The 288,358-nt window shown below is 41.4% G+C and overlaps 10 protein-coding genes across 26 annotated transcripts; 2 read left to right on the top strand and 8 right to left on the bottom strand.

Annotated features, from left to right (window-relative positions):
* Positions 1 to 56,867: 56,867 nt before the first annotated feature.
* Positions 56,868 to 91,742, bottom strand: MYRFL (myelin regulatory factor like). 4 transcript variants are annotated; one of them, XM_015856012.3, is made up of 25 exons: positions 91,551 to 91,742; positions 86,526 to 86,616; positions 84,007 to 84,074; positions 83,654 to 83,912; positions 82,163 to 82,254; positions 80,384 to 80,531; positions 79,132 to 79,327; positions 78,453 to 78,529; positions 76,829 to 76,939; positions 76,544 to 76,634; positions 74,166 to 74,366; positions 73,647 to 73,755; positions 73,050 to 73,159; positions 70,601 to 70,764; positions 69,959 to 70,022; positions 68,750 to 68,835; positions 67,934 to 68,005; positions 67,776 to 67,822; positions 67,518 to 67,679; positions 63,751 to 63,813; positions 61,678 to 61,765; positions 61,351 to 61,425; positions 59,738 to 59,846; positions 57,217 to 57,291; positions 56,868 to 57,119 (listed from the first exon to the last, which is right to left on the bottom strand). In XM_015856012.3, exons 1-25 carry the CDS (start codon positions 91,594 to 91,596, stop codon positions 57,033 to 57,035), a joined length of 2,691 nt encoding a protein of 896 aa, XP_015711498.1. In that variant the 5' UTR covers positions 91,597 to 91,742; the 3' UTR covers positions 56,868 to 57,032. The 4 variants fall into 4 exon arrangements, 3 of the variants coding, with proteins under 3 accessions (XP_015711498.1, XP_015711509.1, XP_085392856.1); XM_015856023.3 differs by having other exon boundaries at positions 80,384 to 80,528; XM_085536730.1 differs by having other exon boundaries at positions 83,998 to 84,074; positions 91,551 to 91,638.
* A 2,179-nt stretch (positions 91,743 to 93,921) lies between these two features.
* RAB3IP (RAB3A interacting protein) lies at positions 93,922 to 122,283 on the bottom strand. 6 transcript variants are annotated; one of them, XM_015856066.3, is made up of 11 exons: positions 122,225 to 122,283; positions 116,157 to 116,432; positions 115,702 to 115,963; positions 108,378 to 108,473; positions 105,790 to 105,867; positions 105,230 to 105,433; positions 101,665 to 101,793; positions 99,339 to 99,451; positions 96,247 to 96,346; positions 96,079 to 96,148; positions 93,922 to 94,295 (listed from the first exon to the last, which is right to left on the bottom strand). In XM_015856066.3, the coding sequence occupies exons 2-11, from the start codon at positions 116,405 to 116,407 to the stop codon at positions 94,213 to 94,215; spliced, it is 1,386 nt and encodes a 461-aa protein (XP_015711552.1). In that variant the 5' UTR covers positions 116,408 to 116,432; positions 122,225 to 122,283; the 3' UTR covers positions 93,922 to 94,212. The 6 variants fall into 6 exon arrangements, with proteins under 6 accessions (XP_015711552.1, XP_085392870.1, XP_085392885.1 ...); XM_085536744.1 differs by lacking the exon at positions 122,225 to 122,283 and adding an exon at positions 121,352 to 121,455; XM_085536759.1 differs by lacking the exon at positions 108,378 to 108,473.
* Positions 122,284 to 130,433: 8,150 nt separating this feature from the next.
* On the top strand, positions 130,434 to 152,113 carry BEST3 (bestrophin 3). Of its 3 annotated transcripts, XM_015856089.3 has the most exons (10): positions 130,434 to 130,803; positions 134,401 to 134,570; positions 136,357 to 136,451; positions 136,995 to 137,228; positions 141,868 to 142,022; positions 142,716 to 142,793; positions 143,194 to 143,346; positions 146,904 to 146,984; positions 147,936 to 148,087; positions 149,282 to 152,113. In XM_015856089.3, exons 2-10 carry the CDS (start codon positions 134,419 to 134,421, stop codon positions 150,189 to 150,191), a joined length of 2,010 nt encoding a protein of 669 aa, XP_015711575.1. In that variant the 5' UTR covers positions 130,434 to 130,803; positions 134,401 to 134,418; the 3' UTR covers positions 150,192 to 152,113. The 3 variants fall into 3 exon arrangements, with proteins under 3 accessions (XP_015711575.1, XP_015711595.1, XP_015711585.1); XM_015856109.3 differs by lacking the exon at positions 134,401 to 134,570 and having other exon boundaries at positions 130,436 to 130,803; XM_015856099.3 differs by lacking the exons at positions 134,401 to 134,570; positions 136,357 to 136,451 and having other exon boundaries at positions 130,436 to 130,803.
* Positions 151,880 to 160,239, bottom strand: LOC107310248 (cathepsin E-like). Of its 2 annotated transcripts, XM_032443512.2 has the most exons (9): positions 159,624 to 160,239; positions 159,285 to 159,462; positions 157,792 to 157,909; positions 157,211 to 157,329; positions 156,903 to 157,102; positions 156,115 to 156,237; positions 155,334 to 155,478; positions 152,985 to 153,083; positions 151,880 to 152,908 (listed from the first exon to the last, which is right to left on the bottom strand). In XM_032443512.2, the coding sequence occupies exons 1-9, from the start codon at positions 159,677 to 159,679 to the stop codon at positions 152,729 to 152,731; spliced, it is 1,218 nt and encodes a 405-aa protein (XP_032299403.1). In that variant the 5' UTR covers positions 159,680 to 160,239; the 3' UTR covers positions 151,880 to 152,728. The 2 variants fall into 2 exon arrangements, with proteins under 2 accessions (XP_032299403.1, XP_085371076.1); XM_085514950.1 differs by lacking the exons at positions 151,880 to 152,908; positions 152,985 to 153,083; positions 155,334 to 155,478 and having other exon boundaries at positions 156,806 to 157,102.
* Positions 160,240 to 161,857: 1,618 nt separating this feature from the next.
* Positions 161,858 to 164,189, top strand: LRRC10 (leucine rich repeat containing 10). Its single transcript, XM_015856132.3, has one exon. It carries the CDS (start codon positions 162,605 to 162,607, stop codon positions 163,433 to 163,435), a length of 831 nt encoding a protein of 276 aa, XP_015711618.2. The 5' UTR covers positions 161,858 to 162,604; the 3' UTR covers positions 163,436 to 164,189.
* A 1,128-nt stretch (positions 164,190 to 165,317) lies between these two features.
* Positions 165,318 to 176,028, bottom strand: CCT2 (chaperonin containing TCP1 subunit 2). Its single transcript, XM_015856119.3, has 16 exons — positions 175,947 to 176,028; positions 175,545 to 175,619; positions 174,925 to 174,990; positions 173,937 to 174,048; positions 173,418 to 173,494; positions 172,305 to 172,417; positions 171,209 to 171,411; positions 170,913 to 171,013; positions 170,699 to 170,826; positions 169,911 to 170,014; positions 168,609 to 168,728; positions 167,865 to 167,993; positions 167,667 to 167,770; positions 166,762 to 166,861; positions 166,269 to 166,410; positions 165,318 to 165,632 (listed from the first exon to the last, which is right to left on the bottom strand). The coding sequence occupies exons 1-16, from the start codon at positions 175,947 to 175,949 to the stop codon at positions 165,602 to 165,604; spliced, it is 1,608 nt and encodes a 535-aa protein (XP_015711605.1). The 5' UTR covers positions 175,950 to 176,028; the 3' UTR covers positions 165,318 to 165,601.
* Positions 176,029 to 176,491: 463 nt separating this feature from the next.
* On the bottom strand, positions 176,492 to 218,659 carry FRS2 (fibroblast growth factor receptor substrate 2). The gene is made up of 7 exons (XM_015856144.3): positions 217,313 to 218,659; positions 191,299 to 191,405; positions 190,506 to 190,597; positions 188,548 to 188,734; positions 185,959 to 186,117; positions 185,557 to 185,720; positions 176,492 to 184,205 (listed from the first exon to the last, which is right to left on the bottom strand). Exons 3-7 carry the CDS (start codon positions 190,569 to 190,571, stop codon positions 183,255 to 183,257), a joined length of 1,527 nt encoding a protein of 508 aa, XP_015711630.1. The 5' UTR covers positions 190,572 to 190,597; positions 191,299 to 191,405; positions 217,313 to 218,659; the 3' UTR covers positions 176,492 to 183,254.
* Positions 218,660 to 230,705: 12,046 nt separating this feature from the next.
* YEATS4 (YEATS domain containing 4) lies at positions 230,706 to 233,690 on the bottom strand. Its single transcript, XM_015856155.3, has 7 exons — positions 233,539 to 233,690; positions 233,273 to 233,392; positions 233,130 to 233,196; positions 232,961 to 233,055; positions 232,271 to 232,363; positions 232,102 to 232,189; positions 230,706 to 231,276 (listed from the first exon to the last, which is right to left on the bottom strand). The coding sequence occupies exons 1-7, from the start codon at positions 233,587 to 233,589 to the stop codon at positions 231,107 to 231,109; spliced, it is 684 nt and encodes a 227-aa protein (XP_015711641.1). The 5' UTR covers positions 233,590 to 233,690; the 3' UTR covers positions 230,706 to 231,106.
* A 130-nt stretch (positions 233,691 to 233,820) lies between these two features.
* On the bottom strand, positions 233,821 to 236,565 carry LYZ (lysozyme). Its single transcript, XM_015856165.3, has 4 exons — positions 236,363 to 236,565; positions 235,476 to 235,637; positions 234,068 to 234,146; positions 233,821 to 233,987 (listed from the first exon to the last, which is right to left on the bottom strand). Exons 1-4 carry the CDS (start codon positions 236,496 to 236,498, stop codon positions 233,921 to 233,923), a joined length of 444 nt encoding a protein of 147 aa, XP_015711651.2. The 5' UTR covers positions 236,499 to 236,565; the 3' UTR covers positions 233,821 to 233,920.
* Positions 236,566 to 244,753: 8,188 nt separating this feature from the next.
* Positions 244,754 to 273,414, bottom strand: CPSF6 (cleavage and polyadenylation specific factor 6). Of its 6 annotated transcripts, none has more exons than XM_015856175.3 (11): positions 273,297 to 273,414; positions 265,987 to 266,196; positions 264,231 to 264,334; positions 263,159 to 263,304; positions 262,462 to 262,635; positions 261,578 to 262,082; positions 260,251 to 260,343; positions 259,178 to 259,293; positions 258,707 to 258,860; positions 257,531 to 257,725; positions 249,670 to 250,098 (listed from the first exon to the last, which is right to left on the bottom strand). In XM_015856175.3, the coding sequence occupies exons 1-10, from the start codon at positions 273,354 to 273,356 to the stop codon at positions 257,536 to 257,538; spliced, it is 1,752 nt and encodes a 583-aa protein (XP_015711661.1). In that variant the 5' UTR covers positions 273,357 to 273,414; the 3' UTR covers positions 249,670 to 250,098; positions 257,531 to 257,535. The 6 variants fall into 6 exon arrangements, with proteins under 6 accessions (XP_015711688.1, XP_015711661.1, XP_015711670.1 ...); XM_015856184.3 differs by having other exon boundaries at positions 257,531 to 257,722; XM_015856178.3 differs by lacking the exon at positions 249,670 to 250,098 and adding an exon at positions 257,285 to 257,399.
* Between the last annotated feature and the right edge of the window lie 14,944 nt (positions 273,415 to 288,358).

The raw sequence follows: 288,358 nt of genomic DNA, 5'->3' as shown, positions 1-288,358 counted from the left end.
AGTGTTAAAAATCAAGAGGGAACATGAAAGAGGGAAGATTTAAGCCACAGGAAGAAACTTAATAGGAGATCAAATTACTTATCCTAAGAAAGTACTGTGTTGGAGGTCAAGCATAAGTGAAGAAGGGAATCTCATTCTCAGGGAGTTTAAACTGTTAAAGCCCTTGTAAAGAATCCATTACAAAGTCGAGTCTGCTCTGAAATGTAGTGAAAAACATGTTGAATATGAGAAAGAGCTGAAGAGAAAAATAATGGTGATAAGCTACATGGTGGCAAAGCAATGTCACTGAAAGGGAGGAATATTCTTCATTGAGAGCTAAGTCTTACAGCAGCAAACAGAGTGTTTACCACTTTGCTCTGTGGTACTTTTTCCCCCATGCATTTTAAGTCAATTTACTAAGGAGCCCAAGTTCACCCATTTTACCATGGACGGGGAGGAGAGAAATTAGAGACAAGCCTTAGAAGTGTGATCAATAGTTCTATTCAACTGGTTTGACATCTCTACAGACTGCTTCTTAAAAGGTGCAGGAGGCCACAGATTTCATCTGATTAATTTGTTTTGGAAGAGCCTGAGCCTGACTGGCATGACCAAGTTCACCAACAGTAATATGAGAAGAGTGTGAAATAACAAATGTATTTCACAGTTCAGCTTGGCATTCCTCACTAGGGAAATGTGTGAGACATTAGTTCTAGTCAAGTCATTTTCACAAAAACAAGGGCTAACACATGTAATAGGAAAAATAAAAATCTAAATAAATGTTGAAATCCAATTCTGGTAGTCCATCTGTCTTAAAATAGCCCATCCTACAATAACAATGCTGTTATATTTATCTAACTGACAGCAGGAACATCGATCAGATTTGCAATACAACCATTTTTGAGACTAATAATTGTTCATATGCTTTGGCCGCTGGCCTTTTTCAAGCAGCTTCTCTGCTCTTTGGGAATTGGATGTGCAACGTGAGTAAGTAACACTCAGGTTGTGCCTTGGAGCATGCAGAGAGGGTGTTTGTTGGATCCCTGGTACTAGACCAAAATCACACAGTCCATAAGCATGAGCCCTATATAACACACTTGCTAGGTTGGCCTTCACACTGCAGCAGCACCTAACACTGCTCTGTACCATGTATAGTTTGTCAGATCTGGTATCCTCCTCCACCCAGGGGATAGGCCTGCACCAGATCAGAGTTGGCCCCCTCCAGGCCTCAGCACTGACCCAGTGTTAATAAGAGAGGAATTCCAGTCTCACTGACTTATGCAGGACAGTGGAAAGGACTCAGCTGTAGTGAAGCTGTTGTCTCCAATCCTGAGAGGTCCTCTCTGTCAGCCTTTGATTTGAGGTAAACATACATAACATACTTCCTTTCCCAAATGACATTTTGCTCTTGTGAAGGCTGTTGTACTGACAACCAGCTTTGATCAGCAATAAACTCTTCGTGAAGAGTGCAAAATACGCTATCCTGGCAGCCTGCCCAAAGCCAGTTTTGCTGAAATTTGCCTTAGAGAGAAGATATGGAAGTCTCCACACCCTTCATGGAAAGTCTGTGATGGAAACATTCCAGGCAAAGAGATCAAGGTCTGTTCAGGAGTAGGGCAGATGCATGGGTAGGGAGCCCCATGCCTGGATGCAGGTTGTAGACTCTGGGACCAGACTTACAGGAGCAGTTGGAGGCTGAAAAATGTACAGTGTCTGTCACCCTATGGCAGACCCCAAAAAGATTAGGCGAGTCCTAATGACTTTTTGGATGGTCCTATACAGATCCAAGTGCTGGACTTGATGATCTTTATGGGTCCCTTCCAACTCTGGATATTCTATGATTCTAAGTCTACAAAGACAGAATGTGGAGGGTTCATCTGGAAGCAGAGTTCACATACACAGAGCACTCTCTCTTTTTGTAGCATCTGTGAAAAACAAGAAGTTAATACAATTTTCATCAGCCCAGGATATCTGCAGATCATGCACGTCAAACAGTTCTACTTCACATTTACAATGTAAAACAAAACTAAACAGATGCTTTGTTTTTCAGGGTTTTTTAATCTCCAGGTTGCTGTCAGTGACTATACTGATTTTTCCTTCTGGAAGAAACTACCTCAGCTCCTGAGGGTTTGTCTTCATGAGTCTTCCTTTAAAAGAGTAAAAAGAAAGCTTTCTTTCCGAATTATTTTCTTACTTTATGTGTGGAGGCTTATTGCAAGGTAATCATTCAAAATCTTATGGTACCTTTAATAAATGGAATAGTTTTTATGCCGTTATTTGTGTGCATCAGTTTATTCTCTTGCAGTCTTACTTTTTGCAGGGAGTTCCCAGAATCGAAGTCCAGTAAGCAGGAAGACATTATCTGATCAGTTCCATGCTAATACTGATTGAAACAGAAGTTACAGGGAAAAAAAAAATTATGGTTTTATAGCAGAAATTACTATTTCATAATCCTGTCCAACATATTTGGCATTTTAAATGCTGGTTAACATAACCATCATACTTTAGTTAATTCCAGTTGCTGCAAGTAACCTGATACATCATGGTCAGAAGCAGCTCCAAGAATAATGCAAATATTGCCAGATTCTGGAATTCCATATTACGGGAATGATTGTTCTGCCCTTCAGCATCAGCTGGTTTTATGTCTCTTCCTTCTAAGAGAATTCTTTCTTATCCATTCATAAAACAAGCTGTTGTGGGTTTCTGATTCACTTCTCAGTGGATCTACTGTGGATATTCACCACTTTTAGGGAAGAATGTGAGCTTCACTCTTAGGTTTTTTAAAGTGAAAACGAACCATCTTCACATCTGCATTAAATTCACCTGAGCACCCCTGGCTCGGCCCTGCCTTCCCACCATGTACTCAATCACTGGTCCAGGCCATGACTTAGCATTTCTGATACATTTGGGATAAGGATAACAAGAAAGTATAGAGAGCTAACAATATGAAATCTACAACACAGACGAAGATTTTTCTTACAGGTGACTCCACTCTATTAGGAGACTGCAAAATCAGCAGAAGTTTCAGTCAATGAATAGCCACAGAAATGCACTTCATGCTTTAATACACTGTGAGGAATCAAATAAAGACTTTGCATGTTTAGCTCAGTGGAAACTCTATCGTTCCTTTTGGAATTCGCCATCATTTTCTGGGGTACCATTTTTACTGGACATGTTTTCACCAGCTCTCATAGCTGGAGTTTTTCACTTACAAAATATTTCTTTGAGGGTTAAAAAGAAAAGAAAGACAGTTGACCTCCACAAATGGCACTATTAAATTTTATGAACTTGGCTTATTCTATAAGCAGTAAGTGAAAGAAATATTATGTGCAACGCTCAGACAGGAACTTTTGAAGGTTGCAAAATGAAACTCTGTTAGTCAGGACATCCATAAAAGAACTGGCTCAGTTGTAAAAATCAACTTCACTTTAAACCCGAGTCTGGTTTATTTAGAGATGTTAGGTTAGTGTGGATCTGTTCTCTTTTGGACCGCCAAACATAACCAACCCCAGAGAGGAAATGGCAGGAGACACTTAGAAGGTGACAGGGCGTCAGCAGTGGAGACTTCAGTCCACACAAAACTCACTATGTATCGACAGCGTGTCAGTCACGGGAGAGGACAGGAAGCAGAGACATCAGTTCCTGAGCTTGTAACTAACATTCAGATGTGAAAATGAGGCGCATCACCTCTCCAGCTGCATCCTGACAGCTCTTCTGCTGGGCGTGCAGACTTCTCAAGCTGCCAAGGCCACCAAGGCCATGCTCCTCCCAAACACTGGCAATTTCCGCCTTGGAACAAAAGGATGCTTTCCTTTCCCAAAGCTTCATATTGAAGAACTCGTGTTCAAAAATGACATGAGAGAGGTGCTACAGTGCAATTGCTTGCAAAATACTGATCTGACAAACAGGGGTAAACTGAGCACCAGGGTACTTCATCCATGTATTGTCTAAGTCCTATTTACCAAGTAAATAAGCAGAAATTATTTCTGCCAGCAGTATCATCCTTTGCATGTTATTTACTTTCCATGCAAGGTTTCAGCACAAGCTGAATTTCTTTTATTTCTGTAGACTTTTCTCTTTCCTGACAGTCAGGTTCTAGTGAAAAACACCACTTTGATGATGGTAATCTTTGATGTGACGCTGAAATCAGGCCTTGAAAGAACACGCTTGAGGTTTTCATATCACAGTCTTGTTCCCAGCTTTGCCCTCCAATATAAAATGACATGCATTTTGCCCTTTACAACACAAAAATCACAAATGTTTGTAACTTTTAATTTAGATTTATAAGAAGGGAGTAAAAAAGAATAACCCATATACCACTCTGTTTCCAATGCCACCGGAGTGGGGAGCAACATAAGGAAAAAGAAATACTAGCTTTGATTTATTGTCTCTTTTCACATGAGGCACTGTATTTTCAATTGCTTTATTAAATATTATGTGAATGAATTTGTTGAATATATGAATATTCTGGAAGTAGACAGTTCAAAATATTAAAGCCTTATGTCAACAGCATAGACTCTTCTCACCTATATTGGGATCTGGTTATCCATAAGGGACATAGACATCTTTCAGCTAGCTCATTAGTCCACTGAAGTCTCTTTCTGTTGACTGGAAAGGAAATTGGGGCAAGTAGATGCTTCACATAATTAGATGCTTCATTTCAGCAAGAAACTGTAGGTGCCAGCTAGCTTGAAATTATAAACCTGAGAGCAGAATTTGGCTTGCTTATGGTACTAGACCATAAGAGACATATCCAAGTTCATTCAGCAGAAAACCTCACATTACTTAAAGTGTTAATTAAATTACATGTCGAAGTAACATATCTTTACCACTACAAGGGAAATGTTTCCATTATTCTATCAGTACTGGTAGGATCACTCACTAAGGCCTAAGTATAGAAAGTGTTATAGATGATATTCATTAACAATCATAAGCAGCAGATTACACTAAAAAGCAGTGACTTTAAACTTAGTGAAACTATCAAACCACTGACTGTACTGAAATCCCGTATCTTACTGCAGCAGCAGTGTGTTTGGATACAGATCAAACAGCTCTGCAAGTAACACAGTTAGAAGCTTTAATTTATAAGTCACAGCTCGCAAGAAGTCATAATTACAACCAGTCCGTATCAACAATCTGTCCCATTCTTGCTTAAAATTAAAATAATCTTTTGTGCACCTGATTAAGTTCTGAATGAAGAACTACAGATTACTGATCTCTGTACTGCTACTGCTTCTTTTCTTGTTCTAATTTCCTTACCCTTGCTCTCGTGTGGAGATCCATAATGATCTCTTCACCTTAATGCTCTCTCCTGGAGAGCATTAAAAAAGCCAGTAGGATCACCTCTAAGGGAAGGCTGTACTTGTTTGAAAGTATACAAGAATCTGACCTCCAAATTATACAAGATATGTACCTAAAGTCAGTTTCGATGTAACGATGACTTGTAGACTCCTGCTAATAGAGCTACTAATTACATTCCACAACTGTACTATTAGATCAGAGGGATTAACACATGGCAGTCATAAAAATTCTTATTTTGATAGATATCATATGCATTAATTTAATTCTTCCTACATCTCTGTAGTCCACCGAAACAAGGAATTAGTGGCTTACCAAGGACGTATAAAGTAACAGCAGTGTCAAGGAGGATCTTTCCCTCTAAATTCTTGACATCTTTTCTTCTTCTTACTATTTTTCTTTGCCAAGTGTATTTTTGGTTCAAGAGTAGGATTTTAAACCTTCAGCTGTGAAAACTAAAGCAGTGTTTAAGCAAGCAAAGAGGTGGTGAGACCAGTTGTAGATACAGCACCTGAACTGAGAATCCACGCAATTTTCTACCTCATTGCTCCTTACTTGCAAGAACCAGCTCCAAAAGGAATAGGATGGCCCAAACTATATGCCTATTTACTATTTAGTCTTTCAGATGGGATTACGAGCAAGGATATAATTCTGGACCATTTTCACGATGCATCCAAATGTTCCAAATGGGGATTTACAATGTAAGGAGCAAAGAGTCACTTTTTAACATCATTTAATAGAGACCCGGGTGAATTTTGGCCAATTGCTTGCAGAGAGCTGAAAGATTCTGCAAGCACCAGAAATTGTCCAAGACATTGTTTGAAATATAATGAAAAGACTCCAAGTAGTTAAGCTTATGGAATGTATACTTCCGTTTCCTTACTGTCGCAATTTTAGCACAAGCTATCATTAGTGATAGTTGAGACTCCAGGCTCTGATATTGTGAGATAACTCCTAATTTTTCTACAAAATCAGCTTCCAGTCTTCTAAGTACAATTTTAGCAATAGCAGGTGCCATTGATTCCTGGATGAGAGTGTTTTCATAGGATGTAGCCAAGGCCTGGTCCTCCTTTCCTCCATAAGTATGATATAGATGAGGAGAAGTGTCAGTGAAATGAGTAAACTTACAAGGGCAGAAGCAGAACAGATGCCAGTTAGAGAGGAAACCAAGGCTTTGCAAAGGGGTCATTTGTAGTGCTAATTGTGACAGATGTGAACCTGAATATGGCCTCCTGTTGCCGTGCATCACCAAGCAGGCCTGGGCAGGGGCCCTGCTGCAGTGGCAGCAGATGTTTCAGTCACAACTTCACTAAGTCTCGGTCTCTTTAAAGACAACTGATCTTTAAGGAAGGAATGCTGAACTTCTTTAGAGATTATTATTAATTTGCCAGTTCTCCCATTTTTCCCAGATTCTTCAAATCCAAAAACTTTCTGTCCTGGAAAATACAGCACTTCATAATGTGGGACAGTCCCAGGGAGAGTCAAAGCTAAATTCAGAGATGTGGACAAACTTCAGGCTATTTGGAAGTGAGTGCAAGGGGCACCAGAAGGGATAATCCCTCCATTCTCCACATGGCCCCAGAAGGCTCCCTTGGCAGGGCTCCCACAGGACTGGGCAGGCTGTCTGTGGTCAGCACACGTGACATATTAAGGAAACAATTCATCTTCATTCCAAATTATCTGCTACTAGTCATCGTGTATGTGTGCTTGGAAATTCATTCTCTCTCTTGCTGGAGTGCTTGTTCATTGTGATATAACATACATTTCTCTGTTTGCCTTTGTCTGGGATGGGCTTTCTCCCAGTCACACCATTTCCTTCTCTCCTCCTGATGCAACATGCAGGAGTGGTAGTGGAAATTTAAACACTGCCCAAGAGGTAATTGGAGAAAGTCAATTTACAATTACATCATGTCAAAGATTGTTGAAGACAACAGTGTGATTTGTTTCTCTGTCCCATGATACGATGGTACTTTGGATAGAAAGATCAACAATGCAGGAAACCTTCGTCACAGGCTAAGCCCATAAAAATCCTATGGCATTAGAGATCAAAATAGATGACTTTCCAAAAACATTTTCATTCAGATGAGTGATCCTACTTTTACATGCTGGTGCATGTACTGACAGAAGGTAGTCTTGCAACAAACCCTCCATCTAAACACCTCCAAGTAATTCATGCACAGACTGAAGGCTTTTTTTTAATTCCTGGTAGTTACCTGCTGTTCCCTAATATGAGGTGCTAAGACAATTCCCACTATGCTTAAGTTTCTTGATACTTCTTTATTGCTGTTCTAGCCAGCTTATTAATAATTATGTACTGTTGGAGATCTGTTGACTTGATATCATTTGCTTTTGTTTGTTGTGGTTGGTTGTTTGTGTGTGTGTTTGTTTATCATAAACTGAAATAGGAAACACGTTTTTGAATGAAAAGATTTGAAACAAATTGTATTTGGACCACAGATTTATCTCACTTGTACTATTTTTAAGTCTTACTTACTTATGTGCTAATTATTTATGTACTCGTTACCTCAATTCAAACCATGGTTGTCAAAAATGTGGCGGTCTCTGTCAACATTAGCACGAGTCAGTAAATCCTGTGTGCAGGACACAATTAGCACAACATGACCGTTAGAGCAAAGAGACTTGCAAACATCACGGTTGGGTTGCTGGAGGTATCCAGAATACAGAGGTCCACACAATTAGAGAGTTCAGATTTTCCTCTAAAACTCTCTATAGTATTTGTATAATTAGGCAAAGTGGCTGTAATATTAAGGAAAGCCACCTGGGGAGACATCTCTCTGAAATTACTCTTTATGCCACATGATGCCATTGTGCACACAGTGGCTTGAATTCAGCCAGCCCAAAGAACAGCTTTGTGCTAATGTCCGCCCTTATTGCCTGGTTAATTATAAAGCTAATATGGAGGAATGCAGACGTGACCATGGGGTCTGGAATGGCCCTGGGATGTATTTTTACAGTTCAACTGTTAAGGGAATCAAACGCTGCAGCTTTGTATTTCCCAGGCTTCTTTTCCCAGATCATACATCGCCTGAAAACTTCCATCTTCTCTTATCTCTAAATACTGTCTTATACTCAGGCTAAATAATGATTCTAGATTAACTGCCATTAAGCCTTTCAGCCTAGCCATTCTCCCTGTCTTATTATGCAAGCATAAAACTGTGAGCCAAATTCATCTGTCCTCAGAAATTTTTGTAAAATGCTTTCAGCTTTGCTAGAAAGGGAAAACAGTTTGAAACATCTTAAGAATGAACAAATTTACACAGTTTTTTCCTGCGTTTTTTGTTGCATTTGCCAATAAACTGAAAATTCAACCTGTCGTATAACGTTTGCTGTAAGTCATTAATGAAGGAATAATTTGAGTATATGCTAAGCATACAACTTGGGGGAGAAAAGTAAAACATTTAGAATACTGAAAGAAAATCAGTACGCTTAGTGTTCTGTTTGACTCTAGTTCAATCAAGCAGAATTATTGAGAGCAATGCTGGAGATGCCCAGATATCTGGGTTTCAGCTGGTATGGGATTTAGCAGGAAACTTCTCTGTGCTTCTTTCCCTGCCTGAGAGATGCTTGCTGTAAACATCCAGAGATTAGGGGTAAAATATTGTTTAAACTGAGCTGCCTTTGTAGGGCAACACAAACAACTGCACAAAGCGAGAGAGGATGCGAACAGCCAAGCATAAGGCAGCTCCTGTGTTTGAAGCCTGCAGATCATATGGTGCATGACCCAATTCACCACCCTTGGTCTCAGATCTGCTCCACTGGCACTAAAAAGTCTTTGGCTGTGTTACCATTGTTTTCTCCTGGCTGGAGTGTAAAAGGAAAGCATTTTATTGCAAGATTAAATTGGCTCCAGATGGCTAAGATGGTTTTGCAGACAAAACTCCTGTTTGAGCTCCCATCATCTCCATTCTCAGGCACCACTGTGTGCTCCTGCTTGGCCTTGGCAAATCCAGGCTGATGCAAAGCAGTGCCGCAGAGAACTTTTGCTGGTCTCCTGCCCAGCACAGATGCTTGTGCCCTCCAGAGCAGATCTCTGTGGCCCTTCCCCTTTTGCCCCCACCTACCATTAGGTATCAGAAGGGAACCCTCTCCCTTCTCTTGACCCATGAATTAAATCTCTGTCAATCATCTCTTGCTAATTTTTAAGCCAACTCTTCAAACCATCCTTCACTGCCTGGAGGATGTTTCCCATAACTACCTACAGAGCCACTGTGCTGTCCTGCTGTGGTCCCTTCCTTGGCCCTGTCTTGTGCTGGCAATGAGAACTGGTGGCTGCCTGGTTGCAGGCATGCAGTACTCAGCTGCCTTTCAGTAGAAATATGTGCAGGGATTTTTAGAAATGCATGATTTTCCCCTGCATCTGCACCCAGATTTACAGTGCAACCAGTGCCCATGGATCCATTCATAGTAAGGGATATCTTGCCTAAATGTACCAGCGATCAGCTCGTCCCCACTGTTTCTGAAGGCAGCCAGAGCACTGTCTCCCCTTTTCTGAGGTAAGCTCTCCCAAGCAGTCTATCATCTTTCCTGGACAATAACTGCATTTGAATAATGGATCACTGTGTGAGGCGTGCTGATGATCTATTATTCAAATGACAGCAATACCCAAAAAAGAAAACGCTACTATCGGCTTCTGAATAACCATAGGATAGCAATCAACCTCTAGGCCCAAGGGTGGCTGCTTCCCTGGCACCACGTCTCATAAAAGAATGCCATGCTTGCAACCTTTAATTAGTACTTAATAAATGGAAAAGGTGCAATTTGCACTTCTCATTTACCTCTAGGAGCAAGCTGTATTCTTCTGGCTGCCTGCCTTTGCAGACTTCATGCCTTTCTGCTTTCCTTCTGCTGAAAGCAGCAACTGAGAGAAAATGTTATGGCATCTCTCAGCCGGGTGAGACAGTCTGGTTATGATGATTGCTAGCACTGCTCCTGCAGCAAGCTAGCAAAGCCGGTCACATGTCTTTTTTTTTTTTTTTTTTTTTTTTGCATATAACACCAGACTGAATTGATTGAAGAGCTATATTACACCAAAATGTGTGAGCAAAGGCAGTATTCGGGGATGGTGCAGGAACAGTCCCCCCACTGAAGTGATTTTCCCTTTGGCTATGTTTAACCCTATGAGAATATAATCTTTGTACATTTCACGTGATTATTTCAGGTTACTAAATCCTTCCAGAGAAGCACACCCCACAGCTACAGGGAGGCAGTGCTCTGGTTGTGAGGTGGAGATTCAGGACTCAAGACTTTTAGGCTAACGTTGTTTGTCAGTCCTGCCCTTTCGGTAGCTTGAGCAGATTTCACAACATCTCTGTCTCCTCTCATTGAAACAGAGGTTAAATGTACAAAACAATGGAGTTACGCACATATACATGTCTCTGCAGCTCCTCACGAACATCAAGAAAATTGATTATTTCCATCTGCTGTGTGAAGACAGAACATGGGATGGCAGTTCTCCACTCATAGCCCCATTGTATAGTGTACACCAGTCACGGAGCAAGTGATGTTAAAAAAACATAGTGCTTCTGCCAGCTGTAAGGTTTTCAACTGCTTCTGTATGCCCAGCAAATGTATGAAGGATAATGAGAGGGTTTATTATTCATGATACAGAAATGAGAAGTCACTAAATGTAATTGTGAAAGAAGGATGGAGAACAGGTTTGTAATACGAAGCATATAGAACCTTAAAAACAACACAGAAATGTTCTTTTTGTCCCAGAACACTAAATACTGTCATCCACTCAGCCTCAGCAGTGCTCTTGAATTAACTATCATGAAGCTTTTCACTTTTGTGATTCTCCTTGTGTTACTGTGCAAGCATAAAACTGCCAGACCAACTCAGCTGACCTCAAACAACTGAGGCAGTATTGTGGACTGAGTCTGAGAAAATTGCTGCAGCAGCAGCTCTCATTGGTTTCAGCCATGCCAAGGTTTGACCCAGATGCTCTTCTCCAAAACACTGAAGCTACAGAAGCACTGGATTATAGGTAGTAAAGTGTAGGTTGATGACCTCTTGCTGAGGTGCATATATATCTTTGCATAGCGGATTTCAGCCAACCAGTGACAGATTTGCATTTCTTAATTGCCTTATAGTTCACATATAGCCATCGACAAAAGACTGAAAGCCTGGTGCCCTCTGGAAGGGCACAGACAGATATCCAGAGTACTGCAGGGACCGGTGCTGGGCAGTTGCAGATACCCCCCAGGGAAGCTTTTGAATACTGCAGAAGGTGACCGTGAGTTATCCATTCTATTAACTCTGTATTACTGCTTCCTTGTATGACATCTTCAGAAGCCAAACTGTGATTTAAGAGTTTAAATCTCTGTGGGTTTCACTCCTGAAAGTCTTAAAGCTTTTTTGGGGGGGAACTGTGCACAGCTTCTTCACTGTTATTTACAAGAATTTGGTACCTTCAATAAATATGGAAGTTGAGATTATTTGCTGTGAGTTGCCTGAGCTGACACCTACCTTTCACACATTGATGCTGATCTGTAATGTGATGCTTTCTGAACCTGAGTTCTGGCTAATGCAGATGATATAGGCTTATTTTCCCGAGAACAGTTACCTTGTCACAGGCTATGAAATGTGGAAACACAGGTAACTTAAAAAGATAGAAAAAAAGGAAAAAAATGCTAAGTTCTCTTTCAAATAGCTTAGCAGACCTCTTCAATATCCAGATGTCATATTCTGCAGTATTCCCAGTGGATCCTGCTATGCCCATAGGGGCAAGTGAGTCAGTAGGGTTCCTAGGATCCAGTGCTGGCTGATGAGTTTAGTTTTTATGTACTGTGTTTGCATGTGGGAAAGCCCTTCTGTGCTCCGGTGATCCAATAGTGAGATACAATGGCTAATGCAGCAGAAGAGATGGGTCCATCTATAAAACACAACCATTAGGTGATGACGGAAGAGAGTCCTTAATATAGACTTGCACTTCTGCTTTGATCTTTGTTTGATGGGAACGAAAGAAAAATCCAGCCCCAAGCTTCCAAACACCACACTTAGATAAAAGAAAGAGCTTCAGGGAAGCGATAATCAATTAGCAAAATGTTTCATTATTTAATAAAATGAATTCTCCTTCTGCTAAATTAAGCTGAATCACTAGCTCCATTTAATTTCTGTCTATTCCAGTGAAATCTATCCTTATCTTCTGACCACTCTCCTGTCCTGCAGTGGAAAGCACTCCGTGATGAGAATCTTTGCTCCAAATAATTAAGCAAATGTGAATATTTTGGTGTTGGAGTTCTTATCCATGATACAGACTGATATTTGTGCTAACAATTTGTATCTGTTGAATGATTTATATGGGAACGTTGATTTTGAACTTGAGGACTTTTCCTTCTTCATACAACTAAACTGATAACTTATTCTTTTTTATTTTATTTTTATTTTATTCCACATCTCCCAGGTTTTTTAATCATATATTAAAGCTTCTTGGCTCCAGAGTTGCCTTTCAGTTAATGTACAAATCTAACAATACACATTAACCTCATCTCAGCACATTAAAATATCAAGAGTAATAAAGGATAAGGCTGTGGTATGAATTAAATAAACATCTGAGATATAGTTTTCATTGTGCGCCATGATATTTATTCTAAAGAAATAACAGACCCAATTATCTACGTTTTTAATGCTTCCTGTTCAAAAAAATATTAGTGCACTAGATCAGAAAAGTAGTTACTGCTTCAGAATGTGAAAGTAATCAGGAAAGATAGATTTAAAAAGTCTTCTGGTTTATGGAAAATAACAAAGTGTTGGTTCTCCTAAGGCTGCTTTTGGAAATTCGGCATTTCATTAAATATTCCTAGTTTTGAATATTTACATGCTTTATATTGGCAACATTACTTACTCCCATATGGGATGTATTTTACAGTAGTCATCTAAGGATGTTGTGAGAAGCAGAACTGCCTTTACTTAACTCAGGACAAAACAAACAGATTTCAGAACAAATCAATAAATGAAAATGAGAAGGACTTGAGTGGGCAAATGGTTGCAGCAGTAGCTTTATATCTGGCAGATCAGCTACATTCTCTTCCCTTCCCTAGCAGACAATTACTAGTGCAATGACACATCATCAGTAGGGTAAAACTAACCTGTCTCATGACGGTCTAATCCCAGCTCACGTTCCCTATTAGTGGAATAATTAGTATTATTTCTCTTCCTTTCCCTACAAAACCAGGGAATTTCATTAGATCCCAGAGGGGCTGAGGCTGTCCAGGCCCTGTGGGTCCACCTCCTCCACGCCCTGTCCAGCAGGGTCATTCCAGGTGACTTCTGAAGATCTCCAGGGAGGAGACCCCAAAACCTCTCTGGGCGGCCTGTGCCAGTGCTCCTTCACCTGCACAGCACAGAAATACTGCCTGCTGCTCAGAGAGAACCTCCTATGCTCCAATTTGCATCTATCACCTCTGTTTCCACATTAAAAGAAGTGGGGGGGAGTGAGAGCTGGACCTGAAAATCACAGTTATGAGAAGGCATCAGGCTGTTACTTTTGTACACAAATCTCATTGCACAGCCTAGATCCAAACCTTGTCCATATCACAGTACCCGTGTATTCTGGCATCTTCAATGCACAGATCATCCCAAAGACCCTCTGAGGGAGCTGAGGCTAACTGGTATGAGCAGGGCTCATTGCACAGCCTCACAAGCAGAGGTGACAACATATCACCAGGATGTGTCAGGGCAGGAAAGCCCAAAGTTGACGTTGCAGCTGAGGAACGTGTAGGAGGAATTCAGCACCGTCAGCCAGCCAGCACAGGCTTGCCTATGTGCCAGCATGCATGAGGGAAAACATCCACACGTCCACGACCGCACTGCGGCTCTCCAAGCTGGGACCGAAATAGCCTTGGTTTGGTTCATTGAGAAGCTGGCTCACGTCTGCACGCAGTAATCTGCTGGGGTTTAATGAAGTATTTTACACACTTACCTCTAGTTAATTCAGATTAATTTCCTGAGGTTATGCCTGTACATGATGTCATTTTGAAAAGGCAGCACCTGAGCATGCAGGCTGCTCCCAAAGGTGCCCCAAAGCCCTGCAGCAGTGCAGGGGCTGCCTCCAGGTTCTCCTGAGGGGCCCATTCTTCTGCTGCACAAGAGACAGGGCTTTGCTGGGAATGGGGCCGACCCACCTCAATTTGTCCTCCCACTCACTGCAAGCCACTGCAAAACAAGCTGTTTGCCCAGGGACATCCCGGTCTCCTGCAGCTTGTAGCAGAGCTTCCATGAGATTACTTAGTTGTTGCCTTGTGAGAACCAAATGAATTCAGCATAATTAATGCATTCAGTGTGAATCCCGGTGGAAGCAATAATGATTTCCAGATTATTCATAAAGGTTGCTATTTTTCCTGACAAAAATGATGACCTAAAAATATCTGATGTATTCCTCATTACTTTAGTGAGTATAATTATATGTTTGGAAGAAACACCAATTTTCCTGTCTACTGCTTTTGACACAACAGCAATTAGTCATAAGCAAAGAAGAAAATACTTGCATTAAATAAGAAGTGGTGAGAAATGTTTCTGTATTCATAGCTGCTCCAATATTATTTGGCTACATTGCTCTGACTCATTGTGTGGGAGAAGGAATCAGAAAACATGCTCTGTAAAAATACAAACCTGTTGACAGTCAAGATGCAAAAGAACAGTATTTAACAGTGTAGTCTTCCTAGAGGAAAAAGATGCTTCTGTAGAATCCAGGTATCATGTAGCATAATGAAAATAGCAATGCTGTTGTCTGGAAGCCACAGTTAGCTTCAGGATAACTCTTCCCAAGTCCTTTTCCCTCCAGATACTGCTCTTTCAGCTATTCCCTTTGCATGTGCTATCTCACATCGCTGCTTCCCAGAGATGTGCTTTCTGTGCATCCATCTTCATATATAATGCATGGGGGAGGAATCTACAATTTCCCTGACAATCCTTAACCACAGGGCAGGCTTCTTTCCCCGGTGCCAACAGATGAGTGACACATCTCGTCACACAGAGTAGTTCTCTCAGAGTGAGCCACATCTTCCTTTCAGCTTTCTGTTGTGCTGTTATGAATTTACTGCCTGTTAAAAGTAGTTCTAATGAAGTTTTGAAGTGTAGACTCCCCAGGCCACAACCCATACTGATAACAAAGGAGGGATGGTGGGTGGCTGGGGCTGGGTGTTCTGTGAAGGCCCAAAGCTGTTCAGTTCCTCTGCAAGGACCTGGGCCTTCCCACTAAGTGATGGGGCACGGCCCAGCCTAAACGTGCTGCCTCACACTGTGCTAGGATGCTCCCAAGTCTGGATGCTCCCAAGCAGAACCTGAATCCAAGCACGACACATCTGAGCTCCATGCATGGAGAACAGGTGGACATGGGCCCAGCACACACAGCTCTGCTGAAAAGTGAGGTTTGGCTCCTGTAAAAGTCAAAGGGAAGCTTATCTTTTCCACAGTATAAAAATAATTTATAGCACAGTATATTTCTCCATTTGTTTATTTTCCTTCTGAAGGTAGGTAGGTTCCCTCCCTCATTTCTTTTTTTCTTGCTGTTGCTGGTAGACTCAGGAATCTCCTTCTGGTAATTTTTTTATATATATTGAACACAGAAGAAAATGTTTCTCTTTAATTACTGCTCACACTGCAGAATTTGTGTTTCCACTGTGCATTTTGCCTTCCAGTTTCCAGTTGCACACAAAAACATACGATTGAAATGTGGAATAGCTTGCTCTACTTGCACTTTTCTGAGTCCTTCTGCTTGTAGGAGCAATTTAAGTAGCGTCCACTGCATCAGCTAGACAACTCAGTCTTATAATTTTATGGAGATAATGGGGATCATCTGTTATTAATGAAGCTTAACTCATTCACCTCGTTTCTCCTTGTTCAGTTCAGTCAGCAGCAGAGCCCAAACAACAAGCAAACGAGGAAGCAGATGTTCTTTTTTAAAGACTCAGCATTAGGATGGCCCAGGCTCTTCAGCAGTTTGTGGCAAGATAAGCCTCCTTGAGTTGTTTCTTCAAAAAAGCCCCTCTGAGGGTGTCTTGCCCCTGATACGAGGGGGGCTGGTGAGTCTCAGCAGAGCTGGAGCCCAGTGGTGCTCTGGCATCACCCACAGAAACTCTCCCCTGATGGGAGCAGAGAGGCACAGTTGGGTGCTTCAGAGGCAAATAATGCCAGAATGAGGAAAAACCACTAGCATGAAAACTAGCTTACACATCTGATCACTGGGATGAAAAGCTGTGCTTTTCAAAACTCATTTTGTTTTATTTGTTTCTGCTGGCCAAATGTTAGATTTTCACATGGAGAGGATAAATCTGATTATGGATCATGAAATGAGCATACATGAAGGTTTCCAGGCTTCCTGAGCCCTTTGCTCAGTTTATAAAGCCCTTTGAAGTTAAAACAAAAGCAAACCTCTAATTATCTTACAAAAACCCTTGTATACAAGGATCCTTGCCATTAGAGAGGAAGCTTCATATATCATCCATTCTGTTCTGGCATTTCCATACAAAAATCTGTATCTGCACACTTCAGTTCAACAAATATAATGTGAAAATCTTACACATATTGTTAATGTACACTTCAGCCTGTAATGAAAGATGGCCTGGGTTCACACAATAAGGCAACATGCCTAGCCCCAAACCCAGGCTGTACACTTAGAGAGCCAGAAGCATTTGGGAGAGAGCTCTCTGAAAGCACCACCAGCAGCAGGCCTGATGCAAAAACTGCAAATCAGCTGTCAGATGCTAAGTTCTCCATGCTCAGGGATTCCACTGACTAAACAGAGAAGAGCAATTCCTGTATTTCAGTGGGTGAATCAGTGAGCTCAATTCCATAAGCTGTCATGGCAGCAAATACTAATGTTACTTTTCACTAGTTTGAAAAATCAGGTCAGCTGTTTTAAGTCCTCCACTAGCAGCACACCCACATTTGAAAGCCATAGATATGAGTAAGAAGGAATGTGGACCCCATGGGTGTCAACATTTGTGCTTGAGAAGCCAGTTGTGCTTAAGAAAGCAACAGGAATGGACTGTCCTGCTGGAGGAGGACAGAGGTGGCACAGCAGGTAGATAGAGCTTCCCCATTCTCTCATTTCTCTAGCAGCACTGAGCTACTGCCACCTCAAGCAAACGCCCAGGCACCAGGCACACAGGCAGAAGTAGAAGCTGTGAGTCCCCTGGGGCTTTCCCAGCACTGGAGAAATCCTCAGCGATGCAGAGAAAACCGTGTTAAAGGCTGATTTGCGTGTCAGTCCTTCAGACTGCGACTTCAAAGCTAATGATCTGCTTCTTAGCATCTCTGAAAATATCTGTTGCTACCAAAAATAATAAAAGGAAACTGTGTGTATCCCGAGAAGCTAATGCCTGTAAAAAAGATCACACAGCAGAAAAGAGATTGCCAAGGAGAAAGACACACACACTTGGAGCTCTCAGCAGCAACTGAACTCCAGACTGACTTAAGTAATCTGTGCAATTAGCCTCAAAGGCAGTGGAAAGCAGCTTCATACATTCCATGTCACGTGTCAAAATTTGGTTGTCTGAAACTGAAGTGGCTCATAAATTGCAGCACAATGCAAGAACAAGCCAAGCAGAGGACTGTTAGTTGCGTGCCAGGAGAAATAACTTTTTTAACATTTCAACATGTTCACATTGTTAACGTTTTAACAAGCAAGTTTACAAGGGCTACCATAACCAGAAGGAAAAAAGGAAATCCTTTGCATTTCCTGTCCTTGGAGCTCTTTGTTTTATCCGTGCTGCCCTAGGAAATCTCTGAATTTCCTTTGCAGCATAAGCTTCAAATCCCTTTAGCCATTGGAAGGCCAGTCTTGGTTTGATGGTGCAGAACCACAGAATCATTGAATGGCTAAGCCCATAGGGGTTCTTAAAGATCCAGCCTCCTGATCACATCCGTGGCCCTTTCCTTGCTCCAACAGCTCCTTCTTATTTGGTGTGTATATTATGTGAAATGGTATGATATTTGGGTTTTGCAGACTGTTAATGCTATAAGCGCCTCTGTGCCAGCAGAGAAGCAGGACATCTGATGTGCTGTGACCAACCCGATTGTCAAAAGCAAGGTGTGCTTGTGAGCTCAGTGCATCAGAGAACAGTCTGTGTGTGCTCTCAGGCAGCAGTAAGAGCCTGCAGGCATCTTATAGTGGGCTCTCTGCAGAGCTTGTTGGGGGAGGTTTTGTGTTCCTTAAGCTTGTAAAACAAGAGTTCCCAGGAGGTAGCCAAGATGCCAGCAACCTCACAGAACCCACAGAGCCTCGGCATGGGGTGCACTGTTTTGACCCAGCAGCACACAGCTGTGGGGACAGAGGTGCTACTGTGTATGGTGGTGCACGAGGGATGGCACTGAATTACCACCTGAGTTTCTACCACATTGCCTGCTGGGGTTTTCTGGCACTGTGTGTGCAGACCAGTCAGTGGCTCCAGGCTTTCACACTGTGCTAGTGAGCACTGTGATGTTATGCTCGGAAAAAAAGAAACCTCTTTCTTCCAGCAGCCTTTAAAACTTTTTCCCTGGTCATCAAGACCCAATAAAAATGTTAACACCTCCTTCTAAATTCTATTTTCTCATACCTTCCTTCAGGGGTGCCGGGCTTCCCTGTTTAATATGTGTGGGATACATCTTAAGAGACTTGTGAATTATTTTGGGTAAAGCAATAGAAAGTAAACTCCTGGCTTCCACGGAAGGTTAATGCGGCAGCAGCTCCACAAATGGGTATCCTGGAGCCCAGCCCAATCCTCTGTCATTCCTATCTCCTTTCCATGGGTGTATATATTGTAGACAGGCAGTCGAGGTGAGGAGAGCTGTTTGAGGCTCATTTCTCTCCATGTTGCACTGCAAGGGTCTACTGCTGGTTATTAAGCATTGCCGGAAAGCAGGAGAAAGCAGCTCCAAAGGGGTGAAATTAGAGAGCCAGTTCTCTTACAAAGCTTATTCCAGCTCTGTTTGAGTATGAGAACTTTTTCCTTTCTTTCCTTGGCACTGCAAAGACCTGCATAAATTTAATTACATCTATTTGCTTTGCATTAGCATATCCCTTGTCAAATCACCATGCACTGCTTCTTCATTTGAGGGTTTCTCATCTTTCAGAAATTAACATGGGAAGGATTGTACCTTGCCAAGAATAAAGGGCATTAGAGGCACCTCAAGAAATGACTTTCTCAAAGAAACGTATTTTTTTCTTTTGGAAAATCTTCAGGTTGTTCAAGCTGAAATCATTATTGAATTAAAGTTTGGGTGGTTTTCTTAAAAACAACAAAAAAAAAAAACAAAACAAAAAAAAAAAGAAGAAGAAGAAGAAGAAGAAAGAAAAATAGAAAAAAAAAGAGTATATTTTTATTCCTTTTTCCTCAAACTCATTGAAAACAATTGGCATAGTAATCTACCTAGGTACTTAGGTTACATCATTCCAGATGGGAATAAAACATCTCAAAGGCAGACATCTAAATAGCCTAATTGCCTTCTGACAACGACACTTTACGGAATAAGCCATTCAGCCCACACAACTGTCTTCCTTGCCTTCAAGGAATGAGTTACAGCTGTCAGAGGCTACTAGGCCTGCTAGAAGCAAAGGGTTGATTGAGGACAGAAGGGTCACTAAACAGACAGTTTTCTGTGAATACATCTGAGACATCTGGGTAGCTGGGGATGTCTCATGTTTTGCCAGGTTGTCCCCAGCCTTAGATGGACACAAGATGGATGGGGTACAGAGCAGAGCAAGGCCAGAAGAAGGAACTAGAGTAAAATAGTAAAATATCAAGAACCTTATTCCCAGAGACAAATGGAGCCTAACTTAAATTAGCACACAGCCCAATAATTTAGAAATTTGCTACAGTGACAACATAGCTACTCCAGAACAACACGGTGAGAATAACATCATGAACATCTTTGGCTGCTTGTTAAGATTGTTAATTTGAGGAATTATGTCACAAATATCCTGTTAAGTCAGCGGTGATATAAAACAAGGCTTAGAAACTGCTGATTAGCAGATGTGACAGAGACTCGAGTTTGTGTAAAAGCAGTGAATATTATATGCAGACTATAAAAAAATCAACATATTAATCAGTATGCTGTGCATTCTCCAGCACCTCATCTGTTTTCAGTGAGCTTAAATTGATGTGCTTTCGATATAGCTAGAGCAGATATTGACTCTAATAGTTTCAAATGAGAGGCATCATACAGCTAAATTCAATGTGGAGGTGGAATGGAGTCATTCACTTTCAGCAAGTCTGGTCCTATTACCATTTCCTTTCATTTCATTAACTTTGGCCTCCCATCCTGGAATATATTGACTTTTTTACAACCTATGAAGCCACGAGCACACCAAGCCCAAAAGGCCATTCCAGGGCTACTTTTCCTTCCTTTTTGACTTATTTTTGTACACCTTTAGGGACTGCAAATGGTCCCAACAGTGCTTTCTGAGAATATATTTCCAGATTTGTGTGATGCACGTTTTCTTAAATCCAGCCCCACTTCCTACTCAGATGATTTCTTCCAGTGCTGACCAGCACAAAATGGCTGTGGGAGAAGTCCTTTCATTGATTACAATTTTCTTACCCCTTCATGTAAGCATCTTTGTGTTCTTCTATTACAAAAGAGAGTCAAGAGAACAAAATAATCAGTCTGTGTTATACCCATCATAATCAATCAAGTTCTCACCACATCATTGTTTTCCCCAAAATAGACATTCCCTCATTTTGCATTCTCCCCATTAAAATTCATTCTCATACATGTCTAATTTTGTTATTCTTTCTTGGATCTTTTCTGAGTTATGCTCTTTCTTGAGATTAGAAAAAATAATGAGGAAATGAAGGATCTGGATTCGATGATCTCCATGAGTCTCTTTCAACTTGGGATATTCTATAATCCTATGAATCTAGGAAAACATTCCAGATACATTACTTATATTTGTGTACATTCACAGATTCTGTTTGTACTATTAAATATGGTAGTTTCTGTCTCTACTTAATGAGTATTTAATTAGAATCAATGCATTAAGTTCACTACTGCTCTACACTAATACCCACAAACTCGCCTTGCTCACTTCTCTCATGTTAAAGTTATTCAGAAAACGCTCTCTGCCAGCAGAAGGGTGTTGTTTAGTGTAGAAGGCCTCATAAAAGAAATCAAAGAATGATTATTTCTGGTTTTTTTGTGTTGGTTATTTGGTTTTGAGCATACACAATGCAAGAGCAGCTCCACAAACTAAATTAGATGAAACCTTAGTCCTAGCAGTCTCCTGCTTGCGAAAGGCTGGAGGCCCTTCCAAGGACATGTATTCTGGCCATGAGGGGCTCTGCTGTGAGGAGATTCCAAATCCCAGGCATTAGCACCGAGCATGGGGAGCCCAAAGCTTAGGACAGAGAGTATGCCAAGGCAAGTAGTAAGAGAAGCAGGAAGACAAGATGGCAGTGGATGTTCCAGATGACAGGGTTGTTACCCTAATGGCACACTGTCCTCAGGAAGTGTTCCCACATGGGCAGCAGTCAGGATGTTGCACTGCTGGGCCAGAGCTGCCCAGAGCAATGTGCCTTGTCATTTCTGTTTTCCTCAGCATGATCCATGGGCTCCATGCTGGGATTGCTTGGCTCTGAACTCTGCGTGTGAGCAATTGTCTCTCTCTGCTGCTTGAGCTGTGTCCCATTCTTTCTTTTTTGCTTTTTACCTGTGACATCCCCTTCAAGTCTTTCAGATTCATTTTCTTTGAAGATCCAGGAACCTAACAATACCAAAAAATGAATGACCTTGCACTGAGAAGAGTTGTGCATCTCAGGAATCCTCACCAAGATGGATAGTGCAGAGGGTTCACTTTAGTTGAGAGACACAGCCCAGGACTCTCAATGCAATTCCTACAGGCACATCACTCAAATATAGGTTTGCCAAACCAACTTTTTTGTGTAAACATCAACTTCATTACAATAATTACACTGTAAAATTCATATGCACTCACTCCATATTTGCAAATGAACTGCTTGCAGCAGAATTGTGCTATTTTTTCCCTGAACTGCACATACACACATACTTAGTGGCCCATAAAAAGACGTACGTCAAAAAGAAGTTTAAATACCAACTGACCCAAGCATTACACATTTGGAGACAGATGCAATTTACTCAAGTGAATTCATTTCTCCAAAGTATATTTAAGGGTAGGATGTAATTTCAAGGTCTAATGACTAATAAAGTCAACCTGCAGGCTGGAGAAACAAAAGGCACTATCCCGCTGCAGATCCCAGTTTGGACTCTGTCATACCCTGTGGGTGTTAGGGTTAAGCCTGCTCTGCTGCTAAGGGAGACTTCTGCACACTACATTGTGTGTAACTGCTTTGTTTGCATGGATGTTTCAAAGGCTGAGTTTTTGCTAGATTCTCCTGGCTTTTTTAATGTATTTTGCTCAAAACACAAATGAAAACAGTAATGAGGACACACATCCATTAAAAAGTGTGTTGCTTCCTCCACTAAAAGGCCTTGCAGCAGGAGCAGGGGTGTGTGAAGGCAGGGATCAGTTTCTGGATATCATCTCTGGTGCTGTCCTGCAGCCAGGACACTCCCCAAGTGACACACAGTTGACTGCTCCGCCTGGAAAGGCCCCATCACTTGAATGTCTCACAGCACTAAAGCCGTTCCCTTTTTCCCAAGACCACCATCAGGCTTCTTGTTGCCAAAACCTGGGTGCAGATCAGTTTAAAAGCTGAGTTCTGTTTTTTGTGTGCTTTTCTCTCATGAGAATTTCTCTCCTTGTTTGTGATGAAAGTTGGGAGCAGAGCAAACGATGAGACAAAAGGAAGGAGTTGTTTAATGTATTCTCTGGGAGAGAGCTGGAAGCGGACATTTCAGGCCGCTCTTAGCACAAACAATCTGCATTTTGCTAAGCCAAACTGCAGGAGCTTTCAGAACCAAAGGCCAAAAAAAATCTCTTATCTTCATGTACTTGTCAGGAATGGGAACTTAGTTTATAAAGTGTGGTTCAGTTTGAATTTAGTAAAGAAAATAAAACAAAACCAGAGCTGAAACACTGAGGAAAGCTGCCTTTCAATTCTGAAAAGTAAACAAATGTGAAAAGCCCAATCCCAAGACTAGAAAGAGACCTTGAGGTCTGTGGCACCTGAAGCCCAAAGCCAGCTCCACTCAGCTGAACACTGTAACACCTCCTCTGCCACCAGGAAATTCCTTCTCTCTTCATTCATTGTACTCATTAACGTGAATGTGAGCAACTTCTAATCTGCACTCTAAAAAGATGAGGATACAACTGCAGGGAACAAAAAGAAAACATTCCGTGTATAAAAGAGGTAACTGGAAGCCGGTCCCTGCTTAGGATGAAATATCTGCTTTTATACTCAAATTAAAATGCTTCTGAGTAACCACTGCCCTGGCCATGGTGATGCTCAGCCCCAGGCTTAGTGGCAGTGGCGATCCTTTATATTCACCTCTTGTGCCACTGTCCCAGCACCTGCCAGAAGTCTGTCTGATTGCATTCTTTGTAATGGGTGGAGCATCTCCTTAATCTCCAGAAGACCCCATGCACAAACCAGCCTCTGTTTTCCATGAAGTTTCTAGGAGCTATGGCCATGTACATACAGGAAGAAAAGCAGCCCCAAGTCTGCTGCTGAGTTTCACATTATGACACTGCACTACTAACAGTCTGTGGAGACAGTCTGATTATGCCATAAAAAATGTCGTTATAATGTTGGATTTAAAAGAAAAACCCTTAACCCTGGAAAAAAACGCATTAGAATGTCATTATTAGGTGGGACTGCCACAGCAGAAGGAGGTGAGCATCTGTGTAATGGACCTTGCATTAGCACAGAAGGGCCTCCTGGTGAGGCCATTACGATGCGAGACAACAGTGGCTGAACAATTTCAGTGCAAATCTACAGAGACCCCACTGAGATGCAGAAATGAAGAAGATTCTGCTGTGCAGAAGTACTTCTGCTGCTTACAAAAATAAAAATGAGGAAAAAAAAAATACATATCATCTCTTGCTTTAGTTTTGCTCCAGAGATAGCCTGGGAAGCAGCCCTAACGCCTCTCAGAGCTCCTTCATGCCAGCAGGCAGCAAGCACTGCAGGGTGATGTGCAAGTAGGCCGCAGACTGGGCTGCAGCCTGCAATAACTATATAATATGGGAAACATATGACTATAGTATATGGGAAACAACTCTTCCCAGCATTCAGCCTTTGCCCTATCCCCAAGGACATATGCACCTCATGGGCTTGAGGGAGCTTGGCACTGCCCTATGAGGATAGCCATTGGGATGGGGTGCAGAGCTCTGGGCCATGACCCCTTTCCCTGCCCTGAGAGCCAGCTCTCATTGAAATGTAATAATATGTTTTGTTGGTGAGGGTGTGCAAGCACCTGGGCTCCAAAATTCCCATACCGTTAGACAATAAGCAAATACCCTGCCTGTTTCTTTTCCTCTCTGCCTTGCTCCCTGCAGATGCAGCAGCCTTTGTGCAGCCCTGCAGTGCTTGGGTTTGGGGCAGCAGCTGTTTCCCATTAGCCCTGACAGTTTACATCTATTTAACAGAAAACCAGTAACCAAACCACTGTGGTAGCTGGCATACAGTCTGGTAAATGATATCCACTTCGTGACAAACAAACTGGAGTCTCCTTTGTTTTCTGTTCTCATCCAGCTGCAGCCATCAGTATGACACTGTGCAAAAGTCTGGGCAGGAAAAGTTGCTGAGCAGTTCACAACAACTTCTGAACCTACACCTCAGACCACAGTGGCATTTTCTCAACCATTTCATAGAATCGCAGAATTGTAGAATGACTTCCATCAGATGGGACCTTAAAGTCTATCTAGTTCCAAACTCCTGCAGCAGGCAGGGCTGCCATCCACCAGGTCAGGCTGCCCAGTGCCCTATCCAGCCTGGCTTAGAATGCCTCCAGAAATGGGGCATCCTCATCTTCTCTGGGCAGCCTGTGCCAGTACTTCAGCACCCTCTGAGTAAATAATCTTTTCATGAAATGTAACCTAGATTTCCAAACCCTGCTGACACGTTCACAGGAGAGGTAACCTTAAATCAACTGCCTACTCACCTGGGTTGCAGCCACCCTAAGCCCTGTTCCCCTGTCACCAGCACAAGGGAGAGATCTTCACTTATTGCTTTGCCTCTGTGGAAAAGAATCGCTCTGGGTTTCAGAGGTGTTTCTTGTGACCACGAACACAAACATCAGCCAAGGGAGGAATGACCTAACACCATATGAAAAGCAGGCTGTTGTTCCAGCTTTAAATATATTTATAACGCTTGATGAATGGTGCAACTAAATGTGTAATTAGAGCGCAGTCAAGTAGCATAGCTTCCCAATTTAGATTTGAATACAGCCTGTAACAGCTAAATATAGGCAAGGCCTCACTGGAGGAGGAACTCCTTGCTAAGGAGGTACTCTTTGCTGAGTAGGTTTGCTTGGGAGACTCAAGGCAGGGCTGGCCATTTGCCAGGGCTTGTCCTCTGCTCTGGATTCATTCCCAGAGCAACCTCAGGAAACTTCCTGGCCATTCTGCATAAAAAAAGAAAACACCTTTTCCTATAAAAGCTTGAGACTTAAAATACCCTCCAGGGAAAAGGCTTTGGAAGCAATTGGCTCTAAAGAGCAGTGTTTGGTGGCCCAGGAGGAAAAGGACAGGATGGTGGTGAGAAATAAAACCTCCGCATGCATTTCCTTGGGCCCCTTTCTTCCTCCTTACGGTAAATGAACTATTAGTGCTAAGCTGAGACAGAGCGCTTGGACTTCCTCTAATATCCAGGTTGACTTCAACCATTCTGTTACCTAGGCCAGATGTGATGGACCATTGCCTGGGCCAGCTGCTCTTGGGTCCAAATGAAAATACAGTATCTAGAACATCTGGAGTGTAAAGCGAGTGGTGTGGACCTGAGTGCTGCATTCAGGACAAAAGTCCTGATGACTTGATGTTTTTACCACTGTTTACTCAGGAATAAAGGAGAGTGTTACCAATGCTCTTGCTAGGTTTTAGACCTGTGCTTATTCACCAAAGAATTCCTCACCAAAGTATGCAATAACCTGGCTAAATTGTGGTTAAACCCACAGCACCCAGGAACCTCAGTTACAGCTTCAGATCTCACCTGTAATTCTTGGCAGCATTTGCTTTTGAGGTTACTGTTAAACGTTAAGGAAAAAAGGAGTAAATGGGAGTTACTTTCTTGCCTGTAAGAGTGCAGGTGTGGGATAGACGTGATTAATACATGAAGGGGGCTTGAGTTGCAAATGCAGCCCTGTGTTGTAGAAGCCTGCATAACATATGTTATACTTACTTGCAATATTTAACTTTAAGGGATCAGAAAATCATACTAGTAGTAAATATCTCAGGGTACTCTTTCAAAACTTGTGAGATTATTAACGAAATTGAATAATTGCATTTGAACTTGAAAGCTTTGATTGGAATCATATTTTGAGGGCATTTTGTGCTACTAAGATGGTACCTGGATAGAACAATGGAAGCATGGATCACAGCGATGGAAAAGATGCCAAGGATTGTATAATCTGCCCTTCATCCCAATGGTGTTAACTAAGCCACTCCTGTCAGATGCCAATTTGGCCTGTTCTTAACCATCACCAGCTGCAGAGATTCCATAAAGGCATCTTATTCCCAAGGTATTTGCAAAGATGTGACAGAAGGGGTTAATAAGGGCTAAAATGAGTCTGAATGGATGAAAAAGTTCAAATCTAGAAGGGACAAAAGAAACAGCAGAAGAACAGCAGGGATCAATAACACTTTGCTGAGTGGGTCCTCACATCTACAAGGAGCTTCTCTGGACACCTAGACTTGGAAAACAAGAAATTACTTGAAACAAGGGAAAGCCTATGAACAGACTGAGACAGCACGATGCCTAGTATAAGATTAAAATCCAGTGGCACAAAGCAGTGTGGCAATATCAGTGGCAATTGGAAGTCTGCCATATTCACATCCTTCATCAGACACTACCCAGGAAATATCCTGTCTAATCAGTTCTAAGGAGGTATCAACTTGAAGATAAATATTTCCTTTATCCTATTACTTCTGTATTCAGATGATCCATATGTAGCAAATAAAACTTTCGTTTACACATTCTTAGCCTCTGTTCTTGCAAAGGTGCTTTTTCAGTTCAGGGTAATTGTGCTAACCTGATGCTGCAGGTGGAAATGTGGTGCTATGAAGTATCTTCTTTCCTTGATGCCAGGTACCAATCCAGATCTTTCTGCCAAAATCAGTGATGGGCACTTTATTTTCTACTGCTGTGAGTAAATCTTGATGTTCAGAAAAACACTTCTAATTGCAGATTTGTTTTTCTGCATTTGTGCGTTCTGTACCTCCACTGAATATTAAAGCCCAGACTGGAGAATAACATCTGGGTAGCTTATTTACCGTTACTGTATTTTTACAAGCCACAAGTACTCATTCTATGAGTGCAGCAGATTTCTACAGTTACTTAATCCACTAAGAGCTGCCAGGGGCTTGATTGCTCTGCAGTCTTGTAGGTGATGATATTTCCCTTACTGCTGCATGGCACTTTGCCATGGGTTGCTCAGGCAGAGCAAGTTACTGTGAGCGTGGTCACATACTCAGGTTTGCACCCCAGTGCTGCCCAGCACGTGGGATCAGGAGAGAGGTTATGGCACGACACAGTGGAACCAGTGTGCAGGCACACTTTATAAACGCAGGTGATAGAGGCAGCATGTCTGGTTTCCTCAATAGTGGGCATGCAGATGGATATGTGCAGAGGACACGGTGAGGTGCTATTGGGCTTGGTGAGATGGCTTGGGTGGGCAGGGTGAGTCTTCTGAGAGGAAAGGACCTCTGGGAAGGGTGCACAGGGGATGTTGCAGCACTTGGGAGAGAGTATCTAACCTGCACTCTGCAAAGCAAAATTTGGGAAATTACCCCATAGGGTGGATAAGGAAACAGATGGACCAACCCTGTCACTTCTAGTCATCTTGCACACAACTTGTATCCCTTGCGGAACAGTTTTCAGCTCTCACATTCAAAAGGATTATGGAGAATTTGTATTCCTCACAACACGTGTGGTTTTGTCCGTAGTTGTCATCTGTGGACATGGTAGATGTCCTCCCAAATGCCAACAGATTATAGACTGAGAGGCCCTGGTGGGGAGTTTTCAACACTGACTACCATTGAGATGCGTAGGAAGTCCCTCACTATGACTTTCCTTCGTCACTTTCCTTGAGGTATGAGCCACATGTTAAAACTTTAATTTCCAGAACTGACTACACAGTCCTGAAATTTGAGCTCTAGGGAAAAAGGAATAAGGTTAACCAGAAATTGTCAAGAAGGCAGACAACTCCATTTCTCAGCTGACATAGGGAATTCACCTTCCATCCTTGCTTGTAAACACTGATGCAAATTGGGAGTTACCTTTGTCTGTGATCCCTGTCTAGATCTTGCTGATAAGTTCCCACTCCTAGTTCCCATCAACAAGCAAAACTAACAGCAGTGGATGGTCTTGCAGAGCTCCTACAAAGGCCAAAGGCTTTTTCGTAAAGATGATTGTGTAATTTATTCCATGTTCAAATTTTAACCTCAATGCCTTCATTATAACATTCCATATGGACTTGCCTTACATTTAATACTTAGGAAAGTTTTTTTTTAAGCTTGGAAAAGGAACTTAGAAAATCCAGGACTTCAGCAGCCAGGCATGAGATGAGAAGATTTGCAGTATGTGCAGGATCTATTGCTCTTGGCCTGGCTTTTATTTCAGAAATTAGTATTAGCCTGTTCATGCTTTAAATTGCTCCTGCACATGCTTGGCTGTTATGTCAGCTCTGCAGCTCTCAAACCAGATTCAGGTGCATAGCTGGAGTGGCCCCATGAGGGACAGCTGCATTGCACCAACTATCCAGCAGTGCTGATGAAATTCAAAGCTGGGCATTGGAAACTTTCTCTGGTCCAAGTAAGGGTAGAGACAGCTAGAAAGAAGTTAAATCAGATAAAAATTTTAATTAGAGGGGAAACATGCAGCTTCTGATGTAGAATTTAATTCTAGCCATTAATTGTTATTTCTACCTCTCAAAAGGGCTTTGATTGTTTTGGTGCCTGGAGATCTTTCTTTACACATCACCAGGTTGAAGCTCTGACCTTGGGGAGTTCAGGGGAGCCACCAAGCTGTGAGCTCCGTGAACCACTACCAGACCTGAGGAAGAGGAGACACTTACCCCCATGAGCAATGGGCTCTACCAGCTCCTGGTGAGGGGCAGAACCTCCTGTTCCTGCAAGATGCATGGTGTCAAGGGCATCTTGAATTTTGAAGTTGAATTATGTGAGATACATTGCAAACACACCTGACAGGAACTGATCTTCTCTGTGTGGAACCGCTGGTCTTCAAACTTATCATAGATGTTTGTTAAACCTCTAGGATGAGAAGCCTGAAGAAACTCTGTCATTTGGATACAATTTTCTGCAGGCAATTTGCCTTTTTAGGACAGGCTCATGATGACTGCCTAACTTTGGACTTGCCAAGAGTTTGAAATGAGATGCCAAAATACCACAATCATATGATGGCTGTTCTTGCCACACAATACAGGACCACAAATGAAAAGCAGCAAATCACCAAAATACCAGATGGGTGCTTGTCCCACCATATCCAAGCCTTTCTGCAATCCATGGGAATTTGTGAACATCCATATCTCAGGCATTAGTGTAATTACATTCCATGGGTCACACAAAAATAACATGGCCCTGCATGTCTTAAACCAAAGTGAGATGCGCTTTTCTTCTATAATTAATACTTTTGTGTTTGCCAGCAAGACTCCAGCAGCATTGGTTCCCAGTGGAAAACTCTGCATAAAATCCTAACAAACAGACCAGTTAAATTGTAATGTTTGCTGTTTTCCATCTCCAGCTTGGATACACCAGAGGATGTATCAGGCTGCACTCAGGCAGCATGCTGTTACAACATGAGAAGCATAAAAACAACACCAAATGTTTTACTCAAAGGCAGCCATTTGTACTATTCTCAGAGAAGCTGCAAGTAACAGTCTCCTTATATCTACAAAGGAGGCTTCCCTAACTGCTGGTTCTAAACAAGCTCTTACTTGACAGCCATGCCATAATTACATCTGGGTCAGGAGACATCAACTGACAAATTTTATTTGGAAACAATAATTGGGGAAAGAAGCAATAACCAGGCAGAGCTAATTATTTGGGATCCATTTTACACTCCCTCAAAAGCCTTTCACTGGTTAACAAAGGAATTAACATAAAAAGCATGCCCTAAACAAGTATGGAAGAGAAATAGTGCTGAAAGATTAAGAAAATAAGAAAGATATGCAATGAGCTCTGAAATCTCAGCTGAATGCTTTGGAGTAGGGAAGTGAAGCAGTAGCTTGAAAGTTGTCTCCTTTTCCACGTCCCTGGGAGACAGGGCACCAACCTAGTCATCCATTTATCTTCATCTTGGTGCAGTCAGTGCTACTTTCTGAACTACTGACCAACAAAAGGGTTATATTTTTAAAGTAGCTGATCACAAACTGCACCAAGCTTTCCAACCAATGGTTGCCATGCCCTGAAGCCACAAGATATTTGCTGAAGACAATTTTTTGGAGCTTCTAGTAGTTCAAGCAGATTCCTCAGTAAATGAGATCATCAATGACTGGGCTGCAACCATGACATGTTTATGAAAGCGGGGCCAAGAAGCCAGCAAGGATCAGAAGAGATGGTTATGATGGTATTACCACCTGTTTGGCTCACCTTGCTGTTTGAACCATGTTAGCCAGTCATTTCAGCACCCAGGCTATTTCAGTGACTTGTATGACAAAATATAAATTTAAGTAAGTTCAGACATGGAAACGAGGACTTTCAGGGAAGAGTTTCAGACTGCCAAGCTTCTCACTCAGCACCTATGCTCCTCACCTCATCCCTGCACATACCTGCTGTGAAACGAATGCTTCTGCCGAGTCCCCAGCTCCTATCTCTCTCTCCTTTGGCTTCAGAGACAATCAAGGGGGAGCAGGTGCTCAAATCAGATATGTAGTGCTGAGCAGGATGATGCCTCCTGTGTGACCTGTGGAAGAAATATACTTCCCAAAAAAGCAGCTCTGATTGCTGTGGCACCATGACTGTACCACAGAAAACAAGTGCTTCAGTAGGCCATATCAAGGACAAGCCATCTGCCATCTGATACACTGCTAAAATGCCATGGCAAGTACAGTCCTGGCCCTATCCCAAGAGCAAAGCCCTTCAAATCCCAGGGTAGGAAGAGAACATATACAACAGAAATATGAGAGCTCTACCATTTCTGAGGCAGCTTATCATCAGATGTGTTTGGAGAACGTTTTGTTTCACTGGAGGAGTCTTGTAATACCAGAGCTGAGGTGCTCTGGTATTTTGTCAGAGAGATAGACAAGACATCAGCTAATAAAAAGAAATAAGAGGTTGTTCTACTGTGCTGCAGAAATAAACAGCATGGTTTGGGTTATTTCTGTGAAATGCAGAGGGCTGGCAGCCTGGCAGCCACTCGCACCAATGCCTTTCAGCCTGGAAATAGGCCAAGTACTGTCACAGTGGTGAGTTGGTTGGGATCAGGAATGAACACAGAACTCTCGCACTTCCAGAAGCCCAATGATCTTATGTGGCATGGGGAAGGAATAACAGGCTGATAGTCCACCAATGGTTTAAACACTTTCTAGTGTACAGTTTAATCATTGATGTCTACCCACAAGCCATTCCTCTTCCTGCCATCTCCCCTCTCTGAGCAGGGCTGGTAGAGCTGGAGGTGCTTAGAGCAGAGCTAGCATTTGCACAACAGCATGGCCATGAAGAACAGCTGGGGTCCTGCAGAGGGTCAGTGCCCCCTGCTCTGCATATTCAGCTGCTGATACTCTCTAGGTACAATTGCCTACATACCACCCATATGCGCACATTGTGAATATACAGTGTCTTGCAGAATCCTTCATAGAGGAGAAAAGCAGCACCTCAAACCATTAAATATCATAAAAAACAAAATCAAATAAATAAATGGTTCACTAATTACTTGTATAGTTAGAATTATGATAAAAATTAACCAGATAAATCTATTTAAGACAGTAAATTACCTTGAACTGGTATTCTTATCCATTTTTCTACCAAGGTTCACAGATGTCTGTGCTTGTAGCAACAGAGGTAAAACACCCAATGTTCCTCAAGAGAGAAGAAAACTGCAGTCACCAGTGTCAGGCCAGTTCCTGACACTTCACACCCACTTTCACAGTTCCCAGAGTTCATTTCAAAATACTGAAGTTATTGTGTTCCTAGAAAATATCAGAAGATCAACATAGAGGCTCTACAACAACCAAGTTTTTGTTCCTACATGGCTTTTCACCCCCAGGGCTACAGATCATTTAATGGAAGGATTGGTTATTTTGAAATGAAGTGTTCATTACAGTATTTTCATTGACAGTTCAATGAAACTGTCAGCTCTTCTCTCTCTAATTGCTTTTGATCAACAAAAGAAGAACACGAGCTCTTAAAAGAAAATTATTTTGACACAGCTAGAACTGCTCCATGTTTAAAGAGGCCAATGTAGAAAAGAGCAATCAGACAAAGGCAGTGAGAAGAGAAAGAAAGAAAAAGATTATTTTCCCAAACAATCTATTGTTACTTCAATATTTCCATAGTAAAATGAGGTTACTCCAGAAGACAAATTCAGGTGTTCTCCAGCAAAGTCTGCTGTAAGAATTCACATGGCTCTGCTTCTGCCTACAAAACAGGCCAACCCTTGACTGGCTGTAGTGGAGAAAGCTGTAAGCTCCTGTTGACTGAGTGAGCATTCTCAATAGTGCCATTCAGTCAAGTTAGAGTCTGACTTAGAGAGTGTGGTCAAACCTGCCACGGCATACCAGAAATTAAATTTAGGCTACAACTCCAGTCATAACACAGGTAGCAGCCATGTAATCCTAAACCACAGTGGAAAGCGTGATCTGCTAGTGCCTGCATTTTAACAGATTCCTGTCAGGCACCCTGCATGAAATAACCTTGATAATTCATTAAGTATTAATACATCACATGGAAAGCTAACTATTAACATGCTCCTTTAAAACTTAAAAGGAGATTCTTGCTCAATTTTATCCTTTTTGTTTCCTCCAAATGCTGAAATACAGAAGGGAGAAGAAAAAGAATCATAGAATCACAAGGTTGGAAAGGACCTACAAGATCATCTAGTCCAACTGTCCTCCCTTTACAATACCTACAGAAAACGACTAAACCATATCTCCTAGCTCCCTATCCAGATGCTTCTAGAACGCTGCCAGGGATGTGACTCCACCTCCTCCCTGGGCAGGCTATTCCAGTGCCTGAACACTCTCTGAGAGAAAAAGTTCCTTCTTAAGTCCAGTCTAAACATGGAATTTTCTATCTTAGAATCAGAATAGAAGGAAGAACTCACACATTCAAAAATAAACAAACAAACAAACAAAAAAAGAGAAAAAAGGCCTCCAAACATTGAAAAACCATCACATTCATTACATCCCAGGTTGATCTAGGCTCATGGGTCTCCAGGGCTTGGAGCACCAGCATTGCTTCCCTCAGGAAAAGCCCCTGTGAGGAAGTAGAACTTCTACAAGAGTAATGCTGTGCTGGAAGAAGATACTACTCAACCCCAACTGGAGAAGCTAAATGTGATATATGATATCAGAAATCAGTAACATCTGTTGTTGAGCACATTTGGTTCAGGCAGCTGTGCCATGCTCTTTGGAAAGGAGACTGGTGTCCTTTCTGGGCTATCTGTTGTTGTACTCCTTAGTCTTCACAAGAGCCTTGATCTCTCAACATTTAAGATTAAAATTGATTTCATTTGTTTTAAAAACCCAGCCATTTGTAAATAGCATGCAGGGCTATTTTTTTTTTCTTTTTTAATCTCCTAGTCAAAATGGTCACACTTGAGATTTCAGGAGAATATGTGCTCAGATTTTCCAAGCACATATTCCAAGCAAATTGCTCAGACTAGAGTACCTAATTGTGGATTGAAAAACTTAAATTCTCACACACTGGTTTGAAAAATGTGGCTATGAGTATGCAGCAGCAGTGAGAAAATCAAAATAACAGTGAATGCCCCTTAGCCAGAAAGAGCTGGTCTTGGTGGACAAAACAGTCTCTGGGGAGAAGGAAGAGATCTGTGTTTAGCTGAGATGAAGTCACCAGGTGTGAGACCAGGAGGATAGGAAGACACCTTCATCATGTTAAATCCACGTGTTGTGTGAAATTCCCATCCAAATGTAACCCATTATTTCAAATAGTTGGTCCTGGGGCACATGAGTACCATTGAAGCTTAACTGCAAACTCCGAAGAGCAGAAGGAAAGCAGGAACACCCAGCTGAGAGCCTTTCTCTGCCTCATCTAGCCCATCCATTTCACAACACATTTGATCTGGATAAAGAATTGTTTTCATCATTCTGCAGAAAGATTGCAATTTAGAAAATCACATCAGGCTTCACACAATCCCGTCCTCTCCCTGCTCTTGAAGAATGAGGCTGCTCATGCAGATAAAGACACACAGGTTCTGCCAGACCTTTGACACGCTGCCAGGGCACAGCCTATAACTAATCAAGTGTAAGAGGTGGAGGAGCCCATGCACCCCAAATGAGTATATCTGAATCCTGCAGTGACAGCAAGCTTCTTTTACTTTCTGATGGTTTTATTTTTTCCTTCTTGATCTATAACTCCCCAAGAAACCTCCCAGCCAGATTTCTTCTAATTTCACCTTTTTGTCTCTATCTATCAGCCATTTTTACTCCAATGTTCCTAATGTAGCTTGAAATGAATGCAGTCTTTTTATTTATGTATCTGCCTCCTCGGTGATGTATGCACAGTTTGAGGAGAGAAATAATTACAGGCTGCTGCAGAAGAGCACAACAGGCTGGTGTCATTATGTCCCAGGCAAACTCCAGCTTTGTTTGCAATTCGCAGCATATGGGATTTCATTTGAAAAGCACTTGGTCTGGATGTTGTTTCTCTAGACAACATGATAATTTAAATCAGATCAGGACGTGGGCAGTTTCAGGCTTCTCCTAAGCAAAGTACGCAGTGCCTTGTAAGGAAATCACGGGGAAAAAATGGGCTGAGAGTGGGGCAAAGGGGATGCGTCCCTGCTGCCTGCTGGACAGGACATTCCTCATCCAGTGATTTCTGAGCCTAGATGGGATGTGGTTTGACTTCTGTTTTAATTAAAGTACTCCAAATTAATACATATAAAACCAAGCAATGTAAATTCAAAGTTCAGAAGAAATCCCATATTTCTTTGTACAATGATACCATTCTTGGATGTCTATTACCAAACCACAGATAACTTTCTTTTTTTTTTTTTTTTTTTTTTTCCCCAGAAAAGCAAAAACAAAAAACTGGTGAATGTTGAATTAAGAATTAAAACTTTGCTTTTAAATAATTCAGTCCTGAGGGGCTGGAATGGAGCAGTGCCAGCACTGAACCCCTTGGTACTTAGGACATCTTTGGTCTTTCTACCAAAAAAGAGGCCAGGTGGAAGCCCAGAGCAGATACACGAGGACAAGGAAGAAGAGCAAAACAACCCACAAACTTTCAAAAAATATAATTTCTAAACAAAATGGAGTCCAGTCCAGAGATGCTATTCAACTTTGCTTTAGAATCATAGAATCACAAGGTTGGAAAGGACCTACAAGATCACCTAGTCCAACCGTCCTCCCATTACCATTGCTACCACAACAGTACCACAATTATAGGAGTGATCAGCTTATGAAAATGAAGCATATTAATTTTTTTTTAATAATATGCCATTTATATGATCTAAATAAGCTTCAGCTTGGTGCCCCAGCACAAATCTGGAAGACGCTGATGTGGCACCGTTCCAGTTTGTCATGATCCACAAAGTTGTGAACCAGCCAGGACAGCTGCAGGCCTACACTCCCTCCAGTGAAGAAATACATCCTTTCTGGACCCATGGGATCTCTCTGGCTCCACATAACCCGTGGAATCTGCTCTCACAGAAAGCCAATACTAGTCAAGTCTAGAGCAAAGCTTACTCCCCTCTTATGCCTGCAAATTAGAAAAGAAAGAAGGTGAAGAAATATTCCATGCTGATCAGCCACAAACACACAAGGGCTGTCCGCCAACCCCGCTGTGCTGCCCAGGCTGATTGTTTGTACGCCCTGCAACCCCCGCACAAAGCCCCTTTGTTTCTGGAGAAGAGAGTGTTGAATTTTGCCCACATCTCAACGCAAAACATTCTCTGCCATGTTTTGTCTCTTCTCACTTCTGAAGTAAAGGACCAGATTCTCCCGGGCTCTTATCCCAATCTTGCTACCCAACAAATGCACAGTAGAATGTCTGAAGAAGAAATACTGAATCATTTTGAATGCCAGCTCACCCTAACTAACTCCTTACTGAAACCAGCATTCGTAGCAAACATAACTGTATTTCAGTGTGATGCCTTCAAAATGGTAATGCTGTGACGACCATCTGACTGCTGTGATGGCTGCGTAATTGGGTGATTTAGGATGTGCAGAGTTTTTGAAACACAATGTTTTTGTTCCTTTCAGTAAGACTGCTAACATTTTCTTTTAAGTCATTCTTTTTACATCGATGCCTTCATTTTACAAAGCTTCCTCTTATTTCAGTACTAGAAGAAAATTCACTTGGGTCAATTTGCTCTCTCTATTCCCATTGTTTTTTAATATCCCCCATCATGTCTCTACAACCATCTCTCCTTTAAATGAAAAAACCTATTATTTTTCTGTTGTTTCCTGGAGATTTTTTTTTCCTGCTATCATTAATTTTTACTGCCCAGTTCAGAGCACTCTCTGCTCTGTTAAGCAGCAGGCAAACAGAACAGGAACAGTGTTTCTGCTAAGGCAGACAGTGAATTCCTGGAGAGTAAAAATAATGGTCCCACTTATTTTTTTTTCCACCTCATCCCTTATACAACCTTGCACTTAAGCTGTTATGTTTGAACCACTAAGTACATCAGCTCAAGGTTCACTGTGATCTGTCAACAGTCACATTGAGCTTTTCCCTTCTGTCCCTCCTGCAAATTAATCGTGTGTCCCCTGGGGCAACCCCATCATTCAAATCGTGCCTGTCAGCAGCTCCTGGACTCCTGGCTCACCAGGGCAAGCATTGGTCCCAGCCTCCCCACCTCAGCAGGGACACAGCTGCTCAGTGCCATGCCATCCCCAGCCAAAGCCAGGCCACCCCGAGGCACGAACTGCCCTGAATGTGGTCCAACAGCAGGAGGCCTGCTTGGGGCTTGCTCTCTTCCATCATTCAGGAAGGGCAGAAGTACTAGTTCTCACCTCTGCTGCTGTGCTGTAAACCAAATGGCTTGTGCTCCCCATCACACACATGAAAACACAAGGCATTAGCTAATTGCTCTTGCTAATCTGCATGCTCCATGCTCCAGGAGGAAAGTCACTGCCAATGAATAATAAAGCACACATTTGCATATTTTCTTTTCTTTTTTTTCCCCTAACTGAAGCACAGCTCTGCAAGGGAACTGATTGTCCCTCTATGCTCTGTGTTTGTGAAGCCGCACCTCGAGTGCTGCGTGCAGTTTGGATGACACAGTACAAGGACATGAAAGATTAGAGAGCATCCAAAGGAGGGTGTCTATGGTGAAGGGAATTTTACATTACTGGGACTATTTCAGTACTGAAGATTCCTCAAGCTTTGTTAGATACTCCCATCCCACAAGAAACAATTACTCTTTAGTTGTGGGGCTTAGAGCTTGTATTCTTCTCTCTCAAAAAGCTTCTTAGAGGGTAATGTCTGAGAGTAATTCATTCTGTAGTATATCTGCAGAGAGCTTGAGTACAAATAATTGTGTTTTACAGCACTTGAGAGAATCCAGAAAGCAGTTCAATGTCAGCTTTTCTACTGAGGGGATCTGGTGTTGCAGATTAAAATGCTATTAAACATAGTGAAGATGCATAACTTGGTAAACTTGGAAGCTGGTCATACTGTAAGGGTAATTTCTGTGATGACTATTTTGTCATTGATTGAAAACCACACCTGACATTTGTGTTTGAAATAGGACAAAGTTCTGACCGGGCAGTGCTGAAAGCTAAACTTCTTAATTCAGGGACACCTCATAGAGATGCAAGCACAGCATCAGTTCCTGCAGACTGCCTCGTCCCTGTGTGCTCAAACCTACCCAGAAAGGCTCAGCTGTCAGAGTGTGAAAAAATCCCTCCTTCACTTGTCCCCGATCTCCTGCCAAAACTGGACATAGCAGAACTCTTTTGCAATAGCAGCTTTTTCCAAGGGTTCCCCCTGGCTGGTGACTGAATAATATATAGAACAACACACATAACTAGCCTTCCTCCAGACCGTCAGAGCACTGGGTGAAACGTTCCCGAGTCAGCAGTCTTTGCCTCTAACCCATCCACAAGAAAGCCCATTCATAGAGGAAACTAAACTTGCCTCTACTGCTGTTCCACCTGCATGCAGTCAGCCCTGGGTCTGCCCATTCTTCACCAATGAAGCACATCCTTACCATGGTCCTGGAGGGATGCAGGGCTCCACTCAGAGCCCTGCCACACCCCTGCATTGCAGGCAGTAGCCCTGGGCACAGCCGGTTGGGCTGCTCATACCCCTGGCCACCAGCCAGGCCTTCCCCACCAGCAGCACAAAGCACCTCAGAGTCTTCACAGTTTGCAGTCACATAACTAATATAAATTTACTGCTTAATTACATCCCAGTGAGAGAGCCTTTCTCTCCACAGAAAGTATTATAGATATCCAACAGGGCTAGTGCTGGAGGGAGGGCATGGAGGGCAGTGGAAATCTATGCTCTGAGTAAGAAATTCTTGGAATGGTTTTATTTTACCCTCTTCTGTTTTAGGCGATCAATAGTTGTTTAATTAAAATTCAGCAATTGTAATGCAAGTTTAAATACAAGGTAACAATTGTCAATTAATTAATAGCCACTTGATTCAAAGCATTTGAAGGTTGGTAACTTTGTGACTAATTTTATGTTTCGTAATTCCTGTTCTCCAATATTGTTTGCAAAAACCAATTGACACTTAATTAACCTTATGCCGTTGTCCCATTAAATCAAAACAAAAAGTACTTAGGATATTCAATTCAATCTTTTAACAACCCTGTTAAGCAAAATAGCCAAAGCCCCAACCACATTTTCTTAATGAAATTTCTTGAAGGCACTTTTTGTCCCCAACTTCTGGTAAAATGCAGATGAGTCAGATGTATCCTAAGGGGAGAGAGAAGGGCACTGTTGTCTCATGAAGCAGCTCCAGTGCAGTTTGAAGGGTTGTTGGTTGTGTGCTGGAGAGCTTGTTGCCATGATCTCTACAGAGCGGAACAACACTCTCTGCATCAGCTGTTGAAAAAAGTCAATTCCAAGTGGACCATCTCACCTCTTGCTCTCTGTACTGAAGAGCAAAACCAAACAGTGTCAGCCACCAGATCCTACCATTAAAGCTATAAATGAATAAATAAATAAATCTGCAATCCACTAGAGAATGGGAATAAGAAGCCATGGCCACGGCAAGGGTATCGCAGCCAAGATCGTCTCACTCACAGGACACGGTATAATAACAAATTAAATGAATCTCTGCAACACAAAATGTAAGCAGGTAAATGTAACGTAATTCAAATTAAGGATAATCAAAGATGCTGCATCTCAGGCATGATCCACTGCAACCTGGACAGCAGTCCCACTAGGCACACCTAGAGGATGAACAAACCGTCTGCCCACCCAGTTAAAATTTGCCCCTATGAAGGGTTCATGGGCACTTGCTGGCCCCTGCATAGCTGCACACCAGCTCTTCAGCATGACCCAATTTCTCTACAGGGAAACTCCTAATTTCTGCACCATGCTTCCTTCCTATGAGCCATGGTCACTGAGGTCTGAGAAGGACATCACCTCCCTTCAGTGTTGGGGGAAGCAGTTCCCATGTCATTTCAAGCTGAGGCCGACTTAGGGACAGATTTTAGATTCAAGTCTCTCTCTGCTACTTCTTCCCATTTATTTTGACCTGGTGGGATGCAGCTAGGTTCCACACAGGACAAAGCTGCCAGTGCACCCATGCATAAAAGTCTCTGAGAATAGAGAGGACCATGTACCAAGTAGTAAGCCTCATTACAGAGGTGCACATATCTTCATGGTTTCTTTCATATAAGGATACGAGGATATCTGGAGGCATTAATTTAATTGGAGCGAACAAGGTGTGCTCAAAAGACACCTGAAAATTACATTTGATTGTGTTTTTCAAGTCATTTGATTCTCTCAGCCCGAATGGCTGAGACTGGGATAGGTTTGGACCTATTGACCCAAACCTTTTCTTCTGTGCTGTATTTTGTATATTAAGCACATATTAAGGATTAATCATCATTAGCCAAGGTTTAGGCAATACATGTGATCTAATTCTTAACAAATCTGAGTACACCTTAAATAACAATGACTTAAAGAACGAAGACATCCTTTCAAATTCTATTTATTTCCACTCATCTATAAAATAATGGAAGAAACACCTTGGTGTCTTTCTTTCAGCTTTACATTTTGGATGATATCTCAGTCCCTATTTATATTGTTATTCTTCCTTATTATTTCAGGCTTATCATGCTTTGCTTAGACACATATTTGATTGTTTCTTTTTTCAAGGGTATACGTATGATTACAAGTTTATTTTCACAAAATATATGGAGTGGTTATCTCTACTAAATACCAAAACAGCATTCAATCAGGAGAATTAAGCCTGTGAAAGAGATGTTAAGCCAATGTCAAAGATCTTCTAGGAAGACAGAAATTCTATGCAATAACAACATGGTTGGATTAACTTTACAACAAAAGGAAATTAGACTGGATTTCTACAGAGTCAGTTTTGTTATTCTAGCTAACAATATGATTAACATTGAATGAATGGTAAAGGCCTCATTCATGCTTCACTTAGCCCAAATTAATGTGACTGATTACCCAGTCCTTCTGCTCTGGCAGAAATTCTCACATCTCCTAGGCCTTGATTATCCAGAGCATCTCACTTTTAAGAGGACTGACCCCAGCAAGAAGGAAACAGTGGCTGAAGTCTTTGAAGCTTTTGCACTTCATTGCTCTTTCCTCACAACAACCAGCTCCAAATTCTTCCTTATGGGTGTAAAAGTCTATGGCCCCTGTTAGTGTAGAAGATCCAACCAGACTCTCTCACAGGCACACGGGTGTTATTACAGTAATTCCAGGAAGTGTTCCTTCATCAGGGTTGTTCGTTTCATTGTTAAATTATTCCCACACTCTGTGTTGCCAATTACCAGACCATCCTAGATGGATGGTAGGTCTGTGCTTGGGATTAGCTGCCTACCCTCTGAAAGGAGTTTGCCTGAATCCCCCAAGAGCTGTAAATTAAGCTGCTGAGGAGTAACCCCTTTTTGCCAAGCACCTGAGGAACCCAAGAAGACCATATGGGCTGTGAAAATGACAATATGCAAATCAAGTGCTGTTTGTGTTCACTGTGAGAAAACAGGTCGGTGCAAACTGACATCAATTTCAGCGTGATGAAGGCTGCAGGAAAAATACAAGACATGCGTTTACCTTAGGAGGCAGGAGAGCAGGTGGAGGTAGATAATCCCTCACTACTTCCACCCCCTGCCCCTTTATATCACTGATGCTCTCTCACTGGGGCCAAAACATAACATGAAGATCAATGACATTTTCTTCTCTTCATTCTCGCCTAGGTACACTGTGGATCTGGTAGCGCTTGAAATCAACACCCACCCTAACCAAAAGAAATATTTAGCTGCATTCATGGAACTGGACTTATGCTGTTTTACCTGTTTCATTTCATGGCGGATTCACAAGAAAGATGATACATGCACAGTTACACTGCACTGCCAAGTTGCTCACCAGGGTGTTGGCATGGACTGGTGGGGATCTTACTGACCATACTTCAACTTTTGTCTCTTTAGCCATCAAAATACTGACCACGCACTCTTAATGGCGAATGAAGCTGCCGGCACATAAAATAGCACAGTTAACATCTTAGTTTTAATATAATTTACAAGTATGCAATATTTATTACTTGCTATAACTTACCTCAAAGTAGACGCTCTTAAATGTGGATTCAAAACACTTGATTTTTTATTATTATTATTCCTACAACTGCCTCTAATCTACAAAAGCACTGAGAGCACCAAATGTCTTGCTCAACCAAGGGCAAATAAGCCCTGGGCTCCATTCTTACAAGCCCTACATACCTATGCAGATAAATGAAAGTCAGCACATAATCTCTGGCAGGATCAGCAGTGCCATGTTGAGGGTAAAACAGGAGAGGTGGCTGACCCAAGCACCACATGGGAGGTAGGAAACAGAAGCATATGCACTGAGTCAAACAAGCTGCAGCTTACCTGGCTGGCAATCCCACTGGGATGGGTGCACTGGAGATACCACTTCAGAGCCAGGGAAGACATTGGTGGTCTGTAGGTGGGAGACAAATAGAGCAGGACAGATATCCAGAGTGAAAACTGAACACAGCTAAGGAAGTCCCAGTTCCATTCTTAAAGGTACATGAGGTGGTTGAATGCCCTGCTTAGTACAAGGAGGTTTGAAGTTTGACCATAAAGCAAAAGCAGCCATTCTGTTTTCAGTGGACTTGCCCCAGAAGAGTCGCTGAAGGAAGTAGTTTAGATTGGTCATTAGGCCAATTGCTTCTAGTATGGTTCTAAACACTTGTAAACTAGGCAAATCTTAACTGCCGTGTTACTTCAGGTAGACAAAATGCAAGAGTATTCTCACAGTGAGGCTAAATACAAAATCAGTTATCATTTGCTGTAAAACACCTACACATCTTGGAGACTTTTGATCTTTTAGAATGGTCATGGGAGCTTTTTTTGTTCATTTGTTTGTTTGTTTTTTGGCACATGCTTGATAATTACTTAAATAATTTGGCTATGAGGCCATAAGGCTTAATATTAGCATGTAGTATGGACCATTTGACTCAGAAAAAGAGTTCTATTCCTGCACTGATCACTGGTTTGATCACTGGAAAGCACTGTTTTGGTTTGTTTTCACTAATCATGTCAGAAGCCCAAAAGGAATTAGTGAATGAGTTCTCTAAATTGCACACAGTCACCAGTACGAGGAGCTACACATGAGAGAGTGGGAGTTCCCAAGAGGTCCTTCTGGCATCTGCAGTGTGTGCATCTGCAAATAGGAACTAAACCAAATTCCTCTCCCCACGTATTCTAGAATCAACAAGAGGATGGGTACACAGGGTACACATACTAATGTCCTTCCTGACAAAAGTCTACTGTAGCTTAATTTTTTATTGACATCATGTAGCTTCTTTCTGCAAAAGAAAACAAGAAAGAAAGGAAAAACAAAAGGTTTCTCCAAGGAAATGGGAAATGCATGCAATTTTCATAGCAGAATAAGTCCTTGAGCTATGCAAAGAACACAACTGTGCAAGCACTAAAGCAGTGTGAGCATATTTGTCAGCCCTACAAGCTGAAAGGTTTCACATCTAGCAATGGTTATGTACATTTTAAAAGGTAAAAATATGAGTTCTTATGTCATAGTTTGTCCTTAAGGAAGGAAGGAAGGAAGGAAGGAAGGAAGGAAGGAAGGAAGGAAGGAAGGAAGGAAGGAAGGAAGGAAGGAAGGAAGGAAGGAAGGAAGGAAGGAAGGAAGGAAGGAAGGACAGAAAATGGACAAAACCCACTATTAATTCTAGAGATTCTTCATTGGAACAAATAAATGCAGTCTGAGCAAGAGATGACATCTGATCAGAACCTGTTTGTTGTTCTATCTTTGTTTGCTGTTTTGTTTGTTGTTGTTGTTGTTTTTCTGTTAGGCAATTCACTACCAGTTAATTCACTTATAGATTTAACTATGTGCACAAAATGTTGGGTAGAGATGAATGAATTTATGCTTTTTATAACTACGTCTTTATCCAAAACAAGGCATCATGAAACCACCAGTGTGGTGCACCACCGTTTTGAAGCTGAAGCTGGCAGCCGGTGAGATAGCTATCCACCTTCCTGAAAAATAGTGAGTTGTTTTTATTAGCATCTGTAGAAATGGGACAACACTAAAATGGCACTTGGACACCAAAACTGTGGATATGGAGGGATGATTTTCTAACAGAATATCAGTGAAGGATTTGGGTTTGGGAACTTAACTCGTGATGAGATAAACGCTGTGCCAGAACATAGGACAGATTGTATACAGAACTGACTTCATAACAAGACACACCTCTGCAATCACTGACATTGATCAAACATTACACATATGCACATTTATATATCTATGCTCCATATGTACATACAGTAAATGCCCAGGACATTATAAATATTTTTTTTCTAACCCTGTTGTTTCTCCCTGCAGGTTTTTCCATGCTGGCTCTTTCAAGGGCTGAAACCATACAGCCAATGTCACCCTGTCAGCAAAGCTATGGGGTGGATGAGGAGCCTGAGCTGCTGCCCAGAGCCCCTTGGCAGCCCCCTCCAGGAAGAATCTGCATCTGTAGTTCCTGGCCAAGAGAGCACATAATTTGTGGGAGGGAAAACCTTGTCCTAGACTCCAAGCAAGCAAAACAAAATGCCTCCTGGCAGGATACAGATGAGGGATTTTTCACGCACAGCAGATACAGGCATCAGCTTGCAGAGTCAGGGCTGAACAACTAACGAGACAAGTGCAGCTGAGAGGGAGGAGGAGGTACAGATGGACCCTGGGAGATCTTGTATAGGGAATGGAGCGGTACAGAAGAAATCATCCTCCTTCGGGAGCTGAACATACTGCTTTTGGCAAAAGCATGATGAAGATTTAATTACTAGGTAAGAACAATCTGGGAATCCCTGAAGAGGAACCTCATGCTGTTAAAGACAGGAATAAAACATCATATTTATTTTTGTCAGCACATACATAATCCAGGCTGAGGTGGAACTAACATTTGACTTAAAATTCTTCATAGAATGAATCTTCATCTTATCCAGACAGGGATCAAATATCCAGAAGCAAGTTCAGTTATGGTATCACAAACCAATAGGATTTCTGGTGGGACAAACATATGGAATACGTTTTGCAGAGCTCATTTCACAAACCAGACCATGCAGGAAACTTGGAAGGACTGGCAGTGGACCAAGTCTTGCAGTTTTCCTTTGTGGGGGGGGCCGAGGGGGGAGGGAGGGACATTTTGAATTCCTGGTGGGAACATTTGGCTACCACCACCAGCCAGTGCTTTCCCCATGGCTCTGTTTCTCCCCCAAGGAAAATCCAGCATCCTGTGTTTCACATGTTCTCACAGGGGACAGAACAGAGAGAGGCAAGTTTGCCAGCTAAACATCTGCTTGGATAGTGTTCCCCAGCAATCACAGCACACTCAGTAGGCCCTGGAGTGAGCTCACTGAACCTGGGTCAAGTGCTACCACCAGCTGACTTCAAGCTCAGCACTGCTCGGATCTCAAGCAGTGAGCTGAAGTGCTGTCAGACATCTGTTGTAACATCTTGGGCTGATTTCCAGGCAGCGCAGAGCTGAAGAAATCAAACACAGTAGACTAAATGGCAGGAAGACAATCCCATCTTCCTTTAAACCTGTGTTTTTTCGCTTGACCCCTACTCTTTTAACTCGAAACCAGAAATTATTCCTAATTTACAGACTGACATTGATAAATCTGGATTCTTTCATACAGTGCACATGAACAGACAAAAGCTTAGTAAGACTACTGGAAACATTCACTGCAGTCCAGTTAAAAGATTACCGTGAATTATCAGCCAGCCTGTTGTCAATGCTAGTATAGTTTCTCAACTATGGGACGGGGAGATGATTTTTCAATCCCTTGCTTTCTTCCTTGCCTTATCTAAAGAAGCTGAAGTCAGTGTAAGGGCAGAAGACTCATCACTTCAAAAAGTTAAGGTTACATGTTGGGAAGTTGATTGCAGTACATTTCCATCACTGAGTTAGGAAAGGGGGCGATTGGGAACTCTGGAAGGGCCCACCTGACTAGGAACATAGGGCTTGTCAAAATGATTCCTCCAAAAAATGTTTTCTTTGGTATCAAAGCACAGTAAGTTTTGTAGGTCTTTGTGCTGGCAGCATGAATCATAGAATCATTAAGGTTGGAAAAGACCTACAGTCCAACCATTAGCCTACCATCACCGTGCCCATAAAACCATGAAAGTTTCACACCAGTTTTTTAAGTTCATGAGCAATTTTTTAGTCATCCTCTATAGGCAAATTTCAAGGGCAAATAACTGGTAGAGAGAACGAAGGGCAGTAAAACATTCACTGGAAGTTTGGGAATTGGATGTTTTCTTGTACATTCCTCAGACCTCAGGAGTGAAGCATAAAGAAAGCTGTGGGCAGCAACTTGAGGTGCTTCTGCTGCAGGATGCACAGAGTTCAGTTCTTCCTTACTGCAAGCTCCATGTCAAGAGCTTGTAGCATGTCCTTGACAGAACAGCAAATAAAACAGTAAGTGTTAGAAGGAAGGTTAGGAAAGTTCTCCTCCACCAAACTGCCATCCCCAGCTGATTGTAACTGCAGCTGGTTCCACACAAAATCCTCCAATGCATCAGAAAGGCAGTTAGACTTCCAGGATGAGCCAGGATCAAGCAGGGCTTCTTGGATCTCCAGATGCACGAGGCCAGAGCTGTCTGCCAATGATGACATTAACTTCCAGCCTTGTTTAAATGCACTGAACTTATTCAGCTTTCCCAGTTTTACTCCTTCTGCTACACTGAGTCATACACACATCACAGAGAATGTCTTCACACCATCTGTAAGTGAAGGAAAGGAGAAACAAAGTCCTGCAGAAGACCAAAGAGCAAGTCAAGGGAAAGGCCAGAAAGATGCATCTCCTGACTTACCACCCAGAGCTCTATCAATCAAATCTCACCTCTCCACCAACACGTTGGTGTATCTGCCCCATGCCAACAAAGCTGCACCAATTCAGAGTTGCTGAGTGTGCAGTCAGAGCACATACAGGATTTCTGTCCAAATGAGTGTCTCCTTGTTTGCAGCACGGATGTTTGCATGGATAAAATAAATACATCAGACATTCCATAGGCACTGTTTTTATAAATATAAAAATCTTGCACTTCTAATTCTGTAAGAATGAAAATTTACTAAAATATAAAACATGAAATGATGCTTTGTTAATTTGCACAGCATCTCCTCCTCTGCTCTGAATGGAATGCACAGTTGTGCCCAGTGGCACCTTGGGCTGCATCCAGTGAGACAATCTGGCCTTAAGGAGCCATTAAGATGCAGAGCAGTGGCACAGGACTAGAATGAGGTCAGAGCCCAGAGGAATTCAATCCTATAGCCACACTGGTGATTCAGAATTTCTGACTGGAGCCAAAGTTGAAAGAGTGAAATCTTTTCCTCCCTTGGGTCAAACCTGCCAGTTTTCTAACCAGCCAGAACTTCAAAATATTGCTGAATCATCTAAGCCATTCACAGCCAAGGGTGCATCATTTCTCAGGCTGGACTGGAGTGGTACCCAAGTAAGCACCTGGGGAAAATCCACAGTATAAGAAACCCTTCTGAGTTCAGCTCTTGCTGGTTTCAGGTGGGGATTGTGCCCTTCAGCCCCACAGATGCTGTGGAACATTGACTCTACTACCAGCAAGGGTCTTTCTTTGTAGGCTGCACACAAAGTCCCTGCCCCTTGGTGCTGGGGAATGCCAACTGCTCTCCCACCTGCTCCTCCAGTGACCATGGCAGTGCCATCCCTGATGCTGAACCCCCACACGGTGATGAGGAGTAAAAAGGGATTCTGCAGAGAAGCAAAGGGGAGGGAGAACACTTACCTCATTTCAAATCAATAACAAAGCAAGATCATCTGCATTCATCTGCTCAATGTGAGAACACCATAGGCGGGTTTCTGTACCTTTTGGCAAGGCTTTATGAGAAGGTCGGGAAAGCAGAAGCCACTTCTACACAGTCAGAAAAAATATTAAAGGCAAATTCAGATGTTAGAAGGCCTTTAACTCTGAAGAGCTTCTCTTATTCTAGCTCCTTTTTAATATTATATTTTAATTTCACACAGCTGTTAGCTGATCATATAATTGTGTGCTCTAGCACCATCTAGCTTGCGTTTCAGGTAACTAAGCTCCATTATTCCCTCCTCAAGCAGTCAAATCTTCAATCCTCTAACTTCTTTTGACTGTGTGTGCTTTGGTATTCATGTCCTTTGACATTATAATCCAAACAGAAGCAAAACCAGCGAGTGCAGAGCAGTCTCAGAGACTGGTTAAACCTTTGCTGCTGCCTTCATGAACCATCCCCACCTCACAGCAAGCCTGTACTGTTGTGCCTTTAAGTAGTTTGCAACTAAAGAGCCATCAAGCAGAAGCTCATCTGGAAATCAGTCAAAGTGACTGAGAATAGGACTTCTTAACTGAGCAGTTCCTCAGACAGCATCCTTGTCCACCTGATGATGACGTTGCATTTTTTTGTTTCATATAATGCTTAAGTGATGCAGCCTATTTGTATCAGGTTGGATGCTGTTCATTTCAGCTGAGGAAAGAACCCAAACACAAAAACTCAGTTCTTGTTGCAACCCTTCAGTTTAAAAGCTCTGTTAATTTTTCACAAACCATCATAATCCAAGCAAGTCAATCAAGCCCAGCAAATTACTTTTGGAAATAGCCCACACTGGGAAAATGTGCTACCTGGGCTCATAAGCAGCAGCAACTGAGTCACCAGAGCTTCAGGACACCAGAACCAGTAGATTAGCACTATTGGTGTTCTTTGTTTTTTCTGCTGGCATAGTGGGAAGAGCTGTGCTGTGCACTGGAGGAAGAGGGTGAGGCTTGCTGACCAGCTCTCTGAATTGGCCCTGGGGTAGGTCACATCAAAACAGTGCTCATGTTGTCTCCTGCCTGAACCTGAGCAGACAGACCCTAAGGCCACAATGCCTCCCATGCCAGCTCTACCAGCCTGAGGCACAGTCTCAGCTCCTTTGATGTAAAGGGTTATGTTTAGCAAAAAAGGACTTGGGACAGATGCTGGTTTGGGAATTGTTACCATTTTTGCTGCTCTGAAGATTTAGGAAGGGACTTACCTGGTTTGTCTTCCTGTCACCAGCTTCGGCGCTAAATTAGCTGGTGAGTTACAAAGCTGTGATGCAAAAAGCATAGCAATGGGCAAAGAAGCCCATTCAAAATCAGTTCTATCTAGACATTAAGCAAAGCCCATCCCTTGCCCTACATTTCTGTCTAAGCTGCAATATAGCTTCACTTGTTTATGGGAAAAACTCCGTCAGCCAAGAGCTTTAAAAATAATTTTGCAATTATGGTTAAGTCTCCAAGACTGTTATTTTTTTGTATAAGTTGATGAAAAATAAAGGAACCAGGCTCTGCAGGGACCAGTGCCTGCCCTTCACAACATCCCCTGGCTCAGCACTGCTCCAGGACAAACCATTCTCAATAAGTGCCTGTTCTTGCCCAGAGGTTACAGTACATCCCAAAAGACAGAGAGCTTAGTATTGAGCCTGACTTGAAGCTGGTCCCTCCACTCCATGTCTGCCCACAATGCCCGCCCTCAGTGTTCCTGCACCTCTCCAGCCCCAGGCATGTGTGAGAGCACGTGCCCAGGGACGTGCAGCTCGCCTGCTGACAGTGCTTGGCAGAGCTGCATTATTTCACAGAGGAAACTCCATCTGTCACCATATTCTGCAACAGAACCTGACCTCACTAGCACTAAGGAAGCCCCATCAGATTAACATTTAATGATGCTTTCAGTTTCAGCCCTTGTAGTTTTTCATTTTTCAGAGGGCAGACATAGAAAAGAAAGAAAGCCATATATTATGTACAGCATGTGGGTCTTCTCGCAACCATTTCCTTAAATATGCTTGACTTGGTCAGGTTAGGATTTCTTTTCTTCTTTTTGCACTGAAAAAAGATCTCTGCAGACACTTTATACCAGAAACATATCATCAGCTGCCACTTACATATACAGACAGGTTTTTTATTTGTGTAACCACAATGCCTAACTCAGCTTAAATAAGTAGACACAGAGGGTATGATTCTTGGTAGCTCTCTGAACAGAAGCAAAGAAGCAAAGAAACTCAGTATTCCTTTACCTCCAAGATTTGCTCCAAACTGAGGGAGATCTACATGGAGCAGCAGCTGAAGGCAGCTGAACCCTCCCCAAGCACAGAAGCCCACTGAAGGCACATAGGTCACACTGTAAGTAATGCCTGGTTATTTCCATGGAAACTACAACGTACACAAAGAGCACAATAATAATATTTGATAGAGCAAATCTCAATGCAAAACACTATTTTTCAACAGAGTGACCACCATTAACTGTGCATTTTCACCTATGGTGAACAAAAGCCTGCGTGCCCCGCTGGTAAAAAACCTCCAGTTCACATGGATGATCTGCCTAAGACACTCTTCATTAAATGGTGTGCCAGTGGTGGATGTCCAGAAAGTAGTTTGTCTTTCACATCACTGTTGCCATTGCTGAAAGGCACCACACACCACCTCAATGCACTCACATATTGTTTGGCCTCCATAAATATTCAGTAAGTGTCAATGAATGTCAGTGGGTGTCATTTTTGTCCACACAGAGGAATTCAGTGACACACCTTCGCTTCATATGCACTTTCATGTCAGACGTGATCGTGTCAGATCGCCCTTCTGCTGCCATCTGTCACACAGCAACAAAATGGAATGGAACATTGCTGGGAAGATTCAACCTCCATTGCTGTACCACAATGTTTGCCTGTGATGTCGTGGGCCAACATAATGAAATGGGAGTCATTACTTTCAGAGCAGTCCTTGTGGTATGAAAGTTCATTAAATGTGCATTTACAACCTGTGAGAATCTGAGCTAGCATTTATAAGAAAGAGCAAACACTGACAGGAACTTACATGACTGTTGGCCCCAAAAGAGGAACAGATATAAAAGCAAAGCACATTGCAAGTTGCTGAATATTTCTGAAGGATAAGGGCAGCGATTTTGAGTTTGACATGATATTTACCAAGAGACAAAGCAAAAGCAAGTAGACAAGGCAAAAGATTGATCCTTAAAGCAAGTAGGTCACAAAAAGAAAGTGATAACTGTGAAAAGGATTGTTTGAGCTCCTTCAGTCTCTGTGCTATAGGGAGAAGAAAGATAGGAATTCAGGATGCTACAAGGGAAGTTATCAATTGAAAACAAAGACAGAGCTTAGCCAGTGGTGCTATGTTTCAGAAAATGCCTGAGAAAGCAAAAGTCCAATTAAAACAAGAGCTGTGCAGCCATGAGGAGAAAAACAAGTCAATTAACCAGTAATCTTTTGGTTTTGGTGGTTTTTAAGTGGTGCACACAAACTGTCTGTATCCAGTCGATGCCCACCAGAATCCTATTGCTGGTGACAACAGGCAAAAGTGGAGAGTGGAGGCCAGAACTGACATTTTTTCACCCAAGACCCTCTAATGTAAGAGACCAGGAACGCTGAAGATGAAAACTGCAGAACTGTAAGGTTGCAATAGACTTCAAGCCAACCCAGAAAATGGGAAACAGGTCTTCAAGGTAACAAAAGTGTGAGGAATTAGTATGCATTATTACTTACACTGTGGCAGCAATCACAGGCATCCACCATCATTCTGTGCTCACTCTGTCCCTATCCTTATTATATTATGTGTTGACACAGTCCCCAACAGGAATACACCATAGGAATGGAAAAGTGCAGCTCTCAGCCTGTGGAACATTCTCACTGCCTATTTATCCTTAGGAGTAGTGTTTTGGCTGAAGTATAGGTGGCATAATTACAGGATCCTTTACCCAAAGATATTTAAACACCTCAGCAAGAATATTGGTGGCGTACATCATCCTTGTGAGAAATCAGGAAAGGATAGATTAGACTGAGTTACTGCCTCATTTTGTTAATGAGAGATAATTGAAAACACACATACTAAAGTGATTGCCTAATCATCACTTCAAATTAGTTTTAAAAAATCAATTCATTGTGCTCAAACAGTTATTTACAAAAATAAAACCTACAACACACAGAGCACATTCATAATGAGGCATACTCAGGAATGCCACTTGTTTAGGGTGAATCTTATCTAGTATGGACAAACAGTCTTCATGCAAGGAACTTCTACAGAGCAAGCAGGGCCCAGACTGTGTCCCAGCAACCACTGGATGTATTTTGGCAGATAGAGCTGCTTTCCCACTGCTCAACTTCCAACCTCAGTGGTTGGACCAGGTGATCTCATAGTCTTTTCCAACTGCAATGATTCTATGACTTACTGCTGAGGAACCCCTGACACCCGGATCAGTGCTCCCCTTTACAGCAATACCCTGGCCCATTCTTCTTTGCCCTCAAAGTAAAGGCAACAAGGCATCCACGTGTGGAGCTCTCAATATGCTACCCCTCTGAAAGGCAGGATTTGGCCTATTGACAACAGAAGTCCTCAGTCAGCCCTATCCCCAGCGACATTCTCTTAATTAAAGGTTTCCACTGAGCACACGTGTCAGCCAAATATATAATGAATTATTTGTAAGTAATTTAATCTGAAGAGCTTTGTTCCAAACTCATGTAAGGCTCTCTGCATATAACAAAGCATTCGGGACATGACTTACTTTAGGAATCAGCAATATGCTTTGGGCAGAAATCTTGATTTGTAAATATTGCATTCTGCTCCAACAGATTTCCTTTCTGACAGACCATGACCACGCCATAATTCTAGGGCAAAACCATGAAGATTAATAAAAAGCAGAAAGAGGATTTTAATCAACACAGCCAGCTGGTCTGTGGTTTAGATTATGTTGTGGAAGGGAAAGTGTAACATTAAGATTGAATGAAAAATGCAAAACACTGATTACCCCGCAGAGTATCTCTGCAAGCTAAATTAACATTAAACTCAAATTTGCAAATCCTGTGTTTATATTACTGTGTGTAGGCAATTGCAATATATTTAACATCAAGTAGAAATTAAAACATCCGCCTTGAAAATAATGAGTTTTGCTTTAAATCCCGTTTATAAGAGTCACTTTCCCTTCTACCCCTTGCTAAGAAGATGACCTATTTTAAATCTCATTGATTACAAATATTGTAACAAGCTCCCTGTTTGGAAGGAGTAATGCAGGATGTCCGGGAAGCAGCTAGAGCCCACTGAAAGCCCACGAGCAGAAGGATGAAGGCTTCCCCAGCTCAGAGCAAGCAGGGAAACCCAATGACAGCAGCTTGTTACAGAGACAAACCAGAGAGCTGCCAGGTTGCTCCTTGCCAGCAGACATACGTAAGCTGCTGCCAGCTGCTGAGAGGAGAAGAGGAAAACGCTGTCTGAATCCAAGCCAGGTGGCAACAAAAGGCGCACACACCATACCCACATCGCCAGGCTGAACCGGCCACCCGGCCTGCATCAGCACCATAGCAACCAATGTTAAAATTGGGTCAGGACTGCCAGCGTGAAACTGGTTATTTTGAATATAGGGCTTGTACTTGCACTGAAAATGTTCACTCAAGTGCAATCTTGACAGCAAACATGCTATCTGGAGAAGCTGGAGTGAGGAGAAGAGGCTCTATGAGGTGGTTAGGCTGCCTCATGCTACAAGTACAGCAATGCTTTCATCCTTTACCCAATACTGGCCCTGTGCAAAGACATACTGGGACTAACCAAAGTGCCTAAACACCTCTCTTGCTGTGCTTGAACCTCTCCTGCACCCAGGATGTGGTCCAGAGACAGCTCAGGGCAGCCTATATATCTCCCCAAGCCCTCCCCTGAAGGCAGCACCCACAGGGCCCACACAACATCACCCAAGCATGCAATCACCACTTTGTCCTCTGTGGGCACTGTGAAGGTGGGAGGAAGCAAACTTTATGTGGCTGAAAGATCCATGGGATGGCAGTGGATGGGTTTTTGCAGAGGGGCACTGTCAAGGTACAGGACACAGCTCTACAGAAAATTTAGTTTATTTGTGTCACAGTTTAGATGAGACATTAAGTGAATTATATGGGGATGAAGATAGGATCAGCAAACAATTCCTACAGTGAGTTTCTACCATACATGTTCAATGCCTCTAAGTATACTATGCTGTCACTATATAAAAGCCATGGTTTCAAATAAGGCAACACACCAAACAGAAGTCTTAAAACGCTGCAATTAGTTTAAAATACTGCAACTGGTTTCTAAATTATGATTATTTTTCTATGTATCCGGGAACTAGTTCCTATATGTATAACAATTACTTCTAAGGTACTGTAGCACTAAGTTCAACACTGAGAGCAAGAGTTTCAGTTTCCAGTTGGACTGTCTCAGGTTCCAATGGATTTTGTAAGCTAAGAAGTGAATGATTCCTGAGTGAGCAACTTCTCACTCTGCAGGTAGAACTCAACCTGCTAATGATTCTTAATGCAAATGTGTTTCTGATTTCAGAAAGCAAGCTACAGTAGTGCTAAAAAAATACAGATAGGGAGGACTTTTACTTCAGCCCCGTGCTGTGCTGGACTCTAAACTCAGTTTTTAGGTTGCTGGGTTCTCACAGTAGGTTCACATCATCTGACCAGCGCAACAGGAGTACTATCATCACTACTCACCAGACCTCACCCAAATGAAAGAGTGCATTGTTTTACATGACCTGAGTTGCAGGCAGAGAGCAGAACGATCAGCATACAGCTTCAGCTCCGGTTGTGCCTGAAGGCAAAACAGTTTTATTGCCCTTTCCAGATGGAGACTTACACCCCAGGATCACTCAATTTGCTCTTCTACCTCTTTGTTTGTTTGTTTGTTTCCATAGAGTAAACACACAGGATTTCCCATCTATAGCCTCTTCTCTTAGCTTACCAGGCTTTCAGGTGAACTCAGTCCTCATTTAAAATGCCACTGCTAGATCAAGCTGACTGAAAATCAGGCTATGAAGTTTGCAATAAAATCAAGTAAAAATATGAATTATTGTATCATACTCTTGGTACAAACAACACGGTTTGAAATCCAGCTCAGATTGTACCAGACTGCCCTGTTCAGATCTGGCTCCACCTCTTGCAGCTTACAAACGTGAGTCACTCAGGCTGGAGTTTGCTTTGCCTCAGCTTCCCCCCTTCCCCAGATTAGCAGAAAATGTTTCAGGGATGTCTGAAGGTCTCTGTAATTCAGCCACATCGTGCTAAAACAAAAAGAAGGAGGCTTCTTGTTCCAGGTAGAGTATATGTAAAGCATTCCTAACTCATTAATCACAACATTTGTTTCAAATTACATTGTAATGCCCACTATTGGAGGTGTTCAAGGCAAGATTGGATGGGGCCCTGGGCAACCTGATCTAGTAAATGTGTATGTTTGGTGGCCCTGCTAGGCAGGGGGGTCTTCATGATCCTTGAGGTCCCTTCCAACCCGGGCCATTCTGTGATTCTGCGTGATTCTATTAACAGCTGTTGCAGCTTTGTCATTGAGAAACAGAAATGGCAGAGAAACAAGACTGCAATGTTCTAGAACCACGTTTTTCATTTGGAAAAGTCAATCTGTGTTTTCTTTTGAAACGCATACAGCATCATCATTCATCTGAGACTGGGTGATGTTCCTTAGGAATTGCCATCAAGTATGGACCATAAAAAGCTACAGGCACAAACCAGTGATGCTTTTGAATCTAGAGATTCAAAATACAAGAGAACACGTCATCTCCTTTGTACGCACTTCCCAGGCTAAAATAAAAAAGCACCAACAGAGACACACAAATCTTAAAAAAAAATAAAATCATTAAGAAGATCACTCTTAAAGGAAATCCAGAGACAGTGATAAAGGAAATACCAAACAAAATCACAGAAACAGAAACAAATTAAACTCTGCCGTTCCATTGTCAGGCAAGAAATATACAATTAAGATGCACGGGTGTTTACAAAGACTCTTATTCAGAGATTAATTTTTCTTCCTAATATTTTCTTTCCACTGCTAAATAAAGAATCTCATGCGGAGCAAGGTTGCCCACATGTCAACTTTTACATTATAAATCTTAGAAAGCCTACAGTCACCATTATATTTACTTTCCCTTCTCCACACAAAATGAATGGTTGTTCTAGGCATGCCCCACAACGCTACTCGTACTGTTTTTGGTCATTCCATCTGTGCTCCTTTTGTCTGAGCAACTAACGTGAAACTGCATTCCACTTTCTCCCATCTATCTACATCCATCTTGGAAAGCTGTGCAGGCAAGTCATTATTCTTCTCAAGCACTTCTTTCTTCACACTAGCACAAATCACAAACACCAAGAAAATTAGGAGTAAGCAGCTCATTTCTGCTGTACATTTTTAAAGAAAAGGTACCTGAAATGCATCCCATCCAAACAACAGCAGCTTTGTTAAGTCACGCAGCTGTAATGGTAATGATAGCCTACTTTCTGAGAGGGAAAAATTTACACACAGTGGAACCAAACTGCTGTTTGTCAATTTACAGTACTTAATTTGGAGGACATTTACACGGTGCTTCACTTCTCCCTGGAAGTTTTGTTAGGTTCTGATACAAACAAAAGACAGCAGGTAATAATAGAACTTAGATTGCTGCAGGACAGAAGCACGTCTTCTAACTACAAGTAATATTTTATTATCTTACCATCTTCTGAAGGCTGAAATATATCCCAGTTCAGCAGAGCTCCTACCCATTTGTTTTTGTCTGCTGTATACTATCTTGAAACTGCACTAATGGGGTTATTTATTTACACACCATGTACTCCACTGCCTCATGACCTTTTAGAAACGGTTCCTGGAAACATAGAGCTACAGATGTTGTCAAATATTTTATTTTATTTAAAAGCAAAACAAACAAGAAAATGGTATACAACTCAGTAAAATGCTTATAAAAATCCAGGGCCATACACGAGTCTCTCTTTCATATCAAGAACTTCATTATTTCTTCCCAAAGTACAGAGCGATTGGCAACATTTTAGTTACACTTCCGATAAAAATAGAAGTAGTAATCAGTAAAAAACACTCCAGCATAATAAGGATCTGTCGAGCAGCTTACAAAACCCTGCAGAAGAAAAATAAAAGAGATTCATATGGGATATTCTTCTTTCAGCTCCAATGATAATTGTCTCCTGTTGCGTTCCCATTTGAAAATGGCTTACCGGTGCGGCTACGCGGAAATAGTATGCGCTGTCATACAGCCTGGCAACTGGGAGAGTCCAAATATGCCGACGTCCCTGGATGGTAAGTGAGAGAGAGGGAGATTAGATAACCTGATTTCACATGAAATTGCTGAGAAGGATAGGCTCTGGAAACATTTCATTGATGAATGCAGTGCAAAATAATTACGATAACAAGACTCGATAGCCGCAGGCAGAGTATTTAAAGACAAAGTGCTGACTTTAAACCTTGCAAATCCGGGTTTCCTCTGATCTGCTCTGCATAGGATCTGACAGACATCTGGCTCCCAGCAGCTCCCAGCTGGCTCTGAGTAACTGTATAACTCTAGTTTTCCAAGCAAATCCCACAGCAAGTAGGGATTGTCCCCGATGTGCCATGTGGCCCAAAAGCTTTGAAGCATAACAGCAGCAATGGCAATTCTGCTGATTTTGAAGCAGCCTCAGAAAGCAGTGAAAATTCCTACACATACTCTAAGGATAGGAGCAGCACATTTACTCAGTGCTTCAAAAAATGCTGAAGGGAGGATTTCACTTTTCTTTTGATTCCAGTGTCCTGCCAAGTATAACTGAAAAAACAGATTTTGTATCTGAATTTTTTATGCTACAAAGAATAAAATTCAATCTTCACCTCTTGTTGACCTAGTGATCCATTTAGGTATGCCCGTGATAACTCATTTCCTTGGTTTCAAATGTCTCCTTCATCTTTCCCTTCTTTCTGACACATTCTCTGTTGGAGATGGTGTGTTCACACAATAAGACTTATATATATATATTGCATGGAGTCTAAATGATTGCCATCCTGCCCTTTGGTAACGAATAAGCCTTCCAGTCCTTAGAAAAATCCTCTTGACAAAAATTATCCAACCAGGCAGCACTTCCATTCCAAGTCGCATCAAACTTAATGCACACTGCTGCTGGAGGCTAGTTAGCTGTAGTCTTTTGATGTAGATTTCAGGTTGACACAGAAAATCTCTTTGACCACTTTTGGCAGTAAGCTTCAAGGATACTTCTGCATGGGAAAGCTCTCTGGGACTGACTTAATTTCAAGGACTATTAGAATTACAACTGACAGATCAAAACTTGGACAACTTATTTACTTCAGTCTGATGGGTTGCAGCAGTTGCAGAGAAGCCTGTAACTTTTTGTTGAGACATTTGAAAAGTTTATCAGAAAGTCAACATAAGGATAGACATGTCCCAAATGCTCTGAATTGTCAAAGTGTAAAACAAGTAATTTAAAACTAATTAAGAACTTATTGTGAATGGCACCACGAATCAGAAATCTAAAAACCATCTTCACAGATGATTCTTCTACTACATTTATGATAAATGTCACTATCCTTGCTTCAGCCTTTCCCACTGTTTTAGCCAGGATAAACATTTCCAAGCTATGTGGATAAATCTGAGGAACTGGTCACATGGAAGAGTCCTACACCTCCACTGCACTGGAAAGGAATTTAAGGTCTTCATTAATTTACTGGAAACAACCAAAAGTTTGCAAGATCATCTCTCCTGGGAAAAGTTAAGATGTTTTAACTTACATTCCCATCATTCAAGAGAATGACAGAAAACTTTTCTTGCTTTTAAACTGAATAATTTTCCCTAGAGAGTTTTGCTGGTAAACTCCTGTTTGCATGGAATGAAGAGAAACATTACCATTGCTTTCAGTGAATTCCAAGCTTAGAAACTGTACTTCACTACACATAAGATGATAATGGAAAAGTACAGAAGATGAGAGGTTAGATGACTCTGTCTCCTAAGACCCTGGGTGACAAGTACTCCTATTTCTGAACTATCTCTGGAGTTGAGTTATAGCAGTGAGCCAGGCTGGCATATACTCTCAAACTGTGGAGTCTCACTAGACAGACTTTTATGAATTTCAGCAGAAAACTGATAACTACTGAAAGATTTCATATTTGTTATCTATTGTAACCATGCCAAATTTAGCTAGGACTGGTAGACTCAAAGCACAATCATGATTTCTAATACCTTAACCAAGATCAGCGTTGTTCAGACATGAATTTAATGAATCAGGTTCTAAAGGGCATCTTGACTAGCTGAGCTCTTCATGGTTTATCACCTCATTCATCCCTAATAATCAGTAATGCATAAGACTACTTAGTGAAATTAGGTGTTATAACAACTCTTATCCACTTTCCACATCTCCTTCTACTCCAGAATGCATCCACACAACGTTGCTTGAAACAAGGGATCATGACATGAATGAGAAACTCCAATGCTTTTATGAAAAACAAGTGGAGCTGATAGAAGGGAACAGCATTCTGGAGGGCAAGGGAAGATATGAAAGCTAATAAAATATTTAAGCACCGTACAGTTCCAATAGCCAAAACCAACAGAAAACTGAACATTTTTTTCTACAGGAAGCTCAGTTTTTTACTCAGTATGGCACAGTATCTCCATGAAAGAGATGAAAAAACAAGCATGTGGTGGGCACCGTGCAAAGCTGATTCCTATAAGCCAGAGTATTGGTTAAAGAACATTACCTGTGTGGTTTCTTGGAAATTTTTCCCACTGTTTCGGCTTGAAGAAAAATAGGAGCAGTAATTTCCAAATGTGTTTTTGCAGAGAAATATAATCAATGGTTCTGTGGTGCTTCAAGAAAGAGAAAAACAAGGATCAATCTTGTTGCTCTTAAACAGAGGAATCCTGAATATAATACAATATAATCACAGGTAAAAAATTTAAAGAATTGAATTCTGGAGAAATAAAGTAAAAGGACCTTACTTCACTGGTTCATTCAAAGGAACCTGAGCCACCAACCTCTAAACTTGTTCCACTCCCTCATACAAGGGGGGAGGCTTTGTATTCAGAAACCTGGGTGGTCTTTGCAGCTATTAAGATAGATTTAGAAATGTACACTAAACTTCCTCAAGCCTCAAGCACATTCATACCAGAAGTTATCATGTATGCCTTTTTTGCACAAATTAATTGTTATGACATGCCTGAATTGCATGGCTTATGCCATCCACAGGCATCGCAAGCCCATGTCAAAGAGTGCTCTGGCACCTAAACACAGCAGCAAACAAACATCAAAAAAGCCTTAAGACAGGGATCTATATAAATAACTTCCATTTGTCTCTGAACACACGCAAATATATCATGAAAAGAAGTAAGTCTCCTTGTCTGGGTATACAGCATTAAATTTGATTTTCCTCTGTGGGCATAAAAGTTTCCCAAATTTGTAGGTATTCACAGTTATCTTACAGCACTGAGACACAGCAGTGATCTAGTATACCAGTCTTGTTTGGTTTTTATTGGTTGTATGTTGTTCAGTTTGTAGCTATTTTTAGTGAAGTTATATATTGGAAAAACTCATTCCTGAAATCAAAAACCAATATCCAAAATAAATTCAGCAACTGTTTCACTAAAACTCTGAGGACTGTGTATTAATCCTTACATGGAAGAGTTGTGTTATTAGTTTATAACATACAGTCAACAATCGGGTTTTCAGTTGTATGAAACAAGCAGTTGCTTCAGGACTACCACTGTATTCCAAAATCAAAAGGCTGGGCCTAGAGGCCACACATAACTTCCTAGAGCACTATATTGAAGACAAGGGAATCATGAAGTGTCATCAAGCAGTCTTTGGCAGCTGTTCTGGCTATCGATGACCTTTATCAGAGATGATCCCCAAAAGAAAGGATTTGTTATCACTGGGAGAACACGATGGAGACAGATTTTTATTTGAAGTGAAAATAACTGCTTAGAGGTAAGTCTGCTACTTCTTCCTGCTGTAAATCATGATGTTACGCATTGCCTAAGATTCCTGCACAAGAATTTCCTTTTTGCAGGGCTTAGCACAATGATGCATTAGTACATGTCTGCTCAAATGATTACTAGATTCAACCTGAAGATTACTGGATTTTAATACCTACACTGATGAGTGAAATTGTCCTTAAACAGAGATTGGCATTGGGCCTATGTTGCAGCAAAAGGATCAACCCAAGAGTATACAAGGAGGATTTGCCTGTACGTGGACCCAATTCTCTGAACATGGACAAATTAGTGCCACAATAGAAATAATACAAGAATTACTGTCAAAAACAAGCTACTATCTCATAATATCATCGTGTATTTTATCCTTAGTTATACTTACTTGATTTCCAGTGAGATTTCTACATTTACGGGTGTGTACTTGCTAACGGGAATAATACAGTTGTAATTTCCAGACCTGGAAAAGGTGGTGTTAGTGCACATAGGATTTCAAAATAGATGGTAAACTTGAAAAAAAAAAAAACAAAAAAAAAAAACATGAAAATAATATTTAAATTTGAAAAGGAAAAATTACTTAAAGGTAGGAAAAAACGCATGGACACAAGAGGAAACTACAGTGATACAGTGAGAAGGAGGCAGACAGACAGCCACGCCACCTTAATAGCATTCTATTCCCGTATAATGAAGCATAATTAAATGATTTACTTACCTGCACTGTGGATTTTTACTACAGTAACGATTGTCAATTAGTTGCTGTGTTTCCAAAATCTGTATAGATCTGATTGTTGTATCAATCCCTGAAGATACAAAACAAATAAATATTTTCTTCTTGTTTTGTTTTGTTTCCCAGAATCTTAGGTAAAACCATAATCAAACTGCAGTTAATGCAGCAGCAGCTATTCCCTTGCATGTGACTGCAGGAGTTGCTAGAGGTCTAAATCAGCTTTCAGTAAAAAGATTTTGGTTGATGGCCTTCATTCTACAGTTACAGGGGAGAAAAAAATTGCTTGTCATATTCTCCAGGTAAGTAGTACTGTAATACTTTCTTTTGAGCAGACAATGAATGCTATTTTGATGACAGTCCAAGTAGGATAGAAACACGATGCGCTGATTTCAGCTGGGATAGAGTGAATTTTCTTTCTCGTAGATCATAGAATTGTAGAATCAGAATTGTTTGAGTTGGAAGGGACCTTCAGACATCATCTAGTACAACTCCCCTGCAATGAGCAGAGACACCCACAACTAGATCAGGCTTCTCAGAGACTAGTTGACCCTGACCTTGAGCCACCCTTTAGATCCTGAAAGGTCACTCTCAGGTCTCTTGGAGCCTTCTCTTTTCCAGGCTGAACAGCCCCAGCTCTCTGGGGGATGTTCCATGCAGTGGATCATTTTTGTGGCCCTCCTTTGGACACACTCCAACAGGTCCACATCTCTCCAGTACTAAGGACTCCACATCTGGACACAGTACTCCAGGTGAGGTCTCACCAGTGCTGACTAGAGAGGGAAAGGATCACCTCCCTTGATCTGCTGCCCATGCTTCTTTTGATGCGGCCCAGGATGCAGATTGCTTTCTGGATTGTGAGGGCACATTCCTGGCAATGTGATGGTATGGTGTAGTGTTTTGGATTTAGAATGAGAATTATTTAGAATGAGAATAATATTGATAATTCACTGATGTTTTAGTTGATGCTGAGCAGAGTTTACACAGAGACAAGGACACTTCAGCTTTTCTTGGTACTGTCAGCAAGGATGCTACAGGGGAGTACAATGAGTTGGGAGGGAACAGAACCAGGGCAGCTGACCCAAACTGGCCAAAGGGATGTTCCATAGCATGTGGCATTATGCTGAATGAGGAAACTGGCAGAAATCAGCTAGGAGGGCTGCTGCTTCTCAAAAATTGGCTGGGCATTGTTCAGTGGATGGTGAGCAACTACTTTGTACATCACTTGTTTTATATATTCTATAATTACGAGTATCATCTTCATCTTCCTTTCCTTTTCTGCCCTATTCAACTCTCTCTATTTCAACCCACGAGTTTCACCTTTTTTTTTGTTCCCCCCCACCCTCCTTCCCACTTGGGGCAGCTGCACAGTGTTGAGCTGAAGCTGGGCTCGACTACAACAGTCCTTTCACTGCCCCATGTTGGAAATAGGAAAAACTAAAAACAGCACTGGCAGGACTGATAACTTCATAATACCTACATCCTGAATTTGGCATAAGTTTACAGTTCAAGAAATGGGAATGTGGAATAAAAACCTCTACCAAAAAAAAAAATCACATTCTGGAATTAGCTCAACATCTTATGTGTAAACAGATGCATATAAACTGAGTTTACGCATATGCATGTATATGTAATATTTTTTCTGGGCAACACAGAACGCAGTTAGATGTTTAGATCCTGGTAATTGAAAACACTAGTTTCTAGTGGGAAAAGAGACCTTCAAAGCACAGCTGGTGCACTGATTACCAGGAAAGATAAGGAAAGTAACTGATTATCAGAGCGATTTTGCTCCTAATCAGGATGGACTAAGTAGTAGATCTCATTGAAGAAGGCAGCCAGAATGTTTACAAAAATCTATTGAAGATGTGAGAATTGCAATAAGAAAATTAAAATCAACTGCAGATATTTAACAGATTCCTAAGCTCTAATTTCCTACAATGACCAGTAATAATTTGAACTTCTCCATATTCCAGCAGTAAAATTCCAAACTGAAAGGCCACGTTCCGAATTTGTACAATTACACATTTGAACAGGTTTTGTTTTTTTTAAAATAGTACTCACAGTCAGTTCCAAGATAAGGTCTCCTGTCAGTATTTCCTCCAAGTATCACGTCACATTTGTTTCCTGTGAGAGGAGTATTTAAAAACAAGTTAGCCTTGCATATTATAACAGCAAAATGTGGATACAACTCCACAAGACATTTTTGTTAATTATCGCTCAGATAAAGGTGTTCATAAGCAACAGGAGAAATCTTTAAAATGCAAACCACCTCCATTAAGAAGAAGACATCTACAGACAAAAGTTATCTGTAAGTAACAAGAAACAGCCTTCTGAAATTCTGCAGGGTATCTCAGATGTTAATATATATATATAGATATATATATAGCCTAACAGAAAATATTTCATCCCACGCTGAGAATATCACCAATAATTATAATAAAAAGACAAAGTGGAAGGTAACATCCAGCCAGGCACTTCAGCACAAATCTGGGCATAAAGCAACTCTTTGTCATTAGTGACAAAGCGTGGAAGTAAGCATCTGCCATGCAAAGGTAGGCTGGAGAAATAACTCAGCTTTCTGAATTTGAGATGTAAGGTGCTGGGGACTGACCCAAGACACAATGCTTCAAACACAGAGGGATGAGTCATTTAATTAAAGAAACTTAACACAGATCTCTAACAATATCATCACCACAGTCACTGTTTGCCACCTCTGTAATTTCTGAACTAGGCTGAGAAATTTCAGTTGTTGAATTTTTCTTTTAACTCTATTAACCTTCTCAGCACTTCTCCAGAAACGTGAACTTTAAAGTATTGTTCGAATAACCATCATAGTTACATAACAATCTGAGGAGAGCAAAAAGCCTTTCAAGCCCATGGAAGATGGTTTAAATTTGTTCTTGTGCTTTTATGCTAATTGCCAGCCAACTCTCTGTTCAGAGAAATGTCACCAATAAACTGGCACTCAGGAACGCCGACCTTGACTAAAAAAGGAATCTTGCATTAATAGAATACTAAAATACTCCATTTCCATGTTTTCCAAAGGAAACATTCAGATTTAGAGTGACTGTTTAGAACACAAGTCCCTATTTCACTACATAAAAATCTGCTTTCAAAAATTAAGGGTCAAAATGCATAATTTCCATGAGACTGAAACAAGACAGCTGCATTGACCTTACTGCTTGCTCATTTATTCCAGATTTTGGCTTTTGTTTTATTTCAGTACTGGGAAATAACCAGAGCTTTCCAGCATTTTTCTGTTTTGCTATGAACCAGTGATACTGCTGCTAGTTACTCTTTGCATCCATTTTCTATTTATTTGCTCCTCATACAGATCTGCCAGTTTCACCAACTTAGATGGTAGGTGCTACATTTAGAAGTCATCTACTGTCTGGTGTGTTAGCAGCATACTGAGTGTTCCCTCATGTTTTGCATTTTCATTAACTGAAAACCATTCCATAGGAAAACCTATAGGTAAAGGCAATAGATTACTCATTGAAAGAAAGATGTTTTCCCCATGGGTATAATACTTCAGCTATGCAAGTGCTGGCAGGAATACTTATTACATACTCTGAATTACTAAACATTTAATATTGTTATTTCTTGTCTGGCAGATTGTGGAAGAAGGCATTAAGTGGGAATCAGAAAACTGCATAAAACTAGGAAGAAAACAGATTTTCTTAGCTGAAATTTCTACAATTTAAACTGAGTCAATTACCAGTGTCTGCAGAGTTCAGTAAATGGTGATACGCTTCTGCTCAATCCCCTACGGTAAATCAGATGTCCTTCTCAAAGATCCATGTGGGGTGGGAAGTTCTACTTTTATTCACTAACAACTACAAAAGTATGGGCATGACCAGAATGAAATGATAACAGCCTCACTCTCCAGACAAGATTCATATAAACTTATCAAAGAGTATTCATACATGATCACCAAAGTCAGCAGAAGTTGGAAAGTCTAAATCCTTAAGGGAATCCAGTTTTTACGACAAATAAAGTATGAGGGAACAATGCCACATTGAGGTAGACTACACAAAGATGTCCTGGATTTTTGCCTACTAAAATTTGTCTTGCTTACAAATGCTTTCATTTCTAGCACTCCTAACATCTGCCTTCTCAACAAATTTGGGAAGTTAGAAAGTAGGATCTGCAATGGATGTGCCCAATAGTAGTCTTCACTCACAGAATTCAGGTTTCTCATGGCAGAATAATAACAGGTCTGCTGAATATGCACTCCTAAGTTAGCTTGTAATTCAAATCATTTTAGCTTTCCATGAATCAGACCAATCAATTGATGGCAAAATATTTGGTTTTTTTCTTGATTATTCCCCATATTTAATGCTCAGCTTTTTCTTCTTTTTTAATTTTGCTTTTCATTTATTTTGGCTACAGCTACATTAAGCAGCTTGTTGGTTTTCCTTCTGTTTAGATTTCATATTGACATTCTTCTGTCTGGGGATAAATTCAGCTTCATTAAACTTGGGCAGCCCTGAAATCTTTCAGTAGCTTGTGTACTGTGTTGATTTTTCACTCTTGGATCTACACTTAATGCTATTTGGAGCATAAGACCTTGAGAATGTAATGCTTTGTGTTTATTCTTATCTTCTCTTTCCACCTAATATCAAAAGCATCCAGCTGGGGATAGAAGGTTTTCATATTTCATTTTCATCTGTCTACAGTTCCCTCATTTGTAAATGAGATTAACGTCTTTTTAATTAATCAACACTCTTTCAGGCTTCAGACTAATACAAATCACTTAGATATATGACCTCTTGAAAGCACTGTACTGAACTATATCTGCCACAGGGCTTACTGGGACATTAATCACAAGAATAGCAGGGACCACTAACATGCAGCTTGTCTGCAGACAACAGCACTTTGCAGTATAAAAAATGGCCATTGAGTGAACCTCACTGAAGCAGTTCATGAGGCAAGAGTTTCACAGCAAGTGGCAATGCCTGTCCTTGTAGAAATTTGTGCTTCGGAGGCTGAACTGTGTCTGTCCCCAGTTTCACCTCAACTCATCAACTGTGGTTGATGCAAGAATTTTTGCCAAGACCAGGAAAGAAGAAGTGTGAATACTGAGTTTAGTAAGATTAACACTTAATTCTTCACATTGGTAATGTGAAGAAGGCCTGCAACTGAGGAATACAGATTACAACTGGCACATAACTTTATGTACAAACTCTTTCTTATAAATGTCTTAAAAGTTGTAAGCAATACTCCTACTCGTATATTACACACATAATATCTAGTAGACAATATCCGAAGGAGAATTCATTCCAGTAAAAGTAATTTATTTCATAGAGCTCTGCCTTCAAATAATATTCCTCTACTCGAAATCACTGCCTGAATGATCAGTTATAACTGAAAGTTTTATGTTTTCTGGCACTTGAATTTCTGTTTCTGCCCACAGAACAGATGCAATATGACCACAGTGAGACACTATTAATTGCTTTGGGTTTTGTTTTAAAACTGTACATTCACCCTTCACTATGCTCAATGAATTCCTGGCCAACATATAGCCAAAGGTTAATTAAAAGGATTAGTGACTTTCTGGTTCACATCAAATCATTTACTGCCAATGGCCAAGAAGAACAGTGACATCTGACAAAACATTTTAGGACCCAGAACTCTTGAAGGTAACCAGGCCAGAGATTCCAAGAAATACTGACAGTGATTATTAGTTCTATCAGCACTTTTGAAACTCTCTGGAGTAGGCCCTATATCATCTAGCTAACTACTTCCAAATATTCCTGCTTCTTCCCTCACTCTTCCTATAAACTGTATTGAAATAGCAAGTAACAGAAATTCACATTTCAACTTACGTATCTTCTCTGATTTCATTTTCTCATAACTTTGATATTTGACCACTGCTTGATGAATGGGACAACAATAAACTTTGTCACAAGGCAAAAGATCACAGAAGTTCACTTCAGGAATCCTGCTGATGGTTTGCGTGCTCTGAGAAACTGTTGTTTCCTGCAGTGCTAAGGAAAATACGACATAATTGTCACTAGTGCTACATGTCTATTGGAGTTTATAACAGCCTGTTATTTGAGTGCAGACTGGCAAAGATACAGTACCTGCCGTAGTGGTAGAGGGAAAGAACACAACAGTACTTGAGGTATTGCTGATGGAGAGAAAGGAAAACAATTCATTAAGAAATGGTCTTCACAGCTGTGGACCAAAACAGATTGGTCCACAGTTCAATATTAAATATAATACTCGTTCAGCTACTTGCCTGGAAGCAAAATGTTTCTCGAGATGTTTGTCATGGATGCTAAGCAAATAAAGGGTTGATATTGTCAAAGCACTGTAAAAAGAGAATTTTTTGTAAATTCACATCAAAATTCTAAGCGACACAGTGTTCATAATATCTCAATAACACCTTGCCCAAATGCAGTAATGTAAGAGTTATCTAGCCAATTTCTTCCCCTTTAGGGAGGGGATAATCTCACTGAATTAAGTATTTTTTAGATGAAACACTTGTATACAGATAAATTCAGCACAAAACATGGTCTGTTTTCCACTGCAAATAGAATCAAAACATCAGTTCAAGATACATGGAGAGATAGTGAGCCACAGCTTTGGAACAAGAAACAGAAAATGGCAATGTCAACATACCAAGTAAAATTGTTAAATTTTCACAAGTTAAATTTTCAAAGTGATAGAACTGCCCATTACAATGGGATGGGTAGTTTAATTTCCCACAACAGAATCATAAGTTGTACTTAGGCAGAGAACAATTGGATAAAATACACAGAGCATCATGAGTCTGGCTTTGGAACTGCAACATGAGCCACTGAGATGCATTCAAGGTGCATCACGCATTTTTACATGGACAGTGATTAGTTGTATGAGTGCCACACATAGACCTCATTTTCCTAAAACAACTTCGACCTTGTCATATTACCAGGTATATTCACTATTAATTTTAATACATTGTGTCCTTTGAGTAGGAAGAGTAATAGAACAAAAAATCACATTTTTTCTTTCTGATGAAACCATTAGAAAGGGGAAGGGAGAAACAAGGCAACTGTTGATAATTAGTTGTTACCATAGCGCCATAACAGCAACCAAAGCTAATATAGTCACCCGGAAAATCTTCCTGGAGCAAGACTCTTTCCTCTTCGATATACAGACCTAGAAAGAACATGCTTGGTCAGGTAAAGAAATAAATATTGCACTAGTACAACTTAAAGTTAATTTCTTTTCCTTTCAGAGGGACCACATACACCATTCTTAAATGGTGGCCAACTTCTAAAGCAAAACACTTGAGCAATGACAGGCTCTCTAAAAGCATGAATGTGCTGCACACTGTGGATATTCTGGGGACACAGAAAGAAAGAATGGATATATATGACAGCTCCTTCTCTTTTCCTGCTGCCATTTTTCACGTTCCTCAAGAATTTAAAAATTAAACTCTGTGAGCAAAGGCCACATCTAAAACTCGAGCAGCTTTCAGTGTATGCTTAGACCTCATTAAACCAGGGCTGGTGTAAATGCAGAGGAAAGGTACTTTTCAAGTAAATAGAATGAGTTTAGGTCACAGATTATCTGATTGTTCTTAAAGATCTAAGAACATTCAACCTATTATTTTCTCTCACTTTTGGCACTGTCAAAAGCAAGACAGGTAAATGTGCACTGAATCATCTTAGAAAAGGACCTAGCATCCTAGGAAGACTGTCCTGAAAAAGATCAACATATATCAACATATATTCCCTTACTCATTCAGTCTCTATTAAAACAGCTCTCTTCACTCTATCTCAGGACTGGCAACTTACAGTCATGTAGCAATAGGAAAGACATCCTATTGCTTCAGGTTGCCTTTACCACCTGAAAGATAGTATTAACTAGTACAAAACAGGAGACGTAAACAAGCCACAGAGAAAAACTCAACCAAGAAACTAAACTGAGAAGGAATGATCGCTGTACATACTTCCAAACTGCAATTGAATCATTTGCATCTAAGGCTGCACTGCATCATGTAAGTTCACCAACTAGCTCAGCAGTTCTCTCCTGATGGTTTCTTCCTGCATACCAATACGGTATCGGTTATATATCCTGCCCATACACACAATGCATACACAAGAAGTAAAAGTGTGTCATACATCTTTTCTATCTTAGTACAGGAAGCTTTTTTACTTCTAATAATTCTAGCTAAGGGATTTTATTATATTTTTAGAAGCACAAAAACTTTTATCCATATTTCAGCACATACAAAAACTCTCTTGTCAGCATCTTTCACATATTTAGTTTCACTCACCTTGCTGGATTTTAGCTGGACTGATTTTCTTGATGGCAAGAGACTAGTGGCTCGACTGCACCTGCTGTAAGAGACAAAACCTCTTTGACATTCAAATGCTTCAGTATGCAGTAAATGAAAGAAGTGCCATTTTTGACTGGGCTGTTAAGGCTGCTTGCTCTGCAATTGCAACATTTAAAAAGAGAAAGGCAGAAAAATCATCACATTCATTTTCAAGAACAAAAGCTTCCAGTTAACTCATTCAGATGTGTGTTATTAGATGCCATGTTGGATTTCAAAGAAAAGTAGTTCAGAAATAAGAAATGATCATCACCGGAGCAGTACTGAAGATATTTTATTGCAGAAGAGGCTCTGCAAACCTCTCTCAGCACCAAGTCGCAGGGCTGTAACTGGACAGACTCTATCTTTGATTTACACAACTGAAGCAAGTACAGAAATGACTGCAATTTAACTGCCTTTTCACACATTAATTGCATCAGTGATTTAAAACATACAAGAGTTTTGCAATTTTTTTGTCCAACTTTATTGCTTGAAAAGAGCTGAACTCAACTGTCAAGCAGAAGCAGTTTTCATTTCTTCCACAGAGACTATTGTGTTAATTTCTGTGACAACCATCACAGAGGACACACCAGACTGAGGTACCTGACTGTGCTCCTTTCACTGACTGTTGACTTTAAACTGCTTAACCGTTTCAGCCTGGCCAGTTTTCTGTTCCACTGTTCCAGTTCTTCTATTCTGACTTCAAGGTTGTTGGTTAGTTTGCAAAGCTGTTTTACTGCACCTACATTTTCCATGAAGATCTGATCCTGAGAAGCAAAACAGGTGAAATAATGACAAAAGTAGGTACAGAACATTCATCAATTAGATGCAACAAGCAGTAACACATGCAGAATTCACCTGTGGAAGGACACACTGAATATTCAAAATGCAAACACAATTTAAGCCACTGTAAATGGAAGGTCACTGACTATAAAACCCATTTGCTAGATTGAGAAATTGCTTAGGCTCAATTTGCAGTAAATTGAAAAGGAAAAACTTGAAACTGAAGGGTTTTCTAGACCAAGGATTTAAACAGTGTTTTGAATTCATACAGCGCTGAATTTTAAACACTAAAGCTGTCAAAACAAGCCTTTGCTATTTGATTTGTTGTGTTGCAGCTAAGCATTGGTTTCAGAACACCCCCAGCAGAACGTCCATCCTACCATTTACCTACAGGAAAGACAAGCCGGGCTCTTTCTAAATATAATATCAGTTATACAGAAGCAGTAAGACAGGGAAAGATCCAAACCAGAAGGTTACACTGTGATGGCCAGATACAGCCTTCCCTTCTTTTGGATGCCATCTTAAACGGAGCTATTACTGGCAGTTAATGTTGCTAACTGTCCCAGCCTATTTCAGCCATGGAGCAGGAAAGCAAACTCAGTTTTGCTTGTTGCCTTGTAAGTACCTCACACACCTTTCTGTTAAAGGTGACTAGATTCTGCAAAAACACAGGTCACAGGTATCAATGGTAAGCTGCAAACTTCTCCACTGACAGATGACCTCAGCAAACAGCCTGTTTACAAAAGAGTGACTTCAAAATAACCTTCTGTGCATAGAACTGTGAAATCAATCTCACAAGTCAGTCACCCTCAAGTCAATGGTACATAGAAGCCACTCATTCCATTCTCTTCAAATCAGGCATGAATTTATTCTGGGCGGCTTCAGGTAGCCAAGAAAATGGCTCACCCCAAAAAAACAAAGGTATACTTTATTTTTAGAAAAACAAACAAACAAACAGAAAGGATTGATTAGAGTTTTACTGAGTCATTGATGACAAAAATATTCAGCACTGTGAGGTTAAAGAGAGAAGAATAAGTCATGTCCCAAAACATCAAATTTCCACACCGTTAAGACATTCCCCTAGGATGTAACAGAGCCCAGTTCAAATATGCAATGTAATTAATTAGTTTTACAGAGTATGACAGCTCTCCACAGTAACTAAGACACGGCACACCAGTAAGTATCTTCTTATTTTGAACAAAAATTGGAGTGCAAGGTAACAAAGTTCAAGGCCTCATCAACTGCCTGATTGCAAGCAAAGAGACAAAAAGCACTGTTATACACATGTATTTTTATTACTGAAGAGACTGAGATATTCTGATGATGGGAGCTCCCAGTACTTAGCACAGATATTCTATCTGAAACATTAGATATCCCAAAGCTCCACATCCAGTTTACATCTTGAGGTGTTTAGATGGAGCCCTTTCTCAGTCTGTCCCCACTGTGACATCAAGGTCACAGAACTGAATATTCGCATATTCTGCCATAGCTGTTAGGAGAAAGAAGATAAAGCAAAGATGGCACTGCAGTAATTTACCCAGCCTTGTTGAAACAGCAGCAAATCGTAGAATCATAGAATGGCTTGGGTTGGAAGAGATCTGAAACACCATCTAGTTCCAATGCCTTCCTGAGGGCAGGGCTGATACCCACTAGATCAGGTGGATCAGGGCCCCATCCAACCTGGCCTTGAACAGCTCCAAGGATGGGGCAACCACTTCTCTGGGCAACCTGTGCTATTGCCTCACCACCCTCTGGGTAAAGAAATCCTGCACACCTAACAGAAATCTCCCATCTTTTAGTTTAAAATTATTTCCCTTTATTCTATCACTATCAAAACATGTAAAACATCTAATTCTAGTTCTTTTCTATAAGGATCTATAAATCAGCTAGGAAGGCTGCCAATTTTCTAATCTTCCTTTCAGTGCCCTCTCCAGAAAGCCCTTCTCCACACCTGCTCTGGAGTCCAACCCTTTGGATCAATGCTATGAAATCACTATCCACCTTTTTCCAGTGAATTTAAAGTTTTTTGTATTTTCTTTGCTATTGTATGATGATTTATAATGATGTTTTAATGCATGTAAATAATTCCTGTTTTTGAAAGAATCAAACATTTACTAACACCTGATGGTTCCATTTTCCTCAATAACGTGCCACAAACCGGCTTTATGCAGGCTGACCTCTTTGTATAAAGTATTGCATGTATTCACAGCACCACACATGAAAGGAACAGTCTAAAAACACATCCCCACTTTCTTGTTTGAGACCGTACCTTGTCAACCATGAGGAAGTTTTCTATTTTTTCGCCATCATTAAAAGCGACATCTCCAGCTTCTCTAACAGCCTGAGGTAAAAGCTCCTTCACTTCCTGTGCTATTATTCCTGTTCACAAGATAACAGAAACTAAAGTCAGGAAGTGCAGTGACACACCACTGATCATGACTGTGTGTTTAAACTGAGTTGTCCGTCCTGAAAGCTACAAATAGGGTCAAACATATTCTTGAGTGTTTCTATGGTAGGAAAATCCATGATTTCACAATTTTTTTCTATTCTACAGAAAACAATCAGAAACCTTCAAAAATCCCTTCCTATTTCTCTGCCATAAGAAAAAAATTGTTTCTGATTCTGCACTTCACTGTTGTTACACCTCTGGAAAAATTATCACCTGAATTTAATAATTGAAATAGCAGCTGGAAAAACACCAGAAATGCTTAATTTCAGCACTTCTAACTCACAAGAAAAACACAGAAAAGTAAGCAATTGTAGCATTCTAGAAATGAGGATGAAATAGCAGAATTTTAAAAGGCATTAGAGCACAATGACCAACAGTGGGTATAAATGAAAACTGGCAACAGATCGGACTGAATACCTGTTTCGTGAGTATTTTCTATTCCCATAACAGATGCAAATTCAGGCTTGTAGTCATACTCCACCAGTCGCATTTGTGTTATTCTTCTTAACTGCTCATTTGTATCGACCTAGTTGGAAAATCACCAAGATTAATGTGTTGAAGCACCAAGAATAGTAGTGGCCTTTAGGTCTTCACTGACCTAGCAACAAGCCTGATATGGTCATTGGTTCAATCTCAGCATCAAACAATATGAACAGTGTTCCCACTCCACATTAGCAGAGTACTATTTGTATTTGTATTGCCAGCTACCCTTCAGTCAAAAAAAAAAAAAAGACAATTACAGATACCCCCAACTTCTACGGTCAGCCTCCCAAAGGCCACTGGTCATGGCTCTACAGAGCACACTGGCATACTGCATTTCCTTAGGGCAGAATTTCAGCACACTCAAGTTAAAGGCACTGCTTCACATATCAGAACAATATCCATAAACATGCTGTGGTGCAAACACAAAAGCCCTGAATACTCCATAGCCCTCACCTCCCGGATATTCTCTTTTGCTCGGCTGTCAGATGGATGCATGACTCTGCCCATAACTTTTGCATTTCCACAGACAACCAGTGCTTCGTCTGGTGCATCTGTGTTAATTCCTACTCGACCGTGACAGACTACTGTCTCTGGAACATGTCCTCGCTGCCACAACACATCACTGTCATTCTCAAACTGCCCTGGGTTAGATGCCTGCAGGAAAAAAATAAAATAAAAATATGTATTTAAAAATACAGTATAGCATAGATGTAGTGTTGCTGTATTCCATTGCTCCAGTTCCTGGAGAGGACACCGTCTGGAAATGCAAATCATGACAACTATCCAGTTAACCAATTGTCATTTTCAGCGAGGGATACGAATGTAAACGCTCTCAAAGATCCTCTAAAATACTCCATAATGTTCAAAAGGAATTCACATTAGAAATTTCATGTCAAGGAACCGGTGTCTTTCAAAGAACACACACACAAAAATAGGTATAATTAGAAAAATCATTTGCTTTCCATTATTAATTTTGTTGATTTATTTATTCCTTTTATTTTTTAATGCTGAATTCACTCTCAAATTTGAGCCTGACTAGGGGATGACCGCAGCAAGAAATTCGGGTGTAATTAAAGAAGCCCCGGTTTTTCACAAGCTTTTGACATCTACAATGCACTGTGTTGTGTGCACTTATCACTGTTTGCCTCAATTAGAGCATGACCTGATACGCCTGATAACCACTATTCAGATGGTAGTTACGTTATGTTATGTCTCAGGGTACAAAGGAACAGAACAGGAACCACTTTCTGCAGCAGTGTGTTTGTAGAGCTTTGCTCCATTAAAAGAACCACCGTCTAGCTCAGGAGCCACTGAAACCCTGTCAGATGTCTGGAAAACCACTTTTTATTTAAATATATACTCTCCAGCTTTCTTGTTGACATTTTCACTGCTTTAAATCACAACCAGTGCTGTTCGTTCTGCTTTTCTGCCTTATTTTTCTTTGGCTGGAAGGGTGGGCAGGCTTGCCATATCTCATTCACTGGATTTCTTACAAAAACCTCTGTTCACACATGCATCAAAGAAGAGTTCTTCACTGAAATTTCAACAGAATCTCACATTAAAAATTGGAGAATGTACTTTTCTAAATCTTTGTCAAAAAATATTTATCATGTAGAAATAAAGCGAATCCCAAGAAGGAATCAGATGTGAGAATCCAATGGCTGTCCCACATCAGCAGGGAGACAACATTTGTAATGTTGCCATATTCAGAAAAATTCAGAGAGCATTACTGTGGATATTTATGACCAACAACAACAACAAAGACACAGACATACAGAAACGATACAAACACGATGTGTCGGTGCACTGAAATGGAAGAACACACAGCAGCAGCCAGAATGATAAAACTCTATAAAATACTATGGAAATTTCAAACTAGGTCCAACACAGTCCTGCACTTAACACCAACACAGAAAAGGGGCTGGAACTGTAAGCATTTGGAAGCCCTTACCTGCCCTTCGCAGTGCCATTAAAACCCCATTCACAATGGAGCCCTGTGCTTTCTCTCTCAACAAACCATAGCCCAAACCCTAGATGGGGCCCAGATCCAACACAGACTCCCATGTACAACTCCCATGAAAAAAAGAGGCCAGGAATAAATGTTTTAGAAGCCCTAACCTTCTGTTTGCAGGGTTTTCTCACACTAAGGTATTCTAGAGCTCCATGGTACCTCAGTTTTCAAACATTAACTCCATCTTTAGTCAGTGCTCAGGAACAACACAGACCCCTCAGATATGGCCCACACAAAAGAAAAAGGACTTGAAAGTAACTCACGTATTCAGTTGCATCCCTTACTTTATTTCTCTCTCTAACACCCAACTGGAACCTTAATCCAAACTGCTGAGAGAAGCTAAGTGCCTGCATGGCTTTTAGATTCCTTGCACAGCATATCCGTAGTTCCTGTTACATTATGCCTATGACTTTTTTTTTTATCTTTTCCAAGCCTCAGTGAAGGCTACAGCTGAATATTAAAAGGATAATGTTTTCAATCCCCTTATCCATATAAAGGTAAAAAATGATGAGAGATAAATTTTCCCTATTAATGTTTTGAAACATGAATTACAATAAACAACTTAAGAGCTCATACACACAGGAAAGTGCCACCAACAGGTCTTAATCTTTTAAGAGTTACCTGTCCTTCTTTGCTTGCCCTACATCTAACATTTAAAAATCCTGGTAATTACAAGACAGCAATGTATTCATATCATACGCAACTGATATTTTTTTCTAATTATTTTTTATTCAGTAGTAATTTCTTTAACCCCAAGGATCCCTCCCAACAATCTTCTGTCAAAGTAGTAAATGTGAAAGCAATATAAGTTTCTACCTACCCTTACAATGATCTTTTCAGAGATATTTGCAGACAGCAAGTAGAATTGGTCCTGAGAGGCGGCATACAGTCCAACCACCAGCATGAAGTATCTAATTTGAAATTGATTTAATGGAGAAAAAAAAATTGTCACTTTGTCTGCCTTAAAGCAGATACCCAGTATCAAACATTTTGAAAGCAATGAACCACAAGATTTGGCAACGTGGAGCTGCACAAAGTTCAGCTCCATTATAGAGTGGATGTTCTTTCCACTTCCTGCACACTGCCCAATCAGCTACAGCAATACCTTTGGTCAGGATTAGGTTTCCCCTTTTTTCTCATGTTATTTGCTGTTGTTTCACTGAAATGCAGCCTTCCCAATGTCACTTTGGTTATCTGATCCCCTGGCAGATCGACTCTAAAACGGGAAAAGAAACAAGATAAGCGGAATAAGAGTTTGGAGATCTACCTGGCTCTACCCAGATTTCTTCAAACTCATTAAATCAGTCTTAGGAGAAACTGACAAACAACAGAGGAACTCCAGTAAAAATGCAGCAAGCCTGGTTTTGTGAAAGAGCTTTAAAATCACAATGATTATATCAAATAAATAGAGAAAGGAAAGAGAGGGAGAAATTGCTCTTATTAGTAAGAATCGTCGTTTCTTGGTCTATTTGTACATGATCTTGAACATAATAAAACCACAAGAAAAACTCTTACAGAAAGGGTAGTTAAGCACTGGAATAGGCTCCCCAGGTAGGTGGTTGAGTTACCAACCCTAGATGTGTTTAAAAGTCGTTTGGATGTGGTGCTCAGAGATATGATTTAGCAGAGGGTTGTTAGTTAGGGTAGCATGGATGGGTTGCGGTTGGACTTCATGATCTTTGAGGTCTTTTCCAACCTGAGCAATTCTATGATTCTATATGATAAGAATCTATTGCCTGCCAAGGGCATCATTTCTTACTATTGGATTTGAATGTACACATCAAAATAAAATAAATGAATAAAATAAAAATAAATAAAATAAATTTTACTGCTTGACTTTGGTTCATTTGCATCTGATTTGTGTGTTTGAAAGCATAAAATGTTCATGTATGACTCAAATGCACTGCAGCACCACTCTTGTAAGTGATAAATAATGACGTTAAAGAGTTTGTATGGAAGAAAAAAAAACAGGCCACCTTCCATCTTCTCATCTGCCATGGGTGAAAATTGCACCATCATCACACATGAAACAATTGGCATGCACCCACATGCATCACTTTTCAGAATGTAAAAAGAATGATAATGTTATGGTAGTTATGCAAAAATCCAGTTCTCTGTCCCAATTCAGTTTTGCAGACTGCATATTGGCATATTGCAGCCTTTGTCACAGCACCATCCTGTCAAACTTGACACTGGCTTATCTTTTTTTTGGCTCTAAGGCTTATTCAATTATTTATAAAGAACAGATCAGCTCCAACAGGAGACACGCCACAAAAACAAACAGTGATTCTGCCACTGACTAAGATGCAGAAGAATGGCAGACAGTTCCCAGGAGAAGTTGCACACACGTTTGTAGCAGAGCTGCTTCCCCTTAAAAGCACTGCAAACACACCTCATCCTTGTGTAGCCTCATGTGCACGTAGCACAGGAACAGGAGAACTACTTACATTTCTTAAGATGGGAAATGCATCCACCACCCAGCTTTAGTGCCACACAACAGTGCTGCCAGCTGAGTACAAATACTTTGGATGGATATACTTAATACATTTGTAAAGCTGCCAATTTTCTTCCTTAGTGAAAGAGTACCAGGTGTATATCTGCAATTCTATCTGCTCACCCAGAATGAAACGGAATGAAGATCAGAAGACTGCTTTAGAGATACTGTGAGTTTCCAAGAAAGAAATGTGTCAAACTGAAATAAAACTGAATAAATTCCTCTGAATTCTTACCTAACAGGATTGAAAGTCTTTTTGCTTCGATCTGACTGAGATTGCTCAATCGCAATTGTTTGATTTGGAGCTTCCATCTACAAAAAAAAAAAAAATTGACAATAATATTAAACTCTGAAACACATGAAATTGGAAGTGAAAAATTGGTAATACCTGTTAGAAAGAAGAAAATTTCACACTAATTCTCTCTATGTAAGACCATGGACTCATACTGGCTGGGAACATTTTGGTTCTTAGGATGAAAAACTGGCAAGAAGGAACATGGGCACTGAATTGGTTTTTTACATGTAAATGTTCAGGGGAAAAAAATAAAAAATTTTAAAAAGATTTGATTCATCTTTGATTTTCGAGCTTTTCTTTTAACACTTCTATTTGGCCAGTGGATAAACTGGCCACCTACACACCAACTGGCATCATTACACCACCCACAGAGGGAAGAAAATTCCAGACAGTGAGAGGGATGTGACTGAAACCACGAGTAAGACGAACGTTATGCCTTTCAGCATGTATCAAACACAAGCTCCCACAAAACATCACTCCCATTGCGTTCCACACAGAAGTCATTAGAAAATCAACAAGTTGTCTTTTATCAGTTCTTGGTCAAACATGCTTACAAAAATCCTACTCTATGGATGTATTAAAATTAAAAGCAGAGCATGAAAAGAGGATAAATACTTGCCCTTATTCCAAAAGCTTTCAAGTAAAACTTTTCTATTGGTTTCACCCCCAGCTGAGTTTTGACATATTTTGGATGACCAGTGATTCTAATATGGACTGTGATTTGGAAATGATTCTTCTTCTGGCACACAAAAGCATCGTCTGTCGCTGAAAAATTAAATCCTTTGTCTGTGACGATGTGATATCCTATGGCAGGTCTACGAAAACAAGAGAGGATAACAATTTTAAGTACAGGCATATTGTATCTTTAGTTCCTACTTTTTTGCATGGGTTAAAAACTCATCTGCTTTCATGAACAAAATGGGAGTGGAAATACATCACTCAATCACCAGTTCTACAGTTGTTTTCTTCTTAGTTTCTTCAAGGTGTAAGAATGAAAATGCATGTAAATGTTACTGTAATTCTCATCTGACACATTAAATGTTTGGAAAGCAGATGTGGGGAACTTACGTAACCTTCACTTATAACTCTGAAGATGCTATGAAGGAAAACTGTGCACCAAAGCACAACAAAACATTTTAGTTTATTCAAGCATTCATTACAACATTTCTATGAGCCACAGAGTTGAACTACTGCAGCAGACAGCAATTATCTCTGTTGATAGAAGCTACCGAGAAAGGTGAGTCTGGAATTTCAGTTTTAAGTGTGCAGGAATTACAATATAACTGGGCAGGCAGCAGATGAGAAGTCTCCCACCATCATCTCAGAGATTTATTGTAGCCACCAGTTGTATGTATAACAAGAATTACGAGTCCATCCAGATGGACACTTCATATCCCAGTGACATCTGAAGCACTGGGAGGTTTCTTACAGTTCTGCTTTATACAGGAATATTCTTAGTTCTTGACTGAACATTTTACCTACGTGTCTGTAGCCAGAAGACTTCAGTTATGTGAGCCCAGAGGTAAAACAGGCATTTTCTATTTCCACTTCTTTAATGCTTCAGGCCATTACATGCAATACGCTCAGTAAGTATATTCAATAACATGCTTGACAAAATAAATAAAAACTAACAGGTATTCAGGTTAAACTCATTTTTCTTTTCCTCTGAAATCCCTGAAGGGAAATCAGAAAACCTAGCATGAATTTCAAGCAGCGCTTGAAGTTGAGCTTATCTGATACATCCAAAAAACTCACATCCCACAACTGCTACACCTCCTTATATTCAGGAAGAACAAGGGATGACAAATGTAGCATTTATTCACATACAGTGCCAGAAAAAAGAAAGAAAAAATTTCTTTCCAAGTGCTTACAGCTTTTCATAGTTAGAGTTCAGTAAGCTGTTCCACTGAGAAGTTTGGTATAGGTGCCATGTTAGAGCTTGGCAGCATTTTTCCAAAGCTGCATTCTGTCCATCACTGTCATAGTCTTGCACTTCGGCAGCACAGTCCTTGAGAACTGCTATAGAGAGACAGAAATCCCGCATTAACATTTTTATATAATTACATACGTAAAGCACAAATTATTCCAAATATATTTAAATCTTAACCTTCCTTTACAGCTATTCCAATAGACCTTGTCCCAGAAAATAAAATTTTCCCCTTGCCTAATTTACAAAATATTACACAAGTAGCATTTCCTATTTTTATTATCTCCCAAAGGATGCTGAGTTCCTTTGGAACTGGGGGAGGGGAGGAACCAGCCCCAAATGGAGAGCTAAATAAGTAGATCTGTAAGAAGCTGTGCAAGAAGCAAAGTGGGACAAAGAAGTTCAGTGTAAGTACAAGAAGCAAAAGAAATACAGACATTTCCTATTCTCTCCAGTATGGGTTGAAACTGAATGTACTCATTGCAATACGTTCTTAGTTCCAGAGGTAGAAAGACAGTTTCCACTGTGGTTACCTGGTTAATGCTTTTTGGGTACATATGACAGTATTATGAGGCAAACAGTGTCAACTGTAATTCTTATAGATGTTTTACCTTTCATGCTGACAGAGGAAAATGCAGCAAGGGAGACAGATAAATGGGGTGCAGTAAGGATGGGAGAGAATTTGTTAGTAGGCACATAAACAAGGATATTTCTATGGCCTGCAGCAATACAGTGAGACAGAGCTCACCTTGAGCGGAACAATTTCAGACCAAAGCTTCACTTGTAAATCCCCATTTCTGACACACAAAAGGGGGTGAACATATTGAAAATTTAAAAACTAAAACTAAAATTAAACTAAACTAAACTAAACTAAACTAAAATAAAAATAAAATAAAAGTAAATACATTTGTACTTCTTTTCTAGAAGATTCCCATGCCTTTCCCCCCCCCCCCCCTCCAATGGTTGCACTGTTCTTCCCACTACGTGTGGATCTGTGAGATTTAATTATCACAGACTCCTAATGGTAGCATATTTAAAGCTGTGTCTTTGAAGTATTAAAACCAGCAGTAACAATTTTAGATACAGCGGAGCCTGCTCTGGAACTTCCTCTTTTCTCCTTCCAGCAGTGGCAGACTTAGAGAGCTAGTAACACCAATCAAACAAAAGGAGGCACCAAAGGCAAACTACCCACATAAACCCACCTGCTGCTCATTAATAAGAAATCTAAAAGACTTAGGCTTAGAAATAACTAACTCTAAAGAAATAACATGCAACTCTCACATTCTCCGTAAGGCTTAAAGTTCCTCAGGCAAACTGTAGAAAATGTATGGAGCTGATAAATTAGATCAAAAAGAGAAACTGTGATCTGTTTTGCTCACACACCAGATTAATTCCCTATTGGACTGACCCACATTTCTTTGCCCATTCTATTTAGCATGTCAGCAGAGTATGGTATCATCTGCAGGCTCACATGTTGAGAAGGGCACAATGTTTGGAGGGCAGGCAGTCAGAGGGAACAGGCTTCTAATATTTCACCTCTCTTTGCCAAATATAAGTAGGTCCTTATTTTCCAAAGCACTGAAAAGATGAACAGCTCCAAAGCTGGTAGTAGTAAATGGATTGTTAATACCTCTACCATTTCAGAGCCACTGGGACATACGCTCTTCGAATGCTCCAGCCTGCGGTATAAAATATCAAACTCTGTTTTCAAGGAATTGCTTACCTTGGCTGGAGCTGTTACACCAGACCTGAGGATCAGGGGTATCTCCCAGTAACTGTGAGAGCTTCCTTTTTGTGCCTGATGCTGTGGAAGTGCTTTTAAAAAACACGTTAAATTATTCATTCCAGTCTAAACACAGTTAATAGGTAATAATAGGTAATAGTTATAAGAGAACACCCCGCTATCACAATCTAATCATACCGTCACCCTGATTTTGATTTGCTGGGACCAGGAGATTGCTTATGACTTTTAAAAACTGAATTATACATTTTCCCTTCTAAAACGTAAATGAATATATTTTTACGTATCATGTTAATGGGGAACTTAATCTCTTGCAATGGTTTACAGGATGCAATCTGCAAAATCACAATATCCATATTAACAACATAGCATTTTCTTGAATGACTTTACTCCACTTTCTTATACAGAAAACAAAATACTCTCAGCTGCTATTAAACCAATCTGTTAATAAAGACATCTCAAGGGAAGACTGGTTGAACGTAATTTCTTAGAAAGTGAGATTTCAACATTTTCCCTTTCTGCGAAGGGGAAACCTTATTCCAAAACGTTTATATTATAAAATGGAATCTGGGTCATTCCTTGTGGCAAAAAACAAGCCAGCCACCAGGTCTCAGGTAGTCCTAATAGGCACGGATGTTTAGCTTTCTCCACATGTAGAAGAAAAGCCTGCTTGATTTGGTCAAAAATTCTACGCTAGGTTGAGCAGTATTTTGTATCTTAAGTTCCAATAATGAAAACACTTCCTTCAAAAATGATCATGACTAACTGGAATCTTCTACTGCAAAGGAAACAGTTAAAACATAACCAGCTTCGCCAAGGGACCGAGGCCCAGCTTCTTTTTTTCACATCACCAACATAACATGAAACTGACTTCCAGGCAGAGAAGGAGAAGGAGAATCTACGACCCCAAGACTAACAAGGATGAATTCCTATGATCTCCCAGCAACTGCACAGGTCCCGCCCTGGCACACATTGGTCAGTTCATTCTTAGTAGGTATCATGCTTGGTATCTACACTACCCAATGTATTTTATACAACCAAGTGTTCAGAACACACTAGTAGATGAACATGGCAGATGGTATATGAATACCACTGCACTTGCTTACATGGATGTGATGTTCTTTCCCTTTCATGCCATGTGTCAGAATACTTCCAAGACCCTTATGGTTAAATCCCTGCAATAAGCACTGCAAAACCCCTAACTGTTTTTATAATCCAGTTACCAGCTACCTGTGGATTCCTCCTTAGCACTGTATCTTTCTTAAAAATGACATGCATTCCCAGGCATTTTAATCCTAATTTTAATCGAGGTGTTTAAAGAACCCTCAAACCATAAGTTTCTCAAACACGTCTAAACACTGCCATCCTGTGGAAAACTCTGCACCCACAGGGATTTTACGCTGGGCAGTCACCACATCTTCTATGGGCTCCATTTTTTTGTACTGTGTCTCATCCCCTGTATAAAGGCTTTACCTAGAAATCTGAGATACATTTGGCTGAAAGTATGAATAATTAAAACCCATAGAGCTGGAGGATGTAGAGTTATTCCACGGAGTCACAGCATTATCTCTCTTCATACAGCAGCCCTGCGGAGTGCTACAAGGATGTCCACTGCTGTTGGGGTCAGAAGAAGTCTCCAGGAACCTGTAGGGAAGCTTGCTGGGTGCCACAGCTGATGGACATGGGAACAGAGACTGCTGCCCACTTGGCCACGTAGCATCACCCCATGTGGCTGCAAGCAAACAGACAAGACAGTAAATAGTAAAAAAAATTGAGCTGGAGACCTTCTTTACCAGCTTGGGGGAGCCAGAACTCACGTCACCTACTCTTGAGCTGTGGTGGAGAGTACGCTTCTGACCCGGAGTCTGGTGGAGAGTCTGGCAACTGCCTTTGCCTAGGAATGAAAAACAGATTTACATTTTCACTGAGAGAAGACACAGAGAACAGATCTCTCTTCCTCATGGAAATAAGGCAAAGCTAAAAGCAGTTGGAGGGGGACCACAAGGCTTCTTAGAATGGCTTTCAGGATACATTGCTTACCAAGGTTGCAGCCTCTTTTCACAGATCAATGACAACCTCCTCTTGCAGGGACACCCCATCGCCACCAATTCTTGACCAAACATCCCTCCAAGGCAGGGGACTCACACCCCGCTTCCCTCCCATGAGCTGCTCTTCAGTTACTTCTGGGCACACCAGAACACACGGACTCACAACAGCTCCATTCTCTCTAGACTACATTCTAAAGATCTTTAGCACCTTTCACCAACAACTTCTATGCCTAAATGGTGAAAGGATTAAAAGTAAAGACAACTAACAGGTCAGTCCCAGCAGCTTCTCAAAGCAAAGATTGATTTGAAAAGAAAAAAAGGCACAAAAAGCCCTGGCTACCATTGCTGATTAGTTGCATATAACACCCGGATTATCAGCTGGCAGAATCTTGACATGAACACTTGAAGGAAGAATAAATTTCAAGGTGTACTGGAAAGGGTTTAAGTGCTTGAGCAGCAGGAGCTGCAGGCTGCATGAAGAGAGGCAGCCATGAGCTGCCCAGTGCTAATCCCAGCTGACTGCAGGCAGTCCTGAGTGGTTCCAGGCAGTCCCAGTGCTCACAAAGTGCAGCAGACCATGCAGCACCACGTGCAGAACCACCACCCAGCAGCTCCCGTGTCACAGTGCAGGACAGTACCACGCTGCACCACATCCAAGCAGAGCTGGGCTGCCATCTGTGTATAGTGGCATGAGCAGAGGCTCATCTCTCACTTTGTGGTACATGAACAAGGAAGCAGGAGCACAGGAGGAACCCTCACACCCCTCTGTGAGGGAAGCTCTCCTGGCTCAGTTTAAAGAACTTCAGGAATGCTGTTCCATACAAGAACAAGCTTGTCTGTGGTATTTTACTGTGCAGCTGCCTTTTGATTTACAGGTGGAAATTGAATGCTTCCTTGTCTGCAGCTGATATGAGGAGCTTTGCTCTGTTTATGGCTCAACAGATACCTGAGAGCTCAGCCCCACTCTCACGCTTGAGGTTTGAAAGATGTTTCTTGATTATTTATTCTTTGGCACATTTATTTGATTATACTGTGATACCCCCCATAGAATTTGCTGTAGTATATGCTCTGGTTTAATTATTCACTTCTGGAGTTTCTCCTGTCAGACAGCATAAAGGATTACTTCCTTAGAGAGAAGTGTGGAACCAGACCATGATTTAAGGTAAGGCAAATCCCTCCTGAGTTGCTCACAGCAAGGTGTTCCCACACGACATCAAAACCAGTTCTTCCGTGCTGAATGTGGGAGCAGCCTAAGTCACCAGCAGACTGCTGCAGAGGCTGTGCTGCTGGCTGCTCAGGGAACCTGCTTTAGCATGGAGTTGGAATGGATCATCTCCAGAGGTCCCTTCAAACCCTTAAATTCTATGATTCAGTGAAAGGACATAATAAAGTGATCCTCAATTGCATCAGGAATGATGGAGGTTCAGAAATTGGCTCTTAACCCTTTCAGACATAGTTATGAGCTATAGGTTCCAACACTGCCTTGGAGCAGATTATTTTCTTGCATTTTTACTTTATGACCATGGCCAGAGAAAGAATCAAGTCATTATTCATGATTTAGAGTAGGTAGAAGCCTATTTAGACTACTGTGAATAAATACATGCAATGGCAAGTGTGTCCACAGTGAGAAATCCTGCAGGCTGCTTAGTTGCCCTATAAAAACATCCACTGCTGTTTTGCTCTTGGCAAACATCAGCACATTTGTAGTGTTTTGAATCTAACCACAGTCATATGACAGTTGTCTAGATGAACAGTTTGGGTCTGAAGTCTTTGATAGATCTGTGTTGCATAACCTTCCACCCTTAACCATGACCCCTTATATTACGTAGCCTTTGTAACTCTGAAAACAAGTCTCAGAAAAGATTAATGGTGAACTTCTCTGCTCTGAAGGGAGCATTAGGATAAAAGCAGTAGCCCTGTTTCCCTTAGACTGGGAGGTTTACATTAGTCTCTCAATTTATTATACATTAATCTCGTTTACATCATTTATTCTGCACATAAGCACTAAACTAGCACTTAGTTACATTAAAAAATAACAGCTTTGCATTTAATGCCATAATTAGCATAACAGTTGTGAATTGTCCCAGACTTCATTACCATCCGTTCTGTTGAACTGCAAAATAACACAGTTCCATTACTATCTGTTATTTATATTTCCAGCTTTCATGCAGTTTCAAGTATGGAAATAAGCACTCCACAATCCTATTGAACCTAAGAGATTTCAGGTCTGACTGCTGCTTTCAGATTTTAACCAGGGCAGCACCGAAAACAATTTAATTTGTTGCTATATTACTTACAAGGTTCCGAATTCTAAGTCACTGCTGATGAATTCTTCCAACATGCTTGTATCCACCGTGGGGTTTTCCAAGGCTCTGTGGACATCTTGCCCTGCAATCAAAGATGTCACTCTTGGAATCTGTGTTTTTGACATTGGTACACAGTTGTCAGTACTTCAGACTAAGGAATGCTGCCCGTTATCTCACACAAAGGAAAATAAGATCAATCCTGTCCTACCACAGGTGAGCATCTCATGTGTTACAGACAAGTCACACTTCTATTTGGAAGTATGGGCATATCCACTGGGGGATAAAGTATGACAGGAAATGCAGGGTTAAAGAGAGAAGGTGAAGATGACAGCACCAGTTTGTGCTGCTCATGAAGGCCTCACAGAATTACCACAGCAGGAGGAGGGGCTCCTTGTTTGTAACTACAAAAATAAGGTTTTGAAGATAACTTCATACTCCTTTATGTCGGGATCGAAACAGGTGACCAAATCAAAGCTCTGATGTCTCACAGATCTAGCATTCTGAACAGAAAGGTTCAGTACTTTGTCCTTTGCTGCTTGGTTACTGAAGGCTATAAACAGATTTGATGATTGCAAAGTCTGTGGAATTCACGAGTTCTTTTGTATAAAGTCAAGCAAGTCAGCCGGAACTCTCCTTCAGAAAAAGAAACAAAAGCAAACAAAACTGCTGCATGGGCTCACCACCTTTCCAGCAAGCCTTCTATAAATACAGGAGTGGCCAGTCAGAAAGAAAGATAAGGAAGTTCAAGTTACTGCTCTCTACAGTCATCTACCGGAGCTGGCCAACTCCATTCCACTGCTGCACAGGACAGAGTGGTGCAGCTCAAGAGCTGCAGGGCTCAGCCCAGAGCAGCTGACACCAGCTACTTCCCCTTCATCCTGCCACTACCTGGGACACAAGGTGCATAGCAGAAGTTGTACAGTTTCTTCTGCTTTCTGCTCTTGTCTCTGTCTGGTCTTGAAATGGTGGTGAGCTTCACTGTCAGCAAAAATGGCTTGAAAATACACAAAGCTCTGGCTTTCTTCAGCAACCTTCCTCAGACTTGAAAGCCTGTTCAAGGCACCTGGCCCTCATGCATAGTTAAAAAACTGTTGCAATTAATGTGTTTTTCCCTGCACCACAAAACCAAGAATTGCTTATTTTGACCAAGGTTGGAAACAAGGATTTCTGGCCATAAAAGGACAGGGCCTTCAATATGGGCATCCCACAGCTGAGAGAGTAGGCCTCTTGCAGCGCAATGGCAACAACAGCAGTACACCTCAATCCCTCTTAATCTCTCTGCTGTGCATAGCAGTTAAATGGGCAGAAGGAGAAGGATGGAAAAAAAGAGTTAAATCTATGCTGGCAGAGGACGGAAGCACACCAGCAAGCAGACAGACTGCCACTAATGAGAGTTTCATGGTACCAACCCACTGAATAAACAAACTACATTTGGCTGCACTGCAGAGCATAACTCTAATAATGTTTCTTTCTAAACGTACTTCCTTTCCTGTACTTGCATTGGCATCTGTTTCAGCAGAGGAGGAGCTGTTGGATCACATGCAAACTTATTCAAAACGCATCCATTTCACAGACCTTGATCACAGTAAGCACCTAAAACTTACAGGCTTTGGGATAAAATACATTGATATCTTGACTGAGAATTTGTTTACTGCTCTTTTTCACCCTGGTAGCATGCAAGCCAGATACCCAAAGTCACTACGAGGGCAAAGAACCACGTGTGTGTGCATGGAAAAGGGGACCCGCAACGTCAGCAGCCTTTATCAGCATGCTTGGGGATCTCTGCTCCCAGTCCACACTCCACACTACAACATGCCCTGGGCGAGTGCTGTCACTGCAGAGTATTGCCAGGGACCCAGTTCAATAAACAGTATCGTAAGCTGTCATCTGTGAGGAGCAAGGGAAGATGAAGGAGCAAGGCTGTGTTGTGACACAGCTTTTTCATACACAGCTGCATGCAGAACAGCCTGCAGTCATAGGCAACATAGGATCATATTTTGCCCATTTCTCAATCCAACCAGTATTCTGTTGCTCTTCCCTTTGATCTGAAATCCAAAGCCTCTCTTCTACATTGGCTTCCATTTCCCTGCCCATTCTCCCCTAGCCTTTCCCTGTTTCCAGCCACAAGCACCACAGTATGCTGATCGCTGTCCTACTTCATCTCTCTTTTTGGCAACCTCCAGCCACCAAGTTCCAGTAATCTGGCTCCTGAGCTCCACTTTATGTACTCCTGAAGCCAGCAGCCCCAGGCTCAATCCCTGAGTCACCTGCCTCATTAATTCTCCCAGCACTTCCCTGTAGAAGCCTTACCTACAACTGCATTGAAACCAGTTGCCTTCTTTCCAGTAAATTCTTATGCAAAGTAAAGGATGGGGGGGATGGTACTTTTGGTGTCTTCCTCAGAGTAAACATCTCAGAGAAAGTCAAACACACTCATGAATGTGGTTGAAACCACAGCCACCGCTTTCCAGAGGAGCCAGCAAATAACCAAGTTATTTGTGCTGTTTGTGTAAATAAATTCAGTCCATAACCAATAAAATATCCTCTCAAACAATTAGTATTGACTAAAACTGAGTGCTAAATTGATCATTACATGTCATTAAAAGAGCTATGCCAGGAAGTTCCTAGCCGAGTCCAGCTATTTGTAGTAAGATCTGTATCCCTGTATACAGGGAACAATCCTTAAATAAAGCTGGAGATATAAAAAACGACACATAAAACACATTCAATGCTAGTTATTACCTGTTTTATGGAGTACAAAATCATAAGGTTTGCTACAAACTCTTGCAACTTGAAGGAAATGTTTTCTTAAGAATTAATAACTAATCTTCATCTGAAGATACTTCACCTCTAAAACTCTTTGAGCCACTATAGAAGCTCAGTGGGAAGTCAAGCAGAACTTCACCAGCTTACACTGAGGTTAGACTTACACTAAGGGCTAATTAATAATTCCTTAAATTCTTTCACATGAAAGGACTCCAGGTATTGCTCACTATTTAAGTTGTGCCATAGCCCCACTCATTTTGACTGGAACAGACAAGAGTCATTGATAGAAGCAGCTCATCAATCAGAGCCAAGGACATGGAGCTCAGGCACATGGCAGCAAGAAGTAGGAAAGGATTTAGGTCAAAAACAGCTTCTACCTGGCAGAACTACAACCTGTGGGGACATACCACAGACCGCAGGTATTCAGAGGTGGGAGAAACTACAGCACTCCAAAAGGTAAAGAGTGAGCTTGTGTCAAGAAAAACAGATCTCCCCCAAAATATCAGCCTTTTCCAGTAATCTCACTGTGAGTACACAATTCCTCTTTAATTCCTGTTTTTAATCTCTCATCCTTAAAATAGTAGAAGAGGCCTTTTCTTTTTTCATGTTTAAAGTCATGCTTATTCTGTGGCTTCATTCATCTGCCAAGAGCACCAAACTATACTCGGTGTTATCCAGGCAGGACAAGGACTATAAAGAGAGGGTGTGATTCCACAACCAAGAAACTTCTTCAGATAGCAAAGGGCACTGAGGCCAAACACACGCATCTCAGACACCAATGTCTTCCAGCAATAAAAAAAAAAAAAAAAAGGCTAAATTTAACAGTGTAATTAGTTTGGCCTTCACTGAGTGTCTCAGCCTAATGATAACGTCAGCAGTAAGAGATTGCTCTGCTATGGAGGGGCAGACACTCTCCTTGGCAAACAGGGAGTTATGGAGTCAAGAATCCAAACATTTTAATAAGTATTAATTTTAATAGAAACAACAGAAGAGTTTTAGGTCAAAACTGAAGTATCCAGTGTGAAAGGAATGAAATTAGGCAGAAAACAACAAGCATACCAGAAGAGAAAAGCCATTTACTTCAGTAAGAAAAATCCAGGGTCAAGTCCCAGTCAGAGTCATATCTAATCTGTCTACTGAATACTGAAAGTAGGTATTGATAGGAAAACAGCTATTTAATTATGTCCTTTTTCTCGAGAACTCCAGACTGTCCTCTCTCAATAACATAAAGGCAAATTGATTATACAAATGACTGTCAAAACAAACACACAAGCCAAACCACCAGCTGTAGCGCTAAGCAGGTTCGGTGGAGCTAAGGCCTGCTTCAAAGGAATGCAAATCATGCTTCAAATGAGGCCCTTCCCATATACTAGTGTGGCACAGCAGAAATGCGTGTTTAGTAAAGGACCAAAACCTTTCAAGATGTTTCATCTTTCCTTTTACTTGATGGAACTGACAGAGCTTCTCCTTCTCTCTCCTCCCTATGCAGATGTTCTCCCCAGCTGCGCTCTGCAGTTAAATTAGTCTGGACAAATGCCTGGACAAATAATAGAATGAAAAAAAGAATACAGAAATATGGAATTGCAGAGTTAACATGGCAAAAAAAATTCAAGGTGAACTCTGCAGCAAGGAAAGAGTTAGAAAGTAAAAAAGATGCATAAAATTTTTAATTACATTATGGCAGGGTCTGAGCAAAGCAGTTTGATCAAGGAGTCTAGTAGAAATCATTTGTGGTAGCAGAAAGACAAAAGACTTGTCTGAGCGGGAAATGTCTTGGGGGAAAAGGCAGGACAGATCCCAGCCAAAGACAAAATAATGGCAATTATAATCAGGTATAGGAGTGGAAAGGACAACCATCTTTAACCCGACAGGATGAGCAGCAGCAAGGAGGGTGCTCCCCAACCTCATGAAGGTCATTGGGACTTCAGAAGCAAGAAGTTGCCAGGAGCCCTCTGCCCGTTCCCCATTTTCCTCCCAGCAGTCACCAGCACTGTCCCTCCCGTGGGCTCAGCCAGAGCCAACTTCTTCCTTTTCCTGCTCTCCCCAAAGGAAGAACGCACTGCAGTGCATCTCTACCGCTGGCGCTGTTTCATTCCAGGATCACATTACATGATTGCTTTGTGTAAACAGAGCTTTTGTTCGGGGGCCTTCTGTCTTCCTCCTTTCTTCTTCAATTCATCTCAAGCAATCCGTGTACTTTTGCTGCCATAATAGATTGTTGAGACTTTTAAAACTAAGCTAAGCTCTTACCTTCGAAGAACTGCTGTAAGGCTTCATTTTCTCCCACCACATCCATGACGAGCCACTGGAGGTCCTTTACTTTCCTGCTGCCAGCAGCGTCCTGCAGAGGAAACACGCCGTCCCCTCCCAGGCGATCAGGAACGTGCGAAGGAGCACATCGTGCTTCCAGCAGAGCTTTCAGCTGACTTCATCCCAGCTGCTCCTGTTCCTTCATACCAGCGTCAGGAAAATACTTCAACCCTGCTACACGTAAAGAGTTTGGAACGACGTCTGAGGCAAGATGAAGGCGATGTGCTTTCCTCAGTTCACTGCGCTCAATGCTCTTGTTTGAGGGACCTTTGGTCCCAGTACTGATCACAATTACACATGCGCAAAAAATGCGGCAATAAAAATTACTTATCTTGTCTCTGTACTTTCACACGGGTGATACAATTACAACTCCTGGTGAAAGACCAACAGCTCCACTGGCTGCAGGAGCAGCTTCGCCATATGCACTACATCCCACCTGAGCAGCTGAGCGCCAGGCTACCCAATGGCTTTAAGAACAGTTTCATCTTGCAGAGCAGATTATGGAGAAGAATCACATTATTGAAAGGAATTTAAACTACCGATTAGTCCGTCAGTCCCAGGCAAACCTATGGGAAAGTGAAAATTCAACTAGGGTGCTCAAAGCTAACAGCAGGACTCGTTTCCCTCCATCCCAGTTGGATCTAGTCCTTTGTAGTTCCAATACATGAAGATAGTCTCTGCGTAATAAACTTTAGATACCTTTTGTCTTGACACTATTACATAGGAAAAAGGAAAATCTCTTTGCTTTAATGAGCAACACTTGTAAAGGATTACTAAGTCAGAACAGCAGCAGCTATGAGCTATAATTTAACTACTGTTAGCTAATCCCGGAAACAGTTTGCTTTCATGATGTTAACCAAGGATTAACAATCCTTCAGGATGCATTTATAAGCCTAACATAACAGTAATAAATACAATTTGTTTTCTTAGACAGAGTAAAACCAGACTTCCTTAGCTCAACTGAAATAAGAAATAACACCTTCCTCTAGCAGCTGCAGTGAGAACTCTTCCGTTCTGCAGCAGAAACTTTATCTGCCACTGCTTTATCAGTACCTGTGATTGATAAATGGCTGTCACAGTCAGGACTCCAGTGTTTTTTCTAGGTCTTTTACATAGCAAATCTCCATGCATCGGGTTAATGTGGTAAGGTTTTGGTAACTGGGGCCTTAAAAGGGGTGGTCTGTGTGAAGAGCTCTGTCCGCAGTGGGGCTGTTGGAGCAGCCTGAGCTGCTCTGATTAAATCACAGTGCCCGTTCCCCTGCTCTGCTCGGGGAGAACGCAAAAGAGGTGGATGACAGGAAGGTGGTTTTAGTTTGCTTTTAGTTCTCATTGCTTTACTCTGTTTGAGTATGCAAAAAAAATCATATTAACCTCCCTTACATCAATTTTGTTTTGCCCACTAGGGTAACTGGTGAGCTATGTCCCTGCCCACATCTCAACTCACAAGCTTTTCTCCATTCTATTTCCTCCCCCCTATCCTTATGAGAAGGGAGAACAAGACCAACACAGTACTGCTGAGCCAGTGTGAAACCACCACAATACTATACATCCACAACTGTGTTCCACATATCCTATTGAATTTTCTGCCTTCAGCTTACACTGTTAACTGGGGAAAAAGGAGTAGCACCTGAACAAAGAACGTATCTTCCTTAAAAAGCCATGATCCATTTTCAGGCTGTCTCTGGAGCAAGCTGTGTGTGTGAAAAAGCCACTAACATTACCAGCAAACTACAATCAACATGTTAAAAAAAAATTTTTTTTAAATCATGCAATGGATATTTTGCAGATGTAAGGAGGGCTGTGGGAAATTGATTTATAAAACAATGGGAACAAAACTGCAAAAGAAAAGTAGAAAGATTCATATATAAAGGCATTAAAGCCAAAAAGAAAAAAGGTTTTTAGTAGTCACAGAGGGCTCAGGTAGATTTCTAACCAAAGAAAGACCCAAAGAGTGTCCAAGGTTATCTTATTGTTCCTTGATGTCTGAAAAGCACTCCTCTTTAAAGAGAAAGACAGATTTATTATGCTGTTGACAGCATAAATGTTTGCAGCATACAGTTCCTTGTATCACTTGGAAATGAAAAATACAGGAATGCAGCATTTAAAAGAATATCAAGACCTTCTAATTGTTAACTGGATTAGCACACACATACACACACACACACACAGATGATGCATACATGCATCTTAACAGTACACCACATCAGGCATTCATTCCCTCACCACAAAACCATCTTGGTTTCCAGTCTGAAATTGCTCAGCTTCTCAGGCAGGTTCACATCACTCTGCTTCACAAAGAACAGACAAGAGATGCTGCTTCAGACCAACGTTTATTTAATCAGAAGTCTTGTTTGTAAATGTAAACTACAATCACTAATACACCTGCAAGTGCTTACCACATTTGTTCAACTAGGTATTATATGGACACATATACAGCATAGGTCAGTTTAAAACAATCACAGTACTTCTTAGTGCAATCTGCCAAAGGAGAAAGATCTTGGACCCACTTTGTGGAAATAAATATCAAGTGACAAAAAAGATTCAGCAATTTTAGAGTTGTGTATCTTACATGAAGTTCATGCATGCCCAAGAGTAAAAAGATTTAGAGTTCTTCCTTGTAATAGCCAAGTTTTGCTAGTGACATCTCTCTTCTCAGCTGCATAACTTCCCAGAACATCTGATCCACTGAAAAAGACAGAAATACCACTGGATGCAATGAATTCAGCTGTGCGAGCTCTTGGTGCTTGGCTTTTAGGGAAAAAAATAGTTTGAAAATTCTAGAAAATGGTCATAGTAAAATACACTACATTTTAATTTATTCTTCTAAATGCTGATGTTTTTATCTAACCTGGGAAAAGAAATGCATCAGTGCTTTCAGTTTCAATTAATTACAGTTTCTTAATTGAACTCTTCTGCTTACTGACTCATTTTCTGTATAAAAGACTGCAAAGAGAAAGTAGAATTTGTCAGATAAGTAAAAATTGAAGGCCCCTTAGTTTTATTCTTTTACCTAGGCAGAAAATTTTAGCTAAATTTATTGTTTAAACGCTATCAAATCATTATGATTTCTACTTTTAGAGCGATAATAGCAAATGAAGAACAACCTCAATTCTGACACGCAGTCTACTTTTCAAATTCAGAATTAAGTAACATGGATGAGCAGTGTTTGCACAACCATCTTTTATATGGACTTACTGAAACCAAATTGCACACACACTTAAGCAAATTTCTGATTTACTGCCAAGATAAGAGTCTAAATAGGCAGCTGTTGGATATGCTGTTCTGACAGGAACAAAGCAACCAGGTAACTGGGGAGGAAGAATAGCAACAGAAGTAAAATCACCTTTCCCTTCTGCTGAGGGGGAGAACAGTGGGAAAAAAAAATCATGCCTTACACTAGCTAATACATTCGTACACAGAGCCCTCATCAAGAAAGCTTGCAATGCTACACTGAAGATTAAATGCTTGTTTTTCAGCTGCATTCAAATAAAATTACAGTCTGGTTTAATGTTTTAGGGTTGTTTTTTTGTTTGTTTTTTAATCAGTTCTACCTGCACAACCATCTGACAAAGAAGGGTTGCCTGAATTTTCAGTGCATGAAATAAGAAAAGATGTGTCTACACATTAAGAATTGCCCAGGTCAAACCAGCATAAGATTTTTTGAGGTGTCTAACAAATGTAGAATTTTTCTTTATTAAAATGACATTGCTGGTTATTCCATGTGTTAGAATAAAAAATAATAATAAAATGGAACTTGTTTTGTTGTTAAAGCCTGAAAACAATGGAACTGGAAGGCTAAGATGATGTGGAAAGATCACAAGTATTTCCATACTTTGCCATACTTCATTTTAAATGCTTTGTAGAAAATAATCATAACTCCCCTCATCACAGAATTTGTCTTGAATTTTCATATGAAGATGGACAGAAAAGCACCATTTCTTTATTACTTTACTGAAAATTCACCAAAATCCCACAATGACTATCATCTGCAAATTTTAGGCACATACACTATACGTGTATTTTCTTCACATCCCTCACAAAGACAGGCTGGGGGAGCTGGCCTGGAGAAGGAAAGGGCATGGGGTGACCTCACTACAGCCTTCCAGTACCTAAAGGAGGCCTAGAAATAAGAGGGGAGTGAACTCTTTACAAGGGTAGTTACTGGCAAGACAAAGGGATATGGTTTTAAGTTGAGGGAGGGAAGACTTAGGTTGGGTATCAGGGGTAAGTTCCTTACAGAGGGAGTGGTGAGGTGCTGGCACAGCTGCCCAGAGAGGCTGGGGATGCCCCATCCCTGGAGGTGTTCAAGGCCAGGTTGGATGGGGCCCTGGGCAGCCTGGTCTAGTACCAGATCTGGAGGTTGGTGGCCATGCATGTGACAGTGGGGTTGGAGCTTCATGATCCCTGAGGTCCCTTCCAACCCAAGCATTCTATGATTCATATACCCCAAATGCAATTTGTTACTCACCATCTTGCTGCTTCAACAGTCCTTGCTGGATGTATCGGATATACGTAAAGAAGTTGCACACAGAAGTTATCTGAAACCCACATAAAATAATTGTGGTTAATATCATTTTGAATGATGGTAGAAAAAAAAAAACACTACATAAAATGAAATCGTGGTAAATTTGCTTACCCTGTACCGACAAAATGGAGAAATGTAGTAGTAACTGCTCGAATCTCCTAATTTGATTCTATGCTTGCATGACTTGCTTTGTCCGCTCAAAGCACATTTCCTATAAAACAAGTTTGCATAATTTAATAAACAAATCTGACATTAGTATCTCACACTCTAAACATACACAGGTGTTAATGTAATTACTTCCTATCTGCATAGGTACTCAACTCTGCCTTAATAACTGAAGCTTACAAAATGATGTCATCAACTACTCCAGCATGACCAGGACAAATTTTGTTCCAACATTAGCACATCATACTATATTCCCATTTTTATATCTTTTATCAGCATTGGTCAGGCACTTTCACATTCATGGCCTCAAGTCTGACAAGTCTGGAACAGCAGGAATTCTTTAACTCTATATGTGGAATAAGAGTTGTTTGAATGATCAGCAGATCCCAACATTTAAAAGGCATACCAAGAAAAAAAACAACACGAGCCCCAAAGAATAACAGTCAATGCACAAAGCCTCTGTCAGATGCATTCTAAGATCAGCTTTGTATTTACGCCCAAAGTGAATTCACATTTTTACATGCAGAGTATAAAAGAACTTGAGGTGAAGGAAAACAGGTTGCCTGTAATAACTCCTTCCATTACCATGACAGAAAGTGATGGCAAAATAATTATGTTTACTTTTTCCTGGTGTACTGCAAATAATACTGTTCACGTATGATAATACAATAACAAAGGAAGGTCAGTAGTCAGAAATTCTTCAATTCCACATAACTCTTCCAGTATTATTTAGAAAATAAGTTTTACATCTCTCTTGAAGAGGAAGCTGCTATTAATACTGTCTTAATAAATGTCAACACAGCAGGAATTTGATTTGGAATTTCTATATCACAGCATCCCAGATGAACTGGCTTGTCAGGTATCTGCTGTTCCACTGACTTGAAAAGCTTCTAGATTTCCTCCCATCTCTATCTCACAAAATTAGGGAGTCTTAAGAAGCAGCCACCTTTCAAAAGTGAAAGAAAAATTACTAAGCTCACACAGTCTCAATAGCGGCCTACAAGCCCCTTTAATAGTCTGCAGCTGGTCCACAGAACCGTGCAAGACAGGAGAAAACTGAAGAGTGTATATGATTTTCCACAGTAATTTATGAGGACTGACATTGATCCAAGAAATTCTATAGTAGCTGAAGCAGGCTGATCACAAATGCAGTCAAGCCTTTGTGAGCAAATAGATTTTTAGTGCCAAGAAAAAAAGCCCTCTTTCTTCTTCCAGCAATAGATTTACCTTCTATACAGTGTGTTGCCATCACACCAGGTTAAATGCTGGAATGACAGCTATTACTAATGACTCAGTTCTGCACTGTACAGCACACATGCAGCTTAGTGCTTTGTTCCCCATGGGGACAATTACTTGAATCCTGTGGGGAAACCCAGCTGTATTTCATTACTACACACCACCACTGGCACCATTCAGTAACTTTTGTATGTCAGGAACCTTTCTTTACTATATCACAGCTCCCTGACCTCCACTCCTTGTTTTGTTGTAGGGTTATTACCCACTAGTTTATGCATCCGTTCTTCCCGTCCCCCAGGCAACTGGGCAATAACATTATTCCTTTAGGGGTATTATTCCAGTTACTGTTATTATTTATTTATGCTGCTTGTCTGTATTACGTTACCTATTAAAGGACATGGTTTCAATAAAAACAGTGATTTTCACCACATAAAAACAGAAAATGCAAAGCTGCTACTCTGATTAAGTGAAAAGTGAAACAGCTGCTTCCCATCCAGTGCCAGTAATATTTAAGGCAAAGTACATTTGCTGTCAAATTAAGTTTACATACTGCATATTCCTTACCTATTACTTAACCACAAGCAATCATACAGAAGTTTTTGTCACCTCGTGACAGTTGTAAAAGAGAGGAAAGAGTAAATCTTGACATTCAACATACCTAATGTAACTAAATTACATTTTCTGCAGAGACATCTCAAGAAGTTAATTCCTACCCAGCCAACTACTGAAGGATTACATTGGAGAATGCAATACAGCCTCTTTAGAGAGAAAGCAAAAACTCCTTTTGACACGTTAAGTGTATGTTCTCTGCCACTCAAAACTGATGAGGAAAAATGAGAATTGAAAAACAGCAGCAATGAGGAAAAAAAAAACACTTAAGTTGATCCTGATATTCACATTCTGATTCAAGTTCTCTATCAGAAAACTGAGCTCTAACAACAAAAAAAATATTACAGAGAAATATTAACTCTGCTAAACATCTTTTAGGCAAGAAGTCAAGACTTCCTATAGATGATCTTATAGGTCCTTTCCAACCTTGTGAATCTGTAGGTTTGGAAGGCTCAGGACTGTGATTACTGGCCTTACTTGCTTAACCATGACATACTCTAAAGCACACTACGAATCCATTCCTCTTCACATTCAGAGCCCCAGTGACTCAGCCAAGTCTCTCTCACTTCACCTTAACAACTACATCAGTATCTAACATATAAGTCTTGCTTCCGATTCCTCTAGGACCATTCCAAACTTTCTAAAGCAATCATCTTGCCATTCAACCACATTTCCTTACGTTCAAACTCACCCTCACCTTTACTCCCTCTTCACTACATTCCTTCTGCTCACATTCAGAGGGTTTACTTTACATACCTCCTCTCAAATACTTCAGCTGCCTTTGCACGTTTTAGGTTTCTTATCCCACAAATAACTCTAGCTGTCTGATGTTGATCCCACACTACTTCTATACCTTTTTCACAGTGCTTTCCAAGTGACAGCCCATAGTTCAGAAATCTGCCTTAAGAATCAGACTGATCCTCTCCAAGGGAGAGAATGCTTCTTTTACAAATAAAAAGGGAATTATCTTAAAAAAAGGTTAATATAAAACAAACCTTTTACATTTGCATTATTAGTTGCTTACTTCCCCCATAAAAATTTTGCAGCAGTCCTGAAGTCTGATATTTTAATAAATGTTTACAAGTATAACATACACAAATTTCAATGAGGTGATCAGTTAATAACTCTGGGATTGAGAATACAGTTATCTCAAATGAGTCCAGATTTCCCCTCTGTCTGTTAGCTTAACATACTTTGGTCCCCCACATTCAACTGCAGAAGCTTTCACAAATCGAACAGGTTGCAAGCCAACAGGTTCAATGCTCAGAGTGTTGTTTTCAACAGCTTCCAGAACAGCTGAGGCCAACTGCAAGAGAAATGTAGAAAGCAGTTAAAAACAGCTCCATGTGATCCACAGCCACAAAGCAGTGACACATTTCTGTCTCTCTGAAGTTAGGAACACTGAAGAAGTCAACTAACAAAACACAAATTCAATCACAAATAAGATTTTGCTTGCTTCATACACAAGAATTCCTAGGCTTCAGTTTAAATTCTGCCCTCCAAATAACCCTACCCAGTCCTCAGGCAAGATGACTGCCTCTACAGCAGGGAATGTATGGTTAGCATGGTAAGTGTATATTCAGTTATTCCTCATGCACCCAAGCAGCACATAAATTTGCACAGTGCTTTTACCAGATACTGGACACGGCACAAACTTTGTGTATTTAAAAACTGCTCTTATTTTATTGTGTACTACAGGAAAAGAAAAAAAAAACACCAGCAGGCAACCTCTGTAACTTGTAAAACAAAGTAAATATTCACCTATTTCTCAGGCAAAAATTACTTTAGAAAGACATTCAAACATGTAAGATTGATCAACATATAAAAGAGACAACAGGTTATGGTAACTTCAGAACACTAGTATTGTTAAAATATCACCTTCATAAAGAAAGTGTAACTTCCCTCAGGCTTTTTTAATGTTAATTCTTTATAAATACACTGAAATATGCTCCTTTTGCTTGACTGAACTCAACAGTTGTCCAAGATTAGTGTTTAAGTATGGACAAGTAGTAGTCATTACTTGATTTAAAATAAGGTGCTATTTATTTTATTTAATAATTCTTTGTCCACGTTCCTTTGCTACTGAGTAATAGAAAAATATTTCTATTGTACTTTGAACATTTCATAATTAAAATGTTACTACAAAAGTGCTTCACACAAAATATTCTTCCCAATATTATGTGCTAAAAGCAAAGCAGAAAGCTACACACATAAACAAGTGGCTACAAAGAGTTGAAGTATTACTTCAACCATTTAGATAACTGCATTTTCAATTATTCAAAAACATAATACATGTCACTTATTAACTACATAGCAGCTCATTGATATTCAAAGGAAAGCACATCATTGTGCACAGCATTTGCACACATTAACCCGTACAGCTGTCCTGTGCTAGAAGCCTTACTCTCTCCTTAAGAGGAAATACAAATACAGTAACCGTATTGCCACCGAAGTGGAAGAAAACAAAACCAAGCTGCTGGGAAAGACAACAGGATGGCCTACTTACACACAGTGCAGAAGTAATTTAAATTCCCATAGTAAGTGAGCAAACACCTTAGTAGGAGAGTTTCATACAATGCTCTACACCAATCACAATGAACTACCATACAATTAACTACAAGATCTCTCATGCTTATCGCCAGCAGGTAACAGCAAGTGAAGAACATTGGAAAAGTGCACACCCTGTGTGAAGATAAGAGACAAATTTGAGGAAAATATACTGCTTTTCCTATGTGACTTACTTAATTTAATTGGGGGCGGGGGGGAAATCAAGTCTGAGAGCTTTAAAATTTGTTAGTCTTAATCAAGATATGCAATGCTGTCTCCTCTTCCCCTGGAGACGGATACTGCAACTATAGCCAACAAACGCTGCTTAAGAACAAAGACCAGGTACTGAACTGCAGCTGGAATCAGTTCCATAGTATTTCCAGCATGAGTACAACGCCATTACTTCCTCTGTACCAGGAAGGAAGAAGAAATGGAAAAATCACACAAAGAAAAAAGCCGCATTGTTTGTTTTATCCTAAATTACATCTCCAAACTGTCCATGATAAATTACTTCAAATCCTAAAGTCTAATTCTTGCAACACAAACCTCTCTTCAAGAAGACACCTGTTCTGATTAATCAGAGAAAACAGGTCCATAAAAATAGGTATGTTGGTTTGTATTGCTTCCTGAATAAACAAGGGACAGTGACAGGACACGGTTTCTACTATATGGGACCTCTGACTTAGGGGAAAACCCATCACTCCTTCCTACAAACACTTACTCTGATAGGCAGTATTAACACAGAAAGAGGTAGACAGCCTCCACCTAAGAAAGCCACATCTAAAATAGGAAATGGAAAAGAAAAACTGATCACTTCAATACTCCAGACCAAACTTGGGTATTTCACTGTAAACTTTCATACTCCGGTGAAACAAAAATGTTTGAACTTCATACGTAAATTAAGATAGTCTACTGGTTCCATGTAACATATTTAAATAAAAAGCATCAGTGACAACACTTAAGAGTACATACCTCACTTTTTGAGAAGGTTAAACATGGAAAAATATCTTCCCGATAGATTTTGTCCAAGAATGGGCATGTTCTGTCCATAGTAGGCTCATCCTTCCATGATCTGAATTCATTGTACAAAGACAGGTCAGCCTAAAACACACAGAGTCGCAGATTTTAAATACTGTAATTATCACACTAGCACTGGCTATCTACAGGTATCCACAGGTAAACAGTGATCATTACAACTCAGTTTTCTACCACGCTGTAGAAGAATACTATTATATCCCAGCAACAAACACCTTCAACTCACTTTCCTAAGATGCGTGGTACCACCTTGATTTAGCCAAACTGGCTTTGAGATTGTTGACACAGACTTCAGCACCTTTTCACTCCAACTGGCTGTTAAATCCTATTCTTGTATTGTAATAGGTTCGTATTCCCAAAACCAAAAGGGAATACAATGAAGGGAAAGACACTGCAGGCCAAACACAGGCCAGGAAGGTTAGAGGCATCAAAGACCACGCAACAGAAGGAAGAAAATGTCATGTAGAAAAAGTGCCTCTAGAAATGGCAGGCAGTCATGGAGAATAAAGAAAAAAAACACTAAATGCACAGCCAAAGCACAGAAGGCAAACAAAAAGGTTACTAAAGTGGAAAAATGAGAAGCAGATCCTAATGCTGCTCCCTCTGCGGGCTTCTTAGGTTGCTGCTCCACTCCAGAGTACAAAGAGAAGCAAAGTGAATGCAAAAAGAGCAAACAAGAATGAAAAGCAGTATTTTGGAAGAAAACATTTTCAAGAAAACACTAGACATATAAATACTGCTTTCGTAATATGTATCTCCACAAAGCCAATGTGACTTGAAAGTCTTGGAATATCAGAAGCAACTAATACAGACGGGAGCATGAAAAAATGAACACATACGCTAGGAGCTGAAACTGTTTTTTAATCCATTTTAAAAGAGCAATACACTGCTTTGAACCAGCCTCTTTGGGTCTTTTATTCTTTACCACCCCTTCTCTGAGTTTCCAGCACTTAACCATTCTTTTACATTTCAGGAAGATTTTTTATGGCTTTTTTCCCCTCCCCCTCCCTCCTTGAAAAAGAACCCACAAAAATTAGACAGGCAAATTTGTTTTCCATTAGAGCTACTTGTCTTGCACTCAGGTACAATCAGGAACAACCATCTTAATTAAACTAGTCCATAACTGTTCTGGTTGCTAAGCCACCAACCTCACTGCACAAATGAAACTCAATAGGTGTAACTTGCTCCCTGAATGAACATTTCCTATACCTTAAAACCCACCTAGGTTTGGCTTTAAAATAAATACAACCACGAGACATCAGCAGGAAAAAAAACCGCTATTTTAGAACTAGACAGCAGAAATCAAGTGGTAATGCATTTCTTAGTAATTACTGATTATTTTCTACATCTAACAAAACTTCACCCAAATATACAATTTATAAAAAAAAAAAAAAAAGCTGCCTTGAAAAAATTGCTCAATAACTATAGCTTGATGTTCCTTCTTTCCAACCTACAGTGTGCTATGTGTATATCTGCACTCTGTCTTTACTTGCACTTCCACTAGATCCAAGTTCTGATTACCTGCAACAGAGAAACACTTCAGCTTTTGGGAGAATAACATATAAACAAATTGACTGACGCATTTAGCATTTACATTGGGTATAGATGTTCAGTTTATCTAAATCCTGTTCATGAATTCTGAATTAGTTAGACACATCCACTTATCCTTGAGGTTACTCGTGCATAATAGGAACTATCTGTCTGGGATGTTGGTACTGTTGGGATGGATTTCCTGCAGTTTATCCTTTACATTGACCACTTTCTTTCCATGGGAAATTGAAACAAAAACAGATTTTTCCCTCTTCATGCTCTTGGTCCAATATTTAAAACCTTTATTTAGTCAAATCCTCAATATGATGCTTACAAAGTAGTTAGGTTCCATACCAGTTCTCCCCTTTTTGTTAAATCTTTCTGAAGACCAAGAAGATCAATTTTAATAAGAAAAATATCCTGAATACCACTGAAAGTAAGTAAGCAGGATTTTGGGTTGTTGGATTTTATTTTATCACTGGAAACATAACAATCCCTTCTCTAGATCTTTAATGAAAAGACAGATAGTATAAATTCACTTAATGATGACTGACAAAACAAAGTATAAAAATGACCATTGTAAATCATATTACAGGTCTAGTTAGCTCATCAGTCTCTCTAATGACCTGCAATGACTGAGGGCTGCCTGTAAACAGCATAGAAGAAATATAGCGATGTGCATTCCTTATATATTCTCCCAACTTCTAACAATTTGTAATTAAATAAGCTTCCTGATCCAGAAATCATGTGCATTTGTATGTACCTCAATGGGCTTTTCTGTTGCAACTTTGCATAATTTTCAACACTGTTTTCTGTCCTGTTGTCACTTTGTGACAATTAGTTATTATATTTAGTTATATACTGACTAAAAATGATTTTCCTTCTAGTTTCCAGAGTGTTCTCATTACAGGAAATAATTACTACTGGCTCACCATTCATCTTCTCCATGTCACTTGCGATCATATACATTTTTGTCCTGCTTTCAGAAAGTCTCAACATAAAGAGCCCTAGTCTCCCTAGGGCTATCCCTAGTCAGAGAAAGACTTTGATCACCCATCACATTTATTTGCATTTTTTACTGTTTTATTTCAGAGATGGAAGTACAGCTGTATGCAAAACAGGATGCACATATTTACTCCATGTTTATAAAGCAGTATCATTCTTTTTTCATTTATTCCTTTCCTAACAAGTCCTAAGGGTTTGTGGATCTTTGACCATCACTAAGCACTGACACAGTACCTCAAGAGAATTATCCACAAGCACACTACATTTTTTTCTTCATCATGTAGCCTACTCTAAGTCAAAAAACTGCATATGCCTGCTACAGCTGCATTTTATTTTCCAGATACATCATTTCTCATTTATTTATTTTGAATTTCACCTGCAGTTTCACTACTCATTCACCATCAGGACATTCAGCCTTGTCACAGCTCTTAGATTATTTTCACCAAGCTGCTGCCTCCGTATTTCCCCATTCTTAATGGCATGAGAAGATAAACCCAAGGCCCTCAAAGGACTCCCTCCTATTCTCTAACAATCTACCATTGATTCAGTTTTTCCTCCACTCTCTTTCAATTTCCTCTCTTCCTCTTTTCCTGTGGCAGCTGGTGATAGATTTGGAAAAAAAAATAAAAATAAAAAAATAATTTTAAAAAAAGCCACTAGGATTTGCCATTCAGTTACACCATTGAGTTTTGCTACTACCTTTTCCTCCTTCGCTTTTAAATTCCTATCTTTACATTAGTAATTCCAGTATTTCAATTTTTATTTCACCCTGACTTAAATATTTAACTGTAAACAACCAAAAAATCAACACCTATCGGTACATAAGAAAAACTCTTTTATTAATGAAAAATATCTCTACAGCAGTCACTACTAGAAGATTTTAGTATATATACTAGATTTAATGCGAGAAAAAACAAATAAATTAAACTGTCTCATCAGCAACAGAAGACAATCCTCATACTTTTACCTCTTTGCAGTCTTTTACAATTGGCTGCATCATAGTAAGGTCCTGATGGCTTCCACCCATAGCACTACTTGTACTCTTGTTTCTTGCATGACCTTTTTTAAAAGGAGTTTTTCCTCCAGACTGAAATTCCTTAGTTGGAGAAGTCGGAGAAGTAGACAGTACCAGTGTTTTCAATGCTGCTACTTCAGCCTGAAGGACATCAATCTTGAAAACAAAAATATAAAGTCATTAACAAAAATATCATACCCATAGGATGATGTTAAATCATTTCATAACATTTCCAGTAACCTCTGTTCAAATCAAGACTTCATTTTCCAGCAGTGCTAGCAGAGAGATCTATCTCTTTATTTCTGCATTAGTAACTGGTTTCTTGCACACCTTCCTACTTATCTAATGTGATGCTGAAACACTGCTTCCACTGGTGTTAGCTAAGAATGCATCAAGTCAACACAGAACAAGTCAGTTTATATTTTGATAACGTACACACCTTTCCATCATTCCCATTTCAGCTGTAGGACCACGTAAAAAGACAAAACAAGCAAGTTGGAAAAAAAGCTCACCTTTCCCTGTGCTTCTCTTAACTGTTTTTCTGCTGCAGCTTGTTTGACATTGGCTTCTTTAACCATTTTGTGTGCTTCCTGTAAAAAACACTGAGCTGGAGTAAATGTTTCACACTAATTTACAAGTTTAAAAAAGTAAAAAACTCACGAGTTGCATTATACTTTTGCTTCACTGAGATATCTTGTACATAACTGTAAAACAAGTGCTGAATCTAAATAGTTACAAACCAAAGAATAGCTGCATATCTATCATCTGAATCCCTCGCTGCCCCAGCAAGTTCTTTCTCCTTTGTCCAGAGCCCAAAATTCAGTAACTCCACCCACTCACAGTCAACTCCCTCCTCCCCCCCCCCCCCCCAGCAAAACCAATACCTGTCATGAATGCCAGCCTCTGGTCACACTTCAGCAGCTGACCATTGAAGTTCCTTGACCCCCAGGAGAAAGGCTCAACCAGTAACAACAAAAGCAACAAGGGCACAGTAACACATTCAGAAGAATTTCTCCTTCTAGCCAGAATAACCAGTTTTACTCAAATGCATGAAGAAACTGGTCAAACAGCTCCAGCCTGAAGTGTCACCATTAATAAAAACGTGAAGTAAAGGATTAAAAATAACTTATGGATTAACAAACATTTCTTAAGTAGAACAGAAAATGCACTAGAAACCAATCTGAGTAAACGAGCAGGACTAAGCTGATAACGAAGCATAAAAGGACTGGGATTTTTTCAATTTATTATTTTTTCTTTTTCCAAACATCATTTTACATCAGACTTTTAAGGCTTTTGTCTGGGTAACTTATATGTTTTGGCTCTGATCCAGCAATTTGCACCCATGATCCAATTTCTGTCCTTGTTTGGTGCTTACTGAAGGCAAGAAAAAAAGGAAAGATCAGGGCCACCAACAAAATTACCAGAGGTAGGACCCTTCTCATATCTGTAAAGCGCCTAGCACATATCTGGACACTATATAAATAAAACAATAACTTCATACATAGTGATACCAAATGATCTGGCTGCCATTGGCAGACAACACAGCTGTGTAGTATGGGTCTGTGAAATTCTCTTAAGTAACATACACATGCAGGAATGAGAACATACACATTTATACAATGTGTACAAATACATTTAACATTGACCATGCAGTTTTTGTTTAGTGATGTATCTTAGAAAGCGAAGGATGGAAAAGTGTGGAAAAATGTAACATATACAACCAGCTGTGTAAAACAAGTCTTGATCCTCAACTGAGATGCATTATCAACTCCACCATACTTAAGCAGCATCTTAAATGGTCACTGAAATTAGTGGGATTCAGAATAGAATGTGAATCCAAAGGCTGTAGATATCCCACTGTAAAAGTGAAGAAACTTCAGCACCGTGTTTTACTAGAGACTCTTGGTGAAATCAGACCACAAGAGAGAATTTAAGTGACATGCCCACAACAGCTGGGAGTTCTGAATAATTAAAACTCATTAAATAACCATTGCTAATGTGTTATACTTCACATGTAGCTTTCACAAATTAACTGTTTTAAGTTAAATGGATAACATAATTTTTATTCCTCTGCAGTTAAAAAGCCTTCCCAGCACTTTCGTCCCCCCAATATACACAAATATTTACGCTAAAAAAAATAGCCTTCCAGTGTTCCATTTATGCTGGTTAATATTTATAACGCTTAATATTTTTAGTAGCTTTGCACTACAGGGATGGTGAAATAAATTGCTCTGCCAATCCACAGAGCAGTTGCAATTCCATTTATGAATGCCAATACTTTCCAGGTTTTGACAACACTTCTGCAGCATTACAACATCAATAATACTGTTTCTAAATGATGATGTTTTATCTCTATGCATATGCTGAAAACCAAGGCCTTCAATTTGGTAAGCAGAAAGCACAACTCATTTATGAAATTGATGCCAACAGGTATGCCTCCATACATCCCATGAGAAAATAATAACTAATCTCGTTTCAAGTATGGATTTAAGATTTTGGTTTGTTTAATGCAAGCTCACAGTCTTTGCTGGCATCACTGCCATTTTCTCAAAAAGAAAATACCCCACTTAAAGTTCAAGGCTTTTCACTTTGCAACCAGGTGCCACCCCTGGTGCACTACTCAGTTCATCTTCAAACTTGTGGGTGTAACATGCTGCCAGACCCAAAATTCAAAAGCTGAAAGCATGGTTAAGTTCTATACTGTGTTCTACCCTCCATTAATCCAGAACTACGCTATTTTGTATTTAATCACCATGACAACCCCAAATTTAGCTCTTATCTAAATAGCGTCGTTGTCAGACACAAGCTGCATCAAAATAGTCATGCCAAAAAATAAGCCTAAATGCTTTCAAGCTTTCTGATACATTTTCCTTATTTTCTTCATTTTGTGCCAAGGCAAACTGACAAGCTCAACAAAGTCTCTCACCTGATTGAAAAGTCTACTACTTGCTCTTAAGTCCTCTACCACCACACCCAGGTCTTTAGAACAGAAATCCCTTTATAAGCTTATTGCATAAAAATTGCATGAAAAACACTGATTCTATATAAAACATCTGGCTCAGCTTCCTTTAAGTATATCACATCGAAGACTCCAACAAACCTCAAACAGACTAGCTGTAAGTTCTTCCAATTCCTGTCCAAGTTGATCTCGCACTTTAGAAAGCCTTTCACATTCTTCATCTTTTAACTTCAGCTCCTATGGAAAATTAAAAGTTATTTATTCTGACTTAGAGAAGTAATTTGGCCTCTTAAAGCTAACACCAAAGAGAATGGGGGGGGAAAAAGGATTAAAAAAAAAACGAGGAAAACAAAACCTTTGCTAAGCAAAGCCTTTCAGCATATTCATCTTAAAACTAGAAGCAGATAAATTAGCGTTAAATTAATGCTGTATGTATAAAGGTATTTCTTCCTGCTATACAGCAACATCTATAGCATCTCTAACCTCAACACCAGCATTTCTAAAATTCTAAGAAAAAAATGAAAAAGCAACTTTCCTTTTCCTGAAAGAATAGAAGACTTAAAGACAGGCCAGAATATCAGTTCTATTTACTTATTCCTTAACAGGTAGTTAATATGTAAGTACTTGATTTTATTGGGTGTGGAGTTTGTTTGGGAGGGGGGGGGGGGGGAAGGGGGTGTTCTGTTCTGGTTTTCTTTGAGCTTTTTGTTTGTTTGTTTCATTCCCAATTCCTTTACAATCTTAAAACATGAAGGAAGCATCAACTCCCTTGTAGGTCTCCTTGTAACTAACACAATTACAAAGTCACGCTGTAATTATATCCTTACTCTCATTAATACAGATTCATAAATCAAATGGAAGTAGCTTATGAAATTCAATCTATGTTATTTGCCCCTGATATCACTCGAATGAAAAGGGCTTGACCGTGTATCACTTTCAAAGTAAGATCTTCGCACAGATTTGGCAGCATAAGGGTTACACATGCCCAATCTTATCTGTGTTTTCCTAAGAGTGAGGGAAAAGGGGGGTATTTTTGCAGAGGAGTACAAAAAGCTTGACAAGTTTGGAAGAGTTCCCCTTTCTCACCCATTAAACACTGAAAGCTGTAGCAGGAAAGAAAAGGACAGGGGGGGGAAATACATAAATAAGAAAGAAACCACAAGGGAAAGAAAAGCAGAAAGCAGCCCATTCTGACCTTTCAAGCGTTCCTTTTGCCCATAGCTGCTCTCCCATCCCCAGTCCCCATCTAGACCTTTCCCCTCCTTTCTCCTGCCTATCTTGTTACTACAACACTCCCATCACTCCCAAGACATAGATCCAAGTCTATGGTCCACATTAGAGTTTTCAAATACAATCAGCAATAGCTTGCTTCCAAGACTGCAGAAACAATTAAAGAATACACCTGCCTTTTAGCTGTTATAAAAAAGTACCACTAAAATGTTGGGGGGGGGAAGGAGTCAAATTTCTCCAATATTTCTCACATAAGGTACAGTTGCTAATAGAGAAATGAAAGATTCCGATGCAAAATCCTTAAAGGTCAAGTTTCGCATGTTCCTATAAATACAGCAAATACATCAATACTTTTTAGCTCTTCAGTTTATTTCACTGATATATTAGGAATACACTACGTACATCTTAAACACAAAAGTGCTACAAGATATTGTAGAAGGAGATTGGAATAAGATTCAGGTCAAGACTTGTCAAACTCATGTAGGCAAAGCTACCCTGGTTCTATCACTACCAATATTTAGCTGAGACTGTTTCAGCTTTGCTTGTAACTGGCAAGATTAGTGAGAGGCTTAGATTAAAATTCAGGCAGACAAGTAAAGCTACTTAATGAAGCAAAAAGGAGACAACAGCATGCAGCCTATTGCACAAATATGGGGCAAATTCCTGCCACATGATTCAGGAAGAGCATAATATAACACCTTATTTTGTCAAATAAGTTTAATAGCTCAGGCTGATGTGTGTTTTTTTTATGCAGGGAAGAAATAAAGAGTGCTCAAATCAAAAGCTACTGGATCCATTGCTACCACTTGTGCCTTAAAGTTATTGCTGAACTCTTCCCAGCCATACAGAACACAAATACGTGCATTAAGTTCATCTCCAGGAAGAAGCAATAAGAAACGCAAATTACTGCTTCAGAACATTAATGTTTTGAATTCTAGAAAGAAACTCAGCCTGGATCTAGTTCAGCAATTTAAGCAAGTCACCAGTAGATGCAGAAGGTCAAGAAGAGAGCAAAAAATTTCTATAGACATCACCTAAAATGAGCTGTCTAATACTGCTGAAGCAGCCAAGAGGTCAAGCTGAACTCTGGGATGCATTAGCCACAGCACAGTCGAAAGTGGTGATCCTCTCTATATATTCAGTGTTTGTGTGGCCTCCCTTGGAGTACTATGCACAGTTCCTAGCTCTGTGATTCAAAAAGAGGTGCTGATAGTTGAATACATCCAGAGGAGGATGAAAAATGTCTATAGGCCAGAAGGCACATACCAAGAGGAGCAGCTGAGAACACTGGGTTTGGTAAGTTCAGGGAAAAGGAGGCTGAGAGGTGGTTTCATTACTCCCCGCAGCTTCCTAAGGAACAGTGGAGAGAAGGAGACACCCAGCTTCTCCTTGGTAACCAGTGACAAGATATGCAGCACTGGCTCAAGCTGCATCAAGGAGGCTCCTGCTAGATATGAGGAAAAGCATTTTACCAATAGAAGGATAGTCAGGCACTGGAACAGGCTTTCTGGAGTTGCTTTGTGCCCCAGTGGATTCTCTGACAACATGGGTGGAAAAGTCTACTTCAAACCCCGTAATACGTAAGATCTGAAGTCAAACAAAACTGAGTACTTCAGTTTGATCTTATGACAGAAAGAATGCGTACAGAGACTAAAACCTCGAGAACAAAATCCAGATCTGAGTACCATGGTCAAAAAAGATATGCTGAAAGTTACAGTGCCATGTTCTATATATTGTTACTCTTTCATGAGAGTCACTTTATCAGTGCAAGAAAACCTCTCAGTTTCACTCTTAGTACGGAGATAATAGGAAATATCAATAATGCAGATTTCTGCTACAAAAATCATAAATGGCTCTACTTGCTGCCAACAAGCCTACAGACCTTACTCTAAAGGCAGTGGGAAGCATGGAATTCATTCTCAGGGTATGATATTTACAGTCATCAGCTCTGATACATTGCTCTTCCCTCAGCAAGAAGGAGCAAACAAGTCATAAGAGCTGGAGATTTCAACGTTCCAAGAGAAAACAACATCAAAACCTAAGTTTGTCTCTGCAGTTATGGATGGCATCATTACACTGCTGGTCAGCAATGAATTCCATGGCCAAGTCACATAGAAATTGAAGGAAGACGTGACCATGAGCTGCCACAGCTCAAACACTACAAGCAAGCAAACTGAAGCCCAGGCAGCGTGCTGGTTACTTCATACAAAAGACAAACAGGTGTCCTGTTGCACAGGCTCCACTAAACTTGCACGTCAAGAAATTCCACAATGCAAAATACCACCACTTTTCTCTCAATGTTATCTAAGCGTGGTTTATTTACTTTCAGAAACCGCAGCATTTCATCTCAGTCGTAACTGAAAAATGAGGAAACGTAGAGAGGTGAGGAGATGCACTCCCAGGCATTGAATCATTACATATATTTTAATACCTCATTTTTCCTGATGCTGTTTTGAAAAGAGGAGCAAAACACACAGAAAGGTTCAGGTCATTTAAAGTGGGCTCTTCAGCTCCATTTGACAGAGTGCAACCAAAAGGTAAACCTACACAGAATCACAGAATGACCCGGGTTGGAAGGGACCTCAAGGATCATGTAGTTCCAACCCCCCTGCCTGGCAGGGCCACCAAACATACACCTTTACTAGATCAGGTTGCCCAGGGCCCCGTCCAACCTGGTCTTGAACACCTCCAAGGACGGGGCATCCACAACCTCCCTGGGCAGCCTGTTCCAGGGCCTAACCACTCTCCTAGTGAAGAACTTCCCCCTAACATCCAACCTAAATCTTCCCTCTTTTAACTTAAAACCATTTCCCCGTGTCCTGCTATTGTCAGCCCTTTTGAAGAGTTTACTCCCCTCCTGGGTGTAGGTTCCCTTCAGGTATTGAACCTACACTGGAAAAGGAAAAAAAAAGAAAGAAAAAAAGAATGCCTGCACAGGCTCAGCAAAGGGTGAAAAATCAGCCAAGTTTTAATGACTAAAAACTATGTTCAGGTAAAAGTGCACCCAACCTTACACACAGTTACTGCAAAACGCTGTGCTGCTGTTACCCTGGCTTGACCTTTCTCACAATCTTACAGTATGATTCAGTCCTGCACCTTAACTAGACTGACACAGAAAAATGTGGTGTGTGTATATCCCTTATATTAAAAACAAATAGACAAAACAAAAAACAACAGGGATGAAGAAAAAAGCTGCAAAGAAGCGGAGACATTAAAAAAAGAATTCAGATAATGGATTCCTAAGCTTTGAAATTCCTCTTTCCCTTCTAGTTCTCCTTCCATTCACAACTGCAACAAAGTCAAATCCATCTGTCTTTAATACATGGTACAACTGCACACACGCTTTGGGTAAAAAGAAGTTTGGAAGAAATGAAACATGCAAGATTGCAAATTGGTGCTCACTTTCTTAATTCCTAGAAAGTCTATATGCTTTCCAGTATGAATGATTTCATCAAAATCAAGTACAAATTGCCATTGCTGCTTTTCTCACTGCTCCTGACAAAGCTCATAAACCTGAGGGAAACAAAGAGTCTTAAAGAGACTTTAAAAGCAAAATGTAAAAAAAAAAAGAGAGGAAAGAGGAAAAAGGAAAGAGGAAAAAGGAAAGAGGAAAAAGGAAAGAGGAAAAAGGAAAGAGGAAAAAGGAAAGAGGAAAAAGGAAAGAGGAAAAAGGAAAGAGGAAAAAGGAAAGAGGAAAAAGGAAAGAGGAAAAAGGAAAGAGGAAAAAGGAAAGAGGAAAAAGGAAAGAGGAAAAAGGAAAGAGGAAAAAGGAAAGAGGAAAAAGGAAAGAGGAAAAAGGAAAGAGGAAAAAGGAAAGAGGAAAAAGGAAAGAGGAAAAAGGAAAGAGGAAAAAGGAAAGAGGAAAAAGGAAAGAGGAAAAAGGAAAGAGGAAAAAGGAAAGAGGAAAAAGGAAAGAGGAAAAAGGAAAGAGGAAAAAGGAAAGAGGAAAAAGGAAAGAGGAAAAAGGAAAGAGGAAAAAGGAAAGAGGAAAAAGGAAAGAGGAAAAAGGAAAGAGGAAAAAGGAAAGAGGAAAAAGGAAAGAGGAAAAAGGAAAGAGGAAAAAGGAAAGAGGAAAAAGGAAAGAGGAAAAAGGAAAGAGGAAAAAGGAAAGAGGAAAAAGGAAAGAGGAAAAAGGAAAGAGGAAAAAGGAAAGAGGAAAAAGGAAAGAGGAAAAAGGAAAGAGGAAAAAGGAAAGAGGAAAAAGGAAAGAGGAAAAAGGAAAGAGGAAAAAGGAAAGAGGAAAAAGGAAAGAGGAAAAAGGAAAGAGGAAAAAGGAAAGAGGAAAAAGGAAAGAGGAAAAAGGAAAGAGGAAAAAGGAAAGAGGAAAAAGGAAAGAGGAAAAAGGAAAGAGGAAAAAGGAAAGAGGAAAAAGGAAAGAGGAAAAAGGAAAGAGGAAAAAGGAAAGAGGAAAAAGGAAAGAGGAAAAAGGAAAGAGGAAAAAGGAAAGAGGAAAAAGGAAAGAGGAAAAAGGAAAGAGGAAAAAGGAAAGAGGAAAAAGGAAAGAGGAAAAAGGAAAGAGGAAAAAGGAAAGAGGAAAAAGGAAAGAGGAAAAAGGAAAGAGGAAAAAGGAAAGAGGAAAAAGGAAAGAGGAAAAAGATATAAGCACTACATATTAATTGTATCTCTGCAGATATTTAAACTGAGTGCTCTCTGTCAAAGCTAAATGTAGCTGAATGTATATTCAAAGATTACGTGACACTGACTAATGCAGGGGGTACAGCCCTGTATGAACAGCCATGACTTTTGGGAAAAAGCAATCAGACAAAATTAAGAGTGCAAAAAAATAGTTCTTATTACACACTGAAAGAACATACTGTGACAGGAATAGGGTTTGTCATTGTGTAGTCTGCGAAGACTCCTGTGTTACTGAGTAATTCTCAACCAGTGGAAGTTTACACAGACAAGCAAACGTTATCCATCTAGAGGAATATTGTAAGAATCAATGTAATGTGCTGAGAATTAACAAGTCTGAGTTGAATCTTTTTTTCCACTATTATAATTTTTAAGAACATCCAAAGTGTTTGAAACTACTTAAATCTTTCATTTTCTTTCATGGTCTTAACAGCTTTAATGCTATTTTACAGTGAGTAAACATTTTCAGATAGTTCAAAGGTAACAGTAACAGATCTGAGCTGCTGATTTTAAGTACATTAGTTATAATTTTGTACACTGTCAGGAACTGCAATACCTTTTCTAAAGTTTAAACTTCAGCTGGATCTTACTTTCTAAGGTTCCAAGATTAACTTCTCGGTTTATATATTCACATGCAAGCTCCTCAAACTTAGCTCAGGTTAATGTTTCTTTTCTGTGGTCAACTACTGAACACACCTTGGCAAAGGAAGCAACTATTCAGTGACAAAACAATCAACAGAAGCAGCAATATCAGAATCCATATTTAAGATTTGCACTGACAAGGGCAAAAGCAACTATGACAGAAATGATGACTACATTCAACAGAAAGAGGCAGCAAGCAGAGAGGAAAAGTTCAAACACAAGGAAAGATGAGCTGAAATCTGAACAAGAATGAAATCATGTAGAGGAAAGGGCACAAGACAGAAACAGCACAAAGTCTACTAGGAAGCTTAAGCGCAGAAGGATGTTAGAATGGTAAATAATGGCTTTGCATTTATATAGCTCCATCCATCCAAACAAGACAAAGCGCTTTACAAATATTAACCAATTGAGTCACAGTGACCTCAGAGGTGCCCACATTCAATCTGAAGTGCAGTGTCACAGTACTCTAAAGAACTTCAGTGACATCTTAATTGCCTTTATTCCCTCTGATACTTCAGAAATATTCATGTTCTAAAATACTCCTAGAGTTCACAACACAAGCTATGATTTTACCCCACAAAAGAAAGAAGATTTGAGAGGTATATCATCAACATTATAAATAGTTAAAAGCTAACAATGAGATGACAAAACAATTACTCTTATTCTCAACTGTCAGAATGAAGGGCTGGCCTAAATTCTAAGAGAAAAAAAAAGTTTAACCAGAAATGAAGCAAAAGCTTTACATATTATATAGCAGCAGCACTAGGGAAAAAAAATAATAAAAACACTGTCAGGGAATAAATTTAAGACATCAGCACTGCAGACATTCAGAAAAATTTCCAACAATTACAATGTAATAATTCTGTTATAAATGAGTGCTCAGACAGCACCTTCTGGCCCACCTATCACATTCTACCACGCTGAAGAGACAAAAAGCAGGAGACAAGACAACAGGCCTTACCCTCTGAGCTTTTGCAAGTTCTTCTTTTAATCTTTCATAGCCCTTTTCTCTTACTTCCAGTACAGATGGGCTCCGTAAGTGAGATAAACTGTCTGTACTCAAACCAAAAATATCTTCGTTTCCTTCAGCAACATCTGCTACTGTAGCACCCTGCAAACACTCTTTCTCTGCATTATTGCTCTCCTTTCTGGAATTATTGTGATTGAATGACCCACCCTGGGGTCCAGAGGTAGAACAAAGTACTGCGTCGGTAACATTGATGCTGCAAAGAAAAGGATAAGGTTTTCTTAATTTATAATATAAATTAAAAGTGTTTTAGAAACAGCAGTAGTAGTGCTGGATGCACTGCAATAGACACAATTTAATATTAGACACCATATTAAAATTCTATCTTTAGTAAAGCAAGTAGTCCTGCAAACAACAAAAATACCAGTAAAGAGGTGCACAGGGCTTACCTGACACCTGATACTTCCCCACAATTCAGCTGTCTGGGAGACGAATAAACAGGTTGTGTGGGAAGGTCAGAAACATTCAATGCATTGGGCTGGATTGGTGTGGAGGACACAACAGAAGGATGTGGTCGGTAAATAACACTGGGTGAGGTAGTTTGTTCCTGAGTTCCTGGCTCATTTACTCCAAGAAGATCTGGTGTAGTGGGCGAAGCGAGGTTCACTTCATGAAAGCCTTCCAAGGGGTCACTGGCCATAATAAATGCCTCATCATATGAAGCCCTAAACGAAATATTCACATCATGAGAATGCAAACAGGAAATAGTTGTATCTTCATAGATGTAATTATATTATTCATTATGGTCATTTGAATTTTTAAAAACTAGATAAATATGATCAGAACACTTCATGTTAGAATGGAAACAAGTAGCAACTTCAACATCCACCATTTTTTTCTTCATAATGGACTGTGAATTCAGAAGATCTAAGAACAAATTCCAAGTCTAAAAAAAATCAATATAGTCTAAGGCCGTTTTGTATCAAAACACATGTTATATTCAAGAATGAGAACCAGCAAGAAAAAAACACTTAAATTTTCCACTTTTAATCTAATTGAAACAAATATTCATAGAATCATAGAATGACCTGGGTTGAAAGGAACCACAGTGATCATCAAGTTTCAATCCACCCTGTTACATGCAGGGCTGCCAACCACCAGACCAGGCTGCCCAGAGCCACATCCAGCCTGGCCTTACTACCTCCAGGGATGGGGCATCCACAACCTCCTCGGGCAACCTGCTCCAGTGTGTAATATTCTAGATACAGAAATCAGGATACCTTTAAATACATTATAGTCCATAACAGTTTTGGTTAATTTCTGTCTAACCTTGTAACACTTAATTGGAGTGACAGAGCTAGTCAATAAGACTACTCCTGAAGCATGATGATGTGCGCTTAATAACTAACATAATTAAGCGATGACTGTGTATTTAATAAGTATCACATAAAATATGAGCTTGCTGCACATAATACACATAAAAGTGTACAATTAATTGGTAACTTGGACAATTTAACGCCTTTTTTAATTCCATTCCTTTCATAACAATATGGTACAGCACAAATTACACAAGCTCCAAAGAAGCTCCTATTTTCCTCACAGTTGATCAGACCTCATAAAATCTTTGCATGATTTGAAACTATAAACTGGAAGTTTTATGAGGATAAAATTAAGGCTTCACAAGGGTACCTAATCTGGAAGAGAACTGCACCACTATCTAACTGACAGAATCTGGCTTGTTTTAGAGCAAATCTGTTTCACTCTTCCAGTTGAAAAGAGCAGGTAGGGAACAGACTAGAAAGATGAGGATGGTAACCACAAAAAGATGTCATCTAATTACTGCTGCTGTGTATGTCCAGATCATTATCTGTTTCATAAAGCAAAGGAAATGCCATGAATGGAATCTTCAAGTTAGTATACACACCAGTGCTTCAGTTAATCAAGGTGCTTTGATCACCTTGAACTCAAAGAACTCTGCTCTGAACTTGCTTTTTGTACTGAGTGAATACACAGCCATGTTAAACAAGTTGCTTTACCGCATTATGAGGTACATTTGGAGCATTAGAAATTAATTTTTACAGACAGCAAGAATAAGTTCCCTACAGTGATGCTGTCTTAATTGCTCCCCCACAAAACCAACACTTGCTGAGGAACTGCCAAACAAGCATAGAGAGGACCCTACATAAATGAAACAGGACACATAGTGGCTGGCAGCTCTGCCCACAGCAGGGGTTGGCACTGGATCGTCTTTAAGGTCCCTTACAACCCAAACCATTCCGTGATTCCATTTTCCATTCTACAGAGGAATCTGTTTTACTCTGATCAACAGAAGCTACACGAGCATCATTTATAAAGAAAACTGTTACAATTTTGTGGTAGGGAGCTTTTCTAATATAATGCAAACTAGAACAGCTTACTTTTGAGCTCCATTCAAGTAAGCTTTACAAATATGCTTGTTTGCTTTCTCTACAGCTCTCCTTAGCTATTAGAAACATCGATTATATGCTCTGTGTGACGACAAAACCTGTTGAGCCAACAGATTAAAGTAAAGGGACTGCCAAAGTGAAGGGACATTTCTTCAAGGTTAAACGTCAAAAACATTTTCAGGTCAACAGTAAAACAATTCCACATTGGCATTCAGTATTTAATAAGCTAAATATTGCTATCTTGGAAAGAACTAAAGTGCCAGAAATAGTCCTTTAAAACTCATTGATGAAGCTGAAAATTTCCATATCCCTAGTCTCAAAGTCAGGCTCACATCTACAGGAACACATCTGCTTTCACTGCTGCCACCAGCCTCTTTTCCCACTACCAAATACACCATACCCAATACTACTGTATTATACTATACACCGGTTACAAGCACCACTGACCAAGTTTGCTTTTGGCAAAGAGCTCTACAAAGTAATAGTAAGCACCATCACCACCACTTACTAAACATCAGCGTTATTAAGAAGTATGGGTTTGGTTCAAGCTTTGTGGGTTTCCCATTACAGACAAACACCCAGCCTTGCTGTGAAGGCACACAATGACGTGCACAGCAAGCAGGGGCGTTCACCAGGAGCTGTGCTGACAGCATGTAAAAAGCCAGTGTTGACACAGTGCTGTATCTCACTGCTACTGCGAACAACAGCCGATATCCCGACACATTTCAGGGCAGCACACTTATCAAATAAATAAAATCATGAATATCATTTGTACTTTTGTTAGATTAATATATAGTGAAAGGTTAGAATAGCATTGGTGTCTACTCAATGTGGCTGTTTTCATTTTAGATGACAGTATGTAATCCAGATGACGTACACAAATCAAGTAATTGCCATAAACCAGTATGAAACTACAGCATAAGTTAATTTCCTTATATCGTTACCTGAAAATAATGCAAATTTGGGGTACGCTGTCAGAACTTTGCCCCTTCTTCCTACCTCTCTGCTGACCCACATAACTTCCCAAAGGAACCACGCACTAATCTGTTACTTTATCTAAGATTTATTAAAAGTGGTTACAAAGAAACCAGTTAAACAACAGTTCAACATGTTCTTATCATTTCTAACAGGAACCAAGAGCTGTGAACGCTGTGAAAAGCCAAGTTAAAACGCTTCATTAAGCTTTCAGAAGGGGTCCAAGTCAGAGCAGTTAACACCACAGAGCAGTAACTTATCACAGAGGAGTATGCCCAGGGAGGTGGTGGAGTCTCCTTCTCTGGAGATATTCAAGACCCGCCTGGACGCCTACCTGTGTGACGTGGTGTAGGGAACCTGCTTTGGCAGGGGGGTTGGACTTAATGATCTCTAGAGGTCCCTTCCAACCCCTACAATTCTGTGATTCTGTGAGGAAAGTTTTCTTCAGTACTTCTGTTTAAGACTGCCTGCTGCAGCCTATGGAGTTTCTCTTTTAGGGTCTGCTCAAAGCTGTCATTTCAGTCTGTTGGTATTTGAAAGCAAACTCCTAATTGCTGGAAAAGCCATTTGCTGGTCGCATTGCTTTCCAATATTTTATACCTCAAACAGCTCATTTTTGAGCTTTAATAGTCAAGAGCACAACAGAACTGTTACCTGCTCAAGGAAACAGGAGGGGAAAAAAACAAGCTTAAGGAGTCACTGATGACAAGAAAATTCTAGTTGGCATTTAGCGAAATATGTGCATATTACCTGTAGGGTTTTAATATTTAGAAAGGCCTTCTGTGTGGGGATAATGAAATCTCAAAGGCTTCATTTATTAGACTCTGGAGCCCGCTTCCATTGGGAGGAGGAGCAGGACAGACAAGTAGATTTTTTGTACCGGTTCCTCAGGACTGGCATTTGCCCACCATAAGGTCTGCATTCTTCTCAGTGGGTTTTGAAATGTTTGGCATTTATACAGCCTGGAATGTGAGATGCTTGAAGCCCTAAAGAACTCAACGGGGAATTACAGTAGTGGCCTGACAAACACATAGCTGTTAAAGAAGCAGTCCGATTACTGCAACTCCATACCCAGCACTGTTTGTAAGGCTCACATGAATTCAAGGCTCAGATCAGCAAATCAACACAGTATATGAGATGTTCATCAGACGCAGATACTCAATAAAGAGTTTTGGTGATTTTTTTTTCCCCCCAGGGCTAAAGTGTTTTCTATTTCTGCCCAGCCAAAAGAAACAAATTTAAACATGGTTACCAATGCAGCCCACTGCACTGACAGCTCCAGATTTGACTCAGGAATTCCCTTCAAGTTTGCCATAATCGTAAAAATGAGAATGTTTTGCAGAACTTGTCACTCAGGGAAACAATTTGCAACACGTCACTTAGAGGGCAGGAAGATACAAGAGAAACTACTGACTCTTCCAGTGTTGTTACTGCTTTTCATAGAATCACAGAATGGCCTGGGTTGAAAAGGACCACAATGATCATCCCGTTTCAACCCCCTGCTATGTGCAGGATCACCAACCACCAGACCAGGCTGCCCAGAGCCACATCCAGCCTGGCCTTGAATGCCTCCAGGGATGGGGCATCCACAACCTCCTTGGGCAACCTGTGCCAGTGCATCACCTCTAGTTTTTCTTCACCTCCATGTGGAAAAACTTCCTCCTAATATCCAACCTAAACCTCCCCTGACTCAGTTTAAAACTATTCCCCCTTGTCCTATCACTATCCACCCTTGTAAACTGCCATCAAACAGCTTTCATTTGTGAGTGACACTAGATGATATATGTACCAGCAGACAATAAAGAAACAGGCAAGTCTGCAGAATTCAAGACCTAGAAAAAAGGAAAAAGAAGAGGAAGAACTGCTTGGATATGATGCTTTTCTATCTTATCCCCCCCTTGTTTGGTGATATCACACTACAACGCAGTCTTCCTCCAGTCTTTAGTCTATTGCCAACCAACCACCACTGCCCCTCTTACAGGAGGGAAGAAGTAACACACAAGATTCAGAGAGACGCATTTATAAAGCCCTTGTGAAACTTACAAATAAATCAGGCTTAGAGTCTGCTACACAGTATAGGTCTTACTCCAGAGAAAGATCAGCACTCTGTGAAGTAGAATCCCTCAGAACTTACTGTAGACATTCAAAGTACAGCGTTCAGCTGACAAAGCCTCTCTGAACGCAGTGATATAGTATTCCCTTCCCAGACGTTGCTCTGAAGGCACAGCACAGTTCTGCCTTACCTGGGGAGGAGTCTCATAGCACAGCTCAGCTTGGCTCTGGGTCACACCGCCACAGCGATGTAACTCGTGCTAAGACTTTGGCTAAAGACAAACTCATCTCCAGTTAGCGCTGAAAATATTTAATCAGTAAAAGCGACCACACGTTGAAGTAGGTTAAAGCTTTCTAGATGTGTGTGCATCTAGCCTGAACCAGGTGAGCGATAGGAGCCCTTCCAACCCGAGCTAATCTATCATTTCACATTACCAACCATAACTACGGAGTCTAACACAACTTCAAGTCCATTTACCGCAGACAACGCTCTGAGAACAGTATTAAAAATAAAACAAACACCTCAAGCACACGTTTATTCCCTGGGAAAACCCATCAAGCAGAAGGAAGATCGGCTCCCGTGGTATTTTCCACGCATTTCTCCAGCCGTGACCCCGTCCTGCACAGGCTCCGGTGCCTCCGCCGCAGCTGGGGGTGCGCACGCCTTTGTTATTTATTAAAAGCATAACGAGAGCGGTGAATTATTGATGGCTCTCCGCTGGCCGGGCTCGCTCGGTAACACGAACCAAGGGCAGCGGATCGGCTGCGAGGCAGAGGCACGGCAGGCCCGGCCCGAGCCCCCTCGCTGAGCTGCTCTGACAACAATAATAACATTACTACAGCAGCGGGGCTTTGCCCTGCGTGTCACCGAGGAACGCAAACACCGAACAGATGGCAGCCGCCAGTGCGGGCTCCTAGACGGAACGAGCCCACATCTGCCTGCTAAAAGAGCCGGCGATTGCACGGCCGGTCTGAACGCCGCAAGCTCAGCTTCCCCCCACACAGCGCAACAAACTCAGCCCTCAGCCCCCACCGCACACCCTCTGTGCCCCCGCTCCCGGTACCTGCGCCCCGCCAGCCCCAACGGCCGCCGCCGCTCCGCGTCCCTCGGCCAACATGGGGGGCGGGCGCTGGGCCGCCCTCACGCATGCTCCCCGCCGCCGCCCCGCCCGCTGGGAGGGGAGTAGGTGCGCGCCCTCCGCCGGGCTGGGGTTGGATTCAGGATGGTGGAGGCGGCCTCCAAGGGGGGAGATAGCGTCAAATGAGAGGCAGCGCCCTCACACCGCCATGGCCGAGCGCCTTGAGCGCGGTTTAGTGCCGCGCTGAGGGGATTGGTGCGAATAGTGAAGGGCGCTTCGTGAGGAGACGGCCCCACAACTTGAGGAAGGAGCCATCGGCGTCTCTGTGCTCCTCAGCCAGGCACCCTCCAGATGATGCTTTCTATACATTTAAAAGCAGTAGGCAAAGTGTTGGAAAGCTGGTATAAATAAGACTCCATTTTGCTCCAAAAGCAATGCCTCCTATTTATTTCCATACATAGTACCACCAGTGCAAAGAGTACGATAACACTGTTTGGTAAAGCAGTTTCTCAGCGACAACACGCTATTTTTGAGCAGTCACCACCATTAGCTGTTCATTGAGGAACAAGAGCCTGCATGCCATCCACTGCCTCACCATCCTCACATCAACTCTTTAGTCTCCATAAGCATTCAGCAAGCATCGATGAATGTCAGTGGGCGCCATTTTCCTCACACGGAGGAATATAATGACACACCTTTGATCAATCTGCACTTCCATGCCAGATGCCATTCTGTCACATTGCCCTTCTGCTGCCATCTGTCACATGGCAACAACATGAAATGGGATATTAGTGAGAAGGTTTGATCTCTACTGCTGTACCACCAACATCCACCTGTGGCATCATGAGCCAACATAATAAAATAGGAGGCATTACTTTCAGAACACCCCATGTAGTTCACCCATAAGTGTTTCATGTAACAGCAGTATCTGTTTCACTCTGTGCTTTGATCGTGGTTAGTGCAGCTGAACTGAAACATGTGTCTCAGTGATGAGAAACTCAAGCAAAAAATGCACGTAAACAAGGTCTTGTCCCAATCATCAGTCAAGAATCCAGGCCGCGTTCTTTTCAATAATTGAAATGTTAATTGGCTTGACAGCCTTCTACTGAATGTGAAAGAATCCTGTTTGACCAGTCCTGCAGGACACAGCCTCAGACAAATCATATTCTCTGCGATGCATTAACTACTGTATCCAACAAGTAAAATCTTCACTTAGGGCAAAATGAGATGACGAGATGAGAAAGACAGCGTCAAAAGAGAAACACTGATGGCATTCATCACAAAGTAGATTTATTAACCATAAACGGTAATATATTCCAAACCACTTTTCAGTGTGTAAATCTACACAAGGGGCTCAGACAGCAAAAATGGTCTTCAGAGAATCATCACCCACAGCTTATCTGGATGTAATTGGAAAACAGCAGTGCAAAGAGCAGAGTACTCGAATAGCAGTATAACCTGAAGGTTGTTGCAAAAAACCTCATAGAATGGGGATTTTCAGCTTGAAGAGCTCCAACCTTTAAAATGATTTAATTTTCTAATATTGCCATGCAATAGAACCCACGCGGTGCTATCAGAACACAGGTCTGCCTAATTAGAAGATGTGGCAGGAAGTTCATTAAAACAGGATTGCAAGGGAGACGGTGACAAGTGTAATCAGAAGTTGAAAACAATGTATTAAGACATAGCAAATGGACAAGAGTCTATAATTAGGGTCTGTAATCCTATAGTTCTTAATCCTGTACATGACTGTACTTGGCATGACGATCTGCTGTCTTAACCAGATTAGACATCTTGCATTTCAAGAAATAAAAGCAATACTCTTCCAAAGACATTTGACTGCGCTAAAATTAATCACCAACAGATTTATTTTGTCAGGGCATTCCTGTATTATGCTGTATGTAGTCAGACAGCGTCAAACTACAGAAACGGTGGTTAAAATGAAAAGCTGAAACCATTTTGATTAAATTCAGAGACAGAAAAAGGAAGAGTAAATTCCCCCCCCCCCCCAGAAATACCTCTCAAGGTATTTTACCAAGGTGGTAACAGCCAGGGAAGGATGTTTAGTTAAGGCAACCCAAAACAATGCACCAGCAAATCCTGGTGACCTGGGAGCTTAAATGGAGCCCCTGAGCTTCTTTCTATACAAGGAGAAGGTGCCTGGCTAAGAGCTCCAGCTAAGTCTGATCAGGGCAATAAGTCCTATTTGTTTCCTTAAGGAGCTTGGCAATGAGAGAAACTAGAAGTCCTGTTCAAAATAAAAGTGCACATCCCCCTTGTTTTCAATGAACAGTGTTGCTGATAGAAAGTGATGAGTGTACAGATTAAGCTTTGGTGGGACAGTATATGCCATGGAGGCTGTCTCTGATTAAAAAGATTTAATCTGACAGGACTATTCAACAAAACCACCCAATGCATAGTATGTGGAAGACAGACTTTGCTGGAAGTGGGTTGTTTCTGAAGACCACTAATATATGCTGTTCCCACCAAATCTCTTCATTCTGCTTATTAAATCAATTCACGTGCCCCAAAAGGGATGTCTCAAACATTTCACAAGTAGATAAAGCAGATAAACTTTACTCACTTGTGGTGCTCCCTGCTATTTTCTTTCATTGGTTTTTAATATTGAATAAACTGTAATCTTAACTTCAGGTTCAAACAAGATGTCATAAAACAATCAAAACAATAAACTCAAGCAAACCAGCGCATGAACCTACTGATAGAAGTCTCACATAATTCTAATCCCATAATGGTGAAAAGGAAGAAAGAAAGTTCTGCTGTGTACAAAAAAGGTACGGACTACAAATATTCTCTATTGTAAAGATTTGTTTTCCTTCTACTAGTTCAAATGAAACAGTGCTGGCAGTTTTGCAACCACAGAACAGTGAACTCCCCAGTCTGGTGTATCTCCTCAGTATTTGGAATGCAGGTATAACTGGTACACTGGCAAAAATAAGTATCAAGCTTATGGAGCCTTAAAGTGACTTAAATGATTATCTCCTTGCTACTTTCTCTGATTCAAGTCGTATAACATGATATCTGTAATTTTATTCAAATTTAAACACACGTATACACAGGAAGAATAGCAGCAAGTAGACAAGGTGGATGTTAACTGTTGATGCTAACTGCTGCTGAAACTCTTTCTTCAGACTTCCAAGGGCAGAGATCACACAGCCTCCCTAAGCAATGCATGCCAGTTCCAAACTATCCTCAAGTTAGATTTCCTGAAGTCTAACCTAGTCTCCTTTGCTTCAGCATGAGACAAGAGATAATGGGCTTATCTCAGTGGTTAACAGAAGCAGCAGTCTTTAGTCAGTTTGATGGCATCATCCATCCTCTATGTTTTCTTGAAGACTAAACACAGTTATTTTAATCCTATCTCATGGCTCATGGTTTTTAGACCAGCAATTGTTTTTATTATTCCCTCTGAGCTTCTTTCTATTGGACATCATTGTAAAAGAGTGGCACTCAAGTCTGTGTACAGCACTCCAGCTGAGGTCTGAACAGCACTAACTACTATGTCACGTCTGCTTCTATATCCCAGCAAAAGCCTTGCTTTTTCCCCCTTTGGTAGCAGAATGCTGCTTAGCCAGTCCTTGTCCTGTTTATGTGTGATTGGACTTATGAACGCACTTCTATGTCCATTGATTCTTTCTGAACCCTAATCACATTCTGAAACAATAAGTTCTCATTTTTAAGGGTACAAAGCAAGTAATAAGCAACAAGGATTACAAGAAATTTTCTCCTCTGAGCAGTTTGCAGTTGTCCACTTTGACCATAAGACTGATTCTGCAAACAAGTTCCTGGGCTAAGCAGATTCTTCTGTTGCCTATATAACAAATAGTGCCTGTAGGTTTTTTGAAGTTGCTTATAAATGTAATTCAATACTAAACGGAAGGAATGAAAAAGCTGTAGTGGCCTCACCAACTTATGTAAGGACTGACATGTGGTCTCATTTATCTTTAGAAGCAAGCCAGGGACAGATCGTGAGTGCAATTATAAATAGTAAAACATGTTCATCCCCTGTTGGAAAATGGCAAAGATGCCAAACCTGAGCTTAGAAATCAGACAGTAAAAATATGAAGGGCGTTTTCACCTGGAAGTTTACCCTGTGAACGCCTAACAAACTTCATAGTCCTGGTAAATCATAGAATCATAGAATAGATTAGGTTGGAAGAGACCTTAAAGGCCACCCAGTTCCAACCCCCTGCCATGGGCAGGGTTGCCATCCTCCAGATCAGGCTGTCCAGGACCCCATCCAACCTGGTCTTGAACACCTGCGGGAAGGCATTCTTAGTCTCCAGATCATTCTCTGAATGTCTTCTGTCTCATGTTTCTGTCTCATTCAGTCAGACATACAAATCCGTCTGCCCAAGATGGAACTGAAGAAAATCTTACACTCGCAGTTGCATTTGGTGGCAACATGTCTACATTTTGGTTTGAGTCTCCCTGTAATGAAGAGTCTAGATTCAGTCATCAGTTGCAGCAGTGTGGTTCAGTCACACATCTACCAACGGCAATATGTTGCACCAGTGTTGCTTTACACTATTCATTACTGCACAGTGCATTTCTCTTCAGGTTGTATGCTAATCTGGATCCTCATTCTCATGAATTATTTTTCACATTCATGAAGAGTTTGTGGTTTTTTTTTTTCAAAGAATCAGTGAAGTTGCTCTATTAAATTGGAGGAATACAAGGGTTCATTTATACTATAACACCATATTGTTAATTCTTACATGGTATTATTTATTATTATTATTATTTCCATGTGGAGAACAAGAGTTTCCATTTGCTGCTCTCAGGGACTTAGCACGATCCACTGAAAACCTGGCTTCTGGTTGGAAAAGACCTCCAAGATCACCCAGTCCAACCATTCACCTACCACCAGTATTTCACACTAACCTATGTCCCTTAGCACAACATCTACACATTTCTTGAGCAGCTCGTGTGTCAGTCACTCCACCACCTCCCTGGGCAGCCCATTCCAGTGGCTGACCATTCTTTCAGAAGTATGCTTACATGTTATAATTGGTCCTCTTGCAAAGTAATGGTACTGACTTCAAACTATTAGCATTCCTTGACCAACCCACACAGCCTGTTCCAGATGTACAGCAGCACTCCTGAGCAGCAAACCTGAAGTCAAGAAAAATCTGACCTATTCAGTCCAGGTACTGGATTTTGAATCCAGTTCCTAGTCACCTTACTCCCAGCTGCTTTGTCAGTCCCATCTCTGTCTGACAGCTCCCATGCCATGAGTTTGCTTTTGTGGGTGTGCACTCCTCCTAGAAATAAAGGGATTGTTGAGACTGACAGCAATCTCAGTGATAACAATAATTCTCATGCCAAACTCAGCACTACTACATTAAAAAAATGATGTTTATTTCGTTTCAAGGAGGTTGCAAATGAAGTGTTTCTGAACATGGTTTTGTGGGACTCAGAATTAATCTGTCAGGGCAGCCAGTTTTATCCTGCAGACAAATTCATTTGTAATCCTCTGAAATATTCTACCATGTGACTTCCAGAGATAAAACAGCCTGCTTTATAGTGTATTTCCGCAGCCCACACTGAGTGATGCTAAGTATGGCGGTATCTCTCTCACTAGATTAACTTTAATTATTGCCATTTCTCTCATGAAAGTGACTGTAAGATATGAAAGCAGCTCTCTACATCTTCCTTCTAAGGTCAGAGGACATTTTATGTTAATTTGTTCATTTGTTTAAGACAGGAATTCCAGCAGCTAGTGACAGTAAGTAGAAAAATAAAGCAAAACCCAATCCATTCTCATCTGAGAAAATCTGACAGCAGCTTCTTTAATATTGCTCCCTTCCCAACTGTCTAATTATTCACTTCCTTTCAATGAAAGGATTCTTTCATGTCGTTCAGACCACATTTTTGCCTAGTTATTATGGCATTTCTTTGGATATTGGCATAACGTGTTGTTGTTACAGATACTGACATGTTTGCTTGAAGATTCACTAACACACGACATGAATCAGTCCTTCTTGCAGAAATGTTCCAATCTAGAAGGAAAACCAAAAGGAAAGCAGTGGGAAAAAAAGAGGAGCAGAAAGCACAAAGAAATGAGACAATTGGTATATGATAGATTTTTACCCTCTGCTTCACTGACCTTGTTAAACACCTGCTGATGGTATCAGCAGAAACCCGTCTAATTATGCAGTGCAAAAATGTTTTTGTCCTTGCATGGTTTATGTATGTCCAAAACACATCAAGAGAACATGGATGTGAAATATATCATTCTTAGTGACTGTCGGTGGAGCTGTACATTTAGAGGAGCTTTTGACAATTGTTATTGCAGATGAGACTCTCAACTTTCTGTCTTCCATGTATCCTTTTAAGGCCAAAGGACATCTTATGCTCGTATTTAGAAATATGCTGTATTCAAACAGGATTTCTTGTTATCTTCCATATGATACCTGTTAAAAATAGAAAAGGTGTGAGTATCTTAAACAAAGTATTACACGCTAATCAACCATGTCCTGAAGGTATCTTCATTTGGACTAAAGATCTGAAATAAGATGGTATATCAGTTTTAAAAGGTATGCAAAGTTTGCAAAAATCATTTCTTAACTACATAGGTGAAACACTTAGTGGTTTCAAGTGTAAAGATCACTGGAACTCTAGCAATAATTTGCAGGTCCTTACTCATTATGATGAGATGTTAAGAGTTTACTATAAAACTTCATCTGTAGCAGTGCACTGTTACATTTAGAAATCTTATATATGAAGATGAACACGCAGAAGCGGTTACACAGTAGAGTGGGGACAGTAAAAATACAAATCCTTACAGAAGTCTTCCTTATTTATTCCTCTGAATACACATATGTATTTATTTCCCCTGTTACACTGTACATATCATCAGCCTGATAGCCAGTTAGTTAGTTTGCAGCCTGTCTATCTGAGCACAATATAACGTATTAACAGAAGAGCTGAGGTGTAAGACTGCCATACAGTTTACAGTAAAGTTAAGTTCCCCACTCACTCGTGCTGTCACAGATGCTGACAGTGGCAAGAGAAGGCAGTGAGTTCATTAAACAGGGGCTCTGCAGGGGCAGCCACGAGCAGCACTCTCCCCTTCTCACCTTCTTCTACATTCAGGCTGATTGAAGCAACCTGGGCCAGGGACAGCCTCAAGGTGTGGCCTCGCCAGTTCCAAATATGGGGGGTAGAGGCTACCAAAATATTATGGTCAGCAAAAACAAACAAACAAACAAAAAACTCTCCATGTTTTAAGTCCAAGTAATTATCTTAACAGCGACCTTAGAAGATCCCCGTCGTTAGGAGTTTTCTGGCAGAGGGCAGTCGCTGTAATAGGATCGGGCAGCATGTTCCCTTATGCCAAGTCACCAAATGCTAAAATGATTTGTCATCTTTCACCGCAGGCCACTGCCTGAAACACACATGCTCCAGTCTCATGTCTCACCCACTTTGACATCAAAGTGTCTTCCTCCTGCAGCTGCCAATGAGAAGAAAGGCAAACAATGACAGCGAGTCATTTGCATTCAGAGAGAGTTTTAATTAAATAAGTGCTCTTGGATAGTTTTGTGCCTTATAATGGGGCTGAGGCAGGGGGAAAGATCTTTCATCATAAAATGTATTAAGTCTATAAATCTCACTTACTCTGTCCTCCTGTGACTTTTTTTATTTATTTCATAGTCACATTATTCCATTCTCCATAGAGATTTATGTCAGAGTTTTATGACATCTCCTGGGCTTTCAGTCTGTCACCTTTTACAACTGCCTCTTAATGCCACGAGTCATTAAAGAAGGAGTTCATCTCATTTTGCAGAGGGGAAAAGGGGGAGAATTTCCCTCCAGCCACACAAAGGCTGTTGTGAATAGGTTCACAGAGCCTGGTAGGACTTCATATAACATCAACTACTCCTGTTTTGAGGAATGGGTGATTTCTGCAGTGTTCCCAGCTGTTCTGATTTCCCAATTCCAAGCAGCAGGTCAGCAAGAAAACAGCAATGAGCCCCAGGGGGTGATCCAGAAGCAGTCATGGCACAACCCCCATTTTGTCCCAGATTTGCCCAGGTTTGCCCAGGTTATCCAGTCTTCCTGTTTAGGTGCAGTCCGTACCATTCCCTAATGTTCTCCGCAGGGCTAGGCAAATCTTTAAAGGTCACAGCGGAAAATGCTCCTTGCCTGTCCCACTTTGGGACAGGAAGTAAAATGAAGAAAACGGGAGGTGCCAGCCAAGCCACGGCAAGACTCTGCACCCAAATGAAAGGGGTCCTTCCGACGGCAACCGGCGTTATAATTATAGACTAGAAAAGAGCAAGATCAGCAGCTGCCGCTGCTTGCGTTTGTTCCCTGTGTAACTGACAGGACAGAGGACTTGGCAAAAACAGCCTTCCAGAAGTGGAAAGTCATTTTAACCCCTGTGCTTGTCAGTCCTCTCTTCCCGGGACTGGGTGGAAGCAATTCCCTGCTCCAGGTTACGGGACGACAGCAGCCCAAGGGGATCTCCGTGTGGGACATCAGAACAGGAGGAAGGGTCTGGGATTTGCCTTTGTGCCTGGATTGCCAGATCCACGCAGCAGGTCAGTGGGCACAGAGCGTGCTCGGCGTGCTTTCATATTTGGTCAGCGCAAATCTCTCTCTCTCTCGCTTGTTTTCTCTAATATAGCGTACTCTCATATATCAGATAACACAATGACAAGGAGTAGGTCTGTGCAGAGGCGCTCTTTATTTATATGTTCTGTAATGTCCCTTTAATGGTCAGTTAGGGAGTACTGATTGCTGTTATTTTTTACTGTGGTTTCTCTCTGAACACTAATGCATCCTGAAATTCTCAGCCAGGCAAAAAACCCATTTACATTTGGTCTCAGTATCAGTAGGGGAAAAAAAAATCTTTTTATTTTTAGGCACTTATGGCTCAAGGCTTCTGATGATCTGAGCAAAAGTGAAATGCTTTATAACTCACGTTTCAGTCCAGGCTGGAGAAAGTTTTCTGAGCCAAAGGAACAGCAATGTCACAGATGTGAGCCAATGCATCTACTAGCACAAAAGTTGTATAACTTGTGTCATGTCATCAAAACCCTCAGATCCAAACCAGCAGAAAGCCTAGCCCTGTATCTGCTGATGATGGCAGGGCAATGCGATTGATAGGAAAGTCCATAGCAGCCGTTACTGTGGTGTCTGATCCAAAGCTCCGTCCCTCCATGCCCCAGCCAAGATAGGCAGGAATGTGCTGGAGGCGTTGGGATCCTTTGCTCTTCCTGTCAGACTCAGCTTTAGCTTTTTAATTTCCTGTTATCCTGAGTAACACTGAAAATACTCTCAGGCAAATGCTGCCCATGCCCATGAGTTGAGACCACCAGACAGGAGTCAGCCATAGTGCCAAGATTTACATGAGAATTTGCCATGTAAATGTGGGTGTGCTTTACCCCGGTGAGAGTAGCTGTTCATGGAGGAAAAACACAAGTGTAGACTTAAATCTATGCTTTGTGGTGTTGTGAGATCTAACCAGGCAGGCATGTTGCTGTCTGTCATGGCTTCCTATAGTCCAAAGCGATCTTCAGTCACCTAACATGACCTAATGTATATTTTAGGACACTACATTTCACTGTGAATCCCCTGTATGAACCCAATGAGAAATGTTTCAGTAAAGCAATTGCTTAGCAGGAACAGAAAATGCAGAGTGTTTCAGGTCAGGAAAGGAAAGAAAACAAAGGCACTGCAGCCTGAAACTTCTGTAAGAGTCCCACTTATATTTGCCCCATTCCATAGGCAGAAATAAAACTTTGGTGGTATCGAACACCTCCTAAACTCATGTGAAGATTTTCTGCTCACAGCCAAGGGCTTCAAACAAATTGCTAGGAGAGACGGCAGGAATCTGAGTAAGTGAAATGTGGCCTCTGGAATTAAGCAGACACACGGCAGAAAAACCACCTCTCCCAGTTTAACAAAGGGGAAAATATTTAATCTGGAACCCTGTTACCATCACAGCTCTGCAGCTGTAGCCAAAATCCACCCCTTAGGCATTTCCAGGTAGAAGTTACTGCAGGTCCTCAGAGGAGGTGAACCCAATTTGTCCAGATAACTACTGCTAATTTTTGGCACCATGCAGTCACTGATGCTTCAGAGGAAAGCCAAGGAAGACACGCTACATACACAGATCTCAGTGATGGGGAGGGAAGTTGGGGAAGAAACACAGCCCTGTGCCCAGTTCAAGGCAGTGGAGGTGATGGTGGTTTCTGATCCCTATAGGCAGAAACAGCTGTGGGTTTGATGTGGATCACTGTCTTCCTGCACAGCTGCAGTCCTTTTTCCACCATGTCCATGACAGAGGGGAATGAACACAAAATTTCCTGGATACCTTGACACCAGAGGAGACCACTTCCAATGTTTGATTGCCTCCTCTGTCAAGAATTTATCTTTTACTTCAGACTGTATTTGTCTGACTTCTCCTTCTGTTCCCTGCTCCTTGCAAGGGTACCAGCCCAGCTATAAGTCATCACATTATCAGATATCTTGTCAATATCTGTGCCTCTTTACAGTTCCATTATGAGCTGTGGGTAGAAGGGTAGAAGGATGCTTCACTATAATTTTTGAACACAGAGTTTGTCTTTCACAGGCAAGGGCAGAATTCTACAGCAATCTCAGGACACTCAGTGTGCACTGACAATGTTTTCCTACCCTATTCCTACCCTATAGCTTAGCCACAGGCTTTTCTCCATGCCCATAAAGCCCTGTTTCTGCTCACAAACGGAGATCTCTACTTCCATTTTCTTAAATGTTGCATCCTGACCACAGGCTTCCCAGCAGAAGGGCTGCTTGCTGCTTGCCAGGCAGTCAGCTTGGCTCCCAAGATGAACTTTCTGGAGTTCAATGACAACAACAATGAAATTGAAAGGGATGTGCCAAGTCCTAGAAGCAGAAAAGCTATCATTTGGATGCTAGGGAATAAAAGCTATGCTACTCAAAAAAAAAAAAAAGAAAGAAAAAAAAACACCAAAAAAACAAAAATCTCAGAGCCCAGGCTGGCAAACTCAAGCAGACATTCGGCACATGGGAACAGACAGTCTGTCAGTAATAGGAGGCTTATGGTGTCTTTTCTCTGCTGATTCCCCGATAAGTAAAAGAAAAAGTGGCACTTTTACAGCTGAATGTTAATGGCCTGTTTTTATGCTCTGCTCTGCATAGGAGATGTAGCCAAACTGCATTAAATACTATCTAGCAATCAATTAACTGTGGGTTCATATTTTGTTCTGAGAGTCAATGACCTACACTGGCACCAAGAAAATACAGACAAGAACCACATTTAGGCGAGTGTCTACGTGATAACTACTTTGAGGCTTTGCGCTTGTCTTGTTTGCTCCCTTTCTTAAGTGCTGTACAAAACTGCTGTCATCCATATTTGGAGTTTTCTGTAAGCACATAAAAGCTGCTGTAGCATCACTACGTTTGGTAAGCAAGGATGAACACCAGAGCGTATTTACCTGTGCGCTTTTGGCACTGCTTTAATTAGGCTGTGGGCCTGAGCAACCTCGTGGCTCTTTGCATGGCCGTGCAATGCCAAAGCAGAGTGGTGAGCGTGTCTGGCTGCCAAGGAGCAAAATAACAGGGCTCCCCAGCCACCCTCAGCTGCTGTCGTGACTGTTAATGAAAGAGGCTGCCTCCAGATCTCATTTGCTTCTCGATGACCATAATTACCAAAGCCAGCTAAAAATAATGGCTGGGGAGGAAGGGGCATTTGTGAATTTCAGCTTTGCTTCTGTTGCTGGAACGCTGCAAAAATTTCAAGCAAATTTACTTTCTTTTCTGTGCTTGCACCAGAATGGAGCAAACTGTGTAGTACACAAAGGCTTTGGAGGTGTGATACATCCCTTCTGGCACTGCCGCTGCCACCCAAGGTTTGGCACTGGTTGTGCTTTTGGCCAGTAGCTGAGGCCTTTCCCGAGTGCAGTGCTGCATCCATTGACCCAAAGGCCTCAGCAAGGCACAAAACTGCAACACCTCCACACTTCTCTCTCTTTTTATATATAGAAACATGGCATGTATATCTGTATACATCTAGCATAATATGTGTGTATGTACATGTGTACTTGTGTATCTATCTATACATGGCTGCATTCAGGTTAGGATATGCTGTCTAAAATGTTGTTGGTTTCCTGCTTCTCTTCTACTGTTTCTAGGCTCAGCCTGCCAAGACGATGACAGTCACTTATTCCAGCAAAGTAGCAAATGCCACTTTCTTTGGATTTCACAGATTACTCCTAAAGTGGAAAGGCAGCATCTACAAATTGCTGTACAGAGAATTTATTGTTTTTGCTACCCTTTACACAGCGATAAGTGTATTATACAGGTACACTCTTTCCAATTCACATCTCATTAAATGTTGTACTGAAGTTTCACACTTCATAGCATTAGGCTGATAAGTGAGTTTGGAGGGGGGAGGGAAGGGTACTACAAAGTTGGCTTTTCCTTGGACGTTTCTGATGTCCTCTCATTTCCACATTTACTTTAAAGTTCCATGGGAAGCATGTGGAGTGTAAATAAAATACAGTCTATCCTATTTGAAACATTTAGATGTTGTACTTAGGAACATGGTTTAGCAGGAAAGTATTGGTGATAGGTGGATGGTTGGGCTTGGAGGATCATGGAGGTCTTTTCCAACCTTGGTAATTCTGTGATTCCATGGTTTGACTGAGCTCGGTCCTTTGCCTGTGTTGAACAATTCTTCTGATGAAGTTAAGCTAAATAAGTTAGCCTGAATTAGTTGAGACAAACAAATGCCCACAGCTACCCCATGATGTCTACCTGGCCATTATTATTCTGACAACTAGTGTGCCTCTCTGCTCTGAGTGATGAGAATAGGCCTTTCATTCTGCTTGCTGTAGTTCTACAGCCACTCAGAGGTAACTTCACTGATGACACAGAAAGGAATAATTTGAGGCAGAGGTTATATTTAGTCTTTTCTCAGGAACTGTGAGATTTTCCTTCAAACTAGAAGAGAATGCCAAGCTTCATTTTTAAGGACCTAATCTAGCAAGAATGCATGGAACATGGCTGCAGTTATTGCCTGTATGCAACACAGCACCAGAGGAACAGCTCCTTATTCTACCGAGGTGTGAGTTAAGCAGCAGCAATGCATCAGTTAGTGCGGGGAGCCTTTAATTGGTGAAGTGCACTAACATCAGTATCAAAATCATGATCCAGCTCTCACCTTGATCTGTAATTCCATCACAGTGTTTTCTTTCTAAGGATAACAAAGAAAATTAGCATCTGTTTGCCTGTGTGTAATCAACAACTTGGCAACACATTCAGTGGTCTATTCCTGTGTACTCAGAAAGAAAATTACAGCGCTAATACATTAAAAAACCACCACTGAAGTCTGACATTTATTAAATTAACTAGTTTCACCAAAAAGTTAAGCAATTAAAAACCATAGTAAATATGGCATGGAAAGCATTTCATATGCTCTTTAGACTTTACTACAAAACCATAAGAAAATCCACTAAATATTTGCCGTGTGAAATCAAAGAGTAGCTGTAATACTCATATATCCAAATAAAATAATGGCTCATATTTTTGCATTTCATTAGATAACTCTTGCTGTGGGAAGAAGCTGCTGGGCTCCTCTCATTTTCTACTATGCCATGAATCTTTTCCCCGCTGTGAGATAGGCACTGTTGCATTTTTCTTTTGGTGGATAAGCAAAATTTTGTGGGAGTAAGAGCAAAAACTGCTGCAACTATGTGGCATTTTCAAATAACAGCCGGTAGAGATTGGTAACCTTTTGCAATTCAGGCAGACCTGAGCATTTTTGTTAAGCAGCTCTCTGGAAAACAGGAGAGCAAGCTCTGCTTGCTGACTCACCTCTTACTGTCATCATTGGCCTAGATGGGATAGCATGCTAGTTCTCAGTGTGCACTGATTCTAATTAGTAGTGCTAGTTGAATTAGGAAACTACAAAGACAAGAGAATACTATTGTCTTCTCCTCCTCCAGTTTCTTTATTACATGCTACGAGTGTTCAGCACTTTAAGAATCTGCCTGAAGACATTAGCCAAGCTTGCTCTCTTGTATGTATTTGCACTCTGTAGAGCCAGAATACTACAAATGGACGTATACATTTTATTTTTGCTGCAGATTTTTTCTTACAGGAAGCCAAAAACGGTTCTTTGAAAAATTATCAATTTACTGTGACAAATACGCTGAACAAATCCCAGTAACTTTTGTGCTTGGTAAGTACTGGTTACATGTGAAATTATTCTCCAACACAAACTCTGTTCAGGCATCTTGTTAATGCCGGTGCATGGAAGCATTGCAGAGATGAGGGTCATATGGGAGTTTAAAGAAGATCTCCTTAAAGTCAGGTTGCTTTTGTCACATCAACATTTATGCTCAGTTCTTAATGTCCCAACAAAAAGTATTTTCATACATATATATATATATGTATAAATATATATAGTGCCCACTAACACTGATACACGGTGCCTGACCTTTCAAAGCACTAAATACACTCAACATTTACTACAGAAGAGAAAATCTGGAAGTCTGCGTTAACACTGTATGTGATACTCAGCTGTAACAGGCCTCAAAGTTGCAGTGTCTACTAAATAATAAGTTTTTTGCATACTGTTTTTGACTTGACTTACTGCATTTATTCTGGTACATGGAGCAGCTTAGTGATGTGAAGGACACTCTACAATTTAAATCAAAGTAAGCTAAACTGAAGCACCGAAAGGCACTGATATGCACTGAACATTTTTCCTCCTCGCACGCAGGTTTCTATGTCACACTGGTGGTGAATCGCTGGTGGAACCAGTTTGTGAACTTGCCATGGCCAGATCGACTGATGTTCTTGATCTCCAGCTGTGTCCAGGGGAGAGATGAATATGGCCGCTTGATCAGGAGGACTCTAATGCGATATGTGAATTTAACTTCTCTGCTGATCTTTCGCTCCGTGAGCACGGCTGTGTACAAAAGGTTTCCCACCATGGACCACGTGGTGGGTGCAGGTACTGCTGCACCCTTCCCTGAGAGTTTCTTACTTTCCCACACGGGTGGAGGCACAGGGTAGGAAGGTGTTTGCTTCATATAGGTATTGAGCGAGGCTTCATTTTCTCTCTATAGAGATTTGGTGATCTCCTCCAAATAGCAGAAGTCACATTTTTACTGCAAATCTTAACATTTCTTAAAATTATTCCTTTGGCACAGATTAGTAAGCAAAGTTGTAGCAAGTTAAATTATGCAGTGTGTATATACATATACAAATTCAAATGTATGCAAGGAGCTTTGAGTGTTGAAAAAAAAGAAACCCAGGCAGAATGCAGAACACAGAATGCAGAATGCATTCGTCTTACCGTAAGAAATCATTTGTGTTTTCACCCCATTTTCAGAATTCAGTTGAAGTTCTTTTCCTTTTGCTTTTCAACAAAATTGTTTACCTGAGCCTGCAAGAGGTCAAGGAAGCTTCTGTCACTCTCCCCAGCAATCTGCTTCTAGCACATGCTGGAAAATTACCACATTTCCAACAGGATAATCCAGCTCTGCCTCCCTATTGCTAAAGACAATCTGTTCTGAAAGAGACAAAATTGTAGGCTGGAAAACAAGAGTTATTTGGGGTTTTTTTGGTTTCTTTTTTTCCCCGGTACGTTGGAAAACATCCCAGTACAAACAGCATAACTAAATATTGACAGTATAGGAATCTTGGTGGATTTCAGTACAGATTGTGTAGAGTCTTATATATACTGCATCACAGATTTTTTGTTGATGTGGTATTGAACACTTGAGGGTAGATATTGCTACTACAAGCACCGAATGATTAAGATAGTACTCTGCAATTATCCCCTTTCTAATTCCCTATGGGATTATATAACAGGCTGCAACATTTAATATGAACGTGAGTGGCAGAATGTGATACTTACAGAGCAATCATCACTGAAACAACTTGTGCCGATTTTGCGTTTTGTTCTCAAACTGAGAACCATCATGGTATAAGTAGTGCTACACATTGCCCCTCTCAGCAAATGAACTGCTTAAATTCGTAGTTTTAAATCTGAGAGCAGTATTATGATGATCTAGTCTGACTCATCCACAACATGTGGTATAAAAGCTTATTCACCATCTCCTTTTCAAACTGCAGTTTCTGACTGAACTATAATACCTTCTAGGAATCCAAGCAGCCCTGATTTAAAATTCAGCTGAGTACGATGGAGAATAAACAGATGTGACATTCACCATTGTGAACTCAGTGTTGAAAAGTGAACTTCCATTCCAAGTCTGAACTTGCATACAGTCATCTTCTAAGTCATTGGATTTTTAAATAGGTTTGGTTGTTCTTTTTTAAATTAGATAAAATCAGTGTTTCCTATCAATAGCTACTTACTAGCAGAGCGTATAGAGGCTTGAGAGAACTTACAAGATTGGACTTCTTTATTCTCTCCTTGACAAGGTATGATCGTCATATCTAGATCTTCCTCATAACTCTTTTCTAAACTCTTTTTCATTTTTTAACACTTGTTATGGAACTGTAGGCAGTAGATTGATGTAGATCCTTGGCACTGAGATGTCGAGTACTGTGACACATGCACCACAAGCACCAATGCCTAGTAGTCATGAGTTTACAAATCCTGTCAGATGCACGGTAAGAGAGCAAAGTTGGATGATTGAGAGTATGAATCTTGGAAAATGTGAGTACTAAGTCACCATCTGTACAGAGAGCAGCCCAAGACAAGCAGTAGGGAATTACAAAGAGAAACATGAGGTATGAGCCCAGGCACATGAATACCTACTGCTGATTGAAATTCACAGACCCAGACCCACCACTGGAATGGAGCACCAAACTAGTCCTTCTCACGTAACACAGAAACAGAAAGCAGGACTTGTATCTGCTTAATCTTTGTTAGCACACGCTGGGGAGATGTGGGAGATGACTGCCAATCGGGTCCTTCTAACCACAAGATGTTATAGTTATTTTTGTGGATATCTTGAAGCAGCCTTGCCTCAGTCCATACCATTTTGATGGGAGACCCAAACATTCCATGAAGCACTTCAGGGAGAGCACAAGTGCATTTTTCCAGACAGGATTATGTTCTCATTAAGATTTTTTCCATAAGATTACTTTGGTTGACATTATTCACATTACTGTCTCTTCATTCTTTATTGGTTGTATCACTTGTCAAGATTTTAGTACTTTTTTTTCCCCCAAGCATTTAATTCCCTGTCATTCCTTAGATCATCCTTTTGAAGATGGATCTTGAGATCTCAAGATCTTGGCACAATATTTGCCACATATTTCCAGTTTTCTGGAACTTCCCCCATCTTCCAGTTCTTGTCAAAACCAACATTTTTGTTCAGAATTTCTCAGTTGATTCTTTGAATACTTTTAAATAAACAATAGATGAACATATTTAGAAACCATTTAATTTTAATAAACGAGTTTTAATATAATCCCCAGTAATTTTTTGAATAGAAGGTGTTTATTTATTCAAGCAGTTGCAAGAGCTTCCTTACTGAGTATTGGTTTTATTGCAGTAATTTTTGCCAGCAATTACAGAAATCAATAAATGTTTACTATTTTCTAATGTTTAATATTTTCTACTCTCTATTATATATGTCCATCAAAGACAGTGTTTAATTAGTATAAACATAAATGTCTTTACTTTAAAAATAATGGCAATTTGAATGCAATTGTGAAAATAATGGTGCTTTGTCTTGGTTTTCTGAACAAAAATGTACCCAATTTAAGTGGAAAGCTGAACGGATCCCTGGAGCTTTGCTATTCTTCATGTCCCCCTCAGGCTGTGTCCTCGATAATGACTTCCCAGAGCCTCTCCAGGGAATTTCATGCTCCAGACTGTCAATTTTTTTGTATTCCGTCTGTCTATTCCAGCATGATAAAAACATCCTTTCCCATCTTGCAGTAAGAAAGCTGGACAGATGAAAATCAAAGACAGCCTGAAAGATTGGCACTCAGGAGTCAGAGCAGCCATAACTAGCAAGACAAATTGATTGCCCAATTTTTTTTTCTGTACAACTCATTATGAGAGCTGGCTGCAAACTGTGAAGGGACCTTTAAAAGCTATATCTTATTCTGCTCCTAAGTTCCAGGATTCTGCAGAAGTGCCATATCTTACTGCTGAACTGCGTCTTCTAGCTCAGTGGCAGCATGTCCTGTCCTTGTACTCCTTCTCAGTACTTAAAGTATTTCAAACCTCCTGTGTAATGTAGTTCCAAATGTACAGCAGTAGCATTAGTCTCATCAGAGTTGCCTCATTTAACAAACCTGTTCTTGCCTTATTCACATTTTTATACAGGAAAAACAACTGTGTGAGTTTGTATACGTTTATTTTTCACAGCTTCATCTATCATTAGCAACATTAGTAAGAGCAGGCCAACTCTTAAGTTGGAGTCTAGAAAAATTAATGTCTATTCTCAATTCAAAATTGAATTGTCAGCACTCAAACTATTGTTCAAACTTAAAATTAGTTGGACGAGTCCCTTATTTTGCATCTACTTTGTTAGTAACTTTGTACTGTTTCAGAGTTAATATCAACACAACAAAGGAAGTCTTGCATCCTTCTGAGCAAAAGCTTTGGTTTCCCAGACCTAAAGATTAATGCAATCCCAGAAAATCTGAGATGTAAACAAACAAAAATGTGAAATTCCCTTCATGAAATGTCTGAGGTTGTTTTCCTTAGAGGCGTGGTGGAAGGAGGGCAGCAGAGCGGAGCAATGCTTTTTGACCCACAAAGCCCAAGGGGTTGAAGCATTGCTCGAAAAAGCGGGCTGCTTCCCATGCCAATCCCAGACAGCAGAGATTTTGTCAAACACAGCCCTGGCTGCCCTTGGCGTTCCTTACAACAGAGGGAAGCGGGGCTTCACAAGGCCAAGCTGCCTCTGCAGGAAGCACAGTGCCCTCCCAGCGCCAGGCCGGGCAGGCAGCCAGGCAGAACACAGCTTCAATCTGCAGGCCCAGAGCAGGGCCTGGCCCAGTGCGCCGCTAGCAGTGGAACTTCTCTCTGCATGGCTCCATTTCCTTCCCCTCATGCCCCTGCATAGCCTCAAAGAAAATAAAAATCTGGCAGAGAAACATTTTGTTGGCAGAAGGCATGCTCTCAGCTGAGCTCTGTTTCATACATGAGCTTGTATGCTCCATTTCTTGCTCACTACCTTGCGGATTTACCAAAAAATTATCTGAACCAGAAGGTCATGCCTCTGCCCTGAGAACAGATGGTGACATCCTGCTAAAAGCCATAATTGCTGATAAGTGATACTTCATTGACTGATGTTATCCAGTTTCTTATTTTTTCTAAAAGTAGGATATGAAACTAGAGAATAAGCTCGTGAATTTGTACAAGGCTTAATGCTATACACATCTACAGTATTTCAACAGTCACAAAGGAGAGCTGAACCACAGCAAATTGTCACGTACACTGATTGACAGGGATTGTTTTTCAGGTAGTCAGGGCAAAAACAGTTACTTCAAACAAGATTCCTGAGAAAATAAATTAAGAAGGAGGCTACTAGTTAGAATCGTAATTGGTGTTTTACATGGTTCTCTGCAAGTATCAAATAAACATAATCATATATAATATAAGCTGCACTGTTGATGCAGAATAAATCAACTCCTTTTTGTTGTTGTTTCATGAACAGGTTTTATGACAAGACATGAAAGAAAAATATTTGATGACCTTAAGTCTCCCCATCTGAAATATTGGGTTCCCTTTGTCTGGTTTGGAAATTTGGCATCGAAGGCACGAAATGAGGGTAGAATTCGAGACAGCGTGGATTTGCAGACACTAATGAATGTAAGTTGAAAAAGTAAACCTCCAGCAGACTAGCGTTAAATTGCTATGCAGTAGCTTTTCACCTACGTAACTTGATTTAGTGCACTCAGCTCTCTGGTGTCATCTAAACGATCTTAGAGACGATCTATAACACTTTTCTGGTGTGCCAGTGTATGCTCACACATAGCAGAAGTTCACTGGGATTGTATTTGTATGACTAAGAAGGAATTACTTGAAATAACAATTTGGTGAGTAAAAGCCTCACTGTAAATTCATACTTGGCCCATTACTGTAGAAAAAAAAAAAACAACAACCCTCTAATCGTTATTTGGCATTTTGAAGATTTTAGTGTCAATTTCAGGGAAAAGCCTCCCTAAATATTTTATTAAGTGGCCCAACATTATTTTTATAATAGAATGCACTCCCTCCTATATTACTAAGCTGCATTTAAAATAGAAACAAAAGATCATTTGTGAAGAAACAGATATTATATTAAATATTCCAAGTCCATAATTTAAGTGAATATTCAAACATTACAATGAGAGGTTGAGTTTTATTATTTTATGAATTCATACGACTCCCTGTCCTTTGGCATGTATAAAAATAGACTACATCTAAATGTTTGTCATTCAGGATTAACGCCATTTCAGTTTGTTGTGATGTTTCTTCTTTCTCTCTCTCTCTCTCTTTTCTTTTCTTTTTTCCCCCATTCAGGAAATGAATAAGTTCAGATCTTGGTGTAGCCTTTTGTTTGGCTATGACTGGGTTGGAATTCCTCTGGTCTATACACAGGTACCAAACTGTCTATTTTACATGTTTTCTTTGACATACATTGTCCATAAAAGGGGATGTTTGTGCCAAACGCCCATAGACTGCACTGGCATTTCCAAGATGTCTGAGGCTTGTTGAGTCCTACTGAAACATCGGCATCTGGCTAAATATTTAAGCCATGTTTAACATAGAGTTGTTTTGAAATCCTTGCATAATCTGGGAAAATAAGGAAGCTCCAAGATGTTTTTGTTTCCTGGGTCTGCCTCCTGGCATTGATCACTCTTGCAACCTCTTTATTTGTAACATTTAGTTCCAGTTTTGTAAATAATATTACAAAAGGCAGTCAGAGACATTTGGATTAGTGACGTCTTATGCATAAGACTGTATTATTACATTTCTAATGAAGTTTTTCTCTTTGCAGGTCGTTACTCTTGCAGTATATACCTTTTTCTTTGCCTGTCTAATAGGCCGCCAGTTTTTGGATACTGACCAAGGGTATCAGGGACACGACTTAGATCTTTACGTTCCAATCTTTACGCTGTTACAGTTCTTCTTCTACGCAGGATGGCTGAAGGTAAGCCAGCTTCCTGGGAAGACAATGGGGGAACCCTCCCTACATGAGCTGCTGGAGGTGTCAGTGTCAGATTCATGGCATGCTAAAATCACCAAGGTTTCAGGGAGTTACACCAAAGCTAAATTCAGCCCAAAGTGTCCTGTAGTTATAAAGAAAAATTATCCAATACTCAAAAAGATCTTACTGTAAGGAGTTTGCAGGAACCTGAAAGATACCGTTTCATTTGGAGCAGCACAGCAACAACTCCTCAAGAAAGCGTTGCTCTAGCAAAATCTGGTCCCTCGATGTGGACTATAAAGGAACAGATGAAAAATTAGAGAAATCTTTTTCCCACTTGGCTATGTGGTGGGCACATACTTTTGCAGACCTGGCATGGGCTGAAAGGAACTAAAGCACAATTTGATCTTATGATCACAGCCGGCCTTTAGTGTCTGCTGCTAACTAATATGATGCAGCCAATTTAAGGTCTCCAGTTTCATAATGCTCTCAAACAGTGACAGTTAATATTGCCTACAGTCTCACTGCATAAAAGCATTCATTAAAAAGAATTATGGAAGGACTTGGATGCTACCCATCAACCCATTGATGCCTGATTAGTTAGCATATTGCAATTGATCTGATAGATGAGTAATTACGTCACACATCTCACACTGGCTCTCTTCTTTGCAGTGAGGATCAGGATGGACTAACTGAAAAAAAAATTTTAGTAAAAAGCAAATTTGTACATAAGGGCCTACGTACTTAAAGGTTTCCCCTTGGGATTATTAATCATAGCTGGAAATTTTGATTTTTTTAGGATATAAATGGTACAAAATTGACCCTCTTTCCTTTAATGCTCCCATTTTTAGAGCTCTTTTCTCACAGCTATCTCAAAATGGTTGGGTAAAAAAAAAAAACGCAGCATACCAAGCTGTTGGACTGAAGGGGTTTTGCTAGGGATTACAAAGCTGCCCTCTCTTCAGAGACCTGCAGGGTAAGCTTTTCTAGTCCTGTATGGCAGGAAATTGTTGGGGGGGAAAGGAGGCTGCAATATAGGGGCCAGCCTGGAGAAGGGAGAATGGAGAAGGGAGAAGGGAGAAGGGAGAAGGGAGAAGGGAGAAGGGAGAAGGGAGAAGGGAGAAGGGAGAAGGGAGAAGGGAGAAGGGAGAAGGGAGAAGGGAGAAGGGAGAAGGGAGAAGGGAGAAGGGAGAAGGGAGAAGGGAGAGCATCCTGTTGCAATAGGAGTGCATGGCCCATGGATGGGGAGAACTTCACACATGAGCAAGCTGTAAGATCGGTTCTTTCCTTCATAAAATGCCTCTTCAATTTTCATTTGGTTTTGCCACTTGCTTAATTATGTTTTAAGTTTAACAGCAAGTGAGATACCTGCAGGCCTTAAATTCCTATCTTTTTAAAGTGGGTTTCAGCACCAATTTTCTTTGAAATTATGGATGTGAGGCTTTGTCCCTAGGCACTGCCTTTCAAGGTTGTCACAGTGAGTTACAAAACTGACCACCCTGACCAATGCATCTGGAAGCCAAGGGGAGATGCCTTCCTCCCCATCAAATTCCATCTTTTCCAGTTACAGGCTTCCAGCCAACTCCAGGCAATAGGTATGGAATATCATTGTAACAGAGAAATCTTCTGCATAAGAAAATGAAGAGGAGGAAAAGCAGCTATTAAAAAACAGTCATCAGTGTTCCCTCAGACTGCCACAGAGTGCATGTCTTTCTGTTCTGAAGGTTAAAGCTGTTTCCTGCTGAGCGCACAGGGCATTGGCTGCCAGTGTATGCACAGGGCCAGCACTATTGACTTCCAGTAACTTGGCAATTCCTCAGAGATGAAGGCAAAACTGAGCTCATTCCTTGGCCTCAGGCCTGATTTGTTATACCTGCAGTACAGGGGCAAAATTTCCCAACATGTGAGACAGTGCTAAATTCCTATTTCATTGCTGCAATAGACAGACCATCCAAATACAGGGCTTAGCTGTCTAGTGTTGCATTCCTTTCCAGACAATAGAAGCCAGTGGCCGGGAAAAGTCCTCTGTCCTAACCCTGCTCATTGTTTTTTTTAGCTCATGGGAGAGGTTTTACAGTGGAATTTTGGGCAGTAATTCCTGGGTTAACACTGAGCTGATGCGGTGTCTTCCCTGGGGACCCATAATGCCATTTGCATTCTGCCATATTCCGATTCCAGCAGCTGCGTAGCTGTACCCGAAATGTAATGCCCCAGGGCACACCAACAAGTTTGAGCAGAGGTGTTCCCCTTCTGCTTCTCACTCCTGCTGCCTCCTTTGGGCTTCTTACAGTTTGTCTTCTCAGCAGTTCATTCGTCATCTTCCACTACCAGCCAAGGAGAGTCAGCAAGCAGTTATGTAACAGTGCGCTCAAGCAGTCCTTAAACATGAGGCACATGCGAATAAATAGCCATGGAGTGATGGCCTTACTATTATAAGTTATTTAGATCGTAGCAGCCCATAGTGGTCAGTTTGTCCAACACCATGTTGAACCCGGGACCTCTCTGCTCACCCTGCATGGCCCTGGCCAACACCAGGATCAGCAGTGGCATCACTAGCTTAAAAAGACAAAAAGAAGGGGAAAGGTGCAAAGGAGGGGAGGATATTTAACATCAGTTCACCAAGGAACTGAGAAATAAGAAGTGTGGATATCCTACAGCTGGTTGTTTGTGGGTTTTTTTTGTTCAGTATTCCTATTTCAGATTTTTCTTCAGTGATTTCATCCCCACAATGTTTTTTGGGTGATCATGAGGCCTGGGGCTCCAGTTACTTTTCCACTTATTTAGGCCTTAGCAGATAGAAGGTAGGCAAGGCATAGGGCAGTCCAAGAGGTTTCCTTCCCCTGAGGCACTTCACCATGGAGCTGCCTGATCTCCGTGAGCAGTCATGTCCTCCACAAAATGGTCTTTACCCTTTAATCACTTCGTTTGCAGAAACAGAAACCTCCAGGCTGAATTAAAGGACAAACTCAGACGCTGTCTCTTGGCTTTGGCTACCATGACAAATGACTTTCACTGGAGCCAAAGCTCCATTGGTAGGCTGCTTTCCTCAAATCTTGAGAGATGCAGTTAGCATGACCTCGGGTCAATCATTAGCAGCCAGGGGCTGGTGTCCAGGACTTGGGGGATGGGCTGTCTTCCATCCAGAAGACTTCAGCTATGTTGAAATATTAAGTGAGTGGGCCAGTGGAGTATCATAGACCATAATGCAGTGAAAGAGCCTTCCATTGCTAAATCACTAATGTAAGTAAGTCAGTCTGAGAAGCAGTGAGGGAAGGTAATGATTATCTCATGTGACAATCACAGCAGCCCAGACATTTCTTAGTTCCTGTAGGCCAGGGCCAACATTCATGACTGACAGCACCAACAAGGCACCGGGGTCTGCATGCACAGGGAAAGCAAGATGTTCCTCCGCTTGACTGGCACCAACATCACGCTGAAGCTCATGTTATGATTGTAAGTGACAGGCAGGGAGAGAGAGAAAAATCAGATCATATTTGCTCCGAGGCAGCAGTCCTGACACTGCATGTTAACCTCTATTCACTGTCTCGTTTCCCTCTCAGGTCGCAGAACAACTTATTAATCCATTTGGAGAAGATGATGATGATTTTGAAACTAATTGGTGCATCGATAGAAACTTACAGGTTGCTGTTGTTATTTCTACTTCCAGCTTTGCGGTATCATAGATCATCATTACATTTAATCCCCTTTCATACACTGAGGTACAAATTAAGGGCAATGAGTGTCATTAAAACAAACTCTTTCCCTGAAGCAGTGCCTATAGCTATGATCCCTGGATTGCATTTTCATAAGCTAATGCATCCTGGTTTGGGTATTTGGCATCACTTCTTTCCTGACTAACATGAAAACAGCTGACCTCCAACTCTAAGCTCACCTTATGCCAGGAAAAAACAAGTAATATGGGTCAATCCTGCCAAATCCAAAAGCCATCTACTCCCATTTAGATGAAAACAAGCTTTGCTAATCTGGATGTCTAACAATTGCAATATTGTATATTAATCTTCCTTTTATAACATCTCAGAGAAGATCCCAAAGCAGAGCCCTGAGGCAGTAAGTGGGGCCTGTGGTAGTGTCTTCACTAGAGGCTGAAGAGTGGTCTCTGGCTTAATGCTACCTCAGGCTGCTGGTGCAAGGGTGTTGCAGAGTCCTTTTGATAGGACTTCTTGCAAGGCCCTAAACATTTGATTCTGAAGGGGTTAAAATGGGGAAGAAATCTACAAAAACCTTCTCAACCAGTGGAACATTCAGAGGAATAGAACACATTACACAGACTGTCTATTGAAGACTGGGATTACAAGTCCATTTAACCACACCATTGGTAACAAAAGGACTTCAGTCCCAAAGAAATATCTTCACAGCATGAGATTCAAGTTGTGATAAAATTCAGACTTCCACAGGTGTAGGAAGGTATCGAGGTTGGATTTTAGTAATATTGATTCTCTTCACAATGCCCAGAGCTCACGGTTTAGTATAAAGGGTCTATAGAAAAAGCCGTTGAGCTGAGGAGTACAAAGCAGGTCATTTTGTATGCTGTAACATATTGAAGATGACATGATTTATGCAAAAAATCTAAGGTCTCACTTCTGGCGGTGGATGAGATGCACATGAACTTACCAAGAATGGAAAGAGATATTTACTGGAACGATTCTTCCGCCCGGCCGCCCTACACAAAAGCAGCTGCTGATTACTGCATTCCTTCATTCCTTGGATCAACGATTGAAATGGGGTGAGTGGCACAACAGTCCCTGCTGCCACCAGCAAGATTGCCAAGGCTGCAGCCCCCACCTCCCCAGATGAGGGATGCGGGCTGGTACCAGTGACTGCTGCAGGACCTTCACTGGTCCCCAGTGGCTTGTCTTGTCTATTAGCATTCATCCAGACAGCTGCCTCAAGAACTGCATTTTGTAACACATAGTTAAGACCGTTTCCATTGGGGGAATGTGATAAAGAGTCGTGGGGCTCAGGGATAGGATGATATTGTGAGTGGGGAAGGTCAAGATTGGAAAGAGTGTTGCTGGGAGTGGATGGGCAGGCTGGTGTTGATGGCAGGATGTCTTCAGCAGTCCCTGTGCTCATACAGATTGCGCCTCCATATTGCCTAATTAATAACTAGAGAATGCCTGGGGGGAATGCTCACAGATGTTCTCTGAGTACAAGACAGCATCTGAAGACAGTGACAGACTTCTTAATAATTTTCCTCCTACTACGTCTTCTCCATACATCACCAAACAGATATGCATTTGTTTGTTCAAGCAGCAGATGATGGCTGAAATTAATCCAGATTTTTGAGATCTTAAATGTGGTATGGCTTTTAATTGACTAATAATCCTGGTGAGGAAACTGGACCAGTCGGGATTTATGAAACCCCTTGCCTCAGGTTTGGTCCATGTCCGTTTGCAGTCCTTGCCCTTAAGAAAGCTGGATGGACTTATTTGACTTGTCTTCTCACTCTGCTTCCAGGAGTAGATTTTCCATTATTATTACTTTTTGCCTGGACTCTCTAGATGTACAGCACTGAGCAAGCTTTCCTTCTTCCTCTACCCTCACCCTAAGCTCAAGTCAGCTGCATGCAGATGCCCAAAGGGCTGGAGCCAAGTATCAAGCATAGCAGCCTGGCTACCTGGCTCCTGACCCCAGTATGAAACATAACCCAGTGCCCAGCTCTGCTGTTCCACTGTCATCCTTCAGAAGAGACATCTGAAGATGGAGAGCTTCCTGAGTGACCCAGCTGGTCCAAAGGGAAAGGTGCTATTTCCTGGCACCCTCACCCTTCATTCATCCCTTCCATGCCCTTCTGAGAGACACATAAGGGCTTTTGATTCCTAGCATTTCTGTCTTCCTGTCAAGACAGAAGGATATATGTGCATGCAGACTGCGCGCTTTCTATGCGTAACACCTACTTACCTACTTTATTTGGCAGGCTGGCTGATACTGAATTCCTCTATGGCGAAGAGTGGCCCTGGGAAGAGGAGAAACACCACAGACAACATTCAGTGCTGAGAAGAGTTAAGAGATTTCTCAGCGTCCATGAGGGCCCTTCATCCCCCTCTCACCGGCGCTACAACCGGCAGACAAGTGAGAACTCGGTGTTCTTCCCTGCAGATGAGAAGGGACACATCAGGAGGCTGCAGGAAATGCATACTAGGGGGAGACATTCTACCTCCAGCTTCAAGAAGAAACACGAAGGAGCTGACCGAAGTAGCAGACTTCACAGTAGCAGGGATCTAGGACCTATAAGTGAAACCTCCAGGAACGAGGCACTGCTCAATGACAGTGACACCTCATCTGAGACCAACAAGCCAGTTCCTGAGGTCATCGTCACTGAAGCTGAGGAGAAAGCGCCTGACGTGCTGGCCAAGACAGCTCTGCAGGCAGAGAGCGCCAAAGTCATGCCAGAAGAGAAGCTCCAAAGGAGCCTAACCGAGGCAGATGTGTCTCTTATGGACCTTTCCTTATTCCCCCCAGAAGTGACTGCACACCTCCCAGACACTGAGATGCATCAGTCACTGCCTAGCATGACAACGGAGCCCAGACACGAAGCCCACAGTAGTAACATAGCCGGTCTCATAACAGATCATGAGAGATACCTTCAGCGATGGAGCTTACCGAGCTTCCATAGTCCCAGTACTATGCCTAGTGCTGACTCTGCACCTTCTGTAACAGATGCTGAGACATCTTCACATCCAAGGACTGTGGTAAGTGATGGAAAAAGCGTTACTTCTGCTGCTGCTCCAGAGACATTTGAAATGCACCACATATTGGATAATCTGGATACCAAAGAAACAGCCATAGTAGAATTTTCTAGTGAAACAAGTAAAAGAAATCCTTAACAGTGCTTCTGTTTGTGGCTCAGCTTCCTGTCTTTTCTTGAAAGTGGTTCTCTCAGATGTTTGTTGGAAGGCCCAGAAAGTCAGACATGATGCTCAGACAAGTCCTGAGCAAGATCCAACAGAGGATTCAGGCACCTAAACATGAGGCACTGCAGTATTCCAGGTCATTTGGTCACTGGTTTCAAATTTGTGACCCTGTGAGGAAAACATTTATGGGGAGGACTGAGAGCCTCAAAAATGGATTCAAACCATCCAGTGTACATGGCAGTGAGATGTGTGGGCTTACCTAGAGGAAACACTAAGATAAAGAATAGCAGAGGTGGCTTTTTCCACTTTACATGGAATAAAAAATACTTGAATATTGCCACATAATTTGATGGATACTCCTTCAGACTTAAATCCATAACACCCTTGTAAGACAACCAACACTTTTGGTTTCTAGTCAAGGAGCTGGAAGGGGAGGTTTGGGCTCAATACCCTCCTCAGCCCACTAAATTCCAATACTTAGAGGAATGCTTGAATAAAACAGGCACCTTATTGTGGCTTGAGGGGGGCAAGAGCCCGCAATGCTCCTGCTGAAGCTATGCCACTACAGACTGAAAAATAAAAATGAAATACTTCATGCTAAAACTCCTTTAAGAAGAATGGAAGAGACAACATTTCTGATGAACTAGGCATGGAAGGTACGAGTCTTGGTCTGTGCTCCTAAGAGCACATACATAGCTTATCCAGGGGCCATGGCCCTCTCTCAAGAAGGAGAGGAGCAGAGGTAACTGAACTGAGGCCTCCATTTATGGGGAGCTGCAGCTGGCAGCGCAGACAATAATAGTACTGGGACTATAAGAGTGGTGAGGCACTGGACCAGATTGCCCAGAAAGCTGGTGGATGCTGCCACTTCCACTCACTCTGCCTGCGCTCCCTGCCAAGGGGGGACATACAATAGCCACTGAGTGGTTAAGCTTCAGTTAGGTCCCACAGAGGCATCTATTAGATATGGAAAGATGTTAGGTTAGGGATGACAGTTCTGAAGTCCCATGGTCTATTATGCAGTAAACAAAACAGTATTTCACACGTAGCAAGTCAGCTCCAGGTTAGTTACGATATTCCATTCATTAGCTCACAGAGAAGCCGGTGCTGGGATGAGCTATCAGAAAAAATTCCTTGCATTTTGTCTATCTGTTGCAAACATCTTCAGGCTCTGACTTATATTACGTTTTCTTTTGGGATGACATGCTCCCTTTAGCACTTCTAGTGAACTATTTGCCTTAGCATAGCAAACAGATGATTTCAGCAACCCCAGCAACTCACAATGCACGTTCACTGGCATAAAGAATGTAGAATTATGGCATGAATAAAGGCATTTTGAGAAACACGGATGTCTTGACTGTATTGAACTGTCAAGAAACACTTCTGGTAGAAATGTGGACTACCGTGCAAGTCAACTTGATGTCTACCTGGAACAAAGATGCAAACCTACAGAAGTGGGCAAAGCTTGAAAAGACTGAGGAAGTGATGGGAGCAACGTGGTCAGCATGTCCTATCTCTCCCCCCTGTCCCCCCAGGCTGCCAAGTAAGTTGTATATTTAATTGCTGCTGACCCTCTCAACCCCCTCGGAGCACGTGGCCCTGGCATGGCAGGAGCCACTGCAAGGAAACAAAAACCAAAGCACCATTAGGTCCAAAGCAGATTTCATTTGGTTAAGCTTTATTTGCATGTACAGAGGCAGCAACAGTTTTAACAATCAAAACAAATATTCCGGTTGGTATCATTTTGGTAAATATCCTTTGGCTCAATCAGCTGTAGAAAGTTCAGCAATTCCCCCTGTGTGGATTGCAGTCTGGCTTTTGAAATGCAAATAGATACCCTGAACCCAGAAGGTCAAAATCAAAATGACATTGAACACCAAGACCCAGAGCAGAAGTAAAAAGTCAAGAGAACAAACCTAAGGGAAGAGCAGGTCTGAGAGAGCTGTAAGCTGTCTGCAAGGAAGTGCCGGAAAGTGTGGTGGTCACTCAGGGATCAGTCCAGCTCCTCTTCATATGAATTGGAGTTAAATCAACAGAAGGTACATGGCAGGAAGGAGACAAGGTTGCCAAAACAAGAACATAACAAGGAAAACAAAGTCAGAAGGGAAAGGAGATGGAAAGTGCATACAGGAATAAAAAAAGGCTACAAACAAACCAGACTGGGATTAGCTTCACCCATTTCTAACTGCTATACTCTCAGTCTTATGATGTTCAGCATTTTCATCCTTCCTGCCCTCTTGCAGAGCTGCACAACGTACTGAGATGAGCTCTGTTCATCCAGAGAGCTGTGGTGGTCACCAGTTATTCAGGAAGGACATGTATCTCAGTTGTAAGTATGTAGAGATTGAACCAAACTATATAACTGGGGACAAGGATTGCCCTGAGCACTAAAAACTTGAGGAGGAGGTCTGCATTCTGCTTCAGAGTTTCACCTTTAGTCCTTTTCCACAGGTCTGCTCAAAACTGTTATATCAGCATCCATGCTGATGCAGAATGGATGCTGTTACAACTCAATTATAATCGTCACTGTGAGCAGATTTTGCAAATCCCACTCTATCATTCCCACGGTCAAAAATGCAGTAAAAGGCAGACATAAAGACATCCCCTAAAATCCAGAGTGGACCATTGCGAGTTGGGATGTCAAGAGACTGGAAGCCACTCATACAGAAGGTTTGGTCATCGATGGACTCCTGGAAAAGAAAGAACATCTCCTTGCAGTGGCTCTTCTGGCCCTGACCAGGAGCAGAGAACCAGAAGGACACGCACCTTCACAACGTATTGCTCTGATGTCAGCTTGTATTCGTGGTGCCCGATGGTGAAACTGATGTGGGGCAAGCTGGACAGTCTTCTGCAGTCTACAAGAAACTGTATGCAATACACTGGTTGGCGTGTGATTGATTTACTGCTGTTTAAGTACTGTCCTTTGCATTCAAGCTTTTTGCCTCTGCTAATGGTGAATTTACTGCAGGGGAACATTAGGCCGACTCATGCCCCACGCACTGCCCACAGGTCCAGCACTGGGTCATAGCAGCTGCACCAAAGCCCCCCAGGGGCTCTGAAAAGCATTGCATGCCCCAAAGGGACAAGATGCAGGTGCATTCTGATGTCTCCCATGTACAAAACCAAGTTTGTGTCCCATAAGTAAGAAGAGAGAAGCAAGGTGTGCTGAGCAGAGCCCCTCCAGGTGCCAGGCTGTGGTGGGGTCCTGGACCTGCCTCCAGCCCATGCAGTACGTTATTGAAGGTAACATCTCTGCTTCAGGAGAAACAAAAGGGACCCACTCAGAAATCTCACGAGGAACACAGCACTCTGTGTGTTTATGCGTTCATATATTCATACGTTACACTGCACTGGAGTGGGATTTAAAAAAACAGAAAAAGGACTGAATGCTGGCATGCCCATTAATTTCTATAAATAATGCATTTGCTTACAGTAACCCAGCAGATCATTTCCTGGCCTCCCAGCTATTTCACCAACCAACCAACATGTGAAATGGAACTGCACAATGCTCCAAGCCCAGAGGGATCTTTGAGGCAAACTGCAGCATTTAAAGACATTGTATTATGGCCTTCCTATAAGGAAGGTGATGTTTTTGCTGTTGTTAAATGAACTCAATCAAAATATTGCCATAAACCTTTTGCAAACTAAGCAGGTGTCATGCCATTAGAGCAAGATAAAGCATGAGATAGAGAAGATAAGGGTAAGAGAGCCAGCACTGTGATGTGCAGGATATGAGAAGCAAGACACAATTCATTTACATTGTGGGTACATTCAGAGCAAATTAATCCTTTCTGGAAAGAGAGAAAAGTTCTGGTAAAATCACTGATGGAAGCCTCTGCTTACACCAGGATAAATCGGAGCCGACACACTCAGCCTGCCTGTGGTTTTAAAATAAAAGTGACATAAAGAATGTCTTTTAGGTTTGTTTTTGACAGAATCTGAGATGTCAGCATTGGAATGAGTATCCTTATGCTGAAATGATGCATCCCTTGTCTATGTAGTATCAAGGCAACTACTTTGAAATTACCTATTTTATCTATGTCCATGGAATACGTACCATTATAAAAACAATCTGTTATCAAAACACAGTCTTTAACACATGCCTGAAAACCTTAATGAAAACAAAATGTAAGGTTTAACTGAAAAAATGACCGAAGCCTCATCAGTTACACAGAAGCATCTCCAGGTCTCCCCCTCCCAAAGGGAGGCAGATTAAAGCTCACTTTCTCTCTGAACTTTGCCCAAGCACAGGGCAAAAGTAGCACTTAATTCTCTCCAAAGTGCAGTGTTGTCATGATCAAGACAACTGTGGAGTCACCCAGAACTGTAGGCGGTGGTTTTACTTGCAGCACTGGAGCGTGGCAGGGTAAAAATTGACCGTGGGAGTCAGCCAAAGGTCATCAATAATGCACAGAAAAATAAGCTGCTCCTTCCTGGAGCTGTCACGGATTAGCCATCACATGCTCACTGTCTCAGTGCTTTAGATATTGCCGGGGCTTGGACAAGTAACAATGGGAAGGTATAAAGGGTGGCAGAGACATCCCTACTGAGAGGGCAGTGACCAGCCCAACATCCAGCAGCCTCGACTCATGTAACCCCCAGAGGGAAGTGTGGGGAGCTGGAAGTACAGATGTGCGACTACAGGAGCCATGAAGAGACAAATCCCAGCCATCTCAACTGACTGTAAAAGGTGGAGGTGCTCCCTGGAGAAGTGGCAGTGAGGAGGGGGAGTTCTGACTGGTGTCAGAAGGGGGATGCAAGAGGAAAGAGATACCAAACAATGAGGAAACACAAGAAAAGCATTGAGCAGGGAGTGCAAGAGGCAGCAAGGTCTGTCCTGTACTCCTAGGGTTCATCTACCCAGAGCCAACATTGTGAGCAACCTGAACACCATCACTGAAGAGAACTGCAGAAGAGATAGACACTGGGAGGAGGGCTGGGGCAATAAGGCAGATACATCAAAACCACCACAGCAATGAGTTCAGTATTGTCTTAGAGACAAGGCTTTCTCAGACATTAACTTGAATATTTTCTTCTTTCTCCCACCCTATAAGCTCTCTGCACCAAACACCAGTTTCTCTTTCTCTGGCTGCTTTCTGGTTGCGTAGTGATTACCTCTCCAGAACGCGATGGACTTGCCCCAATATACGCCTGTAATCGTCTGATTTGTGACGAGGGACCGGTGATAAGAGAAGTGCCAGAATCAACGATGGCTTCACAGCCATGGGAGCAAAATGCCACCCGGCCCTGGACCTTTATACTGCAAGTGGAAAACAAGGCATCTTTAAACAAATGTTATATACACTGCATCTGAAGCAATACACTACTGCTATCTGACTTCAGAGTCAGGGCACGATACGAAGAGCTGGCTGCCAGGCTTTCCCAGTCTGAAAATAAAAGAGTGTATTTTAAAAATGAGAAATCAAAAGAAGCAGCTCTAGGAAGACCCACGTGTGGATCCACTTTTCTCCCAGGACTCCTGCAGCCCAAATCATTTGCCGATGAACGTCTTCATGGGTCTTCATGGCTTTTATGCAGTACAAACAAAGGGATGTTAAAAACTTTGGCCAAGGTTCAAAAGAAAGATTAGAGCAAGAGCTGGGACTTGTCTCAGTTCCTTGGTGCCTTAGTCACTTCCATGAATAGCCCACCAAGAGGTAGTCTGACCATTATTGAATCATATTAAAGCATTCTAAAATGCCCTCACAGAAACCAGCCATCCATGCCACCATCCATGCCACAGCAGAGTCAGAGAGCTGATAGTCCTCAGACTCATCCTGGGAAACCTCTTTGAGACCCACAAAGGAGAAACACTACAGCCTCTTTCATCTGCATTGCTGAGCATTTCTGCCTCTTTACCTGGAGGGGTGAATTCCACCACGTAGTGCATACATACTTGTTCAGATGTATCTGCCAGTAGCTTTTCTCAGTGACTGGGACCCAGTGAATTGAGCCTTTGTAGAGGGAGTGGTCTATGCCCCCCAGGATCAGCACACCACCATTCTCAGTGTAATCTCCCCTGGAAGAAGAGCACACATCAGCAGAGGCACAGGAATATGTTGGAGTACAAAAACTAGACCTGTCTTAAAAGACAAACCACAGTGCTTTCTAAATTCAAGCATGGATGGCTGAACCTGATTATGTCTGAATTGTAACTGAATATATCTCAATTCAGAACCTCTGAGCACTCTGAGAAAATGCACTGCGAGTTGCCAAGGGCTGACAGCAGGCACTAGGAACACACTGAGCCAGTTGCTCTCTCCATTCAGAATTAAATCTAGACAAATTAGTGGAGTTACAGACGAGTTCATATTAGAGAGCAACATTTTTCTTCTTAAATGCAGCCACTTGGGTGTAGCATTGCATTTCTGTTCGTCTCCATTGGTGAGAGGGAAACCTCCAGCAGCTCAGCACACTTCCAGTCTGAGTTAGGAGCTCTTTTGTCCATGACCAGCTACCACAACAAATGTCCGTCCAAAAACTGGTGGTCCTCTCACACACACACTAAAACATATTTTCCTTTTCACTCTATTATTCCCCATCGGAAAATCAAAGGAAAACAAAATTAATGAAATGAGAGCAATTACTTTCTGGAACTGAAGATTTACACAGATGCTCCATTGCCTCTATAAAGAACTAAAGTGCATTTGTGTTTTGCTTGGCCCTGCCACTGCTAGGACTGACCGCTTCAGGTAGAAGGAGAAGACTGGCTCCTCTACCAGCTTCTGGTTCATGATGCTGTCAAACACAGGCAGAGCGTTGCCCACTGCTAGGGAGGGGTAGCCCAGGCCCAAAACACCGTCGAAGTGGGCAAGGGCAAAGGTCAATCCTGGTTCAAACACTGACTCGCCGAAGTCCTGTCCCTTGATGGAGATGTTACTGATCTGTTCAGTAGGAGAAAAAGAAGAGGTGAAAGGAAAGACACCATCAGTGCCAATGAATTAGGCACACTTCACACTCATAACCAAGGCCCAACCCAGCCGGAGGCTCACCTGTAGCGTGTCCTTGGCTGCAATGCCCAGAAGCTGCCCAGTGCCATACTGCAGGGAGAAGGGTTCCCCACCGTGCTCATATGAATCTGACAGAAAGGACTTGAACCTCTGGTGCACCCCTGCACAAAACAGACCACATCTGCACCCCAAGGGAAGGGCCAGGCTGTTCACCTGCTCCCCCTTGCAAAACTGTCTGCGTTGCTGGCAAGGCAGCTTTGACTTTCAGTGTGAAGAAGTCATCAACAGAGACACCGTTCCCCTGCAGACACCACATTTTTCTGCTCTCCAAATACCTCGGGGGTTCATTTTGGTTTGTAACTCCCCAGGTCCATTTTCATGTCTTTTCATGCCCACCCTGTCTGCCACCAGCACAGGGAGGAGCAGGCCAGCAAGGCTTTGTGGCTACTCCAGGCCCTCCCTCCCACAAACCCCTGATAATTTCAGACAGCAACCCCTTGGCCCTTTCCAAAGTTTGCCCACACATGGCGTTATTAGAAAATCAAATGCCAGTTACATCTTTGCTTGACTGCGGCCAATTTACCCAGGATGTCGGCAGGACAAGGAACAGGAAGGTTTCTTACTGCATGCTTCGCTGATGCAATAAAAAGAAGGGACCCAAAAATTGGAGGAGCCAGTGTCAAACACCACGGTGAAGCTCTGAGGCGGTGTGCCAACGCTGATGACTCCGTAGTATTGTGCCTGGGAAGGACAACCCAGTCAGCCCCACTGCCGAGGTGGTGAACCTGTGATTTCCTTAGGGCCTATTGCAATGAGCAGCTATGAGCAAGTCAGAAACAAATTCTGCTCTACAGACTGTATCTGATGTACAGAGTAAAGTTCATCCCGTGGTTAAAGGAACCACTGACTGTCCTTGGGCATCAGCTGAAGATAGAGATATCTGTGGACACGTGATTGCTGAAGTGAAGAGCTTATCAACACAAAGCATGCAATTGTCTGAGTGTCTGTATCTGGCCATGAAAGAGCACTTTAGCATTAAGAGACCTATTTATAGGATGAAGCATTTCTGGAATTCAAAGGCACAAGTCTTTTGTAACAGTAAAAAGTATTTGAGTATGTAACTTCTTGTGTATGCTTGTTAATTAACACACACACAGTTTGTGACCCTGGAGTTTACAATCTTAACAAGATAACCATAACACAAGCACGCGTACTATGTAATAGAATATCCAGCTTACAGCAGGGAGTTGTTTCTTTCTGTATCAAATAACCTTATACTGATTAACCTATAAACTGAGGCAGCTCTCTGCTGCGTTGGTAAAATACACATATATATAATCCAGAAACTTGCAAACCCCCCTCACAAAATTGTTACAGATGCTGGGGAAGCGGCTTTTGTTTAGTTATTTTGATAAGTGTCAGAGCAGGATGAAAACTCTCTGCCTTTGTTCTTCTTCACTCACATCTCCAGCTTATCTGGAGACTTCTTCATGAGCCTCAAACGTCAGGAAGCTCTTTCTGAATGATTCACCTTCCCCCCATTGCCCAAAGCAGCCTCTACATCTCTGCAACTTCACTTTCCTTTAGGCAAACAGAACAGATCAACCAAAGAGAGCAGCAGACAGACCAACAAAACCAAAAGAGGCAGCTTATAGGATGGTTGACTCTACTTGGGCCCTCGCTGTCACTGATTTATGACTGAAGTAATGAAATAAATGAGATCTTGGGGATCTGTTATAACAGGGAAACATACGAGATCCTGATAGATCTGAACTAATCAGATTCTGCCCGGTCTACACCTGGGATTGATAGACACAAACCTTCCACATTGTTTGAAGGCTAAAACAGATCTGCACAAAAATTAAACTCATCACAGAACTACCTCTGATAGATTATATCAGTTTTCTGTCAAGGTCCCATGTTAACCTCTATCTGTACACATTGCATTTTGCAGACTGTTAAACTATTTTTGATGATCTAGTATTTACGAGGAGGCTCCCATCTGAAGTCCTACAGTGGAGAGACTCTATTCCAAGCGTTGTCCATTTCAAGTGGAAAAAAATCTGCCTTCAATGTCAGAGAGCCCACACAGTTGCATTACCATAACCGTACTTACGTTCATGTAGTCATACAGCCTTTCTGAAACAGTTCCTGCTGCCAAAGTGAGATCTGGAGGGAAGCAATACAGGTGTCTCCGAGCAAAAATAGCAGGGTGATGATTCCTCCAGAATTCCTCCAATTCTCCCTTTTCTTTAAGTTGCGTGTTGACAGATTTGAATCGGACAAGCGGGACTCTATACAAATAAAGAACTACATGAAAGCTAACTGGATCTCCTTCCTAGAGACCCCGTATGCTTTTCTTTGTGTCTTTTTGGAGACCCCGGTAGCAATAATCACTGTCATGCCAGGAGCCAGCTGGAACAGGAGGAGCTGGGGAGACCCGTCACATTCTTACCGATGCAAGGCCACGGTGAAGGGGATGTAAACCACAGTCAGCAATATGGCCCTCATGGCTTCAGCTGGCCCCAAGTCCAACAACGTTCATTTCCTCTGAAGTCCCTTTTTTATACCCTGCTGGGAGCTGGGAGCTGCTGGCCAGGTCAATCAATCAGAGGAGGTCAGTGCTCTGGCAGCAAGTGGAGGGGTTTGTTCGCTGAGCAACCACTGGATTGAGCAAATATTGGTGCCCAGAGAAGCTGAGCACAGATAGCCCGGGCACAGTCTAGACCAAAAATATATTTACTGAAAATCATTAGTATCTTTCATATAATTATAATAAAGGGGGAGTCTTGGCTCCTGTTAGCCCAGGAGAGAGAATGCAGCCCAAGGAACTGCCTGCTTCCCTCTGCATAAGCTATTTTTCAAGCCTGCTTTAATGACAAGAAGACCAGGAGTGTCAAAGGCAGAGAGAGAAGATAGAACACACAACTGACTCACTTCTACATGGAGCAGGACTGAGCACATGGGTGCTTGGTTGGCTGGTGAAAAGCCATCCTCTAACAGCTGAAGATGAATCCCCTATTTACACAAGAGCTCCGGCACAGATATCATTATGATTGCCATCCAAAAAAAAAAATACAAATGGGTCTTAAAAGTAAAAAAGATGGCAAAGCAATAAACAGCCAGTAGTTTTCTTGGCTAAGGCTACTTTGATTCAGAGCTCTGTTGTCGGAGCAGCTCACTTGGACTGACTTCCCCACTGTTCCCGGCTGCTCCCACCCCACCTGGCAGCAGAGCTTACCTCAGACTGGCAGGAAAGCAATGGTATTAAAAAGAGAGTGATGTGATGGACAGCAAAGAGCAGCCCACCATCCCCCTGGGAGGGGGCTTAGCACCCAGCCTGCTTCATTATGGGACTTTTTGAGCCTTTGGAATGGAAAGCACATGAGAAAGAATGAATGACAAAACCAGGCCAAGATAAGGAGCCATGACCTGCTCTAGGGGTGATCTTCCAATGAACTAAAAAGAACAAAGGTACAACATGGATGAGTGAAGAAGGGATCTGAATGCCAGTCATAGGTTTAAAATAAATCTGTATCAGATGATTTGCAGCAATTAGTGCGGACACTTCTCAAACTGTCCCTTCAAGCCTCTTGCTTTAATACACCGGGCTGACCAAAGGGAGGACTTTACAATGTAGAGCCCTCAGACAGCAGCAGCACTGCTCACAAAGCCCCCCCGCACCCTCCATGCACAGTAGAGCCCTCTGCTGCAGCACTGTCACTTTGACAGGAGCAAGGCCACGTCTGTGCTGAGCACCTTTATCGCTTGAACTTTTCCTCAAATGCCATGAATGCTTCTGGGCAGCCACTAATGCTCATGTTGTAGGGCATGAGGAGCAGCTCCAGAGATGCAAAGTGACCTGCAGAGCACTGCAGTGGGTCTGCAGAGGGGACCGTCTCTGCCTCATGCCCTCCATTGAGTCCATGATTCTCAGAAGGTCCAGGATGGTTCATTTTATCACAAATGCAGGCATTTCTTATCCCACAACATGAAGGTTATTTTCCCAAGCACTGATCTCACACCGTGTTCCAAACAGACCTTTGCTGAAGCCAGCAGAGGTACAAAATGCAGCAATAAAAGGTCACTGTGACTTTTTTTGATAAGCCGGAATAATGATTAAGCTACAATGCAGAAAATCCCAAAGAAATAGTTTTCTGAAGCTTAAAAGATTCATTAAGTAGGAATAACTCAAGTAGAAAAACACATCTACATAGATGTGTCTATAGGCATAGCATATATTGCGTATTTCTCCCCATATGGCTGATTAAGAAAACTATATCTAAATCACATTATTGACAGCTTCTCTTCTATAAGCTGCTATACTGTGCAACCAGCAGGTCTCAGAGGGGATTTGCCTATGGGACACATCTATGTTATGGGTGTCAATTTGACCCCTCAGCCCACAGTATTTGTAGCAAACACCTTTGCAGTGGTCACACAGGGAGTCCCTGTTCCCCAGCTCCACGTTCCACCTGGCTCCTCAGCACCAGTGCTATGGCATCAGGCTGTAGCACTCACTGTTCTCCAGCCCCAGCTGCCCTCTGTGCTGCGCTCCTGCAAACCTCCATACACTGTGACATTGCTTCTGCTGAGTTCCCTCAGGAAACACCCTATACCCAACCATATATACCTCCGTATCACCAGATCTAACTGCAGATGTGAGGCCACCTAACCTGTTTGACATTGCTTTGTTCTCAACCTCCCATTTGCCCGTTTGTGGAGCTGGGATACCGGCAAGATGCAAAGCAGAACCCAATGAGAAAGCCCTGCATGGCTCAGGGTGCCAGGGGCTGTAGTAAACGTGGCTGCATTAGAACATAAGCACTGGAGCAGCTAAAGATAGCAGTTTGCCAAGGATTTGTGTGAAAGGTTCCAGATAAGTTACTGGGTGGCAAGTTACACTGTTCAACTCTGTATTTGGCACCTTGTAAGGCAAGTCCATAAATGTGCCCCTCGTCTGTCTGCAAAGTCGGTCACGTCCTGACAGGTATTTCAAACAGCAGCTCCTTCACAGCCAACATTTCTGCTGAGAATTTAATTAACGGTGTAGCTGAAAAATTCATTCTTCTGTAGTGTTTCCTTTGTGCAGCCAACCCCCAGCACCGTGCCAGCTGCACAGACCGCACCGCCACAGCACTGAGGGGACATTGAAGCAGCGGTGCAGGCCGGGGGGAGGGAGGATGGCTCCTGGAGGGGCAGCAGGCACTGTGGGGCTGGAGGAGGCCTGTGCTGCAGGTCACCACGTCTACAGCCATCACCAAACACTCGTTCCATTATCAGGAACATTTCAGAGCTCTTGAGATTAGTGGCCGGTGCCATGTAAACAGAGCCTTATATTGGGCAGACGGAGTTACCACCAGGCCAGCTCACAACGGGAGGAAGCCAAGGCCGGCCGGCCCTGGGCCTCGGTGTCTAAACGAAGAAGGACTCGAGATGGGCAACAGCCTGAAAGCCATCGTCGCTTTTGTGCCCTCCGATGAGTGCCAGAAGTACCTGCTGGAGGACCTGGAGGAGATGCCCGTGGACAGGATGGTGGACCTGAGCGGCAGGCAGCTGCGGAGGCTGCCCCTGCACATCTGCTCCTTCAGGGAGCTGGTCAAGCTGTACCTGAGCAACAACAACCTGACACAGCTCCCCCCTGAGCTGGAGCAGCTGCAGAACCTGCAGATTCTGGCACTGGACTTCAACAACTTCCGAGCTCTGCCGCTGGCTGTGTGCGCGCTGAAGCAGCTCTGCATCCTCTACCTGGGCAACAACAAGCTGTGCAGCCTGCCCCTGGAGCTGCGGCTCCTGCAGAACCTCAGGACGCTCTGGATCGAGTCCAACTGCCTGCAGCAGCTGCCCGACATGGTGTGTGAGCTCAGCCTGCTCAAGACGCTGCACGCCGGCTCCAACGCGCTGCGCACGCTGCCCACCCGCCTGCGGGTCCTGCGTGAGCTGCGTTCCATCTGGCTCTCGGGCAACTTGCTGGCCGAGTTCCCCCCTGTGCTCCTGCACATGCCTTCTCTCGAGGTGATCGACGTGGATCGCAACTCCATCCGTTTCTTCCCCAGCCTGGCCCACATGCACAGCCTCAAGCTGGTGATTTACGACCACAACCCCTGCCGCAATGCCCCCAAGGTGGCCAAGGGGGTGCGCAGGGTGGGGAGGTGGTCAGAGGAGAGCCCTGAGCCCCGCAAGCGCTCCGGGGCTGTGATTGAAATCTCGCTCAGTGAGATACCATCACCACCTCTCGCCAGCAAAGCTGAGCCAGATGACTGCTGATCTCTGCCGGCCCAAAGCACGACAGAGAAAACAACATGCAGCACAGAGCTGTTCTTACAGCTGACATCTTCTTCCCGGAAGATCTGTGACCACTCTGGTTTTGCTGTCATCAATTAGCAGTTAGAATGATGGTGAGTGCAGCTGGATTGTGGTTCTGCTGGTTCTTGTGCCTGTAAGGTCTGCCTTAGGGGCAGCTGCGTGCCGAGGTTTGATGCAGTAGCAAAGAAAACCAAAGCCTTGGCTAAAATGGAGAACCACAGCTGCAGCAGAGGGAACCCTGCACATGGAACCAGAGGGCTGGGAGCCCACCCCTCCAGGCTCACGCAGGAGCTGTATCTGATGCAAGGCAAACAACTGTCCAGCCGGGTATGGATCCAGCTGGCCAAACTCAGACCTCATCAGTCCCTTGGAAATGCACAGAACTTCTACAGTGTGTTTTGCTTTGACTGTATAGCACAGAACAGTGATGCAGTTCAACGTGACTTGACGTTTAGCTTTCGATTCCACAGCAGTTTACTGGAAGGCAGCCCTCTCCCACAGCAGGCAGCAGTGCCACTGGCTGCCCTGAATCCTTGGAGCCAGCACTGCTTTGTGACTGCTTAACGGCATTCTCAAATCATTCTCTGAAAATATATAGACTCCGCTCACACTTGCTGGCTTGTTAAACCAAGTCTGCATTTGGATCTGGCTGGCACCTACATAAGTGTACTTGTTATATTCATTACATTAAATAAAGTGTTCTGGTCTCATTGAACTTTGTAACTTACTGAGCCCTCCCTTTCCCCAGCCCTTACCTAAACTTCTTCCAGCAAGCTCTTTCTTTTTATAAACAGGACAAGAATTCGGGGCTTTAACTCAACATCCAACATTTTGTTTCCTACAGAATTACCCTGGCGCTGTTTATTGGGGTGGTGGGGGAATACGTGCTTTCACCTGCTTCTTGAAGGCTTGCGTTAAGGCAGCACTATCACCGCAGTCATTTGAAGCCCGTTTGGATTTGGAGCAGCATTCTGTGAGTACATTCCCTTTATTTCAGGAAGAAAAACCATTTGCGCAGAGAAGACACCTTCCTGATTTCAAATTAATCTTCCTGCTTTGGCAGACAGCCCCTGTCATTTGCCAAGGTGCGGCGTTACTCTGGGAAGGGCCAGATGGGTCATGGAGCCCAGCCAGCTCCTCTCTGCAGGCTGCCACGCAGACGGGGCGCCGCCACTCGTCTCTACTGAGAATCGCCACCAAAACCTCCGTGAAGGCTGCTATAGGAATCAAAGGCTTCACTGCTGTTCCAGCTCCTGGTGGAGGCACTGGTCTAACAAGGAAAAGCATTACCTTTGCACCAACTAATGGGATAGGAAGGAATGCACAGTTTGTAACAGAAACAGGGCCAAAGGGGGAGAAAAAAGGGAAAGCAACGCAGCATGGCACAATTCCCCTCCAACTGCCCTAAGTTTAATAGGCAGCCTCCATCTATAACCTAACACACACAGACTCCTCAATCCAGCACGTTGATGCTTCTTCCCAGCTATTTCCCTCTAAGCATCCTATGTTAAATTTGCAGTGCAATTTAAGTTACTGTTATGGGCACTGACTAAAATCCCTCTTCAGCTTTTTGTCTTCTTAGCATCAGAACACAAATAGCACTCCACTATCACTAGAAAAGGATAACCACTTTAGAACCTATTTCTTAGATTCCGATTCCAAGCCTATCCAGCCAGGACTGGAATAAACTGCTTATAAAAGATGAATAGAGTCATCCTAAAGAAGGTGCCGCTGGCGCATACAGCAGTGTGAGAGCACAAGCCCAGCGTTAGCTCATCTGTTCACTTCCAAGTGTCCTAAATCTGTGTTTCCTGTCCTCACTCAAGGACCAACACAACAGTGATGAATTTTGTTTGACTTTTTATTTCTGTGTATCTTAAGTGGAACGTGGAAAGGAACAGAAGCTGTACGGTGTATAAGGCCCGTGTTTTATGTGGAAGTGAATCTTACCCACAACACACATAAACCAAAATAAGTTAAAGAGAAGCTGAAGACAGTTTCTTCTTGCCATTGCTGATGGAGCTGCTCATCTTAAGCTTCTGTTCCATAAGCTCACAAAAACTAAATCATTAAAAAAAGTTGACTAAGTGAGATCTGGTCCACGCAGTCTCCGGTACCAGGAGAAGTTTAACAAGGGCGATGGTCTGGTACGCGTTTTCTGGGGAGAAAAAGAAAGATCAGAAAGCTTTCCCCTATGCCGAGGCTGACCAGCCTCCCCCCCTCCTGCCTTTATTTTTCCATTGATGTTTTGTATTCAGTGCCAGATTCATCTCACAGCATTGACATGGCAGTGCCTTTTGTGCTAAGACACAAGCTTTGGTCATAGCAAGAAAGGAGTCATAAAACAGTGCAAACTACCTCGCAAGGGCAGGATAACCTGCCCAGAAGTAAGATTTCTTCCTACACTTTGTAACAAACATGATTTTGTTTCAGGTGCAGATTCAATGTCAGAAGCAGCTGCACATTTAACTGTGCATTCTTCTAAAAGAAAAGCCCCTTACATTTTGGTCAGCCACTTCTGCAGATGTTTTAGTACTCTAAGAGCCATGTGACTAGATGGTGTCTTCAGATTAAGCAGGCATTTCTCAGGAACGCTATGCTGAGTGCACTGATGGCTCTAAGGGCCTGTTCATATTGCTCATACAAAAAAATTCATATTAAACAAGTGCTGGCACATCAAATGTCAGCCTTCATCTCAAATAGTTTCAGAATGAGACTTTCTGCAGCTACTCTTCCTTGGAAGGAGGTTACTTCATACTACTGTAGCTGACCAATGCAGACATCCTAGTCGTACCTCGGAGCTGCTTTAATGATGTCATCTACACGAAGAATCATTTCTGCTGCTTCAGCTGCACTCAGCAGAACTTGTCTCTTGACTTGGAAACTTTCTGTCACTCCCAGCGCTGCCATGTCTCCAATGGTGCCCTCTTTCATATCTGAAAGAAAACACAGGTTAAGAAGTGGTTTGTTTTGTGTGGGCTTTTCCCTTCCCTTGCTTATTTGGAAGGAAATTACCAAAAGCTGATGACCCCACAGTTTACCTGTTCAAATGAACTATACTGACAGTAGGGGTGGTATTAAGTAAAGCAATTCACATCAAGGTCCCTCCCTTAAGTTCATAATTCCTCTCCAGTTATTATTATTTTTAAATCACTGCACTTACTGTGGCATTAACATACTCAGTTCTTCCAGCTGAGTTTATCAGTGACAAACACGTTCAGTAAGTCTAACCCTCCTCCCCCACTCAAACACCAATCCAAGTAGAGAAATAACATCAAGCTCTTTACCAAGTCCATAAGTCGTCTTCCCTTCACTGTGAGCAGCTCTGAGCTGAGCAACCAAATCCGCACTGTCATAACCAGCATTATCAGCTATTATTGTTGGGATCTAAGAAGATAAACACAACAAGTTGGTTTTAATTAACACATGGACTGATTCCTACAGTCAAAAACATCACACACTTTGACACTGCCATCTGACTATTCAGTTTCAAGAAGAGCAGCTAATCAAAAACAGTAGATTATCTGTCACATTGATCAGAAAATAGAAAAAACAATCCAACCACCCTTTTGTTTAAAACTGTAAGACAACAGCTGAGAGGACAGAAGTGCATTAGCACATTTGTCACCTTGTTTTACATGGACAGAAAGAAACATGTTTCTGTTCATCACTTCATGCTACAACTGGAGGATGTAAGAACGCAGCTTACCAATCAGCACCAAACACCAGATCAGTGTTTACAAACCCTGCATGAACTGACAGAAGAGGTAACACCGAGTCTCACTTGGCTCTTTACTTCTTTTCTTTCAGAGAGATGCTTCACAGACTAATTCCCTAAGGAGGGCTTTTCCTAATTTAAAACAGAGAAACCGGAAGGCAACCCATCCCCACACTGAGGGCCTGTTAACACCATGATATTTTATAAACTTATTTTCTTGTGGTACTTCAATTCCTACTAAGACACAGCCGGCAGCAGAAGTCCAGAAACTTCTGGATAGCACTAGAGCACAAATACAATCAAACGGAATACAAGGGCTTTTGTAGAAACAGTAATTTTTCATCCAAGATACATTATTATATCTTAGAAAGCCAGAAGTTGGACAAAGAAGCAACGGTCTGATATCAGAAGTCAATAAACCAATGAGCTCTCGCAGCTTTACATTAATCCAGCATTCTGATTAACCAAACTTACCATTCGTAAAGCCTTAGCAAAGGACTCCATTGCAACAGATTCCTTGCCAGGAGTTCTGATAGCAAGTTCTGCAACAGCATTAGCCATCAGCATCTCTGAACAACCTGCACAATGAAGACACACAAGTGTTTTATACGTATGTGAGTTGAATAGTAATACAAAATGTGTACCATGCCCATAGTACAGAGAATTCAATACCTCCACCATAAACAGTTCTAGTGTCCTTCACAGTCTGGGCAAGAACACAGAGAGCATCGTGCAAAGACCTCTCAGCTTCATCTAGAATTTGTTGTGTTGCTCCACGCAGAACTATGGTACAGGCTTCACCTACGAAGTTCAAATACAGGAAGATTGAAAACAAACAAACAATAACAGCAAGATGAGAGCATTAACATGGCACGAGACAATTAAATCACAAAGCACTTGAAATGGTTTTGCCATCACTGCAATTAAATTCTACATAAAGCAATCCATTTGTACAGAGGAAGAGAGGAAGTATGATGACATTTCACAGGCAGACTGAAATGATGTGCACTATACTTCTGCTTTCATCAGTGAGCTGCTCCCAGTATTTCCTAGTTTAACAGGAAGCGAATCTTTTATCTCAAAACAGCACCTGGAAATTGATGGTACTGGTATTTTATTAGAACCAGCTGGCCAGTTCTCGAAGCATGACAGATTGCTACTTCTCTCATCAATTTAATCACCCCAAGTAGAAATCCTGGATACATACTCCCAATTGCTTGTGTAAATGTTTAATGTAATGTAAATGAACAGTTTTCATCCATGAAGATGTATTTTTGCAGGAATAGTGTTTTATTGAAGAGTAAGGCATTTGGAAAAAGATAGATGAGTCACTACATGGCATTGCCATCCGGATAACTGAACAGCGCCAGCAGAGTTAAACACTGCAGAGCACCATCCCTGTTAAAAAACACTCACCCATTGCCACACCAGAGAAATGAATGAGTTTATCTTCTCCAATCATGACTTCTTCAATCAGCTTGCAGCTTCCTAGCTTTACTAGCTCGGGGTGATCAAAGGTTGATGCAATTTCACCACCTACAAATGAAAGGTTATATGAAGTCAAAAGGCATCCTCAAGACCAAAAAAGGAAAGAAAACAAATCCACATAACCGCACATAGGAACAAATTCAACATAACAATATTGATAAGCCAGATTTTTCTGATGTCAGTGTATGTACCAGAAGCCTTCTGCTGACATTGGTAAGCCCTTAAAATGTCAGTGTTTTGTGCCAGAAGAACTACAATAGCTCTAAAGAAATCACTCACATGCATTCATTCACACATTCACAAATGCTCTATTAGTCCGCATTAGTTCACAGCACTGCTTTAGTTGCAGCTACGAAGCAAGATGAAATGTATAGTACAGTATGCATTTATGCTCTATGATTTGATCCAGCATGGTCTATCACTGTCCACTCGCTCTGTCTATAGAATCTGAATTTCTTCCATAATAAAGCTTCTCACTGCATCAAGGTGCCTACAGACAGCTGCACACAACTGCAGTTTTAGTTTTAATTACTAAAGCAGACCATAAATTTTCTCTCTGCAAAACAAACTCTCCATTTCCCTGATCACTGACCACTACTGAAAATATCCAGATTGTTCACATTATTTCAAGTCCACATCAAGCTGATGACTCAGGCCCGCATTTTTAACATAGGATGCCCCTTTACTCTTGTTATTACAGTAAAAAATACATTTATAACAAGGTTGAAGTATCTTTTCCCCAGAAAACAAACTTTTCTAACACTTATCAAGCACGGACTTGATCTGAAGTATTTTTAAAATACAAAAGGCAATTCAACCAGTTCAAATTTCTATTTTTCACTTAGTATCATCGCTCTTCTCTCATGGTTGGTAGAGAAAACATCTTTACATCATTATGAAGGAAGGATTCAGAATCAACCATTTTACAAGTGAAACGTTATATACTAAGAACAGAAACTGAGTGTTCTTTCAATAGCAGATAACTGAGCGCTGGTAAATCCACAACTTAGTTTTAAAGTTACTTATGGTTAATTTCATAGCCCTCCATACCTGTCTGTAGGCAAGTTGTGTAAAATAAAGCTTATGCTTTTCGAATTCACAGATCTCCCTAATAGCTCAAATAAAGTAAAAGCCAGGTGATCAGTCACTGACATTTACTGAAGATCAAACAAATGCCACCCTCCGTGCATTGCACAGTAAAGCTGTCTAACAGTAAAGCAGCCTACATACCTGTAACCAGAGCCAGACGTTCCACGCCAGCAAAGTCTGCATGTTCAATAGCCATGACACCAGCAGCCCCAAAAAGCTGTTCAGGATAGTTGTAGATGAGCTGTCTGCAATGAAAGCAAAGGCACAACTTCTAATTACAGAAACAACAAACATTTTGTAAGATTCTAAACCCTTTGTTACTCGGGTACCAAAGGACAGTCAATTCTTAGCAGCATGGATGCAGATTTCTGAAAGCTACAGGAACAGCTGTATTGAGGCACCAGCCACCCAAAGTCACACTCACACAGAAGCAAACAAACAGCAGTGACAGGGAAAGAAAGAAAAGCTACAAAAATTCAAACTACAATAGCTCTGAACACATTGCCTCTGAGGACACAATATCACCAATGCTTTGAATTCCAAGTCCATTGATTCTAGGTGCTTGACAGAAGCTTAGTTGCCAATTCTATAGCAAGGTGCACAAGAACAACGTGGGAAAGATTTTCTTTAATTCCTTACCAACGCAAAATCTCAAAAACCAAAATATTTTTCCCTTTCAAATCAGAGAAGGAGAGCTGTAGAAATTCAGAAGCTGGGAGACATCGCCTCATGAAAATAGATACTTATAGTCTATCTTCAAAAGACACAAATGGCATTTCTGGTTACATACAAAGAAGAGTCTTCCTACTTTAGATCAACATTGCCTTGATCCATCACACATCTCCTCGGTGGTATTTAAGTGGCAAACATATCACCTCACTACTTTGTGTTTGCATTATACACCCTACCCCTTTTCCATGAAAACATACCTGTTAATAAAGCAGTTTATTCCATGCTTAAGGATGCGCTCTACTTTCTCCTTCATTTTTTCCTTTTCTGCCTGTTCTATTTCTGCAACCTTTGCTGTAGAGTCCACTCTAACACGAGAGCCAAAAATCTAAATTAAAGAGAACAAGGAATTCAGCCTGAACAGTTAACTCTGCTTATGAAAACACTGTTTCAAAACAGCAGTTCCATACATACCTTAATCTTATCTGTATCCATACCAGTATTTGCAATGAGAATCTTTGCATTCTCAATTCTTTTTGGCTGGTTTACACCAATCTTCTTGTCAAGCAAAAAGCCTGTAGAAATAGAAGATTTTTTTAAAGACTTCAAATTAAGAAAGGACAACAGTCCATTTATATTATTGTAAAAATAAAAGTCTTGTACTGTAAAGTAATACTGTAAAGTATTGTAAAATTCAGTTTACCATAGCAATGCATAACTTTTAAGTTTCATTTCTTAAGCACAATTACAGCCGACATACAAACACTTACCTTCATCTAAGTAAGAATCAGCCAAACTTCCACCAAGCTTCTTAATGATGTGGATGGCTTCCAAGTTCCCAGAACCCTTCAATCTAAGAACAGCTTCTACAGCCAGCTTGACAAAGTGATCTTTATGATGAGTGAGTAATTTTGATGAGAGAGTTGTTCCTGCAATGTTCATCAAGTCTTCACGGAACTTCACTTCATCATCACTACAACAAAGGCAACACAGTTACATTAGTAGGTCTCAATCTGGCAGCCTTGAGTATCACTAGACTATCACTATCATGGTATTTCTGCTTGGTGTTTTGCGATAATACCCATACTCATTTAGAAACTGGAGAAGCCACAGGTGAAATACTTTTTTGAAGCTGGCTTTAAATTAATTTAGCCTCATTTTTGTTGAAGCGGTACTTTGTTAACTGCTAGTTGTCATTTCTTTTACAACATCAATTCAGCCTTACAGTAATTACCTGCATTTTGCTATTTTGATCAGGGACCACGATAGCATGTACTATCAGCAACCTGTATGTCATGATGACATCCAAGATTTTTGGCAATGTAACGTGGTACAACATTTAAACCTACACTGGTAAGTAGAAATTGGTGCTTCTTCTTTCTATATCAAGGCTATATCTATTATATATATATATATATATATATATATATATATATATATATATTTCATTGCCCTTGTACTATTTGTACTACAACACTGGACTGGTATTCTATGATATGTAATTTCACTACAAGAATAGTTTAAACGGATTAACAACAAAAACTCTGCACCTGCTCGGAAAAGCCTGTGCAGTCAGGTAAAGAATTCAAACAAACTTAAAATCAGAGCAAGAGATCTGAAATTACGACTCAGACTTTTGTCCTATGGAGATAATTACTGTTCATTTTCTGTTTCTGAATAGCACAAGCAATTTTCAGTAGTCTTACAAAGCTTTTACAGTTCACCAAACTCAAACGTAGTCTCTTCCCCTCAAGTATTCATTTACTCTGTTTCTTTCAAACAGCAAAAAATTTCCCTGTAATTCTCATTGATAAGTTTCAATCTCAAATAGTTTATAAGGAGCTTCCACAACTCTACATTACTAACCCATGATCCACAGCTGCTTTCAAGAGTGCCTCTCTCGAAGCTTTTGTGGCTGCCCTCCAACCTGCAATGATGGTCTGAGGATGAATCTTCTTTGAAATCAGTAACTCTGCCTCCTATTTGAATAAAATTAATCATTAGCTTTCTTAAACAGAACATTTACATTAACTAGGAAAGATATTTCGGAGTAGTCTGAAGTTTCTGAATGCCAGCAAAAGCATCAGAACTATAAAAATGAAGTGATGACCTGAGAGAGGGAGATCATCCTAGGCACCTTTCCACTCTGCTCCCCCCCCCCCCTCCAATCCAATCCAGGCAAATATGATCTGCCCTTGGAATTAAGTAACAAAACTAATTCTAATATGAATAGCAATCAGACACATGCATCAAAACAGCCAACTCTCACTTGATGTTACACACTGGTTCCTTGTTCTTTTAAACCTGTAACTGAAGGTGCAGTGGGGGCTCAAATGAAAGTAAGGAACACCCTCAAAGTCCCTTTTGCAAGGAAGTCAGCAAGCTGACACACCATTTCTCAGATGCTCCTAATCTCAGATCCACTATCTATGACCATTAGATTCCCCAGTACAGCTTGAGTTCTTCAGTTCTAGGACCTATTTCATAGTGACTTCAAACACAGTGTTTGGTAATCTTCAATCTGCGGTGTTTAAAAGGAATGTTACAAATTCAGGTCATGTGCACCACACAACAACAGAAATTGATAAGGCTGGTTCTTCCCCTCCTGGACACTGTGGAAAAGGATTTTAAAGGAGCCTCACATTGGATGCACTGTTCAATGCAAAATCCAGAAACTGGCCTACGACACAAAAATACTTTGTTTCACTTGTAAAATAAAATAAGGAGAAAGTATTTTTTAAAGAAATGTATCAAATCAAAATACTTGTGAGTTTATGCATTATACCGACTACATCAAAATATATTTTAAAAAATACATGAAGACAGTAGAAGGGCTTTTTCCTACCAGTTTAATGGCAACGGGGCAAAGTATTCCTATCTTTTGGGAGCCCACTTCATAAGCATCAACAACACATCTCCTACTGGCATCCCAGGACTACACAGCCTATATGAAACCGTCTAAAAACGTTAATACATCACCCTCAGCAACTCAGCTGCCAACACTGTGACAGACGTAGTTCCATCACCAACTTCATCATCTTGAACCTTTGACATATCTAAAAGAAAGGCACTGCATTAATGCTTGCATTCAAAACAGACTGAATGCCCCTAGCAGCTATTATCTTCAGCATTTGTATCTCACATGACTTTAAGGAAGAAAAAAGAATTCCACTGCCAAAGAGGCTGTCAAACTGTAACTCAGATTAAAACCGAGATGTAAATCAAACACAACATCATCCTTCAAATTCCCCATCGTTGTTTGCAACACAGACTTGTTTTAGCCTATCAGTATTCAAGAGCAACCCCCCTCTCAACGTGTGCCTAAAGATCATGATCAAAATGAAGTAAGGCCAGATGCTCTCAAGTATAGATAAGCAATATCACAGAATATGTCAATTTTTCACACTGTGTAGAATATTTCTCTATGAAGAAGTTAAAACTACGTAAGAAAGTTACAAGTGAAGAAATTCCACGTATGACAAACTGTTAGAAACTCACCAACCAAGACCTTGGCAGCTGGGTTGTCAACTCCAATAGCTTTCAGGATGGTTGCACCATCATTGGTCACTGTCACCGTGCTATCCCTCCCAGTACTGAGGAGAATCTTGTCCTACATGATGCAAGAAATAGAACAGTTTGAAAAAGAACAGTAACTATTAAAACTAAATTATCATACAATGGTGCGAGTTAGAAGGGACCTTAAAAACCATCCAGTTTCAACCTCCTGCTGTGGGCTGGTTGCTGTCCACCAGCTCAGGCTGCCCAGGGACCCATCCAACCTGGCCTTGAACACCTCCAGGGAGATGGGGGTATCCACAGCTTCCCTGGACAGCTGTGCCAGGGCCTCTTTACCCTCAGATTGAAGTATTTCCTCCTTATAACTAATCTAAACCTGCCCTCTTTCAGAGTAAAAATATTACACCTTGTCCCATCACTACACTCTCTTCCCAGCTTTCCTGCAGGCTTCTATTTACACACTGGAAGGCTGCACTGAGGTCTCCCTGGAGCCTTTGTTTCTCCAGGTTCAACAAGCCGAGCTCCTTCAGCCTGTCTTTGTAAGAGAGGTGCTCCAGCCCTCTCATCATCCCTGTGGCCTCTACTGGACCCACTCCAATAGCTCCATGCTTTTCTTGTGTCAGGCAACCCAACCCAGAGTACCGCAGGCGCACCCTCTTTAACAGAGAACAGGGGGGACAATGCCCTCCCTCTCTCTGCTGATTACAATTCTTTCAATACAGCCCAGAATATGGTTGGCTTCCTGGACTACAAGCATGCATTGCTGGCTCATATTCAGCTTTTCATTCAACAATCTATCCAAGTCCTCCTCCACAGGGCTCCAGTCATTGCCCAGCCTGTGTTCATGTCTGCAATTGCCTCGACCCTGGTGCAGAATCTTGAACTTGGCCTAATGAATTTCCATGAGGTTTGCATGGGTTAAAGCCTGAAATGCACAGGTCTGACCACTGAGGAATTGAAGCTATCTTACCATGCCTTTAGGTCCCAGAGTGCTCTTGACCAGGTCACCAATAGCGATTGCACCAACAAAGGATGACTGTAACAAAAACAAATACGCCTTAGAAAATTCTTTATTTCTACTTTAAAACAATAAGTAAGAGCTAGGCTCTAACTTCCAAGGGGACATATTAACTAAATTCTTCTACAGGCAAACTCCTTCCAGAAGAATCTGGTTCCAAGTTTCTTAAGTGCTACATTTCAGTAACGTACTTAATTTTTGCAGTAAGCATAAAACCACACAACAGAGCCAAAAGACTTCCAAGGAATAAGAACCTCCTAAGCTGAGATACACAGAATCACAGAATGACCTGGGTTGGAAGGGACCTCAAGGATCATGTAGTTCCAACCCCCCTGCCTGGCAGGGCCACCAAACATACACCTTTACTAGATCAGGTTGCCCAGGGCCCCATCCAGCCTGGCCTTGAAAGAAGAACACTGCTGATATGAACAGAACACTCCTACCTTCTGTAACAACAAAAGACAAAACGAGACTACAGAAGCTCTACAGCAATACACGTTGAAAGTAAATTTAAATGTAAAAGAACGACTGTAATTACCCAGAGCATCATTTATCTGAGAGAATAAACTTACCAACCGAGCTGTTTCTGCTTTCTCTTCATCTGCACCTGCCTTGAAAATGTTGACGGGAGCGAGAGAAATGGACGCCTACAGCAGAGAGAGAGCAGAGAATAGTCCCGGAGCTTTGACAAAACACTGTATTCTAAACACAAATCCCCAGCACTAGCAAGCTAAGATGGCTTTAATGCTGAATTCATTCCCGTGTCACGCTTGGTTTTGATAACAAGTACATTAATACTGAATAGACCCGCCCGCGGCCTAACGGGCTCGCCTCGTGCGCGCTCTGGAACCTTCCAGGCCCAACCTCCTCCTCCACACTCCACTCGCGCCCCGCCGCTCCGCGCCTCCTTCGTTCCCTCTCCCCCCCTCGTGTGGAAGCTCCGCGGGCGCGGTGCGGGGCCGCCCGGTGCTCACCATGATGCCAAGGGACACACAGCCGGCTCCGGTACGGGACGAGCTCGCACACCGCCACACAGCGCCACAGCACGGCGGAACTGCCGTCACAGGAAGCGGCGGGGATGGAGCCGCGCGGCGCTGTGGGAGCTGCAGTCCGCACCAAGGCGGGGGGCGGGAACGGGATGGGGCAGCGCGCCATTACCTCAATACATACAGGAAAGGGACTTGTCACAGAGCACAGAGCATGTACAGCTATTAAGCTGTACACTGAGACAGGGCTCGTTGAGATTAGACATTTATATATGAGGGTGACGGAGCACTGGAACAGGCTGCCCAGGGAGGTGGTGGAGTCTCCTCTGGAGATATTTAAGACCCGCCTGGACGCCTACCTGTGTGACGTGGTGTAGGGAGCCTGCTTTGGCAGGGGGGTTGGACTCAATGATCTCTAGAGGTCCCTTCCAACCCCTACAATCCTGTGTGATATTATAGAAGAGCAAAACAGGCTACTAATGCAGTATGCACCCACACTAACAGCAGCACATATTAAAGTAACCCACACGTTATTTTCAATGTAAAATCAATAGTTTATTGCCATGCTACAATTATTATTATTTTTTTTCCAAATGAAGTTGGCACTGGTAAAGGGGAAAACATCATAATACATAATACAGCTTTAAAGGTGAACATTTGGTAAGCTTTCTCAATTAGGATCGCTTCAAACAAGGGGGGGGGCGAGGCTGTTTGTTTTTTGTTTGTTGGGGTTTTTTGTGTGTTTTTTTTTTTTTTTAAGATTAACATGGAATGGCATAAAAATACACTCTTTCTGCATAGTATAATTTTCATCAAAGAAATATGGAATGTCTGTAAAAACAAATTCATCCAACAGGGCAAATGAAGTTTTATAAACAGTTTGGCAATGATACTCTCACTGTTTAGACCTTTTTATATAAAAGAAATAAAAATCTAGAAAGCTACCTTTATACAAAGTTGCTATATTTATGCCTTTAAGTAGGAAAAAAAAAAAAAAAACATTTTATAATGCAAATTAGGACATACAGTAATCTTACAATATCATACAATGTAATGACAAGAAAGGAACATACAACGTAAGATTTTGGCCTTTTGTAGAAACACGTATTTCTGCATTTAATAAATGCATTTGTGGCACACTGGTGACTACTGTATTCTTACTCCTACCAGCCAGCACACGTGATAGAACTGTTGTCAGCTGTACTGTAAGGGCAGCTCTGCGGTTTAGATAGAAAACACAGACGATATTTCATGAGACATAAGGTGATGCTGCAGTGGGTTGAGATGCAACACGCAAAAAAGGCAACGCCTGCTGGTTGAGACATTGTGGGGTACTGTACAACATTACTGTCTTTCATACCAGAGCATTTCATATACATTCAGTTCTTATGTACCAAAGTCTTACAAGTGAGAACATTTGTCTTCAAGATTTGGCAAATTTCAGGGAAAATACAAAGTTAGTACCAAATATATAATATATTATATATAAAATGCAGGTGTATGATATACACACATATTCTAATGCAAAAAAACTGCATTAATATGGAGTTAAGTTCACTGATATCCACTCCTAAATAACACAACCATTACAAATACAGGTGTAATCCTGGTCTTTCACACACTTTAGAATCACTTCCTCTTTCATACACAATAGTTAAAGCAATATATATGCAGGTATGACTAAGAAATCAAAACTCACATACTAGTCTGAACTCTGACCACAGCAAATAGGATTCCTGTTTTCAGTACATGTAATTAAATATATTTATATTTTTACAGTATTTTTAGACCATTCCTGAAGAACTTGACCAACCAGGTCCTCAGGTGTAACAGAGCTGCTGTCAGCAGAACTCAATCTTGTAGGAACACACCCGGAGGCCCAGACGCAGATATGAATTAGTTGTTTGGCTTCAAGGGATGCTGCACGAGGCCCGAGCACTAGGAAGGCAGATTCCCTGATGACATCAAAGCTCCTACTTTAGACTTCTTGTTCTACTGCCAAAGGGAAGGACCAGAGCAAAGGACGCACCGACCCCAGGCTCTCTGGGCTGCTGGCAAGTGGTTGAGAGTAACCACACATGGCATGGCCCTGGCACTGGGGAGAGGCAAGGTGAGCTTCATGGCACCTTTGTGCTAAGGCTTCTCCAGAGAGCAGAAGAGCTGCTCCTCCACATTCATCTCTTGACAGTTCATTCACCACAGGTCTCGGACGGGAGCTGTGACTGGGACCTCGAAGCATGAAGGGCTTTTGCAGACATGCAGGAAGACAGTCCCTGTTCCAGAGGGCTCGAGCCTATTTCATGATCATATTTTTACAGAATCTCCTTTTTATATACACATTTGCTACATAAAATAGAATTACACCGAAGTAATGGGTATATCAGAAAACAGTGTCACAATGTATGTATATTACCACACTAAATAATTATTAAAACTGCAAGAAAAAATTCAAAATGCCCTTTGTAATATATAAAAATATAGAAATGTCCAAAACTTGTTTCATCAACTTTAAAGGTAACTTTATATCTCATGTTCTATCTGTACACCTACATATTTCCAAACAAAACACTGCGTTAATCTGGAGCAAACACCACATTGGGATAACATCCTCATAAGACATCTGACGACTTACAGCACAACATCACAAGAAATAGCGTACTGATGGTCAGAGTTACAGCTGCTAAGACTTTATTCACTTATCTTGTCCAAAAGAGGAATTTCTAAAGATTGAGAAAGGACCTTCTTTACAGAAAGGGTAGTTAAGCACTGGAATAGGCTCCCCAGGGAGGTGGTTGAATCGCCATTCCTGGATGTGTTTAAGAGGCGTTTGGATGTGGTGCTCAGGGATATGATTTAGCAGAGGGTTGTTAGAGTCATGGTACTATGGTTAGGCTGCGGTTGGACTTGATGATCTTTGAGGTCTTTCCCAACTTGAGTAATTCGGATTCTATGACATTTGCTCATGACTTTGCGTCTTTTCAATGCATGTTATATACGAAGGACATCGACAGACTTGACTCCATCTTAACGCAGTCTTTTGTGATGGAATTTCTTCTCTTTTTTTGTTTTTTTGTTTTTTTATTATTATTTATTTTTTTCTTTTGGAGTGTAGATGAATTTAAAATAAAGATGTAAATGAACTTAAGTTGATTTTAAGAGAATACTGTCAAATATAAACGCCTAATTTGCTGCATCAAAGAAAAGATGGGAAAAGATCTTATCATTAAATTCTAAAACCACCTAATTCTGCCCATCAAACCAGAAGGATCACATTTCTTTTGGCTTCTTGGGGGCTACAGAAAAACTTCAGATCTCAGTCAGCTACCAGTTCCTAATAAATCAGTTTTATCTTATTTGCAACCACTGAGTTAGTTTGTACAGTGAAAAAAAAAAAATCACCATCGAATCCACATTACACAAAGAGAATACTGCTCAGAAATAGAGGTCCGGATCAAATACAGCTTTATATGCTGAAAGTAGTACATGAAGCTGACCAGAACTTGCAGTTCTACTTCCCCAACAGTGATGACAATCTACTATCTCATGATTCTGTCTCAGTGTGAAGTAGTTACGTAAATAACTGATTCTGAGTTAACACACCGTCCAATATCCAGTAAATGAGCAGCCCTTTCTGACATTGTTTTGGACTTGATACAGCCAAGACCTTTCCGTGGTCACTTCTACACTGAAGCCCTGGTCAGAGGTTTAAACACATGCCAATGTTTAGGTATCTGGGGGCGGTGATGCGGGGTGGAAATTAAGCAATTTATGATTTCTACAGAAGTTTTGTAGACTTTAATAGGAACAGGGTTTCAATGCACACCATTAAATTTAACACATATGCAAAACTTACTTATTGAGGGGAAAAAAAACCAACATTCCGAATTAATAGCTAAAAGTCACTGTAAAATTTTCTTTTGGAATCGCATAGAAACAGTACAAAATTAAAACTAGACTCCCTCTTTGTATCCATCTGAGGAGAAATATTTTTGCCATACAAGCAATGGATTAGATTCTCACTGAGTGTACTTCTGGTACCATCCTCATTACATACTTTTGGTCACCGCTTCAACATTTTCTTTCTCTTAAAGATACTCCGATGTCTTTCACAAGTCATTGCACCGAAGGAATATCTTCAGTTAAAGGCTTTCCCTCGCTAAACGTGCTTGCAGGGCAGCAGCCAATTGCATGCTACTGAAGAAAAGTAGAGCTGGTAGCGGTGTTGCCATTCTTGCAGGACCTACCGTGTGGAAACTTAATGTCTTAGTTACTAAAGAAAACTGTTATCTACTCGAAGCTTCTCACTCTATGCATCTGTGGGGCCAAAATAAATATGAGCTAAATACTGTGGTGAGACTTCAGCTGAAAATTCAATCCTAAATTACAGACACTAAACCTAACAACACAACCTTTAAAGAGACCGAAAATACATTTACCAAGTCTCAAAGGGTAAAGTGCATCACAACTACATCTACTTCAAGGGTCATAAAATAGAGAAATAAAAAGAATGCTAAAGATGAGCAGTGCAGGTAACGGGACTACCCAGTATGTTTGCAGCTTACACAAAACAAGAAAGCGTTATTCCACCTGTAGAAGAGGATATAAAACATAGTCCTAGAAAATACGGTGCCACATTTGTTAATATAACTAAGGCTACAGGAAGTTTTCACTTGACTCTGCTTGATGAGTATTTCATTTAGTATATGTTAAACACAAGAAGAAAAATAATGCCATGGCTATGCATTTAGAAATCACAGAACAAAATCTCAATAGGTTCTCAATTCTGGGGACCAGAGCTAAGAAAACACCTCACATGAAGTACTGTGAAACTTGCATTAAAAAATAATAATAATAAAATTATTATTCAGACCATCTCCTGTATTTGAGACTAAGATAAATGCATAGGACAGTGCACCAGAACTAAGGGGGGATGTTTCTTGTCATTTTGGCAGCTCACTTTGGATCTGCACTAGGTCTGTTTCCCTACCTGACAATGACAGTGTCCTCAGTCTCACAGGTGTGTTTTATGGGTTCAGTTAATCAGAGTTGGAGACACCTGTACTATACAGATGAGGACCAAATATTTCTAGGCAGCTATCTAGATCAAACACATTTGCCTCAGAACACATACTGAAGCAGCAGGTTGGCTCACAGATTTAAGTGTGCTTAAATGTATGTTCTTAAGTTAAGAACAAGAATCACACCAGTATCATTAACCCAGTATTGTGCAATACCTCATAACTTCTCTTCGGTACAAGACTGGTCCACAACACAAGTTAAAGCAACAGAAAGGAGCATTAACACTGCAGACCTGTAAAAATTTCTAGTTCTAGGTAGCCTTCACCTTCTTGAGTACCAAGTTCTCCCCACAAGCCAACAGATCTATCACAACAGTTTGCATAGCTTGACAGTGAAATCATTAATCATCTCATTCCAGTTCCTCGTAACGGCCTCAGCCCACACCGATCTCTTACTTCTGCAAATTGTATTCTCTGTAAATCTGGCATTTCGATACCACACAGTGTAAAGAATTATTACAAGTCTTTCAGAGTAAAAAGGATGCCTGATATCCCTTAATGATGTGGCAAGAAACATGTATTTCAGATGCTACCGTTGCTACCACTACTAAACTGAGAGAAGACCAAAGAAAGAGTTAACAAACTTACAGGGATACACTCCAATTTAAAAACCTGAAAAAATATATATATTTTTAAATAAAACAGTTTTAAATATTGCATGAAGACCCTTATTTATTTTCCAGGTCTTCACATGGCTTTTCTTGCATTTTTTTTCCTCACAGAGTTCAAGGGTTATTTTACATCACACCAGTTCACAAGTGTCAGTTCCTTTACAATCCCCTCCGCTGCTGCTGCTAGTACCAAGGTGCACCTGCAATACTGCCAGAATCCTACAACTATTCAGAGCATTGAAAAAAGGAAACAAGTTCCGCTAAGGGTGCGTCTGGCATATTCAAATGACATTTTGCTTGGATGTACCTGTAACACTGTGCAGCTTTTACTGAAACCAAATTCACCAACTGCAAAAGGAAAAGAAGTATACTCATAGACAATACTACCTGCAGATAATTTACTACGTATCTTTCTAAATTATACTATCGACTATGGATGCACATTGCTAGAATGTACAATTTCCTACAAAGAGCTACCAAGTCCAGTACCCTGACTCCCACGTAACCTGTGTCTGAATCTTCAGAGGAAGACAATAACTGCATAATAAACCTTTCCAGTTGTGCAATAATGCATGCTGCTGGAGAGCTGGGATATCTCAGTCAGGCTTAAAAAAGTACAACGCTGGACAAAGACAAACATTTGACCTTCAAGAGTCTTTCTTTGTCAAATGCAGAGAGTGAGACAAACACATACACAACCCTGAACAATAATTAAAGCTATGTACAAGATTTTGACTCTTAACACAACAGATAAAAAGAAACACAAATGCAAAGAAAGGAAGGCACAGTGAACTAAGAAATGATAAAAGAGCCTTAATTCATATAGCCAACCTGTGAATTCCTTCACACACACAAAAAAACTCTAACAACATTAAAATCCATCTGATTTCACAGGGAACATGATATGCCACTTGGAATTCTCTTCTATCTGAAGTAGCTTAAGGCTGGGTTTAGATGTGTTTATAGCAACGATCAACGGACTTTGATGTGACCTCTCAAATATCACACAACTTATGAAAACTACAGGGAATTAAATGCCTTCTTGCCCATTCGGTCTTTGAGGAATTTTAAAAAAATAAAGAAAAAGAAAGAAAAGTGTGGTGTTTATATTCCTTGAGATGAACCAATACATCTTGTGTACATCAAACCGAGTGAGTTAATGAATTACATACATTTCATTCTGAAGGAGCCACGTCGATGAGAAATGAACGTAGATATTTGTCTTGAAAGATTAGGTTTACCTGCTAATAACACATATATCAAGAGGCTTTAAAAAGTGTTATAAATGCCATTAATTGACTATAGGCACCAGACCAGAATATTCATAAATCCAAAACTGGCATGTCACTCAGACTCTAATCAATTTAAAGAGGCACTGTGAAAGGTGGCGATGCTGCTATGCAGTAATTACTACCATAGAATGAAATAGTGTTACCTAAATGAATACTTGCTCTACATTAATTCCCTTTAGTTAGACAAGTACATGAAGTATGCAGAAAAAGTTCTATTAGTCTATAAAAGGCGTTAGTGTTAAGAAATGCAAAGTACTTGCATCTTCAATTTTATAAACTTCACAAAAGGTGCAAATGATTTAATGCTTCCCAGGCTCACATAGGCAGGTCAGTACTGTTATGTCTAGTTTTCCTAGAAGTACCGTCATCTCGGGGCAGTGCTTTTTGCAGGCTTGACATAGCAGCAGTTCTTTCAATGTCTATCACAGCATACAGCTCTGTGCGCCTGGTTGGAGTTTGTGGAAGTGGAGTGGTGGGGGTTTTGGGAGTCTGAGGGTTGTCGGAGTCACTACCACCTTCCAAGTCAACCTGTATGTAGTTGAGCTGCCTGTGTTCTAAACTCGGACGTCTAATGTCAAAGTTAAAGACGGTTGGGGTACAGTCCCGACGTCGTGGAAATTCTATTTTATGAGCACTTGATGGTACTGTTACATTCTCTGTATTGACATAATTATGCATTGGATCTAGGTTATTGTGGTAGCCATTCAGAGATGGGGTCTTTGGTCCTAAACTGTCATCTTCATCTCTACTCAGCTTGCGGGATTCCCAAACAGGAGGCAAGGATGGCAAGTTCTCATAGTTCAACAGCGCAGTTCTCCTCTGAGCAGAGTTGTTAATGTTCTGGGTATCTGAGGTACTGGTGGATGTCAAACGACCTCTCCTGACCCCTGAGGCACTAGGGATTGATAACCTATTTATATTTTCGTACACCAATTTATTACCAGATGGTGTTTCTCTACGTTCATCACTGTCGTACCCAGTGTCCCATTCAGTATTGTTTGTGCTGCTGCCACTAACTTGGTCTCTCCCAAGTTGCTCCAGTTTCTCTCTTTCCATTAACTGCCTTTGAACAGGGGTTGGTCCTAAAACAAACTTGACTCCTTCAGGCTCCAGGAGAACGTGAGCATCTCTGTCATCAGTACACATCTGATCTTCTTTTACTTTAGTTGTTTCAGTGTTTGAAAGCTTTGATTCCAGTGGCGCGTGCACACTTGATCGATTTTTTCTTTCCTCTTGTACGCCAGTAGTGTTGACATAAGTGTGCACCTGAAAGGAAGAAAAAAAATAAAGGAGATGATGCCATTTTGCCACATTTTGCTGAGCTGTGCTCTACTTTTGTTGTTGTTGCTTTATTGCTGGTTTCGTTACTCTTACTCTAATGAAAGAGTAGAATTTAGCTGTGCTCTAGTTAAAGGTAGTTAAAGCTTTCCAGGTTCTACTCCAGCTCTGCTCTGGTCAGGAAGAAACTACTAACTTATCCTTCCAAGTTCCCACATCAACATAAGGCTGAAAGGGAAAGACTAGAGTAAAGAACGCCACCTCTAAACTTACACTTTGAGCACTCAAATATCAAGGGCAGTATTTGACAGCAGAACTCACCCTCACCTTTACAACTTCTCTGTCAGGCTCTACAAATTGAAGTGTTATTTACAGCTCACCTGACTCTATGCTGATTCTTTAAATTCATTTAGTCTGCAGTAACAACTCCTCCGAGATTTTCTGTAGAGGCTCCAACCTAATTCCCTCCCAAAAGACAGCTCACTGCGCTGCTCACTTTCTTTTATTTTCAACCCTTTCTTATCACCAGATTATGTTTTACTGAATTTAACTAACATTATTGTCAGCATCTCAAATGATGATAAAAGCCTCAAACTTCATGATAGTGTACTTTCTCAGACTGGCAAGGTTTTCACTGAGGACCTCAGCATCCTAGAAGAATGACCTCACATAAACCTCGTTAAGTTCAGCAAGGCAAATGTACAGTCTGGTGCCTGGCATGGAACAATACTGACAATACAGGCCGGTATTAACTGACTAGAAAAAAGTCTTGTAGAAAAGCACCAGTGGTCTAAGTTGAATGTGAGTCAGCAGTGCGCCCTTGCAGCAATGAATACAAACTGTCTACTGGTTGGTGTTGCATAAAGCACAGCCAGTAGGTTTAGGAAAGTAACCATCTTCAATTCACTACTGTCAATACTGAATTTGGACTGATGGGCTCCCAGAAGAGGAAGGACACCAATGTACTGGAGAGAGTCCAGTGGGGGCCCATGATTAGAGGGACTGGAACACATGATACACATGGAAATGCCAAGGGAGATGTTCTTGTTGCCTTAAGTAAAGGGTAGGAAGCAATTTAATAGCTCTTTTCAACTATTTTTAGACAGTTAATGAGAAGACAGAGTCAGAAACTTTTTAGAGACATTCAACAAAAGCATAAAGGGCAATCAACACCAGCTGTAACAGGAAAAATTCCAGTAAGGGAAAAATGCTTTGACAATAAGGGTGACAATAAGCTCAGAGACAGTGTGGGATCAAAAACATAAGCCTACAGGACAAACATGAGAAAAATCTGAACAAATGTTGAACACAAACTACACAAGGAGAAAAAAATACCCACTTGTTCCTCTGCTACAAGCAGAGGATGCGTTGATTCTTCACCAACAGAGGGGAGGCGTGCACTTCCAACAGAAGGATGCCTGCTGGAAGGATGCGATGAAGCATCTCCAAAAGATGGATATCTGGGATAGCCATTAGGTAAACTTTGTGCATTGAACCCAGGAGCTGATTCAATTAGAAAATAAACAAAACCACATTAGAATAGAACATTTAACTGTATCCAAGTATAACGCATTTTATACGTTAATCTTCAACTTTCAGAAGAAATAAAAATATGTAAAATAGTTAAATAGTCACAAGGTGGATTTGCTGGGGAACTGCAGAACGGAACATCCCAGTACTTATATAAGCTAAATACCACATTATATTCAGGTATGTTGTTTGCCATTATAGCAATACTTACTGGTAGGTGTTCGAGGGGTTCTTGGAGCTTCCAACTCAGTTTGATGGTTATTCCTTTCTACTACTGGTTCTTCTACCACATTTATACTATTATTCTGCATTATCTCTTGCAACATATTAAATAGCTCTTCTGCACGGGCACATTTAAAAGCAAAGATTCCTACAAATACACAAGAAAAAGAAATCTAAATAATTCACAAAAAGCATAACGTACAATATATATAACTTTCAAGCAAAATAACTGGAATCCACATTAAAAACACCTGTTAAGAAAGGGAAAAAGGTTAGGAACTTTTATTGCAGCAAAAACACACACAAATACAGTGAAATCCTTTCAAGTGTGTTTCAACGTGGAACAGAAATTGGTTCCATTAAAAGCAAAACTAAGTTTTGGGGGCTAAATGAGGGGTAAAAAGGAAAAGAAACACAGGATGCCTACAAAAAAACCCTAAATGAAATCACCATGATGCTACAAGATCACATTTGTTAAACCAGATTTCTATGAAATTGCTACATACCTGTACAAGGGGAAAGAAGAATTTAAACACTGCAAAAATAGTTAAGTTTCTTTAAGAAGATTAAATGTAAAGCCAGTAGGACAAACTGCATGAAACAGACAGTAACAAACCAATTGGCTTTGGCTAAAGGGATAGACACAGAGCACAAAGTCAGCAGCAATACCGTGTGTTTGACGTGTGTATTGTGCCGCTTTGCCTTTGAACAGCAGGGAGCACCCCAACTTACCCTCACCAGCAAACTTGCAGCTTTGGGTTATTCTTCCATTGAAAGCATGAAGTTAAAGTTGACATGCTTGTTACACATGGGTGCAGGTCCTCTTATTTATTTATTTTTTAATGAGTATCTCAATCTTCGCTAAAAACCACCTGGCTATACTGCAGCCTCTGTCAGTGCAATAATGCAACATGCAGGCAATTACTATCACCATGTATTTATTGATGGACACAGAACTGCAAAAGTAGTACCAGAAATGCTCCATGTGGCAGAAGCTGACAAACCTCACAGGGAATACACCAAATGGGCTGAGAGGAATGTCTGTCAACAATCAATATTCAGCTGGTGCAGTCAATAAGTTCCATGCTTGCAATAAAACAGCTGTAGAGCTGCTTCTACTACATTGTTCCCTAACAAACGAGCCAGTTCAAATTCAATAGCCTGCATTTTATTTTTGCTGTACTTCCAAAAAAAATTTGCACCGGATACTTAAACCTCAACAGACCAAAACCAATAATAATAACAAATCTAAGAAATAAACAACAAGAACAGTGACTAGTACAATTGGTAAAAATGGCAGAGCAGTATTCTTCAGTACTTAATATTATGTAAGGAAGGCAAGAAACAAAAGAGGGAAGAAAGGGTTGCTGCTCACAAAGTCTACTTAATCTTCTCTTGAAAAGCAAACGAAATTGAAAGGGTAGAGAGAGTTGTAGAGTCAGTGAAAAAGCTTGCAGACCTGGTAAGTGGCTGTGGAAAAGAACCTCCAAAATATCACTTTCAATTGAGTTTTATTAGTATCTACTTCATATATTTAAATGAAGCAGTGAATTAAACCTGCAAAAATCCATTTAAGTGCATTTTTTCAAACCAAAGTTCACACTTTTTTCCTCAGAAGTTTGGAAGTTCAGTTTAATGCACAGTATTCTGTAACATTTAAAAGCATCTCAATTTCTCACTAGGAGCTGAATCAAGAATGCCTTCTAATCTCTTACTGTAAATTAATTGTCTGCCCTCACCGCTGCTTTGACAATGAAGTTTGACCAAGTTTGGTTAGGATCAAGTTTGTTATTGTTCCTAACTTAATAGTGAATTTAAAAAATATTTTGCCGTTGCTAAATAACGTGATTTACAAGAGATACAACCAGATGCTGAAAATCCCTAAGAAAATAAGAACTCAAATAACACACTAGATCAATACACGAGAATTCCAAGTACACAGAGCTGCATCACAGCATGAAGATGCAAAACAAGGCTCAGACCTCAGCCCAATACAGCTATTCCTCCATCAGGGCCTGCTGTTACAAACAGCAACAGAAAAGCCTGTCTTGGCCAAGATGGGGGTGATCTGAGGGCTGGAAAGGCAACTAACTTTTTCCTGACTAAAGGCACACAGATGATAAGTCGGCATAGCTGGAGTTTCCAGTCTTCATATAAAATTTGAAAAGAATTAAGAACTATGTCACTGATACAAATGAAAGCGATATTAGTTTCAAGAAGAGGATGAAACAAAGGTGTGATGCTGAAGACGATGAAAATAAGGTAAGCATAACCAGCTCACTCCGGCGTTTCAGACTCTTACTCCAATGGCAGGGAAACTTCCCTGTGAAAACCTTCTAAACTGACCAGAGCTATCAACCCCAAAACACCAAGTGCTCCAGAACAAAAACTCAAGAACTCCAGAACAACTCAAATCCTCATTTTACCATAAGCCCATTCCACTTACTTTTTTTTCCAGGAACTGCATCCACGTATAAAACTATGTCCATTATAACCATTGTCAAAAGGCAGGGATTAAACAAGTCGTCAGCTATCAAATACACTTCTGAAAATCTCCTTATACAAAAATTCAACATACCTTGTCCAGTTTGACACCTTCTACCACTTTCAAAAGAGAAAAGATTTGAGTCGTAGCCATAGCGACGGAGACAGAGGTAGTGCCATTTTACGGAGTCCCTTTTACGGGTGTACAAAATTAGTTCTGTGTCTGTAAGTTCCATTATGCCAGAACCCAGCTCATTACCATCATCATCCACATTAATAACCTACAGAAAAGAAGTTAAATAACATTAGGTAAGTAACTGAGCACCAATACTACTATTATCATCTTAATGTTTCCCTAATGCATCTATCTGCTCCATCATAAGAGCTGTGATCCTTTAGGTAAAGTTTAAGAGAAAAAAACTCACCAAACCAGTTCCTTTGCTCTTCCAACCCAGAATTAAAATTACACATATTTTAAAAGCAACATTAGTGAGAATATAAAACATTATCGCAAAATCTGTGGTGATACTTAAAATAGAAGAGATTTAAGGTTAATGAGGTTTCAAACTGACACTACGTACACATTCTAGTATTTACACGGGGATATCTCAGATAATTAAATCTTTCAAAGTCTCATTTCTAAAAAAATTATTTACTCTGTCATGTAACCCCACTTACAGCTGAGAAAAGCACTGAGAAGAGGCTATAAGATGAAGCTTCCTTCACATACCTGTAGGGCCTTGCACTGTGCTCAGACTGTTTTAGATTGTTTTGTCTGTCACTGTAATGTCAACAAATAATTCACATATCCTATGGTTATCTTATGTGAAAACACGATACATTTAGAGCTTATATGCTGATTCCTTCTGCTCTTCCACCAGTTTGAGGTGGTCTGCTTCTTTTATGGAATTCTGACACTGTACTTTCCCCCAAAGGTATTTTATCTCGCAATGCTGCCTGTAGCGGAATTCTTTCTTATTCAGTAAAAAGGTTACAAAGAGCTCCCTATTGTACCAATTAATTTTACCCCTTAAAGAGGCATTTTTGACTTGAAATCTAGTCAGTTAAAAAGAATTAGAAAAGTTTCATCTGACACTGAGGCTTATGACAAATTGCTTCATTTTGCAAATTACATTCTTTCATCTCTCCCCCCTGCTGCTAAATCAGGGAACCACACAAACAATAGAGAAAATCTACCAGGAGAAAAAGAGGAACTTGTTGCACAAAGTGATGTCAAATACATTAAAAAAAAAAAAAAAACACCCCAAGGCGACAGAAAAATATTTTATCCTTCAGCTTTTTGTACTGATAATATTAAACGTTTCCAGAAATTCCCATTGTTTTAAAGCTCATTTCAGTGTTGCCCGAAGGCAACGTATGAATCATTTTTCACTATGGAAGCTCTACATTCCTTTGCCAACTTGGAGAGAAAGTTCAGAGCACAGAAGCAGATCTGAGTTGTGTGACAATGCAAAGGTATGTTTACTTAAAGGCACTCATTTCAGTAGCTTGTTGTTGTTAAGCACATGAACAAGCGTTCACAAGCTTGTAAATTCCAGCAAGACAAGGGATAGAAGCACACATACATGAAGCTTATTTAAGTTAAGGAAAACAAAAGTTCTCCAAATGATATGATTCACAGTGATATTCAAGTAAAATCCACAGTCCTATAATATTTCATTGCTGACCCCACTTCCAGGTTTATTATCACACTTACCCAGTTATGTCTCATACTCTACTCACATGGTCCATAACCTCCTGGAAGTAATGGTGTTTAACTGGGCTCTACAAAGTGCATGGAGTTGTACCAAAAACATGAGGCTGCTTCTCCACCCTTAAGACCAAAAGTCAGCCTATCTACAGAATTTCTGTCACTGCTGCTAAGAAAAGGTTTTCAAAGGGGCAAGATAAACCTGTAGCCACAGATACCTGCAGGTCTGCAATGCTTTGACCCATCAGGTAGTTCTGTTTTCATTTATGTATTTCTCATCACATACCTACTCCACAAGGAAGCAAGAAAACAATTGACAGCATGCTACATCAGGTGCTTACCTTAAACTTGTTTCGATGGTTATCTGGGACAGTTTCTTTATCTGGACAGCTACAGCAGCTACCCATGACTTCTTTAGAAGACCATGTGATCTCTGAAGTAAAAATTAACAAATCACAACCAAACCCAATGTGATCATTTACATGAGCACCATCAACAGAACAACCCAATATAATTCAATTATATTCAATTACAATTTTTCACAATGAATTTTGCTGTCATAATTAATAAAAGTCTACAACTTCTTTATAAGAATTAAATTAGATTTAGCCTCATGGAGTGACTACACTATGCCATGGAAGTCCTACCAGTAACTGAAGTTGAGGCTACTACCAAGCAGACCCAATGGACTGTCACCTTAATTAATCACCTTAATATGGATGGTATAATATGACTACATGTGGCATTCTCTGCAATCACCATAAAGGTAACTCAATAGTAAACTCAACAGACAATTCAAAGAAATTAACTGCAGTATAACTGAGTAAACATAGTAAAAAAATACAAGAAACTGAAGTAAATGTAATTTGCGAAAAATCTATAGGGTTGCAAATAATGACACAGCATAAGAAGATACCTGAAGTACATCTACCACATCTCAAGAAAGAAAGGGGATGTAATCAAGCAATAATCACACAAGCTTGTTACTTTGTCCCCAATATATTCCAATATATCCAATACTAAAACTTCAGAGTACCCAAAACCATAATGCTGTTTCAAAGCAGAAATGGGAGAACTAAAGCAGCGAGGAAGAAATCGAACAGCTATGGAACCATCACAGTTAAAATCACTCACCTAGATTTGGCCATTAATATTCCCGGCTTCTGTTGCGGCATCAGGGCTTCTGTCATACTTCAAAGTGTCATGCTGTCTTGTCACAGAACTAATCATTTGACCTAGAACTAGAAAAGTACATTAAAAAATGTTATTTTTCTCATTTCTAGATAAGTAAACTAACAAAATACACAATATTTTATTTAAGCAACATTACATGAAGCCAGGTCTTCATGGCTACACTGATTCTAAAGTGGAGACTTAGATATATTCTCATCTCTTATAAATTTCCTAAGCATTTCAGTACCATCTGGTCTTGGAAGAAAATAATCCTGTATTGCTCTCTATAGGATAGCCTGTCACACTGGGGACTCCAACCACTCTTTGCCCAATTTATAGGGCAGGAATAATACAAAACTCCTATTATACTTGTCTTACAAAACCAAACCACAGCAGACAAACAGAGAAACACACACAGCTCATTCTGCTTAAGTCTCTTGCTTATCTCCCGAACATATACAAATTCCAACATGTATGGCTAACACATCACCCTTTCCTCTGCACCCCTCATGATTCTTGCTCCATTATATTAATCATAAATTGCTTTCATTCATTGGTTGTTAATACAAATTTTTGGAAAGACACAAGGGACAATCACTGAACATTCCTTATTATTATTCCCCTCCCTACATATGAGGGGAAAATAACACCTGCTGAAAAACAGTGTTTTGTAATAACATTTGATGGATATGTCTGTTTGTGTACGTAACACAAAGGTTCTCCCCTGTGCCCAAGTAATAATCAGTTTCAGTAACTCACAGCAAGTCATATACCCTTAATATATTATATTTGCCCTTTAGCCATATGCCTTCTTGATCTTCAGTTGTATTCAAGACCAAACCCTCTGCAAAACACATGGGCACTGTTTCACTTATGGCCCTACCCAATCAGCTGTACATAAGTTTTTCTTGCCAGGTTCGATTTCTCTTGGCTTGGCACACCAAACCATCTCAGCAGAGCACGTCTCCGAGCTACTTGTGGTCACAGGGACCACCTCACCCACCTCTGTCCAGTTTTTATGGAACTCAGCCCTTTCACCAATTACCAGGCTTTTCTTTAGCAAATTCCTTGCTAAAACTTGCAGAAAGGGAAAGAAATGGCACGTGAGAGAAAAAAAACAACCCATCCTCTCTGATGGACACTGATGCATCTCACAGGTAGACACAACAGGTATTCCCAACACATTTATTAGGGCACTGTAAGGAAGAAGTGCCAGGAAAGACAAAGGAAGACTGCACTTATCTACACCTTGTTAAAAGGAGTGAAAAATAGGAACCATTACAGCTCCAGAAAGATTTATTTGTGGGATTACTAACCTAAAACACGTCGATGATTCAATACTCGAAGGGAACTTACACCCAGGAGGGGAGTAAACTCTTGGAAAGGGCTGACAATAGCAGGACATGGGGAAATGGATCCAAGTTGAAGGAGGGAAGATTTAGGTTGGATGTTAGGGGGAAGTTCTTCACTAGGAGAGTGGTTGGGCCCTGGAACAGGCTGCCCAGGGAGGTTGTGGATGCCCCGTCCTTGGAGGTGTTCAAGACCAGGTTGGACGGGGCCCTGGGCAACCTGATCTAGTAAAGGTGTATGTTTGGTGGCCCTGCCAGGCAGGGGGGTTGGAACTACATGATGCTTGAGGTCCCTTCCAACCCGGGTCATTCTGTGATTCTGTGATGACAAAACAGAGGTGTCCTGGCTGGAAACTCATCTCCTGCAAGGACTCTCTTCAATTGAAAGAGTATCCTTTTAAACCCATGAGCTACTCCCCCCAACCCCCACTGCCCGATCCTCTGCATATTGCTCTCAGTCAGACCCACAGGCAGGGAGTAAAGTACACAACTAAAGCAGATGAACATGATTTTTAGGGGTTTTTTTCATACCACAAAATTTCAGTTAAAAAAAGACTATGATCAGGGTTTTTCCTTCTCCTCCAGAAGTCTTTGGTAATGTTTGGATTACAGCTAAGCTATATATAACCTCCTTATGGTATCATTTTTGCCTGTAACATTCTAAATTGCATAATTTGGAAGACAATGTCTATTTCTTATATCTCAAAGCATCAGCATTCATTGTTTTCAAGGGCCTTGTCTATTAAAAATAAATTGAAAGAACAGTCCCAACAAGTAGAACACACAACACCCCTGTGCTTTTATTTCCTACTCTTATTCAAAATACACGCTTTAAAAATGGAATTAAAAAAATAAAGGTATTATCAAATCCCTACATCAAACATCAGTTTCTATGGAAACGTTGTGTGCTATGACAAAAAAACAACACCCTGCAAGTTTTGGAGGCATACTAAAATCATAAAGTCATTCAGAGATGAGTGTATCAATGCCAGCGGTATTTCACCTTTTCCATTCATTTAAAGGATTCCATTTAGCACACTATGTGGAATAATCACTGATTTGAAAAATACCATTTTAAAAACACGAAATACAGTACAAACTGATGCTGGCACATCTGGCATTTCATATTTCTCTTGCCTTCAGTAACAATGCACAGATGAAACTCTCAGCTCAAATTCTGCCAGTTCTTAAAGCATTCCCCAAAATGTGTTCTGTAATCATCCTATAGTGTTAGCCAAAATTTACCTGAACCTGAAACAAGTTGGCCAGGAGAGCTTTATCAAAGAATCACAGAAATGGCTTGGGTTGGAAGGGACTTAAAGGATCACCAAGTTCTAATCCCAGCATCGCAGGCAGGGTTGTCAGCTGCTAGATCAAGTACTAGATCAGATTGCCCAGGGCCCCATCCAACCTGCCCTTGAACACCTCCAGAAATGGGGCATCTACAACCTCTCTGGGCAGCCTCACCACTCCTCTCAGTAAAGAACTTCCCTCGACATCTAATCTAAACCTCCCTTCCTTTAGTTTAAAGCCATGGTGCAACAGTGGCAAAAGTTGCACTTTGTTTGCCCAAACGTTTTCTGACAGAACCTGAAGCCTACAAACTCAGTTCCTTTGAAAGCCAGCAACATCACTGAACTCAAAGCTGCTTTATCTTCTCTACACGACTTTTTTAATCAAAATGGAAGGCACTGAAGACAGCAGGCAGACTAACAGAAAGACCAACTTACCCTGTAGGAGGACTGCTAGTGAGTAAAATAAGAATTGTTCTATCATCATTTCATTCCTTCCAGCAGATAGGTGAAGGAGGCTGAAATGGTATTGCAATGAGTCCTATGGAGTTTTGCTGACAGTCGAATCTGCCCATCTCAGAACTGGGTAGCAGAACAGCTTCAGTGCATAACTGACTTATCTGATGTGGCAAATTCTATGTCTTCAGAGTTGTGATGTAATCCACGGTGGCAAATTCTATATGATTTAAGAATCCTGGTATCCTACTTAAAACTTAAAATAGCCCATACTGTGACCTTCTATTTATTTTGGCTACCATATATTCACTACCACGAAGCCAAGTTCTTTCAATTGGAAAACAAAACTTCAGTCTCTGGAACACGGGACTCCCACGTCCCAGACCTCACATGCACACAAGAAATGTAGCATCAAAATAAAGCATTTGCCCTGAACTAGTGATTACATACTGTGGTCAGCTCCCAGAGACTTGTTCCCCTAACAGTCACAGAATGGATGTCTTCACTTTGTAATTACTTGGGAAAAATAAAAGATTTCTGTAAATCAGCAAAGACTGACTAATTCACTTTCATGTTTGGAGACAGAACAGACATAAGAGGTGTCAGAGCTGGAACACAGTCCCGTGGAAACACAACAGTTTTAAGGGATATGAGTGCTTAACAGAACTATAAGAAACCTTGCCTCCCCATGCACTGCCATCCTTCCCATCAGCTCTGCTCTCTCAGATGCCCTGGTTGACTCTGGCCCCTCAGTCTGACTACAGTAACATGACTCATCCCCATGTTGTGAACATATTGCAAAGAGATGGTGTTTTAGCAGTAAAGCAAACTGCACTAAGGTCAAACTTAATCTCTGCTCTTCATCCATCTGGAGGTGATAATTAAGAAAATTAATACTGCAGCTACGTGAGTAGCAGGATGAAAAGGCAGCAGCACTCACTAGTAAAAATACTGGCAGGATGAAACAACAACAGCACTAACAAACCATAACAGTGTTAAAGACTACAACGAAGCAGATCCAAGAAGAGAAACATGCTGAGAAAGAGCTTGGTGCCACTGGTGGCAATTATGGAAAACAAACTATGAATGGTAGAGGTGAAGCTGCAGAATCTGGTTTATAGCTCTGTTTATGCTGACAGGTGGAGTTCTGCCTCAAGATCTTTATTAAACGTTGCTCCTGCAAGCCGCGCTTGGAGCCCTCCTTGAAGGCGAGGTTAGGAGGGCTGGTAGGGATCACACCAACTGCCCACACTCACCCACCAGGGCCCTGCCCTTGGCAGCACTCCTTTGTAAAAATGAAGTTTAAAGACCAGCTCAAAGAGCTGGGTGAGAAGAGCACAGAGAATTGCAGCAGGTAACCATGCCACGCTAATGACACATCTAAGGCTTGCCTTTGCAACAGGAATCCTACCCCTGTCCACCTAGTTCTAGTGTAACGCTTTGAGAATACATTCCCTTTTCCTGACATAGGGCACTCTGTATTTTGGCCCACCCGAATGTGACATAAGATAATCACATCTATGGACTCTGTTGATCAAACAGATCCTGTGGGTGGGGATCCTGGGCAGCCTGAGCTGGTGGGTGGCAACCAGCCCACAGCGGGAGTTTAAAACTGGATCATCTTTTGGCCCTTCCCAATCTAAGCCAATCTACGATTCTATGAACAATTAAGTTAAGAAACGGGCCTTATGCAAAAGGGAGAATCAAGCTTCATTCTTGAAAAGGATGCATGGCTTGAAAGTGTTGAAATAGTGAGTCAGCTCACCAGCATTTAACCACAAATGCCTTCTAAAACCTGAAGCCCATAGTTCTTGCCAATTCTTCAAAGCCAACAAAGTGCCAACTCCAGTAATTAAGCGGCACTGAGTTTATATTTTGCAATATTATAATCTCTGAAATACTGTTCATTCAAGCACTTCAGGAAAGGTTAAGTTTTGCTTTTATGGTTTTGGACATGTTTTGCACACAAGTCTTCTAATTCAACATAACGCTAAAAAACCTGCAAGGTCTGTCTTTCCAAAATTAAAAGCAGACATAGTAAGTATAGCAAGAATATGGACAATGGACTTTAAAATACCACACAAAAACTCCAAATGCTATGTAAGGAAAATGAACTGATTTGGTTTACAGCCAGCAACAGGCAAGCTTCTCCTTGCCTATTCATTTTACTAGCATCTGATGGCTACATTGAGTGTCTATTTTCTCTTGAAAATGTTTAATTCAGACACTGCTGAAGATGTCAGTGCACTGTCACCACTGTTAGACATGACTGTGACAAAGCAGCATCGCTTGAAAACTGCATCAATTCCACAATGGGATCTTTTCTTTACCTGGGGCTAACACCTCCCAAATTTACCTTCCATCACTTACATACATCTTCATTCTGATTAATCTCTTATAGGGCTGCCCATAAACATATGGGCACCTCTCAGGAGGCCAAGCTCCTGCTGTCAGGAGGCTACAGGAGAACACAAGACAGAGGAACTGCCACGTGCCCTCGTGCTTGCTGCCAGCCACAGGTGAATGCTTACTCTCATCCATCCCCGTGGTGAGCTGCTTCGTGGAGCAAAAGGCCAGTTGAAAATATATTTTTGGAAAGTTATGTTTCAGCAAGTTTAGCTTCCTGAGCTGCCTCCCTGCTGGCCTGGTGACAGAGCTGGCAAAACAGAGGGGAGGCAGGAATGTGCAGGGAGAGCAAGGCTACGGCGAGCTGCTCTCTGAGCTCAGACCCAAATCTCAGCTCTGTCAGCACTATGAGACCAGAGATAAAACGTCCTTCTGCCCTCTTCCAGCTAACAATGTACATCATCTCTGCCTAAATGCAAGTGAAATACCATTTGCTGCTACTGAGAATTAAAATACAAACAAAAAACTACCAAGGAAACCACTTACCCACCTACGTTTCAGCTGTCTCAGGCTGCACTTGGTAGAAACACTTCTGTAGTTACCCATCACTCCCACACACCAATATTTCACTCGTAGCTGATCTGGGTTAAAAATAATCATTATTTTCCTTGCTGGGTTGTTCCTCATGTGGACCAGCTTCCTAATCAGGTTCACCACACGAGCACACAAACACAAGGAAGGGGGTGGCACCGTTTATACCAACAGCACCACAAACAGAAACACTCCTGATACCACACCCACAGATACACCTTTGTAGTTACTCTGCGCTGCAATTAAGTTATCAATCATACCTCGCTATCAGTGTAAAGGCACGGGAACATGGATGAACTTGATTTAAGCAGGCTTTTTAACATGATTTTAACAGGGAACATTAATAGCTGCAACAAGCAAAACGGATACCAGCCCAACCCAACAGCCTTCTGTAGGGCGACAGGTAACTTCATTTACATCATTTAAAACAGCCAGCTTGCTGCTTCAGGGTATTACAAATCCACCCAAAGCATGACAGGAAAACATCTACAGCACCGTGATTTTGTGGATGAAAACTTGGGCCTCTAACAAAGCAGTGGTTCGTTAGAAAACACAGGATGTAAAATGTTTTGGCACAAAGCATTAATAAAATACACATAAAGTAAAGCTTCCTGGCACTTACTTTGTGGAAAAAAAATAAGTTGCTTGATTCTAAGAACTAGGTTTGTATTTTAACTTAAATTTATATGATTCAGCTACACAAAGCAGACTTCAACTATAAAGGAATGAAAGGAGAACAAATAATTCACACAGAAAACTTACAAACTCCTTTCTAGAGTTACCCCTGAGGTGAAAGCTCAGAGCAGTAAAACATCTACCCAAAGCACTGACTTCCCTCATTATGTTTCTCTACTCCGGCTTACCAGCGCTTGTGCAGTCAGCTACCCATCTTAACAAGGAGCTGTTTGAAATACAGTAAGCTGCTTTTAGTAGCGCTGATACTCAACCTCCTGTAAAGTAGTTAAAGAATCTTCTCAGACCCTAGAACATAATTCAGCTGCTCAGGAAAGCCTGGGAACAATACGCAAGCCGTCGAGCAAAACCCCAAACCAGCTTTTTTTGGTGTGTTTCATTGGCTTTCTGGACACAAGATACAGGGGAATGGTTTCCAATCAAGAGTCTAAAATAAAACACATTACCATGATATTTTTGAGGAACTACGGCATATGCATTTTACAATGAATGCTCCATTACCTGAGACCTGTGCTGTTTTGTGAAGGAACGTGGCAATGATTTTTGAGGTGCTATCAAGGGAGGAGTGGGATACTGCCAGGTATCCGAGTAAGTTCATTACAGATGGATTAAGATGAGATTTTATATATATATATATAATATATATCTCATATATATCTCATCTCAATCCTGAGCATAATATATAATATATAATATATAACATATATATCATATATGTATATATATAAAATCTCATCTTAATCCTGAGCAGCTGAATAATATATATATATATATGGTTTACACTTCAAGAGAAGATAACTGTTTAGAACCTTTGAGAATGAGAAATCTGTTTCAAAAGACATTAAGTATTTAAAAAAAGAAAACACCAAACACAATAAATACATGGTAATTAATGTGTGCAATAAACTGACAAGAAAACTGGTGGAGCTTTGATCTCTTGAGCAGCTTGAAAATCGAGCTTGGATACTTTTCTGGAGTATGTTATTTAGGTAGAAAGTTAACTGGTTTCAATTCAGGAGTAAATGGGTGAGATGTAATAGCTTATCTGAACAAAATGAAGTCAGAGCAGGTTCTCTGTTTTAGCCTTAAGCAACGTATGACTAAGAATAAATGCTGGCACTGAGAAGTAAAAACAAAACAGAAGAGTAAGCCTTTCTCCACTACTCAAAGATCTCTGAAAGCAAGCACAGAGTAAAATCTAAATCTGAACCCTATGTTCCTCCCAAGAGGAACATTTCAGCATATTATCCCATTACTAGTAATACTGATATAAGGTACAGAAATGACTGAGCATCCTAAAACACGGAACCATGAAAATAATAGGAATGAACGTGTGTGGTTGCAAAGCATCTTTGGACAGAAAAAAAATCAAAATATTTGTTACATAACAAAGCTACAAAGTCTGAAGTGTAAAGTGTAAGATTTCATTAACATAACTGGTATTTTTGATCTACTGTCTTTGATAAGGAGTTTCACATCTCTTCAGTATGCTGTTAAGAAGAAATTTTCCAGAAGCACACAGATCAGGTAACAATATCACAAGACACTTGGTTGAAATCTGATTCCTAAAGCATGGTTACCAAAAGGAGTCTCCTTCTTTTCAGTCTGCCTTGGGACTTTCCTTCTCTTTCATCTTTCCTATGGCATCCCATCTCCAGCCACAGGGACCACCACTGGAAAACACTCTGAAAGCAACAAGCATCCCATTGGTACCAAATGTGAGGTTTTACTAATCAGCAGGCTAATGAGCATCACCACACTCCACTTACAGCCTCTTCTTAGCACAGAAGGCCAACTGGATGGAGCCACACAACACCCCCAGATGAAAGGACCAGGCACAGACACACCAACGCTTGACTACCTGCTTCCCACTCATTCCCTTGTCTTTGTTCACTAATCCCTAGCCCACAAACACACCCAGGAAATCACTAACATCACAGCTGTTGAAATACAGTCATTCATAGGGTACATGTATTTTCCCTATTTTGTGTGTCAATCTTATCCTTATACACAACTGTACGATTTATGTTCCCTACAGTTTACCCTTAATTTCAGTACAGACAGTTACGAGTTTATGCATGCAATCCTATACTTAAACAGAGGTTTTATTTGATATCCTACTCCACATAACTCCTTAAACCCCACAGTTGTAAAGAGATATCAAACATGTGGCTAATGGGAACAGACTTGGAAATGGAGATATTCACAACCTCTTAGTAAACCTAACCTAGGTAAAGCTTCCTAGTGAAATGCAGCTGTACCTTCTTTACAGTCCACTTCGTTTCCCAACCTTTTAGTGCAAATGGTCCACAATAGTAAAAGAGTCAAGATTATAAAATGTAATGGACAAAAACCCTGAAGGCATTCTAAAGACATACTGTGCCAAGGAGTAGTTATATATATATATAAATAAAAAATAAAATAATCACAGAATCATAGAAACACTGAAGTTGGAAAAGACCTACAGAATCATCCAGTCCAACCTTCCACCAATAGTCCTCACTAAACCATGTTCCTAAGCACAACATCTAAACATTCCTTGAACACCTCCAGGGTCCGTGACTCCACCACCTCCCTGGGCAGCCAATTCCTAAGCATCTCATCAAAAAGCCTTTGACAATTCCCCTCTATGAGGGGAATCTATGAGAACCACCACAAAGATTTCACGTTGACCTAAGAAGGGGGAAAAAAGCAATGCCCCAAATGGTCAGGCAATATAACAATATCATGGGCATCGATACTCTGTGCATCTTTTCCCAATGAGTTTACCCACACATATGATATATGTTGAATAATATCAAAACAATTATAAAATACCAGATGTTTCCATAAATGCATAATTTTTCCAATCTTACGCTACATCTTCAGCTACCAATAACTGATGTGTTCAAATTCAATGTATTTATCTTTAATTGTTCCTGCTTCTTTTCTTCATTCAGAAAAAAAAAGCAATACAAATAGCAAAACCAGATGTTATAATGTGATTAACATCACAAGCTCGCCTGGCGACTCAGTGCAAAACATGGGTTTTCTGTTGTCATTAAGGACAGTTCTAGGGAGAATTGAGAAACAAAATTCCTGTGGACATCTGTGTCTAAGACCACCCTTTAGCAAAACTAGAAGTCAGCATTAAGAATTTCAGTTTTGTGTAACAAGCAGCCTATCATTCTGAACTTACCAGTGAAAAGAACGCCCAAATAAATTAGTATCTTAATCTATTCTGCACATCAAAGCAACAGTGCTAATCTAGGCAGACACAACAGGAGCAGGCTGAATGTAACCAAAAGCACACCTATTTTATCAGTAGCAACAAGTAGTTGTATGAAAAGGAGCTACTGAGCTTAAGAGTAAAGAAATACTCTTACAAGCAAATACTCATAAGGGTCATATTTAATGTCAAATATTTTAACATTGCAGGCAGGTATCTTTAAGAACCACTGGAATTGCGAACCACACACTCAATGCAAAGCTTCTGAAAGCTTAAATATTAATTATTATTAAATTAAATATTACATTTTAAAATTTCAGGAGCCACATTATCTTAAACCTGCCCCAGCAGCCACACCTATGTATGTGTGGTATGAGAGTGACTGGAAGCTGGGGAGAAGGATGTACAAAGCTCCAGTTTACTCAAGAAATTCAGCTGCGTTGTATTACAGAATCACAGAATGGCCCGGGTTGGAAGGGACCTCAAGGATCATGTAGTTCCAACCCCCCTGCCTGGCAGGGCCACCAAACATACACCTTTACTAGATCAGGTTGCCCAGGGCCCCGTCCAACCTGGTCTTGAACACCTCCAAGGACGGGGCATCCACAACCTCCCTGGGCAGCCTGTTCCAGGGCCTAACCACTCTCCTAGTGAAGAACTTATTCATACCTCCTTTCTACTATTAGTAGTACCTTGGCACTTTAAGCAGAGATTTTGGTATTAGTTACGCAAAGGGAACAACTAAGACCGCTGTGTACCTTTAAAAAAAGCCAAAAGAGTGAATACTGCTAATCAAAACAATTGTGTAATGCTCACTGAGCACCGCAGATTAAATGCTGGGCTACTGCATCAACTTTCACACTGCCAATCCCCGATTGCTCCTCTGAAAACAAACCAACAAAACAACAACAAAAAAATGCCAATTTCTTACTGCTCTTGTGAAATCTTGGACAGTTCAAATCATGACTCACGACCAGTATTTAAGTATTGCGTCCCATTTAACTGCTCATGTTTGACATGAAAGCCCAGAAAAATGCCAAAAGGAATGGTCTTTAAAAATCTGTAATTCTCTACTAGAACCAGAGTAACTTTAATCCTGAGCACCCCAATGACCTCATGGATAAGAAGGCTCCACTACCACCAAGCAAGAGGTGATAGGGTGCAAGTGGAAGGGTGGACCATGCAGCCTAAGGAGAAGTCATGCATTTTTGCCTGTCTACTGGTCATATTTCCATTGTTTTAACGTGGCCATGAAAACAGATTCATTATCATGTAATGAAATACTACAGGGATCTGCTAAAATACATCATCTCGTGTACCACTTTTATAGACGCCCATGGAACACCTACGGAAGAAGAAATAGAGCTGCAGCCTCTGAAGCTGCTCCCTTTCAACTTATTTCATGCAAAGGTAAGCTGATATAAAAATACAGTTACGTGTGCAAAGTATAATCTCAAAAACACTCAAACCTGTTTAAATGTTGGGTAAAATAAGGCTTTTTTAAAAAGCATAATAGTTCAGTTTCAAGATAAACAACAGTATTGGTATGACTCACAAATCTAAACTTATACAAGCAGTGTGCTGCCATTCTGCAACTCCTAGCAGTGCAATTTCTAACACCCACTGACAGCGGTTCAAGTATCAAAAATTCTGCAGAAATTTCAGCAGTCCCTAAATATTTAGGAACAGGAATGGCAGCCATCTACCCAGCGAGGATTTTGTTTTTAAAAGAAAATAAAACCACACTTACTCCTACAACTTTAAAATAAGGACATCAAACTTCACTTGCGCATACAAGTTAAGATTAAAGTGCTGACACTTTAAGTCATTTCATCTGACTAACCGAAGTCAATCCTATCACCTTTTGAAAAGTCAACACAGGTGTGAAGCATCCGTACCAGCTCCAGCACCGCCACACTCAGCAGTTAATTCCATTTCATAAACACACAGCATGATATCTCTGGAAATCTGTGATTTGAAGACATTAGTGTCTCCCTTCCCCACATGATCTTTGTACATGCTCAATCAGCGTTAAGGTTAATTTCAAGTAAGACCATAAGCTTCAAGCCTTCACATTAAGTAACGCATTTTGTCCTGGCAGCAAGTCTGATTTCTAATGGCTTCTCTCACCTTAAAATTAATATCCAGTAAACTAGAGGGGCAGCAGCATGTTTTATAAGCTTATTACGCTACTTAGTATTTCAAGTTAAAAGGGTATCTTTGAAATGATAACTAAGTATTGTTCAAAAATATTTTGGCAGTGGCACAGAATCTCCAAAGAATGGCCCAAGCTTTAACTCAATTATCCTTTTACAAGAATTGTGGTTTGAGAAAACACAACAGCTTCATAAACATAATAATCACTAAGCTTAATAGCCTTTGGCAACTATGTTCCAAAGCGAGTTTGGGTATTCCAAGATAAACCATGAAAATGCGAGTCTCAGGCTGCACAAGCAAACAAAACACTTCTGTCAAAGCAACACATTATATCTAGCAATGACTGAATTAGTCAATAGGAACACTGCAGAAACTGCAACCCAAAATCTGCAAAAGCTACTTTATGTTCTAGAATAGAAATAGAAAATAAGTGGAGAAAAGCTGGAACTGCAGAAGCAGTGTGAAATAATCATGACGTTACTTTACAGGGCATGTTCATCTCAGATATTCTATCCATTTATTGCAACTCCTTCTGCACTGGAAGACACTCCCTCCCAAACAAAGCACAGAAGTTACTTAACACTGCATAAGAACATTGCAGAAATGGGGAATTTAGAACTCAGAAAGCTGATACCTAGATACACACTAAGAGACAAACTTTACTATGCAGACTTTAGAAGTAATAGATGATAGTAAACGGGTTCAACTAACTCAGGCACTCCAAATGCAGAACATGCTGATTCCTAGTCCCCTTTTATTATTGGGTCCCACTCAATCCTTTATATCCTTCCACTGCACTACCTTCCCAAGCTCCTACAATGTCTGGTTCTACTCCTGCATCAGATGAGTTTCCTGTAAGGTCTGTAACACAGCTCTTACTCATTCTGATGCATGCTTTGATTCTGTTGTACAACTTCGCATCAATTATTGAACTCTTCATATAGATCCGAGATTACAAACCTGACATCCCTAGGCCCTTTCAAACAAACAACCCATTTATGCTGACTAGCTGAAAGTGCAGATTCATTTCTGCACATTACTCCATAAACTGCAGTATGAGAAAAGTGTATTTTATAATTCAAATATAAATACTACTTAAGCGCCTGGAAGAATGAACATTACACAAAGTATATGTTTCACTGGAAGGAAAAAGGACTTTTAATTTAGTCTATTTCAGTTACCCTATATGTTTATATACACCCTATGTACATACTCCATATATATATACACACACACACACACACACACACACACACAACATTGCAAAAGACAGGGCAGCAGAATGTAGTGCAGAAGGGAAAACAAACAGTTGGAAAACTTTTAAATAATATAGCATGGAACCACAGCCAGAACATATTCATCCCCTGCTTGTGCTGTGCCAGCAGCTGGAAGGCTGTGGTGTGCTGCAAGCGGGGCTCCTGTCAGACTGAAACCTGCCTGGTGCTGCACACATAGAAATCTGCTGCCACAGCAGAAATGCAGAGCAGCTCCCCGAACAGCAGGGTCACTAAGAAGTTAGTTTATTTACAGGAAAGGATGAGAGAAACAGTATGAGAATTCCAGTTTATAGGAAGAAATGTGGAGAGAGAGATTGATCCTAGTGTGCAGCTGTTCTAAAGCAACTACGTCCTTTCTGTACTATGGAACAAAGTGATACTTTTTGTTTTAAAGCCCTCATAAACAATTTGCTTCCCTGTAAGTAGTAAAAAGCTTAAGTTTATAAATAGCTTGTAAATGTTAGATCCAACCCAGTACTTACAAATGGAGGAAGCTCTGACCTCCAGAATGTAATTCATCAAGGCACACCAGATGACGTTTTCCTATGTGCCTCTTGCTTTGGTTTAAAGTTTCAATGATTTCAAATCACAGAGGCAAACAGAAGAGTGGAAGCTGGTCAAACCCCTTTGTTATCAGCCAAAATATATTAATTTCTGTAGTTCATAACCACTTTCTAGACGTACCTTCCAGGACAGATGGATCATTTGAGGTCTGTAACTGCACAGAAGGAAAACTAATTATGTTATCTGCAATCAAGGAAATGTAGGAGAAATACAAAATTTTCACTTCAGAAATTTCATCTTCCAACTCTTCTTCACACCAATCACTGCCAAATAGTGTTTAACAGTAGGTATATACAGTTTAGATAAAAAAAGGCTTCTATCTGCTTTTATCATCTCCAGGGTTGTACTCAGTAGAACAACGATCCACTGTCCCTCCATAAATCACTTGAGCTTCTCAGAAAGTCTCTAATGAAGGAAAGTACTGCACGAACGAGCATTAATAATTAAAGGCCCAAAACATGCAGTAAGTTTGACTAGTGTATACATCATAATAGCGTGAACATGCTGATCAGCCTATCTTACTGCCCACTCCCTCTGCACTGTAGACAAGTCCCAGACGTGCTTCAGATACAGCCCTGATTCTCCAAACAGAAGCAGCCAAGCTGGGTCTGTTTCCACCACAGCTGTTACTGAACAGCCGTTAACACCTCCAGAACAATTACTTAATCTGTTGTGATCTTGATCGAACGCAATGAACTTTCCCTGAAGCCCATGAGCTGATGAATTGGTTCCACGCAGCCTCCATCACCTCCTGCAGGCAGTCCTGCCACACTTGTCTACTTCTAACTTCTAACCATAAGCATATCAACTTCCTTAACTTTCCCCATTCTAACAGCCCTACATCAGTTGTACCATATGTACCTTATTCCATCTAGAAAAACAATTCTTAGCTGCTGAGGTGATGCTTATTTTCTTATTACTGCAGCCACTGGGTGAATAACCCCATGTGGGTACACCAATTTTTGTAACTGATGTACCGAAATGACAGCTGATTTCTTCGACCCTTAGCACATCAGGGCTTCCCTGCTGGTCATCAGACGGCCCAGGGAACAATGAACACAAAAACGCCAAACTCAGCACAGTGCCCACGTGGCACTGGATACAACCAATGTGAGAGTGTCCTGAGAACCACGTACAGCAGCTGCTGCCCACTAATTCAGCTACACATGCAAACACCTCCGTCATGTCACTATCAAAGACTTTAATAGTGACACACATAATGAGATGTGTATGAAAAAATCCCAGAGCACCACAAAACCCATGGGTACAATTCATTATATTAGGTGCAGGATGACAATCACTACACTCTTCTAGGGAAGCATTCAGACCTTTCCTGGAACCAAAAGGAAGTTCTGGGAAGCAGCAACCACCGTTAGCCAGGAGCTGATGCACGTGGCTCACTGTGCTGCCAAGGTGCCAGCCCTGCCTCACGCAGGAGGCAAACACTCACATCATCCACTACACTGCTGCTGAGCACAGCACGGCCTTTTTAAACAAGCAAACATCAATCTGCGAGGCACGCTGTAAAATGATTTACAAACAGTTTGATCATCCACATCCAAGGCAGTTGTGTAAAGCAAACAGAAGGAAAAGTGCACTAGCTGCCCAGAGCTGCAGTGCTTCCGCTTCTAGGTTACAATGAAAATGAACTACTGACATTCAGTTGAGATTGGTTTTAGTCTCACTGGTAGCATAAGAGCAAAATATTCACAAATATGGATTTGAAACCAAATAAATTTTAAATTAGGGTTAGCCTATGGAGAACTTTGTAGGAGTTCAGCTTGAAACATACCCAACTTTACATCAGACATTTTGGTGATACATCTCCTTTCTAAGTAAAGGCTGACGTGCTTAAGATGATTCCTCCTTACTCCTTTGGGTTTTCCATTATCGTTAAACATGTCTATGTCTAATGTCCATAAAGTTTTAAAAATTAAAACAAAAACACCCGCCTCAATACAGTCCATTTGTAATGACAGGTACTCAATGATGTAAGTCAACAAATGTCGCTCATCTTGGAACTGATTCACATCATGCTCTTACAGTGAATGTAAACCATGTTTCCTCTCAAATCACAAACAGCTTAACCCACAATATCTACTATTTGAGGTAAAAGACAACAATACTTGCACTGCTCACTGAAAACCACTCAACTTTATTATTCCATCTTTTCAAGCACTCCTCTGTTTTCTTTCCTTCTTTGTTCTGAAGTCAAGAAATACCAAAGGGTTTCTAACGCTACATCCCCTCAATACAGCACACTTGAGAAACTACTTTTCATACGGAACTAATTTAAAATCTTAACTACTTTTAAACCTCATTACTACAGCCTTTCACATATTCCTCCTTAGCTGACAGGGAATTTTCATGTATTTCATTCCACAAAAAAGTTTACACTCTTTTCAGCTCCTGGGTTACATCCAGTTTTTGACAGTTCGAATGCCAGCATTTCTACACACTCCTGATGTAGCAGAATATAAAGCTGAAGGCACCCAGATGACACAAGAGAGCTGAAGGCTTTCTTTCTATAGAGAAATGAATGTTATCTGCCCCTTCTTCACCTACCCCTCCCCCCAGTAATTTTAGCTAATAATCACCAACAAAACTCCATTAGAAGAGCACACCCAGCACATCTAGGTCACTCATTTTTTGCAGGGCATTGGAAAACAACATGAAAAAAATGCTGTCTGCCTCCCCTAAATTTTTTAACATTAGAAAATAAGTTTTCCTTCAAATATGTTTATTTTCTTGAAAATAATTTCATGTACTCACACACTACAGTAGTACATAAAAACTATGTCAGTCAATTTCAAAGTAACTATTCAACATGCAGCACATGGAAGCAAAGATTTTTTTTTGTGCACAAGTCTAACACTGCATATTTCATGTACAACATCCCATTAGCTCCAGTACTAAAACTTGTGCTGAAGGCAGAATGTTTCTCCATCTCCAGGGATGGGGCATCCACAGCCTCTCTGAGCAGCCTGTGCCAGCACCTCACCACTCTCATAGTAAAGCACAAAGCCCTCACATCCAGCCTAGAACTTCCCTCCTTCAACCATCCATCTCCCCTTGTCCTGCTGTTATCTACCCTTTCAAAGAGTTGACTCCCCTCCTGTTTATAGGCTCCCTTTAGGTACTGGAAGGCTGCAATGAGGTCACCCCACAGCCTTCTCTTCTCCAGGCTGAACAAGCCCAGCTCCCTAAGCCAGTCTTCATAGGAAAGTGCTCCAGTCCTTCAGTTCCTAAGCAGAACCTTAAAAAATATTAAGAGTTACTCAAAATCGTGCTCCAATTTACATATCAATAGGTAAGAGCAGTGGAAGCTATCAGAGGTGTGATGTGCACATAAAACTTGATTTAACTGCCTGACAATTGATTTTTCACGTTTGTTTTCGTGAGCCCTAAAACTTTAATACCTGAACTGAGACAAAACCAATCCAAAGCTGTTCTAGGCTGAGATTTGAGGAAGTCAAAGATACTTACATCCTTTGCAGGGGAGACAAGGTGGGGACAGGCTGTACCACAAATAAGTGTTACTTATTTTAGTGTTAGCAATGAAGAACTCACAAAGAAAAAATGCTAAATATGTACAGTATCAGTAACAAACAGGACTATGCATTACAGGTGACTTAATACATACAAACTCTTCAAGAGAAGTAAACTTCTACTTTGCAGGCACGTGAAGTTGTGCTTTACAGGATCAATTCAGAAAGACTTCACAGGACAAGGAACTCTGATGCGGGAAGAAGTAAATATTTATTAAGCAAACAAACTGACACTTATGGATGAAAGTCACAGTAAAAGAAAACACATATGTGAAGGTCAGATGATCCACATTCACTGTAGGCACAGAAAATCCAAGATAAATAACTTAAACTTCAAATTTACTAATAGAAATATTTCAAGATCCTAAGTGGACGTAAGTATCTGAAAATAACAGCCATAATATATACTTACACTCCAAGAGTCCTACAGAAACTAGAAGCTTATCTAAGTTTCTGGCGTATGTTGTGCCTGTAAGACAAAACAAACACTGCTCCAGAACTGAAGACCTAAAGGAAAATCAGAAAATGCTTTCCCCACTTTTGTTTTCAAAACAGGTTCTGGAACTTGGAGGAGGGGGAATGTAAGCACTAGGTAAGAAAGGTTTGCCCATCTATCTGCCTACCTGAAAAAGGAGGAGTGGGGGCAGGGTGAAAGGAAAATAGTTTCAAGTCTATGTAGCACATTCCCCTCTTCCCTTCCCATATACATTCTTTTCTAGTCCAGTAGCTTTTAAGAATGAAGCATTATCAAGAGTTGCAGGACTGCCTGATTGGCATGTATTACTCAAGATATCTCTAAGCATAGGCCTAACAATATTATAACACTAAATAAATAACACAGAATCATAGAATGGTTTGGGTTGGAAAGGACCTTTAAGACCATCTAGTTTCAACCCCCTTGCTGTAGGCAGGGACGCCTCCTTCCAGACCAGGCTGCACAAAGGTCCATCCAGCCTGGCCACAAAATTCAGTGCTCAGAGAAGAATTTACTAGGTAACACTAAATATAATGTTAGCTTGTTCATTACTTTTTGAGATGTAAAATGTCCCAGCCAAATGCCTTTTGCTAACAAAGATAAGTGGAATGGCATCCTTCCCATCCAAACTGCAAACAAAAAGGATGCTTTCTCACTAAAACCAATGTCATGGCCTAAAACATATACTGTAAATGAAGAAAAGAGGCATTCAAATTCACAGGGAGCATCCACACATTTGCTAATTAAATGCTTTTAGGATCCTTGAAGGCCAATAGTTTTTGAGTAAGACCAAAGCTAGCTACACAAACACCACATGGACTGATACAAAACTTTCAGCTTACTTTGGCATTGCTGTTGGTGTACCTAATAAAATTAACACTAGAGCTGCCATTGCTGTTTCATAGTTGTTGCTGTACAAATTGATGAGCAATACACAGCCCATGCTCTCAAGGCCTGGAAGGCTACTCAGTGGTCTTAAGGAGAAGGAAACACAAGGCAGCTGCTATGACTCAGAAGTGATTCATGACTATTTAATTCTACCATCCTGGAACTTTGCAAAGACAGGTACAGCAAGCTAAAGTAGTTACACTACTGTAATCACTGTAATTCAAAGCAAAGTCTAAATGATCAATAGGGAAATCGCAAGTCATTTGTGATCCAGCCCTCCATAAGACATGAAAAAATATGTAAGAGACAGGTGGCTTTTCCTATATATTAATAAAGAAAAAAAAAAAAAATTGCTTCTGCTGAAACCAACCTTTGCTTTGCAATAAGCATGGCATCCAGTGCTATGTTTATTGCAGGTTTAATTCCATTTGTGTGTTATCTAAAGAAAAGCTCCAGACTTAACAGACTTGTCTTGCCCAATAAAACTTCTAAAGTGCAGCAAAGAATATTTACTAACTGAAACCACGTATGAAGGCCACAGAATCTGACAGCGTACTCCCACAGTAAAGTCTAAAACACATCACTAGTGCTTCTTTCCTACTGCAGAGTAAGGAAGTACAGCCATCAGACAAGAGAATGAAATCTGGAAGACATACAGCAGTGTAATTGTTGTAGGTCTGTTTATTTTTATTCATTTACTTTTAATAGAAATGCATGCATACCCCAGTAGATAAAAGTGTAGTTTATCTGTATAACAGAGACACAGTGGGAGGGTACTCTAATAACCCAAAGTCAGAGATGTAATCATTTTCTCTTGTAGCAGCATTAGCATATATGATAATATATATGCTATCAATTATGTATGATAATACTCAGAAGTTTCCTAAATCAAAGTGGAGGACATGCCGTGGTACATGTAAGTGAAGAGATAAGACTGTGAGTAGCAAGGCAAGGGGAGAGCATGACGTGGAAAGACAAGATGCAGACTGTTCAGACTCAAAGACAACTAACACAGACTTGATGAAGGAAACCAGCAGACAGGCAGACTATTGAAACATCTTCCCAGCTGCACCTTACACCGATGGCAGAGATGTGAGTTTCAAGAGAGGAGGGAGGAGATACAGATACAGGTTTGTTAAGGCCAAAAAAGAAGATGTAATCTTGGGAGATGCTGTTTGGATAAGGAAGAAGGATAGGAATTAAATCTGACTGCGGATTGAAGGAGAAGGGGAAAAAAGAGGGCAACTCCCTAACTACTGCCCTGGGCGACAGAGGATTACAGTGCTGTCAGCAGCACTGCAGAGAGCAAATGAGTTAAGTTAGAGAGGGATGATAATGAACTCCGAGGCATTCAAAATGTTTATGATAATAAGAAGCACTGCAAGGAAACGCAGGGCTGAATGAAGGCATACAGAGCCACGAAGCTCCACAAAGAAATGTGGTAAGCTAAATCAAGGAGATAAGATGCAACCTTCCCATAAATGCTGCACATGCCAGGATCACAGGAGGACAGAAGATGCCTACAGCAAGCAGCACTGCAGGCCCCTTGTTCCCAAGGAGGGACAAGGCCTTGGCACCCCAGCAACCTTCCACATGTCCTGTCTTCTCCTACTCCCACCAAACTACAGCAGCTCTTAGCTCTTATGCTAAAAGCATAACTGCACTTGGGAAATGTAAATACGAGCTTGGTCTGTATACCATCCCACCTGAGAGATGTGTGATAACTATTCCTGGTACAATTACTGCAGTCACTTAAAAGGAAAGGTTTATTTTATTTTAAATGAAATTATTCATCTAATTACACGCTTTAAACAGTGCTTGAATTTAGGAAAAAAATACAGTCAGATACAAGGCAAAACCTAAGAGGAGCATTATACCCCCTGCTTCTAATGGCTAGTTGAAAAGGCTAAACCTCCTGGGTGACAGCAAGGATTAACGTGAGTTTCAGTATCTTAATAATTAAACAAAACAACAATAACTACGCCTATACAAAAACAAAGAGACAGGGTGTGTGTGCAAAAACCAAATCCAACTTGCAGTCTCCAAGACGTCAGAATACTCGTAACAAACGTCCCTGGAGAAGCAGCCCTCCCCGTGTTTGCTTGGTATCTTAACTTGCCTTTGGTTTCAAAGCCCTGTGCTTGCCAAGAGCTATTCCTTTCAAAACCTCAGGAATTCCATTACTAGTTTTAAGCTAAATTAAAGGAAAATAGAAGCATTCAATGCATGGCAAAAGTATGCACACAGCGTTTGTTGATGCTCATAAATAGACTGAAAAATGTCAACGTCTGAAGGATAACTGCTGCACAGTCAGCTCTGTTTGTGCTGCACAACCATGTAAAAAGCTGCTGTTGTCACCTCAGAAAAGCTCAGCAGAAGAGACGCTGCTATCACAATGGAATACAGTTTGCTCTGGATCATTCACTTTTCACTCAAAGCTTCTATGTAAACCAGAGTTTGTTTTTTCTGCAGAAGACAGTGGGAGTTTCCCATGTAAAGCTGCTGCTTCAACATCTCCGCTTGGGGAAAAGATGGCATCATATGCTAAGGAACAGCAAAACAAGTCAACTCTCTGCCTGCCAAATATCTGACGAATTATGAAACCAACACGTTCTGTCTCAGAAATACGACAAAAGCCTATAAGAATTTTATATTTTCCATCTCATATTGGTGATCTTTCCAATGTTTAGATAACAAACAGTGTTACCACGATCGTTTTTACTGACTGCCTTACAGTAACACTGCGATGTCCCCATCTGTACGTCATGCAAATGTCACGTTAATGCACAAGGTAATATCTCAGTCCAAAGAAAATCTGCCTTAAAGACAACTGTCTGATGTGCGGAGGAAAATCCTGGCAGGTAAGAGCCACTTTGTGGTTGCAGGAATTCAGTGGACCTGTTTGATGACGTTTTGCACCTTCCACCAGAAATACGGGAATTCAGGTACCAGCACGCTGCACAGAGGGTCTATTTTCTCCTTGCGAAGGCAGGAAATTAAAGCAACTTTTCACCACTGAGTCAGCACACAGTAACGGGTCAGTGGTTTACAGCAACCGTCACCACCATAGCGATGACAACAGCAGCATCTCAACGCTGCCAGGACCAAAATCATTAGGAAGAGAAGCCAAGGGAAAGAAGTCTGATCCTCTGACTCTAAGTGCTAACGGAGACCCAGTCTCTTCCATATTCAGAGCACAGAGCAGAACTCCTCTCACTTTTCCAGATATGCCAATTGCCCAGTAATCCTCACAAGCATCTCATGTATAAGATTTCTGAATCAGAACTGTCTGAATGGAAAAGGTGTACAAAAAAAAAGCAGTAAAGCAAGAAATACCCAAGAGTGGCTTTGATGTAAGAACATACCTCTGAGACCTTTGGTGAAATCTCAATAACCTACCAATGCAGAGGTATTTCTACCAACAGCCAGCACTGGATGAGAAGCTTTACAGTATAAGAAAGGAAATGAGGTTCTGCAAGAGGAGGTGGCAGCTCTGCTAACTGTGGTAGATTCTACAAGTTAAAGCAAAGGCAGCCATGGTGGCAACAGCATGTGTAACCACGTTCTGCTTGCAGCAATCAAGAGGAACACATTATGTAACACAGAACTTCTTCACAGTGAGGGTGACGGAGCACTGGAACAGGCTGCCCAGGGAGGTGGTGGAGTCTCCTTCTCTGGAGATATTCAAGACCCGCCTGGACGCCTACCTGTGTGACGTGGTGTAGGGAGCCTGCTTTGGCAGGGGGGTTGGACTTGATGATCTCTAGAGGTCCCTTCCAACCTCTACAATTCTGCGATTCTGTGATTTGTCAACCGAGATCCAGGTGAAAAGTTTGGGGATTATCCTGGGCCACCTGAGTGTGAGCAGCACAGTAAGAACAGCTCACATGGCAAGAACTTCAGTGCACTCCAAATGGATGCGAAAGCGTTTCAGAAGAACAAATAGGACATGAAACTAAAGGATTCAGAAACAAGGGAAGGAAATAGTAATCACAACAACACTTCCGCTAATTAGGAAAGAATACATACAGTCATTCTCAAACATGCAATAATCATGACATTGTGTTGTATAAACATCAGAAGAAAAGCTATTAGTTCTCTTATTAAAGTGATTTCAAGCCTGAGGGAAAGACTGAAATTCTAGAGAATCACATGGCTCCAGGAAAATGGGCTTTAACAAAGAGCCAACTCAATCAGCTGCTGTGATTGCTGCCACCCAGACTGAGACAGTGAAGAGGAATCTGAAGAGAGTGCTTTAATGGAGAATGCTTGACATGCGCACCCACACAAACAGATGCTTACACACTTACATGAGGAACAACTACACACCAGTTTATAATCTGTTCAGGTCTGAAATGAAGGTTTACATATAGCTCTGATTACACAGAAAGGGCAACAACAAAAGAAAGAAAAAAGAAAGAGATGCTTAAGAGTGGATGAGGCAAAGTCTGCTATGTTATACCTGCTCCTGTACCACTTCTGCTCAACTGATAAAACACCTGCCTATGCTGCATGGAATTACACCTCTGGACAGCAGTTTTCAACTGTCTGAAGCCAACAGCATTAAGTCTCAGGTCAGCCTCAGCATTTTCATCCTTTGTTGTTACCGTCATTCAATTTACTCATTATTGCAGAATAGCACGCAGGTTTCTTTGCACATACTGGTAACTATCTTCTTTTCTCAGTCTTTTTTATGTTTAAAAGCTCAATGCACACACACAACAAATTAATTGTCTCAAAAATCCAACAGACGAACAGCAGTTATAAGACTCTTCACTTAAAATCCCTTCAAAGTGCACACTGAAATCATAGTCGCACTGCCACAGATTAAAGGATCTCAGATTTTAAGCATGCTGACAAACCACAACCAAACGATGCATCCAGACCCTCCGTGCTCAACCCAAGCTCAGCCTCACCAAAGTCAGCCAGGATCAAGCACACTCCAGGCTGGCACAACTCATCCCCATTGCCAGAAGCAACCTGTTCCCCTCACACCCCATTGGGTGCACCTCAGCCCAGTGCTGCACAGGCACCGGCCTGTGCCTAGGAGCTTGAGAGCAAAGAGGACCAACTGTATCCTCCTGTGGTGGAGATGGTCCATGACAGCGACACATTCACACGAAGTAGTTGAGTCCCAGCTGAAGTCCCACAGTGCTGGCTACAGGTCAAGGCCCAGGCAGCCCTGCTCTTCCCCTCAAGCACGTGAGTCCCACCACCACTTTCACAAAACACCCCGTCCCTACCTCACAAGGATCCAGCCCAGAGCATCATCAACCAAAAGACACAGAACGAATCATAGAATGGTTTGGGCTGGAAGGGACCGATCCATATCCAACCTCCTGACGTGGGTAGGGTTGCCATCCACTAGATCCAGCTGCCCAGGGCCCCATCCAACTTGGCTTCAAACACCTCAGAGATGGAGAATCCACAACTCCTCTGGGCACCCTACAGAACAAGCCACTTGCTGTCACCAGCCCAGCTCCACAAGCTGGCACTCCCAGCACAAGGGGTAACCAGGGGCAGGCTGAAAGCAGAACATCCAGTCTTAATCCACAGCTGATGCTGCAAAGTGCACCTGTGTACCGCCCTATTTTACATTTCAATTTGCCACAGCAGCTCAGCGTGATGATTCTAATACATTTCTTTTGGAGTTCAAACGTCAGCAGCCTTGTAAACCGCTCTGCTGAGGAATGAATTTCAGACGCCACTCAAAGAACTGTACTGCTCAAACTGTGAGACTCAGGGCTCATAGAAGTAAATACTGCTGACTGCAGGATCAGATCCCCTACTAAGCATGGACATCGCTGCTTTCAAGGTGATCTTCGAGAAGTAAATTATTATAAGTAGTAGTGCACACTGACTGCGAGAAATAACCTTGCAAACCTACAAGCAATTACATTTATTACTGCATTTAAAAGGGAATCGAGAACAATTAACTTTGACTACAGCCAACCACCAGCATTGGAGACAAAACACTATACTGGAAAGTGAGCAAAAAGCTGTTTAACCAAATATAAATACAACCGCTGGGACACTGTTTCAACAAGCATTTTCAAAGCATTCTTGATACGTAGGCAAATAAACCCAGGGCTTCTCAGTCAAGAAATAACGTTCTTAATCACTTTCCATTTGTGATGCAGGGAATATTTTTGGACCTGAACTGGTGACTCACACTGATATCAATGCACATTTGTCTTGAAGCAGGCTCCAACACCGCCCGCAGGATGGCTGTGCTGCTCAGACGCACTTGTAAACTGAGGGAAATAGCCAGGGAGCCTCGCTGGCAGTTCTGCTGATCCAGACAAACAAACAGATCTGAATCTGGATTCACTGGATCTGAATGTTTCTTCATATTGACCCGCTTCTAATGCAGAGATGAATCTTAGGGAAATTAGCTTTTTGTTCTTTTAAATACAAAAGTACCGCAGAGCCAGCAGTATGGACTGAATGAGAGTCATCATACAGAATGATTTATCACTAACACTGTTAAAGCAAGATACAATACGGCTGTGCTTTCTCATTATGCTAAATGTCACTTTGTCACTAGCACTATAAGTAAAATAAAAAGCTAAGAGACAGCACGGTGTCATCTCTTACCAACTGCCCAACATCATCCTAACCTCTTCTCACCATCACCACCCCTCGTGCTTTGATGCTGAGCAGGACACGGAGACCATGAAGCCGAGAAAGCGTCTCTGTCTCACCACGGCTCGGGCAGAGAACCGAGGCAGAGCGGTGCCCAAACCCCTTTCGACCTCCGTGATCCCCCACATCCACATCGCAGAGAGCCGGGAGCAGCGGCCCAGCTTGACAGCTGGCCATGTCCGACCCGTGGCACCGTGCAGGCCGGGCGGGCACGGCCGCTCCCGCATTCCGCTCCTGCCCCCGGCAGCCCCCACCGCCAGCCCGGCCCGGCCGCCTCCGCTTTTGTTCCGACCCCGCTCCCTCCGTCCGTCCCCTCCCGCCCGCGGTTCCCGGCCGCAGTCCCGCCCGCCCGCGTCGCCCCGCCGGCCCCGCACACTCCGGCGGGGAAGGAGCGCGGCCCCGGCCGCGGGGCAGGGGCGAGGGGAGCCGGCCGGGCGCCCCGCGAGGCGAGGCCGGGACGGGGACGGGAGCGACGCCCGCACCCACCTCCGCCATGAGCCCGCGCCGGCCGCCGAGCCCGGGGCCGGGCCGCCTACCACGGGCGAGAGGCGGCCCCGCGTCCGCGGCGGGGAACGGCGGCGCCTCCCGACAGCGGCGGCGACAGGGCCTCGCTCTGGGCCGGACTCAGCCGCACAGCTTCCGGAGCACGGCGGGAACGCCTTCCGGGGCGGCACGGCCCCGCCGAGCCCCGCTCGGGCTCCTCACCGCTCCGTGTGGGTCCCTCAGACGGTGCTGGGTCTCAGGCCGACCGGCGCGGCGGACACGGGGCGAGGCGGCTTCGTAGTCAGCCGTTGAACGTGAATGTCCGTTGTCTCTTTGACAGTTCAGTTCTCCATCTTCTATTGGTTGCTGGTCTTATCTACAGTCATTTTTCATCATCCCAGACTGAGATGACTGTACGTCCATTGAGATGCGCTATAGATGCCATTCTTTTGAAGACTGAACGTCTGCTTGCAGCTGTCTACAAATTATGAGCCAACGTTGCTTTAAGTCACAGAATCACAGAATGACCCGGGTTGGAAGGAACCTCAAGGATCATGAAGTTCCAACACCCTGCCTGGCAGGGCCACCAAACATACACCTTTATTAGATCAGGTTGCCCAGGGCCCCGTCCAACCTGGCCTTGAACACCTCCAAGTTCTTTGATGGCGTTTTCAGTTCTGTTCTACATCACTCGGAACTTCCTTTTAATCAGCTTTGAAAGCAGAGACAACTTCTGTACACTGTAAGATTTATCATGGAATTTGGCCTTAGATTATTGCCCTTGCCTGTAAGCTACTTTAAAAATTAAAGACTATTCAGTTCTGTAATCAAGAGAGCAGCCCAACCGTATGTGAAATGTTATCAGTAGATTTATCTCATTAATAAAGTTTTGCCTTACTCATCTTACATTCTTAACGCCTGGGTCTGACAAAGAAGGAACTCTGAGGGGATGGAATGCCAGATTACATTTCTGGAGTGTCCTTTGGATTCCATCCCATTTCACATCTTCTCTAGTGGGCAGCCCTTTCTGATCAGCATGAGTTGTGTACACTTCAGCATCAATACTGATCAAAGCCTTGGAGATGGATACCAGTTTCCATCCTAAATGTTTCAGCTACACACTGAAACATAACAGGCACCACCTAACTCAGCTGTAGGTGAGGGCTGTTATATAATGGTTCCTTTCAGGGTTTGTGACTCAGCAGCAAAAGCGTGTTCCTGGCTGAAGTGTGGTACAGCATCTCGCTCTCTTTCTCTGTTGTAAGACGCTACCTAGGAGTGGAGTTTTATTCTATCAGTTCCAAAGTCCATTTGACACTAACAAAAACTTATTAAAAACCAAAAAAACAAAAAAACTCTATAGCAAACATTTCAGGAGCTGGAAAACAGATTTATAAAGAGAGAGAGCGGGACTTATTGTGTTAGCTGAACAGAGCAACACTGGTCACATTCTGCCTCTCCTCATGTGTGGCATGCTAAGTAGAATGACCCTTTGTATGTCAAATCAAGAAGTTGTTGTTTTCACAGTCAAACAAAGCCCTTGCATACAGTAATGGCCATGTAGAAGTCTCTTATGGCCCGATCTGCTCTTCTTCAGAAAAAAATCCTATCCCCAGGGAGTTAATACTATTTATTTTTTTCAGAAGAATGAAACTGAGCCAATAATTTAAACCAGTGGCTCACTGCTTCATTAATAATTTCATCATTAGTTACATTGTCAAAATTTCAGTTAAAAATGAAGGAGAGAGAGAGAGAGAGAGAGAAAGAAAAGGAAGGAAGGAAGGAAGGAAGGAAGGAAGGAAGGAAGGAAGGAAGGAAGGAAGGAAGGAAGGAAGGAAGGGAAGGAAGGAAGGAAGGAAGGAAGGAAGGAAGGAAGGAAGGAAGGAAGGAAGGAAGGAAGGAAGGAAGGAAGGAAGGAAGGAAGGAAGGAAGGAAGGAAGGAAGGAAGGAAGGAAGGAAGGAAGGAAGGAAGGAAGGAAGGAAGGAAGGAAGGAAGGAAGGAAGGAAGGAAGGAAGGAAGGAAGGAAGGAAGGAAAGGAAGGAAGGAAAGAAAGAAAAAGAAAGAAAGAAAGAAAGAAAGAAAGAAAGAAAGAAAGAAAGAAAGAAAGAAAGAAAGAAAGAAAGAAAGAAAGAAAGAAAGAAAGAAAGAAAGACATATTGCTTCTGTACAGTTTAATTCACACAATGAAACCCCTCCTGAAATGACTGCTGGAATCTGACAGATCTTCTCTACTTATTCCTGTCACATTTGGGGAGGAGTGGGGTAGGAATTACACAGATCATTGTTGGTATTGCAGTGGGTTTTTCCTCAGATTGGCTTCATCTTGTACAGACGTACCTCTGTGTACCTCTGATATGGTTAGAGGATACATGAGCTCTAAGTAATGTGCTGTGATGGAGATGACACTTGCTGTGTGTATTGATCTATACAATTTCACAGAATCATAGAATCATTACAGTTGGAAAAGACCACTAAGCTCGTGAAATCCCAGCACCACCATGCTGACTAAACCAAGATCCTCAGTGCCACGTTCACTCTTTTCTTGAACACCTCCATGGATGCTGACTCACCGCCTCCCTGGGCAGCCTGGTTCAATGCTCTTTTGGAGAATACCAAACTTGAACCTCCGCTGGCACAACAGGAGACCATTCCCTCTCATCCTATTGCTGTTACATGGAAGAAGAGGCCGCCCCCCACCTTGGCACAACCTCCTTTCAGGTCATAGTGGAGAATGATCTGCTCTCCCTTGAGCCTTCTTCCTCCAGAGCAAACAATCCCAGTGAGTAGCAAAAGCATAATTTTCATCTCAGGTATTTTCTCTGACCTTATTTTAGGCTAAGCTTGATGGCTGAGATTTTATGCGTTTTCCTCCTTCAGATGCTGGATACTTAGTCCCTTGCCCATTTGAACACTGGAAGTCTCAAAGACATTATTACTGCGAGTGAAGCTGCCTCTTGGGCCTCCCAAGTTCTACAAATTCAGCTTGCTTCACAAGTGAACGTTCTGCTTAACTGAATTGAACTGTTTTCATTTCCCCCCAACAAAGGCTGCCACATGCAGCTCCTGTAACTTCTTGCTGGCTGCTTCCCAAGGAGCAGCACCAATGTGCTGACTGCAGAATGTGTGCACGGCTGTTTCCAACTAGTCCACGATAACCAACTGGGATGTAAATCTAATTCAAGCCAAAAAAAAAAAGCTACACTATGTCGCAATAACATTTGAGAACAGATTTTGTCAGATGAAAGCAAGGAAATTCCATGTGAAGACTGCTGCTATGCCCTTCAATCCCCCCATGGTGCTGCAGAGTTTCAGGGCCTCAGAGATGTGCACATTTAACTGTGAAGTTTGTACAAAACAACGTTTGAAGAGCATCAACACAATGTCAGACTTTTAAAAATGAGGCAACTTGTGCAACTGCAAATGGGCTCCTTTGTGAGCACGAAGCAGAGGGAATTAACCACATGTAATAACGCTCAGTTTTTGCAGTTTGGAAACCCTTCCTCAATCATGACATGGAATGGATGCCTCTCACAGGAAAAGGCAGCTGGTTATTTTAAATCTCTGCATGCAGCATGTGCCCTTTGCCTTATTTATTTATTCGTTCAGTGAGTAACTACTTTGGTATTCTTAGGGCATTTGTCATTGTATTAGTTGATATGTCATTAGCATTAGTGGGATTATTTCTGCACTCTGTCTTCCAGTGGAAGAGTTATCGCTGCATGTTACTTACTTGGGAGCATGGGCGAGGTGTGGGGGGCCTTGGTGCTGCATAGCTCAGTGTTGTGGCACTGATCATTAAAAGATCGTCCTTCTTAGTGGAGATGGTGGGTCTCAGTCCATGTTTCCCACATGGAATGTGGTGGAGGCAGCTGGAGGAATGGGATCACATGGGATCCAAACAAGAAGCTGGCTCAACTTCTCCCTGCAAGAGACTGATGACGTTTGTGTGACTTCAGGCACAGCACTTGGATTCAGTGCCAAGGAATCTTGGAATATAGTGCTCTGTTGCATCCCGTGAGCAGGTACGGTGGCTGCTCCTGGAAAACTGGCAGAGGGACAGTGAACATTTGCCTTAGCTGCAAATTTGGGAGTCTGTGAACTCTGGGTTAGGACCACACTGCAAACTCACAGTGAAGATGCTGACAAATGGTCCATTTTACCAACTTCACTGTAAGGGAGGTGTTTCAATGCAGAGTAGACTGGTAAGTACAGCTGCAACGTTTACAGTGTCTTTCTTGATACCCTCAAAAGTAAAACTGAGTAGCAAAGAGCTGCATTGCATAGGGTGGAGTTCACTTCAGCACATTAGGTGTTTATGGGTACTCCTTTATACGAGACATGGATTTGAGGGGTAGGAGAAACCTTCCTTTTCCTATGGTTTGATAATTAGAAAACACAAAACTTAGGCTACCGGGGTTTGGTTTCATCCTCTACCTGTGAAAATATCAGCTCATATTTTCCTTCACCTGCTATAACAACTATACAGTTATTACTGCTTCCTTAAACCTACCCAATGACATTATCCGGTTGTGACTATGCCAGACCCTTAGGAGCAGGATTGGGTTGCTGGGAAGTACATACTGAAGCAGTCACTGAAATGAGAATTCATGGAATGTAAGCACCTCATGGCTGGAAAGCAGCTGGGTGAGTGTTTAAGGATCATTAATGTTCACTTTCAGTATTGGAGACCTTCTTAGTGATGTAGTTTTGTCTCAGGTCAAAGCAGCAGATCAGTGACAGGGAGCTGGGGTGAGGCTCTGGCATATAGCCAGACACGTCAGACTGTGGAAAAATCAACATGGTTTTTTGTAGACAGAAAAAGCTTTGTCATTATGAAGCCCTTTGACAAAATGAACAAACTGATAAACCAGGGTGATAAAGTGACTTCAAAAGAGCTTTTGGCACAGTTCCACGCCAATGCTGCTAAAGAAAGTTAGCAGTCGTGGGTTCAGAAGGAGGGCTGCCTTGTGGATCGGTAACCAGCTGAAGGAGAAGAGTTAACGGGAAGCAGTAAATAGTCATTTTTAACACTGCGGGAAAGGTACGATCAGACTCCCACAAGGATTCGTGCTGGGACCTGCACTGGTTGGCATGTTCAAAATGGTCTTGGAAGGAGAGCGAGTAAGGAAGCAGCACAGTTTGCTGCTGATGCAGAATCCCTTATAGTAGAGGAACATAAAGTTGACAGCGAGGAGCTTTGGAAGGATCCCATCCTGCTGAGCTTGGGTGTGAAACTAGAGGCTGAAATTCAGTCTCAGTAAATGTAAAGAGATGCGTATGAGCAAAGCCAGTCTTAATTATGAGTGCGTAGTTCTACAAGTGATACTATTGCAGAGGAAGGAGTTCTTAGGTGTCTCTGTAGATGGTTCTTTGGAAACTTCATTGCCAGCCCCAAGTAAAGAAAAAAATATCAGGAATTATTTTGAAGGGATGACTGAATGGAGCAGAAAGTGTTGTGATATCCCTGCGGGGATCAGTTGTATGGCTACAGCTAGAAAACAGCATAAACTTGGTTTATGAATACAGCATAGGCAATGGTTTCTGTTTAAGGCATGATTTGAGATTGAAGAAGACCAAGTGGACAGTGCCTAGGTGATTGAGGGAAAGCAACTGAATAATGGAGAGAAGGTAGGGAGCTGTCTCAAACTTTGAGCAAGTAGTAATAGGAAATAACAGACAGCTGGTTTAGAGCAACAAAGAGGCAGTGCCTTTTGCGGATGCTCCAGAATCTGAGTGTGGATCTTGGCTTCCAGAATGTAAAGGCTAAAACTATCATTGCTTTAAAGAAAGGATTAGACTCAAAGGTGCTGTTGGCAGCTGGCAGATGGAACAAGGCAAGGGAAATACTGCTCATGTATGGAGCTGTTTTTATTTTAGTTTTTACTATAAAGGTAGTCAAGTATTGGAAGAAGTTGCCCAGAGTTGTGCAGCTGATACTCTGGCAGATATTCCAAGCTTGGCCGGGCATGGTCCTGAGCAGTCCGTCCTGCTGCCCAGCCCTGCTTTGAGCAGCTGTGTGTACATGACTCCATACCCTATGTTCATGGATAGAAGTAGAGTACTTTTGGCCTAGGTTAACTGATCCATGTAAAGCGTAAGAACACAGTGGGGACAAGGCACTCTGGTGTACCATTAGTTAGACACAGTGATGGCGGAAGGGCATGGTGCTTAGCATAGTGCTGCCATGGCACTTAATGCACTTGTGGGAGCACACATTTTCCACTTCTGGATCAAGAAGGCATGTGAAAAGATGTTCTTCATCTTCATTTCCCTAACTAGGGTCAGTGCTTCTTAGCATCTAGGTTAAGATTTTTGGGTGATAAGATAGCCCTGTGCTCTTTGTGACTGCTTATGTTCAGCAACTGGCATGCATAGCATGAACAAACAACATACACGATGAAAATACTCCAAACTGCCCATCACTGCTTTCCCTTCTAATAAGAACATTACTGTGTAAGATGCAGACCACGCTACAGCTCTGCAGCTGAACTCTGTGTATTCACATGCAACAGTCATGGAAGAAGATGAGGTCTATAGCTTTAAAGAACAAATGCGCCTTAATTTTTATTCAGGCCTGCCTGCAATTAAGCTGAAGGGTTTGCATGTCTGCTAGTCTATATGTGGGTAGAAAGGCAGTGAGGTTAAGATAATAGTCTTAAAATGTATTCTCAGAAAACATTTAAAACCACAGCAGGGTGTGATTGTATGCAAATAAGTATTTTTGCAATAGCAGATTAAGCACCTAATGGAATTTGTATGGAAAGCTGCATGCTTGTACATGATGCAAAGTATGATTAAGCACCGGTGTGTGGAGTTTTTGCCTTTGGTTAAAAAAAAAAAATTAAGGCTCATTTAAATCAATCATTGGCTTTCTCAGTCTTTATGCAGCCTGAGCTCTAAGATATGAATGGTGATTATAAGAGAGAAAATGTTAAAAATAACATATTTTTTTCCCCTTGGGTCTGCATCCTTAGAGCATATGTCCTGCTCTGGCTGCTAGTCCAGAAAAATCATTGCACTTGTGGAAGGTCTCTGCTGTAGGATGGCAACACAGAGGATCTGTAACAGAGAGAAAACCGTCTTACTAGCATAGCTGTTCTGGTGTGCATTTAGTCATCAGCTTACAGTTACAGAGTATCTTACAAAGTGGTTTTTATCTGACCCCCTAGAGCACCTTTTTGATGCTTTTCATATATGGATGGACTAATCATTCCAGATTCTGGGTCTGCTGTATTATTTTTTTCATGCTCAGAGATTGTTAAGATGTCTGAGATGCAGCAAAATCAGATCTAAACATGTTTGTTTCCATCCAGTATTTTTCCTATCTGTGTAGAACAGATATATCCACTTGTTTGAGTTCATCTTGATGTAAATATTGAAGTAACTTGGCCCCACACTGCCGTCGTGCGGTTTGCGTGGGGAAGAAATGCAAGAAATCAAAGCTTCTCCTAAGAAGTCAAATTGTCAGGTTGAAAACCAGCAAAATGTGCTCTCCTTCTGCCTTCCCAAGCAGCTCTGCCTGCTCAGCAATAAATGCGCAGAGGGAATCCGAGCTCACCCTGGCAGGGTTATTCTCCTTTCCTGCCTCTTCATCATAATTTGTTAGTGAAAGCAGTGGTCAGAGAAAGTGCAAGATCAGCAGTTCTGAGCACTGGTGCTCCAGGCTTTGCTCTCCTTCATCCCACATTCTCTGAAAGCGCAACTTGAATTGAGTGGAGAGCTGAGCATTGGGATTGAGAGAGAGACAGAAGAAAGCTGGAGGACTGTGGAGGATCCCACTGGGCCTTCTGCTGAAGGGTCCCACCCTGCTTGAGGGAGAACTCCATTTCTGAAATCACTGCCAGGCTGCTGGTCGGAGCCTGATGTCCTAAGAGAAGAAAAATATCGATGTCATTATTTATCCCCACTGGGTAAGGAGGAGGCTCCTTCAAGAAAGAGAGGACCTCCAAACCAGTGTGAGCAGAAACTGCTTTGTCAAGGCAATGGGCCACCCCATGAGAGCAACTGCTCCAGCCCCAGTAGGATAACACTGGGCATGTTACCTCTGAGGAGGCACACCACAAGAATGGATGAAGTATGGCAAAGCAGAATTATTGGTAATAGGGTGTAAACATTCTTGTGCAGTGTCTTAATTTCAACTACTGTATTATTTTTCAGGTTTAGAACTGCCAAAATTAGCACATGAAGCTGCTATAAGCAAACTACGTAATTGCTTGAAACATGGGAAATAAAAGTAGACTTGGTAATTTAATGGTATTTTAAGTAATAACTATTTTAAAAGAAATAATTATATTTCCCTTCAATTACTCATAACAACATAGATTTTAAGCCAAATCAGGAACGGGATCAAAATGTATACCAGCATCATTCTTGTATATAGAAAAAAATGTGTGCAGGAGAACCTGGAGGATGGAGACCATGGAATTGTTCCGGGGGTAGCCTGGCTCAAGTGGGGCCAGCTAACTGCTATAGGGACATGCTCAGCCCTTCTGTTTGTTCATCCATGCTGCCTCATAGCAGGAGGAGAGCAGGATGACAGAACAGCTTTTGCTTTAACAAGGCATGAAAAAAATGACTTGCTTTTAAATTAAAGAGCCCTAAAGAAATAGAATCATAGAGTTGGAAGGGGCGTTTAAAGTTCATCTAAGCCCAACTCCCCTGCAATGAGCAGGAACACCTACAGCTATATCAGGCTGCTCAGGGCCCCCCCAGCATGACTTTGAATGCATCCATGAATGGGGCATCTACCGCCTCTGTGGGCAACTTGGTCCAGTGCCTCACCATTCTTATTGTGAAAAACTTTGTCCTTGTATCCAGTCTAAATCTCCCCTCTATTAGTCTGAAGCCATTTCCCCTCATTCTATCACAACAGTCTCTACTGAAGAGTCTGTCCCTTTCTTTCTTACAGCTCTCTTTTAGATACTGACAGGCTACCCTCAGGTCTCCCCAGAGCCTTCTCTTCCCCAAGCTGAACAGCCTCAGCTCCCTCATACTCTGTTGCCCCAGAAGGATTTCAACCGCACTAAATGCTTCTTCAGATCAAAGTGAGTGAAGCTGATAACCTTAGAGCCGAAGGACACCACTTACAGCTCAAATATAGCTGTGCAATTTATTACCCCACCCATCCTATGTTGACCATTTAGCTTGCAGTCTCCAGGCCTGGAATCGTGCCTGTGTGCTTTGCATGTGCACCATGCAGCATTCTCAGGGTGCTTTATAAATAATAATAGAGCAGCAGAGGAGGGAATTGTTCCCAGTGGAGCAATCCACAACTGAGCGAACCTTTCAGATACTATGGAACAATGCCAGCATTACTTCAAAAACTTTGTTTTTTTTAAAGACAAAGTCAGTCAAATGCCTAAATTAAAATCCCACTCAATTGCTTTGATCTTATCAGATGCAATATCTGTAAGTTTGTTTAATAAGGCGCTCATGCATTTTATCTTTATGCTTCATTTAAATATGAGAAGCAAACACATTTTATATAGTTGTTATTCTTCAATTACTACAAAAGCTTCTTAGAACCTTTGATCATGAGAATGTTATTTCAAATCCAGTCCTGCTCCACAATTACTAAATCACTGAAGTTAGTTTGGATGCAGTTCTGGCCCAACAGGAGTGAGCTGCAGGCAGCCCTTGGGAAGCTGAACGACTGTGGGATAGCGAAGAGATCACAGCGCACCAAGTAACTGAGTTGATTTATTTCTTGGTGGTATTTTTAAAGGCAGAAATTCCAGCCAAAGCTGTAATGATGGCAAGTGAGTGTCTGACACAGTGATATAACAATGATTTAGTATTACATACAGACTGCAGAATGTTACTGTTGCTAAAAAGAAAAGACATAAACTCGTGAATTTTGGTTTTGTATCAGAGCCATTTTAGAGGAGGTTCAGCCTCAGGGTTTGGGTTTGTTTGGGCATCTTTTGCACAGAGTGACACAGGTACAGCGGCTACCAACCAAGCACAGAGCACTACTTACATGTAGTGACTACAGAATGTATTTGGATTTATTGCACAAACCATTTCAAGATTCAGGTAAAGCTGAAACTAGTGGGCTATAGTGTCAAATCAAACTCTGAGATTAACAGCAGCAACAGAACCAAGTTCTTTCAGTCTTACAGGTCTTTGTTTTATACTGTTTGACAAGAGTGACAAAGGAGCTGCAGCACAAAAGTGCGGAGGAAGGAGGAACTTACAAAGGGCAGCTCTGCGGGCAAACGAACAAAATACACAGAATCACAGAATGACCTGGGCTGGAAGGGACCTCAAGGATCATGAAGCTCCAACCTCCTGCCTGGCAGGGCCACCAAACTTCCACGTTTACTAGGTCAGGTTGCCCAGAGCCCCGTCCAACCTGGCCTTGAACACCTCCAAGGACGGGGCATCCACAACCTCCCTGGGCAGCCTGTCCACATGAGGGCACACAGCAGGAATGGCTGGGTGGCTAATGGAGATCAGTGTTTCCTTAAACTTATACATAGGTGGCTACCAGGTTTCTGAGAGCTTTAGCTTAATCCCTGTAAAGGAATGCTGTAAAGTCTGCCTATCGTGACATATAAAACATGACTGAAATAAGTGGCCTTTTGACTGAAAACGGGGCATCTCCATTTACTGATTTATTACCTCCATCTACCAGAGGTGTGGATGAAACCCACTTCACAAGCTCAAAGTCAGACCGTCTTAGTGAAGTATGAAGCATTTGCTGCCCCAAATGCACAGAGGATACCGTGAGCACTCAGTTCTGCATGGGATCAGATTAGACTATAAACAAACTTTAATTAAGTTTCACTTTTTAGACAATGAACCATGAAAGCTTTTCTCCATAAATAAACGCACACACTGTGTCAATCTGTTCCGAGAATGCAACACAAACGCATATAAAGTAATTTAATCATCTTTACAGTAACGACTTTGTTCCTGCCTTTCATCCTTGATGAAACAAAACAAAACAAAAAACAACACTAGAAAGAATTCACAGCCTTAGAAATGTATCTTCTCTATCCTCAGCAAATGCACAAGAACTAGGACTTCTCGCTTGTTTGCTAATAAAAAGTAAGCAGAACTTGAAACACAATTTGATTAATACAGCTCGATCACATTAGCTGTTTGAGGTTGCAAACAGATCCCTGACTGCAAAATGCAGTAGAATGAGTCTAGCAGGAAGCAGGACTAGCAGACAGCAGTGAGGAGATACTCAGAGCATCAATTGCTGTCCCAGGAGCAGCCTGCTGCCCGAGGCCTGGTAGCTGGCTGCACACCTGAGCTGTTCTGCACTATGTTTGCATTGCCCACAGCATGTCTGTCAATGGCTCAGTGTCTGGATGGAGATCAGTGACAAGTGGTGTCCATCAGAAGTAGGTACCGGTGCTCTTTAACATCTTCATCAATGACACTTCCCTATAGCCCAGAAAGCAAACCTTATTCTAGGCTATATCGAAAGAAGCATGGCCAGTAGGTCAAGGGAGGTGATCCTGCTCATCTGTTCCATCTGTCCTCACCTGGAGTGCTGTGTCCAGACGTAGAGTTCTTATCAGTGGAACAGGTTAAAACTGTTTCTGTCCTAAAGGACAGAATTATTCTCACAGCTGTGAGAATAAAAAGTGCCAGCCACTCATTTAACGTGTAAGCACCCTATACAGTATAGCAATTATCAGGGAGGAAGAGGGTAAACACTACATATTCCAATGCAAATGAGTTCTTTTGGTGGCTTAATCTCTCGGCTTTCAAGAGGGTTTTCCTCTGGAAGTCGGTCAGGTGCATAGGAAGGCAGCGTTCCATCTGAAAAATCACATGATTTCACCTCTCACCTTTTACTGTTTTTAAACAGAAATACCATGAATAGAGCCTAAGTGAATGTTTCAACAAATCCCGGTTAGTTATAACAAGATGCTTCTATAACAGTTTCTCACCATTTCTATACTTTCTGTCATCCTGATACTCACACTTTATCTGCTTTTCCCACAGTTCATCTGCCCTTCCCTGCTGCATTCAGGAACATCAAAACTTCCAACATAACTGTAAGTAAAACGTTCATGCAGAGTATTCACTAAGCAATGGCTAGTGATGGAAGCCGACTAACACTATGAAACTGGGTTTAAAAGATAATACTTGTGGAAAGAGCGGCAGTCCTGAGCTTGCTATTGCAACCCAAATGTGCGATCCAGGAGATGGCCTGCCACGTTCTTTTTCATTCCTATTGTCACACAGTCCTGGCAAAGAAATATAAAGCACCGAAGAGACGCGCCAGAATCCCGGCAATTAAAAAGCTGGCGAGAGCACTTTGCACGGAGCTGCCACCTGGTGTTTGAAAGGCAGCATTTTCTTTTTCAGCTACTGCTTAAGAGGAAATGTAATGATAAACCGTACCTTAAAGGACAGTTAACTTTGTTAACAAGGATCCTTGGATAGCAACAGCTCGGTTGCCGGTTTCTCTACTTGTCCAAGTCAGTTCTAGCCTCAGAAGACAGCCTCTAATAAAAAGCAGGTTGGAATCAAAAATGTCCTATGCACTCAAGCAAAGCAAATTTGTCTTTTGTTTATGTTTTTAGTAAGTCTACTCAAAGCGCTCTGAAGCCAATGCATTTATACTTACCTACATCGCTTGGAAAAGAATACAAGCAAATTGCCTGTGGCTGATAGAAGTAGTTGCTCTCTGTGGTCAGCAGCAATGGCAGCTTGAATGCCAGAAAAACTGGTCTGCAGCTCCAGGAAAGAACTTTGTGGGCACCACTGGTGCAAGCTGCCCCATTCTCCTTGATGAAACACTCCCGATTTTAACAGCTATTTTTCCTAATGAAGTCTCCGTACCCAGCTCATTTTGTCACAACTATTTCAGTTCAGAATCTTTACAAGCCACGTTAAATGCTAATAATTATCAATTGTTTCAAACCAGTGCTTTGTTGATTTCTTTACAAGGGGATGAAGTTTGTGGGGTTTTTCTCCTCTCTGGCAGAGATTTACTGCAACACAGAATCTCAAAGCAGTAAAGAAGATGTCCAAGTCTTTATAAACCCGAGGGTCTGCCATCTCTATCAGGCTACAAAAGAACAGGGAGATTTACGAGCCAAAGACCGTGCACTGATTTTTCACAGGGAAAGGCAAAGCACAGCAGAGTACAAGTGTTAAACAGAATATCTAGAATCACTTCCTGCATCCAAACACACAAATATAAAGGCATCAGCTGCATAAGCGAAAGCAGATGCAGGGCTAAAAACTCTTATCTGCTGATAAAGAAGTTCTTAAAAATGCTATTTTCCTGATTTTATGAAGCTTTTTTTGTTCTGCTGATAACAGACTTGAGCATCTTGAATACCATTCCATTTCAACCCCTGACTAAAATCGGGACTTGCTATTAACAGTGATACTTGAAGCCCAAAGTGGACAGAGACAAAGAAATATGAAAAAACCTGCATGTTTTATTTTCAACTTTTAAAACCTTCAAGTTGCAGTAGAAAAAGTAAAAAACAAAATGAAACCAGTGAACAGTGGCATTCTGTAAACTGATACAGTTCCCACACCATCCAAATGCAGTCAATACAAGCAGCTGTCTGGCCTTTAAGTCTTTACAATCCCTCCTCCTTGAAATAAACCAGAACACAGCGACAGATTTTAACTATAAAGCGAGGATACATTCATTCTTGTTTTCTCCCATGAATAAAAAGTCACTCGTCACACTCTGCAGTGATTTGCAAATGTAATTCATCCGGTCTCTGACACAGAACTGGAGAGAACGCATACAACTCCATGACTGAAGTCCATCCATTCTTGTTATAGGCCCCTTACCCAGTCAACACTCATCACATATCTTTAGACTGATCATCCTCTTCAAGTTTCCTGATTTCACTCTTTAAGCAGTTGATGGTTTCACGACTTGCTTTTAACCTTTCTTTAAGCTCAGCAATTTCAAAACTGGTTTTCTTCTTGGCGGCTTCCAGCTTCTCCCTGGTTTTTACTTCAAGATCTGCAACTGTGATGGCAAGGAAGGAAAAGAAATATGAGTCACCTTTCAAATATCAACTTTTCTTCATACACGTGGCAGTGATATGGAAAGCACACGTCCTGAAGACGTGCAAAACAACTAATTCTAGCCTTATGGACTCAACAACAGTAGTAAAAATGGTAAGTGGGGGGAAAAAATGGAATTATGGAAGAAGAAAAGTTTGTTTGATGAGGAGTTTTGTGGTTGAAACGGCGTAATTCACAACATCACCTGCCAGAGTGAAAAACAAAGACTACGATGAAGGAAAAGAGCAAAACTCAAAAAATTAAATATTAGGTGAAAAAAGAATCTCAACCGGTTAAAGGAAAAGAGATGGGAGATAGATAGTGATCAAATCTCCCTCGGTTGTGGATCCCTCCAGATCCCACACATTTCACTGCAACTCAGCGAGGAAGGATAATCCTTGCTTGCAGTTCACCCCTTCATAAAATGAACTAAGCTATCTCAGATAAAGCAGCCTGCATTTATTCAGCTTCATTTCAAACACGATAAACCAGGCATCAATCATGCCCCGTCCCTGGAGGTGTTCAAGGCCAGGTTGGATGGGGCCCTGGGCAGCCTGGTCTAGTATTACACGGGGAGGTTGGTGGCCCTGTCTGTCGGGGAGACAGAAGATTCATGATCCTTGAGGCCCCTTCCAACCCAAGCACTCTGTGTTTCTGCGATCACATAGTCACTGCTAATACCGAGCTATTCAAAATCCACCCAGCCAAAGTCACTGCATGATCACATCCCACACAAAACATCAGCAGTAAATGACAGTCATTGAAGACATTCCCATTTTGCACTCACACTCCGTTTCATGCTTGTAAGCACCAAGTGTCAGCTGCCGGGACGTCGTTAACAGCTGCTGCATCATGGCAGTAGGATCTTGAAATATCTAAGGAAGGACCCAAATACACAGCACCGTTAATACTTTTTAAAACAAAGTCAGGCTTGGTTTACATTAAACTTTTCATACCATTTCATCATAGAATTCAGAAACTACAGTTTTCTTCCCCAGGATTGCATTGGTGTCAGACTGAAAAAGCTTCAGCAAGTGATACAGGGTTACCTGGATACAAAGACAGAGTTGTATCAGCTTGACAACCATAGGGAAACAACAGTTATCTACGAGATAGAAAACAGTAGCAGCTGTTCTTACTGAACAATTGCATAGGATTTTAGATGCTTTTAGGAATGTGAAAATAAACATCATACAACATCAGCAGAGTTACTTAAATTCAGTATTCGTTGTTAAACACGCCTGTTATAAATGCTGTTTGATGCCTTTAAGCTGTCTGGGCAGGTGCTTTAGAACAGATGCATAACAACCACCACAAAGACATTCTCTAAAGCATTTCCAAACAGAGGAGAAGATTTATCCAGAGCCATTCTGCCAATGAATCAGTTTGAGGGTGGTTTCCACAGCCTTATCATTGCTGTAGTTGAGGTAGAGCACAGTGTGCTCCTGTACTAAGTGCCCAGAGAAGCCAAGTGCAGACAAAACCCTCCTGAAAGCCTTGTCCTGCAGGACAACCACGGGCACCAACTGAATGAATACAGAGCACATCTCCTGGGAAGGAGAGCTCTATCAGCTCCATGGCAGCAGCACAACGAGCAGCTCAGCGTACTTTCAGGCTCAGTGTACTTACAGGCTCAGTGTACTTACAGGTCTCTCGTTTGGGTCAATGAAGAATATCTTGATGATGATTTCGAATTCTCCCCATCCCGTCTCGGTGATCTCGTAGGGCGGTTTGGTGACCACTGCAGCACGAAACAGAGATGAGTACGATGAGCCTCATGACCGAGCGGAGCAGCCGGCCCGACACAACACCCACCTCGGAGCGGATTCCCGTAGCTTTCGTGCAGCTTGAACTGGATCTTCTTCACATAGGCGGACATGTCCTAGGACACAGAGCAGCTCGCTGAGTCCCGCGGTAAAGTCGCTTCTAGAGCGGGGTCCGCCGCGCTCGGGCCGTACCTCGTTCCTGTAGGGCTTGACGTACACCGTCCACTGGTGCGTGTGCCCGTCCTCCTCCCTCTTCTTACCGAAGTACCGCGCCACGTTCCCGTACACGACCGGCTTCACGATGGTGACGCCCTTGGGCGGGAGACAAGAGAAGCGGCAGCGGCGAGAAGCGCGCCCGTCATAAGCGCCGCTGCGGCCCGAGCCGGGCGGGCCGGCAGAGGCCCCGGCGAGCCGCCGTTCGGCCCCGCGCCCGCCCCGTCCCTCCGCCCGCTCCGCACCTTCACCCTGCCCCCGGAGTCAGGCCCGAACTCAGCCATTCTCTTGAACATATTGCACCCAAGGGGACGCCGCCCGCAGCCCCGCCACGCTCAGCTCCCGGCCCGGCCCCGCGCCAAGCTCAGCCCCACGGCCACGGCGCCTTCACCGCGTCACCAGGGCGGGACGAAGCCGTCACGGGGCCCGGTTGGCCGCCAGCTCCGCCCATCCCATCCCATCCCATCCCCGCCCCTCCTTCCCCTCCTTTCCCCTGTTGGCGGAAAGAGGCGCAGAGCGACAGGAAAGCGTTTGCGGACGGTGTTTTTAATGAGGGCTGCGTTTAGAAGCGCCGGGCGGGGATTGTCGCGCCGGCCAAGCGGGCGGGATGGGCGCTGCGGCTCCTCCTCACAGCCGGCAGCCGCGGATCCACGCGTTCACGTCGGTGCCTTTGCAGCGGTTGCGCCAGGCGACCCTGCGAGGAGGGAGATGGAGCCGTGAGGGGCGGCAGCACTGCGGGATCCGCAAGGAACCACCGCCCGGAGCACAACCTACCAGGCGTTCATGCCGTGCACATCGCTGACGATCTTCTTGGCGCAGTTCACGCTCGCTGTTATGTCCGAGCTCAGCAGCGCTGGGGAAAGGAAGAGCGGGACACGTTATTTTGTGTTGTGTACTTTGGTCGGCTACAGACAGACAGTGCGTGTCCGTGTGGGGGGTGGACTCGATGATCTCTAGAGGTCCCTTCCAACCCCTACAATTCTGTCATTCTGTGTGGTGCAAGTGGTACAAGTGCCGCTCTGCTACACATGGGCTCGAATCCCGGGGCTTGGACTCCATGATCTCTAAGGTCCCTTCCAACCCGCACCAGACTATGATACTGTGTTGAGCCCATGCATATAGGACGACTGCTTCATAGAAATCTATTAAAAAATGATGGTTTTTCTTCTTACATACAGACTTTGGGTGTCTCTTCACTGTAATCTAACGGGGGGATTTGTGGATCTGTTCACCTCTCCTCCCCTTCACCAGTGGGATGGGAAAGTGGCATTTGGGACAAGGTTTTGCAAGGGTCAAACTTTTACAACCTTCTAAGAGGATTTTCCACAGGTTAATGACGCTGCTAATTAATAAATGGCTTCTCTGAAACCTCTTTTCTCTAGAAACATTCAGGTGATTAGACAGGGGGCCGCAGTTCCCGCCATTAAGAAACATTTTCCTCTCACGTGTGCATGGCTGTGGTGCAGATCTCCTTTTTGATAATGAGAAGAGTGAGTTTGAATTTTCACAGAATCACCAAGGTTGGAAAAGACCTAAAAGATCATCCAGTCCAACCGTTCACCTATTACCAATAGCTCCCACTAAACCATGTCCCTCAATACAACATCCAGTCGCACCTTGAACACCCCCAGGGTCGGTGACTCCACCACCTCCCTGGGCAGTCCATTCCAGTGCCTGACCACCCTTTCTGAGAAGTAATGTTTCCTAATGTCCAGCCTGAATCTCCCCTGCCGCAGCTTGAAACCATCCCCTCTAGTCCTATCAATAATGACACAAGAGAAGAGGCCAACCCCCAGCTCACTACAACCTCCCTTCAGGAAGTTATAGAGAGCAATAAGGTCTCCCCTGAGCCTCCTCTTCTTCAGGCTGAACATTCCCAGCTCCCTCAGCCTCTCCTCATAAGGCCTGTGCTCCAGACCCCTCACCAGCTTTGTTGCCCTCCTTTGAACATGTTCCAAGGTCTCAATGTCTTTCTTGCAGTGAGGGGCCCAAAACTGGACACAGTACTTGAGATGCAGCCTCACCATTGCAGAGTACAGGGGACAATGACCTCTCTGCTCCTGCTGGCAACACTGAATTTTGTTCTGCTTTGTTCTAAAGATGGGGTTGTAACCAACCTTTGCTCGCCTGCTTGCAGATGGATTATGGAAGGGCATTTATTGCCTTGAGAAACCGAGCTCACCTGAGCATGGGATATTGCACAGGTTCCTGGAGCCTGGGGTCCTGCCATCGTTGCACCACCAGCGGCTGTTGATCTGTAGGATTCCGTAGTCGGTGCTTCCATCGGTGTTACGGTTTGTAGCCTGTGTGTTGAAGTTACTCTCGAATTTTGCAGCGCACACCCCTGTCAAAGTTCCATTCCAAAGGAAAAGAAAACAAAAAACCCTGTTTGTGTGCTCCTGCATCTGTGTCAGGTCAGCAGGAAGGAGGAAGGATGGGGACAGTGGTTCATGTTTCAGCTGTGAACATGACATGAATTGCTCTCCAGATCTGGGAACAGAATGCATGCGTGCTTCCCTCAAAGGAAACAATAATCTGTTGTCAGTTCCCACCAGAGGAAAGAAGCTTTCAAGTGGCCCCTCACTCCTTGTCTCCAGGATCCCTTCTCAGCCCGCTTTCTTTCTGTCTGTCCTTCCCATGTTATCACACTCTCTTCTCCCCCCACTACTCCTTGTAGCAATCCCCACCAAGCCAGCCTGACACCAGTGTCTCTGCCCAGTGTGGTTCCTGCTTGCTCCACAGCCCTGGGGGCATCTGCAAAGGAAGGGATTAAAGCAAGTAAAACCAGAGCACTTAGGATGTGAGGAGGTAGGATGGGACAGGCTGCTTCTGGGAGACGTTTCCAGTGACAGCATCTCTGTTCAGCTGAGGAAGAACGATAGGAAAAGAACCGGTAAAGGGGAAATCTGTAGAAAATACCTGCACTCTGTGCAAGCAGAGATGGACTAACCCGATGGATTCTAAATATCTGAATTTCAATATCACGCAGACCTGTTCACTTTAAAGAAGCTTGTTAGATGGAAATTCCCACCCGTGTGCTCCGTGGAAATCATGAGAGTTCAGACTTACAGTTTCCCAGGCTGTATCCCTGGTATTTATCAAGTCCATGACGTTTCATAGCTGCTGCCAGCTCACATCGTCCATAGACCTTCCCCAGAGCAGCCAGGGGCAGAAAGCAAAGCACCAAGACTAGCAAAGACCTCATGTTGCCAGTGTCGCACACACAGCGGGACTGCAGGCTCTCTTGCACCTGCCTCTTCTTTTAACTTCCTCCCACCCCCTTTTAATTTCTCTGTTCTACGCCTGTCAAAAACACCCTCTTGAGTATACAGAAATCTCCCAACACTTAAAACATTGCTCTAAACTTGCCAAATTTCCTATACAATGTGGGAGGTATCACACTGGCTAAGCCACAGAGGAATTTTGTAGTCTGTTGCAATATCTACAGTCCCAGTTTTACTGCATAGACAATGTTCATCATCAATGTATCAGTACTAACAATGTAATGAAAATATCCATAGGAGATAGATAAATAAACAAGTTTTAATTGGCAGAATCACTAAACCATTTCCTGGCAATGCAAATTTGGCTCTTCTTCTCAAGTGCTGGAGGATGCAGCACATCGTTTGTGTTACTAATAGGTGCAACTTGGCCATGCTGTGCTATTACACAGTGTCTGAAGCAGTCAGTGCTGGGTTCATCAGGGCTCTGAGTGCAGGGGGCTGCGGAGCCATTCAGTGGCAGGTGGGGTGAGGTGTCAACCACTGTGTTTGAGGAGGAAGAAGCACATGCAGAAGCACAACTTCAACATTCCTCATCTAAGATCTACCGAAATGAAGAAGTGTGAAAAACTCTCTGCACTGGTCTTCAGCACCTGTGGTATTGTTCCTGTTTTGAAAGTGGAACTAATAAGGAGAAGCTGCAGCTCAGAAAGCCAGTGGTATCCTGGATTCCATCAGAAGAGGGGAGGCCAGCAGGGTGAGGAAGGTGATTGTCCCTCTTTACTCTGCCCTTTTGAGGCCCCATCTGGAGTACTGTGTGCAGGCCTGGGACCCCCAGTACTGGAAAAACATAGAGCTGCTGGAGAGGGTCCAGAGGAGGGCAACAGAGATGATCAGAGGGCTGGAGCATCTCTGCTGTAAAGACGGGCTGAGGGAGCTGGGCTTGTTCAGCTTGGAGAAGAGAAGAAAGCTGCAAGGAGACCTCACTGCAGCCTTGCAGTATTTAAAAGGGGATTATAAAAGGGAGGAGAATCAACATTTTACAAGAGTAGACAGTGATAGGACGAGGGGGATTGGATTTAACCTCAAGGCGGGAAGGCTTAGATTGGATATCATGGGAAAGTTCTTCACAGAGAGAGAAGAGAGGTGCTGGTACAGCTGCTCCTTTACAGCCCCTCCATCTCCCAAGCCAAACCACTTGATGATACTGACTGTGTTGTAGTATCAGTTAGTTCAATTTGATGGCTGCAAATTGCACTTTTTGAGGATTAACATTGCCTCATGGTCAGTCCAGTACTGATGCAGCCCCTCTGGGCCACGCTGCAATTTCAACAAAAGCCACTGGTGTGGTTTTGCCTTTGTTTGAGTGCAGTGAGTTGGGACGGTCAGGTGCTCCCTGACCATACCTGGAACTCCTGCTCCTTGGATCACGGCCTGACCCAAGAAGTGCCAGAACTGTACAAACTGGGATTGCTGTACAGCTGAGAGAATATTACAAGATTGTCTCACCTCAACTGTGGCCAGAATGGAAAGTTTTCTGATTAACGTCAATGACCTTGAGGCCCTGTGAATAAAGGTCCTAAGAGAAGACTCCCTTCTGTTCTCTAGGACTGCACTGAGCTGTGATCCTCAGTTTCTACCTGAGCTGAGCTAAAACCACAGCTGTATGCCAGTAGCCTGAGAGACCCAAGTTCTTATTTGACCTCTGCTGGGGTTGATAAGTAACTGAGCAAAAAGGCACATGAATACCACAGCTATCCAGCAAAGGTCTCCATTTCTTCATGACAAATCCAGCTAAAACCTCATTGTTTTCAGACTTGGATTTATTATCCCTAATATTTTTATCCTTCTTGTAAGCAGCCTTTCATAGCCAGAACTGTGCTGTCACCAACAGGGAAGAAATGAAAATCTCAGCAAACTCCTGCTTTGCAATTCACAATGATTATTTCTAAATGCCAGTAAAGAAAAGGGCGACTTCATCTTGGTCAAACAGAAATATTCCCAGCTAGTTCCTCATTCTCCTTCCAGTAGTCATCTGCCAACTGCAGATGTACCATAATTAAGAAGCTTAAGAAGATCCTTCCTGGAAGTCCTATAGAGATGTGCTGTTGTTTCAGCAGACTCCATAGTGTTGTGCAGTACCAGCTCAAACAGGAGCTGGATTTCTTCAGGGACTGTGGTTAATCACTTTCACAAAGTGCAAAGTGTTTCCTCCTGCTGCACCTTAAAGACATTTGGTCCCGTTTCTGATGGTACCAACTAGTAGCGCCTCGGCCAGGAACAGCTTTCAAAAGCTGCATTCAAAGAAGCCTAAAACTGTATACACAGTTTCTGATCCTCCTTCAGACCCTGAGATGATGAACATTTGGGGCTGCATCCTTTATTTTGCAAGTCTGACAACTTCTCCCGTGCTGAGAAGAGGTCTTTTCTTTTTCTCTGCTATTCAAAATGAGCAGACAGCATGAGACCCACTGTTACTGCCCCAGGGTCCATCAGCTGGGAGCATCCCTCATCTTGGTGTGCGAGTGCCATCGCTGCCTGCACGGCAGAGCACCTAGAGCAGCAAGTCTTACTTTGCTGTCTCCAATTTTAGCATCTTACCACAATAAATAGCAAGAACTGCCATCATGATTCTCCATGCAATTCACTAGGAAAGTTACCTATGACTTATTTTACAAACCAAGGACTGCAAGGTGGCCTTGGAAAACAGCATCTCTAGCTTAGGACGTGCCTGTATAAATCAGGCAACCCTGTCTGACACAACGTTATTATTTCCTAATTCTATTGAGCTACACAACCCTTCAGCTGTCTTTCCCTTGATGTCAGCCTGCCCCACAAGTTCCTGTTTGGGCTTCTCACATCTTGTTTATTGGCTGAAAAGAAGTAATAAAAAAGGAATCTCTCTTCTTGTGGTGGGCAGCTGGACTGATTGCCAAGATTATATCAGAAGCATGAGAGTGAAACAATGTGAAGGACACAGAGACGCTGTGGAAATCCCAGTGAAATATATCCGTGTCAGTGTTATGTCAAAGTAAGCACATAATAGAAGTAGTAAAATGCATAAATTTCTCAGTGATGAAGTCCTAGTAATTTATGGCTCACCTCAAACAATAAGAACTGGTGAGAATATCTAATGGCAGAAAGCTTTCAGCTGGACATTCTTTGCTGAAAATCCTGTTCCAGAGTGCATCAACAGAACAAGAAGATGACAATGAAGAATTAAATGCCTGCTGAAATGAACACAAAAACAGGCCTGTCTGTGTCAAAGATACAAGCTGGGAAAGAATGAAGGACAACAAGGAAGTTGTATAGGAACAACTGGGTGATCTAGAAAATGGTGTAGTCAGAACAGAACAGAGCTTAAGCACATGAGAGCCCCCAGGGTCTCTGCAGATACAAAAGCTTATCTATTGTATCTGATCCCACATACAGGATTTATGGGAGGCTGCAGCTTGGAAGGTACATGCTTCATATTGACTATGTGCTAATACTGACATGAAAACCCTGCTGAGATAACAGTAGGAATTCTGCATGTGTTTTTGTTAGAGGAATATATATTCTGCCCTGTTATGGGAAACATGAACTGAAATGTAAATACGCAAGAATAGGGCAAGTAGGTATAACACAATCTGTCCTAAAGAATAGAAGTCTCCTGAAACAAGCTTATATAAGTGAGGGCAGAAGTATTAACCAGGATTATTAACCAGTTCTGGTGGATGAAAAGCTTGACACAAATCTGCAAGGGGCTCTGGGAGCCTGAAAAGCCAACAGTGTCCTGGACTCACTGTTTGAACGTTCATAGGCTTGGCTGGCATTACCAGCATGGAGATGCGCTTAGAAGAATGAAAAGGAAAAAAGAAGTGGCATAACTAGGAAAACTGTCACCAAACACATGCTGCAGACAGTCTGAAATAAAGGAAATTGCACCAAGTGCTGTTGTTTCCAAAATTGCTTTCAGAGTCACAAGCAGGTTGTGACACAGCGCCAGGAATGGAGGAAAATGACCACAAGAACAAAAGCAGAAGGAAAATGATCTGCATCATGAGATGATGGGGTTGTTGGAGACAGACTGTGTTATGCGGGCTCACTGCTGCAGTAGAGGACAGGGCTGGGGGTTACCTGGAGATTGGCAGCTCTTATCCTGAGACAGGAGCGATAGGAGATGCAAGTGCTGAAATAAGTGGGGATATACAAGAAACCAAGAGCTGCTACATATTCTGTCCAGAATTGTGGTATTAAATTTGCCAACTTTTTCAAGTTAAAAAGAGATGGGGATATTTTTATTCTTCTTGTCATCTTACAGGACCAACTGGAATGGGGAAGAGGTGGCTGCCCCTGCATGTTAAGCACAGCTGGAGGTCGCACAAACCTGGCTGCGCTGTGCCACCATCCCTCGTGCTGGCCCTGCTGCTTATAGCACACTATTCATTTAACTTGGTGGTGAGGCCTTTTTGTTTTTGACAGCTTGCCAGTTTTCTAAATAAAAGACTTGAGTTTATATATGCTTTGCTTTGTTCTTCAGTAATACACCCAAGCCCCTCTCAGTTCAAAATCTAAGCCAGCTATTGGCATCATTAAAAACCAAAACGCTGGAGGAGGTGATGGCATAGATGTGTTTTATTTCCAAATCCTTTTTTGTTGTTGTCTCAAGTCACTGAAGGGAACAGTGGGGGGGTAACGTAAAATCAGGAGGGCGCAGTAGGGATCCCACATGACAGGAAGAGAAATACTTTTTGCCTGCAGCGTTGTCCTGTTACCGCTGCGAGGGAAACACCAGGAAAGTGGTGCTGCACTCCAGCTGAGATGGCAGGCAGCCAGCAGAGAGCGTCAGCCGTTACAGAGAATTTATACGTACACGGAGCTCAAAATAGCTTTTCTTGCAGAGCAAAAATGGCACTCAGTCATCTGTTTTTATGGCTGCTAATAAAATGCTGACCTTCTCTGACCCTTTTCATTCAAAGGAGTTTATGTATTTTAAAAAAATACCCGCCACACAATTTATACATTCTTTCCATTGGGTTCTTCTGCAACACTCCATTGGTTGTTCTGAATCGGTCCCTGTTTTCACTACTCCTGCACCAGTGGTCTTGGAGAAAGTGGGAGCTGTGGCCCTACGTGCTGCAAAGAGTCCAGGCTAAATGACTTAGGAACGCAAGAACGCAGTTTTAATTACATTCGTACTCCAATTAACACTGTGAGGTTGGAGCCCAAGTCCCTTACAGCTTGATCCATGAATAAGGATCCTGTTTGGGATGAATGGTCCCCATTTTAATCCCCTTTCACCGGGGCAGAGCTGTAACGCACCCAGGCAGAGCCACATCCTTTCTAAGCGGGGCCCAGCCTGCAGTGAGGGTGGCTGCCTTTCTACCAGAAATAAACCAGCTGCCAAGAGGGAAAAGGAGTACCAGGGAACCCAAGGAGTCTGTTCTAAGCACCAGTTTCAACATCAGCTGTGATATAACTGCAACTCTGCAGAGCTCCTTGCTTCCAGAGTCAAATGCTGCCCGTTCCTCAGAGAAACCCACCCACCTCTGGCCATTATTCAGAGGTGCGTTCATCACAGAACTAACTGCAGCCAACGTTTTCTTTCCCTGGGTTCTCTCACTCTAAGAGCATTCACTCGAAGAATAGAAGACACAGATAAGGGATGAGCGACAAATGCATGGATGTGGATGGAGAGAGACAAGCAAGTGCATCAGACACGTAACAACAGAGCTCATCTATCTGAGGCCTCATCAGTCAAACATGCAAACACAGTAAACAGAGAAGCTTCATGCCTCTAGGTAGCCAGAGGGGCCTGTCACACCACCTGGGAGCATTTGCGCCTTTCCTACAGTGCTTTGTGGGGCTGAGCACCTGGAGGCTCTCCTTCCTTCCAAGTGTCAGCGCTGCTCTGAAAGTAACGCCTCATTTCTTCATATTAGCCCACAGCATCAGAGGCAGATGTTGGCGGTACGGCAGTGGAGGCTGAAGCTTCCCACCAATAGGCCGTTGTTGCTGTGTGACAGATGGCAGCAGAGGAGCACTGTGACACAATGCCATCTGACACAGAAGTGCGTATGAAGTAAAAGTGTGGCATTTAATTCCCCAGTGCAGGAAGAAAGGCACCCACTGACATTTATCAATGCTTGCTGAACATCCGCGGAGGCCAAATGGGATGTGAGCACAGTAAGGCAGCGGGTGGTGCATTTCAGCAGTGGTGACAGCAACAGTGGAGCAATGCATCATTAGTCAAAATGCATTTAGAAGGTCATGCGCAGCATGTCATGTGAACTGCTTTCAGCCATGCCAAACCCTCTGCCGCAAGTGCTATGTGTGCAGACAGCATCTCTACTAAAACTACTTTCAAATGGAGTATTTCTCCCTTCCCCAAATAGAACAGGGGCCAAGAAACTTCACTTCCCATTACCTGCTCGAGTTCCGCTCTCCCAAGTAGTGCTTACATTGCTTTCAATTCCACTTGGAGATGAATATTAAAACATAAAACCTTTCCCAGACCACTAACATTCCTCTGCTGGCAAAGAAATGAAGCCCAGTAGAACACTCAGCGGGACCGGGTAGAACTAGTTCAGTAGAAGGGACCATATTCCTTCTCTGCACAGATACTGTGGGGACTTGTGCTGTCCCACTGCCTACACTGCAAGGCCTGCAGCAGAACATCTGCACAAGAACTCAAGTGCAACCACACAGAACCAGTTCCTGCAGTCTGGAAGAGTCCTTTTGACTGCAGCTCAAGAGCCCATGAAGTGACTGCCTTACATTTCCCTGCTAACCCATACAAATCCCAATCTGATCCAACTACCCTGAGAAACCCTACCAATGTTGTTGGCTCAGTCAGTACAAACTGTGCTCAGAATCTGCTTTAATTCTCATGGGGCAGGCAGTTTTGCCTTTGTGTTGTCTTATCTTCTAAAACCCATTTTACCTTCAGGCTATGGCATGTGTATAGAGTTAGCTCTCTTTTACTGAGGCCAGTCTGCCTGCAGCAACAGGTAGCAGACAGGGTCATCACTGTGCATCACTTCCACTCTGCTGCACAGTGATGGGGGAAGAAGCAAGGAAAAACGACCTGCTGAAGCCTGGACTTGAGCAGAATTTTTCCCTCCAGCTCACCACAGGCTCTGGGCCTTGCAATCTGTAGCAGGTGCTGCAGAAGACACCAAAAGCCAGGCAGCAAGGTTCTTGCAAGTAGAATTCAGCAAGGAGAAGTTCTCCTAGCACGTGCTGCTGAATTATTTCCTTGTCTCTGCTCAAGGGGTGCTACTTTCCCAGGCTACTTTACGTGGAGGGAAAACACTCAAACTGCTTACCTTCCTCATTCTTCTGATACCGCTTCCAGTCAGAGCTCGATGATCTGGCGTCGTTAGATGACCTATCCTTGAATGCTTCCACTGTGAATTCATCCATGCGTTACTGAACCCACACTGTTGATCTTCCAGAGTACACACCCTATGTATTCGTGGACGAGATGTTTGCAACATGGTACTTCAAAATAGTTACCAACACTTTTCCCTGTGCTCCCCACCCCAAACTCAGCTTGGAGCCCCCGCAGTCCCCCAACCACAGCTCAGCACTCCTTCCACCCATCCCAACCTTCGCCTGACCTCTGAAGCCAGGCTATGGTCCATGATCCAATAGCGGAGAAGCCAAGTTACCCGCCACCTTCAATTTGGAAGCGTTAAAGCTGGAGCCCTTTCAAGGAAGTGGGTGTTACTTTCCTCACAACAAATTTAGAACACTAGCCGAAGAAACCCAGGTTCACTTTCTCCTGAGTGTGTTGCCTCTATTTCATGAACCTGTGCCCTTGCTTAACTTCATTCATTCCAAAATGAGGTTTAAACAAGATGAAGAGCGCTGTGCTTTTTCCATGCCCATCGGACTGTATTTCAGAATCAGAAGCTATGAAGTCTAGGAAACAATACATTTCCAAATGAAAAATAAAATAAAATAAAAAAACCGATAAGGTTTTTTTTTAACCTGATAGGGACTTTAAAAGAATATCAATAAATGTATGTGCTTCTGACTAACCTTAAACTCTGCAGAAAGTGTCTGACGAGCAGATGAAGACAACGGCTAGCCTGAACAAAATCATCTCTGGTTTCAGAAATAACAGCATTGAACCCACAGCTGTAACTCCACTGAGCTCACCTTAAGTTCTGATGTCTGAATACCTGACAGAACCGACATAATGAGCACTGAAAGGATATCAGACAACTCGAAATGAAGACAGACAAAAGTGTTTTTGTTAAATATAAAAATGGTCTTTATTTCTTCAATACAAGGTAAACTACTATTGCAGTTTAAGACCAACACAAAAGTTGGACAGCAAATTGCTTAACAGTCTCCTAAAGGCTGAAAAAAAGGAACCCATGAAAGCTAAAAGTTATGCAATATTTCAAGTATAACATCTAAAAATGATGAAAGGTAGAGATTAACTAAGTACTCCTGCTGAAAATGTATTAAAATCCACAGTTGCTAGGATACCATCTTACCTTGTTGAGAAATACAGGTCTCCGGCAACGCAATATTCAGCAGACTCTTTGGCCTGCTGGAATCAGGAAACTGCTTACTATATACACGTATAACACCCTTTGGAGTTGGGCATTCTGAGAGACATCCATTTCCTTACATTTTGCAGTGCAATTTTGCATCCCAACTCAGACAAGCTCCCATGCTGTATTTCAAAGCCATTTCTTGAACAGTTTACCCAGCCATCCTTGTGCAAAATGGGAATGAGGAAACGCAATGATACAGGAAGACAATACAGCCTTATGTTTAGAAAGTCAGCAGCGCTGGTAATCTTCATAAAAATGTAACTGTTTACCAAATAGGAATGTATTTCACTTGTAAAACACCCGGTCCTTTGTATATTACTTCTTTTTAAAGGACACCTGCACTAATTTGCAATCACTTGTATTTATAAAAGCACACACATTCCTCATTTTCTTACATTTGAAGATCAACAGAATGTCTCTTTCATAATGTAATAATAATATGCACAGTTTAAAATATTTTCTATTACAAAATACAGTACACAAGAGGGTGAGGCCAAAGTCTATTACTTAAATAGATTCCAAAGTGTCAGCACTGGGGGTGTAAAATTACATTACAAGGTATGAATAAGACAGAATTTTTTTTTACATCTGAAAGGCTCAGTTGCATTGGGATCGAAGGGAAGTACTGCTTACTATTTTCAAGAGACTTCAATCAAGTCAGTGTATTTCCAAAGAAGCTTTAAAAGATCTAAGTGCAGACACAGGCCATACCAGAGCCTACATCTGCTGCAATAACTGGTGCTATAGAAAGGATTCAGGAAATAACAAGTGCATAATTTACAAATAGAGATGCTTTATCATACTTTGTCCAACATGGGGAAAAGAAAATCCCATGAGAACATCCAACTGAGAAACTTCCCCGTTTCTTAGTAACTCATCTTCTACAACTAAGATGGTTTGAGAAGTACCCAGCAGGTGAGGTGTGTTCCAGGAGGTGGCTGCGTGGCAGCGCGTGGGAATGTAACACAAAGTATCCCACCCCTGTCTGTAACGCTCACTGCAAGGCAGTGCCGTAAACAGCTGCAACGGGAATCACTTCTGCATAAGCACTGTGACTCACTAGCGTGCTGCAACTGGGTTCAAAACCTATGGGCTCTACTACCAAAATAATTTAAATCCCAAACAAATCCACGCAGCTTGTTTCCTATGCCAAAATATTTTAGAAAGTATTCATTCTTCTTTATGCATGTGGATCTGCACTTCCCTGGGATCTTGAGTGGTTTATACCTCAATGCAGAAGCAGTTTAGCACCCTGGATCTCGGGAAGGCAGCAGCCAAACGTGCAGGTTCTACATTTGAAGCCACGTGACAACCCACCTCACTGGGCATCACTCTAGGAAATTTAAGGCTGTATCCTTACAACACAAGAACCAACGACAGACTGCATATAAAATCCTATAAATAAAAATAGGGGTGAAGTCTGTTTGACCTGTACACAGAGCATATAGATTAAAAAAAGGAAATCGGGAATTACGTGGTTCTATAAATGCCATATATTTTTACTAGAAACACAGATGACAAGTATGTACAACATGTAAATCTGAAGTTATCAACAAGTTAACTAGGAAAACATTTACAAGCATTGTGTATGCAACTAGATCATCAGGTAAAAAAGTCCCATTAGAAAAATCTAAGCCTCACCAGTTTCAAAGGAAAAAAAAAAAAACAGAGAACGCTCTCTACTCTGAAGGGAAAAAATAAAGCAATAAAGCATCAAGCTGGCGTAAACTTCATAAGGTATCTCATGTAACAACAGCTACCCCAAGCTTTCAAGCCACGCTGAAATAACAACCTCAAGTTCTGACAAACGTTTTTCATAATGCAATCAGAACCAAAGGCATTGGCACAGAAAGCAAAAAGGGAATGAAAGAAAAGGGCTGTACAGTTCCCAAAATGGTACGTTCTTCTCTTGAAGAAATGTTTCTGACCTGTCAAAACATACGGTCCAGTAGAAATTTCACTAAGGAAAAAGCACACCTTACTTAAAGGAAAAAAAAAAAAAAAAAAGCAGGCAAAAAAAAAAAAACCTACTGCAAAAAACTCTCCTGTCACTGAGATGCCACCACCCCAACCACCACCCGCTGTGGGCTTTGTCTCCCAAGACTAAGGACACACAGCCTTACCCAATTTTCAACGTTACTTATAAAAACACTGTTCAGAAGAAATATCAACTATTTCCTCACAGACTGTTTAACCATTTCATCAGTAAGAGGAGATGAAATACAAGAGTGAATATCAAAGAAGGTGGCAGGAGCCACCATGGCACCATCACCAGGCAGTGCAGTGCCCAACTGCCATTTCCTGAGCACGCACAGGAAGCCACCAGTCATACGTAATAAACCCAAACCCAGTACAATTGTATTATGGATCTGCTTACACATGATGTGCATCAGACATATTCCTTTTTGGTGTCTATCAGGGTCTTTGGATCTTTTTCTGTACAGATTACTTGTTCCATTAAAAAAAAAAAAAAAAAATCTAACAAAGCTCACAGTAGCAAGAGTACTATCTAAATAGTGACACGGTGTGCCTATCAGTTCAAACTCAGTACTCAGAGAACAGGTAGAAATAAGGGGCTTCATGTGGGGACCTCTTCTTCTAAGCCACAACACACTCAGTTTAACCTGTGTTGTCTTCTTCCTGCTAATCTTCCCCTGCTATTTCCATTGCCAGCAACAGAAATCTGCACGAGAAGCTACGCTCTGTAGAAGAGCAACAGTCTCCTTATACCTATTTCAGTGCGGAATAAAATATCAATTCCTGCATAAAATGTTCTTGATTTTTTATCTGGAGTTATAATATAGTTCTGCAATGGAACGTTACTTACCTGCTGTCTCTCCAGCATGAGCTATTCCCCATGTGACAGCTACAGGCAGGTTATTCTTCCCCTAAACTTATTACACGCAACAGTAAACAATGTTTTGAAGTAAAAAATAAAATTACAACAGTATTGTTTGTAACCAACACCTATTCACAAATAGCAGGAAATGAGTCGTGACTCATTAGATACAACTTTCAGTTTACAAAACTTTAAAAGGCAGCTTTCATTTGGAAACAGGTTCAAGCAAACATTGCAAATATCTCCTCAGTAGCAAATAGTTCCATTAACACCAGCGATCCCATGCGTGAGGATTTGAGGTACATAATTTAAGGAAAAAGAGGGGAAGGGGGTCTGGAGGTTGCAGCCCAGTCCAACAGCATCAACCTGGCTGCAGAAAATTCGGCCAAGGGTTGGTGATAAAAAATATAAGAGCATTTCAGACTTAAGCAAAGCTTCTGCAGTTGTACACGCTGCTACTGGTCCCGACTCAGCAAAGCAACAAAACCACTCACTCCGCACAAATTAGCTTAGAGCATATGTTTACATTCCTTGAAATGGGCAGAATGTAGGCACGTGCTCTGGAAAACCAAGTGGATTGAAGTGCTTTCCTGAACAGGAGAACAGATTTTTAGGTCTGCTGTAAAACCTTCTGAGAAAGAAAAATCAGTAAAAAAAATAATAGTAATAAAAAAAGAAAGAAATGAAGAGCTGTCCAAGAGTTGCTTCTTAAAGCCATCTGAGGTCTTGAAAATAAACTTAAAGCACTAAGCACAGCTACGTGAATCAGTAAAAACTAAGAATAAATCAGTTACATAATGATTTGCAACAGACAAAGAATGAGCCTTTGTAACAGGCCTCCAGAAAAGGAGTTTTTCCAAATTAAATGAATCTTTTCCATTCATTTATTCTTACTGAATTTTTCAAACAAATTTCTTGTAACCGGAGTTCAGCCTCCACGCTAAGCTCCAGCAAACTGTTTTCAAGTAAATTTACAAAACCTCATTTGACGGATTTAATTAGCGCTGCTTTTTGCGAAGATACCTCAATATTGCCCATCGTGGGCCACGGACATACAGGTGTACCTTCTGTTTCTTTTATATGCATGTGTGAATGAACCCCAAAGCATTAAGAAAGTATCAAACCCATAAAGTCTGAATAATGGAAACATCTCCTTCCTCCTGTCACATCTAATATACAGCTATTTACAGACTGTCGCAGCCTCGAGGGCGGAGGGAAGGGAGAAACACACAAGCACTGGTTCTATAAAACTGTAAACAACTGCAGGATTATTATTATTATTTAAAGCTAACCTTTGCACCCCTCAATATGAACAGTTTAAGACCATGCAAACAGTTTGATATGAACGGCAGCGTCGACCAGGATCAAGACTGTGTGAAAGAGCATTTTCAGTGCGCTCCCATCAGAGACCTGGGAGCACCTTCCTCAAAGCAAGAGAACGCGAAGAACTGCAGTTTTTACAGTTTTATACGTCAATGAGCAAGTTCACAAGCCACCTAGGTAAACACTGCTAGAAAGCAAAATAGCATTAAAGGTTTTTGTGACCACATGTCTTCGTATCAAAATTGAGCGTGTGAGAGCAACATTAGTAAGTTCAACTCACTGAATGCAAGATTAGGTTGAGGCATATGCAAGAACTATTGCGATGTTTTTAAAGACAGCATCAATGTTTTCATTGTAACATTATCTTTAAATATTGCTGAACACAAGACGTTCCCTGAGGTGTAAACATCAAATAACTTGAACAGCTTTACACATCAGCCCCATTAAACAGTTTATTACAACACTACATCTACTGTAATCAAAGTGGTGCTGTGTACAGACATTATCATATGAACATTTTAACATGAACAAACTACTATAAAAACAAGCATTTACTTGACTTTTTTTCCAATTGCTCGCACATTATAATTGCCAAATGTATATAACCAGTAATGAAGTTGCAAAAGCTATAAGGTTTAAATCACACAGGTTTCCCTCAAATAAAACAGTTAAGCAACATTTAAAAAAAAAAAAAGTAAAAGAGCTACTGGTTACCATGTATGCAGATTTGCTTTATTCAGATCTATTCCTGTTCATTTTATCCATGAATCCTTACAGGCTCAGTTCAATCACATGAAGCAAACTGCCGGACAAGCATCTTTCCTTGAAGAACGTATCTTGTCTTGTACGCTGCTCCTCTTCCTTCAGCTGTAATGTGTCAAAATTTGTGATGTAGATTTTGCTAGTCCCCATAATACACAGAAAATTGTTGCCTTATCTATACATACACAAGTCGTGCAGCTACTTCACCATATGTAAACTAACACAAACTAGCAGGAGCAGTAGCTACTTGTTTGTGCAATTGCTTTAGGATACGGTAATTAAAACCAATTGTACAACAAAATTGAAAGAATGTGAATCTCACACTTGAAAGTATCCAGTGATAAAGGCAGAAATAGCTACTGTTCCTGTGACTGATGGAAACATTTATATAGAGCGTTTACTTAAATATGAATTCTGAAAGAATAAACCAACAAGCACGTAATGTAATTTTGCCCGCAGCTAGATTTTTACATTTTTACCTGCTCGCTTACAGAACTTTTAAACCCATTTAAATTTGACATTTAAGCGATGCACTGATTGTATCGTGAAGTGGGTGGCTCACAGCCCAGTAAAATTTGAGAGTGCACAGAATTGGATAGTGGCACTTCCAAATTTCCAGCCTACTGGCAAGCAGGATGGACTTGACACCTAAAAATACACTCACAGTTTGATCGCACAAACCCACTCTTCAAGTAATACAATACAGACCTGCAGGTCTCCTCCTGCCCTAGGAAAAAAAACCAAGCCCCTACTTCCTACGCCCGTCTATTTAGGCAAATGAGGAACCACACCATTCAAAGTGAATTACCGTAAGAGTTCACAGAATACTTGGGACGGTATAATTCCATACATTGGATTTCAGTTGAATTCCATTACAGAACAATTGACTAACTTCATTTCATTAATCATTCACAATTTCAACATTCAGTTATTTCAAAATAATTTAAATCAAGTTCTTTAAAAACCCAACACATTTAATTGTTCATTTGAAAAACAGACATTTAGAGGAGCAATTTCATGAACGTACACCAGTACACAGCTGTCAAATATTCTTTTGCTATTGCAATTGCAAAGCAGTTGGGAAAACAAAACATTCCACGTTTGTATAAGTAATTCTGTGATTCTGTGATTCTGTAATTGGCACATTTCTTCTTCCCTTCCTACATGTGATTGTTAATGGTGACATTAAAAATAAGAACATAAAACGCAAGGAGCTTAGGCTGCATACCCTCCAGTATTTGGGTAAACTAATGTAATGCTGAAGCAGCAACTGGAATTTCATTTATTTGCAGCCTTTGTTCTCAAGTCATGAACCAGTAACTACTCTGGAGAAAGTTCCCTCCCCAGAGGCCAAAGTTTCCACAGACATTACATGTTTTACAAATGAACTTTTCAGAGGCTCAGTGACAAAGCACCACACCCACAGGCAGACGCATTCAGAGGTGTGGGCTACATCAGCACAAACCAATGGGAGAATTTCATGTTTTAGAGGACAAAAGGTATGACAGCTGTGAGACTGCAAGTCAGAATTTGCTGCTCTCTTGATACAATCGCTGTGGCAAGAGTTATGGATCTCGAGTACTTCTATGGCAACAGTTAACAGATCCAAAGCACCATGTGTAGGATCAACAATACTAGCATGAGAAAGCTTTGGTTCCTGAGAATAATTTGCTAGTTTTGTTAGGTTACTTATGCAACTATAGGAACTTTCAAGAAAGCACAATAAGCAGTATTTATGAGTAGTGCTTTCTAGTATGGATCCTAAGATGGTTGATACCACACTAAAACTTTCAGTATTTTTAATTTTAAAAAGCACGTGGCCAACTAAAATCCAAAGCGGTGCTAATTTTAATTCCAAATATTCTGCCAGTGTATCCTGGCAATAATCAGAAACCTTTGCGGTTCCTAAAGGAAGAAATGTATGTATGGATTATACCTTCGCTCTCAGCCTTTTTTAGTATTCTACAAGCAAATAGAATATAGAAGCAAGATACATTTCAGGGAGAAAAAGATGGAATCTCTAGTCAACCCTTCGTTGCAATGCAGTTTTCCACCTGCCATGAATTCATACGAGCTACCTGTCCCAAGCACGTGCCAGGTTTGTACAATTTAACATCATACAGCAATCAGTTTCTCAGCATTTCCACTAATGATACCCAAAGAGCAGACTTATCTGTTGAATAGTTTGTTGTGGTTTAAAAGCTAAGGAACATTTCACAAATGAAATCCCAGAACTTCAGGGATCCAACATCTTTATGCAAAATGCAACTTAAGCATTGCTTTTAACACCCAAAGACACTCTTACACCAAAACCCAAGTGATTTCTTTTATATATATGTATAAAAGAAGATATATATATCTTATATAAGAGTATATATAGAGTAACAACTATTTTTTCCTTTAATTCCAATCATCCAAGCAAGCATGTGAAAATTCTACAGCAATTTAAAGCCTTATGTGCATACATCTGTCTGTTTATAATAGTGATTTATTAGATAGTTTCAGAGACTGAATTTCAATCTCACAGAACAATTGCAATTGAGTAAAGTGCATGGTACATATTTTTCATCATATTCTAGTAGCTCCTAAGTATTAATGTAGTTCTCGTTTATTTTATTCTATACATAGGGGGAAAAATATACAAAGGCAAAAATCCCATTTAAAAAAAATTAACTTAAACTAGGTTCCAGATTACCAGAAACTCCCAAGTATTGTTGTTTAGCTACAACAGTACAGTGAGAATTAAAAAATTTCAAGCTTGACACTGTGTTTGCCATTCTGCACGTCAAGTGAGACACGCGTCAGTCTTTGCCCATCATACACGTAGAAATTACCTACTCTACCATCGCTAACAACTCTTCCATTTGCGGTATTTTCCCCCATCCTTTATTAATGTACTTACCTGATATCTTTGATTTACTGTTGCTCTTAAATGAAAAACACCAAGACTGAACAACCTCCTGATGTTATAAACAATATTGTATGGACAGAAAAAGAACACTCCCAAACTACAGTTTGGTTCATTGCACGCTTCTCCTACTATCCCAGCCCATCTATTCACCAAAGACAGATGATGAGTAGAGGTACGTTCAGAAAACCAGATTTTTAGTTTACAAATTCAAATGCTATGAGGTTGGAAAGCACCTTTCACATTAATATATGAGGAAGACACAAAAGGTAGATCAGGCTGCCACAGGAAAACATAAAATGAAGATTGTTCCCTCTCTTATTTTTTGGAAAAGGAAATCTTACTTCTCAAACCACAATGAGCAAAATGAAAAAAAAAAGAATGAGCCTGTTTGTTCTCTGGAGAATGCTGTACAAAACCCATGCTTTCAGTGCAAGCAAATTATTTGTTTCAAGTGCTTTAATTCCTTTTAGACAAATTTCTTATGGAACTTTCATTCAGCTCAAATTTGTTGAGACTACCAATTTCACAAAGCAAGGGGAAAAAGCACAGGCCGTGAGGAACAGAAAATACGTGTGCCTTGAGACACTTCAGAAGGCAGTAAAATTACAGCAGCATTCATGAGAAGAAGTAATAAGACTTTCAGTTCATTTGGTTTTCAAACCATCTTATCACCCTCAAGAAAATGAAATTACAAAACATTAAGAAACAAAACATATGCTTCTGTAAAGCACCAGAATAGCTATCAAACAGACTAGAGGAGGTATACAGAACAATGGCATTGTTAATCTCTTACAGTCTAAAGTGGATTTCAGCTATTGAAACAGATGCACAGTGCATAATTTCTGTGGTAAATGCTAGAAACATAAAAAATGCCAACCCCACATAAATTCTTCCTCAAAAATACACATAAAAAGAGTAGGTAAATAGCACTCACTATAGCTCAATACCAGTAAGATCTGGAACCGCCCTAGACAGGCACATGCATATCTAGGGTCTTGAGCAATGCTCCTACACAATTTACTTGAGGTTGCTTATTATTAAAGCTCATTATTAAAAGAGTTTACAAAAATAAGCATTTTCCTATTAATTTTCTTAAAAGTACCATTTCCCCTCCTACTGACATTAAAAAATAAAATAAAATACAACCATATTAGTTCTTAAACCACTCCAAAGCTGAAACTATTTCAGATACCTGAGAGCAGTTACTGAAGAAGCAGACTAGCCTCAGAAGTGCATTTGTACAGATGATTTTGCTTACAGTGGTTTGAGAATAGAAAAATCAGAGAAAAGCCATGAAAAAATGGAATACAAAGTCTACATACATCACCAGCTGTTACAATGTTAGTGTATTTTTTCCTTGCAGTTCAGTCCAAATCCAGCTTAATTAAGAAATCTCAAATGACCCAGTAACAAAAACATAAAATGAGAAACTTAACATTCAGCAGTTATAGAAATTCAGACAGATTAAGATTGGGACAATGTATCAGCTAGAAATACATCATTGTGCATCAGATAAACTAAAAGAGAAAAAAATCTGTCTAAAAAAAGAATCAGGACTCATGCTGATGAAGTTACAATACTATTCTGTTTGTACACATTCATTTTCCTTGTTTCTTAATCCTAAACATCATTCTGTTAGTCTCTTAGCTTTCTCAACTAATACAGTTCAGACATTTGTCTTTTAAATCCATTATTCTTTTATATCTATAGACTTTCTATGTGCAAAGGCAAGATAGTTTGAGAAAATGTTTAGTCCACAGCAACTCTGGAGAACGGGTTATTAATGCATGTGAAGCCTTCCTCAAGTGAAGGCACATAAGAATCTTGCAAGAATTTAATCTTAAATCAATAAGTGTACAAACAGAAGTGTAAATATTTACTATGGTACATCTGAACTTTTAAAATAGAGTTTTATAATGAATACATTCATTAAGTTATTCCAATTTAATCCATCTCTAAGTGTAGTAAATACAATACAAAGTGAATTTCACTGTATACAAAAATATTCACATCTAAACTAGATGTGTAACACCTTTTTTCTTTTCTTTTTCTTTTTTAATATGCCAGTACAGTATCACATTTATGACTGTAAATACACACAGAAATAAGGAGAAGTACAGGTGCCAATCAGAGGGTGAGGGCACACAGGCAACTTTGTGTTACTTGGTAAAACACAGTAATGTGGGGAGTGACTCTTCAGCACTGCTGATGTTTATTAAGTGACTGAGATTGTTAAATCTGTTTATGAAAATTAACTAATGTAAAGAGCAAAACAACAAAAAAATGTATGGCAACATACATCTTGGTGAAAGTGAAACATACAAACCAAAAGATCACTGCACTTTGTGTGTGTGTGTATATATATGTATATGTATATATGCATATATATAAACAAAACTACAGTAAAACCCCTCTTCATTTAGACAGAAACAAGACAAAATGTTTACAACTTAACTTCTAAAAAAAAATATTAAACATCTTCATTTAGATGTGGAACATTTAATTTGTTCTTTAAATCAAGCTCTTAGAACCTATATATATTCTTTGTGCAAGGGAATCTTACCTATGCAACTCCTCTGTAAAGAGCTCCCAGCACACAACAAAGCCAAAGGAAGTTGCATATACAAATCCCACCTGAACTGAGTCCGATCCCATGGTAAGACTAAATGTAATTTTGAAATTGTATTTTGGATATTACAAAATGCAGCCTAATGGTATTGGACATGTTTTGTTGGGGTAGGGAATCTGTACTTGGCACAGAAACTCCACATAAGTATATACAATAGTCTAAATACACAAAAATTATATTAACAAAGTATGTCAAGGACAAAAAAAAATAGTTGCCAAACCCCAGATTAACAATTTTTAGTATAACTTGCTCAACTCCAAAAGAATTAAAAAAAAAAACAACACCAAAACCAACTCTGGAAGTACATCCATCATTCAGTTCAGTGGTTACCTCCTAGTAATAAGAACTATTTGCAAATATCACAAATAGTAATTCATGATAAAAGGGAAAAATACAGCTCAACAAAAGAAACTGCATTTACTTCTGTTAAATCTGTATATATTTAAGCTTTGACATTTCACAATTAAAAACCACAGTTGCTATTTTTATGCAACTCCAGAATGATTTCTACCAATCCGTTTTTGATGACAAAAAGTGGCATTAACAGATAGATACTACAGCCAACTTTATTTCAGTTGCCACATTTCTCTTCTCTACTTAAGCCTTTGACTCTCCATCTCAAGGCACATTACTGCTTTTCTAGAATATAACATCATCAAGGTTGGAAAAGACCCCTAAGATCATCTAGTCCAAACAAATAACCCAGCACGCCACTTAATAATTAGTAGACTACAGAATTGAATTGGTTCTCTTGGTGACACAAAAGCCTAGTATGTAAAATAAGACATTCAAATAATGTAAAATTATAGGAATGCTTCCACTTAGGAGTAAATTACAGTTTACAGGATTTCTAATGAGTTTTGCTCTGTTTAACTTCTGCAAATTAGCTCACATGAATAAACGTCACAAGAAAATCTGGAAACTAAACCTGAGAGAAGACATAAGAAATGGAAGCTGGGCAGACAGGCAAAGTCTGCTGGGTCTCAATTTGAGTGTAGGTGGAGTGGGAAATTCTTCTAAAAATGGAAAAGACTTTTGCAGCAAAAATAATACATAGGGTTCTTCTTTCCCCCTAATTGCCAAATATAAAGAATCGTGAGCAGCTCGGATTACCAGTCCTCAACACAGTACATTAAAGGTGAATGTTCACATAAATTTTAAAGCTTTTAGCAGCACACTAAAGACAGCATTATTTAACCTGTTACTTGGTAGCTGTTGAGACATTTGATGCATGCAAGACTGTAGATACATGAAATGAAATAACATTTTAGTATGTGAATAATAAGAACCAATCCTCGCATCACACACTCATTTACTAGTCTTCAGAAAATGAGTTTACTGTTCAGAGGAGGGAGGAAATGACAAAGCAGGGTGATGAAGAGAAGCTGACCATAAATCTTATTGGCAATAACACCTAAATTTAGCTAGCAGACAGAAAAAAGTGAGAGGCCACATTTTTTACAATAAGGTCCAAAACCCAGCTACATTTCCTGAATTTGAGTAATACTTACTGAAACAAACAAAAAAATATCTACCCATGTAAGGACAGCACCACCATGTACTTGTGTTCCCTACATTGAAGTAATACTCACATGATATACAAGGGTCTAATTGCTGCAGTAGACTTTTTTTTCTTTTATAATACAAATGAAAAACACAAACACAAACCTTTTAGGATTACAAGAGAGCAGAATTACCAGCCTGGCTTACTGCTCGTTAAGAATTAATTCAACTGCACTTGACAAAAATTGCAAACATTACTACCATCTAAAATTAAAAAGGCACGCCAGCTGCAGAAGAAATCACATCAATTTTCCCTCCCAAGGCCAGTTACCTGTCATTACTTACCTAAGTTCATTTCAGATGCTAAAAGAAGAAAGTAATTTATTATATACCGCAGGGCCATTGAAATGCAAGCATTCATTGAGTAAACAATCCCAAATCTAGAGCAGTAACTTCAGTTACTCAGTAACAGTAAACAAAAAACAAACGCTCACCTTCTTTAGCGATGGCGATATTCTCTCTCTCTGTCTCGTTCTCGGTCACGATCTCTGTCACGATCACGATGTCTCTCTCTTTCTCGGCTTCTTTCCCGATAATAGTCATCGTGACGATCTCTGCTACGTGATTTATGGCGTCTACTTTTTTCTCGTGACCTACTGTGGTCCCTCTCCCTGGATCGTTCACGTCTTCTAAAGAAAATTACTTCATTACTTTTATTTTTTTCCCTCCCCAAAACACAAGCCACCCACACACCAGTTTTGTATTCTGTTGATTGGTATGAACTGGACCAAAAAAAGACATGAGAGAAATATCTCCTCAGACATGAAAAAAATTGCTCTGCATCACAGTGCAGAGGAAGGTGGCTAAGAACAGTTAACAGATATTAAGATGCCACCAACTTTCAAACCAGGGAGAAGTCAGAAATTACACATTCAGAATGGAAGACAGCTAAGATCAGCTGGACAATGTACTGTGCCTCAAATGATCCCTACAACATGGCTGCTCATTGGCTTTCTGAAAGTGTGGGCCAAGGTTAGCTGCCTGTGTTTTTATTACTCAGCATCAGCTACTCTACTCCTACAATATCCAAATAAATCAGAAGTTAGAGGCTCAGTGGCTGTTGCAACTCTGAAAGGGCTGTAAATAATCAGTAAGTAGAAGACTGTGCATTTTAAACCTATTCTCAGTTTTTTGACTGCATGAGAAGGAATAAGAGGAAAAATCATTCTGGCCATCCTCTTTCCCTTGCCAAGTGTGACAGGTGAGGAGAAACTTACTATGAAGCAAAATGAAACTGATAACAAATAACCTCTGACTTAATTTTCAATAGAAAATAGTGATTAAAATTATATGTTGTATATAGTATATCAGACATATGACATCTGAATTGATGAAGATAATTCAATTCTGAAGTTCATTTTTTGCAATACTACCATATAGAAAAGAACACAAACTACAATAAGTTAAAAAGCTAGCTGGATCCACTTTAAAAACAAGAGTCAATTAACAGATTATTTAGACTCAAAAGTTGTATTTGTTTCTCTCACAAACTTCTTGTGCAGCTGAGCAAATCACTAAGGTTCTCACATGACTTAGCTCCTCCTCTGTACACTTGTCTTGCCCCACACCTTCCCTTTCACAGAAGGGCAAATGGAAGAGGAAAGTTTTACCTGGATCCAGAACCATAGGACTTGGATTCGATTCCATGAAGGCAGTCTTGAAGAGAGCTAATAAGTACTTTACAACGATCATCAGCAGATACTTTGGACTGTTTAATTAAGGAAATTGCAGTTACCAGGGTCTCTATAGCACTTCCATAGTCCCCTGAAAACAATATAAAATCACGAGAAAATTATGCCAATTAATACAAAGGTTTTTATCTGTAATAATAATACAATTCGGAATGCTTTCTTTCAATAGCCTCCCAAATCATTTACTAGAGGACTAAACATTATAACACTGCCCAGATCAGTACTCCGAAGGCATTCCCAAACGTCAGCTGGGTTACAGTACAAAAAGAGTCATAGGTCGTACCTAAATTCAGCCTTCTAGAAGGAAGCGGCATGAAGGCTGCAGGTTTCCTAACACAATAACTAGAAACTCTTTTTGCTTAGGCAGAATAGAAAGCAAGTTTTACTAACCAGCACTGGCATCTGATACAGCTCTTGAAATGGCACTGCTCGAGATTGCCCTATTTCTGTTCATGATTTCTTCAAATTCTGCTTCACTTAGAGGTGTCCTTGCAGCATCCATCTCTCTGTAAGCAAGAAAAATTAGTATTTACAAGGTTAAGAAAACCTTAACAGAATATCATTGCAATTTTAACAATCCAAGTTTGCAACTTTAAGCAAAATGACAAACAGAAAAGAAAGCAGGATCTGGGTTTGTGTTAAGGACCATGTTACAGTATAAAATCCTGAAAGCTTGAAAATAATAAGTTAAAAAAAAATTATCACATCTGCTAAATGAGTGGTTTTTCTTGTTCTACCAATCTAGTTTGAAGATTCAGCAGCACTTAAACCGTGCTTTACAAATATTTAACATTTTCATAAAATCCTTCAAGGTATCTAAGCAGACATTACACCAGCTGAATGGATGCAGAGATACACATACACGGGTAATGCAACTTTCAGCAAAATTAGAAATCTCCTTAAGACAGTCTTGGAAATAGAACTATATGATCCTGTTTCCCAGATTCTTAACTAAGACCAGAGGGCTGTAATTTTTAAAAAGCAAATAAAGTCTGTCATCATTAAAACACTCAATTTTCTGAATGACACCAACATTTTACAGTTAATTCTAAGTTTTGTTTCTGGTCAAGTTCAAGGTGCACCAATTTCATCTCCCAATCACAGTAAGGAGGAAGCAATTAAAATGAATACTTGCACTCACTATACTTTTTAACTCTGACTATTAGCTATCCTATACATTGATTCTAAAGTAACAAAATTTACTCATACAAAAAATTACCCACAAGTTTTGCAGTGTTTTATTAGCCAGTCTCTGAATCATATAGAATATCTGAAGAAATGCATTAGAGACAAAAGCTGAGACTGTCAAATTGACCCACTGCTTGATATTTCTAAAACAGTGTTAGTTCCTCTGGTAGAAAGAAAATGCAGAATAACAAGCAATACTATCCTCTTAAGTGCAAGAAGTGGAACAAGATCCTATAGCCAGTTTAGCATAAGAGGAAATGTCTAAAAATTCATACCTCCCTGAGTTTTGAGTATTATTTTTCGTGTGCCTCCCATAGAATGGAATATGTAATTTTTCTCTTATGGACATGTTATTTCCAGTGAAACGCCTATGATATATAATTAATGACAATTTAAATAGTTATGGATGATAGTCTTAACATTTTTATTGAAAATAGTGGACAGAAGTTATTCTGTCCTATCCCCATTCCTTCCCTCCCCAGCCATTCTGTAAACTGCAGACAACTTAGATTTTGTCCATCAAAAAACACAAAGCACCTTATTATATCTCAGGCAATTAAGCCAAATGCTTGAATTTCTACAACTTCTATAGGAACACAGTATGTACAATTGTTGGGGTTTTTTTCAACTTTGTGCTCACATGTAAAAGGAAGAATCAAAGTGCCTTTGCAGGAAACACTTTAGGCAAGAGAAGACTCTCTCAACCATATCAGTAAAATCACATATGAAAAATTCACACGTAACTGCATAGAAGGTATCTCTCTTAAAATTAGACCCCAAAAGTTCTAAGGAATTGTGAAAGTATGTTGAAAATGAAGACAACAGCGGCATGACAGATGCTTGAAAGCACAAATGCAAAAGCTGTTTCAAACAAGATGTGAAACGCTTCACTAGTCAAGTCAGAGGGACTCAAAAACCTCGACCCAGACTGGATTAACTACAGAAAAGGCCACTGCTACAAACACAGAAAGACTGTACAAAATTACAAGTAGCTTAACAGGAAAGCAAAACAAAAGTCTTGCAATAAATTCCCACTCAGCTTTTGAGACAAAAGCTAACTTTTAATTGAACCCTTAAGAAAAAAGGAACAAGCTGAACTGCTAGAAGATGAAAATGACATGAGCTTGGTGTGGCACCATCCTCAACACATGCACATATTCAAAGAGAACACCAGAGCATTTTACAATGACAGCTTGCAAAGCAAGATGGCAAAGGGACAAGTGAGAATTTCAAGTTATGACAGCAGCACAACCAGAAGCTACTGGCAGGAAGTGATATAAGTTAGCATGTAGAACACACAGAATGATGATACTGCGAACAATGTACACAAACAGTTCAAAGCCGAAAAGGGAAAGCAAGATTACTAGCAATGCATTTTAAGGTTTTCTTACTGCTACAAACACACTTATGAGTTCATTCACTAAGAAGCAAATGGGCAAATCTCATGATTGCAGGGATCCCCCTCCAGCTTTGCTGTATTGTTTTGCTTTTTCCCCCTTGTTTACTTTTTCTAACATTTGCATTAAAAAGTTTTTTAAAAATCCTGTGTTTCCTACAAGGAATAAAGTCTGCCATAAGGCATATAACACCAAAAATACTCACCTTCCAGGTGGCCCATAGTCACCTCTGTCATATGGTGGAGGTCGGCCATATGGATCTGTTGGAGGTGGGCCACGGCTGTCTGAAGTAGGTATGCCACTATTGGCAGGTGGGGGGAAGAAAGCTGGGTTCACATGTGGTGCAGGAGGTGGAGCACCTGGAGGTGGCCCGGGGAGATGTGGAGGAGGAGCGAGAGTCAGGGGTGGCCCGAGAGGGCCGGGTGGACGAGGGGGAAATGGACCCGGAGGTGGAGGTGGACCCTGCTGAGGTGGTGGCGGACCCGGTGGCGGCCCATAGCCTGGAACTGGTGGTGGAGGGCCTGGAGGAAGTGGCCCAAGAGGAGGCTGACCAAAAGGCTGTCCTGGAAACAGAACTGGTGGTGGTGGGCGGTCACCACGATTAGGAGGTCCAGCTAAAGGAGGTGGGAGGACCTGACCAGGAGGTGGGGGGCCTGGTGGGCCTGGTGGACCAGGAGGGCCTAAGGGTGGACGTGGGGGAGTTTGTCCAGCTACAAAAGAATAAATAAATAAAAAGTTAATAAACATGAAGAAATAAAAGAGTCACAAAAATAATTAAGATCTTGTCCTTTTTTTTTTTTTTTTCTCAGACAAAAAGCCTTCACTGAACAATTCACATTTTGCACAACACATGCAGAGCTCCACTTTTGGGTCCAGTATCTTAGATAAATTTATAACTTTTAAAATTTATAAATGGTTATCTATACCGAAAGAGAACATTAACCTGAAAACAGAACCAACCACTTCAAGTTTTTGGTAATTCTATGTGCCTGCTTACTGACCTTAATTTTTGTAATTCCCAAATAAGCATACTGCATTAATAAAAGAAAATAAAAATTAAACTGAAACCCTCCACATTCAATATTTTACCTGGGAACGGTGGTGGTGGCCCTCCTGGCCCTGCTGGTCCAGGGAATCTGTCTCCACCTGGAATGGCACCTGGGAAACGGCCTCGCCCTCTATTACTAGGTGGAAATGCTGCTCTTGAGCTTCCTCCTGGAGGACCAGCTTTACCTTCCCCAGACATCTGGCCAGACTGTGTGGCTGCAGTGGAAAAATGTCATTATGTAAATCAAAATAGTTTAAAGCTTTTCAATTCTTCTTCTAAAGTTTTATGTAGCACTAAAGCATCACCTTGATCCCCAGTACCACAAAGGAAAAAACACTTTGCTAAGATTCAGCAGCATTTCAGTATCCCCACACCACAAGAATGGAAGTGTAGAAACTCAGTCCATTAAGTTAGTCTAATCTGCCTACAAATGCTGCACCTCTACTTCTCCAATCTTAAGAAGAGTCTTACAAAGCTGCATAATAAGCACTTCCAGCAATTTCTTTCTCCTATTAAAACCACAGACATAAAAACACATTGAATTAACTGTTCTGTTTTCAGTTTTTAAGGGGATCTTCTACTTAATTTTTTTAAAACTAAGCTGCAACTTCATTCACTTAATTCTTTTATAGAAATCTTTAACTGTGCAGAAATTATCAGATACTGAGAGAAGAATTGCAGGACAACTTTTGGAATAAACTTCCAATTTTTCCAAGATGGCACAAGAGAGAGACTTACTTTTCCTTGACTGCATTTCAAACTGACTCAGAAATTGTTTATTACAAGGGGTCACAACAGGATTCTGCCCATGCAATTCTCTTTTAGGCAACAAATCCATCAACTTTTTGGAGGATGCTTCAGATCCCACACCCACAAGGGCAAACCTGAAAGGAAGAAAAAAAAAACAGTTACACTGCAGTTTTTTTGTTCCTTGGATATCCTGATGCCTCATGACTAAACACTTAACACAGCAAAAGAATGCTTGAAAACAAAACACAGAATCTTCCACAAATCTTACTCCAGTTTTAGAGACAGATAAAGTAATTCACTCTAGGACACAGATGAAAGCCACAATGTAAGTCCAAGATGCAGCAGTGTAACAAAGGTAGCTTTCTGACACAGCATCAATATGCTATCTATTGATTATTATAACCAAGTTGTTTTTAAGAATTCACTGTGTTCTCATGGCTACTCTCATTAGTAATGATGAGAGATGAAGACAAAATTATGTTAGGAAGATTAGACTGTCAGCGAGGAACCAGCTCAAGTGCTTGCTTTCAGCAGTTAATGGAAAAACAAGCATTTAAAATCATTCAATAACAGGGATAGGATAGGTAAAAATTTATATTATGAACAACATACATCACCACAACACTAACTGAAACTTAGGAATAGAGTCTTCACATATATCACAGAATCATAGAATGGCCTGGGTTGAAAAAGACCACAATTATCAACTCGTTCCAACCCCCTGCTATGTGCAGGGTCACCAACCACCAGACCAGGCTGCTCAGAGCCACATCCAGCCTGGCCTTGAATGCCTCCAGGGATGGGGCATCCACAGCCTCCTTCAACAACCTGTTCCAGTGTAAATGCCAATATAATTTAACTCATTAAAAAGTATGAAGTAATATTTCCATAAAATTTATGCCTGAAATTTAATTAGCATGAACTAATATACCCAGTCATTGTTGGATATTGATAAACAGAGGCCATAACTTCAAATACTGACAGAATAATTGGAACTCTTTCCCCACTTAGACCCTCCTAAACTTCAGTCGACTTACAGAAAAAGCAGAAGAGATCTTACCCTTTAGATTGGCCATTAGCACGGTTTTCAAAAAACTTTATCTCCAAAATATCATTTACCCCTAATGAATGAACCGCTTCAGTTAAGTCTTCATCTGTCGTCCACTGAAAAATATAATATTCAACTATGAAATCTTACCTAAAACGACAGCACTTTTCCACGCTCTTACTTTGAGGTATAAGTGGTGAAGAGGAATGCTTTATACAAGTTGTCGGTATTTTCTGACTCTCAGAGGACCTTCACCTACACTATACAATGCCCAGAAGACTCATTTTTTTAAGTACACACTTCCTCACAGGCCATGCTGTCCAGGCCCCACAGCTCCACACAGTAAACCAGCTCATGGGTACTGAAAAAATTCCTAAGTAACTTTCTGAAAGCACTTTTTCCAAGAGTATTAAGCCTAAACTGAACTATTGAAATAACTGCCACATTTTTTTACATCCTTTTTTTTTTCCCTCCCATTGATTCTATTTCCAAACCAAAAATCCATTTTAAGACCATATTAACACATATGCTCGCTCCAACAGCTTTAACTAGTGAAAGCTTAGTAAGCCACATAATATTTTGCACAAAAAATAACAATATTTTCAGATTAAAAATGGGAAACTAGCACAGAAAACATAGTAACAACTATTCCATCTTAACCAGACCTCCTTCCTGCAACTTTCTATTAGTTCCTATCTAACATTCAACAACTTCACACATACTCAGAAGCATACAAGACATTTATACCCATAGTTTTCTTCCTCTTCCTGTAACTCCATCACCACTTTAAATTCTATGTGGGAAGTACAAAGCAGGCTTTCAAGATCCTGAATTACTTACTGACCTTCCTCAAATCAAGACTTCCTTAAAAGATTAATAAATTACTTTGCTGAGATCTAAACACAAAGAAAACAAATACGATAGTAATGCTCAAACGAGTTAAGTCTGCTTTTAGTGGGTAACTTCATTTGCAAAGCCAGATGACAAGTAACGGGTACAAATTACTGCACACTGGCTTATCTACTTTAATTGTGACATTTGACTTGGATGAGCTCAGCTGATTGCATTCCTGTATTTTAGAGAGGTACAACGGTTAAGTCAATGAACTCCCTTCACTTAGCCATTAGCTACTGAAATTAGGTTAGTATACTAAGTAATGAAAAACATTCAGAATGCATAAGGCATTCTTTCCCAAGCTTCCACCTAGCAAAAATTTATTCAGAAGGAAAAAAAAAAGAACATGAAGGAGGATTTTGCTTGCATGAACTCAATGAAATGGATTTCAGGTAAAGACAGACCAATTCCAGTTAATTTAGCTGTTGCAGAACTACTTGCACTTCTGTTGTTTAACTACAATTGATTTTAAAATACATTAATGCTGACTAAAGGAATTATCAGAAGGGAAATGGTGGCTCAGTGAGTTACCCCAGAGATGTTACTCCCAGGAATGCAGATAAAAGCCTCAAGGCAAATGAAAACAGCTTTGTTCCAAGAATCAAAAAGGAAACAGGAAAAAGGCAAAAAAAAAAAAAAAAAAAGTAAGAAAATCCCAGATAACCTTGTTTTCTTCTTGGTCTAAAACCTTTTGTAAGGGCTCACTTAAAACTGGGTTTGTTTGATAGTTTTAAAGCGTCTCCAAGTATGAGATATTCGATATCTTAAGCTAATTCCACTCCTTCATTATATTCTCTGAAAAGACAGTCCTTTAGATTTCACAAAGAATCACCTTGGCAATTTTCCTACACCTGGGTAGGAATAAGATACTCACCCAAGTAAGGTTTCCAATGTACAAGGCAATTCTCTTTCCAGTATACGTGTAGACAACATTTGGTGCAGCTCCTTTACCTACATCATCTCCAACTGAAGGTGGGAGAGAATCCATGTAGTCACGATCTTCTGGGGCATCTCCATTATTCGCAGACGGAGAGATTACATCATCATACAAATCAATCTGATCATGTCCACCATATTCAGCTTCCTAAAATACATGAAGCACCTTGGTTATATTTAACATTAAACTCTTCTCAGAAACAAAATAGTCCGACAACTGCCACTTTCCACAGACAGTTTGGCCCAACACCTACACAACATCCGTAATGAAAAGTAAGCCCCGACTTCATCCATATTTAAATATATAAAATCCTTACATCTTCTACCACATGCCGAACTGATAAAAATAAAAACACAGCTCCAGCAGCTGCTTTGTACTGAAACACTATTTACCTCGTAATATAAGCAGAAAACTAAAAAACGCAAGCTCTATTCCCACAACTACGGATGTGAGCAAATATGAACAATGTGCAAAGCAACAGGCTAATAGCAGCTAGTGATTTTTGTCATGAAAATATTTGGTAGAAGGAAAAAATCAAACCCAAAGTGGTCTGAATTGATATGAAATTCTGTATTTCAGATTTCTACTGCATTCCTAATTTGATTTTTATCTCCTTGTTCATGGAGAGAAAGAATGGAACTCTATGTCATTAAATTTAATAAACTGTTGGGTTTGTGTGCATTACACATTTATTTATTCCTGGGCTACAAAGGAACTATTCAACAACATCAAGGCTGCCTCTGGAACACTCTGGTTGAAAAGACTATCATGGGATTTCAGAGTGAATCACCCCATCCCTCAGGTTGGTACAGTTTACAGCACAGTTTTGTCCAAGTGAACTGGATTCCTTTCAGAGGGAATAGAATCATGAGTTTATTTACAAAACCTCTGCTTCATATGCTCGACAACCACATACTACCTGTGAAATGGGAACAGATGAGTCAAAAATCAACCAATGGTCCTTTGGATGCCTTTGAACTGTAAGACAGGAAGAAGTATTTGGTCCAAAAGGCCAGAGAAAGTTTAGCCTGAGGCAGACCATGTAAAGCAATGCATCAGGGGAAAGGAAAAAAAAGAAAAAGAAAAAAAGAAATAAAAAGGAAAAGAAAAAGGAAAAACCCAACATTTCCCATGACACATTTAATTTCATACACTTCCATTCAGCATTCAACGGGTCCTGAGGAGGCCATGAGGACGATCAGAGGGCTGGAACACCTCTCCTACGGAGGAAGGCTGAGGGATCTGGGCTTGTTTAGCTTGGAGAACAGACTCCAGGGATACTCCATTGGAGCCCTCCAGTACCTGAAGGGGGCCTACAAGAAAGGTGGGGAGGGACACTTCAGCAAGGAGTGTAGTGTTAAGACAAGGGGTAATGGCTTTAAACCATAAGGTGGCAGGTTTAGACTAGATATAAAGAAATTCTCCACATTTAGCATGGTGAGGCATTGACACGGTCTGCTCAGCAGAGCTGCAGTTCCCCATCCCTGGAGGCACTCAAGGCCAGGCTGGATGGGGCCCTGGGCAGCCTGAGTTGGTGGGTGGCAGCCCTGCCCACGGCAGGGACTTGGATCTGGTTTGTTTGTTTGAAGGTCCTTTGCAATCCAAACCATTCTGTGATTCTGTGATATTCTACAGTGATCAATTCCCACACTGGGATGCTGCTATCCAAGCAATCACTTATGATAAAGCAGCCCAATTTATCTGAAAAGAGGCATCAACTCAGTTTCTACTGACAGGGAGGCAGACCACTGTTGCTCCCTGAAATGTTACGGAAAAAGCTTAGGAGAGCCTTTATATTGACATGCAAAATTTGCTTCACCATAAGCAGAGGTTGGAACTTCAAACATTCGCAGAGCATTCCTGGACTCATCCACAATGATACAGAACAGAAACTGCCTCACCAGGTTTTGATATCAGAGATATTTCAGTGGCTGTTATCTTGTGATTCTCTATCTAGAAACCCACACAAGCATCGTCGACATGCTGAGTTACACACAAGCGTAACTCAGAATAGCAGATACTGTGACTAGAGAGGATCAGTGTGGATTCCACCACAGCAAACAAGCTGCAAAGCGAGCAATCTTGGCTGAAAACCAACTATATCCACAGCCATCCTCAGATGAACAGCTCTCTTGAAAATATGAAAACATTCATTATTCGCTGCTGCTGCTCTTAGAGAAGATATCACTAGAATAAATAAAACCAGATACGCAATTTTTGGCTTTGTCACTCAAGTAGGTTGAACTGCACTGGCCCAATACACAACACTGAACTTCAACAAAAAATTAATGTTTTCCCAAGTGAGTTTATCATCACTAAGTTAATAAAGTTTTGTGTTTTCACTCATTCTGTTCAGTTCTCCACCTACAGCTGATTTCTCATATCATTGTAATTAATGAAACCAAAGCCAAAGAACTGCCTGGGACAGGCTGAAACATGCTATCTGACGGTAAGATCAAGAGTGATGTCACAAGGCAACTAAGGAAATCCTCTGCTAAACACGCTGCAATTCTTGCCATTTCTGTGTGTAGATGATGACTTTAGGAAAGAAGAATGCAGTCTTGGAGGCCAAAGCCAAACAAGCAGCCACCAGTTTTACAGCAGACGTATGCTGACCTCTGTTTCTGAGAAGCTTGAGGTCAGCACTGCCAAAACACCAACAGGAGCAGGTGAGAGTCTGCAGCTACGCTGTGCTTCCTTACTGGCAAGAAACTCCTCTGAGCTGGATTGAGTTTCTGTTCCATAGGCTTTCAGATCACCATCACAGCACAGAAAATCAGCAGAGCAGTGCAGGTTTTGACATCTTCCAACTTCCTTAAGTAAAAGCCATGGAGCGTGAAAGGATTTCTGGTCATCGTCATTCACACTCTTACAGATAAACATCCTTCAGAGAGTCAGCACCACCAGTGCCACTCCTCCTATACGCAAATCAGAGCAGCAGTGTTTCCACACATCACGCTTTAACAAGATCCCTATCTGAAATCAAACAACGTTTGCTCTGGAAAATCAGGACTGAAGTTTCACTGTCGGTGTTACTCAGTCTCGGCTTCAGTGAATACAAAGGGCATTGAAAAGATACACTGTCAAAAACTTGCCCCAGACGAGCTGTTTTCAACGACCAGTTCCTCAGCCCTTCCCATGTATTTTGTGTTTTAATCACCCCCTGCAGCACTTTGCAACATTGAAGTAGGAAAGACAAACACATGGAGCATCACCACCATGTCCAGGAGGGATAAATTAAAAGCGATACTTTGTTTTGAAACTTAGCAGCCTTACACTTGCTCATGGCAGAAAATACCTGGGTTCTCCCACCCCCCTTACAAAGGAAAACAGTCCTTTTTTTTCCCTCTTTTTGTGTGAGTGGGGGGGGGGATTAAAAGTTCTTTGAACTGTGCATTCATCTGAGATGCCCTTCTTCTCTCCGTTCTATTTGAGAGTCAAATGCAAAACTACCTTCCCAAAAAGATATTAAAAGCTGAAATCCCATTTAAATCTTTCTATAATTTCCGAGAAGAGCACTTAATAATTAAAAAGCAGATTATTCACCTTGTCTTTTACCGCTATTTCAATTCAAAGTTACAGTATGTGCAGTCAAAAATGTTACATGGATGCTAACAATCTCACTTTATAAAACATCCGCAGGTCCTAAAAAAGTATCACAAGTTGAAGGAACAGGCAGAAGTCTTTCTGGTTTTGATTAGCTGTCTGAATGCATAAACAAACTGGAAGAAAACAACAACCCTTGATGTTTCCAAAACAGCACACAGCCCGTGGTGGACAAGTTTGTTAGGCCACGAGACTCCCATTAACTTCAACAGGCCCAGACGTCCGCAGCAGAGCAGTCTAATTCCTTGGCTAATGTAAGAACTCACACAAGGCCAAAAGCATAAAGGCAGTGTAGGCAGTGTCACTGTTTGCACTGTAGCAAAGCTAACAGGCCCCAGCTGAGATGGTCTCAGGTTTTCTTTGCAGCGTGGTATTTGCAAATAACAAAGGTTATCTCTTACACCCAGGGCCCTTTCAGTAGATCTCTTGGTCAGTAGACCAAGACAACCAAGGAAAACCAGCCATACATAGAAGTAAGGCATCTCACACTCTTTTTAAAGAGCGTTAAAGAGTCACAACCAAGACAGTGCTGCCCTTCTGAGTAAAAATGTATCATGTCACAACATGCCCGGCCCCTCCAAGGCAGCAACTGCTTTCTTGATGTAACGGCTGTTTTTAGTTGTTACTTTTACACAACCAATAATGATCATTTATTAAACAAAAAGTATTTTTCTTTGTGTTCCAGACACAAAGTCGAGAGAGTAACATGTTCCTAAGACTCCACAGCCCTTGTGGTTCCCATGTAAGAAGCCTCTCAGTTGCTTTCTCCAAGACTATTGTGCCGTGACACTCAGTACTCCCGAGTACAAAAACACACTCTTAACACTTTCTAAAGCACCTCTAATCTTACCGCGATCTTCTGCCACCAACAGGATGCTTCGGCCACCTGTATGCAGATAATGCACAGCATAGACCAGCATGGAAATGGTCAAAGCAGAACACACCACACCACACATACTTCGTACAGGTCACAAGTGATGCGTGCAAAAATACTGTGGTTATGGGACTGTTGGTTCAGAACAAGACACTGCGTAAATACAAAACACTGCTGGATGGGGAAGTCCGCTGAGAAGGCAAATTATCAAGAAAAGAATGGGAGGGGGAAATGAAATGGGAATTAAAACCAATTTAAATACAAGTGAGGGGAGACAAACTGAGTAAAGCATTAGACACAAGGACAAAGGACACAGTTATGATGAACAGTAGGTTAATGAAAGAGGCAACACAGGCACATACGGTTTTGATGAGCGCCAGATGGGAAGGGAAAGTTGTGCTTTCACTGCAAAGATGTGACTTCAAGTCCAGCCAGCCAGTTCTTTGCAACCTGCAGCTGGCTGCAAGACAGGTCTCAGTTTTCATTCAGTTCAGCCAGCCTGAAAACCTGGGGGCTGGAGTTTTTACTTCAGCCTTGTAACCTGGACTTCATCTAGTGCTAATCAGGTGGAACATCCTCCCACCTCATAGAAGCAGGCAGAAAACAAATCCCCAAATGGCCTCAAGTTGCACCAGGGCAAGTTTAGGTTGGATGTTATGAAGCACTTCTTTACAGAGAGGGTAGTTAAGCACTGGAATAGGCTCCCCAGGGAGGTGGTTGAATCGCCATCCCTGGATGTGTTTAAGAGCCGTTTGGATGTGGTGCTCAGGGATATGATTTAGCAGAGGGTTGTTAGAGTTAGGGTACTGGTTAGGCTGTGGTTGGACTTGATGACCTTTAAGGTCTTTTCCAACCTGGGTAATTCTATGATTCTAAAGAGCTCCAATAGTGAGCACATTGAGGCTCAGAGCAGGACAGAGCAACGAAGGGCTCACTCAACCACGAATCCTAAGAGATTTATTTCCTACAAACACAAAAGTGCTGTCCCAGCTTTACTAATAAATACAGTTATACTGTATTTGGAAGAATGAAAAAAGCTACACAGCATGTTTCCAGTCCCTGCTACCAACAAAACTAATGGAAGGGGCTCCTGCAGTCCAACTAACACTAGCAAGCGGACGCAGCACCACGCAACTCAAGAGCAGTATGTTGTTCTACATATAAAACAAATTTTCATTAGAAACACAGCATTGCATAAAACGCCTGTTACATAAATTACCATCAAATTGCCATCATTTTCCCCCTACAGCATTAGAGAATTGTAATCTTCACCCCTCCGCAGCCATGCTGAACTGTAAGTCCTCTCCTATTAATTCAAGCTGTCAGCTTCAAATCAGAAACCCTGAATAGAGGTTTCAAGAGGACTCATCACAATGGCATCAGAATTAGAGGTAGCAGCGCTGTAGGTGGTAACAATTGGCTTTTGTTCCTGCTCTGCAGAAGGAAATGGAAAGTGCAGAGGTGCCAATCTTTGCCAGTCCAACTTTCTATTTTAATGAAATACAGTTCAGCTGAGTAGGTTCTGAGACAACATGAAAGCCCCAGAACTCAGGCTTAGAAAAGAAGAAACAGAAATGTTTTGCAAAAATTAAAGCAAGTAAAAAATCTCTGTCTTCACTGAGGTTACAGCCACAAACTGCACCACTTCGAGGCCTGCCCCCTATACGAATTTACACAAGTACTACTGGATTCAAACTATCTTTTCTGAAGAACTTGGTTTGTTATCACTTTTTTACATGGAACTGACTAACACGAAACCAAAGCTGCTACAGAAGCTGCTGAGATAGAATCAGAGAACAGCTTGGGCTGGCAGAGGCCTCAAAGGTTATATTTTATGCTGAATGGTACTTGTGCTGTACATCACCCCCACGTAAATTCATCTAATGGGTCTTCAGCTGTCAGGGAGAAACCTGCACATGTCTCTGTCATCTGCTCACGAGGGATGGCGTAGCTATATGTTATACCTTCAGGAGATTATCGATCTAAATTAATTTACCGATAAATACTGAAAGAAATAAAGTTGCTGTGGTAGTCACAAGTTGCTGGTAACATGAGCTGCGTGTCCCAACCCTGCCGTCTGCTCCCACTCCACACAGGCAGCACTATGGGACCTGTTCTAGGGCAGTGCAGCCAAAGAAGTGCAGCACCCGCACATGGAACTGATGGTCCACAAACCCGACGGCAACATCGCCTTTCGGTGTGAAGGGAGAAACGCGGCTTTGGGGAAAGGCGAGTGAAAAAGAAACCAGAGAAATCAGACGGCAGTGCAGGAAGTTGTGCTCGTTACACCGCCACTTCCTCACACAAATAAATCCCCTCGGCTCACCAAGAGCCCGAGCATTGCGGGCACAGCCGGCGGGCGGCATTGCTGCCAGCAGCACGAGGCTGCGCTCCCCCGCTCCTCCCGCGCTGCGAACAATGGCCGGGAAGGGGCCGCTGTCCCGGGCGGGACGGCTGTGGCGGCACGGAGAGCGGGAGGGAAGGCGCCCGCCCGCGGCCTGCTTCCCTGCCTCCCTCCCTCCTTCCCTCCCGCCCCCGAGCGCCGCCGCTCCCCGCCCGGCCCAGCCCCGATCCCCCGCGGGCCGGGCCTGAGGCGCGGCCTCGCTCCGTCCCGTTCCGTCCCGCCCTGCGGCGGGGCGCCCGAACAATGGCGGCGCGGCGCGGCCCGGCCCCGCGCACAGGGCCCTGCAGGCGGCGCGGCGGCGAAGGCGGGCGAAGAAGGAAAGGAAAGCGAGGGGAGGAGGAGCCGGGCCGCTCCGACCCGTACCTGGTTGAACTCCTCGCCCACATCGGCGTAGATATCGATGTGGTCCACGCCGTCCGCCATGATCCCGCCCGGCCGCGCCTCGGGCCGACCGCCAGCCGCGCCCGGCTCCGCCGCCGCTGCCGGGAGGGGGAAGGTGCACGCGGCGTCACTTCCGAGCCAGGAGGGGGAACTTCCGGCGGCTGCCGCTTCTTGGGGGGCCGCCCCGCCCTGCCCGCCCCTTCAGAGTACAGGGAGAGCGGCCCGAGCCCGCCTCGGAACACGGCGAAGTACGGGGCCGCTCCTCAGAGCCCCGCCGTTCCCCCTCAGCGCCCCTGCCAGATCGCGGCGCGAGGTGCGAGGATCGCCCTCGATCCCGGAACACAGTGTGTTCTCCATTGTGTGTGGTGTTGCTCATCCGAAAATAAAGCTGCCTTTTGACAACGAGAAGTTTGTGTTTCTCAGACCAGGTTGAAAGAGTGTTAAAGACCACAGGTGGATTGAAAATGCTCTTTTCCGTGAGTGGGAGTGCTCCTGGATCAGCATCTGTGGCCCTGAGCATCCCTGCTTCGTGTTGTGCCTTGGTGCTCTTGCGTTATAGTTCTCTTTGAAAGGAAAGGTTGGTCTTTTCCTGACAGAAAAGAGGTGAAAAATCAGAGAGCCACAGCAATGGGTATGCTGTGGATCATGCAGGCTTAAAGTATGGGCTGCTGTCTTATGCATATCTCTGTCAGGGCCCCTTTTTCCTCCTGCTTTTGAAAGGAAGAAAGCTCCAGCTGTATTATCAGATGGAAGCTAGTGTGAAAGAAGAACTGAGGGAACACACCTGATCATCTGTGTGCTCTCTTGTTCAGAGATGGGTCTGGAAGGCTTGCAGTCATTTGGTCACTTGCTGTCCCCAACAAACTTCATTAGGACTCGTCTCCCAGACCAGACTGTGCTACCAAGGTCTGTCTCATGACCACATCTCTGCTTCAGCCCTCACACTGGCTCAGCCTGCTGAGTCCTGCTGTACTTTGGGCATGGAGATGCTCAGGTTGTCCCTGGAGTTCTCATCCAGTTTGTGGCACACACACACATTATACATACATACAACAGCCTCTTGTACTGTTATATGTGTTAACAAACAAAAAAACCTACAGCTGGGATTGTTCTCAGCTGTGAGAGCTTTCCTAACCAACAAACCAAGCACTCCTTGGAAAGCCCCTTGGAGAGGTTCAGAATATCACCTGAAGAAACATTTACTAGAGTGTATCCAGGCACTGAGCGTGGAGATTTAAAAAGGATCACGTCTGGCTTGATGATGTTCTTGTTACTTGTAACAACACGGAGCACTTTGGCACAACACTTCAGTCCATCTGTCCACCTTCTTCCACACTACTGAGGAAAAAACAAACCTTTCCTATCCTGATAAGTATTCATTGGAGATGGTGGGAAGTTCTTCACTGAGTGTCTAGCTGGATGCTGTGGGCCCAGGAAGAGGCCACAGTCTCAAGCTGATGGACTTCAAGAAGTGTTTGGACTTCTCAGAAGTGTGGCTTGAATGTTGGGTAGTGCTGTGTGGAGCCAAGAGCTGCACCCAGTGATCCTTGTGGGTCCCTTCCAACATGGGATGTTCTATGATTCGGTAATGCTGCGAGTCTATGCTAGGTTGTGTGCACTTGAATGTTTTATGTGCATCTGGATACCTTATGAAAATTGCACGTAGGTTGTAATTATGTTTCAAAGGGCAAAGAGATTAAAGAATGAATGATAAAGTCATTATGCTCACCTCAGAAACCACCTCAGGGATCACCACTAGCATTTCAAGGACCCTCCAGGGGTCTTTGAAGAGACAGCAAAAGGCATTGCCTCTTCTTTGCTCTGTGAGAGAGCACAGTGATAAGTGAAGCCCTTGGACTCCCAGCCCCACGCTGCTTTTCCATGCTCAAGAAGCTTATCCACTTTGGAGCCTTCGTAAACAGATTCAGTAATTTACTGCACACAGACATGTACAGAATTTAGTATGATTATTTTTGTTCTTGTATACATATCATTAAGCAAATTCTGTAAACAATGTAGGAGACTAAATATCATGCAAGCTGTTCTATTTACGTTCTGCTATGTTTTCATTCTTTTCATGAGTAGGCTCAATAAATATGTCTTCAGCTTCCTTGTAGTCAGCAACATCTTCTTTATGAATAATTCCCTCTCCATGGAACAACTGAAGACAGATCCATTCTAATGAAAATGTTAATGCTTTGTATTTTGTGCACATCAAAATCATTTAGACCATATGTTGCTTTCTCCCAGTAAAACTCAGCAGGCTGAGCCAGTGTGAGGGCTGAAGCAGAAATGTGGTCATGAGAGAGACCTTGGTAGCACAGCCTGGTCTGGGAGACGAGTCCTAATGAAGTTTGTTGGCGACAGCAAGTGACCAAATGACTGCAAGCCTTCCAGACCCATCTCTGAACAAGAGAGCACACAGATGAGCAGGTGTGTTCCCTCAGCTCTTCTTTCACACTAGCTTCCATCTGATAATACAACTGGAGCTTTCTTCCTTTCAAAAGCAGGAGGAAAAAGGGGCCCTGACAGAGATATGCATAAGACAGCAGCCCATACTTTAAGTCTGTTTTTCTCATGGATCTCCAGGAGCCTATTTACTTGTACACTGTTCCTTTAGTCTCTGGTGCTGTAATGATGCAAATTCAGGCCTAATCCTGATTTTAAATGTAAAAGCAGCAGCTGGTGCTGCTGAGAGCCTCACTATACATACCTCACCTGCCCACAGACCTCTGTGTTCTCCTCCTCAGAGCCTTTCAGGGCCTCTCTATGAGGATGTAAACTGCTGCAAGACAACAGGGGGGAGGAGGCTTTTCCACCCACTTTTATTGCATGTGAATATTTCAAAACACATTTAAATGTACTACTTTAGCTAGGAGAAGCAGAACCAGTTTCAATAGTACAGCAATTTTAAAACGTAATCTATTTTTGCTAACATCAACGTAGGAAAAATGTCTTTTTATATTAAAAGTGAGAAATTTCTCTGAGGAATCAAGACTGAATATGGCACATGGATTTTCAAACAGTCTATTCCTGCAGTAGTGCTAAAGACAATGAGGTGAGGAGTTAAAGAGTTCAGCATAATGCTGTATAAATCAGGGTGGAACTCAAAATTAGAAGAGGCCTCGGCCTAGCTGAGATGGAGAATGTATGCTTTGTTGTATAAACTTATGTCCCAGCTATGTTAGTCCAGTGGCACTGAATATATGTTTTGTTTGTTCAGCTGTAGTCCTGAAGCTTTTGATCCTTCCAAAGCTGCCCAGAGCCATTGTACAAGCACTTTTATTGTTGTGTTTTGGTTTGATTTTTTCTCTCAGTAAAATAATCCAAATGGTCAAAGTCTGTACATCTCCAGTGGTAAGAAATTGTTTTTTCTACTTGAAATGCCCCAGTTTATAAAACCACACAGAGAGCAACTGAGGGGAAAAAAATAAACACAAAGTGCAAATGAACACAAATCCTTATTTGTGTACTTGTTTCAAAGGTTGAAATTTCAGCATTTTTTGATGGTAAGATAATACAGGCTGACATGGAAAGGGACAGTCATGCTCATGCCCAAGCAAAGGTAGCAACAGCCTGTTTAGGGAAAGAGGGAGTATTTCTTCCTCACGGTTAGGCTGGATTAAATCTAACATGAAAATGCAACAGAAGAGCATCTACAAGACCCTCTGCTGACAAAGCTTCTGTAGGAAAGAAGCAGGTGGCAACCCTGTCCACAGCAGGGGATTGGAACTTGCTGATCATTAAGGTCCCACCCCACCCAGGCCATTCAGTAATTCTTTGATTCTGTGGTGTCTTGCCCAGATTTGCCTTTTTACAGGTATTCAGTTCTGGGCTCAGAGTTTCATTGTTTATTCATGCTACACCTGCCTGTCAGCCTGCTTGCTCTCTTGGTTCAGCTGTGCACTCTGTAGTTCAGAGCCAGGTTGCAAATTATGGGGAATCAGGAGATGATTCACCAGTGGCATGGATTTCCCAACCCACAAGGCAGGAAGGCATATTAGGAAAAGGAATTACAGTGTGAGAAAGGTGACAATAAATTTCATTACCCCATTTGAATCTACTTTGATATAATAAGTTAGAAGGCTCAGTTAGCTTCAGAAGGAGTATGACATTGAATTTTCAGCTTTAAATCACATACTATTTTGTAAAAATAGGTTTGTTTTTAAAAAAATTCTCTTCATTTTACCCTTCAGAAGAGCACTAGTATATTTTATGCAATACCTTATTGCAGCTAATTGAGGTTGATCAGGTAAAAGCCACATCAAGGTTTAGAGGAGTGTATCTGGGAAGCAAAAGTAAGTAACTAAGCAGAATTCAGAATATTTATACACGTGCCCCGGTGACCTGACACCATCAGTCTTACTATCAGAATATTGTTATACAGAATATTCATATTTTTCAAGGCCATTCTCAAGGAGTGTTTTGATGTTGATTTCAGCTCTCTAAATAGAATGTACTTCTGCTATGAATGTACTAACAGCTTAGTGAAAGAAAAGTATTCCTTATTCTGACCAGGACTGTTTCTTTAGGATTATAATAGACATGTTAGGAAGAAACAATTTTCATATGCAATAATTAACTCCTGGTCTGTAAGAATTCTGGTAGCTCAACTTCCTTTTATGTTACAGAAGATACACTAAATACTCATTGTAATATTTCATTTTTCCAACACTTTACATCTGAATTCACTACATGCTTTAGAAGTGTTAGTATATATTTATTAACGCTCTCCCTTGTAAATTAGCCAAGTATATAATGATACTTATTTTAATAAGAAGGAAATATTTGAGTTCACATTTCCAAATGCACCTGCTGTATTTGTGAGGCTCTCTTATCCAGTGTGCCAGCCACAACAGCTGGTAAATCAATGTTGATAAATGCTGATAGAATTTAGCACCTCCACATATTTCAGCTACTCAGAATCAGTGGATATTAAAAATTGACATTGATTTTCCTTCCTGCAAGTGTAAGGTTATAATTATAACCAAAGCATATAAGAAAAAAGAAGAAACAGTTTTCAGAAATACTGGAAGAGCAATCCAAAGAATGAAAGTAATAACAAAAATCATATAGTTTGATTAATTTTTAATGCAAGTAAGTACATACAGACTCCAGCTTCGTATTTGAAACCCATCTGGACTAACTGAAGATGAGAAAACTGAGAAGAAATGAGAAAATATATTAGATTCTTATGAAGGGTGATATTATCCCGGTGTTAATCTAATACTCCATTAAAACAGAAAAGCAAAGCAAAAGTGACAACGACTGTTTCTGTTTCTTATGTGTATCTTTATTCCTTTTGTTTGCCCAGTTTAGCTAGAAATAGACATTTTAGTGTGGATTGAGCAGGAATATATGAGGAGTGATGGGAAACGGTATAATAAATGTATATTTGTGCTTTAGGTAAGTATGCACCTGTGAGTCATTTTGCATTGAAATGGAAATCAAACATGAAAAGAAAGAAAGAAAAGCAAGAGAAATCAGAAAAGCGGGATCAGGAAATGTGAGGTTTGTCAGCCAGATATAAAATGGCTCTAATGGCTGTTTCTATGGCAACCAGAAATGAATGACTCTGAAGATAAATTCAGTTTTTTTCCTTGGCAGGGACATTAAGATTGCTGTCTGTTGTCATGCTCTCCAGACAACACACTTGGCTCCATGCTTGAACAGGTGAAGATTGTTCTACAGCAAAGACCTGTCCCAACATTCATGGATGAGGATAGGCCCCAGGCAGAGCTTTGGCCAGGCCACAGAGTGGCTGCAGGCCCTGCTGCACCATCTGGCACCCCAACAGTTTGGTAGACCACGGTGAACCAGGTCAGAGCAGTGGTCTGGCTCCAAATGACCTTGGCAAGAAGAATAAGACTATACGATGCCACGTGAGCCTTTGTGTGAGCAGGTGGGAGCTGAGGGGCCGAGCGCACCTGGGGATGGGTTACTGTGTCTGGGAAGGGTAGCGTGACCTCTTTCATTGGCAGTTCTGCTTTATCTGCTTTCAAACACCTGTGAAACTATGGCCTTGCTTAGCACCTCAGTCTGTTATTTGGTTTGTTAAAGGTTTTTCCAGAAGTTCTGGCACCTTACTTCATGGAAAATGGCCATTATTTATTTATTTATTTATTTATTTATTCCCAGTTCTGTATATTATAAATGTATCAAACAAAGGCTTTTGGAGAAGAGTGCCTTTGGTTACGTGTTTTCAGTAGGCATACTGAAATTTAGGAAGAAATTCTTTACTCAGAGGATGATGCACTAGCACAAGCTGGCACAGGATGCCTAGAGAAGCTGTGGATGCCCCATGCCAGGAGGTACTCAAGGCCAGGTTGGATGGGGCCCTGGGCAGCCTGAGCTGGTGGGTGGCAGCTCTGCCCATGACTGGGCTGTCAGAACTAAACAGTCTTTAAGGTTCCTTCCAACCTAAGGCATCTATGACTCAGTCATTCTGTGAATCTCTCAGCATCAAACACAACTGGCTGAAATGGAATTAAATTCTTAGAAAGTCTGATCTGGGTCACAAGTGACTGGCGGCATGCTTTATGTTAGATGACCTCTCAGTGAACTGCAATATCATGTGTTTCTTTAAGGCTTATTTTCCATTGCTTAATAAAAAATCCAACTGAAGAATCATTCACAATACCAGCAAGAAGGAGCAGAACACACAGTGCAGTTCTCTGGAAAGAGGCAATTAGCCAGCTGTAAATCTCCTGTATTGCACTGCATCTATCAGCTGCAAAGCAGCCTGAGAAAGCAGCAGAGAGACTGCTTTAAAGAAGTAGGTACCAAAAAACAGAGAGGTGCAGCTCCACTAGCCTGAGACACAAAGCTGTAAGGGCTTATGTCAGATTCCATGTTCAGTGATGCAACACTTGCAAATGTGAATTCACCTTACCTGTAAGCTAATGCACACATTTGTAGGAAGAAACGGAGTGATGCTGGTTAAGTAAATTAGTGGATCTTGTCTGGAGCATGGACGGTAATCAGAACATACAAATGCCGTCTCACTCTCCAGTGTGAAGATTTCTTTCTTTGCTCTTAGAAAACTAAAGACTGACAAGAAATGGCACTAACACCTGTTTATTCATGCTGGTATGTGATGTAATTACAGACTTACATCAGTGTAGAGGGTCTCTAGAACACAGTTCTGCTCTAATGAGCATATATAGAAAATGAGATGCTTGTGTGTCACTAACTACTCTGTAGGGCTGTCCTGACTAAAAGCATCATGCTAAACATCTAGGCTGCAAAACTGAACAATGTGTTGGCTGTCCCCATCCTAAGAGCTGTTTGTGTACCAGTCATGATACCAACAAGTCAGAAGGCTCTCTGATGGCTCCTCCGCATCTACTTGAATTGGGGAAACTATCTCTGATTAGCATCCATTTCTCCCATGTGTTGCAAGTGTCTGCACAAAGACAAAGGCTTCACCCTCAGTTCTGCCTTTGCCATCTCACTGCAGGTAGCGTGTACTGTCAACATCCTCTTGTATTTACTGGTATTCATTGCACTAGGGCATTGGGGGAGAATGTATATGGAAATGTACAACTTTGGAGCGCTGCCATAGGACACAAACTTCAGCTCTGTGGCTTCTTTTGGGGCGGTAGGAGGATAATGTTAGCAAATAGTGTATTTAATAGTACAGAAAAAAACCACTGTTGCAGTGGTTGAGAGGAACAGCTCATCTGGTGTAGGAGCCTCTCCAGCAGCAGCACTCTCAAAAGTTACAAAAGAAGCTGTGAAAGCTCCAAACATGGCAGGTGCAGGAAAATCTAACAGCAGAAAAAGTTCCTTCTAGTTCAGTATTTTAAAACTTGCTTTTTTTGACCATTCTGAACCCCAAAGTAGTAGTTACAGCCACTCAAAACGTCATTTTTTTGTAGCCTTAATGTTTGCCTAGTTTCCTAATAGTGCACTCTAGCCTTGTTTTTATCTCTGGATGTCTCTAACATTTAGCATGCTTCTAAGCTCGTAACTTGATTTGATTTCAATTGCAGTGGAAAGCATTGAAAAATATGCTCAAGGCTGTGGCTGTTACTACAGTAGATGGCACTACAACTTAAGTCAAACAAGCAAGTCAGCTGAGCTGGGATCTTACAACCCTCTGCATAATAGGATTCTTTGTGAAACTTTAAAGAGCATTCCAACAAACAAAGTAAGGATCAGGCCTTTGGCATGCAGCTGTGTTGGGGCCAAATTCCGATTTTAGGTTTTCAGGTCACATTATTTCCTTAGGAAAACTCTGAATCATGCATTTGCACAATAGTTCTTTCCATCTGCTTGCATTTCTTCAGTTTAGGGTTCTTTTCTTCTCTTCCTTACAATATTTCACCTGAAAACAAACAAACAAACATATATCTTGTTTTCTTCATTAAATTCTGTGAAAACCTTTGGATTATTATTGACAGCATACAACATAATGATCTAATCTTGCTATCATTGCTAACAAAGCCATTCATCCCTTGCTGTAATTTGTGAAGATCACATCCTGGAATGATACCAAATATAATGTATATTTCATCTATCTGAGCTAAGATGTACATCTGATCTTATTACCTGTAGTATTGGAGCACCCTAAAATGATTTACTGTTTCTGCTCTTGTAAGATCTCAGGATGGAAATGTTTCCAAGTAAAAAGCCAACAGACGGGTAGGCCAAAGAGCTTCACTTCATTCTGGTAGACACCGTGTTACAACGAGCACTTGAATTTTATATGGAATATGTCTGCATTTCAGACGTACGTGTTTGCATCCCAGTTAAGCAAAATAGTCCACATTCTTCTATACTGTTGTTTAGGCTGTTGTGGTGTTTTGAAGCACTAAGACTTGATCTGAAGTGAGTCTTAATAGCAAATCCTGTATACTGTGGAAAGGGCCATAAATACTGAAGAACTAAAATTAAAATGTTTGCTTTAGGCAAGAGCATTTTTATATGCTCCAGCATATAGAAAAAAAAACAACAACCAAAACCGCTCAGAGCTTTAAACATCTCTTTCCCTTCATAATGTATTTAAAATACAAACTGAATAACTCAAAGGAGAAGAGAAAGAAGTTATTCCTCACAAAGGCATAAGAGATGTAAACATTCCCATGTGCATCGTCTTATTGTTCAGTGTGTATTGAAATTCAGCTGTGGCAGCTACTGCATTCCAACAGGGTCATAACTTTCCTCAGGATAATTTTGGATATGTATGGACTCTTGTTTCTTCAGTAATACCCAGCAAATATAAAACTAGGTTTTGAGGTGCAAAGCTTTTAGATTGGGTTCAGGAAGAATCCTTGGTATGTTTTACATCATTTAATTGGAGGATTCCAAAGAAAAATGAAGGAAACAGCCAAAATAATTTCATTTTACACTATCAAAAAAATCAGTGGATCTACCTAGACTAGAGGTATTTGCTCCTTTATCACGACATTGACTTTATTGGAGGAGTAGTGCAGAAAGGATTTGCATTTTTATCATATTTCTTGGCATATCTATTACTATGTTGGTCAGAGCAGTTATGCTGCTGGTAGTGTTTTCTACAAAGCACAGATTTGTTTTTCTAGTATAATCAAACAAGATTTAGAAAAAACAAGAGCTGAATCTGGAAAGTCATGGAGAAGAAGGAACTGCGGCCTTAGAAGTATTATTAATTTGGTAAAGGGTTTGTCACAAAGCCGATCCAAAAGCTCAGTCTTGTGTGATTCAGGTTTACATTAGAGTACACAAGACTGCCAGAATGAAAGGAGGGAGAACACGTTTATGCAAACAAAGAACTCTTCTGTCAAATGAGAGCTGTTACTTATAGTGTACGTGTTTCTTAAGATTGTTTCCTTTTCTTACATTAGCAATCATGGAGGAATTCTCAAACAAACAGTAACTGAGGACATCATTTAAATCAGTGAGAAACTGGCTGTGGGTGAGACAAAAAGAAATGAAACAGTGAAGTAGTGAATCTAAGTAAATAAGTGCAAACTTCAAGCGTTTTTCCATTCCAAAAGGATCAGTACTCCTGTTTTATAATGTATTTTGTTGAAAAATGACATACTATTCAAATAACTTGTATATTAGATGTTACTGCTGCATCATTAAGCGACACATACAACTGAAGACTCAGAATCCAGTAAGCTGTGAGAAATGTGTCTCTGGCAAATCTCTGGCTTAAGCCAACTATTTATGCGTGAAATAATAGTCTTGAAAACATGTTTTTGCAATAGCTTCTTTTCCAGTCCTTCAGCTTTTTCATCATCTGTGTCTGGAAAAAATAGTATTTTGTGCTTATTCGGTGGGTGTGTAACACCTACACAAAACCGGTACTGAACGGAGGCCTTGTGAGCTGAAATTTTGGCTGCAACACTGAAATGGAGTAATGAGTTGGCTTAAGCTCTGATTTAGTTACAGTCCAAATAGGTGGGCTTTTCTGCCCATATGATCTCAGACGTAGTTCGTAGATCAAAATGAAAATGATTTAATTTATATCACGGAAGGCCAATATTGTCTTATACAAGGAGAAATGTTTCTGTGCCAAGAACTGCTTTTTAAAAGATAAAGCAAATATAGGTATTTTTCATTGCATTTAGTACAGTTTCCAGAAGCAGCAAGTTTATAATAATTCTTTGATTCCGGGTATTACCTCATATATGATCAAACTGACCACGACTGGCAGGAGAATTACTGGCATTTTTCCTTTGTTTTTCCTTCCTTTTAAAGAGAAAATTGGCACTTAAATCCTCAGTAGATGCCTGTTCTCTTGTGGGTATGTTGAATTTAACAAACATAAGCTGAACAAAGCACACGCATTTAACAGTGCACAAAAAGAAAAGCTGAAGTACCAAGCAGGAACGGAACAGAATCTCCAGGGTGACACTTGCCTTTGGAGACAGCAGTAACAGTCAATCACATGGTTTCTTGCATTTGTCATTCTTGGTGCCACGCCAAAATGATCAGGGCTGTCAACCGATCTTTTTCCTGACTTCAAAAGAGTTTCCCAAATCCTCAGTGAACTCTTTAGCTTTAATTGAAAACACCTCATGGCTGCTTTTTCTACAAAGCAGGACAATGTCAAAATATTTATCTTAGAGACAAATCATTGGACAAGTGATGGCCTGAAGATAATTTGTTGGGACAACAGGATAATTGGTTGGGAAAAGGGCATGATTATGTAAAAAGATTTATGGCTTCTGCTGTTCTCTGTGCTGGACTGAGGTATCCCAGTATATGAACTTTTCCTCCGGTTCTGCCTCATGCCATGTCCTTTCAGTGCCTGTGTTGTATGGAGAAGGGAAGAAATATTGTGAGGGAAATAGCGGGCGGTTCTGTTTGCTTTCAGACATTTTGTTAATGCCTTTCTATTCTTATAAGTATGAACTTAATTATGAATGAGATCTCAAAATATGCCAACCACAGAGTGAGCAGTGAGGAAGGCAAAAGCCCAGACTGCGTCCTTCCTTCAACTGCCCCATAAAAATGAGGAACAAGTGGTTTAGCAGCGGTATTTCTAACCCATACGACCATCAGCAAGTAAAAGGGCTTCTTGTTGAGATGGCAGGCACGAACGACTGATTAAATCCAGCAGAGGAATAAAAGGGCCACTTTTGCAGGAGGTAGCCGATACCTCCCAGCTACAGCAAAGTGCTCGAGTTTCTTAAATGAGCTTTTGTTACATTCATGCTCACAAGGGGAATACCTAATGTGGATAATCTTTCTAATCACTCTGCAATCTGAAAGTTTATTTTTTCTGGAAAGGTTGCTGCTAGAGCTCTTGAGAGAAGATGAAAAGGGTGTGAACTCTGAGAGGTTGTAAACTGAGAGGAGAAGAAAATCCTGTCCTTGTGGGGCTGTTCCCTTGTGGGGAACAAAAGAAGGAAGGAAGATGAACCAGAGAACAGAAGGGAGAGTGTAGCAAAAATGTCACAAGCTGCATGAACCTTCTGTAAGGGGATCAGTGGGAGCTGTGTGCGATCAGTGTGTAAAGCTGGCCACGGTCACTCTCAGGACAGTGATGAAGGCTATTAATCCAAGGAAAAATATCTCCAGATGTTGTTTCATTTCTTTTGCATTCCTCGTTCTTTTGTCTATTCTGATTTCTCTCTCCCTCGTGGAGGTCTATATCCTCTGCTTTTACCCTTCTGTGTGAGGACAGATGCATTCTACAATGAAAGAATTCACAGCCATACAGACAGCAGAACTTTCAGTTCCAGTAACTAGAAAGATGTAAGATATTTCCCCCCATGCATTTCAGGGGGACAAAATAAGATCAATGTATATATTGAAGTGTGTGTTGTAAAATATTTACACTCTGTGCATTGTTAGCTAAGATTATCCCAAACACTGTAACTTCAAAGAAAAGCAGTGTATTACATCGCTTTCATTGGCTTATACAAGCAGGACTTGTAATGTGGCAGTATAGAGTCCATTTATTTGAAGGCAGAAGTCCCCAGACCCCACTGTAAAGTCTCATATATCCAATGTATAGTCCTAGACTTACAGGATTGCATGTTAATTGAGGTTGGAATGGATGCCAAGAAGCCTGTAGCCCAACCTCCTGCTCAAAGAAGAGTCAGCCACAAGTTCAGGCTGTGTAACTCAGGGTTTTATCCAGTTGGGTCTCAAAGACCTCTGAAGATGGAGGCATCTTTGGGCAACCTGTTCCCATTTGAGTGTTCCCATCATGAAAAATATATGTATGTGTTGGTGTAAGCCAGTAAGCCACATTGTTCTTAAGAAAGGTTTATCAGTCAGAAGAGAAGTATACACAGGCTTTATTTTAATACTCCAAAATTTTACATCAGGATTCCTGAATTACTTTCTTTAACCACGATGTAGGAGTCCAAATGTGTGTGCTTGTGGAAGGATGAAGAGAGTGCAGGCAACAGCTGATTAAACAGAGAGCCACACAAATACATGGCTGGCTGACAGCCAAGCCAGATTAATATTAGGGTATAAAAAAGAATAGAATTTATACATTTAGCTGTCTATTTTATGAAATGTCATGCAAGAAACATCTGTGGCTTCACCTCCTAATGAAAGGAAGTTCCGATTACAAAGCTGACATAGTAATACACATTAATCTATGCAGTTAATGGAGATTTCAAGGAGACGGGGACACTGAATGGTTCTCAACCTCCGGAGCTGGGAAGTGATGTGAATCACAACCCTTCAAAACCCCAGAGACAGAACTTAATGTTTCATGAGATTAGCTTAAAAATAGAAATGTTAAAAATAGTAAATGTTCTTTTAGTTGGTATGCCGGTTTTTAGTCCATTTAGGTCACACTTGCTGGCTCCAGAGGCCTGAAATCTATTGAAAAGTACAACTATTTAAAAGCAATTGAGATAGCAGCTGAGACCATTGCATAATGCAGCGGTATTGGGAGCCTGAATGTGTACTGCTGAAACGAGCTGTTACGCTGCAAAAGCATAGGTAAGAGTTACGTCCAAGAGAACTCGACCACACCAATACCTTCTACAGCAGGATGTTAATTAAAAGCTAACACACACTGAATTAACAAATTTGGCTCAAGAGAGAAGAAAGCTTGAGCTGGAGCCATTTTAAGCCGCCATTCTGAACTCCTGATCCTGTTCTATAGATCATTCCTCTCACCTAAATAACGGAGAGAGGCCAGCTGGGGTGGGTGTTGGCTGCCTTATGCATGTTGCCCTGCTCCCTAACTGCAGGGCTGTGTGCTGCAATGGCATTTCTAACACGCCATCCTCTGCTCTGTCCTTGAAATGCCCTTTGCACTGTGACTTGGTGGTGTTATTAGGAGACATCCTTACAGCCGCTTTCTTTGATGCCTGCCTGCACTCCAGAATCTCAGTTACAGAGTGCTTAGGACTCTTCCAAAATGCTTCTTCTATTCCATCCCCACCCCCCAAAAGCATAAAAGTTTTGGAGTGCTGATGAGAGTCTTGCAGTAAGGGGTCCCTTGCAACCCAAGCCTTTCTATGATTTTATGATTCTATGATAAACTAAATCCTAATGTCCTCACTCAGATACTATTTAAATTCTACTCAATCAAAACTCCCACTGACTTCACTAACTCTTCTGAGATTTGGCCCTATCATATTAGCACACTGCAGTCAGCTATAAAAATAACGACAGAACTGAATCCCAAGGAATAACATCAGAGTAGCATGCATGATTTCCATTCAAGCAGAAAGATCTTCCAGGATTTTCTTTTCTGGCCAAATCTAAAGCTAAACACATTCCTCATCTGTGCACAAGTCTGCTTGCTTGCCAACTCAAAGCTCACAAGAAAAACAGGAAATAATAAGACTGTGATATATAAAACTAGGTTGGTCTATTCTGTTAATTTGTTATAACCACAGAATGTGTTTTCTATTAGCTTTTAAGAACAGGGTGAAATGTTTAGCTCAACTAGCCATCCTTCAATCTGTCCATCTGTCCGTCAGTCCATCCATCCATCCATCCATCCATCCATCCATCCATCCATCCATCCATCCATCCATATACATCTATTCATCCATCCATATCCATCCATCCATCCATCCATCCATCCATCCATCCATCCATCCATCCATCCATCCATCCATCCATCCATCCAAGCTTCCTTGTTTTATTTTCCTGAGCAGAGTGAAAGTTCAGTGAAAAAGAAGTAAATCAGAGTCGAAGACTTTGTGCTTAAAGGTGCACCTCTGCTGGCACCAGTCCATACTATGAATACTGCATTTAAATCTTGGAATCTGTGGCAATTTTGGCTGCCTGCGTAGAAAACAGGGCTTGAAAAATGAAACATAGGTCTTTGATTTTGCTAACTCCAAAAATATATATGACTGCGTTGTTCAGAAGTGGGAAATAGACATCGTGACTGAGAACTAATACACCCAAACACTCCAGCTTTTAATAATTAATTGTACTAGAATTAAATGGTTACGTTTGGTATTTTTTTTACTTACACATCTATTATTAATTGTGCTTGTAGTGACTGTATGGGAGAAGTCAGAAAGTCCCATTTACTTGCAAATATATTAATCCTAAAAATACAGCTCAGGCAAATCTAACTCAAGTTTTCCTCTTAATACACCAACCTTTCGGACAATATT

The sequence above is a fragment of the Coturnix japonica genome, chromosome 1 (assembly GCF_054131305.1).
Source record: "Coturnix japonica strain WE chromosome 1, WE-NBRP24, whole genome shotgun sequence".
In the NCBI taxonomy this organism is placed as follows: domain Eukaryota; kingdom Metazoa; phylum Chordata; class Aves; order Galliformes; family Phasianidae; genus Coturnix; species Coturnix japonica.
This window is presented reverse-complemented; position numbering and strand designations above follow the sequence as displayed.

Bases quoted from the DNA above. Each gene is read 5' to 3' on its own strand.
- MYRFL (XM_015856012.3), bottom strand. From the start codon at position 91,596: ATGGATGTGGTGGGAGAAAATGAAGCCTTACAGCAGTTCTTCGAAG. The intron at 80,532-82,162 runs GTAAGCAATTCC...GTCTCTCTATAG, and splicing joins GTGTAACAGCTCCAGCCAAG to CAGTTCTCAAGGACTGTGCT. The intron at 74,367-76,543 runs GTAGGTAGAAAC...TTTTTCCTGCAG, and splicing joins CTGAAAAGATCATTGTAAGG to GCATCTAACCCAGGGCAGTT.
- RAB3IP (XM_085536744.1), bottom strand. The intron at 115,964-116,156 runs GTAAGCCCTGTG...TTTTCTTTGCAG, and splicing joins GGGGAAGTATCAGGTGTCAG to CATCAATGTTACCGACGCAG. The intron at 105,434-105,789 runs GTGAGCTTTTTT...TTTGTTTTCAAG, and splicing joins TAAGAGAAGCACAGGGAAAG to ATTGATGTCCTTCAGGCTGA.
- BEST3 (XM_015856089.3), top strand. From the start codon at position 134,419: ATGACAGTCACTTATTCCAGCAAAGTAGCAAATGCCACTTTCTTTGGA. The intron at 137,229-141,867 runs GTACTGCTGCAC...TTTCATGAACAG, and splicing joins GGACCACGTGGTGGGTGCAG to GTTTTATGACAAGACATGAA. The intron at 143,347-146,903 runs GTAAGCCAGCTT...TTTCCCTCTCAG, and splicing joins TCTACGCAGGATGGCTGAAG to GTCGCAGAACAACTTATTAA.
- LOC107310248 (XM_032443512.2), bottom strand. From the start codon at position 159,679: ATGAGGGCCATATTGCTGACTGTGGTTTACATCCCCTTCACCGTGGCC. The intron at 157,330-157,791 runs GTAAGAAACCTT...TGTTTTGTGCAG, and splicing joins TTGCATCAGCGAAGCATGCA to GGGTGCACCAGAGGTTCAAG. The intron at 156,238-156,902 runs GTCAGTCCTAGC...CTCTTCTTCCAG, and splicing joins TTCTCCTTCTACCTGAAGCG to GGGAGATTACACTGAGAATG.
- LRRC10 (XM_015856132.3), top strand. From the start codon at position 162,605: ATGGGCAACAGCCTGAAAGCCATCGTCGCTTTTGTGCCCTCCGATGAG.
- CCT2 (XM_015856119.3), bottom strand. The intron at 174,049-174,924 runs GTAAGATAGCTT...TGCATCATGTAG, and splicing joins CTCTGGGACCTAAAGGCATG to GACAAGATTCTCCTCAGTAC. The intron at 173,495-173,936 runs GTGAGTTTCTAA...CCTTTCTTTTAG, and splicing joins AGCTGCCAAGGTCTTGGTTG to ATATGTCAAAGGTTCAAGAT.
- FRS2 (XM_015856144.3), bottom strand. From the start codon at position 190,571: ATGGGTAGCTGCTGTAGCTGTCCAGATAAAGAAACTGTCCCAGATAAC. The intron at 188,735-190,505 runs GTAAGCACCTGA...TCTTTTCTGTAG, and splicing joins ACCATCGAAACAAGTTTAAG to GTTATTAATGTGGATGATGA. The intron at 185,721-185,958 runs GTAAGTATTGCT...TAATTGAATCAG, and splicing joins AACCCCTCGAACACCTACCA to CTCCTGGGTTCAATGCACAA.
- YEATS4 (XM_015856155.3), bottom strand. From the start codon at position 233,589: ATGTTCAAGAGAATGGCTGAGTTCGGGCCTGACTCCGGGGGCAGGGTG. The intron at 233,393-233,538 runs GTGCGGAGCGGG...CTCCCGCCCAAG, and splicing joins ACTCCGGGGGCAGGGTGAAG to GGCGTCACCATCGTGAAGCC. The intron at 233,197-233,272 runs GTACGGCCCGAG...TCTGTGTCCTAG, and splicing joins TCAAGCCCTACAGGAACGAG to GACATGTCCGCCTATGTGAA.
- LYZ (XM_015856165.3), bottom strand. From the start codon at position 236,498: ATGAGGTCTTTGCTAGTCTTGGTGCTTTGCTTTCTGCCCCTGGCTGCT. The intron at 235,638-236,362 runs GTAAGTCTGAAC...GAACTTTGACAG, and splicing joins GGGATACAGCCTGGGAAACT to GGGTGTGCGCTGCAAAATTC. The intron at 233,988-234,067 runs GTAGGTTGTGCT...CCCTCCTCGCAG, and splicing joins GTGCACGGCATGAACGCCTG to GGTCGCCTGGCGCAACCGCT.
- CPSF6 (XM_015856175.3), bottom strand. From the start codon at position 273,356: ATGGCGGACGGCGTGGACCACATCGATATCTACGCCGATGTGGGCGAG. The intron at 266,197-273,296 runs GTACGGGTCGGA...CATGTATTTTAG, and splicing joins TGGGCGAGGAGTTCAACCAG to GAAGCTGAATATGGTGGACA. The intron at 262,636-263,158 runs GTAAGTCTCTCT...TTTCCACTGCAG, and splicing joins TGAAATGCAGTCAAGGAAAA to CCACACAGTCTGGCCAGATG.